Source organism: Mytilus californianus, unplaced genomic scaffold (assembly GCF_021869535.1).
Source record: "Mytilus californianus isolate M0D057914Y unplaced genomic scaffold, xbMytCali1.0.p SCAF_6, whole genome shotgun sequence".
Taxonomy (NCBI): domain Eukaryota; kingdom Metazoa; phylum Mollusca; class Bivalvia; order Mytilida; family Mytilidae; genus Mytilus; species Mytilus californianus.
The window spans coordinates 92,919,471-93,196,963 of record NW_026262712.1 but is presented as its reverse complement, the minus strand read 5'-3'; the positions used below and the strand labels follow the sequence as shown (position 1 = coordinate 93,196,963).

General features: G+C 32.3%; 6 protein-coding genes and 1 pseudogene across 12 annotated transcripts; 4 read left to right on the top strand and 3 right to left on the bottom strand.

Annotated features, from left to right (window-relative positions):
• The first annotated feature begins 15,644 nt into the window (after positions 1-15,644).
• LOC127706981 (uncharacterized) lies at positions 15,645-44,981 on the top strand. The gene is made up of 5 exons (XM_052211727.1): positions 15,645-16,049; positions 25,218-25,412; positions 27,855-27,996; positions 34,430-34,786; positions 42,083-44,981. The coding sequence occupies exons 1-5, from the start codon at positions 15,682-15,684 to the stop codon at positions 42,284-42,286; spliced, it is 1,266 nt and encodes a 421-aa protein (XP_052067687.1). The 5' UTR covers positions 15,645-15,681; the 3' UTR covers positions 42,287-44,981.
• Positions 44,982-142,133: 97,152 nt separating this feature from the next.
• Positions 142,134-179,604, bottom strand: LOC127706315 (uncharacterized). Of its 7 annotated transcripts, none has more exons than XM_052210834.1 (11): positions 179,503-179,604; positions 174,438-174,628; positions 173,751-173,808; positions 171,872-171,923; positions 171,370-171,427; positions 166,234-166,371; positions 165,124-165,246; positions 157,214-157,350; positions 155,395-155,618; positions 148,665-148,757; positions 142,134-147,629 (listed from the first exon to the last, which is right to left on the bottom strand). In XM_052210834.1, exons 2-11 carry the CDS (start codon positions 174,619-174,621, stop codon positions 147,248-147,250), a joined length of 1,449 nt encoding a protein of 482 aa, XP_052066794.1. In that variant the 5' UTR covers positions 174,622-174,628; positions 179,503-179,604; the 3' UTR covers positions 142,134-147,247. The 7 variants fall into 7 exon arrangements, with proteins under 7 accessions (XP_052066794.1, XP_052066795.1, XP_052066796.1 ...); XM_052210835.1 differs by lacking the exon at positions 171,370-171,427 and adding an exon at positions 169,076-169,133; XM_052210836.1 differs by lacking the exon at positions 171,370-171,427 and adding an exon at positions 168,706-168,763.
• A 5,444-nt stretch (positions 179,605-185,048) lies between these two features.
• Positions 185,049-192,014, top strand: LOC127706317 (transforming growth factor-beta-induced protein ig-h3-like). Its single transcript, XM_052210841.1, has 6 exons — positions 185,049-185,298; positions 188,175-188,383; positions 189,506-189,692; positions 190,160-190,258; positions 190,698-190,811; positions 191,777-192,014. The coding sequence occupies exons 1-6, from the start codon at positions 185,160-185,162 to the stop codon at positions 191,905-191,907; spliced, it is 879 nt and encodes a 292-aa protein (XP_052066801.1). The 5' UTR covers positions 185,049-185,159; the 3' UTR covers positions 191,908-192,014.
• A 5,577-nt stretch (positions 192,015-197,591) lies between these two features.
• On the bottom strand, positions 197,592-202,601 carry LOC127706319 (transforming growth factor-beta-induced protein ig-h3-like). Its single transcript, XM_052210842.1, has 6 exons — positions 202,463-202,601; positions 201,136-201,344; positions 200,778-200,964; positions 199,894-199,992; positions 198,565-198,678; positions 197,592-197,784 (listed from the first exon to the last, which is right to left on the bottom strand). Exons 1-6 carry the CDS (start codon positions 202,599-202,601, stop codon positions 197,657-197,659), a joined length of 876 nt encoding a protein of 291 aa, XP_052066802.1. The 3' UTR covers positions 197,592-197,656.
• An 11,703-nt stretch (positions 202,602-214,304) lies between these two features.
• On the bottom strand, positions 214,305-224,272 carry LOC127706668 (protein sll1483-like; annotated as a pseudogene).
• A 2,150-nt stretch (positions 224,273-226,422) lies between these two features.
• Positions 226,423-258,969, top strand: LOC127706667 (transforming growth factor-beta-induced protein ig-h3-like). Its single transcript, XM_052211324.1, has 12 exons — positions 226,423-226,576; positions 228,060-228,272; positions 228,612-228,794; positions 229,163-229,261; positions 230,000-230,113; positions 231,293-231,407; positions 231,753-231,766; positions 254,917-255,135; positions 255,482-255,664; positions 255,922-256,020; positions 256,384-256,497; positions 258,842-258,969. Exons 1-12 carry the CDS (start codon positions 226,438-226,440, stop codon positions 258,967-258,969), a joined length of 1,620 nt encoding a protein of 539 aa, XP_052067284.1. The 5' UTR covers positions 226,423-226,437.
• An 8,413-nt stretch (positions 258,970-267,382) lies between these two features.
• Positions 267,383-272,911, top strand: LOC127706666 (transforming growth factor-beta-induced protein ig-h3-like). The gene is made up of 6 exons (XM_052211323.1): positions 267,383-267,500; positions 270,024-270,233; positions 270,579-270,761; positions 271,060-271,158; positions 271,891-272,004; positions 272,781-272,911. Exons 1-6 carry the CDS (start codon positions 267,383-267,385, stop codon positions 272,909-272,911), a joined length of 855 nt encoding a protein of 284 aa, XP_052067283.1.
• Positions 272,912-277,493: the final 4,582 nt, after the last annotated feature.

Here is a 277,493-nt window from a genome sequence, read left to right as displayed (position 1 = left end):
GATTTCTGAGTCTGAGTACGATAATCGTGTTCGAAATTTTTATGACCGCAAGGCCTGGTCAGTTTACAACGACGACATTGCATTTGATCACAAAAGGCTATTAACAATAACGTGCCAATAAGACATTTCCCTTATCTATTCTACAGAATTATATTTAATAAGTAATAATAAATCGTTGTAGTTCATGTCAATATAATACTGCCATAATCGGATAAGACCTCTTGTAGATTGTACGGAACTATAGGTCGTGAAAACAGCTTGTATTTCCTAGAACTCGTTATATAGCAGCCATATAATTATGAGTGGTTACTTTAATATTGTCTTATTGAAGATAAACAAACGAACTGTACAAAGGTTATTCTATAATTCAATCAATCCTCTAATTCCATTTTTTGATACAAAAACTGCACGACATCAAACACAATAATAAAACAAAACACAATAATAAAACCAAAACACAATAATAAAATCAAAACACAATAATAAAACCAAAACACAATAATAAAATCAAAACACAAGTAGTAAACAAAAGTCAATATTGTGCATATAAGTGTTTTTAAAATGGTATTTACAAAATAAAATCTGGGAACTCTTTATCTAACGTGTCCTAGGATTTGCCCTAAGACATATCTTAGATGATTTAGGATGGTATTAGGACTGTCCTAAGACATTGTCTAAACATAGACACCAAATCTGTCTTAGGTTTATCTTACCTAAAGGGTAAAGGATAAGGCAGACCTGTTTCGATATCTTGCCTTGCCTGTCATTGCTGTTATTTACATTCTATCTATCTATCAAAGTGTTTAAGATAATCGTCAGAGATGGTAAAATTGGTCCAAAACTCTATTCAAGGGCAATGACTTCTGAAAATAGTAACAGATTGGTGGTTTTAGTCATTTAGATATTTTCATTGATCTTGTATTGTTGACCGTTTTTGTTAGAAACTATTTTTTCTATCCATTATAATTTTCAAGTTGAAAGACAAAAACGTCAAAATTAGTCAAAATTTGTTATTTAAGGACAAACATTCCTATGACAAGTAGTCTAATAATTTTAGTTGAAATGCAAAATTGAGAATGAAAATGGGGAATGTGTCAAAGAGACAACAACCCGACCATAGAGCAGACAACAGCCGAAGGCCACCAATGGGTCTTCAATGCAGCGAGAAACTCCCGCACCCGGAGGCGTCCTTCAGCTGGCCCCTAAACAAATATGTATACTAGTTCAGTGATAATGGACGTCATACTAAACTCCAAATTATACACAAGAAACTAAAATTAAAAATGATACAAGACTAACAAAGGCCAGAGGCTCCTGACTTGGGACAGGCGCAAAAATGCGGCGGGGTTAAACATGTTTTTTGAGATCTCAATCCTCCCCCTGTACCTCTAGCCAATGTAGAAAAAACAAACGTACAACAGTACGCACAGTAAAACTCAGTTCAAGAGAAGTCCGAGTCCGATGTCAGAATAGGAAACAAAAGAAAATAAACAAAATGACAATAATACATAAATAACAACAGACTACTAGCAGTTACTGACATGCCAGCTCCAGACCTCAATTAAACTGATTGAAAGATTATGTCTTCATCATATGAATATCGGGCACAATCCCTCCTGTTAGGGGTTTAGTATTATACCATCATAAAATATATGAGAAGAACATAACCCGTGTCATGCCAACAACTGGTTTTAGAATAAATATGTTTAATTCCGATGCAAAGACCCTATAAGTGAATCAATGTTAAAGCCAAAACATGCAATCTTTAATGACCTGACAACAGAATCGTAACTTTATCCCTTCTTAATATGTCTGTTTAAAGGTTTTGTTAGCTTTTGAGGTGAATACTGACATTTTTGTGCTTTGTAAAGAATATTACCATAAAAGATTGGATGTGAAATACCCGAACGTATAAGATGTCTGCATGTTGGGTTATATTTACGAATGCCCGGATGTCCTTATACCGATGATAAAATGTAGTGTAATTCTGAAGTATATTTGCAGTATCAGATTTTCTGTGCTCATTATGATTTTTAACATGTTAGAAAATTCTTACATTTTATCCGCTATTTTTAGCTATGGTATCAATTTTAGATGATAAAAAGAAATCACATTAACAATATGGAACAGAAAATACATTGACAGTTTATGATAATAGATCAATTCAAACAACGGCCTGAATTATACTATAACAATGATAAAAAAAAATAACGGATTTTTGGAAATATATTTGGATTTTCTTTGATGTGACCTTTAGGGCCTGTCCCAATCCAGGAACCTATAATCCAGTGGTTGTTATTTGTTGATGTCATATTTGTTTTGCTTATACTGTATGCTTTTTTCATTGTTGAAGGCCGTACAGTGGCCTTCATTTGAACTCCAGATAAAGATGACGTATTGCTTACTATAACTGAGAAATGGACTTGACCAACAAAACTTAGCGTTGATTCCTGATGATAAAGTCAGTTGAATGGCCTATATTTTCTTATATCCACTTCATTTGAACTCTGATGGGTTGTTGTCTCATTGGCAATCATACCACATCTCCCTATTTTTATAAAGATTTGTGTAAGGATACCGATAAAGATGTAAGATTAAATAATGCATTGTTAGGCTAATATTTCAGCTCATCAAAAAAATATTTTATCAAAATGAAGTAACACAATCTGAAATTACTTTGTTTTACTTGTATAATATATTTGTACTCATATCAATATAAGGTAATTTGGAATTGTTATCCTTACTCTTGATCTTCATAGAACAAACAAATTCCAAGGCAGAAATTAATTGAAAATAATAATAATTGTATTTTGTTTTTAATATATAGTTCGTGATGGCGTATACGCGTGTATTCATAGATCCCGAAAAAGTCAAAACGTCACTGATAAAAAGTCCACCATCAAATAAAATGACCGAGGAACACATTTAGAAGAAAAAAGCTATTTCTTCTATCGATTCCATCTGGGTGGAGAACATTAAGTTCCATTGTCCAAAATCTTCCACAGTCCTACCGCTGATTACAGTATCATTACAGAGATTGTTCTTTTTAATGACAAGAACTTTCATGCGGTGAAAGTCATCGAGAATTTTGTATGGCGTTTTGAAGTGATTGATCACCCATATTCTCTATTCTTTATTTTTTGCCTTATTTTTCTATATTCTTGTATATATGTTTTGTCCATTATTCTGCACTTTTTGTTAATTATTCTCTATTCTGTAAACCCCATCCAGACCTTCTCACAAGTCCGTAACAGACGATCCACTCGACTATTTGACTGTTCTAAAGCTATCAATGTAGACCTGGGAAAGATCTTTGATGGTTGACTGATTTCCAATGTTCCCGAATGAAATTTTGTTTCTTACATATTTGCTTTAGGTCATCAATCTTTCATTTATTGAATTTTATCTTTTAGGTATCATTTTACTTTAGTAAACTTACGAAAAATTATAAATGTAATGAATTATTATGTATTGTGTTGTATTTTTATTTAATTTCATGAAAGTATAGTATATGTTCAAACACAGCAACAACAAAAAGAGTAAAAACTAAAACTGACTGTGGCAACTCGAAAACTGCCCAAAGAGAAGGGGTGATAGACACCATCCTGGATTGCTCCATGAGAGTTGGTTGCAAATATCAGGATATATAAATCGCTTTATAAGAAGGAGTTATTAACGTCAGACTATTAAGAACACTTTTCGGAACTAACCTAAGTAGAAAGTTGTTATACATTTATAAATATAAAACCAATCCATGTTTTAAGCTTTGGTGTCATTCGGGAACATTGGAAATCAGTATTTCCCGGGTCTCCTTTGATAGCTTTGGTGTCATTCGGGAACATTGAAAATCAGTATTTCCCGGGTCTCCTTTCATAGATTTGGTGTCATTCGGGAACATTGGAAATCAGTTTTTCCCGGGTCTCCTTTCATAGATTAGGTGTCATTCGGGAACATTGGAAATCAGTATTTCCCGGGTCTCCCCTTGATAGCTTTGGTGTCATTTCGGAACATTGGAAATCAGTAAACTATCAAATTGAAAGATCCTTCAGCGCCCACGTTGATGGCTTTACAACAGCTAAATAGTCTAGTTTATCTGCGGTTAAGGACTTGTGAACAGTCACAAACATGTACTGCTTCTGGAATATGGCGCTCGTGTAGTGAAAAATATTATAAACGCTGTTTAAGATGTATCATTCATTAACATTCACCAGAAATGCCAAATGAACTGCAAAATGTTTTTGCAAAGTGTCCTTCAAAAACTAGAATGGTATTTACATTCTATTATGTTCCGTCTAAAGCCTCTTATATGTTGCTGAGGCAAACGCCTCGATGAGCACATGAGTTATGCTATAAAGCAGCCATATCAGATCTGTGATCCAACATTCAAAACGTCATACCACAATCGCGATATCGTTTACCGCACGAAAGTTCTTGGGACAAAACAGAACATTTACTGGAATGATACTGTAATCAGCAGGGGAACCGTGAACTGATATTTTGGACAATGGAAAAAATATTAACAAAATACCTAACTCCAAGGTAAATTCAAAAAGGGAAGTCCGTACAAACTGAAAAAATGAAATAAAACGTTAGACTACTAAGTGTATCAACCAACGTAATGGAACTTAATGTTCTTCACCCATATGTCATCAACAAATTAAGAGTAAAAGCCTTCTTCTTCCAAATTTATTCCCCAGTCATAGTATTTGAAGATGGATATTTTATTACATTTCGACGTTTTTAGGATGATGATGATGATTAAATGTGTACGCCATCAATAAACATATATCTAAAACCAAACATAATTATTATTTCCAATTAATTTCGGTAATGATTTGTTTTGGTTTAAGATTAAGGATTAAAGTTCAAAATTACCTTATATTGATGAGTGCGACATTGTAATTTCATATTGTGTTACTTCATATTGAAAACAAGATCTACAAATTTTGACGAGGTGAAATATTAGCCTAACAATACATTATTTTATCTTATATCTGTATCAGTATCGTAACACAAATCTTCATAAAATAAGGAGATGTGGTATGTTTGCAAATGAGACAACTACACACCAGAGTTCAAATGAAGTCGAAATTAGCAATCATAGACTATTCAACTGACCTTATCACCAGGAATCAACGCCAAGTTGTGATGGTCAGGTCCGTTTCTCAGTTATCGTAAGCAATACGTCATCTTTATATGGCAAAGACAATGCATGCATTAGTAAGGTAAACCAGAGCCTGCAAGGATCGTAGCTTGGCGTACTTGACTGGCTTCTTTAGATAGATTATATCTCGAAACAGGTTGGGAAAACTTAATGATCGAAGGAAGAGTCATATATTAATTTATTTCTACAAATATAAAATCATATTAATCCCGAATTTGATTCCAGAATCCCATACATAATCATAATTACGAGAAATTCGTCATCTATCCCACATGCTCGAACAATGACTGCTCTGTATTCGAATTGTTATTTTCTTGCAACTTTACGTTCAAGGAATTTTCTCCCTGCACATGAGAGTGCTTAAACTAATACTTCGGTGGGAGCTTTAGAGTTGTGTTGAGTCTCGGATAACTAAAATATTACAACAACATTAGTAAGCGATCACCCAAGACTTCGAATGCAATGCAGTTCTCTAAAACAGCATCTCTTTATCAAAAAAAGTGTGGCCTCGCCACTTTTCTTATGTAGTGCTGGAGAAACCACAGCGCATTACTTGTTTCACTGCCCCCGATTTTACACAATGCGCGAACAGCATTTTTCAGAATCAAACATTTTTTTGTCACACGAACTTTTGTTATACAGTTTAACGGAACTCAGATATGAACACAACATGAAAATATTCTCGGCAGTTCAAACATTCATACTCAGTAGCAAACATTCATATTTATTAGTAAACGATTTGTAATATTATTTCAACTATCATGTTCAATAGGTCTACATTGCATATTTATATCTAAAACACTTGTGTTCGTTCACAAACATGCACTTCACTATTGTATTTCTGATATATCTGTTAGTTATCTTCTTCTCCTTATGTTCACAACATTATTATATGTTGTTTTCCTTTTAGTGCAATAGTATTGAATTTCTTTACATTCTAATTATTGAGTATTACACATATGAAGAAGAGAGGCAAAAGATATCAAAGGGACACTCAAATTCATATGTCGAAAGTAAACTGACAACGCCATGGCTAAAACAGAAAAAAAAGACCAAAAGACAAACAACAGTATATATACAAAACATAGGCGAGACATTTCAGCGGTTGCACTTTTGGGTTTAGATTAGCATAGTCATTGAGGCTAATATTTTCCTACGTGTTAGATGTCGAACACTTCGCCAATGCAATGCGATAGAATTACTATAAGTATCACTGCTTATATTCCATTAATCTTAATAGGCTTTACAGCTCACCAATTACACAAATTTTGGCACACGTAAATCATAACAAACAAATGCTAACCAAAACATCAACTTTATTATTACAGAAACCAATAATAGCAACGTATTATAATGTTTATGGAGTAAATGAAATAAATTTGACATAAGCGGTCATCTTAGTACCATAATCTATAACAAACGAGACTCTTAGTACCATAATCTATGACAAAAACGAGACGATTTTAATTTTAGCAGCAGTAAACAATTTTTACCTGTATATGGGATAAACATTTCCCAACTCATTCGGTATTCAAGAGCTTGCAGTTGCTACTCAGACTTTATAAAACGTCACCAGTGTCTGCATGAGCAGAAATTTGATTAACCAGGGTCATGTCAAAGAACGCTTCGTCCTTTTTCTAAAAAAGTTCATCGGAAGATACCAATACCCTTGTTGATAAATATTCCGCATCAATTTCAAAAATAATACATGATGGTCTTGAAGTATAGATTCTAGGTACTGACGTTGTTTATCATCCTAATTACGTGTTATAGTGTTCTTTTTAGTTGTCTTTGTATATTTTTAACCTTTACTTTTTAGTCAATTTTTGGTAATATACTTTTGGCGTGGCTCTGTTTTTACACATCGTGCTATTGTGTTATTGTGCTATGGTCATTTTTGTATTCTTGTCTTTCATTTTTGCATATGTATTTTGTCTCAAGAGTGTCTATATGCCATTTTGTTTTTCTTTGTTCAAATAGTTATTTGTTTTATAGTGAGTAAGATTATAACACAATGTTGACTGCTGTACCACAAATTTTTGACATTTTTACCTATTATGTCTGTTTGTTTTGATCACACATTGTTGTCAATATAATGGAATTCTATGCGACTGTCATACAAGTGAGAGGTTTAGCTAGCTATAAACTTAGGTTTAATCCACCATTTTCTATATAAGGAAATGTTTGTACCAAGTTAGGAATATGACAGTTGTTTTCCATTCGGTTGATGTGTTTGAGCTTTTGATTTTTCCATTTGATCAAGGACTTTCCGTTACATAAGGAAATGCCTGTACCAAGTCAGGAATATGGCAGTTGTTTTCCATTCGTTTGGTGTGTTTGAGCGTTTGATTTTGCCATTTGATAAAGGACTTTCCGTTTTTAATTTTACTTGGAGTTCCGAAAACCGCTTGAAGATAAGGGGTTATACCTACCAGTCTAAATAACTCGAAGAGAGTGGGTTGGAAACACCGTTTCCATGATAAATCGATGATTCTTGCAAGACAATTTAATCAAAGATCCCATAAATGGAAACATTCGAACGTTTTTAGGACACCTTTAGGATTTGTTTGACTGTGTACCATCTGAGTCACAAATGATGATTTATATGTTCCACTTCTCCTTGCTACATTCCTATCTTTTCCTCGACTGTGGGTCAAGATGATTAATAAATACGACTCATCACCGATTTTCTACTTGCAATGAGTAACACCACTCGTGCTAACAGTTGGTCAGAAACTACACCCCTTCTGGAACCTCTGCGTTGACCCTTAGTTTTGATGAAATGGGACTCATGTTGTTTATGCTGTCAGTGTTGTGTTATTTGTTCTTTATTTTTCAATGTCTGTGTTGTCAACCAGTCAACGTTGTGTTTATCCATCGTACATACATGGAAAACCTCATTTCGTTTCAAACTTTCACATTTGGTCAAATTTTAGATACTTTATAATACCAAAATGTTTTAAATTTAAGAAATATTACCTGCAAGCCATAGATTTGTTGAAATTTTTCACATGGCCCAGGCAATGTGAAAATGATAACAAATCTATGGCTTGCATGCATTATCTCGATTCTAATAGGACAAATACGGTAATTTGAAAAACTGAAGCGAGGGTAAGATTGCACTGTGATTTGCTGTTCTATTTTACCCCCTGTAAGATAAAGGCAACAAATTTCAAATAAATCTTGGCTTGTTTGAATTATTTCTAAAATAACCACTAGGAAAAATGTTCAATCCTTATAATTCTTAACCCAAACATTTGTTTTCGTTGGCTACTATTTACTGTCAAATCCACAGTTGACATGTCGTAACTAAGGAGTGAGCCGCCATGTTCACTTGCTGAAATCCATGAATGTTCTTATGATGCAATAGAATAGAAAATGAAACAACACCTACCTCAAAACTCCATTTTAATGTGATATTATCCGAATTTAGAGCGTACACGTAACGGAAGAATCTTTAGCTTGAGGGTTTTCAATTAGTATGACGTCATGTTTTGACATTACGTTAATGCGATCATTCATGAAATTTCTAGGAATTTTATTTAATTTATTTTGATTTTATACATTTTTTAAGATCTTATGCATTAATTCTTTTTGTTATGCATTAGAATAGGAATAACGGTTCTTTTTCAATTTTTATTTGAACACAACGAAATCCACATATGTTACGATACATGTGGATTTACGTGGAACAGCCATTAATATGTACATCTCTGAGTCTGCGCTAAGTATACTTTATAGAGAATTTTATCTCGCTGTTGTTTACAAAGCGAAAGAAACACGTCATATTAGAATTGGTGATACTGATATGACTTATCAAGCTATTCAAACAATAGCACATAGGAAGCTGACCCTTCATGAGCACCTGAGACCATCCCCTGTTTTATGAGGGATTGGTGCTGCTCAATTGTTTTAGATTGATGTATGGAGATATCTTGACTGATGTTAGTCTCTTTGCATTTGTTTTATCTATGATGTTGAGTGCCTTGATGTCATCATCATCTTTTTAACATCTAAACAACAACATATTTTCACAGCAGTTTTCAAAATGTTCATTAAGTACAGCCCATTTAAACTTTGCACAACTCCTCACCACATTTTAAACAGCACTATACATAACATTATCGCACATTTTTATCTACCGTTTTAATATCTTTCAACCACATTTTATTAGCTCATTCCAAAATGTTGATAACTTTGTGATGAATGTTCAATAGGGTATATGCCATCCGCATTCACTCGAAGTAGCACTACGGATAAAAGACCGAAACATTCCTCAACCTAAAGCTTATATATGCTTATAGAGTGGATTGAAACATGTTAATTACTATAGCCATTTCTGGACAAGACACCATAATATTATTCATATGCTGTTTTTGTGCGATATTAACGGTCAATCCGATTGCCCAACCTTCTCCTTTTACAAGTGTGTAATTCTACTCATGGCTTGATCTACATTTACCTTTTTCAAATTACGTTTGCAACACTTGAACTGTATAGTTAGATCGCATTTTCTCAATAAAAATTATATATATGTTAGGATCTTTGTATAAGAATGAAAAGTACACCTACTGTAACCTCATGGAAATGACTACTTGTTCATGATGCATTAGAGCCTCTAAAATGAATCTGCTGTTCATGAAGTACTATGTTTCCTTGATTGAACACTTGTTCAATTACTTACTGTTTTCTAACTAATCATTTAAGGTTCTCAACGATGCCATTCCTATATGAATACCTAAAGCAAAAACTACTATTTGTTGTGATAAAATATGTTTGACCAGTTCCACTGTTCCGATTTGGCAACAGCAAAATAAAATTGATCACAAATAATAATTGATGCATGTCTCGGAAAACAATTAACACATTGCTGGATTGTATTCTTGAAATGTCGAAACGTAGTGACAGATTTGATCTCTTCCCGAAACATTGTTCAATGCGGACTGATATATGAAGGCGGATGCCCATTTGTCTTGGCTCTACATGCGTGGAATGATGTCCAGACATACTTAGTGTTTTCATTACCACCTGCTTCAAGCCATCTGTGTTATCATTTTTTTAACTTAGGTATACCATGTAAGGATAGGGTTGCACAATTGACTTATTATACCAGGTTGGCATTCGTGTAATTCTGGTTAGACATTTGACAGAGTGCATGTCCATAAAACGGTTATTACTAGATGTAAGTATGAAAAGCATGGTTAATTTTGGTTAGTGCTATGATATATCTTATTCTATACTAATTTTATTAAGGTTACATACCTTATATTTTTCAAAACACCCCGCACTACTGTCATGCCAAATTTCGCCTTGAATTTGACCTTATATAAGTGATATATGTTGATTTTAATATTTTATGGCAGCCATCTTGGAAAAATCCGCCATATTAAAATTGCAAGGTGGGTCCATAGCTAATATTTTTTTAAACATTCAGAAGTACTACCATGCCAAAGTTGGTGCTTTTATCATCAAACCCACAATTTTGTCACCAATCTTCCGGACTATAAGCCACAAAGAAGCCATATCACACAGTGATCCATCACTTCAAAAAGTCATACCACAATCTCGATAAATTCTAAAGTTTATGCGATTAAATAGAACATTCACGGGAACGATATTTCAATCAGCAGGGGAGCCGTGACTTATTTTTTACCATGGTAAAAAATAAATAACTAAATACCGAACTCGAGGGTAAATTCAAAAAGGGGGAAGTCCATAAAAACTGACAAAATCAAACGTTAGACTATATCAACCAACGTAATGGAACGTAATGTTCTCAACCCAGATGGCTTCAACAGAAGAAAATTAATTCGTCAGTCATTTGATTTAATTATTTTTTGTTTGTTCCATGAAGATAAAGGATTAAAATTCAAAATTATATTCGCGCGTCTGGCGTACAACATTTTAAGCCTGGATATATGATGAATTTATACTGATATGAGTACAAAGTTATTTCAGATTGTGTTACTTCATTTGGAAAAAAAATCCACAATTTTTGATGAGCTGAAATATTAGCTTAAGAAAACATTATTTCATCGTATATCTTTATCAGTATCGAAACACAAATCTTTATACACCTTATTGCTCGTTAGTCCAAACCGGGAAAAACAGTTACTTAGACAACTTCCTGTTGAGGTCAAGCGGAACAAAAGAAAGGTCATCAGCAATGAGCTGAGGGAAGAAAAGGTTTGGAAAGTGGAGATTTAAAAAATTTTATAGTATAAGAAGCAATTTTTAAAAGACATATAGAGTCATCGAAAATGCTTTGTTTGATGTGTGTACGATGGTTTAAACATATCTCTATGAAAAGTTCAATGCGCAATACATTGAACAAGGCCCCAGATAGCTTCAACTGGTTTGAAAAGTGGTGTAATTTTAGACCTTGTCCGGATAGGAATAAATAGCGATAAGGTGTTACTGTATTAGAATATGGTTTTTTGGTATATATGATAGCCTATGAGACAACTATCCACCAGAGTTCGAAAAAAGCCCAACATACGGATTCAACAATGAAAAAACACACCGTATAGTCGGCTGTAAAAGGCCCCGAAATGAAAATATTTGTTTTAGCCTAGTTTGTTTAGTATCGAGATTTCCAGACGATCCCATACCTGGATGCTCGTTTCATTTTAAGACTATATATAGATGTTATATAGTTGTAAAGGACAGCATGTCTGTTGGATCATATGATCCTTAAAATTGATGTGATCTTGTTTTTGTTTCGCCTAGGAAGAGTGTCGCAGAATACAAAACACGGGGATGCTAATTTTGAACGCGTATATTCCATTGAAATTGAAAATAAAAGACTCAACAGATACAGTTAACTCTATCACATATCTTGACTTACATCCAGAAATCGACGATGAGGGTCGGTTTAGAACAAATTTTACGACAAAAGAGATGATTTCAGCAACCCAATTGTAAATCTTTTCATTTCTATGTAGCAACATTACAGCAACGCCTGCATATCTATACTACTCAAGGAAGAGACCGATTTCATTTAGCCGCAACTCCTCTGAAACCATACAAAGTCGGAAATATTGATGATATGACGTATACATGTGGTGTTTTCTACTTCTCAATTTGTCTTTGCATGCTCAGTCGACGTACTGCCAGCGAAATTTAAAAACTCCTTTGTTTTTTTGATTTCAGCATCTTCTAGTGGAATATATATCTCCTAGTTGATACAATATTTCAGATCTTGAATTTTCTTTCAGAATTTCCTTGATAGTGGGTTACTGCATACCGCTATTCAATAGTCATGAATCGATTCAACTGAAACAAATCTGGGTAACAATCCAAAACCGAGGGAAAGGCATCAACTATTAAAGGAAAACAACGAAACAACATAAACACTGAACTGCTACAAAAACAAACGCCAACATACATAGAAACGGACTATTTGATAACAACTGCCATATGTCTGACTTGGTATATGACATTTGAAGAAAAATGGTGGGTTGAACATTGGTTTTAAGTAAAATGATAACAAAGGGACAATCAATCTCAAACCATGAATCAAAGTAACTTAGATTAAACCATTAAATAAAAAATTAAAGTTCAACAGACGAACAACAGTCCACAAAACACAACACAGCATGAAAACGATCACTACCTAAAACAGCGAATGATCTTATGACGTCAGGAAGGGTATATACCTTTTTATTTGTTTTAAAACACAACTGCTTATAATATTTTACATACATGATGACCTGCATTTGTATTTTAAAAGCTTATGTTAAAAACACTAAAAACATCTTTCATTCGAATAAGTAACGAACACATTTAACATGTCTAAATAAAAAAGCAGCAGTATTATATTTAGTGTGTTAACATCACGCAAAAGACAACCACGTGTTTTTAAACGATGGTAGTCGCAAAGTCATGTTTGGATTTAAACATGTCTTCAAAAGGTAAATAAGTTTGACTTCGTAATAACCCATATTTTTACCTCAATTCGCTCTTTTATTTCTTTTCGAACTTTAAATACCCCTTCTTTTATTATGGAAAAATATTCTCCTCCCTGATATTGTCAATTAGCGATGTGCTATCTTAACATAGAATAACAAAATGATCGCTATTTTGCAGATGGCAGATTTTTTGGCAACTGCAAACACTTCAATAGAAGGCTGTTCTATGAACAAAAGTTAACTATTGCATCTTAAAATTATAAAACAAATATTCCTTGACCTAAACAATATACATTTATCTATTTTTTGACCATACAAATATCGATCCCCAAAGATATATTTTGCTTTTGGAACATTATTTTCATTTATTTAGGATTTGTTATGAATTTCAATTTTCGGGAAATATTGCGCAACTTACCTCTTTATTTTTGTTTGATTAATAAATAATTTATCGTGTTTTATAAGGTTCATATGATGGTACAAGAACTAGAACATGGCGATTTGTTTGATAATCGCAAAAAAAAAATGGAATGTTTATTCATGGCTTTTTGACCTGGATTTAACAGAAAATGCACCGTACGATTTTTTTACGACCGGGCAAAACAGAAAGTACAGATAATAAGCTTTCGGATGATATATATAGATTATAACATGGCATTTTTCATATCAGACCCCTTATCAGCCCGAGAGCCGACAGGCTCGAGGGATGATTTTGACCATGGGCTGATAAGGGCTCTGATATGAAAAATGACATGTTATGTTCTTCTTATTATATACTTCAGCAGAAGCCATACAGACATGAACACTTTTTTAAAACTTTATAAAGTTCATTTATTGTATTATTTGTTTTGCGTTTTTTAATAATATATTTTCCTGTTTCCTAATATTCCTTCTGTTATTCTACTTGGCTATGTTTTTCACTTAAATGTACCACTGAGTTTTATTTTCCGTAATTTGCAGAATGACGTCGAAATGCTTTGCGATTACGTTAAAGAAAGGCATGCGATAATAACCGGAAGCAGTTGATATAAACCGGAAACAGTTGATATATACCGGAAGCAGTTGATAACAAAAGTCATATCACACGGCTAAGATAATTCTTCAAATTTATTGAATAAATATATGTATAAATTAGTTTTATCAAGGGGTACAATTATACCATTATTTTCTACAAGTATAATTATGATAAATAATACAGCCGTGTGTTAGGTGGTTGCATTAAAGTCGTTAACTAAGCGTCTTTTTGAAAAATTTCACTCGCCTATAATGGGAAAAATCTAGATCTAATCAACAAGCAATACAAAAAGATGCTGAAGCAGAGGCCTGAAATTCATAAAATGGCATTAATTTTATTTGGCAATATATGTAGATCAGGGAAGAGTTCAATGGAATGGAGAATTGCAGAGAGACAGCTCAGTATTAAAATCATGAGAAGTAATAGTTGGTCAGTCATAATTGAAATAAAAAAAGCTATGCCTGAAATATGACATTGATGATCCGTTATAGTTTTCTTGGCATTCCGTTATCCAAAATCTTATGGAAAAAATTAATATCAACAAAGGTTAATGACTATTGGGAAGAACGTATTAACAATGAATCTAGAATGTATCCTATATTATCATATTTGGAAATGAGTTATACGGTAGGACAATATCATCCTATAGCAAGAACTGTAGATGCAAACATCAGAGATATTTCGAGGATACCAGTACGGCTAAAAATTGCTACTGGTACATACATTCTCCAAACAAATAGAGCCGCCTTTAATCAAAACAAAATAGATGTAGTCTGTATGCTCTGTAATTGTAGTGAAGAGACGCTTGCTTATTTTCTGCTAGGCTAGCTGTACCCGGCTAGAATATATACGTAAAGATATTCTTGAAAAGATCACCAATACTTGTAGCTTGCTATTTGCTAAATACAGTCTATCTGTAGAAATAGATCTTCTAACTGTTGTAGTAAATCCTTATGCCTACTGTACCACCTCAGCCAGAGACATATATACACAGAGACATATATACACATGTGTCTCTGCCTCAGCACATAAACATGATAAAGAGCTTACTAATGACATTAATATTCATTTAGAACCTCTGTGCAGACATCTTACATATATAGATTGCACCATAAGCGATACGAATTATTGAACATTATGCCTAAAAAAAAGAATAGAAAATGTGGTTTTAAACATAAGTAAATGCTATAGTGTACTGAGTCAGATCACCTATTCATGCTATTGACAAAAGCCAATATACAAATCATGATCTAAAATGCAATTTTACAATATTACTTTTAGATTTTAAGATCGGACATAATTATTTTATGTGTGGATAAAGAACTTTTATCAGTGTATATAATTCTTATGGATCTAGTGTAAAATACTGGTGGAGGATATTCAGTGTATATACTTAATATTTTAATCATACCGTACTCCGGATTCCACAAGGTGTGCCACGTTATAAAGTCTGGCAGAAGTTATTTAGGCCGAGGAAACCAAGGCCGAAACGTCTTGTTTCCGTTATTTACAGATAGATAGATAGGTAGCGGAATCCTCTCAGGTTTACCGATTGGGTCTTCTGAGTTATTTCGTTTTTCGTCTTCAGCGGCATGGCGTCATGTCTTTTAAAGGAACCAGACTCAGAAACAGAAATGGCTAGACGCGAAGCTTCCAAGAAATGTCCAGGGTTGTATAGTTATTTGCCAAAGGTATCCCGCTGGGAACGATATCACGTAGAAAACGTTCTTCACATTTACTATGAAGAGAATAGTAGCGAACTGTCGGATGTTCTTGAGAAAATCCCCAAAATAAACAATTTAAGCAGTCAGCAGAAGAGATACATCGAGATTTTGAAAAACACAAATTTTGGTCCTAATATCGGACTTAAAAGAACAGTTTACGAAAACTCAAAGACCATAAAACTTCTCGATGAAGCGTTGAAGGAGCTGAAGGCCAGCATTCCTATAATCAACTCAAGGTATTTATAAAATACTATTATTAAAGAATCCATGCCCGTTCGCCCTGATTCACATTCGCCCTGATACCTGATCGCCCAGGGTCCATTAGCTCTGATTTTATTTTTTCTTCTTATTGCTGTCAATTGCATAATGTTTAATATCTGCTGAATCGCAACCAACATGACTTGGGTCGGTCTTTTCACCACCGAATACCACCGAACACCCCAAAAGACCACTAACCCTTAAGAAAAACAGTATTGTTACCCAATAAAACATTGATTGATTGATTGTTGGTGTTTTAACGCCACATTTGGGCTATTTCGTGGCGGCCAGTTTTTATTGGTGGAGGAAGCCGTGGTGCCCGGAGAAAACCATGACCTTCGATAGGAAAACTGACAATCCTAGTCAATTAAGATTGGAGTCGAGTGCACCTGCTCGAGCGGGGTTCGAACTCACAACCTCAGTGTTGACTGGCTAGTGATTACAGTAGTAGAACTACTTAGACCACTTGGCCACTGAGGCCCCACAATAAAACAATAAAATCGATTAAATTACGTAAAATTTAATCCTATTGTCATGTTTTTCACATTTTTATGGGCATTAGTGATGTTAAAGTTGAGAATCAAAATAAAAAAAAAACACTTCCGGATCCAGCAATATTTTTTCCAGATTTACATTGTCTGTATTTCATTGTATATTATCTTATGGTCTTTACTTTTCAATTATTAGAAATAAATCATTCAAATAAGTTAAAACATTTTATTTAATGTGAAATTATCACAATAATTATATTTGAAAAAATGTTAGACTTGAAATGTACTGTTCTGACAACAGCCCTGCAAGACTGTTCTTTTTGGTTCTCTTGTTATCATTTCTTATTAATTTGTGTATACATATATGTATAAACATATTCATCCTCGTTCAGAAGGTTGGTCAAATATATAAATAAAGATGAAAACAATATATTTAGGTGTGTTAGAGGATATTTTAATGTGTGCGGTGGTGTTCGGTGGTGAAATGACTTATTAGTTTCCCTTTGATTTGCATAGTAGAATATATTTATTGATACATGTATTTGTTAACAAAAAAAATCTATTCAGTTAATTTATGCAGTATAACTGAGACTACTATAACATGTATTATAGTAGTCTCAGAGTCATGTGTTATAGTAGTCTCAGAGTGATTGCTAGTCATTTCGTAACCTGGTTGTTTCGTACCTGGTCGATTGGTAACTACGAGACGTTTCGTACCTGGTGTGATTATATATGGTAATAATGTAAAAGTGCGTCTCTATTAGTTTGAATTAATTATTTTAAATCAAACAGTTCAAGAAAATATATATATAAATTGATTTAACTAGTTTTGTCTCTAGAAGTGTATATATATCTCTTGGAATTATCTATATATGATTATTGAAGCCAAAATAAATTGCTTGTCTTTTGTTCTTGTCATTATTTAAAAAAGATCAAAATGTGCATCTAATAATAACAATATTGTAATAATTTAAAACTATGTAAAATTATTTAATTCTTGGCGAATTTGCGTGAGGTGCAAAAATTTGTACAATTAATGTCTCTTCAGTGATGTTAGGAATCGAAACGGTATTTGGAAGTCCATATAATTTACCACAATTTAGGATAGACTCTTTAATTTTGAAGAGTCGAAATAAAATGAACGGATCATATAAACCCGAAGGTAAATATAATACAAGCCCAAACGAAAAAATATAAATAAGTCTAAATTGAAAACAACGTTCAAACCTATGATTACGTTGGATAAAAACCGCAATTTTTATACAAAATATATATACATCAATAAATAGATTTCAGAAGATGTGGTATGAGTGCCAATAAGTCTTTTTATTATTTTTAATCGAAACATTTTTTCCATAACCTACAACTCATATCATGATATATAATTGTTATAAGGTTACGAAACGTCTCAGTTACAAAACGAACTAGTTAGTTATGAATCGACTAGGTACGAAACGACCAGGTTACGAAACGACCTGCACCCCTCAGAGTATAATAATAAATGAACTTGTAAATCCTATTCATGATTTACAATTCGTACGGTACATCATTGTTTGTATTACCGGGTTAGTTCTAAGCTGACTAGTTTATCAAAACAAAACATTGGTTGGTTATTAAACCATCAAAGTCGAAGTATTAAAACAATCAGTGAGAATCATTATGTCATTGAACAATTAATGCTTCAAAACAAGCTATCAACTTTTAAATATTCCCGTGATGGATCTGTTTTCATAAATTTCTAGAATATATACCATATACATGATATAGACATGATAGATATCTGAATAAGTTTATTAAACTTTAATGTCCTTGATATTTATATATTTTTTTTAAAAGTAGGGAGAATGAAACTAGGGCGAACTGTACATGTCTCTATGGGGGAACAAACTCAGGGCGAACCGACCCAGGGCGAACGGACCCGATACCACTATTAAACATTAAGGACCATACAGGTATAATCATGAAGGTAGTGCAGGGCGCCTTATTGCATCCACACCTCAGATCACATAATGAAAATTTTGATTTTTGAAAGCTTTTCACTATACCTACCAAATTTCATATGTTACATGCCAACTACTCTTGCTTAATAGTTAATAGTCCTATATTTATAACATAATTATATAATGGTGAAAGCAGAAAAAATGGAGCTTTTTATACGACCGCAAAAAAATTTTTGTGGTCGTATATTGGTATGACGTTGGCGTAGTCGTCGTCCGAAGACACATTAGTTTTCGCACTCTAACTTTAGTTTAAGTGAATGGATCTCAATGAAATTTTACCATAAGGTTCATTACCACAAAAGGAAGGCGGGGATTGATTTTGGGGGTTATGGTACCCACAGTTAAGGAATTAGGGGCCAAAAATAAGCATTTTTGTAACTTCCAGACATAACTTGTGTGTAAGTGTATGGATCTCTCTGACATTGTACCACAAGGTTCCATATCACAAAGGAAATGCTGGGATTGATTTTGGGGGTAATTGCCTCCAAATTTTAGGAATTAGGGGCCAAAAAGGGGCAAAAAACAAGCATTTTTGTCGAGCCTGCGACTTTTGTCGCAGAAAGCTTGACATAGGGATAGCGATCCGGCGGCGGCGGCGGCGGCGTTAGCTAACTTCTTAAAAGCTATATATTTTAGAAGGTGGAAGGTCTGGATGCTTCATACTTTGTATATGGATGCCTCATGTTACGAAGTTTCCGTCAGTCACATGTCCAATGTCCTTGACCTCATTTTCATGGTTCAGTGACTACTTGAAAAAAAAGTTAAGATTTTTTGTAATGTTAGATTCTCTCTTATTATAAGTAATAAGATAACTATATTTGGTATGTGCGTACCTTGCAAGGTCCTCATGCCCGTCAGACAGTTTTCACTTGACCTCGACCTCATTTCATGGATCAGTGAACAAGGTTAAGTTTTGGTGGTCAAGTCCATATCTCAGATACTATAAGCAATAGGTCTAGTATATTCGGTGTATGGAAGGACTGTAAGGTGTACATGTCCAACTGGCAGGTGTCATCTGACCTTGACCTCATTTTCATGGTTCAGTGGTTATAGTTAAGTTTTTGTGTTTTGGTCTGTTTTTCTTATACTGTATGCCATAGGTCTACTATATTTGGTGTATGGAATGATTGTAAGGTGTACATGTCTAGCGGGCAGGTGTCATTTGACCTTGACCTCATTTTCATGGTTCAGTGGTCAAAGTTAAGTTTTTGAGTTTTGGTCTTTTTTTCTAATACTATGTGCAATAGTTCAACTATATTTGGTATGTGCGTACCTTGCAAGGTCCTCATGCCCGTCAGACAGTTTTCACTTGACCTCGACCTCATTTCATGGATCAATGAACAAGGTTAAGTTTTGGTGGTCAAGTCCATATCTCAGATACTATAAGCAATAGGTCTAGTATATTCGGTGTATGGAAGGACTGTAAGGTGTACATGTCCAACTGGCAGGTGTCATCTGACCTTGACCTCATTTTCATGGTTCAGTGGTTATAGTTAAGTTTTTGTGTTTTGGTCTGTTTTTCTTATACTGTATGCCATAGGTCTACTATATTTGGTGTATGGAATGATTGTAAGGTGTACATGTCTAGCGGGCAGGTGTCATCTGACCTTGACCTTATTTTCATGGTTCAGTGGTCAAAGTTAAGTTTTTGAGTTTTGGTCTTTTTTTCTAATACTATGTGCAATAGTTCAACTATATTTGGTATGTGCGTACCTTGCAAGGTCCTCATGCCCGTCAGAAAGTTTTCACTTGACCTCGACCTCATTTCATGGATCAATGAACAAGGTTAAGTTTTGGTGGTCAAGTCCATATCTCAGATACTATAAGCAATAGGTCTAGTATATTTGGTGTATGGAAGGACTGTAAGGTGTACATGTCCAACTGGCAGGTGTCATCTGACCTTGACCTCATTTTCATGGTTCAGTGGTTATAGTTAAGTTTTTGTGTTTTGGTCTGTTTTTCTTATACTATATGCAATAGTTCAACTATATTTGGTGTATGGAAATATTTTATGATCTATTTGGCAGTCACGCAGGTTTTATTTGACCTTGACCTCATTTTCAAGGTTCATTGCTCAGTGTTAAGTTTTTGTGTTTTGGTCTGTTTTTCTTAAACTATAAGCAATAGGTCAACTCTATTTGTTGTATGGAAGAATTGTTAGCTGTACATGCCTGCCTAGCATGGTTCATCTGACCTTGACCTCATTTTCATGGTTCATTGGTCAATGTTTAGTTTACTTGGTTAATGTTAAGTTTATTTGACAGTTGTCATGGTTGTAATAAAGCTTTATATTTAGGACTATCAACATAATATCAATGATTAGTAAAGAAGGCGAGACATTTCAGCGTGTGCACTCTTGTTCTAGTTTCATGACAATAACTTGTGTGTAAGTGTATGGATCTCTCTGACATTGTATCACAAGGTTCCATATCACAAAGGGAATGCTGGGATTGATTTTGGGGGTAATTGCCTCCAAATTTTAGGAATTAGGGGCCAAAAAACAAGCATTTTTACAGTTTCATGACAATAACTTGTGTGTAAGTGTATGGATCTTTATGAAATTGTACTACAAGGTTCCATATCATAAAGGGAATGCTGGAATTGAGTTTGGGGGTAATTGCCCAAAAGGTTTAGGAATAAGGGGCCAAAAAGGGACCCAAAATAAGCATTTTTCTAGTTTCCAGACAATAACTTGTGTTCAAATGTATGGATCTCTCTGAAATTGTACTGCAAGGTACCATACCACTAAGGGAAGGCTGGGATTGATTTTTGGGGGATATTCCCTCAAAATTTTAGTAATTAGGGGCCATAAAAGGGCAAAAAAACAAGCATTTTTCTAGTTTCAGGACAATAACTTGTGTGTAAGTGTATGGATCTTTATGAAATTGTACTGCAAGGTTCCATATCACAAAGGGAAAGCTGGGATTGAGTTTGAGGGTGATGAATCATAAGGGGGTTCAAAAAATTTGGGGGATTTTTTTTCCTTTTTTTTCTTTAAAATTTTCCATTTTAAATTGGTTATTTCTGATTTATATATAAACATGATAAAAGCAAATAATAATGATATTGTTTGAATAGGTAAATTAAAAATTTTTAAGTTCTTAGACCACTTTCATTCTGTGTGAGAAACCTATGCTGTGTCAAATATTTAATTACAATCCAAACTCAGCGCTGTATCAAGCTTGAATGTTGTGTCCATACTTGCCCCAACTGTTCAGGGTTCGACCTCTGCGGTCATATCAAGCTGCGCCCCAGCGGAGCATTTTATTACGTATTGTGGTGTATATTTTTTTTTTTATAAGATCTATGATAATAATAAAAATGTCCAAAGAACCAGTCTAATATCAGCTAACTTGCTGCCAAATTTAATTAAGATATATCTTTTACCAGCAAAAAGTTCTGTTCCAAAAAACATGTCGAATTTGTCAGGAGTGTGACAAAAAAAATTACAATGTTTTGTAAAAGTTGTTATGATGAATGCATGCTAATAAAGATGGCTCATAAGTATTCTTCAATTAAAGGCAATATAAGATAGGTGTACTGACATACATGACATAAGAGGTCTCTAAACACATTAGCTCCAAATGGAGCTTTCGTTAGTAGAAGCCAGATTAATTATGTGTATCAGCGGAGGAAAATGTGAAAGTATAATAATATAGTATATATGCCTATACACGTAATTAACAGCGCCTGGTGATGTTTCATAGCCTGACCGGTTTCAGTCCAAAAAGGACCTTCATCAGAGGCAGAATGGTGGATTAATGTTTGCACCCTATTTATATAGATATGGTAATCGGTTCAGAGCTCCATTTGGAGCTAGTGTGTTTTGCAATTGTTTCTCCATAGGCGGTAATAGTAACGTTTTCTTCTGTAGCTCAGTCCTTATCGTAAACTTGGATATGTATGATGGCTCGTTTCGAAGCTAAGACATTTTCACATATGTGGTTATATTTTCAGGGTACGAAGTGAGATTACTTTTTCCGTAAATTAGCATACCCGAAAATACTTTCATGATGCGACTCCTTGTGGTTAAAAATCCCTTTTTTTACACAATAAGTTCTTTGAAAATTTAATACTTTGAAAACATTTAATAGCTCCATAGTTTTAACACATTTATTCTATGTTCCTCTACTTTGCAAATCAACACAAAGGGTTAAGCTCAGTCACTTGTTAAAAACAGAAACATGTCCAATATCACTACACAGAGATTTTTTTGTTTACACACAACTTTTGAGTTCCTCATTTTCAGGTGCATTAGGGATATTGACCCAGATACATATTTATCCACTGGATAACTCTGATCCGCCGGTTACCATATCTATATAAATAGGGTGCAAACATTAATCCACCATTCTGCCACTGATGAAGGTCCTTTTTGGACCGAAACTGGTCAAGCTATGAAAAATCACCAGGGGCTGTCAATCATGTGTATTGGCATATATACTATATTTTTATTCTCGATAACAGATTTTATAGATTTTAGATTTATGTTATCATTGACCTTTTCAACTAACACATGACTTAATATTCATCTAAAAAAAGTTCAAGTTTTGGTAATCAAAACATTCTATATGTAAATATGAACCAATAAAATAATAAAAACGACATATGCATCCAAACGTTTTCCTCAGAATGGTGGCGCTCCTAGTAAATCGATCAAAACTGTCACAGAGCATCGTGAACATCGAAAAAACCCATTGTTACTACCAGAATTTTCACATGTACCTTTTCTGATATATAGTCTTACCTGTCTGAAAGTTTAAAAGCCATTGTCCCAGTATATATATTCATTTTCTCAATGTCGGATATTTTTATTGGCTGTACAATCGCTTGCAAGTTTACTGTACAATCACTTGGAGCTTTCCTGAACAATCGCTTGGGCAACTTCCTTAAATACATTACATGTACATATGCTTATCATTGGTTGTTCCTTGTCTGTCCTATTATATTCATCTATCATGTCTATTGTATTTGAAATAAAAATGAGCACAAATTCAGTCATTTTGCCGATTAATATTCTATCAAGGAAACCTTTTAAGGTGTCTATATCAGAGAAAAAATCAACATTCGAACAATAAGTATACAAGACAAAATAAAAGGACAGTACAAATGTAAATAGTGCTCGTACAAAAATTAATAACCGAAAAGGTGACTAGGTGCTCCAAAAGGGTAATCATATTTTGAAGTTTACTTAATTTATTAATCCCAATAGTATAAAAAAAAAAATAATACATACGCATATTAACAATACATCGAAGAATGGTTCATCAGAGGACCGGGATATTCTAACTTGATGAAGGCATTGGAATGTGGAATGGTTGTAGCTATTCGCGGAACAAAGAAAATACACGTATATGTCAATAAACATGATATAAAAATAAGAAGATTTGGTTGAATTGCCAATTAGGTATCTGTTTATTACCCCCAAAAAAAGTAAAATCACAAAAATACTGAACTCCAAAGAAAATTCAAAACGGAAAGTCCCTAATCAAATGGCAAAACGAGTCAAAAACTTAAACACATCAAACGAATGGACAACAACTATCATATTCCTGACTTGGTACAAGCATTTTCCTATGTAGAAAATGGCGGATTAAACCTAGCTTTGCTACTGGTGGTACAAAGCTCTCTTAATAATAAAATGCATCAAGGATAAGGGGTTTGAATTGTTATCTAAAAGACAAAGAAAAATACAAAATCCTTATATTTTATGAATTTCTTCATAATAATAAGCAGTATCACCCTCCATTAACTTTTGAATATATATAGAAAATGGATATATTTGGGTTTCTACTGGGACAATGGCTTTTAAACTTTCAGACAGGTAAGACTATATATCAGAAAAGGTACATGTGAAAATTCTGGTAGTAACAATGGGTTTTTTTATGTTTATTTGACATTTTTTATCGCTGTTCTGTGACAGTTTTGATCGATTTACTAGGAGCCCCACTATTCTAAGGAAAACGTTTGGATGCATATGTGGTTTTTATTATTTTATTGGTTCATATATATACATATAGAAAGTTTTGATTACCAAAACTTGAAGCAGAAACGTTATATATAGTAACATTAGAGTTCATCAAAGTTTCCATCAAGCAACTTGTTATTTTTTCAATGTTGAGGCCGTGCTTGACAGTCTCCCGAATGACCAAAACATTATAAAACCGTACAGTTCCGTTCCCACACTGTGGAGTTTTGGATACCCTGATGCAGTGGAATTATTCCTACTATAAATGCAACAAATATTTTTCAATTTTCTGGTGAAAGTTTGGTGAAAATTTAGGTCTGACATAGTTCAGAAGGTCAAGCATTAAATTTATGTATGCTGGGGAACCTTTGTCCAACAAATTGAAAACATTTCAAAAAGTGTGTTTAACATGCTTAAATGACAAAAATATTTGTGATAATATGGCATTATCGTAGTCCATAGACATTTGAAATGACATTTGGTTTTTGTGCAATAACTTGGGTATTAATTAATCATTTAACCACAATCCAAATTTACAGATATATCAAGCTTGTATATCATTGTATAAAAGTGTCTAATACTTGCCCAACTGTCTAGTATTTAACATCTACAATGATCTATGAATTTTTATCAAACTATTCATTTTAGTGATTACCATTGATAATAATAAATTTTACTGTATTTCAGTTTGACTTCTGAAAATGGATCACTTATATATATCCGAATGAGGGATTATATCACTGTACTTAGATGGTTTGTAAATACCAGTTACCAGACATCAAAGACTTGTGCTGAAAGCCTTTTCAAGACCCCTTTTATTTCTGAAGAAACATACTCCAGAATTGTATCAGCATTTGCAGCCATGTGTGGATTACGAGTTGAGTAAGTTGTCATGGTTCATGTGGGCGTATTGATTGAAATGCATGGTGAAATTCAGATTTTGATAAACACAACGATGCAAGAAAAACGATTGACTGAATTGAGATTTCGTGCACAGGCACTTGTTTTCTATCCATGGCAAGATCAACTATCTCTACATGTATTTAAATCAACATGTTGAGCATATGAATTTTAATAAAAATCAATGAGTGTGCTTTCTTTGTTACAAGACATGAGCTGCAGCTGTGCAGTGGCAAGTGCCCCACCAGTGGTATTATTCATATATTTCAAAATCAGTCCATCCATCTAGACAAAATAATTTAGAACTAGTCTATTGTTTTATTTTTTTCATTTTTGATACTTTCCTCTGTAGTTTTAATCAAAGTACTGAAGTACTGAACAGTGGATGCCCTCATGTTCTGTTGGGTGATGAATAAATGACAGGGAATTAAATTTCACTGTAATACTGAAACTAATAAGTGATATTACACAAAATGCATCATCTTGCTTGCTTGTTTGCTGTTTTAAATATATTATATCTGTTGCAAAGTGCTGCTCAGATCATCTTTAATAACTCTATAGGCAAACAGGTATTTATTGTATGCCAATATTCTATTCAAAAGATAGTGTAGTGTAAGAGCATGTTGAACACCCTCCTACAATAATTTGAGGCAACCATATTTCTATACTTAAAGAGCTGTTTTACTTAATACATACTAGTATGTACAAATGTACTATGCAACTAAAAATATGACAGATTCAAAGAACTGTTAAATGGCATTTTTAAACACTCATTTTTATATGACCGCAAAATTTGGTCGTATATTGGTATCACGTTGTCATCATCTACGTCGTCCAAAGACATTTGGTTTCCGGACAATAACTTTAGTATAAGTAAATAGAAATCTATGAAATTTAAACACAAGGTTTATAACCACAAAAGGAAGGTTTGGATTGATTTTTGGGGTTATGGTCCTAACAGTTTAGGAATTAGGGGCCAAAAAAGGGCCCAAATAAGCATTTTTCTAGTTTCCAGACAATAACTTGTGGTACGTTGTTTGAATCTCTCTGAAATTATACCACAAGTTTCCATATCACAAAGGGATGGTTAGGATCGACTTTGGGGGGTTATGGCTCAAATCATTTAGGAATTAGGGGCAAAAAAGGGGGAAAAACAAGGGTGTCCTGGTTAATGGACAATTTAAAAACAGTGTAAGGGAGGTAATCCAAACACATTTAAAGTACAATGTTGTGTATGTTTGGATGTACCTCCCTTACACTTCTGTTAAATTATGTATAAAGAAATGTTGTATTGTCTTGAGGTGATTGGCTGTCAATTTATTTTTAGAAGTTACTATTATTAAAGGAATATTAATTTTAGCCATGATTATGTATGTCATTTTCTATTTTAAGACTTTTATGATGTATTAAAATTGGTAATTATGGTTGCAAACTCCATTGGAAATTTGAATTGAGATTATGACCATATCTTGAGGGAAAGAATTTTTTTTTTTTTGGAAAAGGAGGGGGGGGGGGGGGGGGGGGTCGAAAAAGAAATTGTGAGGGGGGTGCGGGAAGGGGAAATTGTCTCATTTCAGATTTCAGAAATTAAAAAGAAAATTTCTTTAAATATATTTTTTTTTTGCAAAAAAAAAGGGGGGGGGGGGGGGGTCAATTCGCAACAACATAGAGTATTGCACAAAAGCAAAAAATAAAAAAATTGAATGTAAATTCAAATCATATAATCAATTCTAAGTTCTTTGACTACAGTTATTCTGTGTCAGAAACCTATTATGTGTCAAATATTTAATTACAATCCAAATTCAGACCTGTATCAAGCGCGAATATTGTGTCCATTTTTGCCCCAACTGTTCAGGGTTGGACCTCTGCAGTCGTATCCAGCTGCGCTCAGCGAAGCAATTTATTACACTTACCGTAATAGCTAAATAGAAAATTTTTTCATCCCATTTTTTCTCAGAAACTGCATAAAGCTCCCAGATTAGGTATCAAGGTTAATATTAGTGAGTTATACTGTGTGATGCATTTTCAGATTCATCACTCAACAACTTCCTGTTTACCAAACACTTACACATTTTACACTAAATAGCCAAGTAGAAAATTTTTTCATCGCATCACTTCTTATAAACTACATAACAAGGCTTCCTGAAATTTGGTATCAAGGTTAATATCAGTGAGCTATACTGTGTGATGTGTTTTCAGATTTATCACTCAACAACTTTTAGCGGGGGTATCATTAGTGAGCAGTAGCTCACAGATTCACTTGTCATTTCTTTTTAAGCATATTTCCATTTTGTTTTTGCAACTCCTTCTGAACCAATTGATAAATCTTCATGAAACTTTTAGAGAATAAGTATTGAGGAGCTCTCTTAAACTTAATTTTTTGTATATACTGATGTTTATGTATTGTGCTTTTTATCATTTTAGAAATGGTACTGCAGATAATCAGGCTGTATGGGATAATTTGAGAGGAATTGGTAAATTAGTTATCTCAAAGCCAGACTTTAGATTTCATTGTACAGGAGAAGACTTTTCTGATGTTGATAGTAATTTATTAACTGTTATAAAGGTATTTTCAATTTACTAGTATAAACATTAACATGCTAATATCTTAAGAACTGCTTTTTAGCTCACCTGGCCTAAATATTCTCTGAACTACTGAGCCAAATACTTTAAAACTTTAACAGAATGTTTCTTAGGGTATCTAGTTTATAAATTGTATCCAAATTTGAGATCTATCAACAAACATGGCTGCAGTTGCTATAAATAGAACATAGGGGTCAAATGTAGTTTTTGGCTTATATCTCAAAAACTAAAGCATGTAGAGCAAATCTGATATGGGGTAAAAATGTTCATTAGGTAAAGGTCTATCAGCCCTGAAATTTTCAGACAAATTGTAACAACCCATTGTTGGGTTGCTGCCACTAAATTGGTAATTTTAAAGAAATTTTGCAGTTTTTGGTTATTATCTTGAATATTATTGGAGATAAAGATAAACTGTAAACAGCAAAAATGTTCAGCAAAGTAAGATCTGAAGAGAAGAATCTTCTGATATATGTTTTTATCACCAGAAGTCTCAAGAAAATTCAAATTTAAAAAGTTATCAGATTATGACAGATAGCAGATTTTACCAATAATTTTTTATGCCCCCGCCGTAGCGGAGGGGCATTAAGTTTTACCCTTGTCTGACTGTATGTACGTACGTCCCTCCTTACTTCCCAAAGTCGGTTTCCATTCTCTAACTTTAGTTTGCCTCAACCAAATGTTATGAAACTTATACGCAATTCTTATTACTACTAAATACAGATCAAGTTTGTATTTTGGTGGCGTCACTTTTACCGTTCTAAAGTTATGCTCCTTTACAAATGGAAATATTGCTAAATTTTTCGTTTCCATTCTGTAACTTAAGTTTGCCTCAACCAAATGTTATGAAACTTATACACAATGCTTATTACCACAATATACAGATCAAGTTTGAATTTTGGTGGCGTCACTTTAACCGTTCTAGAGTTATGTCCCTTTATTAATGGAAAAATTGCTAAATTTTTATTTTCTTCTAAATATCAAGTAATTTTAAAATTGGAGTTATCTTCCTTTGTCCAGATTATAGTTGAATCAACTTCAATCAATGCTTTATACAATGCAATGTTTAATTTTGACTTCCACTGATAAAACACAGATCAAGTTGAATTTGGGTAGTGTCACTTTAACCATTATTGAGTTATGCCCCTTTATAAATCGAAAGATTTCAAAATTTTTAGTTTCCATTCTGTAACTTAAGTTTGCCCCTACCAATCATTATGAAACCTATACACAATATTCATTACCACAAAACTAAGATCCAAGTACAAATTTTTTGTTTCTGTTTTCTAACTTTAGTTTGCCTCAACCAAATGTTATGAAACTTATACACAATGCTTATTACCACAAAACACAGATCAAGTTTGAATTTTGGTGGCGTCACTTTTATCGTTCTAGAGTTATGCCCCTTTACAAATGGAAAATTGCTGAATTTATCGTTTCCATTCTCTAACTTTAGTTTGCCTCAACCAAATGTTATGAAACTTATACACAATGCTTATTACAACAAAATACAGATCAAGTTTGAATTTTGGTGGCGTCACTTTAACCGTTCTAGAGTTATGTCCCTTTATTAATGGAAAAATTGCTAAATTTTTATTTTCTTCTAAATATCAAGTAATTTTAAAATTGGAGTTATCTTCCTTTGTCCAGATTATAGTTGAATCAACTTCAATCAATGCTTTATACAATGCAATGTTTAATTTTGACTTCCACTGATAAAACACAGATCAAGTTGAATTTGGGTAGTGTCACTTTAACCATTATTGAGTTATGCCCCTTTATAAATCGAAAGATTTCAAAATTTTTAGTTTCCATTCTGTAACTTAAGTTTGCCCCTACCAAACATTATGAAACCTAAACACAATATTCATTACCACAAAACTAAGATCCAAGTACAAATTTTTTGTTTCTGTTTTCTAACTTTAGTTTGCCTCAACCAAATGTTATGAAACTTATACACAATGCTTATTACTACAAAATACAGATTAAATACGAAATTTGGTGTCGACACTTCTACCATTCTTGAGTTATGTCCCTGTATAAACATAAGAATTGCTGAATTTTTCGTTTCCGTTCTCTAACTTTAGTTTGTCTCAACCAAATGTTATAAAACTTATACACAACCGATCTAGAGTTATGCGTGTTTACAAATAGAAAAATTTTGCTGAATTTTTAGTTTCTGTTCTCTACTTAAGTTAGCCTCAACCAAATGTTATGAGACTTACACACAATGCTTATTACCACAAAACCCAGATCAAGTTCAAATTTGGGTAGCGTCACTTTTACCGTTCTTCAGTTATATATGCAAGCGGGGGCATCATCTGTGTCCACATGTGGACACTATCCACATTTATTTGTTTTTATGACAATAAAGGAGTCCAGGGGTTCCAGCAGTTCTCTGCCCTACTGAATATTTTATTTTTATCAAATATGTTTTTTCTTTTAAATAATATTTTAGTGCTATCATATTGGTTCGGTTGTTGTCTGCTCTTTGGTTGGGTTGTTGTCTCTGACATATTCCCCATTTCCATTCTTAATTTTATCACGTCGTCGTCGTCGTTCGAAGACACATTGATTTCTGGACAATAACTTTTGTTTAAGTGTATGGATTTCTATGAAATGTTATCATAAGGTTTATGACCACAAAAGGAAGGTTAAGATTGATTTTGGGGGTTATAGTCCTAACAGTTCAGGAATTAGGGGCCAAAATGGGGCCAAAATAAGCATTTGTCTAGTTTCCAGAGAATTACTTGTGAAATGGTGTATGGATCTCTCTGAAATTATACCACAAGTTACCATATCACAAAGGGATGGTAAGAATTTGCTTTCGGGGGTTATGGCTCAAAGTGTATAGGAAATAGGGGCAAAAAAGTGGGAAAAACAAGGGTTTCCAGGTTAATGGACAATAACTTAAGTACAAAACATAATTTTAAAGCAGTGTAAGGGAGGTAATTCAAACACATATTGTCAAATTACCTCCCTTACACTGCTTGTTAATTATTTATAAAGAAATGTCTTGTCTTTAGGTGATTAGCTGTCAATTTATTTTTAGAAGTTACTATTTTAAAAATATTTAATAAAGGTAATTTAATTATAGCCATGATTAGGTATGTGAAGGAATTTTATTTTTAGATATTACTATTTAATGTTGCTAATGGAAGCTTTTTAATTTTAGGCATGATTATGATGTCATTTTCTATTTTAAAAATTATTTAATTTTAGCCATGATTATGTATGTGAAGGAATTTATTTTTAGATATTACTATTTAATGTTTGCTGATGAAAGGGTTTTAATTTTAGGCATGATTATGATGTCATTTTCTATTTTAATACTTTTATGATGTATTTTAATGGGTTTTTATGGTTGCAAAGTCCTAGCTGTCAATTTATCTTTAGAAGTTACTTTTAAATGCTGATGAAGGAATTTTATTTTTAGATATTACTATTAAAAGTTGCTGATGAAGGTTTTTAATGCCCCCGCCGTAGCAGAGGGGGCATTCAGTTTTACCCTTGTCCGTCTGTACGTACGTACATACGTCCCAAAATTAGTTTCCGTTCTCTAATTTTAGTTTGCCTCAACCAAATGTTATGAAACTTATACACAATGCTTATTACCACAAAACACAGATCAAGTTTGAATTTTGGTGGCGTCACTTTTATCGTTCTAGAGTTATGCCCCTTTACAAATGGAAAATTGCTGAATTTATCGTTTCCATTCTCTAACTTTAGTTTGCCTCAACCAAATGTTATGAAACTTATACACAATGCTTATTACAACAAAATACAGATCAAGTTTGAATTTTGGTGGCGTCACTTTTACCGTTCTAGAGTAATGCCCCTTTACAAATGGAAAATTTGCTGAATTTTTAGTTTCCGTTCTCTTACTTTAGTTTGCCTCAACCAAATGTTATGAAACTTATACACAATGCCTATTACCACAAAACTCGGATCAACTTTGAATTTTGGTGGCGTCACTTTAACCGTTCTAGAGTTATGAGCTATTGATGTAATCTCCATATTGATTTTCATAAATTTCAATTATGACATTGAGAAGAAATTGAACTTTATTTGTTAATAGTCTGACAACAGATTTACTAAGTATTGCGCAACAGCATAGTGTATTGCACAACAGCAAGAAATCTTTAATTGAATATAAGTTCAATTCATATAACCTATTTCAAGTTCTTTGACTACATTTATTCAGAAACCTATAATATGTCAAATATTTAATTACAATCCAAATTCAGACCTGTATCAAGCTTGAATATTGTGTCCATTTTTGCCCCAACTGTTCAGGGTTGGACCTCTGCGGGCGTATCCAGCTGTGCTCAGCAAAGCAGTTTATTTTAAAAGGGTTCATATTTTTTTTTTTAGATTTTAAAAATTTCAAATTTTTGAAAAGTTTCAAAAGAAATCTTCAATTGCACAGTATTGCGCGTTAGATTTGTAAGATCTTTGACAACATTTATTTTGTGTCAGAAACCTATATTATGTCAAAAATTTGATCACAATCCAAATTCAGATAGTATCAAGCTTGAATATTGTGTCCAAATTTGCCCCAACTGTTCAGGGTTGAACACTGCGGTTGTATCAGGCTGCGCTCAGCAAAGCATTTTATTGTGAGTTTATGCAGTGTTTACATCAGGCTATGTTATCTGCCAAATACATGGTATGACGCAATGATATAAGGTGTAAAAATAAAATAAATCTTCATGACGACAATTTTTTTGGGGTAGTAAACATCCTATGTTTTAATGTTTAACACCACAGAACCTCTCTCAGAAAAATTATCAGTTTATAGGCAATATTGGAGTTGATTTTTCATTCAATTTGTTACAACCTTGTGTAAAATACCGTAAATTGGGTTATTTTGGTTGTAGTTTTATTTTGGTTTATTTGGTGCCTCCAATGAAAGTGCCAAAATTAAACACACGAAAATAAACACTAAAAATTGAAACGCAAAAATCGCGTACCAGTATGACAATATCGTAATGTTAATTGTCGGGGAAAATATTTAATGTCATATTTCCTACAAGTCTATACATAGCCAAATCTGCAAAAAAATAGCTGGTTTAATTTGACAACAACACTATAATTTTACTTAATTGTCAATTTTCTGAAATTGTTAAGAAAACACAACATGAATTTTTTTTTCACACATGTCATAAATAAGTCAGGATATTGCTGATTAGACGTCGTTATTGGTAATTAGAATATCAAAACTCCTTGTAATCCTTTATCTTCAATTAATTAACATGTACTGCCAGAGGCATAAGGATAAAAATTTAAATCCTTGATCGTCAATAGATTAACAAGTACTGTTATAGAGATGATTAAAATTTATTTCATATGATATTTGTAAAAAATAAATTATCTGTTTAAAAAGTGATTTTGATTTTTAAGATTTTATTTCATATTTTCTTTAATTTTGAACCACGATATACAGAATTATTTGCAATTGCATCCGTATCCAATTCCTTCATTAAGTTAACTTTGTCGTGTTTCTAGTTTGAGAAATTCAATGATTTTTTGTTAATAAACGGGTAAATATGAATGAGCTTGCTCACTACTGTTGTTCCAAAATTAAACATATCAATTAGACGAAGCACCAAAATTACAAACACCAAAATAAAACACATGCCTTTCGAGAGAAAATCGCCAAAATATCCCAACGCAAAAATTTCCCAATTTACGGTATTGTGAAACAGTCGTTTAATATTTTGGGAATATGCTTCTTTATTTAGGATGAATATAATATCAAATTTTTCTTTTTGCGAATTTTCCCTTTAATGTTACTTATATACATTTGAAAACATGAATTCTTTAGCTTTATGTTAACAGTTTGGCCAATCTAGATGGGAGGGTGATTTAATAGACTTTAAGGAGAATTATTGAGAAAGGCTTTTTCCATTAGTATTTGTCTAATGTGTCTTCATGTACACTTGTCTCTGATAAAACCATGCAAGTACAAAGGTTACAGAGAAGTTAAAAAATAATATACATAAAAATAAAAATGCATTAAAAAGGCATAAAATTTCAGATAAAAGAATATATATATATTTATACAGTGTATAAACTCCATATATATACTTGCCCCAACTGTTCAGGGTTCAACATCGTTGTTCGTATCAAGCTGTGCTCTGCTTAGTTATTTATATTAATTCATAATTTAAAGTGTTAAAATTTTCTGATTTATGCTGTAAAAGCAAATGAAAAATATAGATATATTTCTGAACTTAAGAGTTATGTTTTTGATCTTGTTTCGTGGATCTCGTGGGTGTTTCATGCATATTCTTTGCTTTCTTTGTGCAATTCATGTGTATGGGATTTGGAACATTACAGGTTTCAGGAGATGTAACAGTTATACTTAAAGTTATCATGATTAAAAGCATTTGTCACTTGAATTAGATATTTTTCAGGTAAAGAACAAAGGCCAGTATACGGAACAAGAAAAACGGAAAAGGAAACAACAGGAGGATTCAGAAAAGAGAGGAAAAAGGAGACGTTATAATGTCTCATATTCATCTTCTACTTCCTCTACACCAACTGAGTCTGTTGAACATAGGTGCTATTCTGAGGCACTGAAACAAAACCCACTCCAAACTGAAAAAAATATTAGACCTTGGATAGAGTTAGATGTTGGGAAGCATACCTTAGGACAGCATGCTGGAGAACTCTTGCTAGATCTGCACAACTACATGAAACGACATTCAGATGTAAAAAATGAAAAACCATCAACACTAACTATGCCTGGAATGATTATTGATAAAACAATGGTAAAACCTTAATGAATTATTTGTTTTGATAAAAACCAATATTAAGCCTTATTAATCCCAACTTTATTGCTGGGTTTACAGTGATCAAGATGTTTGTCTTTCCATCTGTTCGTCGGTCATACTTTTTTATCCTCAACTACTCCTGAAGCGCTTGATGGATTCTTATGACACTTTCAGGAAATGCTGTTGTGCAAGTGCTATTTCATTTTTATACGCCGGTTTACGGGACGTATTATGGTATACAGTTGACTGTCTGTCTGTCCGTCTGTCGTCAACATGTCAGACATTAACTCAAAAACGCTTTAACCAATATGCATGAAACTTCGGTGAATTGTTTATATCTATTGACATGAGCTCCCTTTCATTTTTTAGCTCACCTGGCCCAATAGGGCCAAGTGAGCTTTTCTCATCACTTGGCATCTGTCGTCTGTTGTCGTCGTTGTCCATTGTCGTCGTCCATTAACTTTTACAAAAATCTTCTCCTCTGAAACTACAGGGCCAAATAAAACCAAACTTGGCCTAAATCATCCTTAGGGTATTTAGTTTAAAAAATGTATGCGATGACCCTGCCCATCAACCAAGATGGCTGCCATGACTAAAAATAGAACATGGGGGTAAAATGCAGTTTTTATACGACCGCAAAAATTTTGCGGTCATATATTGGTATGACGTTGGCGTCGTCGTCGTCGTCTGAAGACACATTAGTTTTTTGCACTATAACTTTAGTTAAGTGAATGGATCTCTATGAAATTTTACCATAAAGTTCAATACCACAAAAGGAAGGTTTGGATTGATTTTGGGGGTTATGGTACCAACAGTTAAGGAATTAGGGGCCAAAAAGGGGCCAAAAATAAGCATTTTTGTAACTTCCAGACAATAACTTGTGTGTAAGTGTATGGATCTCTCTGACATTGTACCACAAGGTTCCATATCACAAAGGGAAGGCTGGAATTGATTTTGGGGGTAATTTCCTCAATATTTTAGGAATTAGGGGCCAAAAAAGGGGCAAAAACAAGCATTTTTCTAGTTTCATGACAATAACTTGTGTGTAAGTGTTTGGATATTTCTGAAATTGTACTACAAGGTTCCATATCACAAAGGGAAAGCTGGAAATGAGTTTGGGGGTAATTGCCCAAAACGTTTAGGAATTGGGGGCCAAAAAGGGGCCAAAAATAAGCATTTTTCTAGTTTCCAGACAATTACTTGTGTTCAAGTGTATGGATCTCTCTGAAATTGTACTGCAAGGTACCATACTACAAAGGGAAGGCTGGGATTGATGATGGGGGTAGTTGCCTCAATATTTTAGGAATTAGGGGCCAAAAAAGGGGCAAAAAACAAGCATTTTTCTAGTTTCAGAACAATAACTTGTGTGTAAGTGTATGGATCTTTCTGAAATTGTACTACAAGGTTCCATATCACAAAGGGAAAGCTGGGTTTGAGTTTGGGGGTAATTGCCCTAAACGTTTAGGAATGTGGGGCCAAAAAACACATTTTTCTAGTTTCCAGACAATAACTTGTGTTCAACTGTATGGATCTCTCTGAAATTGTACTGCAAGGTATCATACCACAAAGGGAAGGCTGGGATTGAGTTTGGGGGTGATGAATCATTAGGGGGTTCAAAAAATTTTGGGGGGGGGGATTTTTTTTTTTTCCTTTTTTTTCTTTTTTTCCTTTTTTTTTCTTTTAAAATTTTACATTTTAAGTTGGTTATTTCTGATTTATATTTAAAAGCAAATAATAATGATATGGTAAGAGATACACACCAAACAGGATGTGTAAATTTTTATATAATAAGTATTGTGCAATAGCAAGAAATTTTCAATTGCACAGTATTGCACAATAGCAAGAAATCTTCAATTGCACAGTACTGCGCAATAGCAAGAAATCTTCAATTGCACAGTATTGCGCAATAGCAAGAAATATCCAATAGCACAATATTGCGCAATAGCAAGAAATGTCAATTGTACAGTATTGTGCAATAGCAAGAAATATTCAATTGCACAGTATTGTGCAAAAGAAGATACTTTGTATAAATTGCTTATTTCTTGACCAATTTCAATGGGGTTTTTTTCTTGAATTCTTGGGGTTCTTTAATATGCTGAATCTAACTGTGTATTAAGTTTTTGGATTTTGGGCCCCGTTTTTAAATTGGTCCACATTGAGGTCCAAAGGGTCCAAAATTAAACTTTGTTTGATTTCATCAAAAATTGAATTATTGGGGTTCTTTGATATGCCGAATCTAACCATGTATTTAGAGTCTTAATTTTTGGTTCCATTTTCAAATTGGTCTACATTAAGGTCCAAAGGGTCCAAAATTAAACTTAGTTTGATTTTAACAAAAATTAAATTCTTAGGGTTCTTTGATATATGCTGAATCTAAATATGTATTTAGATTTTTGATTATGGGCCTAGTTTTTAAGTTGGTCCAAATCGGGGTCCAAAATTAAACTTTGTTTGATTTCAACAAAAATTGAATATATTGGGTTCTTTGATATGCTGAATCTAACCATGTATTTAGATTTTTGTCGAGCCTGCGACTTTTGTCGCAGAAAGCTCGACATAGGAATAGCGATCCGGCGGCGGCGGCGTTAGCTAACTTCTTAAAAGCTTTATATTTTAGAAGATGGAAGACCTGGATGCTTCATACTTTGTATATGGATGCCTCATGTTACGAAGTTTCCATCAGTCACATGTCCAATGTCCTTGACCTCATTTTCATGGTTCAGTGACTACTTGAAAAAAAAGTTCAGATTTTTTGTTATGTTAAATTCTCTCTTATTATAAGTAATAGGATAACTATATTTGGTATGTGCATACCTTGCAAGGTCCTCATGCCCGTCAGACAGTTTTCACTTGACCTCGACCTCATTTCATGGATCAGTGAACAAGGTTAAGTTTTCGTGGTCAAGTCCATATCTCAGATACTATAAGCAATAGGTCTAGTATATTCGGTGTATGGAAGGACTGTAAGGTGTACATGTCCAACTGGCAGGTGTCATCTGACCTTGACCTCATTTTCATGGTTCAGTGGTTATAGTTAAGTTTTTGTGTTTTGGTCTGTTTTTCTTATACTGTATGCAATAGGTCTACTATATTTGGTGTATGGAATGATTGTAAGGTGTACATGTCTAGCTGGCAGGTGTCATCTGACCTTGACCTCATTTTCATGGTTCAGTGGTCAAAGTTAAGTTTTTGAGTTTTGGTCTTTCTTTCTAATACTGCATGCAATAGGTCAGCTATATTTGGTGTATGGAATGATTGTAAGGTGTACATGTCTAGCTGGCAGGTGTCATCTTACCTTGACCTCATTTTCATGGTTCAGTGGTCAAAGTTAAGTTTTTGAGTTTTGGTCTTTTTTTCTAATACTATATGCAATAGTTCAACTATATTTGGTGTATGGAAATATTTTATGATCTATATGTCAGTCACGCAGGTTTTATTTGACCTTGACCTCATTTTCAAGGTTCATTGCTCAGTGTTAAGTTTTTGTGTTTTCGTCTGTTTTTCTTAAACTATAAGCAATAGGTCAACTATATTTGTTGTATGGAAGAATTGTTAGCTGTACATGCCTGCCTAGCATGGTTCATCTGACCTTGACCTCATTTTCATGGTTCATTGGTCAATGTTTAGTTTACTTGGTTAATGTTAAGTTTATGTGACAGTTGTAATAAAGCTTTATATTTAGAACTATCAACATAATATCAATGATTAGTAAAGAAGGCGAGACATTTCAGCGTGTGCACTCTTGTTGATTTTTGGGCCCCGTTATCAACTTTGCCTACATTTAGGTCAAAAGGGTCCAAAATTAAACTTTGTTTGATTTCATCAAAAATTGAATTCTTGGGGTTCTTTGATATGCTGAATCTAACCATGTATTTAGATTTTGGTCCAATTTAAAATTTTTAAGTTCTTAGACCACATTCATTCTGTGTCAGAAACCTATGCTGTGTCAAATTTTTTTTTTTTTTTTTTTTTTTTTTTTTTTCAGAGCTGTATCAAGCTTGAATGTTGTGTCCATACTTGCCCCAACTGTTCAGGGTTCGACCTCTGCAGTCGTATCAAGCTGCGCCCTGCGGAGCATTTTATTGTCTTATATCTCTGAAACTAAAGCATTTAGAGCAAATCTGACAGGGGTAAAAATGTTCATCAGCTGAAGGTCTATCTCTGCTGAAATTTTCAGACGCATCAGACAACCTGTTGTTGGGTTGCTGCCCCTGAATTGAAATTTTGCAGTTTATGGTTATTATCTTGAACATTATAATAGATAGAGATAAACTGTAAACAGCAAAATTGTTCAGCAAAGTAAGAGCTACAAATATGTACACATGACCAAAATTGTCAATTGACGTCATAAGGAGTTATTGCCCTTTAAATTCAATTTTTCACAATTTTTTTGTAATTTTTTGTTATCTTTTACAAAAATCTTCTCCTCTGAAACTACTAGACCAAATAAAACCAAAATTGGCCTAAATCATCCTTAGGGTATCTTGTTTAAACAATGTATCTATTGACCCTGCCCATCAACCAAGATGGCCACCATGGCTAAAAATAGAACATGGGGGTAAAATGCAGTTATTGGCTTATATCTCGGAAACTCAAGCATTTAGATCAAATCTGACATGGGGTAAAAATGTCCATCAGGTGAATTTCTATCTGGGCTGAAATTTTCAGACGCATCAGACAACCCGTTGTTGGGTTGCTGCCCCTGAATTGGTAATTTTAAGGAAATTATGCAGTTTTTATACGACCAAAAAATTTTGCGGTTGTTTATTGGTATCACGTCGTCGTCAGTGTCGTCTGAAGACATTTGGTTTCCGAACAATAACTTTAGTATAAGTAAATAGAAATCTATGAAATTTAAACACAAGGTTAATAACCACAAAAGGAAGGTTCGGATTGATTTTGGGGATATAGTCCAGACAGTTTAGGAATAAGGGGCCAAAAAGGGACCCAAATAAGCATTTTTCTAGTTTCCAGGCAATAACTTGTTGAATGGTGTATGGAACTCTCTGAAATTATACCACAAGTTTCCATACCACAAAGGGATGGTAAGAATTGGCTTTGGGGGTTTATGGCTCAAACCATTTAGGAATTAAGGGCAAAAAAGGGTGGAAAACAAGGGTGTCCTGGTTAATGGACAATTACTTTAGTACAAAACATAATTTAAAGCAGTGTAAGGGAGGTAATCCAAACACATCATGTGAATTAACTCCCTTACACTGCTTTTAAATTATTTATAAAGAAATGATGTATTGTCTTGAGGTGATTAGCTGTCAATTTATTTTTAGAAGTTACTATTTTAAAAATGCTGATGAAGGTAATTTAAAATTTAGCCATGATTATGTATATCATTTTCTATTTTAAGACTTTTATGATGTATTTAAATGGGTTATTATGGTCGCAAACTCCATTGGAAATTTGAATTTCACAAAAGCAAAAAAATGAATATAAATTCAAATCACATAACCAATTCAAGATCTTTGACTACAGTTATGCTGTGTCAGAAACTTATTATGTGTCAAATATTTAATTACAATCCAAATTCAGACCTGTATCAAGTGAGAATATTGTGTCCATTTTTGCCCCAACTGTTCAGGAGTGGACCTCTGCGGTCGTATCCAGCTGCGCTCGGCAAAGCAATTTATTAAAATTTTTACCAAACTTGCTTAGAAGCTGGTTAATGACCAAAATAAGGTATCCACAGGAAAGTTTAGGATTTTCTTTTTCTTCATTTTTCTTTTATTTCAATTATTTGGAACAAAATTTTATAATTGCATCTTCTATTTACATGCATTTTTATGCCCCTGCCGTAGCGGTGGGGGCATTAAGTTTTACCCTTGTCCCTCTGTAAGTAAGTACGTCCCAAAATTGGTTTTCGTTCTCTAACTTGAGTATGCCTCAACCAAATGTTATGAAACTTATACACAATACTTATTACCACAAAATACAGATCAAGTTTGAATTTTGGTGGCGTCACTTTAACCGTTCTAGAGTTATGCCCCTTTATAAATGGAAAAATTGCAAAATGTTTAGTTTCTGTTCTCTAACTTAAGTTTGCCTCAACTAAATTTTATGAAACTTATACACAATGCTTTTTACCACAAAACACAGCTCAAGTTTGAATTTTGGTGGGGTCACTTTAACCGTTCTAGAGTTATGCCCCTTTATAAATGGAAAGATTGCAAAATTTTAGGTTTCCATTCTTTAACTTAAGTTTGCCTCAACCAAATGTTATGAAACTTATACACAATGCTTATTACCACAAAACACAGATCAAGTTTGAATTTTGGTGGTGTTACTTTAACCATTCACGAGTTATGCCCCTTTATAAATGGAAAGATTGCAAAAATTTAGTTTCCATTCTGTAACTTAAGTTTGCCCCAACCAAACATTATGAAACCTATACACAATATTCATTACCACAAAACTAAGATCAAGTGCAAATTTTTTGTTTCTGTTTTCCTACTTTAGTTTGCCTCAACTAAATGTTATGAAACTTATACACAATGCTTATTACTACATAATACAGATTGAGTACGAAATTTGGTGGCGACACTTTTACCATTCTTGAGTTATGTCCCTTTATAAACATAAAAATTGCTGAATTTTTTGTTTCCGTTCTCTAACTTTAGTTTGTCTCAACCAAATGTTATAAAACTTATACACAACCATTCTAGATTTATGCGTGTTTACAAATTGAAAAATTGCTGAATTTTTAGTTTCTGTTCTCTACTTAAGTAAGCCTCAACCAAATGTTATGAGATTTACACACAATGCTTATTACCACAAAACTCAAGTTTCAAATTTGGGTAGCGTCACTTTTACCGTTCTTCAGTTATGTCCCTTTATAACTATATGATATGCAAGTGGGGGCATCATCTGTGTCCACATGTGGACACTATCCAAATTTATTATTGATGAATTAAGGGATAAATCATCAAGCAATGTAATAATTATCTTATTTATCATTTGTTCATTCAATAAATTTATGTTTCTACTCTTTTATGAATCTATAGACTTGATTGTATACTGTATTAAATTTGTTTACAAGTATAACATTTTTCATACATTTAAAACGTTTTATATCATTTACTGTAAATCTATTATGTACATTCCCCTATCACACTGAAAACATAGACAACAGCAAAAGTAGGCGAGACTAGGGTCAGCGGAACCCTTTCAAATTTTTTTAAGAGTGAAATCTACAACAGATCTGTCAAGCTTTGATTTATTGAGTTTCACAAAAGGACAACAATTTATTGCAAACATTCACATTTCTTATTTATGTCTTTACAGGTGTACATGACTCTTCTAGAAATGTCCTATCAGCATTATGAGAAACTTGCTGGGGCTGAACAGCTGACAAGTGAAGACAGAGCTACCATATATTATTCAGCACCTCATAGTATTTTTGACAAGGAGGATAGTTTCGTTTTATTCAATACTATGGTATACCTGAATAACATACAGTCAATTATGAAATGGGATAAATCAACATAATGTTGCTGTTGATGGTGGCAGTAGGCCAGAATTTCTTTTCACCTTTCCTACTTCCCCAGAAAAAAATGGTCCTTCCCTTCAAAAATATTGAAATTTCATGTCAACAGCTATTTTTATGCCTCAACCACATATATATGTTCCTGCTGATGATTTTGAAATCTTTAATGGGCCTTCAGGGTATAAGTCTATTTGATATATCAACAGAGAGATCGATTTATTGAGTTTTTAAATATCATACTTATTAGAGCCCCACATCTTGGATGTTGTAGCCTGATTGTTTTCACTTTTGTCTGTCTATTTGTCCATCTGTCGACAGATTTTGTGAGCATACAATCTCCAAAACTATAAAAAGAGTGAACTGAAATTTTGTACATTCAGTAATTACCATGTAAAGATATGCATTATAAGTTTTGGTCAAAATAAAAAAAATTTTTTCCCCAAAAAATTTTTATTTTATGAAATTCACAAATTTTGAGTATCAATATTGGTGTGCAAAATTTACAAATATACAAATGGGGAACTGAAAATTTTGTACATTTATGAATTACTTATAAAAATATTTATATTAAATTTTGGCAAAATTGAAAAAAAAATTATGAAGTCTTTTTTAGGGCCCTGCCACAAAATTTTTATTTTCTGAAAAGATGAATCTATTACCACATTTAAAGCTTTTTGATTCATGTGTTAAACCTATTTTATTATATAGCAGTGAAGTTTGGGCTACTGTTAGTATAGTGAAACAAAATACTACAATCGAGTCAAACTATCCAAACTTTAGTCCGAATAAGATTCAAATCATATTTGCTAAATTTTTATTGGGTGTAAATAAAGGTGCTGTTAATAATGCCATACTTTCTGAATTAGGTTTGTTCCCACTTTCATTGTCAGCCCTTAAAAATACAATTAATTTCTGGCTTCATATCATTAATATGAATAGTGAGAGTATGGTAAAGGAAGCATACAATGAAAACTTTAACTTGTCTAATGATTTTTGTAGTAAAATAAAAGTGTTGTTAGGTAAACTTGGTTTTCAGCATGTCTGGGAAAATCAAAATACTATGTCAAAGACAAAATTACTTTTTTCATTTCAAAAGAAATTAGAGGAGGAATTCATAAAATCCTGGAAACAAGCTCTATTTTGTGACTCTAATAAAGATAGTCATGGTAATAAACTAAGAACATATCGCAAAGTTAAAAATAATTTTGAATTAGAAAAATATATCCTTCTTGGACTGTAACAAAAGTGTTATTTCTAAAATGGTAAAAATCAGAATTAGTAATAGCAAATTACTAATAGAAGTTGGTAGATATACTAGAACACATTTAGAACAGAGAATTTGTCCACTTTGAAAGGATGGAATTGCAGATGAATTCCATTTCCTCATTAATTGTAAAGCGTTAGAATTTAATACAAATATACTCTTTTGTAATTTAAGTGATATAGTTCCATCTTTTGTTAATATGTCTGAACAAGATAAATTTAGTTTCATTTTGAAAAGTATTGATACTGACATTAGTACTGTATGTGTAGCTGGAATAAGCGATATGTTTGATTCGAACATTCATTTAAAGCAAACACAATGTTGTTAAGAACTGTTTTAGTATTAATGCTTATTGTAATAGCTTGAATTAATAATATAGTATGAATAACACCTCCAGGCAATGTAGATATAAAATATGTGTCTCTTATCATTGAGAAAATATGTCTCTGTATATTTGTCTTTTGTTTATTTTTGTCTATTTTCCTATTTGTATTTTGTAAAAAAAGAGACCAAATGACTCAGAAATTAACAACTATAGGTCACCGTACTGCCTTCAACAATAAGCAAAGCCCATATTGCATAGACGTTGCGCACGATGTTGGTACAATTTCCATTTTGCTATAGATTAGCATAAAAATAAATACGTAGACTAGTCAGTTCGATAAAAATATAGTGATTTCTGGTTGAATTCATTACATTAGATTTGAAAATAAAGAAAATAGGAACAGAAATTTAAAATGCCAAGAATTATAACACTTAATTATCCCATATATAAAAATATTGGGATCTTAGTTTTTTTTCATATTTGTTTTATTTAAGGAACGTTCTGGTTGAATTCATTACTTTAGATTTGAAAATAAAGAAAAAAGGAACCGAAGTTTAAAATACGAAGAATTATAACTCTTAATTATCCCATATATAAAAATATCGGGATCTTAGTTTTTTTTTTCATATTTGTTTTATTTAAGGAACGTTGTCTATCTGCAAGTTTTAAATCTCAAAAGCAACATGTATAATTTTTTTTTGTTTATAAAATAAAATAGAAATAAAACCATTGCTGGCAATTATAAGAGCTTATAACAAACAAAGGATAAGCATAATGCCACAAAAATACGGAAATGAGAAAAACATGAATCCCAAATGTAGATATTTGTATTTTGCGACAAAGAAAGCATCAGGAAATGATAAAATATAGAAAGGAAACCGAAACGGAAAGAAATGCAACAAAAGGAGTATGTATAAATATGCAAAAAAACGGAATATTAATTCAAAATCTAATTTATATTAAAAATAAATCTATGTAAATTTGGAAATTAATTTATGATTCATTAATGTATAATTCCTGCTACCAAAAGGAAAATTATCAATTAAAGCCTGGAAAGACTGACAACTCCTGTAAATGAATTTTCATTAAAAAAATATGTATACGACCACTTTGAGTTTTATTTGTAAAACATTACAACCGAAACTTTCAGCAGGATTTTTATACTTGAAGTACATATCAACTGTTCATCAAGAACAGAACAATTCAATATACATATGCCCAACCATAAGGAACATTAATGTGTATTGCCATCAAAACTTGCAACACCCTTTGTCTACTTGACGTATATATCAACTGTACCTCAAGTAAAGACCATTTCAATTTACATACACCCAATCCTAATGAAATTTAATGGGCATCACCATCAAATCTTTCGGCTGCCTTTATCAGTTCACATACACATCAACTCTACCTCAACTACAGATACATTCAATTTACGTACACCAAAATGTTATGATTATACAAACGAAGATGTAGTATCATTGCCAATGAGACAACTCTCCAAAAGAGACCAAATGACACAGAAATAAACAACTATAGGTCACTGAACGGCCTTCAACAATAAGCAAAGCCCATATCGCATAGTCAACCATAAAACGCCCCAAAATGACTAATGTGAAACAATTCAAACGAGAAATCTAACAGCCTAATTTATGTACAAAATAATTAACGAAAAATAAATATGTAACACAGCAACTGAAACGACAACCACTGAATTACAGGCCCCTGACTTGGGACATGCACATACAGAATGTGGCGGGGTTAAACGTGTAGGTAGGCGCCCAACCCTACTCCTAGTCCTGGGACACTGGTGCAACAAAACAATGCAAGAACTGTACAAAACCTCAAACAAAAAAAAATATGATCAACAGCAACAAACAACAACCACTCAATTACAGGCTTATGATTTGGGACAGGCACATTAATATGTACTACCAACAAAACTTTCGACAGACTTTTTCAACTTACAGTATGCATCAACTGTACCTCAAGTGCAGACCTATTCAATCTACATACGCCAAGCCTTAATGAACATTAATGTGTATCACCATCAAAACATTCGACATGCATTGTCTTCTTGACGTACACATCAACTGTGCCTCAAGTACAGACCAATTAAATCTACATACGCTTATACATAAAGAACCTTAATGTGTACAAAGACATATGTCTCTGATGTGTATTACCATCACCATTCGATAGGCTTTGTTTACTTGACGTTAACATCAACTGTATTTCAAGTACAGGCCACTTCAATCTACATACACCCAAACCTACTGAACATTAATGTGTTTTACAATCAAAACTTCCGAAAGACTTAGCCTACTTGACGTACATATCAACTTTACCTCAGGTACAGATCAATTCAATCTACATACAATCAAACACAATGAACATTTATATATGTATTACCATCACAACTTTCAATAGGCTTTGTCTACTTTAAGATCAACTGTATCTCAAGGACATACACCCAAACCTAATGAACATTAATGCGTATCAGCATCAAGACGTTCGACAGGCTTTTTCGACTTGACGTACATATCAAATATACCTCTAGTACAGACCAATTCAATCTACATAGACCCATTTTTTAAGGATCTTAATGTGTATTGCCATCAAAACTTTCGACAGGCTTTGTCTACTTGACGTACATATCAAATATACCTCTAGTACAGACCAATTCAATCTACATAGACCCATTTATAAAGGATCTTAATGTGTATTGCCATCAAAACTTTCGACAGGCTTTGTCTACTTGACGTACATATCAAATATACCTCTAGTACAGACCAATTCAATCTACATAGACCCATTTATAAAGGATCTTAATGTGTATTGCCATCAAAACTTTCGACAGGCTTTGTCTACTTGACATTGATACCAACTGTACCTCAAGTACAGACCAATTCAATCTACATACGCCCAAACCTTATCAACATTAATGTGTATTTCCCTCACAACTTTCGACAGGCTTTGTCTACTATAAGATCAACTGTATCTCAAGTACATATGCTATAACCTAATGAACATTAATGTGTATCAACATCAAACCTTTTGACAGGCTTTGTCGACTTGACGTTCACATCAACAGTACCCAGAGTACCGACAAATTCAATTTACAAACACCCAAACCTAATGGACATAAATTAAAAATTTCGACAGAGTTAGGCTACTTGACGTTAAAATCAACTTTTCCTCAAGTACCCAACAATTCAATTTACATAAACCCAAACCTTAAGACCAATAATGTGTATATTTATCAAACCTTTCGGCAGCCTTTGTCAACTTGACGTATAAATCAACTATAATACATCAAGTACACACCTATGCAATCTACATAAACCCAAATCTAATGAAGATTAATGTTTATTACCATCAAATCTTCTTCTTCTTCTTCTTCTTTTAGGTCAACAAGGCTTCAATACTGAAGAATACATGTTGTTGCGCATGCGTGATTGACAAAAATTTTTTTTTATATGAATTAATAAAAATATTTACTAACAATTTAAGTGTTCCAACAAGCTTTGTCTAATTGACGTAAAAATCAACTGTACCTTAAGTACAGACCAAATCAATCTACATACGCCCAAACTTAATGAACTTTAATGTTTATTAGGTTTAAAACTTTCGACAGGTTTGATCTATTGACATATACATCAATTGTACTTCAATTACAGACCAATTCAATCTACGTAAGCCCAAACATAATGCTTAATTTGTATTACAATCAAAACATTGGACAGGCTTTGTCTATTTGACGTTCAAATCAACTGTACCTTAAGTACAGACCAAATCAATCTACATATGCCAAAAAATTAATGAGCATTTATGTGTATTACCATCAAAACTTTTGAAAAGGTTAATATAAACACAAACATATATGTGGTATGATTGCCAATGAGACAACTCTCCGTGCATACAAGACCCAAAGCAGTGAGCATAAACAATTATAGGTCACAGTGCGGCCTTCAATGTTGAGCCTTGACTCACACCGCAAGGTAAGCTATAAATGGCCCCAAAAGTACTGGTGTGAAACAATTCAGACGGGACAAACTAACGACCAGATTTAAATATTAAAACAATAAACGAAAAACAAATAGTACACTCAGTAACAAGCGACAACAACTAAAATTACAGGCTCCTGACTTGGGACAGGTACATAATTACATTTCATATATATGCAGCGAAGTTAAACGTATTTGCTGGATCCAAACCCTCCTTCTAACCTGAAACAGTGGTGTTGCAGCACAACAGAATAACATATATTTAAAACTCTTTAACCAACCAATGAATAAACAGTTAAGATAACACAATAAACATACGGTTATAGGACATAACGAAGAAAATAATAAGGAATGAATAATAAAATCGGACAATAAACAATGTAAACATTAAAACAAAGTAAAGATCTGAGAATACTCGAAGCCAGCTATTGAAAGCTAGTTCAAAACCCAAAACAAATGATAGAGAAATCATGTGTTCTTCACTAAATATCAATCAATACACATCCATATAGGAGTTAGTGTATAGAGGTCATAACAGCCTGAGAAGACATGACATTGTACAAAGCCAAAATAGAAGTAAAGACAGGTTGTAGGACCGTATGGGTTCATAGTACTATAAAAACAAATATCTATAATAGTTATGTTACAAATATATAAAACAAATTTTAAAATAGGCGTGTCTGTGTATTTATACATCACAAAAAGTTCATTAACAAAAAATGTATCTAGTAGTGTTTTAATTTATTGATCGAGGCACAGTACTGTATACATAAAATATTTGCCTCGAGAGTTGCTAGCATACATTTGTATTGTCCATCTTTCCTTCTAATACTGCTCGTTTCGATACAAAGGTCCAGTCACTATAGTACGGAGAACAAGTCAGTTTGAGCTGCCCTAATCTCCATTTTCCGGTAGATAAAAATAATCCTGGTCCATGTTCGACACCACACTGTCTATGTCTTCCCATTGTTTCTTCAGTATATGGTCCAATTCTTCTTCTATGCCCCTCTATCAAAAGCTGCTTGTTACGGATTACTTTCGAAATCTGAATGTAAATATGTGTTTGATCTTGTACATGTTTAACGTCCGTCATGGAGCCCACAATCACTGTAAAAGAAAAACATTCGGATGTAAATCGTTATTTACATTGATACAGATCACAAATAAAAAAAAATATGGGACATTATTTCTTATATCCCAAAAACTAACATGATTTTTGTCTCGCTTGAGGGAGTCAAAAAGCGAGACATAGGTATGCTGTTTCCGGCGTCGGCGGCGGCGTCAACAATGTATTAGTTTGTAATTAGGTCTAGTTTACGGTGAACCACTAGTGGTAAGTTAAAGATATTTGGTTTGCAGTTGTATTAGTATTGGCACATCTCATTACCATGGAGATTATTTGGCCCCATCCCCTCAGTTATGGTCTATTGACTTTGAAATTTTTGCTTAGTTTTTGTCTCGCCTTGACGGAGTCAAATAGCGAGATATAGGTATGCTGTTTCCGGCTTGGGCGGCGGCGTCAACAATGTATTAGTTTGTGATTAGGTCTAGTTCATGGTGAACCACTAGTGGTAGGTCAATGATATTTGGTATGCAGTTGTATTAGCATTGGCACATCTCATTACCATGGAGATTGTTTAGCCCTGTACCTTCAGTCATGGTTCATTGACTTTGAATATTTGCATAACTTCCATGTTAAAGTATTGCAATTTTAATTTCAAGATTTGCATTATCAAAATAACAAATAGGCGAGACATATCTCTGTGTTAATAGTTTATTAACCGGATTTTCGAAGTAAAAATCGGTTATTGATTTTGTAGATATACGGCGGGCGGGCAGGCGGCTGCCAAACAGTGTCTCCACCATTACATGAAAACCCTTTGACGAAATTTAGATATGTTGTGTCCTGTGACTATATGAAGGTCAAGTTCAATTTTCACGATTTTAGCTCTTCTCATTGTTGAGTTATCACCCTTTTTGATGTCCAAAAGTGGTATTTATAATGTGTTTGAGTTATTTCTCTTTGTTCAGAAATGGTTAATTATATACATAAAGTTTGATTACACTAAGCCATATTGTTAATGTCTTATCTGACAATAATAATTAGAGTGACAGATTTATTTGATAATTTTCTGTTTTTTAAGTGTTGATGATTAAAAGCTATATAGGAGTTGTATATATATAGTTAGAAATTTACTGTTCATTATTAGAAATTTTGAAGATAATAACAGAAACAGTTTGAATTTTTCTATTCTTTGGTAAATTGTTTGAAGAATTTTGTGGTAGGTGTGTTTGTTTTTCTGTATAAATTAATTTTCTGAGTGCTAAATATAAAATGTTTGTTGTTGTGTGTGTTAATTTTAATTTTTACTTTATCCTGTTTGGGGATCAAGATTTGCAAATTCATTGGATAATAATCTATTTTTTTAAGTTAAAAAGTTAAAGTTATGATAAGTTGCATATATATCTATATTAGTTTGCTACAAAGGAAAGAAAATATTGGGAACTATCAACTATATATATAAAGTTTGATTACACTAAGTGTTTTAAAATGATTTGCACCTTTTATCTAGATAACACACACCATCTATTAATTGTCAATCATTGGAGTGGCAGATTTATTTGAAAACTATTAATTATATTTTATTATAATTTAAAAATAAATATAACATCATATCTAATTATATCATATCTACTTTAATAGTCTAGAGTTAAATCATATCTAATTTTAGATTTACATTATTTTCCTTTGAACAGAAAAAGGTTTAACAAAGAAGTATTTCATAAACAAATGAATTCTTGGGGTTCTTTGATATGCTGATTGTTGCGATGTACTTAGGTTTTGGATATTGGACCATATTAAATAGGTAAATGTCCAATTTCAATTTTTTCAGTTCTTTGACCACACAATGTTGTGTCCATACTTGCTCAACTGTTCAGGGTTCGACCTCTGCAGGAAAATCCGGTTTGCTGTCTCTCTGACAGCCTCTTGTCATGTATAAGTTTGTGATTAGGTCAGTTTATGGGGAACCACTAGTGGTAAGTTAATGATAATTGGTATGCAGTTGTATAAGCATTGGCATATCTCATTTCCATGGAGATTATTTGGCCCCGCTTCCTCAGTCATGGTCTATTGACTTGGAAATTTTGCTTAGTTTTCATGTATTAGTTTGTGATGAGGTCAGTTTACGGGGAACCACTAGTGGTGAGTTAATGTTATTGGTATGTAGTTGTATAAGCATTAGCATATCTCATTTCAATGGAGAACCCCCCCCCCCCCCCCCCCCCCCCCAGTCATGGTCTATTGTCTTTGAAACTTTTGCTTAGTTTTCATGTATTAGTTTGTGATTAGGTTGGTTAATGGAGATCCACTAGTGGTAGGTCAATGATATTTGGTATGCGGTTGTATTAGCATTGGTACATCTCATTACCATGGAGATTATTTGACCCCGCCCCCTCAGTTATGGTTTATTGACTTTGAAATTTTGGGTTAATTCGAGACGATTTGCACATCTTCTTACAGACAAACGAGTTATAGAATTTGACTTTACTACTTTTAGCAATAGGTTAACTAAATTTAGTGTATGGAATGATTGTACGGTCTACATGTCTGTCAGAAAGGGTTGATCTCACCTTGACCTCATCTACATTGATCAATGTTAATTTAATGTAATGCTTCTGGTATACACTTCTTTTTTTTACTTTCAACATAAATTCAATTATGAACACTAAAAAAAGCGAGACATTTCAGTGTGTCACTCTTGTTGGCTTATATCTCAAAAACTAAAGCATTTAGAGCAAATCTGACAAGCAACTGAATTGATTATTTTTGAGAAATTTTTCAGTTTTTGGTTATTATCTTGAATATTATTATAGATAAAGATAAACTGTAAAAAGAAAAAAAAGGGTTCAGCAAAGAAAGATCTACAAATATGACTAAAATTGTTAATTGGCCACATAAGGAATTATTTGCCTTTAAAGACAATTTTACACAATTTGTTCATCATGTTTGTTAACTTTAAAAAAATCTTCTCCTCTGAAACCATGAACCAATTGCAGCCAAACTTACGCTTAATGATCTATACAGTTTTTCGAATAAACATGATAAAGTTTGTGTTTTATTAATTGTTTTGTCAAAAAACATGGCGGTCGTAGCTAAAAATAGAACATAGGGGTAAAATGCATTTTTTGGCTTATATCAGGAAATTTTCAGTCAAGTCTAACTATGAATTATTGGCTGATTGCGAAAGAGTTAGACCTTGCATATAAAACTTTTGTCAAACATTTCAAAGATGTCTTGGCTTCTGAAAGGAAATGATTTTATATTTGGTCCAGAATTTGATCATTTTGAGTTTAACGTGTAAGCAATTTTTAGATTTGAGGGATATTCTTCCTGTTTGCCAATAGTTTGAAATTAAACTACTCAACGTACAGTCATTTTTTTTTATATTTAGTGAAAATGTGAAAAAAAAATTATATTTATTTCAGAGGCTGAGAGCTTGATCATGTTTAGTCATAATGTGTAAGCATTTTTTATACAACCGCAAAAAAAAATGCGTTCATATATTGCTATCATGTTGTCGTTGTTGTCTGGCGTCGTTGTCGTTGTTATTGGTGTCCAAACACACATTTGGTTTCCGCACAAGAACTTTAGTTTAAGTGAATGCATCTTTATGAAATTTTACCAGAAGGTTTAATACCACAAAATGAAGTTTGGGATTGATTTTGGGAGTAATGGTCCCAACAGTTGAGGAATTGGGGGTCAAAAAGGGTCAAAAACAAACATTTTTGTAGTTTCCTGACAATAACTTGTCTGTAAGTGTATGGATCTCTCTGAAAATGTACCCTCGTCGTTAACTATTTCAAGAATCGTCTCCTCTGAATATGCTGTGCCAAATTCTACCAAACTTAAATATAATGATCCTTAGGGTATCTGTTTATACCCCGATCGTGCGGGTGCACTCGACTTCAATCTTAATTGACTAGGATTGTCAGTTTTCCTATCGAAGGTCGGTGGTTTTCTCCGGTCACACAAAAGGAGGTCCACCAATAAAAAAGGGGAGTCCATGCCCCAAAAACCTGTGATGACATTATCACTGATGCACAATTTGGATTTCACCCTGGTAGCAGCACTATTGATGCACTTTGTTAATTGGCAATTATCCAGAATTTTTTTTTAAGTATAAACGTTTATATTGCTGCTTTGTGTGGAATCAGCTGAAAGTGGAATTTACCATAAAAATACCCTGCTAAATAGCCGCTGATTTGTGATTGGAATCTTCTGAGGTTTACCGATTGTTAAATGAAGGGTAATAAGTTATTCCATAAGCTAATCAGTAGACTACGAGGCAAACTAGGCAAACTTATTAATGAACTACATGTCGATCAATCCATTTACAGCGAGACAAACATTTAAGAAGGCTGGCGAAATCACTTTTCAAATCTAGCAAAAAAATCAAATACGTCAAAATTTGATATACAATATCTAGATATAAATGTAGATAGCGAGTATGAACATATTTTTAAGATCTGTAGAAATGAGAGAGAGAGCAAATTCCGGTTGCAATCAAAGAGCTAGATGAAGCTATACATAAGCTGAATAGAAATAAAGCGGCAAATATTTTTGGTGTTACAGTGGAAAGTATTTTATATGGTGGAATAAAATTAAATAGCTCCTTACTTAAAATTATTAATGCAGCATTCGAAACTTGTATTATACCAGACATCCTTAAAGTTGGAACATTATCCCCGATATTCAAAAATAAAGGAAACCTACTAGACGCTAAGAATTATAGAGGAATAACCATTACTCCAACCATATCTAAAATTGTTGAAACCATATTGAAATTTCGTATTAATCCTCAAAAATTAGACAAACAGAACCCACTGCAAAGAAGAGTTACTGAAAACTCTGCTCCACTTATTGCTACGCTTATGATAGACGAATTCGAAAGAGAGAACAAGGACCTAAAGAAAACAACAATCTTAGGAATGCTTGACGCAAAATCAGCTTTTGATGTGGTCCGTCATTCCAACATGTTACGGAAATTATACCATCTTGGACTCTCAGAACAGTCAGTGCTCCTAATAGACAGTCTATATACAAATGAAACTACCAAAATAAAATGGAATGGATATGCTATCAGAATCTTCTAATATTGAACAAGGAGTACGGCTTCTGATATTGAATAAGGAGTACGGCAAGGCGGAACCTTAAGCGCCGACCTATATAAAATATATATAAACTAATTAATAAACCTTCTAGAAGAATCTAACCTCGGCGGAAAGATTGGATTTACTTCTTGCTGTGCCCCTACCTGTGCGGACGATATAGCCTTAATAAGCGATAATCTGTACAACCTACAAGCAATGGTCAACATAGCACCAGATTACAGCAAACGTAAAGAGTATCATTTACAACCAACAAAGAGTGTCATCCTCCCTGTTAAAACATCAAATAGAGTATTTGATAACATGGATCTAGATTTGAATGGTGAAATGATGCCTATTGTTGACAAAACTCCACATATTGGCATTCAGAGAGCATATAAAGATTCTGCATCTGCCACAATTGATGAGAACCTTAAAAAAGCAAGGAGATCTCTATATAGCCTTATGGCAGCTGGCCTACATGGCGAAAATGGATTAGATCCGGTTACTGCAATCATTTTAGTTAAAATTATATAATTCCAGTTATGCTATATGGATTGGAGACATTAATCCCTAATAGTTGAGTGACTTTAACCATAGAAATACATTTTTAATGCACCCACCTAACACACGGCTAAACTATATATCATTCGAAAGCTACACATCTGTACTATCTGTTTTGCCCGGTCGTAAAAAAAAACGTACTGTGCAATTTCCGTCAAATGAAGATCAAAGGCCAAGGACGAATACGTGCATATTTTCCAAGATGTCAGTTTGATTGCATATTATGACTATTATATAATAAATTCACGTATTCAAACAATTTAAACTTTTAGCAGAGAGATAAACAGTCACTAACCAAATGCATTTTTAAATATTTAAAGCATGTTTTTGATAGACAGCACATATTTTCTGAAATTCGGGTAAAAGTTAACAAAATGTGTGAAAACCAAAATTTTTCTTTCTGATGCAACTGCTAATCACTTAAAACTTAGTAAAAGCCTGTAATAATTATTAAAGAAGTTTTTGACATCATCAATTTCCTACAATCATGCTTACTTCTAATCAAAGAGCAAATCATAACAACTCATACAGTTGCCCAAAATACCGCCATCTGCGAAAACGCAGCTTTTAAGTACATTTTCCTCTGTAAAAATTGTATGTGGAATATAAGATTTAAGAAACAAATTCTTAAGACTGTGAAAAAATAAAGTTAAAAAAGTATGTGCGAGCATCATACTGTTGCTTGAAATAAAGGGGGCGAAACTGCAAGATTGCAATCTGCATTGTAACTACCAGACTGAAATAAATCTCTTTCGACTTTTCTAATTGTTTGATTTGTAATTTTATTATAAACATTGATGTAGTGAAAAGACCTTTTATTTATTTAATGTCAACCATAAAAAAGAAATTGGTAATATAGACAAAACTGAAAAAAAATAAATTGATGAAAATTGAAATTTCAAAGATTTAAAAAACTAATAAACACATTAGAAAATTTGTCTTCTTGATTGCTTAAATTGCGTTGTTCATTGTTTAAATACATAAAGGAGTAGGGCCACGAAGGGTTAAAAACGGCCCTGTCTCAGAAATTGACGAAATTACTTCAGAAGGGTCACTTACTAGTGTAATTCATAAAACGATAACCATTAGACTTGTAACTGTGTTTGTATAATTTTCCAGGGCGTCAGAAAAGACCAAGGTACAATGGTATTTTAGCCATTTGCGCGTAACGTTAAAATTGTTTTCATTAACGTTCTAGTAACTTTATAATCATTTTACCACAAGAATTTTTTTACAAAATATTTCTTGAATCTCGTCCATATATCTTGTTTTTTTTTAACTCTATTAACAGAAACTTACTAATATTAAGATTTAAGCTGCACATAAGCGCTTCAATTAAATTTTGTATAAGTGACCCGAATACTCGTTTTCTGTATTGATATTCACGAAATAGAAATTGCAGAGACTATGTAAACAAACATAATTCTATAGCATAGATTAAATTAAAAGCCATAAAGGATTTTAAAACATAAGCAATGAATGTTTTCTTCTGGGCAGAAGGAATTTAGATTGAAAGCTGTAAAATATCTTGGCGAGCGAAGTACAGCGAAGTACATTCGTAAAAAAGTATGAGGATAGTTGATCACACCACATCATCTTATTTGTATATGGAAAGAAAACCGTGCTTTACTTAAACACAGACAAGTTTATTTTCTAGTAAAGAAGTAAAAGATGAAAACACAGATAAAGATAAACATTGTGTATAGACAGTACATAGCATTACATGTACTTCAATAATCATAGACCACATTATAATTGAACAAAAGTCATCAGACACCAGAACCACACGTGTACTCATAAACAGCATTCTCATTCTGGAGGATAACATGCTTACTCTCAAAGCAACATTCAGAATTAAACACTTGAAGTTGAATGAACAATCGTTTCATATAATACTGCCATTCATACGTCACTGGCCACATTACATAGTACTGCTATCTCTAATTGTACCTAAAGCGCATGAAATATGTAGTCATCTGTAAAATTTGAAATATAATTCTTTCAAATGGTTCAATGAATCTTTTTTATATTTCCCCAGAATTTTTTTACTAGACAAAGTAATAGTTTAAAGGCAGTGGCTATTTTGCCGGCGGCGCCAAAATTGAAAATATGCTATTTTGCCAACTCTCGGTAAGCAGAGGCCAGCATGCCAGTAAAAAAAAAAATGTTTACAGATATGCAATTCAAAACTGACTATTATTTCAAAACTAAATTTAATTTAAACATTTTTGATTTTGAAGCTATGTGATTGATTTTTTTAGACTGTATAACGTTTTTATCAAATCGATATGCTATGAGATTTTTGTCTTTCATTTTGTTTACAGCATAGTTTAAAAATCTGAGATTTTATTCTTATGCATACATGTAGCATTAGACTGATTTTAGAAGTAATTTCAACTACATGTTTTGATATGATTTCATTGCTACAAATGGATGCTCAATAGTTTTTATTTTCATTCCTTTTTACAAATTCTTATTTTCACTTGGACTCATAAATGTTATATGTATCTCAAATATTGTGACATTTATCTTATTCAACTATATGTCGAATAATAATTTGATTCTTTTATGTTGACAATGTACATTTTCGTAGTATTTTTCACAAGTAAATATTAAAATTCACTCTTTGCAAAGAACCGGCAAAATAACAAATTCACTATATTGCCGGCGCCGGCAAAACAGTCATTGCTATCGAAATATGCTATTTTGCTTGTTTTAATTAAGATATTTTGATATAAGACGACAACATAGCATATTTTCTATTTTGCCGGCGGCGGCAAAATAGCCACTGCCTAGTTTAAAAAACTCAAAAAAATTGACAGAATACTCATTCTCGGTTGTCCATTGTGGACGATTTCATTTAGCGATTTAGCTATTTTCAATTAAATCTATCCGACTTTTGCATGTTTCTATCAAATACGTTTTAAAAGAACAAATACTTTTATTATTTTATGATTCCTGTTCTCGTTAAAGGGGCATTAGCTAAGTATAGAAAAAAAAAGATTTTTGTTTGTTCAATCATTAATGAAAGTGAAATAGTGAAATGATAATTCGCTTTTAGCAGCCAGTTTGGTTCAGTTTTGTCAAAATAAGCAAAGAAACATCGCTAATGAATTATTCACTTGCAAGTGGATAATTCGACCTCATTAAATCCGTATTCATGTGAAGTTCAATTGAACCCCTTAGCTAGAGATGGGTTACGCATGAACTAGGCGTGTTCAGGTATTAAAAGAAAAAGAATGTCAACATTGGAAGTGAAACAAAGGTAAACCATTTGAATGACTGATTCGATCTACAAAAACTCATTCTTATTCAGGTAAAAACGATTATTAACATATTGATTTAACCTACAATATCTAATCAAACAGACCTAGAAAAATCCAATTGCACGAGTTTGCTACCTATTTATATCTTTGTTTATGTTTATATCGGGTTAGATGACCGTCGGCAGTCTTCAGAAGGTCGCCTCGATGGTTAATTAGATGGCGTCTAGACTAAAATACACACGAAATGCTGATACATACTATCGAGTCTATAAATCGTAAATTGTTTATTTTATTCTTTTTTTAATTTGGATATACGCTTAAGTATGTTTTAAGTCGAATATGAGAATTTGGGTCAAATCAGTGAACATGAATTTGACAGCTAATGCCCCTTTAAGTTTTAAAATGAAATTCTGTTTTAAGGTTTTCACAATTGTCAATTTATTCTTAATTAGCTTTTATCTTGCAATCTTAACTAGTCTTGCTCGTGGTTAAAGTGTTCTATTCCACATACAACTATCATTCTTATCTCGAAAAAAGTTCGAGTGTACTTTGTTATTATTTTTATCATCATTTGGTCAAATTAAACAGATTCATGCCTCAATCCGTATGAAAAAAAGAAGATGTGATATTATTGCAAAGAAGACAACTTTCAACCAGATACCGAATGACGTGCATGGATTCATTTTAAAACTAATAGAAATCCATGAATATCAGTTTTTTTTATTTGGCGTTGATTGTAACGATATAAGTGTATGTAAGCTGCGTCCATTCAAGTAATGTATTATCTATAACTATAATTAATATACAAGATCAATTATTTTCGTCTATATATAAAAAGGAGATGTGGTATGATTGCCATTGAGACAACTCTCCACAATGTTTGTTTTCTTTAAAGTGAAATGAAATGTGAACTATTTCTCATGGATATGTTATATTAACCTGTAAAAATGTTTTAAGAGCTTTCAAAAAGTTTGCTTAGTTGCAAAAAGTACGATATAAACAAATAAGTTTCAAAAAGATGAACAAGAGGAATACTGAGATAAACGTCAGCTACATAACAATGATAAAATTAGTATTCTATTCTTCAACTACACTCTGCTCACTGTCACTTTCGTCCATGGCATGTGGGTTAAATGCTGCATCTTCAAGAGAAGCTCCTCAATTCTGGACTCCATGTGTGATGTCCAGATTATATCTTGTGTACCCTAGATACCAGAGTCTAGAGGCAATGTGCGCAAATTAACATGTTCTCGTCCGGAATATGCATCTAACTTGCCGCTGGACGTTAAACCGTCATCCATCATCACGAGACAAACAACTCATCTAGTAAAATGGTGTGTTTTTTTGATATTCAATTTTTTTTTCTTTTTTCCAAAAAATTGAAATAATAGACGCGTAAATATCTTCTCAAAAGATTTTAAAATCAATAGACGCGTAAATATCTTCTCAAAAGATTTTAAAATCAATAGACGCGTAAATATCTTCTAAAAAGATTTTAAAATCAATAGACGCGTAAATATCTTCTCAAAAGATTTTAAAATCTTTAATCATTTATTTAACTATGTTTAAAGTCATTATTGTACTGTAACTTTAGAGGAGATATGATTGATAGTTGTTTGACGAACATCCAGTGGCAAATACTTCATGCATATTTATGCCGGAGAGCAATTTAAAGAATCTATTTCAAACAAGAAACAAGAAATAGAAGAGAAAATTATCCAAAGGGGGGGGGGGGGGGGGGGGGTAAGGGGGGGGGGGGGGGGGGTGGGGGGGGGGGCAATAAAGAATCATAAGACCAATAAAATCATACAACACCATGAACATTTAGAGGCGAAAAAAAAAACAGCAATAAAAAAATATAAAAACAGGTAACTACAGATTGAACACGAACCTCGGGCCACCACAAGAAACGAAAAAAATCAGAAATAAAAAGATATCTTATAGATAATTTATTAATAGTAAGAAGCCATTTTTGTTGGTTGCTTGTAACATAGTCTCACTCAAATTTAAAAGGGACCACCAAAAAAGGGACCAAATAAACAATTGCTCCTTGTATGCATTCTGACCAATTATGCATGCTTTCCCGCGTGAATATCAGATATTCATTTGAAGTTACTCAAGCTATATGATTGTGTCCATTGTGTCGGATAGTTTTGTTTCATCTTTATTTCAGTTTTCATTGAAAACAAATATTTGTTCTGGTTGTATGTCACGGACAGTATACGCCATGCCCTCTCATGGCGTCGTAATTTTTATTTTAATTAAAGAAATATTGAAAAGCTTATTTAACCACTGTGCAATATGATATCAAAATTCACACGTGGTTTATTCTTATGTCCTACGATTTTCTATGTATATTATTGTTCATAGTTCTGTAATTTATTTACACCATCCGTAGTAATTATTTAAAAAAAAATTAACTTGGCATGCCATACATGATAGAAAATGCGGACGTGAAAGAAAGCACTCCATCAAAGCGTCAACATGAGATTACATTCCGCGGAGTTTACATTTCGACGATTTCGTCTTTAAAAACAAAGTACGTGTATCTAAAAGGAAATTTGTATTAAATGTTAATGGTGACACCCATATCGATCTGCTGGATGTAGAATTTTACGAAAAAAAACTACGGCTCTAATTTAAAACTGTCATATTTTTGTTTGCATAGCACAGACTGGCTGATAATTACAAAATAACGTGGAAATGAACTTTAAAATAATTTGCAAATTCATAATTTTTATTTCCACCAGACGTATCTATCCGTGTTTAAAAACCTCGCCGGATCGGCGGTTAACGAAGCTTCGCTAAACACCAAGACTTGTTATTCCATTTTCTTCTTTTTTGTTTGTTATAAATAAGAAAATAATAAATTATAGAATTTATTCTATTTATAGCAATTGTAAAAGTTCTTGGTAAGTTATTTCGTCACAGAATCTATCGTACCTCGGAAATGGCGGCGTTGAATCAGGATTTGCTCGTTAGCAAAAGTAAAATTTTCGATGTGGCCACAGGCCTCGACCACGCTAAATATTGTTGTAAACTGAGTCAAAGTGTCAAACAATCAAAATAAGAGTAAAATTACTTTGGTCGAGGCCTGTGGCCAATGCGAAATTTAACCAGGAAGTGTGAAATTCTTTAAGAATTTGGACATTTTGAGCGTTCCGGTTTGATTCCGGGTATTACGTCACATTAATGACGTCACAAAAATATGATTTTATACTAAATAACGATATACGTAGATATGTTTTAGCTATAAAGGATCCACCTTATTTCTCTTTTATTTTTTGTCACCTCACAGGGCCAATATCGGCACTTCGTGGCCATACTCCTTTATAAAAAAATAGTTTTGAAGAAACAATTCCATTATTACCCATCGATTCTAGTTACAACTAGACTTCCGGAATAGCTTGAATGACTTGTACCTTTATTCACTTTCCACTACATAGACTACTGACTAGTGCAAAGTTTGTGATAATGTATAATCCTAGGGTGTCGGCGACGGCATAAACTGTTTGTATAAAGCTTAAACATAAAAGTCTTTATTTTTTTAAAAGGTAGGAGACTGGATTCTTCATATCAGGTATACATATGCAATATGTTTTGAAGATTCTGTCTGGCATATGTCCGACGTCCCTGTCTTCCTTTTCATATTCCCAACGACTGCTTGAAAACGGTATAGTTTTTTTTCATGTGATTTTTCTCACTTAATATGATCAAAGGGTTAACTATATTTGGTATTAGTATATAAAATCATTGCAATGCCTACTTGCCCGACAGACAAGATTCAACTATTCGTATCCTCATTTCATGGATCAGGGATCAACGCTAAGTTTTTGTGATCAAGTCCGTTTCTTAGTTCTTAGTCCATGTCACAGATACCATAGGCAATTATAGGTTAACTATATTTGGTGAATGTAATGATCGTACAGTGTACATATAAGTCTTGCAAGATTCATCTGATCTTGACCTCATTTTCATGGATCATTGATTGTGTTAAGTTTATTATGACTCATTAATAAAGAAGCAAGACATTTTAGTGTGTGCACTTTTGTGTTTAGATTAGCATTGTCATTGAGGTTAATATTTTTCTACGTTTTAGATGACGAACACCACACCAATGCAAAGAGATGGAAATATTTTAAGTATCACTATTCATATTTCATTAAATTCTTGATTAGCTTTACAGCTCATCAGTCACTCACATTTTGGCACATGTAATAAACAAATGTTAACCAGAACATTAACGTTTTTATTACAAATACTAATAACATCAACTTTATTACAAGTAAATGAAATAAATAAGCGTACACTCTTATTGCAATGATCTTTAAGATATTCAACATGAAACTCACTCAATAATCTATAATACTAAATGAGAAACTTGATTTTATAAATCGCTTCTCCAATAACCAAATTAAGTTTATTAATATCATGACTTTAAGTCTTGAAGCTATATAACCAACTTTGTACCTAGTTAATTTTTTCACTTATTATTGTTTAATTTGGATTATATATGAAATAGTTTACAAAAATTCTCTCCGCTATTTGATACGGACTTGCGTAAATATTTCCGTTTCTTTGGTCTTTGGCTTTAATGCAACACCATATACAAACAACAATGTAACACAGCGTACGTGCATGTAAATGACACAAGAATGGTACAAAATCAAACACAACAATGTACGACAACGTTTTTAGATGAAATTTAAATTTACCCAACACTAGAAATATTTTACTCTATTCAAAACAGAAATAAAAAAAAACAAAAAAAAAAACACAAAAAAAAACACAAAAACAAAAAACCCCTCCCCAGCTTTCCAAATATTGTTCCACGCCACGCAAATGTTTTATATTTCCAAGGACAAAGGACAATACATCCAATATTTAAATTCTTTTAACCTTTTTTCTAAATTATGACAAGATGTGGGCTTAAAATTCAATGGTTCATACTTGTCATATAAATTGCTAACTTTATAACACATTTGATATACGCTTTAAAAACATCCGAAAAGAAAGAGCTCTTTCCGAAAAAAGTATAACAAAAATACCGAACTCCAAGGCAAATTCAAAAAGGGGAAGTCAATGAAAACTGACAAAAATCAAACGCTATTAATCAACAGAACAAGTGAAAAATAACTGCCAAATTCCTGACTTGAAACTGGCATTTTCCGAAAAAATAAATGGTGGGTTAAACCTGTTTTATAGCTAGCTTAACCTCTCACTTGTGTGACAGTTGTTTATAGTTCCGTTCTATTGACAAAACTGGGTGAGCAACCCGAACAGAAATAAAGGTTAATGTTACAATAATTCGGATACAGCAGCCAAAACTGTATAAACATACATCACAGATATACAACACAACTGACTAAAAAATTCAAACAAACATACAAATTAATGTAACAAAGACGCCAACAAAAAAGTTGTAGTAGATAGTAAATTTTGAATTTGACAATGACGGTCAACAAAAATAGTTTTTGTCGTTGATAGTACATACGTAAATAGTATTTACACTTTCTCGAGTAAAAATTTCAAACTTGTTTTCTTTAGATGTTACTTTTTATCATAAAAAATGCTTCTGTCCAAGTTTCGTAAATTTCCATGATAACGGTTTTACAAAGAAATTAATGTCTGAAAAAAATTTAATCGCAGACTGAACCTAAATGTTGATGCACCCGCGTCGGAATAAAAGGATCGCTTTGTCTGGCTTCTGCTGCAAAATGTCGTGGCTCGACAAAAAAAGTCGATTGGCACTGTTATTCGAGCTCTTTCGGGACATTGCTATTATTAAAATTTTGATTTTAGGCGTCAAAACGCTAACATGGAATTTTCCATATTATTTAGATTTATGATAGACATAGCCCTCGTAAAAAATTTGATCGCCGCTGAATCTTGATTTCTTCATAAAGATTGCTAAGATAAACTTTTGATACAAATCTCATAAACATCTAACAAGAAATGAAGGCGTAAGATCGCTTGTGATCCATTTTTTCACATATTTAACATTTTCAAGGGCTTTCTTGAAAATAGTTGGTCGGCGCTGCTTTAAGGGAAGTCGGCGCTGCTTCAAGGGAAGTCGGCGCTGCTTTAAATATTTGATATAGATTACATAAATATCTGAAAAGAATGTAGGGGTGAGATCACTCACAAGACGGCAGGACGGATGAACAGACGGATGTACAGAGGGAAGGACGAAAGAAAGTTTTAAGTAGTTTCTATTTCTTATATTATATTATAATTATGCAGGAAATACACAAAAACTATGCGGATAGCGCTGAAAACATCAAATTAAATTCAAAGTATTTCATACATACATACATTTTAAACCATAAGAATCCTTTCGCCTAACAAGTCGATAAATGTTAATGCTAGTCAACAAAAGTAACGATGTGTATGCTAGTTAACAAAAATAACGATGTGTATATATGCTAGTCAATAAAAGTAACGATATGTATATATGGTAGTCCACAAAAGTAACGATGTGTATATATGGTAGTCAACAAAAGTAACGATGTGTATATATGCTTGTCAACAAAAGTAACGATATGTATATATGTTAGTCAACAAAAGTAACGATGTGTATATATGGTAATCAACAAAAGTAACAATGTGTTTGCTAGTCAACAAAAGAAACGATGTGTATATATTCTTGTCAACAAAAGTAACGATGCGTATATATGTAGGTCAACAAAAGTAACGATGTGTATATATGCTAGCCAACAAAAGTAACAATGTGTATATATGCTGGTCAACAAAAGTAACGATGTGTATATATATTGGTCAATAAAAGTAACGATGTGTATATATGCTAGTCAACAAAAGTACCGATATGTATATATGCTAATCAACAAAAGTAACGATGTGTATACATGCTAGTCAACAAAAGTAACGATATGTTTGCTAGTCAACAAAAGTAACGATGTGTATGCTTGTCAACAAAAGTAACGATACATAGATTTGAACTCCAGTTTATCATAAAATATATTCAATGAAAAACATTCATTTGCAAAGCAAAAACATATGATTATGAAAATCTGACCAAGTCGGAAAAGTCGAGAAAAAAATACCGTGTTCTTGGATAAAGGAGTCAAATTTATTTTGCGGAGAAGGATGACAAAAATCGAATTCCAATTTCAAAGATCAAAAGTAAGCATTCAAATACCTGCGAAGGAATTTAAAGTTTTTAATCAGATACTGCTTACATTTTCAAAGTTCGAAAATAATAAATGAATCGACCTATATTTCAACTTAAGTGAAATTGTTATTAGTGAATCTTCAATTCTTAATCGTCGATAGCTTGCTCTTAATATCACTTCATTTTCACTTCATGATCATAAAAAAGTAGGGAAAGATAGAAGGTATATAATGAAAAAATAATATTCAACGTCTATCATAGATTTCCAGAACGAATATAGAGAACAATGAAAGACTTTTTCGCTCTAAAATACATTAAAAAATTGTTAAAACCTAAAACAAGAAAACAAAATTCGAGTTTTTTGTTCATCTAAAACTGATCAAAACTCGGTATAATGAATTAATAGGCCTACGCGCGTAACTCAATCAAGGAACCGAGCCCTATAAGTAGGACTACAAATCTAATTGTAAATTCACAATTGTTACTTACAATAAACGCATTAAGCAATTACTCAAATGAATTTCCCTCACTGCAAGAGTTTTGTTACGTGTTAAATTACTGTAATGGTAAAGATACCGTAAATCCAAACACTTTCATTTACTGTCTTAGTATATACATTTTTTCGTAAAAAAAGCTTTTAAAAAATTAAAAACTTTCCTGATTTTGCATAGATATAAATAGATTAAGTGTATATCGTTTCTCAAGGGTCCTCTGTACAATTCAATATATGTACTTAAATATACCCCTTTTTCTACATCTTTTTAAACTGTACGCCTGGTAATTAGCAAATTTTGTCAAATGTCAAAATAAGTATCTTTTTACTTGTGATTAAAAAGTTTTCAATGAGTTCCTACTGAGTGAGTTTCCAAGAGTGAGTTTTCCTTTGAGTTCCTTCTGAGTGAGTTTTCCAGGCATTCCTACTGAGTGAGTTTTCCATTGAACTCCTGCTGAGTGGGTTTCCCAAGAGTGAGTTTTCCGATGAGTTCCTAAAAAATGTTCCTACTGAGTGAGTTTTCCATTGAACTCCTGCTGAGTGGGTTTCCCAAGAGTGAGTTTTCCGATGAGTTCCTAAAAAATCAGTTATATCTTCTTTATCGTCGTGAATTATTTTCTCAATTCTTCTCTGAATCACTGTAAATTGTTTACACAACAGTTACAGATAAGATAACCACGGAATTTTCGGATACGCAAAATGTAGACGAATGGATCTAGTAACGGCTTGACAATATAAATTGCGGCCATAATACGACGTGTGGCCATTGAAACAGATCCAGGATAAAGAAGAGCAGAAAGCGAACATGCATTCTCAGGAAGTATTGCTACAAATGATAATACAATAACAATACCAAGAGTTATTCCACATTGTTTTAGTTTATTTGCCGTGTTGTAACTGACTGGATGTACTTGTTTGTGCCGTTGTACAATCTTTATAATTACTACTGTATATATAACACATATAAGGAAAGTTAGCAGAAATACAAAACTATCGATTACTAATACGAATATATGTTCATTGTCACCAATTACAAACGAATATCCACATTCATTTAAATTCAAATTTCCGTAAACTAAGAAAAAGATCACAACTAAGAAAACTATCGATGTATATGCGACAAATATCGCTACAGTATGGCTAATTCTACCAAAGAAAGCTGGATTCATTTCATACGCAGTGAAAAGTCTATCAAGACAGATCAGTAGTGTTTGATACAAAGAACAAAGGATCATGGCAACCATTAGTCCAACGAATATCACACACATAAGACCTGCAGATTTTGAAAATATAGTTATATAAATGATCGTCGTTAACACCAAACAAGTCCCCATGTTACTGAAGCTTTGGAACATAGTTAAAGAAAAAAATCTGTTTTCTTTAAGTTGTTTACATCTAAATAATACAAAAATGCAGCACAAATTTTCAACAAGAGCTACGAAAATTAAAAACATAGAAAAAATCCGCGTCATCCGGGTTCCAACATCTTCCATCGTAGAAATATTCAAGTTACTATATGTTGTGTTTTCCATTTTTCCTCACTGATATAAATTGTCTTTTTACAGAAAAATGCGTCTAACTCCTATAACGTTCATGTTAAAATAATTGCATCATCTAATAGAATATAAATATATGAGTAGGAGGTGTTGCCTAAAATCGATATTGTAATAAAACGCAATATCAACTTTCAGAAGGAATCTCAGGTGTTTTCATTCGTTTACTGACATTTCCAGTTATATCATGTTTATCTTCTTGCTCTTTAAACGAAAGTAAGTCCTTGGTGATTAGAACAGATTGATGTTGCCATCTAAAATGTATAGGTATTAAAATGTAATTATAAACCTTAAGACATAACAAAAACAACATAATAAATAAATGAATATTTTTAACATCATACAGTCAAGGACGTGTATTAGTTAGTGATATAGTGCACACACAGACTATACAGTCTGGGATATTGTGAAAGTGCATATGTTTTTGAAAATCAAATTTAAGGCCTGTCAAAAAATCTTTAATGCATGATTTTTTTAAATTCTTACATAAAACATTAATATTAGACATTATTTCGCTGAATATAACATTTAATGCCATTTAACTAATGATAATCCTCGACATTGTTTATCGACAATAAAAAGTACAAATCTCCATACTGTGCATGTATACTGAATATTTAGCTGTATACAGAAGTACAATTCTCTGTACAGTGTATATTTAATATTAAACTCAGCACATGAGTACATTTCTCTATACAGCGAATACTAAGGGTTAAGTTGTATACAGGAGTACAATAATAAAAATATAAGTAAATAGCACATTTTTCTAAATTATTGATTGATATAAAAATAAGGAGATGTTTTATGATTGTTAATAAGACAACTATCAACCAGACCATTTATAGGGTAGGGCCTTCAACAATGAGAAAATCCCATACTGTATAGATAGCTTTAAAGGCCCTAACACAAAAATGTGAAACAGTTAAAACGAGAAAACTAAAGGCGTAATTAATTGATAGCAATACTATTTACGAAAAAAATATATGACAGACATGAACGACAACCAATGAATTACTGGCACCTGACTTGATACAGGCACATAACGAATGTGTCGGGTTAATCATACTTGTGAGCAATCGACTTATTTGATGAACTTACAAATGTGTTTCTAAACGTGCTGTCCTGGGCAGTCAAAAACAAATCAGATTTAATTCGTTGTGATGTGAAATAAAAAAAAACGTTTACATTTTCAGTTTCAGAATGGTATAGGAATGTTTTAATTGAAAAATTAGCGTGTCTTTTTCAAAGCCCCTCTTAACTTTACATGGGTAAAAGCATTGTTTGGAAGCCTATTAGTACCTTGTTTTTGTTGTGTTGTTTTCTCAAAATCTGGATTTAATTATTTCGATATATTGTAAAATAACTCGTACAAATCAAATTCGAAAATATCAACCTATTGCAGTTTATCTGCAGATGACTAAAGTTGTCGTCAATTTATTTCCCAGGGAAACCTTATAAAAAATATTTCCCTGGGATACTATAAGATTTCTGGTGCAAAATATCGGAAATACTTACGCGTAAAATAGTACCATCTTATTTCCCTTGGAAACTTTTCATGAAAACCAGTTGTGTAGTTTCCCAGGGGACATATTTTTGTTGTCTGTTTCCTATGAAAACTATTCATTTTATACTGGTATATCATCACACAGTGATATCTATACAACAGCTTACAAATACGTGTAGTGAATTTGCATTTCACCCTCCCCCTTTATTTCATATTTCATGAAGTTCATTTACTTTTGCCCTTATTATAAGTGTTTCATAAGATTTCATCATTCATATTCCAGCTCAGCTAAATTTAGTAGGTTAATGAGTTTTTCAGGGCCATCCTTTGTTCAGACATTTGGTTAGTGATAAACAACAGATGTTTCCTTTATCAACTTTCATTTTCCCATGCCCTAGTGTAATTATATCTTTTGCCCTATTAGCCCTACCAGATTTGCCCTACCTGCCCTTGTAGTTAGGTATTTCATCAGAAACTTATGTACGATATTTCATTGGTTAGGGTTTTATTATTATAATTCGGGGAAATTACTAGTATAAATAGAGCCTGCGTGGTCATTAACATTAGTCTGCGGGTTTGACACAATATTCATCACTTGTTATGTGTATCACAAATCATTGTTGAATTGTGTTTGAAGTATTACATGTCTTTTGGAATAATAATAGTGAAATTTATCATCGACTTCGAGTTTCTTTAGTTATACACTACTCAAGGACCCATATAATTTTTATGTGACCAGAATTTCCCTAAACAAGGGAAATCAGTAAAGTGCATCGTTGGTGTCTGTCGTTTCAAGGTGTTATTGGCATCCGTCGTCTGTTTAGATTTAGATGAATTACGTGCTTTAATTTGATGGTCCTTTTGATTCGGTTGACTGTTTTGGCTTTTACACTCTTATACTACATTCAACACAATCTTATCAAACAAAAGTTTTCCATTTGACTAAATGGTCGTTTGGTAAATCTGATTGCAAATTTATTTGCTGCAACTCATATAAGCCCATTTCTCTAACGAGAAAGGTAGATACGCTAGTAAGATATACTAACTTGAGTTGTGATGAGAAGACTAAAGTATAGATTTTCTTCTTGACAACATTTATGTACGTTTCGGCAATAAAGTTTATCGGCAGGTTGTAGGTATTCATATGAGCACTAATTGTGCCCCTTTAATAGCTTGTTCCTGTACTGTTATGAATCACAGTTAATGGCCAAACTCAGTATAGACCCGTCTAGATTCCATTTAGTTGATAAATTCAGCAACACTTACAGTTGTCTTGATGATATTTGTTCATTAAATAATTATGAATTCTCTAAATAAACTGCCGAAATTTACCCAAAGGAACTTACTTTGAATAAATTAAATATTAACAGCAATAACTGTCTTTTCCTAGATTTAGATATTTCAGTTTTACACGAGAAACTCTACACAAAAAAAATTACGACAAAGTGGACGATTTTCTTTCCCTTTTGATAATTTTCATTTTTTGAACGGTGATGATTCTTTGGCACCGTCTTACGGTGTTATATATTTTTCTAAATGTATCCCAACTCGTTTCTGTAGCGACGTTTTGGATTTCAATGAGCGCAATTTTTGTATTACTGGTAAATTATTAAAACCTTAACTAAATTCTTCCACAGATACAGGGATGTGGTTTGCACGTTTGGCTGTACCTGTAGAAAACTTATTTCAAACGGAATAGCACATCATAATGTTTACTGTGATGTTGTTTACCGAGCCCGGAAATCAAGATACGATCCGGGTAAACCTTTGAATAAACCATTCAGTGGTTGTCGTTTGTTTCTGTGATTTTCCGTTCATTATTTTGTTCATAAATTAAGCCGTTAGTTATCTCGTTTGAATTGTTTTACATTTGTCATAACGGGGCCTTTTATAGCTGACTATGCGGTATGGGTTTTATGGTCATTGACGAAGGCCGTGCGGTGACTTGTAGTTGTTAATTTCTGTGTCATTTTGTCTCAGGTGGAGAGTTGTCTCATCGGCAATCATACCACATCTTCTTGTTCTTATAATTATTCTAAAAGGTAACCAATTCAACACTGTAATTAGATCTTTGAATAATGTTTTTATTGGTATGAATATTGATTTTGTTATCTGTATATTAAAACCATATCAAAATTTTATTGTTATACACATATTCACATTCACGGAACTACAATCTGTCAATACCTTTATTTTGGCTTTGCACGAGGTCCTGTTTTTCTCTGGCTGTTAATGATGTCTTTACACTAAATCCGTTGGATGTTGGATGTGTAATGATTGATATTTTAGTCTTATATACATGATTTTGTTTATTAGTTGTTATTGGCTTGGAACTATCTGTCAGTAACTGCAAGTACTCTCAGATCTGTACTTTGTGTCTTTGTGTTTTTGTTTTGTTTTTAGAGATTTATAAATACCCTGACACTTCCTGTCTTTGTTTTTCTGCTTTGTATCGATCTTATGAGTTAAGGTAGCTCGATTGTCTTCCTCCATCTTGGATTGTAAAATAGCAAAATATAATCGGTCTAGATCTTAAATGAAATTTGCTAATTTCGAGAGTAGAAAGTAATTCATTTGTTAGACTTTTCATATTAATACAGAAAATTATGTGTTTTATCAAATTTTTCGACTGTATATTACAAAAACAGAATATTTTTTAGTTGATAACATTTTTTTTTTCAATTTTGCCATATAAGTGGAGATAACTGAGATAAAGGAACTTTTATAAAATAATGTGATATGAATTTACCTATTTAATCATGTAGCGAGAAAACGAGTTCCATGACCCCAATTTTCTTTTTCTTTCATGAAAGCATATTATCAGTCAAAGCTATCTTTCATATTTTATCTAAAAATTCTATGGTTTAGTTTTCTTTTTATCACACAAAATTACGTTTTCCGTCCATAATCTATACAAAATCTGACAATTTTGCACAATCTGTAGCGTGAAAAAAGCCTGGTGTCCCATGAATGATATAAACTACATTTTGGCAAATTATTAAAAAAATCTATGGATTTTAATTAAGAACCCCATCTACCTTAAGCCCTTTTCAACGGATTTTTTTAGTTTGTTCTTATGTTGTACTGTTACACCACTGTCCCGTGTTAGTAGAGAGATTAGCGCAAGCAAACAAGTTTAGCCTACCACATCCTATATGTGTCTGTCTCAAATGAGGAGCCTGTAGTTCATTGGTTGTCGTTGGTTCATGTCCACACATTTGTTTTTCGTAAAATGTTTTGCTATAAATTTGGACGTAAGTTTTCTCAATTGAATTATGTCATATTTGTCATGTCGGGGCCTTTTATAGCCGACTATACGGTGTTGGTTTTTCTTATTGTTGGAGGTCGTGCGGTTGCCTATAATCGTTTATATCCTATTCATTTGAACTTTGGTGGATAGTTGTCTCATTGGCGATTATACAACATCTCCTTATTCTTGGTATCTTGTTAAATAGGGAAATTCCCAGGTAAACAATATAAATTCGACTTTCCTCCATATATAATGTATGAAAAATGAATAGATTTCTAAAAATAATCTAGTTTTATAACTATTTGAACTCATCTAAATTCTATAAGTTTAATTTCAGAGGATTACACTTAGTCTAAATTAATGATTAATAATATTTAGAAGCGGCACAGAAAAACATTTCGTATAGTATTACCATTATTTATAAGAAAACAAATGCAAACACTAACTTTTGAAACTGAATAATGTCCTTAAGAAAAAGACCACAAAAACGTTTCTCCATTGGAAATAATACATATTCAATTGTTATGCATGAATAATATCACCGGAAACAAACAATAAAAATCATTTCCTTTGGAAATATTACATTTTCAATTGTTATAAATGAATAATTTCCATGGGTTGTTTCCAGAGGAAAATAGCCAGGGTTAATAAATAAATATGTATTGTTTCCTAAGAACATGTTTTTGTTTTCTCCTTTCAAGATAATTTATACACGGATGACAGCTGTTGAAAATGTATTGTTACTGTTTCGGACCATATGAAAATTTGGACCATACGCGTATGATCATGCCATAATCGTATATACTCTTATGGTCTATGTAATTAACATGACGAACGTTTAGAAGGTGTCCCATAGATTTACAGTTTGAAAAAAATGACATTTTAACTTATTCAATCATTTTGTAATCATTATTACATTATTTATGAAATAAAGTGAATTTTACTTACAAGTAAGAATTAAAGTAAAATAATGTTTACATGATAATTACCGATTTGTCCTTACGAAACGCAATATGTCGACTTTGGAAAATAACCGCAAGAAAATGTTATATCTAGATGAAATGTAAAAACAGAAGTCAACTACTTAACTCATAGGAACTTTTGTCATTGAACCCTCTTTCTTTTCTTATTTTTCTTATCTATGTTGGTGTTTTGATTTGTTTTTATTAAATTAAGATTTCTTAAATATTTCTAATTTTTTTTATGTTCTTGCTCCAGATAACAGATACATCAAGATTTAGACAATAAGTAAAAGATAAAGGAACTCAGTTAGAAATTTGTGGCGTTTTTTGTTTAAAGAATGAGCTGTGTGTTCCTGAGAAGGAAATTGAAATTTATTCGAGAAAAACCTAGTATATGTTGATGAATATACGCGCATGATCCAAAATACTCAAAATGACCCGGAACATTACCCAAAGAAACGCGTTTTTATTGTTTTTTTTTCTAGATAAATTATCATTGATAAAGATTGAAAACGTAATGAAATGTTTTTTGGTTGTCAGTTTTCTAGGGAAACTAGTCGGGAATAATAGATGATTAAGTATTTTTTTTTTGGTTTTCAGTTTCTTGGGGAATTCCAAGTGCAGGGATACTAGATTAATATGTATTGTTTCCTAGGAAATTATTGTTTGTTCGTTTGTTTCTGAGGAAAGTAGTCAGGGACAAGAGATAAATATGTATTGTTTCCCAGGGAAATGTTTTTTTGCCTGTTAGTTTCCCCTGGAAACTAGTCATGGATAAAATAGAGAATTGAAATGGGTAATGTGTTAAAGAGACAACAACCCGACCAAAGAGTAAAAAAACACAGCCGAAGGCCACCAATGGATCAATGAGAAAATCCCGCACCCGGATGTGGTCCTTAGCTGGCCCCTAAATAAAATGTGCACTGTGAATGTTCAGTGAAAATGGACGTCACACTAAACTCCAAAACATATAAATGAAGTAAAACAAAAAAAAAAAACATACAAGACTAACAAAGGCCAGAAGCTCCTGACTTGGGACAGGCGCAAAAATGCGGCAGGATTAAACATGTTTTGTGAGATCTCAACCCTCCCCCTATACCTCTAGCAAATGTAGAATAAAGAAACACATAGCAATACGCACAGTAAAACTCAGTTTAAACGAAGTCCCAGTCCGATGTCAGAAAAGGTAACAAAAGAAACTAAGCAAAATGACAATGATACATAAATGGACAGAGGACTACTAGCAGTTACTGACATGCCAGCTCAAGACCTCAATTAAACTGGTTGAAAGATTATGTCTTCATCATATGAAAAACAAGTACAATCCCTCCCGTTAGGGGTTTAGTATCATACCATCATAAAATATATGAGAAGAACATAACCCGCCTGGAAATAGAGCATAGAACTGAAAGTAAATTAGAGAATAAACAGAGGGGGATTTAGTCGGGTGGGCACCCTGCCGCCTCCTCCCCCCAACACAAATTCGCCTCTGTTTATTCTCTAAACACCAACAATGAATCAATCATGACTTATAGTTCTGATTAGATTGAATACTTTATCAGATGCAAACCCAGGATTTTGAAAGGAGGGAATGGCAAGCTAACGTCTGAAAAAAGTAGTGATACTTGTTAAAAGTCTATTAATTTAGCATATGAAGCTTCATAATGGGGCGGGCATCCTGCCCCCTGAAATCCGCCTCTGTTTATTCTCTAAACCTAACTGACTGAGGTACAGAAAAGGAAACATAATACATTAACATTGGTTGTCGTTTGTTCATGTCTGTCATATTAATTTTTCGTAACTTGTTTTGTTATAAAATAGGCCGTTAGTTTTATCAATTGAATTGTTTCATATTTTTCATGTCGGGGCCTTTTATAACCGACTATACGGTATGGGGTTTTCTCATTGTTGAAGGCCGTACGGTTGTCTATAATTGCTTACATATACTTCATTTGAACTTTGGTGGATAGTTGTCTCACTGACAATCATACAACATCTCCTTATTTTTATAATGGTTAATATGATGCAAATATGGAAATAAATGTAAACGAAATAAACCATACACAAATAGTACAATTTTTAAAAGGAATAAAAATAAAAAGATATACATTATACAATATCCATTAAGAAGGAGAATATCTGAAAACAGAAAAAAGACGCACGAAAAGACGTCGACATAGGGCTTCAGCATATTAAAGTGTTGAGAATTCGAGGATAACTTTTTTTCTGTTTTAATGTGATTATTTAAATAATATAATACTAATACATATTTTATATAAAAAAAAAATGTAGTCAATTGAATACTTTTAAGTAAGACATTGAAATGAACTAGAATTAAGCGTACTTGTCTCTTTGACATTGACACATTCCCCGTTTCCATTCTCAATTTTATTTAGTCAACATTGATACAACCATTTGCAGAAAAAAATCAAACGGTAAATGGCAAAACCAAAGTTCAAATTGTGACCTATATTTTATGTTTCATAGCATTGTGTTGAAATCTGAAAAGATTTGTAAAATGGTACTTCCATTATCACTTGGAAACCCCAAAAATCTAAAATTTATTATGGGTAACTAAGGTGAATAACTCTTGAACGGTTAATCATCAAAATCGAACATAACTTGAAGGATGTTCACGATATTCTGAACGCAGTGCACCCAACCATTACTTTGCTTGTTTCTCGAACCAAATGACTATGTTGACATTTCAGTCCATTTGATAGTTTTTTGCTGGAATTAAATCAATTCTGATAGTGCTTCGTTTAGCTCCAAAGGACATGTTACTTTTTGTTTGTTCAATTTGAACTTACTTTCGTTAGATCTCCTCGTTGATATCTCGGTATTGTAGGAATTTTTTCAGCGAACATTGAATTAGTTCTGCTATAAGGGAGTTGCAATTCAGTTTCCAAAACAAGGCCATTATGTTGAATACTTTGGTGGCACATTTCTTAACATATTTTGCTTTCGTATCAAAAATATATTCTGAAAGTGGTGGTAATGTCTTTTATTGTGTTGCCGATCTTTTCCTTTGCCTCTACGAAAGGTAAAAAATGTTCTGAGATATGCGGGGGCTCAAACCCTTGCACGTCGAGATTCTTCTGCATGTCTCAGATTTGGATATGTGTTTGATCTTATGATATTTTTTAGCAAACGATTTGTGCTGCATAGGGATGCTTATCTTCACGAAGGCCTCAAGCATCAGTGAAGAGACATTAATTATCGAAATGCGCATCTGGTGCAGAAAAATTGTTACCATAAATGTTATTACTACCACTGGTTCGAGGGTATCACCAGCCCAGTAGCCAGTACTTTGGAACGGGCATAAAAATATTGTATTGTGTTATTCAAATATGCTGTTAGATAACTTTAGAAATCATTGTAAATTAAGGAATATCTTCATCGTGCAAAGCTCTGATTCCTTGCCCGGCTTTGGCTCTAATTTTGTCTTTTTGATTTATAACCTCTTCAAATTTTAGTAAGTTTTGAATTTTAATTATTTTTGCTTCGAGCATTACTGAAGAGACATTAATTGTCGAAATGCGTATGTGGTTTAGACAAATTGGTACCGTTAATGTTATTATCTAGACTTTCAACATTTTGACTTTTCACATTAAAACTTACGTGTTTTGCTTCAGCGGATTGCCATTTGAGCCCATGCTCGTTTGTTATACAGCTTTATAAAGGAAAACAAAATCTAATCAGATTCGATTTTTGTTCACGTTAAATATAACATATTAATTTACATCATAACGATTAATTGGATTAAAACAAGAAAAACAAGTATTGCTATTCCAACTTTGGTGATAATTATACACCTTTCCATACAAAAACATGCGTCACACAAACGCGGGGTGGAAATATTGAAATGGTACCTGTCTCAACCAGTTCTTACTTGTTTAACAACAGCTTGGTTGGTTTCAAAATGTTATGAAACACTTATAAATCATTGAAATAAAAACATATTATTTACTATGTTTTTATTAAGTTCTTTTAAAAGAGTAGATGTATGCCAAAAAAAACTAAGATGTCTAATTTAAGAATTGCAATTAATAAATGATTGGGCAATTTTCCTGTTTGCTTCTCTCACAGGGTCAACAACTAAAAAAAATATCATTTCTTAAAACTTTGCACATACAATGGAAATGTTTATAGACAAGTAATACATGATTACTCATTATCAAGGTTTGGTTTCACGTGCAGATTTTCTTTATTTTCTCAAACCATAAGTTAACAAAGAGGTTAAAAGAAAAAAAGTGTTTTTAAAATTCATAGAATCATATTTGTGACAAGAGAGGTTACACTTGTTGAATATTTCGAAATTCGAATTTGTGGACCAGTAAGTCTGTATCATTTCTCTTTATTGGAGACACCATATAAATCTTTTAACATGAAATTAAACGGGCAGTGAAGTCATCATGATTATCTAAATTATTGGTCTAATTATAATTCAGCAGTGACCTCTTAAAATATCTGTAACTGTTTTTCTGGTCCTTATATATTATCAACATAACAAGATGTTTTTAATAACAATAAAATGGTTGCTTGATTGGAATTAAAAAGGAATGTTAACGAAACATGCAGAATATTATATAGGAAGTAATACTTTTACCATAATCAAAGAAAACAAAATATAATAAAAATGGACTTAGCTGAAATAGCATGGATGTCTGCAAACTTGCTTTATTGTATGTGTACGGTTTTTTTGATTGCCTAAATTAACTGTGATTGTTTATGAATTAAGGCAACAGTAGTTTACCAATGTTCAAATTAAGTAAATCGATTAAAAGACAAAAATCAAAGTAGCACAAAAAACTAAGAGAAAAGCATCAACTCAAAAAGGAGCGAGAGCAGGTGCGTCGACAGTGTAAGCGTCTCCTGCTAAGGGACCGTTCAATATTTATCAGATGGATGGGCCGGTGCAAAATGGGGCGGGGCAAGCACTTTTTTGTGGAAATATTTGGATGGGCGAGAACTTTTTTTTATATGTATAGTGGATGGGCGAGAACATATCTTATAGGAAAAATTTTGCTATCAATTTTATCGGTGTGTAGGAAATTTCTTTTGCAGGCACACAAAACATAAAAGACATGGTCTCAACAAACTGGTAGCTTGGTTCATTTCTGTCAATTTTCAGGATTTAATTAAAGAATACAAAAGCTAGAATTTTCTATTCGGACTAATTTCAGATAGTCACTTTTAAAAGCTTATATAAATTTTCAGAACCACTTGGATTTTCATATCAATCATATTTTGACCTTATAAAATACCAGGTTGTTTGATAGTTTGGTGTATTGCTGTCAAATTTATGGATTTAATTAATCAGTTTTTTCAGTTTTCAGTTTAGGTTAAATTCAGATAGTCACCTTTAAAATTTTATATAACTTTTTCAATTCAACTTGGATTTTCCTAAAACTCTACACCTATCTCATTCATATATTGATCTTACAGAATGCCAGGTTGTTTGGGAGTTTAGTGTATTGCTGTCATTTTTATGGGTTTAATAAATAGGTTAGAAAAAAGCTTAAATTTTCAGTTTAGGTTAATACCAGATAGTCATCTTTAAAACATTTTATAACATTTTCAAATCAACTTGGATTTTCATATAACTCTACAGCTATCTCATTAACATATTGATCTTACAGAATGCCAGGTTGTTTGGTACTTTGGTTCAATGCTGTCATTTTTATGGATTTAGTTAATAGGTTAAAAAGCTACAATTTTCAGTTTAGGCTAAATTCAGATAGTCACCTTTAAATTTGTTTATAACTTTTTCAAATCAGCATAGATATTCCTATAACTCTACAGTTATCTCATTTATATGTTGATCTTACAGAATGCCGGGTTGTTTGGTAGTTTTGGTGTATTGCTGTCATTTTTATGAATTTAATAAATAGGTTGATAAAAGCTTAAATGTTCAATTTAGACTAAATTCAGATAATCATCTTTAAAAATCGGTATAAAGTTTTCAAATCAACTTGGATTTTTATATAGCTCTACAAGTATTTCATTAACATATTGATCTTACAGAATACCGGGTTGTTTGGTACTTTGGTTTATTGTTGTCATTTTTATGGATTTAGTTAATAGGAAAAAGAAGCTACAATTTTCAGTTTAGGCTAAATTTAGATAGTCATCTTTAAAAATTGGTGTAACGTTTCCAAATCAACTTTGATTTTCATAAAACTCTACAGCTATCTCATTTATATATTGATCTTACAGAATGCCATGTTGTTTGGTGTACATGTATTGCTGACAAATTTAGGGATTCAGTGGCGGATCCAAAAATTTTCAAAAGAAGGGGCCCACTGACTGTCTAAGAGGGGGCCCGCTCCAGTCATGCTTCAGTGATTTCCTTTATAAGCAACTAAATTTTTCCCACAGAAAGGGGGCCCGGGCCCCCTGCCCCCTAAATCTGCCTTTTGGATTAAATTAATAGGTAAAAAAAGCTGCATCAAAGTCATAAACATGTCTGCTTAAATTGCTTTAAAAAGACAATAATTTCTTTCTTGAAAAGGAGAATAGATTATTATTATATTATACAGCAAAGGGACATTGTATATTTGAAATATAAGCATGCTCTATTATAAAGACAATATTTGGTAATTCAGCATATGGTAATATTTTTACTAGTCTAAGAGTTATTGTCCCTTAATTTAAATTATTCCCTTTATTTTAAATTAATATGGTATTTTGAAAATTGTATACAAATTGGATAGTTAGTTAATATATTTTTGATTGTTAACAATAGTTTGAATAAATCTTTATGTCCCATGGTCACAAAAGGGGGAAAAAGTGGCGACTCTCAATTATTTAATAGAACAAAGACGTGAGAAGAGATACATTAAACTGTTTCAAATTTAAGATGACCTCAGATTTCAGATAATATAAACCAAGTACATTTAATAGTATGGTTAATATTTCTTCATATGTTTTATGACTAGCATGAATATTGTTAGCACTTCTTAAGCCTCTAGGTTGCAATTCTGTAAATACTGACAATGCAATTTCCCATAGGAACTCCCTTTGCGGCTAAAATTGTGACACTTTTACTATGAAGTTTCGTGAAAAATAATATCCCAGAACGGAAAGTTTATATGCACTACTATTTTATTCAAAGGTCAAAATATAGGGCTGTGCGGCATATTTTCAACATTTATATGCCCTGAACTTCTAAGAGTTTAAACTTATACTAAAATTCTATACTACCCTTACCTCCATTTTTGGACCTCCTAAGAATTAAAATTTAGCCGCTACCATGTTTTTCAATACTGGTTACATTCCCAAGTGATGTCTCTATGAGATGAAACACAGAGATCATCAATGGGAACCAGTACGTTAACAAATTAACATACCTATGAATATTAAATATCTCCCCAAAAGAGGCGTGGTTTGAGAAACAGCTGTATTTACAAAGTGCAACCTCTATGAAAGGCTGACTGATATAGTATGCTATTACTTATGTCTTGAGATTTAATTGTGATATTGTATCGAGGCTGCACATATAAAATCAAATCTATACATGTATATTCATACTGGTTTTAAAATTAATAAAACGTATGTTTCTGACACACACACATAAATATATATATATATATATATATATATATGAGTCTAAAAGATTGTGTAACAATACCGATAAATAGATGGAAAACAAAACACTATCAAGTGTTGAATATCATCGCACAAAGATGGAAAAACTGAACAGATGATATAAATTATACAATAATTACAAATATTTTGGCTCAACAAATGGCCTTCCTCAGTGTTCAAAGTTTTAACAATACCTTTAGACTCATATAATTTTCCCTGTTTGTGTAGTATTGTCAATTTTGATGATCCAATACCTATTAAGTTTACTGGTTGGTAGATTCTTATAGACTCTATATATATATATATATGTGTGTGGAATTAACTAGCACATTTTGAATTTTGTATTTATACACCAAAGTCTATTCTTTGATTTCCAGACACATAAACATGCAAATATTAAAATAGAAAAAGAACCTAAATCATTTTTGATTGTCTTTAAGTTTTAGAGGGGCAAGGACTTTTTTTGTAGTTTTTTTAAGATGGGCAAGGACTTTTTTGCAGAATTTAAAAGGATGGGCATGAACTTTTTTAATGAAATAATATTTAATTTTAAGAATGCACCGGCCCATCCATCTGGTAAATATTGAACGGCCTAAGCATGCATCGCCACCGTACGAATACACACTAAGTTAAATAATACTATATTGAAAGGGTTAATAAGGTAAGGTTTTTTATAATGTATTGAATAATGCGAAACACAGTATTATGACATCGTATCTTTGATTCTAAATATTGACAACAACCCTTCCATAAACTATTTTGCCAAGGGATATAAAAGGGTTTTAAAGTGTTTCTTTGATTTCATTGTCTTTGCAAGTGAAATTGATTCGGATATTTATTAGAAGAAGAAGATACAGTTAAGATCAACACTAACCTCTCATCAGAACAAACAGAAAAATATGTCATATACCAATTCTACCTGAAACTGTTTTACGTCTGGCGTCCCAAAATAATAATCCTGATATCTTTGAAAACTTTTAGAACCACTGAGTCGATACCTTTGTTGGTGGACGTTTCGTTCCAGAGGGTATCACCAGCCTAGCTGCAAACACGTCTGGGTTGATATGAAATATCATTGATGTCTTCATTATTATGTAAATTTTCTGTTTATAAAATTTGAATTATTCAAATACTGAGGTTTTTCTACCCAGAGGCATATATTTTGTTTTAGCCTTATTGGCACCATTTTTTCGTAATGTTCGGTTTTTAAAACAAAAACAAATTGTATTTCATGCGACAGATATGCTGCAATCAATTTCCAATGTCACGAGACATTATTGTTACCATATATATCCCACAGGCAATCATTTTCTAACCTGTTAATGTCTTGATTTTATCTGTTTGTTAACAAAAAAAATGCTTTTGAGGCAAACATGATAATGCATAGTCTAGACATGCGACATTTTAAGTCAATAAATGAACGATTTCATAGAAGTATGTATGAATATGTTCTCTGTTACTGTGGTTTTACAGATCAGACTCACGAAATCCCGTAAAAAAATGGTTTAAGATAAATCATTTCAAATGTATGAATAAGTGAATGAATCATATATTTGTCATTTCAGTTGTGAGTTCCAATGTCACGAGTGAGAAAGTTCAATATGTTTTTATATTTAGGAATAAGTTAATAATCATTTTAAACTAACAGATGCGTTCCTAAATCTTTGTCAGTGTAATCAGAAACTGTGCAAAGGTATAGAATAATTTTTCTGGCAACTGGCATTCATGAAAAGTTTCCCAGGGAAATAGAACAGTAAGGTGGTACTATTTACGCGTAAGTATTTTCAATATTTTGCACCAGAAGTCATATAGTTTCCCTGGGAAATAAATTGACGACAACTTTAGCCAGCTGCAAGTTAATCTCAATATCTTGATGTTGGAGAATTCGACACAGTAGATAAAATAAGTATCTCAATTCCGAACCACAGATATTGTTTCCAAACAGAGGAGTATCTCAGTTTTAAGAAACCGATATTGTGCCATGAAACTGAAGATATCGATCTTAATAATATAGACATTGTTATCATGATATACGGGGCCTCGGTGGCCGAGTGGCCTAAGTAGTTCATCTTCTAAACAAGTATATCAACACTTATGTTGTGAGTCCGAATCCCACACGTAGCAGGTTTGTTCGATTCAAATCTTAATTGACTAGGTTTGTCAGTGTTCCTGCCAAGGTCGTTGGTTTTTCCCCGGACACTCCGGTTTATTCCATAAATAGGAACTGACCGCCTTGAAATAGCGCATAGAACTGAAAGTATATTAGAGAATAAACAGAGGCGGATTTAGTGGGATGGGCACCCTTCCGCCTCCCCCCCCCAAAAAAAAAAATCCGCCTCTGTTTATTCTCTTTACACCAACAATCAATCAATCATGACTTACAGTTATGATTAGATTGAATACTTTATAAGGTGCAGACCCGGGATTTTGAAAGGAGGGGATGGCAAGGTAACGTCTGAAAAAATAGTGATAAAAGTCTATGAATTTATCATATATGAAGCTCCAAAATGGGGCGGGCACCCTGCCCCCTGAAATCCGCCTCTGTTTATTTTCTAAACCTAACTGACTGAGGTACAGAAAAGGAAACATAATACATTGACATTGGTTGTCGTTTGTTCATGTCTGTCATATTTGTTTTTCGTAAATTATTTTGTTATAAAATAGGCCGTTAGTTTTCTCAATTGAATTGTTTCATATTTTTCATGTCGGGGCCTTTTACAACCGACTATACGGTATGGGTTTTTCTCATTGTTGAAGGCCGTACGGTTGCCTATAATTGCTTACATCCACTTCATTTGAACTTTGGTGGATAGTTGTCTCATTTACAATCATACAACATCTCCTTATTTTTATAATGCTTAATATGATGCAAATATGGAAATAAATGTATACAAAATAAACCATACAAAAAAAAGAACAATTTTTAAAAGGAATAAATATAAAAAGATATACATTATACAATGTCCATTAAGTAGGAGATATCTGAAAACAGAAAAAAGACGCACGAAAAGACCATGATGCATAGCAGACACCCTCCGTCGTCGGACTTCAGCGTATTATAGTGTTGAGAATTCGAGGATTATTTATTTTCTGTTTTAATGTGATTATTTAGATAATATAATTCTAATATATATTTTATATAAAAATATTGTAGTCAATTCAATACTTTTTAGTAAGACATTCAAATGAACTAAAATTAAGTGAACTTGTCTCTTTGACACATTCCCCATTTTCATTCTCAATTTTATTTAGTAAACATAGATACAACCATTTGCAGACAAAAATCAAACGGTAAATGGCAAAACCAAAATTCAAATTGTTACCTATATTTTATGTTTCATAGCATTGTGTTGAAATCTGAAAAGATTTGTAAAATGGTACTTCCATTATCACTTGGAAACCCCAAAAATCTAAAATTTATTAAGGATAACTAAGGTGAATAACTCTTGAACGGTTATCATCAAAATCGAACTTAACTAGAAGGATGTTCACGATATTCTGAACGCAGTGCACCCAACCATTACTTTGCTTGTTTCTCGAACCATGTTGGCATTTCAGTCTATTTGATGGTTTTTCGCTGGAATTAAATCAATTCTTATGGTGCTTCGTTTAGCTCCAAGGGACATGTTACTTTTTGTTTGTTCAATTTGAACTTACTTTCGTTAGATCTCCTCGTTGATATCTCGGTATTGTAGGAACTTTTTGAGCGAACATTGAATCAGTTCTGCTATAAGGGAGTTGCATTTCAGTTTCCCATACAAGGTCAATATCTTGAATACTTTGGTGGCACATTTCTTAGCATCTTTTGCTTTCGTATCAAAAATATATTCTGAAAGTGGTGGTAATGTCTTTTATTGTGTTGCCGATCTTTTCCTTTGCCTCCACGAAAGGTAAAAAATGTTCTGAGATATGCGGGGGCTCAAAACCTTGCACGTTGGATATGTGTTTGATCTTATGATATTTCTTAGCAAGCGATTTGTGCTGCATAGGGATGCTAATCTTCACGAAGGCCTCGAGCATCAGTGAAGAGACATTAATTATCGAAATGCGCATCTGGTGCAGAAAAATTGTTACCATAAATGTTATTACTACCACTGGTTCGAGGTTATCACCAGCCAAGTAGCCAGTACTTTGGAACGGGCATAAAAATATTGTATTGTGTTATTCAAATTTGCTGTTACAAAATTTTAAGAATCATTGTAAATTAAGGAATATCTTCATCGTGCAAAGGTCTGATTCCTTGCCCGGCTTTGGCTCTAATTTTTGTCTTTTTTGGTTTATTACCTCTTCAAATTTTAGTAAGTTTTGAATTTTAAATATTTTAGCTTCGAGCATCACTGAAGAGACATTAATTGTCGAAATGCGTATCTGGTTTAGAAAAATGGTACCGTTAATGTTATTATCTAGACTTTCAACATTTTGACTTTTCACATTAAAATTTACGTGTTTTGCTTCAGCGGATTGTCATTTGAGCCCATGCTCGTTTGTTATACAGCTTTATAAACATGATAAAGGAAAAAAAAAACCAATCAGATTCGTTTTTTCTTCACGTTAAATATAGCATATTAATTTACATCATTACGATTAATTGAATTAAAAGAAGAAAAACGAGTATTACTATTCCAACTTTGGTGATAATTATACACATTTTCATACAAAAACATGCGTCACACACACGCGAGGTGGAAATATTCAAATGGTACCTGTCTCAACCAGTTCTGACTTGTTTAACATCAGCTTGGTAGGTTTCAAAATGTTATGAGACACTTATAAATTATTGAAATAAAAACATATTATTTACCTTGTTTTTATTAAATTCTTTTAAAAGAGTGGATATATGCCAAAAAACTAAGATGTCTAATTTAAGAATTGCAATTAAAAAGTGATTGGGCAATATTGCTGTTTGCTTCTGTATCAGGGTCAATACTAAAAAAAAAATCATTTCTTAAGGATGTTCGCTACTCTGTTTCAAAATAACAATCCTTTTTTAAAGACTGAAAGTATATGAATAAAGGAACTAAAAAAGCAGAAAAAAAAAATGAAGAGTCCGTGTGCTTGTTTTCGAGATATAAGCCTTTGAAAATTTGGCGGGAAGTGATTCTCTCTAGATTTGTCATACATTTAACGTTGGCACCTTTTTTCTTTCTAAAACTAATAAAAAAAATCAAGAGTTATATAAGATTTTCAAAAATGGCTTTTTAAACAATATGTAAAAGAATTATGAAAAGAAAAGGAGGGGTTAGCGGGCAAAATTTTTATTGGCAATACATAGATAAAACTAGAGGATTCCGAATATCTGACAAAAAGTGAAAAACAAGAGTAGCAAACATCCTTAAAACTTTGCACATACAATGGAAATGTTTACAGACTAGTAATACATCATTACTCATTATCAAGGTTTAGTTTCATGTGCAGATTTTCTTTATTTTCTCAAACCATAAGTTAACCAAGTGGTTAAAAGAAAAAAAGTTATTTTAAAATTCATAGAAGCATATTTGTGACAAGAGAGGTTGCACTTGTTGAATATTTCGAAATTCGAATTTGTGGACCAGTAAGTTTGTATCATTTTTCTTTATTGGAGACACCATATAAATCTTTTAACATGAAATTAAACGTGCAGTGAAGTCATCATGATTATCTAAATTATTGCTCAAATTATAATTCAGCAGTGACCTCTTAAAATATCTGTTACGGTTTTTCTGGTCCTTATTTATTATCAACATAACAAAATGTTTTTAATAACAACAAAATGGTTGCTTAATTGGAATTAAAAAGGAATGTTAACGGAACATGCAGAATATTATATAGGAAATAATACTTTTACCCTGATCAGAGGAAACGAAATAAAATAAAAATGGACTTAGCTGAAATAACATGGATGTCTGCAAACTTGTTTTATTGTATGTGTACGTTTTTTTTTTATTGCCTAAATTAACTGCGATTGTTTATTTAAATAAGGCAATAGTAGGTTACCAATGTTCAAATTAAGTAAATCGATTAAAAGACAAAAATCAAAGTAACACAAAAAAACTGAGAGAAAAACATCAACTCAGAAAGGAGCGAGAGCTGGTGCGTCGACAGTGTAAGCGTCTCCTGCTTAGCATGCATCACCACCGTACGAATACACACTAAGTCAAAATAATATATTGAAGGGTTAATAAGGAAAGGTTTTTTTAAATGTATTGAATATTGCGAAACACACTATTATGACATCGTATCTTTGATTCTAAATATTGACAACAACCCTCCCATAAACTAAATTTTGCCAAGAGATATAAAAGGGTTTTAAAGTGTTTCTTTGATTTTATTGTTTTTGCAAGTGATATAGATTCGGATATTTATTCGAAGAAGAATATACAGTTAAGATCAACACTAACCTCTCATCAGAACAAACAGAACAAATATGTCATATACTAATTCTACCTAAAACTGTTTTACGTCTGGCGTCCCAAAATAATAAGACTGATATCTTTGAAAACTTTTAGAACCACTGAGTCGATACCTTTGTTGGTGGACGTTACGTTCGAGAGGGTATCACCATCCTAGGAGCAACCACGTTTGTGTTGACATGAAGTATCATTGATGTGTTCATTTTTTGTAAATTCTCTGTTTATAGAATTTGAATTATTCAAATACTGAGGTTTTTCTAACCAGAGGCATATATTGTTTTAGCCGTATTGGCACTACTTTTTCGGAATATTCGGTTTTTAAAACAAAAACAAATTGTATATCATGAGACAGATATTCTGCAATCAATTTCCAATGTCACGAGACATTGTTGTTACCATATATATCCCGCAGGCAATCATTTTCTAACCTATTAATGTCTTGATTTTATTTGTTTGTTAACAAAAAAAATGCTTTTAAGACAAACATGATAATTAAAAAGGTTGCATAGTCTAGACATGCGACATTTTAAGTCAATAAATGAACGATTTCATAGAATTATGTATTAATATGTTCTCTGTTACTGGGGTTTTACAGATCAGACTCACGAAATCCCGTAAAAAATAGTTTAAGATAAATCGTTTTAAACGTATTAATAACTGAATGAATCATATATTTGTCATGTCAGATTTGAATTCTTATGTCACGAGTGAGAAAGTTCAATATGTTTTTATATTTAGGAATTAAATAATAATCATTTTAAACTAACAGATGCGTTCCTTAATCTATGTCAGTGTAAGCAGAAACTGTGCAAAGGTATAGAATAATTCTTATGGCAGTCACTGATAGATTTGAAGAGAAGTTAAAACTGATCCCAAATCTACCAAAGAGACAATTGAAATTAAAAAGTAGAAGACGAACCAATATCATGACCAAAAGGGGACAAAGAATGGTCTACAAAATACTCCTATGAAAACTAATATCAAGCAGCATTAACAAACAAGAAAAAAACCAAAATGAATGGTTTTGTTTCAAAATCATATGAGGGCCCTGTTTTTGTATATGTATCTTTGTACTGAGACATGTCCTAAGACAGTCTTAGGAACTATTTTAGTTTCTAAGAAAACATTTTGTTTTCTACACGAAGCCTTTTAATGCTTTTAAGGTGTTATTAGACAATATATTGTAATTGTATTAAGACTTTTAGTCCTGTAAACGGCAACATATGAAATTTGTAATATCAGTTTTATATAGTCCAATGAAATTATCGTGTAAGGCGTACATGTAAAACGTTAATGCCTCTACAGATGAACAGAAAACGTTAAATACGTGTAAACAGAAAATGTTGAATACGTGTAAACAGAATTGTTACTATTGATTGCCATAAAAAGAGCACAGAGAAAATGGATAACGCTGCATATATGCAAAATTTGTTCCGAAATTTTTAAAAAATCCTGATAGTCTCGGTTACTTTTTTTTAAATATCAATTTTTCCTTCTACGTATAATTGTCACATCGTTCTCAACATCGTTCTATGTAAATATCCTACAACAAAAATGTCTTTTAATTAACAAATTCTTGATATTTAATCTTCTTTGAATTTTGCTTTCGTTGTTACCATTATCAAAGATTTTATACCATTAACAAATTCATAAATAATTAAAATCAAAGTTGTCAAGAATAATTCATATGTTCTTTCAAGTGGAGGTTCATTTCGGATTCGTCCTTTTGCGATTCGAATTGGCAAATTAACACCTCTGAACTATTCAATAGCTTAACGTTCATGTTTTTTAATTATTGACGTAAAATACAATTCATATGTTCATGATTTTCTTTTAATTCAATAGGTCCTGAGTCATAGTTATGACTGCATTTAAACATCTAGTAATGTTTAGAAAAATATAACACTTTTTGTTCAGTTTCCAAAATGTTAAAAGTTGATTGACTTCCAACTTGTTTTTGTGGTTTTTTTTTATGTTATCCAACTTCAAATATTTTATTGCATTAATAGTTGTGAACAATGTCACTAAGCGCTACAACAATGGTTCCTCCTTGTAGTGTAAATTACTAATGAAACCAGGGGATTTAATAAGCAAAAGTATTATACATTTATATTGTGTGTTAGTTGTGTTTAACAAACTAAATCTATACACGTATATACGTTTTTGGTGACACTTAAATCTACGAAAAAAGTCCGCCTTCTGTTTTGATCTTAATTTCAAGTTTCAAAACCGAAAGTAAAGTTAATCAGACAAGCATGGCTAAGAAATTTTTCATCAAAAGTTTAAAAATTATTTTGATTGTTTTTTCAATAATATTTCAATCTTCAAAGAATTTAAACACGAACAAAATGTGTAATGTTTGTAAACATAATATGATTGGCCATTTCTGGTATATAAATGAAATCAAGGACGGAGCAATTGTTTCCCCTTGTTGTTATTTATTACAGTGTGTAGCTTAATCCTATAACGTTCTTAAATTCCATTTATTTAAAAAATATCATACGTCTTACTATTTCCGATACCCTGATGATATTTGCTTTAAATAATTAAACTCCGGAAATTTACACAAGGGATCCAACTTTAAATAATTGTAATTTAAACAACTCAAATGTTTTTTTTCTAGATTTGGATATTCAATTTTTTCAATGAAAACTCTATGGAAATATTTTAGACAAAAGAGACGATTTGTTGTGTTCTATTGTTAATTTTCCTTTTTTGTGTGTACTTTCCCCACCTTGTTCGCTATGCCTATATCTGTAATGGCGTTGTAGATTTCAATTAACTTAATTTATGTATATCTTGCAAATTATAAAAGCAGAGATTTTGATACAATAAATTATTTAAAACCTTTACTAAATTCTTTCGTAAAAACCTGTACAATCGTTCATAGTTTCACATATTTGTTTTTGAAGTTCGGCTGTATATGTAAATACTTTTACGATGATTTTTATAGAGTCTGTTAATTTAAATTTCCATATAACCTTATTGATCCTTCAAATAAAGTTATTCTGAAATGTTATCAGATGAATATGTAGTAAGTTTGTTTTACTTTAATATTGTCTTTATCTGTGCGCTTTCTTCAAGTTCACAAAATTAGCAAACGTTGATTTTCGATTTCGAATAAAAATTTTCAATGTTTAAACACATGATTATAGCATGGTATGTCTCTCTAAAACTTGTTCTGATCGTTGAATATAGTGTCAATTTCATGAAGAAATCTTGCATTTTGTTATTCAAAACTGTACTTTAGCATTTGAAAACGACTTAAAGTAAACGGGTGCCTCTGTAATAAAGTGGATTATGATGGTCCATGTCTGTTCTGTATAATATGATGACTTTTCTCCATAACGATGACACTTTTCTCGTTTCACAGCATAACTGAAATAGCGTAAATAACTCTGATACAGCTTCACTAGTTTTTAGAACTTGCTTGACAAAGTGTACAAAACAACACAAATATTTGAAAAAGGGAAACAATAAATGTAAGTATCTATAAATATTTCAGATAACAAATAGCCGTCATCAGTATGATAATAATACTTTTATTTAGAAGCAATACAGCTTATAGAATATATATTTTTACATCAATTTTTTAAATGCATCAGTGTAATATTAATAACAATAATTATACAAAATACACATATGGCGGAGAATGACAATAAATTCATATGATAAATAACTACAAAATGTACGTATTACGGATTTTTTCGACGTTGAACAAGAATTCATCTAAATTATTCAGTTCTTTCACATTGTGAACTGATAACAACTGTATAAGATTAAAAGTGGATGGTTTTTGCCAATAATATTTCTTAATATATTGTGTTCTTACATCACTATATCTATTACATTCTAAAATAAAATGGTATTCGTCTTCAACAATATTGCTATTGCACATAGTACATAATCTTTTTTCTCTATCTACATTGTAATATATGACTGTCTCGATATTGAGGCTATGATTATATGATTATGATGATGTAAAATAAATCATATCAATCTATTCCGATTCAACTAATACAATCATCATAGTTATACAGTTAAGAACCAAACAACGCTTGTATAATTCTATATTTTAAAACTGACATACGTTAATAATTTACAATAGAGACTGCATAGATATGCTTCCAAAAAAAAAGCAATGTGCGACATGAACTGGAACAACTGTAAAATTTCACTGGTGACGAAAGCCAAGTTATTAAAACAGAGACTGCGTAGAAATGTATCCCCAATGAATAGCACTGCCCGATTGAAACTGGAATAATACTAAAATTTCAAATTTGACGAAGGTTTAGTAATTACAACGGAGTCTGCGTATTTAAATATCCCAAATGAATAGCACCGTGGATCTAAACTTGTATAATTCTAGACTTTCACAGTTGACAAAGGTAAAGGAATAACAACAGAGTCTGCGTAGTAATACAACCCTATTGAAAAGCACTGCGCGATTAGAACAACATCTTTTCATTGATCCAAATTGGTGCCAACGTTTTTAATTTTCTTATGCAAGATCTTTTCCGAGTGAGTCTGTCCTCCCTAGACTAAGCAGTGTTGTGGTCTATGATGGTAATAGTCAGTCGATTGAGATTTGCCCTAGTGTGGCCAGGGGATCTCAAATGTCGACTTAGTGGAAGGTCTGGCTTTCATTCATAGTCACTACGATGGCCGTTCATACGTTTGTGAAATGGCTGTTCTGACTCATCAACATACTGTTTACCACATTTACACTGTAGAGCCATTTGTAGTCTTACAATTTACATTGCAAAATATGCTCTATTCCGCACCAGTAAAGTGACTGTTAAAAGTCTGGTTATTCAGTATTTGCTTGCAAGTCAGACATCGTTTGTTTCCACGCCCCTTGCACGGGTCCACTGACAAAGAGCCTGATTTAGAGGATAAATCAGCTCTCACCAGCAAGTCTTGAAGGCTTTTGGGCCTACGGAAAGCCAGTACGGTAGGCTTGGGGAAGATCTTGGATTGTTTAGGAAGTTTTTCGATTTGTTTCAAATTTTTGCGAATAACAGGTGATAACTTGTCAAATTTGGGATGGTAAGTCAGCACAAATGGCCTTCTTTTGTTGACCTTTTTCTCTTTATATTGTAAAAGTTCAACTTGGCTGATGTTGTTAGTACGAGAGAAACCTCTATCAATATCTTTTCTTCTGTAGCACCGAATTTTTAGGTGACCGCGAAGTTCTTGTAGTCTTCTGCATTAAATTGGGCCGTTAGTTTTCTCAATTGAACTGTTTCATATTTGTCATGTCGGGGCCTTTTTTAGCCGACTATATGGTATTGGTTTTTCTCATTGTTGAAGGCCGTACGGTTGCTTATAATTGCTTACATCCACTTCATTTAAACTTTGGTGAATAGTCTCATTGGAAATCATACCACTGCTCCTTATTTTTGATATTGTAGTGTATTTTCCAAATTTAAAGGAGGCAAAATACACTAAGCAGAAAAGACAATTTGTAAGTTAAAAGTCAGCTAGACCTTTCCGATGATATACAATGATACAGTTAAAACTTTTTCACTATTTTTCGGAATATTTGGTTTCAAACGGATTTGATTTGACATTACAACTGTTTTAATTCGAATGCCAGTGATGAGACTTGTGTACCAAATCATAAGCCTGGTATCTTTGTAAAGTGTTTACAATATGAATGTATGGAGAGTTAAGAATAATGACATATAAGAACAGTTCATCTGAATTCGTCGACATCGAACACGGTAATATATTGCTAACTGTAATGATATCCTTTGAACAAAGATAATAATAGTATCATACTTTGTTAGAAATTTAAAGAGCACAGACACAATTTTTTGTTATATCATGTATAAACTAATTTCCCAACTAGCACATGCAACACCTTTCAACTCTAATTAGCTAATGGTTATAAAAAACCTGTAAAACGATCGTGGTTTTCTTTTTCATAGGATTTACCTGAAATGCTATGATAACAATGGGCTAACCAGTTCATTCACTTATTTCTTTCCAATGAAAATAACTGTTGTTCTAAAATACTTTATTATAGAATATATTAACAACACTTTACCTGTGAGTATTATTTGAATATTTTTGAAGACATAGAATATTTTAGCTCGCTGCAATTTTAAATGGTCAATCAAAAGCTACTTGTTCATTCTGGAAAATGATTAAACATTATAAGACAAAACAGAACATATCAACTGTGCAATACTTTACATATTAGGAACGAATATCAATACTTTCTTGAAGGTCATTTGTTTCACTGTCGATAGGAGAGCTATCATTTTATCAGCAATCAAAGCCGGGCTTCATAGTTATTGTGATACTACATATTCTAGAGGCGGCTTGAATCAGATGTGGATTCTAAAAAATCAAAGATTTGTTAGAGTACTTACAATCTAAAACTCGTTCATCTTGCAATAGTATTGAACATTTGACTTTTCTACCCTTAACACACGTATTCCCCATTCGAAACCTAAAAGACAAATTTGAAGAATTGGTCCTGCTTTGTTTCATTAAAAAGAATGGCAAACTTAGGGAGGGATAAATCGCACTCTGATTCAAACCAAAAGATCTCTGAAACTGACATTATCAAGATGCTTGATTTCTTGATGGACAACATATTTGTTACGTTTGCAGGCTGTGTTTTTTTTTAACAAAATAAAATAATTTCAAATTTTGGCAACTATGTTGAACGCATCTATCCCATCGAACTTGAAATTAAGGATACAACACATACAGTTATGTCTGCCTCATTTCTTGATTTAAATCTAGAATTGGCAATGAGAGTTGGTTGGGAACAAAACGTTACGACAAAAGAAATGATTTCAGCTTCATAATTGTGAAGTTTTCATTTCTATATAGCAACATCCCAGTAGCGCCTACATATGGGGTATATATCTCCCATTTGAAGCAATATTCAAGGGCTTGTATTTCCTATCATGATTTGCTTTTTAGAGGGTTGCTGCTCACAAGGAATCTATCAAACCAAGAATTTAAAGCAGTGAAGGTGAAAACACTCCTTCGTTAATTTTACGGAAGCTATCATGAGTTTGTTGAATATCTGTTTCACAGATGACGACAAATATGTTCCAATTGTTCTAACCACAATCCCGTCCTCTTTTCTCCGAATGTGATTTACCGAATTAGACTTATCACCGGGCTTGTACCTACATAAGCATCACGACGGGTGCCACATGAGGAGCAGAATCTGCTTACTCTTCCAGCAAACCTGAGATTACCCCCCGTTTTTGGTGGGTTTCGTGTTGCTGGTCATTGGTTTTCTATATTGTGTTGTGGCGTTGTCAGTTTATTTTCGACTTATGAGTTTGAATGTCCCTGTGGTATCACCCGCCTCTTTTATATTAATAGGAAATATATTAAGCAATGTAATACTACAGAGTTATGGATGTTATGACTTTATAAGAAAAAGTAAAAACTAAGAAAACTTTGTAACTTTATAGAATTATAAAAGGTAAGGTGAGTTCTCTGGTTTATAACTATGAATATGGTATTTGCCTGTAACCTCTATTTTGTAAGTTGTATTGCATACCATATTTTATCTTTTATTATTGTTTTTCTTTGATTTTTGACATCAACATGACTTGTACCTTTGTGTTATGTTATTTATAATTATGTGATATGTCTGTATATGATAGTGTTCCAATAACGGTTAAATCAGAATAAAGCATATGCTAGAAAGATATACAATTTAAACATATGTAAGAACAAAAGCAGATCAGGGGAATACTTGAATGAGACAGAAATTCAAAAACAGAAGACATGAAAAGATCAACATATTGCAGTCCTCAACAGTATGTTTGCTGAAACATGACATTCGAATGTCTTGGTATCATTTAAAGCATGTGGTTTGATACATGTATAAAAATTGTTATGCGCAAATTGAAATAGCCAAAACATGATCTTATCACTCCTTTTCCTTTCAAACTTCTTTTTATTTTAATTGTTTTAAATTCTTCGAATAAAATTATAAAAATACTGTTAAACCTGTACAGTCACAATGAAGTTTTGGTCAACATTGATGACGAGATTTCTGAATTCCCATACTTTATCTATTCCAATGCATTTAATTTTATCTAGCGAATAATAATGAACATGGGAAGAATAAATCAGAAATTAAACAGTTTTTATGTTTATTGTCTGCGTTCTTGCAACTCTAGACAGACGGAAATGAAACAGTGACGTTGATTAAAAATGCTGCTAAATTATCTGTTTAAAATCGTAAGAGTACTCGTAGTTGAAAGCTAGTTTACAAAATTACAAATACCAAATGAATCAAGTTTCTCAAGACTAAGATATCAATAAGTATATATCAAACGGATTAAATGTTAAGAGGTCATTAACAGTCTGGGAAAAAATGACTTTATGCAATGACAAAATATAGTTATCGGCAGAAAATAGGACCATAAAAGTCCATAACTGTATATCTATATATGTTAATGAAATCAATGTCAATACCAATAGAGACAATTTTTCAAAGATTAAACATATGATAATTATTTTAAATATGTCCATTATAACAACAAGAAATTCGATATTAACAAAAAAATACCCATTTGAAAATGGTTCATAGGATTCTAATATGTAATTTGTTTTTATTTCAGTGTAAATTTAAAACTTTTAAATGTAAAAAGAAAATTACTGTAAAACATCTACAGTGACAATGCATTTTTATGGACTAATTTTGACCTCCCTTCTATCATAATTTTCTATCTTTTGGTAATGGCTTTGATGATATAACTCGGTAGCAGAGATATTTTAACTACGCAAATCATGAAAAACGATCGCTTCACTGTTCTCAGGAAAACTAAATCTTATCGGATTGTTATTGAGTATTTTATTCGATACACTTTTTGACGGATCTCAAATAAAAGCTTTCTCTTTAAATAGACAAGAAAAAACCACCCGAATTTCTTGTTATAAAAGGCATATATAAAATAATATTTCTTTCTGTATTAAATTATCTTGATCGGTACTAACATGAATTTTGTTTAAATACTAGTAGATAAAACTTAACTCAACATATATAGATGTGAACTCTTATGAACCTACTTTCAGCCGATGCCAATATTAATATTTTGGCATTGCATAAAGTCATGTTCTTTTCCCCCAGACTGTTTATGACGTCTTTACACTTTATCCGTTGGATATCTACTTATTGATATTTCAGTCTTGAGAAACTTGATTCATTTGTGATTACTACCTTGATTTGAACTAGCTTTCAATAACAACGAGACTCTTACGATTTGAAACTAATAATTCCATGCAGTATTTTTGATTAACGTCAGTGTTTCATTTCCGTCTGTCTCAAGCTGCAAGAACGCAGACAATATAAATAAGAATGGTTAAATGTGTAAATAATTTTTCCAAGGTAATTATTTGCTAGAATGAATGAAATTCACTAGAATAGATTAAGAACTGAGAGTGAAAATCAGAAATCAGATGCTGTACAGTAATTTCTTTAAAGTATTTAAAGTCTATGAAGTATTTAAACTATGTAGATAAAAATGCACACAGGAAAACGATTAATATCTTGTTTTGACTATTTCAATTTGCGCATAAAAGTCCTTGATAAATCTATCAAACGACATGCTGCAAATGAAAGGAAAACATTACTATGTCATGTATCAACAAAAAGACTGTTGAAGACAGTAATATGTTTCAAGATTTGCCTTTATTCTTATAAACGTTTAAATTTCATATCTTTCTAGTATATGCTTTATTCTGATTTAACCGATATTGGAACACTTATATATACAGACATATCAAACAATTATAAATTACGTATCACAGAGGTACAAGTAACGTTGAGGTCACAAGTCAAAGAAAAATAAAATAAAACAAGAAAGCGAAAATACGGTACAAACGATAAAATATGGTATTTCAAAATTCACAAATTACAAAACAGAGAACTCATCTTTATATTTATAATTCGTAGAAAGTTTCAAAGTTTTCTTAGTTTTGACTATTTGATAAAGTCATAAGATCCATGAAAGTGAAGTATTTCAGTAGATAATAGTTTTATTAATACAAGCTCCCCATCGACGGTGAAAAATTGGCCTTCAAGAAGGTGTTAATATTCGTTCTCAATATATTAAGTATTGCATAGTTGACCAGTTCTGTTTTGTGTTGGAATGTTTGACTATCTTCCAGATCAAATTGGTACAAAATATCACATTTCTTTATTCACATTAATATAGTACTCAACAGTAAAATGTTGTCCATAGATTCAACGTTACCTGTCTACATGTTCTCATTGTACAAACTTAATCTACATGTGTGTGCTCCTAAGTGAATCACTACTCCTAAAAGGTTATGAAAAAAACCCAATTAAATCGGACACGATCACTATCTAGAATTAGTTTACCGATACTATGTGGCCGTGTCTCAATTTAGAGAAACATGTTTCGCGATCTAAAAAGACCAGAATGATTGTCTGATTTGTAAATTTACCGATTGTTCTCAATCGAATCTTTTGTATCACATAGTATTGATTAGCATGACTGGTGATGCATACAAAACAGGAGACGCGTACCCTGTAGATGAATCAAATCTTGATTCGATAAGCTTTCTTTTTATCTTATTTTCATATTCAATTGTATAGAGAATGGAAACTGGGAATGTGTTAAAGAGAAACCAGTCCGACCAAAGAATAGAAAACAGCATAAGGCCAGCAATGGGTCTTCAGCACAGCGAGAAATTCAGCTGGTCCCTAAAAAATAATGGATGTTAGCTAGGTCAGCGAAAGGAAGCCACAACAAAATCCGAAACATACATATGAACCAAAATTAAAAAAAAACAGACAAGACTTACAAAGGGCTAAAGCTTCCTGACTTGGGACGGGCGAAAACATTTCATTGTCATGTTTTTTTCGCCTAATGAGCTTGAATATCCCTTAAGTTTCGCTACTAGTAACCAATTTGTTTGTAAACTAATAAGCTCTTTGATATATTTTTGTCTTGCAAGACGATAATTCGACCTCGAATGGGTCCTTATTCATGCAACCTTTAAATTAAACCTTAGTTGGAGATGGGTTTGGCATTTGTTTAGCATGTTTAATTATCAAGATGGAAAAAAAATGTGAAATCTTAAAATGAAACAAAGGAACCATTTCTTTGGCTGATTCGGCACCGAAACAAGTATTCGTACTTGTGATACGAAAATTACCATATGTTTTATCTAAGACATGACATCAAACATACCTATAAAAATTGTCTTTACACTATTACACGTGCTAATCTGTTGATAATTATGTTTATATTGGGTAACTTGACTATTGACAGTCCAATGTCATCTTGATTGTTACCTGAATGGTGTGTACCTGCTGAATACGTACTTTATTTGGCCTTTTCAATTTTATTAATTCGAGCGACTGTACATAACACGTCACCAGTGCCTGAGCAGAAAGTTGATTGACCAGGTTTATGTAAATAAAAGTCTCGTCTTTTTGCTAAAAAAGTTCATCGGAAGATGCCAAGACCTTGCTGATAAATATTGCGTATCAACTTCACAAATAATACATGATGGTCTTGAAGTATAGATTCTAGGTATTGATATGGTTTATCATCTGAATAACGTGTTATTGTGTTCTTTTTATTTGTCTTTGTAAATTATTAACCTTTACTGTTTAGTTCATTTTTTGGTAATATCCTTTTGGCGTGGCTCGGTACTTATACATCTCGCCATTGTGTTATTTTGCTATGTGCATTTTTGTAATATTGTCTTTTATTTTGCTTATGTGCTTTGTCTATATCCCATTTTGTTTTTCCTTGTTGACATATTTGTTTGTTTTTATAGTGATTAAGATTATAACACAATGTTGACTGCTGTACCCCTATTTTTGACATTTTTACCTATTATGTCTGTTTGATTTGTTCACGCATTCTTGTAAAAATATAATTGAACTTTATTCGACTGTCATATACAACTGAGAGGTTTAGCTAGCTAAAAAACCAGGTTTAATCCACCATTTTCTACTTAAGGAAATGCCTGTACCAAGTCAGGAATATGACACTTGTTTTCAATTCGTTTGATATGTTTGAGTTTTTGATTTTGCCATTTTATAAGGAACTTTCCGATTTGAATTTTCCTTTGAGTTCGGTGTTTTTGTTATTTTACTTTTTTCCATCTTGTTTCAATTTTTTTCTTTATGAATTCCTGATGAAATTTGTAACCTTTTACATGTTAACTATGTTAACCAAGAAATAAAGTATAGGGGTGAAGTGAAATACCTTTTTAATGAGTCATAACAACACAGTAGATGTGTATGAAAAACAATAGAAAAAAAGATTCGTGCTATTACAAATGTTAAAATTTAAGGTGTATTTCTTGCTTGTATTACATTTTATATTCGTTCACTCTTTTTTCAATTAAAAATTAGTCATATTCATGAAATATACTGAAAAAAAGTCGTACGCGGTGCACTAACACCCTCTTCATTGTAAATTAAATTTTTTGACGGCAGATTTTACCAGCGGATCCTAAAAATGCAGAACTTAAAAAGTAAATTATTTGTGTGTGTATTATCTTGGATATTTCGTCTCCAACCTCTGAAAATATTTAGTCTGCCCTTCCATTTATTAACTGTATTTAGCTTAGATTTATAGAGACGAAAGAACGCCATCTGCTACTTAATAAAAAGTGAGTTAAGAAGATTATTTATAATATTCACAAAATCATATTCCACAAGCTCCCTTTTTCGTTTTTCACTGAACCAGCTGCGCATTTTGACAATGATTGTCTCTTCAGAGATACTCGAGGCCAAAATAGTTCCATAATATATCTACAAATTTATTTTCATTATTGACTAATTTTGAACTTCCTTCTATCATAATTTTATATCTTTTGGGAATTGCTCTAATAATATTATTCGGTATGTAGCAGATATTTTTTAACTACACAATTCTTCAAATACATCTTAACAAGTAAGCAAACTCGAGTGCATTCACTGTCGTCCTCAGGAAAATTAAATCTTATCAGATTGTAATACCGTATTTTTTATTCGGTACCCTTTTCCATGGAACTCAACTAAGAGCTTTCTGTTTAAATAGACACGCAAAAAAAAAGAAGAAAGTTTAGTTATAAAGGTCATATATAAAATATTATTTCTTTCTTTAATGAATAATCTTTATCGGTACTAACATTGATTTCGTTTTAATAAATGAAATCTTAACTTAAGCATATATAGATATACAGTTATGAACTCTTATGAACCTACTTTCTACCGATACTTATATTTTGGCATTGCAAAAAGTCATGTCTTTTCCCAGACTCTGTTCATGTTGTCTTTACACTTTATTCGTTGTATATCTACTTATTGATATTTCTGTTTTGAGAATATTGATTCATTTGTTCTTTAAAATTTAATTTGAATTAGCTTTCAGTAAGTACGAGTACTCTTACGATTTGAAATTTTCTAGTTCATTTTTCTCTATTCTTTATATATTTTGTTCATTATTCTCAATTCTGTAAACCCCCATCCACACCATGGTATGTTACTTATAGTTTTAACACTGTCCTTATGTCATCACTTGCATGATATGATACTTATAATGTCTGCCATGGAGGTCTTTTAAAAGTTTCATATAAACATTGTCAATCAAATATGGCAATTGGTATAAGCACTGTCACTCTTTTTTTCCAGGTTTCATGACGATATCTTTCCTGAGTTAATTTTCATGAATTTTTAAAGTATCTTATAGAAATCAAAAGTCCACCATTTTAAAAATGGCCGTCTTTCCCGCCAATTTCGACTTTCAGAATTGGTCCATAACTGAAAATGTTTTCCATGACAATACTACTATTATGCCAAATTTCATGCTTTAACCACACTGAGCAATTTCGCTAAACATCTGCACAAATCGACCGGACTAATACCGTATTGTCGACTAAAAAAGGCCCCAACATGTAAAAATATGAAACTATTCAATTGAGAGAACAAACGGCTTAATCTATAACAAAACAATTTACGAAAAACAAATATGACAGACATGAACCAACAACAGTTCATTTAACTCGGGGAAATGTACTGTTATCCTCACTCAGTATATACTGTTCAATTCAATAATTACCAACTGCCCATGGATGTTTGAAATTAAATAAAATGACAAGACATTCCGAATTCTCGAGGTACCAGTTTTATAAAAAACAGAAACCGTAAGACACCGGGTGTTCGGCCAATTATATGTGAAATAGTTGAACTTAAATGTCAATTACATTTCTATCAGTTTTATGCTCAGTTCATGTTGAATAAAAATATCTGTTTTTTTTTTATTTAAATGCATTTTTTATTTAATTTACCAATTGAGTAAAAAATCTTGCGCCGTTTCAATGTTTCAACTGGGACTAATACACTAATTCAATTGTCCCAGGTTTCAACAAAGATCGAATAGGAACTCCGTCTCTCAATTAATTTTACAAACTGCACCAAAATACAGAAAACATGAATATGAATTATCTTATCGATAACATCTGGTATTGGTTTTCACTGAAGTTAACTTTACAGATCAGCGGGTGTTAAACCCCTTAATTGTGCGTCTTATCGCATATGTCAAATTAGCAAGTGACCCCATATAGAGTGAAGACGGGTTATCGTCCTTGTCGATACAAATAATTGTTTCAAATTGGGCTATTTTCCTTAAATCGGACTGATTCTTGGCAATGGTTAATATTCATATTACATTAACATGTTCTCGTCCTGAATATGCATATTATTTGCCGCTGGACGTTAAGCAGCCATTCATCATCATCATCATCATCATCATCATCATCATCTATGCATAAAACCATGAAAGTAATATGAAATATAATACTTTCATGATAAAACCTACATGATTGCAAACTGTATATAATTCTAAAATTCCTTTACCAATTAACTAAATTGTGACAATGTTTTGTTTTAAAATTATGTTTTTGTTTTCTGCAGTATTACAAGAATGACTGAGAAGAAAAACAAAACAATCTGACGGATTCTTGGTCATAGATCACAAATCATTCATCGATCAGTCAAATATCGGTTTACATGACTATTGGCAGTCTTCGAAGGTCATCTTGATTATTACCTTAATGCGTGCAGACGTTATTTCAATAATATATACATTGTCATTATTTTATTCCAGTTGCTAGTAGTCACGATGTTTTCAATTTCTCTAACATTTGATTTTTTTGTATACAGGTTAATTAATTAATTTCCTGTTGGAAAAAGGTGATATGTAACAAGGATTAAAGAAATCAAACGGTTATTAAATAACAGTACATCCATTGTAAATGAACTTCTTCATATATCGTAATTCAAACAAATGATCTGTCATATGGAAAAAGTCAAAGCTAGAGTACACAATTTTCTAATATTCTATCTGAAAGCATTAAGGAGACGCCCATTTATTTCTGTTAACAGGAGAATTTTTCACAGACGGAAAAATCATTTTCACTCGTAAGTGCGGCTTAATGTCTCGCCAAAATATTCATTTGATGTATAACCTGCATTTTGTGGGGCAGACAATTCATCCAATACTTACCATGCCATCATATTCATTTCCAAAATCCACTTCCGCCCCAAACAAAATCAAATAGTCGTTCTATAATATACAAACAACAGTGATCTTGATTTTGTGTATCCAGATGGATAGAGTATAGCGATATAAGCAGCTTTGCAAAAAGACGCTGTTGATTTAAGGAATGACTATACTATTTTTTCTGTCTATGAAGAAATGACCTAAAAAATGTGGTGCACAATGAATAACCCGCGTATCGAGTTACTTGTAAGTGTGCACAACATGTTTAAGGTTATTTCGAATAGACAGAAAAAATATTACAGTCAGTCCTTATAATTTAATTCTAAATTCCATTTTCAAGGAGTAAATCATGAAAATATGTTGATGACGTCAGGGTCACATGACAAAATTATGTCTATGAGCTGATAGACAAAAAACATTCATCAAATCAGAAGACGTGTTACATCTAAAATTAAATTATAGAGTCATAATGATAAATTAACTGTTAAAAAAATTTTGAATATCTCGAAATACTGAGGATTTTCTACCCCAGGAAAAGACTACCTTCGCTGTATTTGTCAAAACCTTTTGGAATTATGGGGACTTCATTGCTCTTCAACTTCGTACTTTAAATGGCCTTTTCAACTTTTTTTATCTGAGCAACTGTACATTTCCATCTTGTTTCAAAATTTTTCTTAATGTATTCCTGATAAAATTTGTTACCTTTTACATGTAAACTATCGCTACTAGACTAAATACTCAAAAATATTTTGGCGTATTAATATCATGCCATACTTACAGGTGAACAGGATTATTCCTTCCGCAAAAAAATCCTCTTTTCAACAGAAAATAAATGGGCGTCCCCTTACTGCTTTTTGATAAAATATTAAAAATTTTGATTTTTTCCATATAACAGATCATTTGTTTGAATTACGATATATGAAGAAGTACATTTACAATGGATGTACTGTAACTCTAATAACTGGTAAATTTCTTTAATCATTGTTACTTTTCTCCAACAAGAAATTAACTAACCTGTATAAAAATATCAAATATTAAAAAACGTGTTTTATTCTAATGTAATGTTTTTCCCTGTTTTTATGACAGTTTTACTGCGAAAAAAATGTTTGTTTGACAATTTTAAAGGAACTTACTCAGAATACTTGTTTTCTCTTTTTTGCCTGGCAATACAATTTATCTGTTAAAACTGAGAATCAGGAGAGAATATTATACAATCATATCTCACAAACTAATGCGTTTAAGACGTGTTCTGGTACTAATATTTCAACATAATAAATGGAGTAAAGTATTGTTTCTGTATTAAACCTTTAAGGAATATTAAAGAAAGAAAATTTTACAGAAAACCCCTAAATGACAACGACACACGATTACTATCAAATGATTTCTTTTTTTTTCAAACTGTAAATTGCATTATCATCGGGGTAAACAATGACCTGACACTGGTCATTTAAAACTTGGTATAGTCCGGGTTGATTCTTCAAAAGAATGACCTATCGTTCTGAAAGGGAATAACTCCATAAAGGTATATAACTGTAGCGAATTATTTCTTCAGTATTTCGCTTTTGTAAACGTTTGAAACAATCCCATTTTTTTTGTCTAACTCCTACCTAATACTTCTCTAAATATAAATTACACACGCAATCATTACGTTTAATTTAATGCATTATACTTTATATTTACACTGTAAAATATTACTGATGCATGCACTGGCCCGTTAAGATTCGAATTTCTTTTTTGGACTTTCAAACAAAATGGGCAGTTTGAATCAAGATTTGGCTCTTCTCCAGAGTAAGCGTCTCCTGTTATGGTTGCACCACCAGCTATTCGAATCCATACAAAGTAAAATAAAAAGATCATGATAGGGAACGCCCGGGTAAATTTACAGATCAGACGTTCATTCCGGTGTCATAATATTTAAGATCGCGGAAACATGTCTCTCTTATTTGAGATATTTCGTATCGGTCAACCAATTATTGATGGTGTACATACAACTTGTGTGGTGTCCGATTAAATCGTGCTTCCTTATAACCCTGTAAGAGGAGTGATTTACTTAGAGCACACACATGTAATTTAATTTCGTACAATGAGAACATGTAGACAGGTAACGTATCTTTTAAAGTATGTAAACGCCAAATGATGGGAAAGGGGTATGTACCTACTGTTAAATGGGAAGGTTGACAAGACGAAAACTAAAATCATCATATTTGTCATGGATCTTATTGAAAGTTTACATCCAATGGTGTCGATGCCACTGCTGTTGGACGTTTTGTCCTCGATGGTATCACAAGTCCACTTGTCAGTACTTCCGTACTGATAAAAAATATCATTGATATCTTCTTATTCAGTAAATCTACTATTTATAATATATTGAATTATTTGAAACACTAAGGTTATTCTACCATCAGGCATAGATTGCATTAGCCTTATTTGCTCTTCAACTTCGTATCGGATTTGGCCGTCCAACTGGTTTGACTGGAACGCCATGGTAGACGAAATGGGCGTCTGGCGTACCAAATTCATAATGCATTTAATTCAGAGTATATTTGTATACTGGCTTATTGAAACACAATCCTGAAATGTTTTTAGTATGGATGCTTTATTTTCTAATATAGACAGCAACCAGTACATTTAAACCATTATCTGAATGATGGCAAACACCTTACAATATAATATAAAAATACTTCTCCACAAACGACGATATCTTAACTATACATCCTTCACTGTCGAACTTTGTATTCGACTAAGGACACGGATAGTTTTCTCCCTTTCACCACAATTAAATCACTATACTGAAGTGTTTGGATATGGACGATTTAGTTACTAATGTGATCATACTATTTTATTTCATTATTTCAATGGTGAAAAGCACCTTAACCAAAAAAGTCTTCAAACACAATAATGTTAAAAAAATAATAATAATAACAAAATAGACTATTTGTGTTGACAATCACTCTAAGTCTAATCCTTAAATAATCTTAAAGTCATATTAAACATGTTAAACGAGTGACTGGTGAAAATAATGTTATCCAATTCTTGAACCAATGCATGTATATATCATAAACTTAGTCTTCTGTGCACGATTTTATCATTTTTTACGCATCCATATCGTAAAATCGTCAAAAACAAAATTCTCTCGGTCTGTTGTGATGTGAAAATATGGCAGCTAATTAATTGTCGTGTTTTGAAGCAGTAGTTTACCGATTGTCACATTAGTAAACAATCAACAAAGAAGCATGGATATTGAGCACGTGTATAACATGTACAATAGATAATAGTTTATTTCAATGACAGATCCATGCGTATTGCGATCACCGGATTTTTACGAGAAAGGTCACGCGGAGTTCACTGCACACGGAAAACATATCGGCGAATTGATTACTGGAAGTAAACAATTAAAATGAAAGTAAATTTCTTCTAAATTTGGACAAATTATAGAATTTTCTTTAGAAAAAAGTATATATACATAAGTTTTATAATAACAACTAGCCATTAAGTTTAAAAAAAACATATGCATAATTTTTTTTTAATTTGAAGTTTGTTAAAATATACTTTTCACTTTTTTGGTCTTTTCGAAAATGTTGTTTGTGCTGTATTTAGACCCCTCTACCAAGAAATTTGTTTTACATGCACACGTATAAAAATTGCGGTTTTTATCCAACGCAATCATAGGTTTGAACGTTGTTTTCAATTTAGACTTAGTTATATATATATATATATATATATTAGTTATATAGATAAGAACGACTAAACAAGTGACAACTCTACGACAGATTCATCCATTGGAACACCAGTAAAGGTGATACACGGCTGAAAACACATATTATATTCATAATTACTCTAAATATCAGCACAACAATGTTAAATCTGCAAATTTGCGGAAGAAAATTTTTGTTCATCCCTCGCCGGGGATCGAACTTATGCTTTTGGGATATCGAGACAACACCGCCTGCACTGTATCCAGCGCTGTAGATCACTCGGCCACCTAGACTGAATAGGCGGTGTTGTCTTGATATCCCAAAAGCATGAGTTCGAATCCGGGCGAGGGAAGAACAAAATTAGCTTCCATATATTAGTTATATATATATATTTATTATGTATATCTTAACTACCTGCTTCGTTAGAGATCTTTGAATTCAATTAAGGACAATGACAATAAACAACCTATCTAACATTCTCCTCGATTCAGCTTGTTTTGTTTGTTTAGATCTTTGAAAAGAAAGCAATCCGAAATCGATATAGTCTGCTATCATTACTGTGCCGTGTACTCAGGTGAGACTATTCCTCAGAACAATTCAATACGGTAACCAAAAAAATATTGTACAGCTGTGCTCATTTATTGATTTGCAAATATTGAAATGGAAATTCATTGTGTTGCTCATAATTTTTGTAAACCCATGTGTTCAAACTATATTTATATTAAAACTATCATTTAAAATTCACATGAAATGTCAGTGAGATATTTGTAAAGATAATTTATATAGACTCAGTAAGACCAATAGGAAAATTCATGTGGAGTACAGTATGCTTACCCTCCTTGAGCACCTGAGATCACCCCCGGTTTTTGATGATGTTTGTGTTGCCCAGTCTTGAGTTTTTAATGTTGTGTTTTGTAAAAATGTTGTTTTTATTTTGATAGTTTTTTACATGACAGTGTCAGTTTGTTTCGACTTATGCGTTTGAATATCCTTTATGCATCTTTCGTTTCTCTTTCATGGAACCTTGTTTGAAGTCGTTCATTTACGTCATTGTCACTGAGAAAAAGGTACAGACAAGAAACAGACTTCTAGTTTTGGAAGGATCTTTAATTTAATTTCACATCAATATATATTATATGAAAGCACTCGTTAAAAGTTATATATTCATCTTGAGTTTCATCTTGAGATATATATATATCCAACGCAATCATAGGTTTGAACGTTGTTTTCTTAGACTTGTTTATATATTTTCGTTTGGGCTTGTATATATATTTGCCCTCGGGTTTATATGATCCGTTCATCCTATTTTGACTCTTCAAAATTCAAGAGTCAATCCTAAATTGAGGTAAAATATATGGCCTTCCAAATACCGTTTCGATTCCTAACATCACTGAAGAGACATTAATTGTCGAAATCCGGATATGGTGTACAAATTTTTGCACCTCATGTTTGCGGTATACCATCTTTTCCGCAAGTTTATTGTTTTCTGTTTGGTATTTAATTTATAAATAAAGATCCATTTTTACATCTGGTGATCCGTTTATTTGGCAATCGTCATGGCAGTCAGCAGGATTTTAGAACATCCGTTGTTCGACCTGCTAGTCAAATACGTTTTGTTAAAATATACTTTTTCATTTTTTTGGTCTTTTGGAAAATGTTGTTTGTGCTGTATTTAGACCCCTCTACTAAGACATTTGTTTTGCATGCACACGTATAAAAATTGATGTTTTTATCCAACGCAATCATAGTATTGAACGTTGTTTTCAATTTAGACTTGTTTATATTTTTTCGTTTGGGCTTGTATATATATTTGCCTTCGGGTTTATATGATCCGTTCATCCTATTTTGACTCTTTAAAATTCAAGAGTCAATCCTAAATTGAGGTAAAATATATGGCCTTCCAAATACCGTTTCGATTTCTAACATCACTGAAGAGACATTAATTGTCGAAATCCGGATATAGTGTACAAATTTTTGCACCTCATGTTTGCGGTATACCATCTTTTCCGCAAGTTTATTGTTTTCTGTTTGGTATTTAATAATAAATTAAGATCCATGTTTACATCTGGTGATCCGTTTATTTGGCAATCGTCAATGGCAGTCAGCAGGGTTTAAAAACATCCGTTGTTCGACCTGCTAGCTAGTCAAATGCGTTTTGTTAAAATATACTTTTTCACTTTTTTTGGTCTTTTGGAAAATGTTGTTTGTGCTGTACCCCTCTACCAAGAAACTTGTTTTGCATGCACACGTATAACAATTGCGGTTTTTATCCAACGCAATTATAGGTTTGAACGTTGTGTTCAATTTAGACTTGTTTATATATATATATACATATATATATATGCCAAATTATAAAAAGAATAGATATATTTCTGATATGAGGTTAAAATAGAGAAGAAAAATGGGGAATGTTAAACAATTTCAGTGATTTTCTTGGCTGTTGTTAGGTAGGAAATAAAGGCAACAGTAGTATACCGGTGTTCAAAAGTCATAATTCGATTGAGAGAAAATAAATCCGGGTTACAAACCAAAACCGAGGGAAACACATTAACTATACGAGGAAAACAAAGGAACAACAGGAACACCGAAGTGCAACAAATCAAACGCTAACACACATAGAAACGAACTATTTGATAACAACTGCCATATTCCTGACTTAGTACAGGACATTTTAAGAAAAAAATGATGGGTTGAACCTGGTTTCATGGCATGCCAAACCTCATGCTTTATGACAATGTTAAAAAATATCGCAAAAACACTACGTGACAGAAATACAGCACAAACACACGCAAGAACATTCATAACAGAGAAACGCACAAACAAATAATATAATAGTCGACACAACATGCAAACAACAGAACAACAACGAACATACTTATATATCTATTGTATGTAACCATGAAACCTAATGCAGTTTTTATTTAAGAATTCAAGTGAACTAACAATGATTAATTTTAGTTAAAAAAAACACACATGGCAAACAAGAAGCACCTTAATAAGGTTTTATTATTCTCAATACAGGTGTGTTTTTCAGTTTTTTTTTTACCCAGACTCAGACTGAAAAAAAAAAGATAATTTGACTATCTCGATTTGATAAATGTGATAATTATGTAAGGATGTAAAATTCTGTATATATATCTTTACTTTATTGAGGCTGTTATGACAGTTGAAAAGATAGTTATACAAACAGGTAAAAGTAAAAAAAAGTAGATGTTTTTTGGTCAAGTATAGTTCAGACTGGTCGAGTATTGTTCAAACTGGTCGAGTATTGTTCAGACCTTTTGTCGAGGATGGTTCAGACTGAAAAAAATAGGTCGAGAACTGGTCGAGTACAGATTAAGAATAGGTTAAGACTGTTTCAGACCGGTCGATTTATAGTTCAGACTTTTTTCAATGGCAAAGATAAGGTTCAAGTACAATCAGTACAGTCCAGTATGGTAAAGATTGGGGTCGAGTAATATCAAGTAAAATTCAGACCAACTCAGACTGGTCGAGTGAAAATCAATACAGTCGAGTACAGATATATTCCATTAGAGATTTTTACTGGTTTGTAGTGTTAATAACATCTAATTAGATGTTAGACATGTGTAGACCATGGATAGAATGTCAACCACTAAAATACAATTGTTATTGATATTGTAATGGGTCAGCAGAGCTAGGAAAATGGCCACCTGTACTCAGTCAGCAAAAATTCAAATATATTCTCCTTTTAAATAAAACCGTTAAATATTTGTATAAGTACAGAAATTAAGATAAAACTCTATCAATGAAATTTTTGTTAACAAATTCCTCACAGGAACAGTTTTTAAGGTTAAGTTTACTCAATTGAGTGACATTTCGGCTTTCTATAGTATTAAGTATGCATTTGGCGCAGTTTCCGTTTTAAGTATATAATGTTTATGCAGATTTTTTCTCTATAAAAATGAAAACATATCAAAGATACCAGGTTTATAAGGTTAAGAATGCCGGATGCGCCTTTTGTCTACATAAGATTTATCAAGGTGCTCGAATTAAATAGTTAGAAGGCCAAATCAAATACAAAGGTGAAGACCATCAGAATTGTGGAAAACAGTTTAAATACGGCTAACAATTTTGGGGTAGAAAAATCTTAGTGTTTCGAATAATTCAACGTTGTATAATTACAGAAATGAATATACCAATACTACAATAACTATGATGATTTCCTTGATAGAGGGTTGCTGCTCACAAGGAAGCTATTAAACCAAGAGTTCCAAGTGGTGAAGTTGAAATCATCCCTTCGTAAATTTTACGGACGCCATCACGAGTTGGTGGACCGTTACGGAATATCCGTTTCACAGATGATAGCGGATATGTTCTTAATGTCGTTATTACAATCCCGTCCCCTTTTCCCGAAAATGACCTACCGAATTAGACTTATTACCGGGTTTGTACTAACATGAGCAACTCGACGGGTGCCACATGTGGAGCAGGATCTGCTTACCCTTCCAGAGTACTTGAGATCACCCCCAGTTTTTGGTGGGGTTCGTGTTGCTCAGTCTTTAGTTTTCTATGTTGTGTTAAGTGTACTATTGTTTGTCTGTTGGTCTTTTTCTCTTTAAGCCATGGCATTGTCAGTTTATTTTCGACTTATGAGTTTGAATGTCCCTTTGGTATCTTCCGCCCCTCTTTTACAATAACTATCAATCGTCCTTAATAAACTACTCTCATTATTTCGAATGAACAAGCATCAATAGAACAGTAATAGTAATCTTCACAATGAAAGATATTTAGCTTCTCATATTTTCTTTAGACATCAATTAAACCCAATTTATTTATGAAGCAGAAACGAAACCTCTGTAGTTCATATAATTATAAAGAACAATAACTTGTCATTTGCATTGCAAAAAAAAAAACCCAACAAAAACAACAGAAATTAGAAATTTATCAATACAAGTTGATATCCGGTTGAAATTAAACAAAAGAAATGGAACTTTTCATTAGAGAAGGTATAGATGGTCTAGTTGGTATACTTGAATTGTTTACGTCTGTTTCTGTTGGCTTTAAAAGTTTAATGTAGGTGCATAATTTTTGCATCTTATATACGTGTGTATAGTTATATTATAGCATGGAGCTTAGAGATATTTGAAAACTTTTCAAGTAAAGACAAATGTTCAGAAAACAGTCGATTATGGTAGGTGAAAATATATGTGGATCTTTTTTGTGCATAAGCATAAATTCCGCAGAAAAAAAGGATATTGGTCAAGTGATATATCTTTCTAATGAGTCTTAACAACAGAGTAGGTGTGAATGAATAACAAAACAATAAAAGTTTCGTGCTACTACAAATGTTAATATTTGAGGTGTATTTCTGACTTGGATTACTTTTTAGATTCGTTCACTCATTTTTCGATTAAAGATTAGTCATATAATTGTTTTATTCATTAAATAAAAAAAAAAAAAAAAAAATGGACACACCGTGCACTAACAACCCATTGAATTGCTACTGAAAACCCCTGACAACAGTGGATTTTAAAAATGCATAACTTGAAAAAAAAAAACAACAAACAAACATTGTTTTGTGTGTATTATCTAGTGTAATTCGTCTTCGACCTCTATTTAATAAGATTTTTTTTAAAATGTTTTCTGAACTTTCGAAAATGTACCCTGACAAGCGACCAGAAAATAGTTTTAAGTTGACAAACGGCATAAAAGTATATTACAGATTGCTTAAAAGCTAATGAATTCATTTGTCTCTGAACTACAACTGTCGTGTAAGAATAGTAATGATTCTATTGACGATAAATTGGTCGGTTTTCAAGAGCTAAATTGACGGCGCATCATTCCTACAGTGGCTTCCATTTTCGCTATTGAAAAAAAGTAGGTGCCGAAATGGAAAGATAATTAGGAAGAAGTAGAACCCTGACTGAATAAAATGTGAAATAATTCCTTTTCGTGGCATTTTAATGCCTGCATCCTCCATGATTTTGTTTCATTTAATTTACATAAAACCATTGACAGTATCTCTTGAAGAATGAATGCTACATTTTACCTGCCTCATGTTCGATATTGAATTGTAGTTGAACAAGCTCCAAACATATGCATGAATATTTTCTTTTTTAATTTACTGCCCAATTATGTATTCCATAAGATTAACAATACTTTTCTTGAAGAGTTACTAACGTCAAATCTAACATTAACGGTGGGGACTCTTAAAAACCCATTTCTGTTATTTCTATTAAAATGCAATTTAGAGGCAAAATTACTTGAAGGAAATCCGATACAGTTTCAAGATTTATTGTTATTTCTTTATTTTTGAAATAGTTGTAGGTCTTGGTGAGTTCTTTAAAAATATATAAGATTATAGAATTGTATAATAGTGGTTTATAAATAAGTGGTTTCATTCCATTTTATAGTACTGTTTATTTTTTTCTTAACCCGTCTCTGCATAATAGACAGCATGCAGGCATCATAAAACATCAGTCAAGAGTTCATACAAACATAAACAGGTCAGATAAAGTTCAATGCTTCAAGTTGTGAAGTATGTGTCACTTGGAAAACAAGTTCGTTGCTGATTGTGTAAACAGCTTAAGAGTAGATATTCTTCGTCATTTGGTTCATTTTGAAGATGTGATAAGTAATAATAAAGAAAAATACATCCATACAAAAATGCCTATATCATTATTCAAAGCCATGCTTAAAATCACCCAAAAGATGCTCAAAGTGCAATTTTGTTCTTATTATAAAATGCAGACATCAGGGGGTTCTTACAGTGTACTTTTTTTTCTCATTTTTCGTCATTAAACAGAATTTGTCTTGCTTTCACAAGATAGCAAATAACAAAACTAATATATGTCACCGTGCTGGATTCGGAAATAAATCGCAATTCAAGCGACGTTGCTGGCTGATAATTTCGACGTCTCCCGCCAATTTTCTCTTCAAGGTTATCGGAGTCATTTTTAAGTTGTATATTGATAATTTCAAGCTACCAAGGCGGTTTTCGGAAATGAAAAGTGTATATCATCTGGTTAGTATATGTTCGGAAATATCGCATGATATTGTAGCAACCTCAAAGTATACCTGTGGTGTAAAGACCTTATAAAAATAGCCTTCGGTGTGAAATTAATTTATAAAACAACTGGAAATTCCTCATACGATTTTGTACTATTATATAAAAACAACTGTCATATTCCTGACTTGGAACAGGCATTTCCTTATGTAGAAAATATATACATATATATTTAGATTTATATCGTTGTTAATAATGACGGCATAATATACCGCTTCCTCCAATACATGTAAGTAAAACTTTACAGATAATTTGGATACAGAATAAAGGGGTGGTGAAATATAAAGAATATAAAATATGTGTCAGATAAATAGGAATAGAAATAAATTGCGTTAAAGAATACAGACTAATCATATATTAAGACACCCATTCCAGACACTCATACATGTCAAACGATTACACAAACAAAAATTTAATAATTTTATCAACATAGAAAACAACATACACAAATTAAAAAATGATCAAAATATTTAAAATGATAATATCGACATTTATCAATGTTTTCTAGGAAAATAAATAGTTGTCATTTTTTTTTTTGGATTTCTTTTTTCCTTTTTTCATATTGTTTTTAAGATGCATACGTGCAAGTCAACAGGGAATACATTTTACTATATTTTTACTGTATAGAAAAACGATAGAATTTTACCTAACCTATTTTTCCAGTGCTGTTTTGTCAATTCTGTGATGCAGCGGTCACGCATAGCCTATTATTATTTTCCGATTTGAGATCAGGGGCGCAACTACACAAAACTTGAAAAATATCGGATTAATATCCTCAATGAGCTGGAATGTTATATAGTTGTTTGAACGCAGTCGTATACGTTCGTAACAGAGTCCATCTGAAACATGACACCGGTAACATGGTTCAATGGATCGGAAACTGTCCTTAAAGGTCGAGCAAGTACTCCCGACAGTAAGGTACATTCCGTAATATTCTGATAACTCAGCAGATTTTGTCTTGCCGGATTGTTAAATTCTGAGATAACATCAGAACATTCAAATATGTTATATGATTAAAGAAGTTGTAATTAATTATTTCTAACGTTATTTGGAGATGCAAATACCACTACAGCATCCTGAACAAGTATACTTCTGCAACAATCAAATTGAAGGTATCGACGGAAAGATTTAATACGTAAAACGTAAATGAAAGGTTCTAATAATGGTTTAATTAAGAACAATGAATTCGTTATACGTCTCATTGAGACTGTAACAGAGTCGGGATTGAATATGATGAAAAACGAATATGCACTCTCGGGTAGTACCGCCATAATTGAGACTAATATTAATATCCCGAGAGTGATTCCACAGTGTTTTAATCTTGTTGCCGTATTCTGACTAAGTGAGTATACTTGTTTATGGCGTTGAATAATTTTGGCTACCACTGCTGTATAAAGACTTGATATAAACAGAGTTAAAATCAAAACAGGAATATCAATCCATAATATCACTAATTTGCTTTCGTTGTATCCAATTACATCAGAATGATTACACTCTTTTGCGTTTCGATTCCCAAAAACCTGGAAGAAAATCCCAACATATAAAATTATTATTGTGTATATCAAACATATCGGTCCTGTACCACGCATCTTTTCAAAGAAATTATGTTGACGATCAAATGCAATGAAAAGTCTGTCCAGACAAATCATTAATGTTTGAAATAACGAACAAATGATCATACCAATAATAAAAGTAAGGACTAACAAACACGGAAAAGAAGTTAAGTTCTTAAAAATTGATAGGCTAATATGTATTATTATTGCCAAACAAGTTCCCACATTACTGACGCTCTGAAACATTGTTAAAGCGTAAAACCTGTTCTCCTTTATGGTTTTGTACCTAAATAATACAATAACACAAAATGAATTCTCTAAAAGTGCTATAACAATAAAAATCAGTAAGCATACACGGCGTGCTTCCAGTTCTCCTTCCTCAATAGAAGACACATTAATGTGTTTAATTGTAGTATTTTCCATTATTACATCCCGAAAATAAAACTGCATTAACAGTTGTATCATTTGCATTTATAAACAGATATATCACGTGGTTCATGAGTTAAAATCGATATACTTACTTTCTTAGATATTCCTGAAACAAAAGGTGAAAGAAATAAAGTTAAAAAAAATAGTAAACAGTCAGCATGAATAAATCTTTTCATTAGTGATCAGCAGTTAAAAATAAAATATCATCAGTGATAAAAAGCATATTAGACTGATCTGAACAGTGGCGCCCAAATCAGAATATTGGAAGACCAAATCAATACGAAGTTGCTGAATATTGAAAATCCAAAAGCTCCATAAAAGTTGTGCAAAATCGGGCTAAAGCTATCAATGTCTGGTGTAGAAAAACTTTCAATAAGATTAAGAGTGCCAAATTTACTTCACCAAATGTATATTTCGACAACTGATATCTATTGTTTCAAGGTGTTTTATATGATTTTTAAATTTCATTAATCACAGAAAATTACCGTGTCAACTTCATGTCAGTATAAATGTGCTGACTACTAAGCTGGTGATACCCCAGGGGACAAAACATCTGCCAGCAATGGTATTGACCAAGTGGTTGTTAATCCTATCAAAGATGCCAAGCTAAGTACAATACACGAGCGTTTCATCTTCATAAGACTGATCTACAAAGTTAACATAAGACTGGTCAGTCTTACCAAACATTTTATTGTGAATTAATTTTGGAACCTGCTTTTGAACGATAGTGTATACATGAATGGAGATAATAGATATTGTTCAATAGTATTCGTTAACGTGGTACAGAAAAGCTGAAGATAAGAAGAATATTTTTTTCAAACATTACATAGTTCACAAAGATTCGAAAATATCCCTTGTCTGACGACACTTTTTCTGTTGATAAATACATAAATTATTAAGATTGATTGATTGATTGATTGATTGATTGGTGTTTAACGCCACTTTCAACACTATTGTGCTATTTCGAGGCGATCAGTTTTTATTGGTGGAGGAAGCCGGAGTGCCCGGAGAGAACCACCGACCTTCAGTAGGAAAACTAACAATCCTTGTCAATTAAGATTGGAGTCGAGCGCACCTGCCCCGTGCGGGATTCGAACTCACAACCGCAGTGTTGACTGGCTAGCGATACAGTTGTTCGACTACTTAGACCACTTGGCCACCGAGGCCCTTAGATTATTAAGAAACCACAGTTCCATCTTCCTCAGGCAAATTTAGATTATATAGCTACTCAAGTATATACACATACTTTACTTTCAATATTTGGTTTTTAGAAATCCTAATGAAGGCTTTTACAGAAAAGTGCTTTGAAGACAACAAATTTATAGAGGTTTTATTCTTTTATTGTCTAACTGACATCAGTAAACTACATTAATTTATCTCTAGAGCAACTTCATTTTACTTTCAACGTTTATCTGAAAATGAGCCCTGAATGTCAGCATGACTGGTATTTTTTTCCCCATTATCATTATTTTTGATTGGGATCTTGTACCTCAGCTTTTAGTTTTCTATGTTATGTTTTATATACTGTTGGTTAATTTTTGGTCGTGTTTGGGTTTTTTTTTTGTCGTTTTCTTTTCGCCATGGAATTGTCAATTTGTTTTGAACTTATGAGTTTGAACGTCACTTTGGTATATCTTTCGCCTCTCATCATTAAGTCCATTCTCTAGAAAATCACAATGGTGTTTACATGAATTTCATATGTTTAACCGAAAATCAACTTACCGGTAGATTGGGATATCATAGCATACCAAAAAAAAAAAAATAGTAACAAAATACCGCACTCCAGGCTTAATTCAAAAAGGGGGAGTTCATAAAACCTGATTAAATTAAACGTAAGACTATATAAATCAATCGAAAGAATGGAAAACAACTGTCATATTCCTAAACTACATTAGTGTCCTTACAAACGACGTTATATTCCAAGTGCTCAAGGACACCTCTTTCTTAAATTATTAACATCAATTTTATCAGCAATCAAAGCCGGGTTTCAAATTTATTGTGAAACTACCTATTCTAGAGGTGGCGTGAATCAGATGTTGATAAAAAAATTTAAGATCTTTTATAGTACATACAATCTAAGACTCTTTCAACTTGCAATAGTATTAATGCATTTGACTTTTCTACATTTTACGCGAGTATTCCCCATTCCAATCTAAAAGACAAATTAAAAGAGTTGATCCTGCTTTGTTTCAAAAAGATGAATGGCCTTCACAGATACAAGTGTCTTGTTTAAGGTAGGGATAAATCGTACTTTGTAAAAAATCACTTTGATTCAAACAAAAAATTCTCTGAAACTGACATTATCAAGATGCTTGATTTCTTGATTGACAAGATATTTGTTACGTTTGGAGGACGTGTTTTTCAAAAAAAACAATCGGCATTCCCATGAGAACCAACTGTGTTCCTCTTCTTGCCGACTTGTTCCTCTAATCATATGAGGCTCACTTCATACAAGAACTTCTTAGGAAGAAACAAAAGAAGTTAGCAGTATCCTTTAACTTCACTTACCGCTATATAGATGATGTTTGCTCACTAAATGTTTCAAGATTTGATGACTGTGTTCAACGCATCTATCCCATTGAATTTGAGATAAAAGATGGCGAACGTAGATACAAGTATCTTGTCTTGGGGAGGGATAAATCCTACTTTGTAAAGAATCACTCTGATTCAAACAAAAAATTCTCTGAAACTGACATTATCAAGATGCTTGATTTCTTGATTGACAACATATTTGTTACGTTTGGAGGACGTGTTTTTCAACAGACTGTCGGAATTCCAATGGGAACCAATTGTGCCCCTCTTCTTGCCGACTTGTTTCTTTATTATTATGAGGCTGACTTCATACGGGAGCTTCTTAGGAAGAGAGATAAGAAGTTAGCAATATCCTTTAACTCTACGTTCCGCTATATAGATGATGTTCTCTCACTAAATAATACAAAATTTGGTGACTATGTTGAACGAATCTATCCCATCGAACTAGAGATAAAGGATACTACAGATACAGTTAAGTCTGCCTCATATCTTGACTTACATCTAGAAATTGACAATGAGGGTCGGTTGAAAACAAAACTTTACGACAAAAGAGATGATTTCAGCTTCCCAATTGTGAACTTTCCATTTCTATGTAGCAACATTCTAGCAGCGTCTGAATACGGAGTATATATCTCCCAATTGATACGATATTCCCGGGTTTGTGTTTCCTATTATGATTTCCTTGATAGAGGATTGCTGCTCACAAGGAAGCTATTAAACCAAGAGTTCCAAATGGTGAAGTTGAAGTCATCCCTTCGTAAATTTTACGGACGCCATCACGAGTTGGTTGACCGTTATGGAATAACCGTTTCACAGATGATAATCGGATATGTTCCTTATGTCGTAACTACAATACCCTTCCCTTTTCACGAATGTGACTTACCGAATTAGACTATTTACCGGATTTGTAATAACATAAGCAACTCGACGGGTGCCACATGTGGAGCAGGATCTGCTTACCCTTCCGGAGCATCTGAGATCACCCCCAGTTTTTGGTGGGGTTCGTGTTACTTAGTCTTTAGTTTTCTATGTTGTGTCATCTGTACTATTATTTGTCTGTTTGTCTTTTTATTTTTGGCCATAAACGTTGTCAGTTTGTTTTCGATCTATGAGTTTGACTGTCCCTCTGGTATCTTTCGTCCCGCTCTTATACAACAGATACAGTTAAGTGTGCCTCGTATCTTGACTTACATCTAGAAATGCATGGTCGAAAACAAACTTTACGACAAAAAAGATGACTTTATCTTCCCAATGCGAACTTTTCATTTCTATGTAGCAACATTACAGCAGCGCCTACATACGGAGTATATATCTCCCTGTTTATACGATATTCCAGAGATTGTATGTCCATTCATGATTTCCTTAATAGAGTGTTGCTGCTCAAAAGGAAGCTACTAAACCAAGAGTTCCAAGTGGTGAAGTTGAAATCGTCCTTTCGTTAATTTTACGTATGCCATCACGAGTTGGTTGACAATTATGGAATACCCGTTACGCAGATGACAATGGATATGTTCCATTTGTCGTAGCAAAAATCCCGTCCCTTTTTCCCCGAAAGTGACATCCCGAATAAGACTTATCAACGGGTTTGTACTAACATGAGCAACACGACGAGTGCCACACGTGGAGCAGGATCTGCTTACCCTTCCGGAGCACATGAGATCACCCCCAGTTTTTGGTTGGGTTCGTGTTGCTCAGTCTTTGGTTTTCTATGCTGTGTTTTGTGTACTGTTGTTTGTCTTTCTTTTTTAGCCATGGCGTTGTCAGTTTATTTTCGACTTATGAGTTTGAATGTCCCTTTGGTATCCTTCGCCTCTTTTTTCCTAATTTGGAACAGGCATTTACCGAAAAAAAATTGTGGGTTAAACCTGGTATTATAGCTAGCTTAACCTTCCACTTGATTATAGTTCTGTTGTATTGACAAAACTGGGTGAGCAACCCAAACAGACATAATTGGTTAATGTGCCAATAATTGGGACCCAACAGCAAAAATTGTGTAAACATACATCATAGAATTACAACACAGCTGACTAAAAAATTCATACAAACATACAAATAAATCCATTAATAGAAAGTGGCTGTAATTCATATAATTATTATAGTACCTTACAAAATCATCAGTATGGATATAGCAAGAAATAATAGAAAAAGTATGTGTTCATTTTTATTTACATACAAATTGAAAAATTATCATTCTGTAAATCAAACTTATATGATATATAATGTAACAATAAAAACAAATATATATTGTGCACTGTCAAAATTTATATTCTAAAAAAAAAATAAATAAATAAAAAAAAAAAAAATACAAAAACTCTGATTACAAAATTTCATATATTTGATCGATTAGAGACAGGAAATATCCGACATAAATCTGAGCAATATGTAATTATCAGGGCTAGATAAGGAATCTAAAGGTTGCATTTCTGTAAATATAGACAATTCAATTTCCCATATGAACTGTGCCACTTTTACTATGAAGTTTCGTGAAAAATTATATCCTAGAATGGAAAGTTGATATGCACTACTATTTTATTCAAAGGTCAAAACATAGGGCTGCGCGTCATATTTTTAACATTTGTATGCCCGAACTTCTAAGAGTGTAAACTTAAACTTAAGTTCTGTACTACCCCTACCTTCACTTTAGGTGACCCTCAGAAATCAAAATTCCCTGCAACCATGTGTAAATATATTCCTAGAATTCTCAAGTTATGTCTCTATGAGATGAAACATAGAGATCATATCATGGAACAAGAACGTAAACAAACAAAATATCTACGAATATTATATATCTCACCGAAAGAGGCGTGGTTGGTGAAACAGCTGTATTTACAAAGTGCAACCTAAAGATGAATCAGGAAATATCTGATAGAAATCTGCGCAATGTGTAACTTTCAGGGTCAGATAAAGTATTTATAGAAGAATTAAGAAATATCAGATAGAAATATGAGTAATATGTAATTTTCAGGGTCAGATAATGTATTTACAGAGGAATCAATTTTATGGTATTTTAAATGATATATAGATTTTAAAAATTTCTGATTTTACAATTTGGAGTATTGGGATTTACCAATAAAAAAAGGGTGATTTTCAAGTTTTCGGACAATAACTCAAAAACACTTTGTTTATATCTATTGATATAAGCTCCTTTTTATATAGATTTCTGATATGACGTTGCGGAGTTATGAAACTTTATTCTTTGACAAATCATTGTAAATCACAGTATTTCTGGTTAATCATATAAATTCATTTAAAGTGTAAAGACAAGATAAAAGGGCAAAGGGCGTACCCTGCGCTCATTGCGCAGCTCTTTATTTCTCAATACTACAATTTCTCATGTTAAATCGACTTTATTTTTTATGATTACTATGGAGCTGATAAATGGTCCTAGGTCAAATGGTTTTGATGAAGAACGAATTTTTCGATGAGAATGTAATGCTTTTGTCCACCAGAAAACTAACTATAACTATTTCAGATGTCTTATTTAATATATTTTAACTAAAACTCAACCTCTTTATATTAGATCAGATACAACATAGTGTATTGTCAACTTTCAACTAGATATTAAGACACAATTGTAACATGGATATAATCTGAGCAAACAGGGAATTATGATATATATTAACAAAAAATACATGTTTTTGTCAGTATCACATTGGTTCACCATCTTCATACACTATTTCAGTAAACTTTATCAGATAGCGAACAAATGTTCAAATTCATTTATCCAAGAATGTTTCCAGTGCATCATATACTATCGAAGTTAAATGGACATTACTTGGCAATTGATGTGAAGAAACATTCAATTTCACTGTCTTTTATTCATGCATGGTCATACTTGGGCAAATTTGTATTACAAATCAGTTTCACTTGAAAAAGATTAAATAAGTTTGATACATCACTTGAGCTATTTGATTGTGAATGTTTCTTGCTTTTTCTCCCTTCTATTCATAATAATCAACATCTGCATTGTGTTAAAAGATCCAAAAATGTACAATTGGTAAGAAATTTTACAAGACCTTTCAGAAACCAGGACACACATTCTCCATCTTTCGACAAGTAAATATTTAAATGAAGTATTTCAAAGTACTTAACTGTAACCATTAAAGTACTAAACTTCGCGAATCAATAACAAAAATATTTCAAATTTGTGTACATGTATATATTGTTTATTCCTTAAAAGTAAAAGTACAAATATGTTTTGCTGGAGGATTTATAAATATATATAGAAGAAGTCTCATCTTATTTAAATTTTGATATTGTACTTTCATTTGCCTATATCACTTTCTCAATCGTTCATTGAAGAATTAGAAAACTAAAAAGTTGATCCGTGGATCTGAACTAAATGTTAGGTAAAGGTACCTGAATCACACCATTTTACTTTATTGGTTTCTGGCTTAAACAATTAATCATTTCTTATGAGCTATTACCTTATTCTGAAAGTACTGAACTTTTGGACAATAACTGGTCAAAAGATGAAAAGGTTTTGGCAGACAAAGTGTTTTTTTGTGAATTGTTGAATTTCAACATACTAAAACAAAGCATAGATGTATGCATGTATTATGCTATTCATTGTAATGGGAAAATACAGTAAATAAAAAAATATAGTAGACAATTTATTGATGTAATGATTTGAAATAAATTAATAATGAAAAAATGACAAGACTTTCAGTATTGTGAATATAAGGATTACTATCTAATTTCCACATTGTAAGAATTATCTCCCAAAACACTGTTTTTCAGGTGTGCGCATCTCCTTCGCAACCGTAAAAGATAACGACAAAATTGTTTCACCAATGCTCGTTTTATCCTTAAGATCTGAAGAATAATTTTGACCGAAGCCATCCGGAGACTCCATATGAGAGTTATTTCCCCTTAAACATTTGATATAAGGGATATGCATTTGCAACTGGTAAACCATAAGTGACCTAGGGTCTTTTGATTTGAGGTCCTTGGTCCAAAAAAAAGAAAATTAGGTCAAGGTCAAAAGTCAAGGTCATATTCTGATTTTTCTTAGAAGTTAATGTCGCTTCTTCCCAGAAAGAGTTATAGGTATCGACAAAACAATTTAACCAAAATGTTTGTTGCGGCGTGTCGTTACTGAAAATAGCAAAATAGCACGCGTTATTTTTGTTGCAGGGCCAATGCCCCTAAAATAGTTAAATCAACAAATTACTTATTAAAACTGTAAACATTGCAGCTATTACAACATGGTAGTGGTAGACTTTTGTCTGATAATTGATATAAGATATAAGCTAATCCTTCTTATGTACAAATTTCTGTAATAGAAATCCATACCTACAAAAATCTGCTCCAATTCAAGTATTTTTCTGAAATTGATTAAAGTACTTTAACAACAGCATAACTTATGAGTGCATGCAAAGCATGGAGACTCGTGATCATCGATTAGACAATAGTTTACCTGTAAAATGAATCAAGAAAATATATTCCCGTTAGCACTATAAATACACGTGTGGTGCGCTGACCATGTTGACGACCTGACCTAGATTGAGAAATTAAAATCATTATCATTTATTCACAGGGGTGTACAAATTCGCAGCCACGTCCGATCAGAATGGGGACGTTAAATCCGATGCCTCGTGTAAAGAGAGTACCACGCTCTTTGCACGTTGAGAACCCTTGCAACAACTCTTTGAGGGGTCCGTAGGTGACCTGTTGCAAGGCTAAATTTCTTTCCCTATCCAATATACCCTCATTTCCTGTGGTAGTCTAAATTTCTCCGACCTTAATCCCGGACGCCCTAATTACAGAATCTACTTATTGTATTTATTGTTAATTTGTTCTCGTCCTGAATATGCATGAAATATTTGCCACTGGACGTTAAGCAACCAACAATCAATCAATCAATCATGGAAAAGTACTTAGAAACCATATATTTTTGGAATAGATATACATTAACCTATCATTGGAGACCGGAAGTGACATTTTATAAACCGGAAGTAGCATATTATCTCCCTTATTACAGACATAAGTATAAACAAACAATATATTTTTGGAATCAGTGTGACTAAAGCTATCATATGAGACAGAAAGTGACATTTTCTAAACCGGTTGTAGCCAATTATCTCCCTTTTACAGTCAAATGTATATATAAATCATATATTTCTGGAATCAGTGGAAATAAAGCTATCATATGAGACCGAAAGTGACATTTTCTTAACCGGACGTTGTCAATTATCTCCCTTATTTGTGGTCATTTGGCCCTTATTTAGAAAATGAGGTCACGAAAAAAGGTCAAGGTCATGTTTTCAATTTGACTTTTGCTTGCTTTTGCATTTCCTCTGACGTTTTTAAAGATATATATAAAAGAACTAGTGAAAAATGTTTGTTTTATTGTGATAAAGATATGATATATTTGATCTGAAACAATCTGATGACATTTTAAAGGAGTTATTGACCCTGAAATGTTTTAATTTAAGGTTAATTGAGTGTTACTTCAACTTGGTTCATTATAAAGCCATAGGGTCTTTTGCAAAATGTTGGTTGACAAATGACCTTGAAAAATTTCAACCGGAAATGACCTTGAGTAAAATGGAAGTAGCCACTTTTTTCATTGAAAAGTACATAGAAACCATATATTTTTTAAATACGCATATATAAACCTATCATTTGACATCGGATGTGACCATCAATAAACCGGAAGTAGCTAATTATCTCCCTTGTTATAGGCAAAAGTATATAGAAACCATATATTTTTGGAATCAGTGTATATACAGCTAACATATGAGACTGGAAATGACATTTTCTAAACCGGAAGTTGCAAATTGTCTCCTTTTTTCAGGCAAAAATATATAAAAACCATATATTTTTGGAATCTGTGTGAATAAAGCTAACATAGAAGACCGGAAGTGACATTTTCTAAACCGGAAGAAGCAAATTATCTACCTTATTTTAGACAAAAGTATATAGAAACCATATATTTTTAGAATGAGCATACTACAAGCTATCATATGTTGCTAGAAATGACATTTTTAACTGGATTTTAATATTTTCATATCAAAATATATCGTTTTGGATGGAAAGACCTTCAATTGTTCTCTGAACAATTGGTTTTTAATTTTTTTTTTTGTTTCAGCCAAATTTTGTTCTTGCGATAAATATTTGTTTCACAATATGTTGCTTAGATATTTTTTATATTGTATCGTACAGTGTTTGCGCTGTCAAATTTCACCCTGCTAAACCGAACAATTTTTCTTGTAAGAGTTATCTCCCATTTAATTTTTTATCTTGTGTGTGCATCTCCTTCGTAACAAAAAAAGGTATCGACAAAATACTTTTTCTTAATTGTTCGTTAAATACTCACACAGCTTGGGTCAATTTGGAGCGAAACGATCCAGTGACATTTTACAGGAGTTATCTACCCGTCACTATTTATTATATCGGTATGTCAGAGTAACTCATTTACCGTAAGCCGTAAAAACCTAAGGACATTTGATTTGAGATCCTTGAGTCATAACTTGGAAAATAAGGTCAAGGTCAAAGGTCAAGGTCGTATTCAAAATTTTGTCCTTTGATAGTGTGTGCATCTCCTCTAAAACTATGAAAGCTAGATACAAAAGAAATGAAAATGAAAAAAAATATTTGGGTTGTTGAGAAGAAGAAATGGTCCAAAGCCATCTGATATCTTAAAGGAGTTATTCTGGTACATAATAAAGCCAAAGTGTCTCTTGCAAAGGCTTGAGTGACATATGGCCTTGATAAATATCAACCGGAAGTGACCTTGTCTAAACCGGAAGTAGCAATTTTTGCAGTAATTCACGGGAAAAAACTTAAAAAACTACAAAATTCTAGAATCAACATACATTAACCTTTTAATGACACCGAAAGTCGCCTTTTGAAAACCGGAAGTAGCAAATTATCTAAGTTTAAGTCAAAAGTATATAGAATCTATATATTTTTTAATCAGTATGACGAAACCTATGATTGGACGCCAACAGTAACTTTGGGTAAACCGGAAGTAGCTTCTTGTCAATTATTTACAAATTCAATGTGGAAAGACCTTCAATTGTTCTCTGAACAATTAGCTTTTAATTAATTATTGGTTTTATAATCATGCATTTTACTAAGAATAAAATACAACCAAATCATTATATACCTGCCACAAAACACTGTTATCTGTAATACGTGCCCAAAAAAACACAAACAAAATGTATTCGAAAACTAAATATGTTTTGAATACATAATATATATATTTTTGTTTTTCAACAAAAATATCAGGCAAAAAATATTTTCTTGTGAAAAAAGTCATAATGGCCAATATATACGGATAAAACAACACAATGAAATACGGTAACCTATAATTACTTATAATATCTTCGAACGTCGAACTCTGATGGATAGCTGTATTATTGATAATCATACCACATCTCCTTATTTAAAAAACAACAACATTAAAATGTTGTCAAATTTATTAATTTAAGCCTCTAAACAGTTATAATACAACTTAGCTGAGATTAAATACATATGAAACTATTCTTCTACAGGAGTGGGGAAGATATGTTATTATACTAACGGAACCAATTTTACTGCGTCTTGACAGGAAAGGCGGAGATATTTTACAAACTGTGTACAATAATAGTTGGTTAAATATAAACAAACATATTTTTTTAAATGGCAAATATCATTATTACAATTGGCTAAAATGAAAAGTTCACTGTTGACAAGTTAAATGTCCCTTAAGTTAGGGAATGTGGAAAAATGTAGATTTAACAAATCTTATTGTGACTTTACTTATACAAAAGTTAAGGACAGGTATATCGCATGTAGTTGCGTCAAGTTACTTTTGTTCAACTTTATCATTCAAAAAACATTTAATATTTCTAAGTCAAGTTAACTCCAATTTGATAATTTATGAGATTGTGTCTTGGTTTAAAGTGTGAAAGCTGACAACCATACATATTTACGATTATGTGTAAATGTAATTCAAGCAAGTCAAATATATAAACACATGTGCAGTAACCAATGATAATATTTATAGTCATTCTTCAGTAATTGTAGCTTCATCATCACTTGTATCAATTTCCTCTGGTTCGGGAATATTCTTAACATCTAATAAAAACTGACCCCAAATGTTAATTCGGAATTGTTTGTCAGTATACCTGCCGAAACAAAATACCATATTACTGAAGCAATGTGAGAACACATACCAACTACACGACTACTTATTTTACATTTACATATACCAACCACGTACAACACACTCATTGAATGAAATCCACAATTGGTAACATTTTGAACTCATATGTCGGCTTTGAATTTGAGTAGAAACTGATCTTCAGTAGAGATCAAAACCTCATATTTTCTCTCAGAGTTTAAAAGTTGATATGTTCCAAAAATGAGGTTTCTAAGTTCTTCTTCATGGAGACGTGGAAATTCAATATTAAAGTCTGTTGAATCTATTTTGGACCATTTATAACTTCGATTGTCCAAAACATCATTTTCCACTTTATTTTTCAGTTCATTAATTTGTTTTGACAGAAAAAGCATTTTTGCACCCATTAACTCATCTGCTTGTGGGTCACCTATATTCATTAATTTGAAATAACAGTTAACTAAAGAACAAACAACTTGTACATAGTCAAGTATGTGGGGAACTTGATTCGTTGGTAAGATTCTGTCCAAATATCGGAAAAACTTTATCCTACCATTAATTGATCAAACAATCCAACGAAGTTTGGTTAGGAGGCGTGTTGTATTACTCTCTTCTACGGAGTGTTGTTTTTCTCCCCTTCTAAGAAAAGACAACATTTCAGACTTAATACCTTACTCATTTAATAAATCAAGAGAGTCTCGAAAACCACGGTCTACAATTAATATGTCATCTTCCTGAAGCTAATCACTTATTTTCTCTATATTTTTTTAATGATATGAGTTAAAATGTTTGCATCATTATTTTTCCATCACCCATGTATGGTCCAATCACATTCACTATATACCCAGACGTAGTTAAAAAGACCATTGGCTTTACAAATGGCCTGTGTATATGTGTGCTAAACGATCTTCGTTGGAATTGGAAATTGCCACTTTTTTGTATATATATACATATATCGTCTGATACAGTGCAGGCGATTTGGTGTCACGATATCTCAGTAGCATGAGTTCGAATCCCGCCAAGGGAAGAACAAAAAATTTGCAAAAGCAAATTTACAGATCTAACATTTTTGGGCTGATGTTTAGACGAGTTGTATATATATATATATATATATATATATATATATATACAAGTCTAAATTGAAAACAACGTTCAAACCTATGATTGCGTTGGATAAAAACCTCAATTTTTATACGTGTGTATATATATATACAAGTCTAAATTGAAAACAACGTTCAAACCTATGATTACATTGGATAAAAACCGCAATTTTTATACGTGTGCATGTTACAAATTTCGTTGTAGAGTGGTCTAAATACAGCACAAACAACATTTTCCAAAAGACCAAAAGAGTGTAAAAATATATTATAACAAAACGCATTTGACTAGCAGGTCGAACAACGGATGTTCTTAAATATATTTGTTCCATCTACAACAAGAATAGCGGGATTTGTAACATTACCGAAGAGGGACTGTGCTAAAGGACGGGTGTGATTATTTATAACGTCATTCCGTGTTATGTGCTCAAACCCAAGATTTTCAGGGACAAAGGTTTCAACTAAATATTTCCTGACAGATGAAATTGCACGTCTAGTAGCATCACGACCCAACTTGAATAACGTGGATAGTAATTTATTAGTCATTCCACACTTCAGTTTAGTCAGAAAAATGCCAATGCAATGTTGAATTGTACGGCAGTGTAAATCCCTCATGGAAGAGTCTTGGATCGTAGAACATACACCATCAAAATTGGCCTTTGTAAAGGCAGTTAAATTATATATATATCAGTTTCGGGTGGTCGAAGTCGATACGCTCTTTGCCAATTTTTAGCGCTAATTCCCTTATTTGTTTGAGTAAATTGGTAATTTTGGTACGATTTAAATCACTCGATGATTTTTTCTCAACAACGTTTTCACACGTAAAGCTGGAAAACAATTCATCTGAAAGATGTCCAGGGCAACACCTTGCACCTTGCGGTAAAATAATGAGTCTTTGTAAAAATAAGTCATATCTAGCGGAATTTGGTACTGTTACAAGTCTTGGCCCTTGACGTTTACAGACTACACATTGTGCATGGCTGGCTGTTGTAGATGGCAATTTAAGCTGAACACTTGGGGGTGAACGAAACTCAACATAATTTTCACTAAAGCTTCTTACAACTGGAGCAAAATCTGGATCGTTGTCTGAATACTCAGCTTTTCTTTTGAATTTCTTTTCCATAAATTAATCTACATTTATTACACCTTCAATAACTTCATGTGGAAGAACGAATAATTTGTTTACAAGATATTTGCGAATTTCCTTATTTTTTCACCACTTATATTTCTCCTTTCAGAAGGTTTTGAACGTTTACTGCAGACAACACATGGATAGCATCTAAGAGGAGGCATGCTGAAAGCAGAAGTTACACATGTTTTCAATGCATGAGAGAGAAAAATGGATTTATCCGTTAATTTATATTTTGGCATAATTTATGAATACTAGTATAATTTTATACTAATCGGGAAAATGACATTCTTTAACAAAATTGATTTTCTATTTTTTTTTATAATCTGCCTTCTCTTAATTTAATTTATAGATTAATAAGTTGATGTACACAAAAAGCTGACTGGGGAATAGAAATATGATAACCCATAAGTCTACTTCCGATCCGTAGTAAAACCCTTGTCAAAGTGGAGCGCCCATTTGGTTATGCGGGATTTATAAACACGCAGTCACGTCCGGTCGAAATGGGGATGCTTCGTGTAAAGAGAGTGCCAAGCTCTCCATGTTAGATATCCAGTTTAACATATCTCTGATGGGTCCCAATGTGCAATGTTGCGATGTAAAATCCTTTTGTTCATCATACCTCCATTTTCCCGTGGCACAAAGTCCAAACTGATTTCCAGCGGTATTCCTTACAGAACCTATAATTTACCAATTGTATTAATCATTTCTGTGTTCTCGTCCTGAATATACATGAAATAATTCCAGCAGAGCATGAAGCAAGCAACAATCAATCATTTGTCTTGTCATGGTAAATCATGATCGATCATCAGAACTGTATCACAGTCCATATATTATCATTACAAAAATAAGATGATCTGGTATGAAATTTTAAAAGACGTTTTAATAGATAGAAACGAACTTAAGTATAAGAATGAAGAGATCACCTTAATACGTGTTGTTTGTTACACTTTGTTCAGATAGTAGTTTTAAAAGAAGAATGAATTATTATCCCTGTTACGATACTTATATATAGTCACAAATTAGTCTTCTTTTATTTCCAAAGGTTTACAATGTTTGCATAATATTTTTTCGTGGTTGCAATATTTGATTAATATGTATAATTTTTCTAAATCTTATATGATTAACATGTTCAAACATACATCAACATGTTTTATATATAGATTTATATATTAGAAAAATATAAGAAGATTTTCTTTTTTACAACATCACCTTTTCACAAATGTGATTATATATTCTTACTGCAAATATTATAAAAGTAATTGCCGGGAAATTCTTATTACAGTCATTACATTTAGTGATCAGAAATATGGTCACCTGTTCCTGAATTGACGACAACATTTTACAAGTGCAATTTTCCTTTGAAAATCAGCTTAGAAACATACACATTTCTTTTATTTTCATACCGTGCGCATGCAAGAAAACAAAAAGATATTTGAGTATGGTATGTGTTTATTCACCATAAAGATTGTGTATGAATACGAAGTTGTTTCTTGTGTGCGCACATGGTATATTTTATATAAATTTGACAAATTTTCCTAATTTTGTCTTCGATTGGCACAAAAATGTTATTATTGTGACGTCATCGACGCAATATGACAGAAAAAAAAAATCAAAAAATTAAAGCTATTTTCCTGAAGAATTCAAACAGAATAAGTATTTTAAAATTTCCGAAAAAATTTAGGCCAGAAAGGGGCCTTAATGCCCCTACTTCATAATTTTTCACTTAATTAATGTTACACTTTTTCTCAAATTAGTTTACACCTCTCCTGTTTAATTAACATGTTGTTTCAACCAGTTAAGGACTAAGGAGCCAGGGTGGAGATTTGTATATTTTTTAAATCTACTGTAAATGTAGTTATCTACTATTGATAATATATAATATACCAACCTTTGGCAGTATCTCTTAAAGTATAAATGCTACATTTTACATGCATCATGTTCGATATTGAAATGTAGTTAAATAAGCTTCAGACAAATGCATACATTGTTTTTTAAATTACTGCCCAATTATGTATTCCATAAGAATAACAGTACTTTGCTGGAAGAGTTGCTAACGTCAAATTCCAAATTGACGGTGGGAACTCGTTTTCTTTTATTTCTATTATAATGCAATTTAGAGGCCACAGTAGACTAAGGATGTTAAAGGGGATCCTATACGGCTTCACGATGTATTGTGAAATGTGTTGTAGGTCTTTGCGTTTTCTTTTAAAACAAATCACTGAATACAATCTAGGTTACCTATGATGAGTTTATTCACCGTGCTAGTTTTCGAGAAAATTGAGGCTGAAAATTAGGGATATTTCCATTTTTGTAAAAAAAGTTCTGCAAAGTTGTAAAATTTTTAGAGTAGATATTTTTCGTCATAATATAATACGATTAGAAACATATTGAAGATGCGAGAAGTAAAAATGAGAGGGAAATACATTTATATAAGAATGTTTATTTTATCATTCAATCCATGCTTGAAATTACGAAAAAGGTGCTCAAAGTGCAGTTTTTTTTACTATAAAATGCTTGAATCGTGGAGTTCTTTCAATTTCATTTTTCTCATTTTTCGTCATTAAATGCCATTCGTGTTGCCTTCACAAAATAGCAAATAAAAAATATATGTCACCGTGCTGGATTTGGAGTTAAATCACAATAATTCATGGAAATATGCACGCGACGTTGCTGGCTGACAACAGAATACTGTGGTGTTATAATATAAAGAATAGAAAATAATGTCAAGATAGTAGAGAATATAGAAAAATGGCCTTAAGAATGAACGAGTACAGACAAATAGTATACCATTCCAGACACTCATACATGTCAAACTATTACACGAAGAACAATTTAATAATTTTATTAAAATAGAAAATATCATACACAAATAAATCAAAGATCAAAATCTTTCAAATAATAATATCAAAATGTATAAATCTTTAAAAGGAAAATAAACAGTTTTCATTTTTTGTATTTCTTTCATCCTTTTTTCATATTGTTTTTAAAGGTGAGACGTGAGAACATTTTACTGTATTTTTACTGTATACAAAAAAGATAAAGTTTGACATAACCTATTTTCCAGTCATGATCGTTGAATTCGGTAATACGGTGGTCACACATAGCCGAATATGGTTCCCGTTTGAAATCAGGGGCGCTACGACACAAAAAGTGAAAGAGTCAGATTATTATCCTCAATTATCCAAAAGTTCTATAATTGTCTGAACGCATTCGTATATGTTCGTAACAGAGTCCTATGGATAGAAAATTGTCCATAAATGTCGATCAAGCACCCCCGACAGTTCAGTGCATCCCGTATCATTCTGAAAACTCAGTCGATTTTGTCTTGTCGGATTGCTCAGTTCTGTGATAACCGCAGAAAATTCAAATACATATTATGATTAAAGGAGTTTCAGTCAATTGTTTGCAATGTTATTTGGAGCCACAAATACCACTACCGCATCACGCACTAGTATATTTCTGCAACAATCAAATTGAAGGTATCGGCGGAACGTTTTTATACGTAAAACGTAAATGAAAGGTTCTAATAATGGTTTAATTATGTACAATGAATTCGTAATACGTCTCATTGAAACTGTAACAGACTCGGGATTGAATAGGATAAAAAACGAATATACACTCCCGGGTAGTACTGCCATAAATGAAACTAATATTAATATCCCAAGAGTGATTCCACAGTGTTCTAATCTTGTTGCCATATTACGACTCAGTGAGTGTACTTGTTTATGTCGTTGTATAATTTTGGCTACCACTACTGTATAAAGACTTGATATAAGTAGAGTTAAAATCAGAACAAGCATATCAATCCCTAATATCAATTTACTCTCGTTGTTTCCTATTACATCAGAATGACTACACTCATTTGCTTTTTGATTGCCAAAAACCAGAAATAAAATCCCAACATATAAAATTATAATTGTGTATATCAAACATATCGGTCCTGTACCACACATCTTTTCAAAGAAATTATGTTGACGATCAAATGCAGTGAAAAGTCTGTCCAGACAAATCATTAATGTTTGAAATAACGAACAAATTATCATAGCAATTGTAAAGGTAATGACTAACACGCACAGAAAAGAAGTTAAGTTCTTAAAAGTGAATAGGATAATGTGTATTATTGTTGCTAAACAAGTTCCCACATTACTAACGCTCTGAAACATTGTTAAAGCGTAAAATCTGTTCTCTTGTATGGTTTTGTATCTAACTAATACAATAACGCAATATGAATTCTCTATAAGTGCTATGATAATAAAAATCAGTGAATATACACGGCGTGCTTCCATTTCTCCTTCCTCAGTAGAAGACAAATTAACGTGGTTGATTGTAGTGTTTTCCATTATTCCCTCCCGAAAATAAAACTGCATTAACTGGTTATATCACTTGTATTTCACACACTTGTGAACTGTTTCATGGTTTAAAATCGATATACTTCCTTTATTAGATATTCATGAAACAACAAAAGGTGATAGAAATAAAGTTATTATTGTACACAGTCAGCATGAATAGATATTTTCTTAAGTAATCTGCCGATGTTAAAACAAAATAGCATCAAGGATAACAGCTTGATAATTTAGAAAGATGTCAGTTTCGCCTGATCTGATTAGTGACGTTCAAATAAAAAATATTGGAAGGCCAAATCAATACGAAGTTGCAGAAGTTGTGGCAAATATTGCTAAAGCCATCTATTCCTGGGGTAGAAAAACTTGCAATAACATTTACTGTACCAACTATAGTTCGCAAGAAGAATATTTCGACAATTAATATCTCTTAATTTTGTTGCAAGGTTTTTATAAAGGTTTTTACATTTGATTGGTGGTCACAGATAATTACCGTATCAATGATATTTCATGTCAGCATATATATGCTGACTAGTAAGCTGGTGATACATAAAGGCAACAGTAGTATACCGCTGTTCAATAGTCCTAATTCGATAAAGCAAAATTAAATCCGGGTAACACACTAAAACCGAGGGAAACACATCAACTATAAGAGGAAAATAACGGAACAACAGAAACACTGAACTCCAACAAAAGCAAACGTCAACATACATAGAAACGGACTGTCTGATAATAACTGCCATATTCCGGACTTAGTACAGGACATTTTAAGAATAAATGGTAGGTTGAACTTGGTTTTATGGCTGGCCAAACCTCCCGCTTATATGGCAATGGTAAAAATACCGCTAAAATGACAAAAGTACGTGACAGGAATACAGTACAAACAAACGCAAGAACACTCAGCACAGAGAAATACACAAATAAATAATATAACAGTATATTACAACATATAAACTGCAGAAAAACAACGGACACCTCCCATGAATTTACGACAGCACACCAGGACACCACAAAAGAATTATAAACTGCGTGTCACATGAATGGATCAATGTCACAAAAAGTGACGTATTTTTTGTGACGTTTATATTATCACAGGTAAATTTCTAAAAATAAGATAGATTTGTTTTATTTATAGACACCAGTCAACAGACTAACAGTGGGCCAACGTTGGCAAATTGTCGGTCCGTTGGTCGACCGTTGGTGTTTGCTGCACAACATTGACCCAACGTTGGCAAGTTGTCGGTCCGTTGGTGTTGGCTGCACAACATTGGCTCAACGTTGGCCTGCTGTTGTAAATCCATATTATTATCTCATGTTGGTTATAAATAATCGGGCCAACGTTGGCATTATGTTAGTAGCAACATAGGGCCGATATGAAATTTTGTTAATAAAAATTGATTATGAAATATTTTACGCTTTATTTCTCTTGGGAATGCATGCTTCATGAAAAGTTAATGTTATACCGAAAGTGTTCACCAACTGAAATTACATTTACAACTCTATGTTGGGCCAATGCTGGGCCAACGTTGATCCTATATTATACTCTATATATAAGCCAGGTAAAATTTATACTGGAATATCATTACTGTAATAAAAAAAAATGTATATATCGTAAACATAGGTTGCCTGGTCAAAAGTTAAATTTATTGCAATTATTATTTATTATAACTTTATAATATTCATTAAACTTTGTGAAACATAATAATTTAGCAATTATACACAGAGTGATATTTGATACAGCCATGCAGTCTGTTAATCAAGCACATTCTGATAAGGTTGACCATATGTTCGACAAATTTCAAAGATAGTTGCTATGGTAATTAAGTTTATAGGAAATCTGAATGTAATGGGATGGTCACTTTTGTGGCTATTTCCTGTTGTGTATTTGTAAGAAAGCAGTGAAACGAAGAAAACAAAAAGAGAAAATCATCATCTGAGGTTTAAAGAAAAAGAAAGTAACATGTAAGTTGTAACTTCGGTTTAAAAATTCTGATATATGTACGATTATGAATGACAAATACAATTTTTTTTTTTAATCTGAGGGATGTTGTTCAAAATTAAAACATATAATTTCTATCATTTTATAATGTGTTGATCTTGAAGTTTATACGTTTAGGGTCGAAATATTTTCTAGATTTTCTTTAAATCATTTCAATCCTAAATAATCATGGAATATTTACCACTGAACATTAGTATCATCAAACAAATTGTAAATTACCAATATTTTAATATTTTATGTCTGAAATCTATAACGTTTGCAAATGTATTACCATTACTGAAGTTCATGGAAAAAATCTGTCTTAAGATGAATTTTGTTCCGTAATGTTTCAGAAATGTGGTATAATAATGATTTCTACTTCATTGAAATTTAAATGAATTTGTTAGTTTTATTATTTCTGAATCGCATGCAAACATATACGATATATTTGTGAAACCTGATCATATACACACTTGCATGTGTAACAGTGATATCAAATAGAGTATTTATTCCTTAATCTTATTAAATTCATTGCAAGAATGTAGTAATTTATATATGATTATACCGACTCAACTGAATTTAATTGTTTGTCCTCGGCAATTTTTTTGCAAAACAAAACCGATAATTAAATAGTTTGTAGGAGTATATATCAGTCACAAAAAGCTGAAATATAAAAAATAGAGGGGGGAGGGGGGGGGGGGGGGGGGGGAATGTAAAAAAAAAGACTATACCACACATAAGGATATTTATAAAAGAAAACTATAAAGACTATAAAGATTATAGTCTGAATTACTTGAAGTAGCTTTTCTTTTTAATATACAATTTTACATTTTAATATAAATTTATAGGTCAGGTATTTGAGTACTACAGAAGACAAAATAAATCAGAGTGCAAAAGGAATAATACAGTGCTAGGAATAATAGGAATTATTGACAACATCCTGGCTAGAAAATGCATGGGAATGGAGATGGGGAAAAATGCATTCTACCATTTGATAGCCCAGAATAAATAATTTTAAGAAAGTAAGTTAAAATAATAGCCATCCTTTATGCTACATCGGATTCGAATTTCACAGATATATATGCATAAAATGTTTAATACTACCGTTAATGCTAGTTATTTAGATTTGACTTTGTATTTTTTTTTCAACTAGTTTTGTTGATTTACTAAGAACGTTTTTTGACAAAGTTTCCTGTATCCATTTCTACACTCAATTGTCCTGTTTAACCTAGCTAGCAAGGTGAAGTCTAACCATAGTGGTAAAGCATGCAATATGCCTTTTGCCTTGGCCTGTATAGGCTAGGGAAAATGTAAAAAAAGAGTATTTTTTCTAACTATTGTAATGTGCCAGGACACCGGAACGATGTTTTTTTTTTGTCTTTTTGTTTATTTTTTAGGAGGATTTAATATATTCTTAATATGCATACATTGAGTACTCATTTATTCATTACTTTATTACAGAGGCAGTGATATAACTTTTATGAAGATATGCTAAACTGGATAAAGGATTTAGCATAAGACAGAGCCAGAAATAGTGACAAAACAAAGTGTAGCAGAAAACAAAAGGAACACTCTTGTGAATAAAAACCATGTTGGAATACAGAACTAGAAAAATAGCTGTATAAAATGAATTATCAATGCCTTCGTACAGAGCTTGGATATTGCAACATAAACTGTAATATTATACAAATGGGATAAATGAATTATCATGAATAGACTTTATAATTTTCATTCTAAATTCTCTGATTTAGCAACGTATAGATACAAAAAAGATTTTTTTTAAACTTTGCTGGTTGTCTAGCTAATAATAAATTATATTTAATCATACCTTTGTATTTACATTATTTAAGAAAAATAGGTAACATGGATATGTTGATTGAATTCATTCAAATATGGGTAAAATTCAGAAGTACAATTTCTGGAGAGAGATTGATTGGTTGTTGGTTACTGAAACGTCCATTGGCAAATATTTCATGCATGTTCAGGAAGATGGAGAGAAAGTGGCAAAATACAAAATTTTCGGGTAGTATGTAAGACACAACATGGTATAGTGGATCTGTAAAACGCAATAATTGCAACATTTAAAAAAGTAATACTTTCGCCATTTTGAACTGATGTAAGAACCAGGAATTATTGCAGTTGTTGTCTGGAGGGGATTTTAGTATCCTTCATATGAAAAGAAAAGTTTACAGATTGAACCAACGGAGTGCCAACGTTTGTTAACAGTTTGTAGAACTACGTTGGCCCTACGTTTGTTCAACATCGGCAAGAATTATTCCATCATTGGACCAACGTTGGTCCAATGTATTGTATAAAATCTTACAACGTTGTGCCAACGTTTAGCCATCACGTTGGGCCAACATAGGGCCACTTTGCACTTATACATTGGGCCAACGTTTGAAGACAACGTTGGGCCAATGCATGTAGATACGTTGGGCCAACATTGTACCAACATACAAATGTTGTCTGGGATGCATGCACGTACAAGAATATTAAATTGGGATTGAGTTTGTAATGGTGTTATTTTGTGTATTTTCTAACCATGACAAGAATATTAAAATGGAATTGTGTTTGTAATGGTGTTTTTATTAGTATGTTCTAACCATGTTTGTCTTCTAAATCAAAACTGTGTATCAACAAAAACATGCTGTGCATATATAGTTGCTTTAAACTTAAAATCATATAAATGAAGTAACTGATTTTTTATCTTAACTTTTACATACTTTGTCTATATGCCATTTTGTGTTTCTTTGTTGAAACAGTTATTTGTTTTTATAGTGATTAAGATTATATCATTGTTCTATTTTGTAGACTTTCCCTTACCACTGAATCTTTTATTCCATCCACAATACGAGAATGGAATAAGCTTGACTTAAAAATTCGAAACACCGACTCTATATCTAAATTTAAGAGAGAATTGAAAAATGAAAGTGTTCAGAGTAGAGTTGCGCCGTATTATATGTACGGTCCGAGGAAACTGAATATTATTTTAACTCAATTGCGATGTTCCGCTTCATTTTTAAACTCTGACCTTTTCAAAGCTAACATTATACTGGATCCTTCGTGTCAATGTGGGTCTGATATTGAGGATGTTCATCATTTTCTTTTAGTTTGCCCAAAATACACTACATGTAGAGAAATTTTACTTAACAATCTTAATTGGCTTACTGAAAAACTTTATTATTGATACTTAACTATTAACTTGCGGAGATCTTGAACTTTCGAATGAACAAAATCTCCTAATTTTCAAACATGTTCAAGATTTTATTAAAAGGTCTAACAGATTTCTAGTACCTTCATAAAATATTATTGCTACCAGCACGGATAATCATCACCATCAAACCTAAGTCAACATCACAGAAAATATAATTTGCTTCTTTTTTTCCTCCTTTTCCATTCTTCTTGTTCTTTTTTTCTTTTTATTTATAGTTCGTATAATATTTAATGAATGTGTTAGCTTTACATGCATGCTCATTTTGTTATTATTGTATATATACTTTTATTGTAATATGGAGAAGACTTCATAAGTATGATTTACTTGTGTCTCATCCATTTTGCTGATATTTAGCAAATAAAATATGTTTAAACTAAATTATATTACAAATGATGACTGCTGTACCCCAATTTTTGACGTTTTTACCTATTATATCTGTTTATTTTGCTCACACATTGTTGTCAATATAATGAAATTCTATGCGACTGTATTACAAGTAAGAGGCTTAGCTATCTATAAAACCAGGTTTAATCCACCACTTTCTACTTAAGGAAATGCCTGTACCAATTCAGGAATATGACAGTAGTTTTCCATTCGTTAGATGTGTTTGAGCTTTTGATTTTGCCATTTTATAAAGGACTTTCCGTTTTGAATTTCCCTTGGAGTTCGGTATTTTTGTTATTTTACTTTATACACATAGACAATAAAAATAAAATAACTATTATATACGGCAAGATCATGTAAGACCAAACAGTAAACAAAAAACATAAAACATAAAACAACAACCCTGTAGACGAACCACGAGTAACTCGACTATACTGACAAATAAGACATGTGAAATGTACCGAAAATACAGAGTTCAAACCACAAACTAAATAAACAGACAACAACTCAGCACAAAATGACCCACCAGACCCACACGTATAAGAAAGTAACAACAAAATGTTCGAAAGCGGGATATATAAATATCGAACCACGTCGTCTCCAACAGCGAACGCAAGACATAACAAAATATCAAACTGGTCTTACAAAAGAAAAATCATAACTAAATCCATGAATGTTGGATATATAAATACCGAGACACGTCGTATAGCAATGCGAATTCACACTCGGCAATCCAGTCATATTCGGGAATAGGTCATGTTCGGTACTAAGACGCCCGGGCGACGTAGATGGTACACCACAACTAAGACGTGGTAAAAATGTCGTTAGTTAGTTTAGACACAGACACATCGTATAGATCAACCAATTCGTGATGGTGTCCATAAAATTTACGGAGTGTCATTTTTACTCTTTCCTCCTCATTAATCTGTTGGGGCAGTATCTGCGTAGGGAGCACACTCCTGTATATGAAGTCCTTATAGTATGAACATGCACGAGCATATCGTATCAATTGAGATATGTAAACACCATACGAAGGGGCAGAGGGTATGTTTCTGCTGAGAAATATGAAATAATAGATAATTGGGAAGTTGAAATCATCCCGTTTGTCATAGATTTTAGTCTGAAGTCGTCCATCTGTGTCAATATTGAGGAAAAGATCAAAGTATGAAGCAGTCCTTCTAGTATCAGTAGTATCCTTAATTTCAAGTTCACTGGGATATATGAGATGCAAGTACTGACTGCAATGTGGGTTATTCAGTGATAGGACATCATCAATATATCTGAAAGTAAAATAAAAGAATTTCGCAAGATGCTTTTTTTGTCTATTATAACGTTCTGAATGAATTCTGCTTCATACGAGTACAAAAACAAATCAGCCAGTTGGGGTGCACACTTAGTATCCATCGGAATACCGACTGTCTGTTGAAATGTCAATCCTTCAAACTCAACAAATATATATTGTCGATCAAAACGTCCAGCATTTTGATAATATCATCTTCAGTGTATTTTCTGATAGAATTAGTGTGGTTCTTCACAAAATAAGAATTATTATAACCCAAAACAAAAAAGTTATATCTACGATTTCAATTTTTATAGAAAAAGCTCTGTTTAATGAGATGGCGAAGTCGATCTTTCAATTGAGCATGGGGAAGAGTAGTGTAAAGCGTAGAAAAATCAAAGGTCTTAATGTTGATACAAAATTGCAGAGATTGTGATCTAAGATTTAGTAGTAGATCTTTAGAATTTTTAAGAATCCACATCTGATTGACACCACTGGTTGGATATATCTCATCACAATATTTCTGAATGCCATCTTTTACTGTAGAAAGAACAGTAGTCAACACTTTAGAAAGATGTTTAGACGAACATCTTGATGATTCAGCTATGTATCGTTCTTTATAAGGAGTTTTGTGAAGTTTTGGTATCCAGTATAATGACGGGAGATTTTCTTCGTCTTCTTTGATGTTAATACCAAAAGAAAGAAGGACAGATTTGTGATTTTCTAAAATTTCATCCTTTGTAAATGATGTTGAAGAATATGTAGGATAATCAGTTTTGCTGTTTGTTCCAAGCTCTTTTGTGAAACATTCCAAATAATGGTTTTTACATATGGAGACAAAACTATTGGAGGCTTTATCTGTTGGAACAACGACATATTTGTCATGAAAACAGGATAAAGCATCCACAACCTCTGGGTTCCTGAATGGGTTAGAAATCCGTGTGCTCATAGTACATCTTAGATTGTGAATGCGCTTCTGTATGCATGATCGAATAGCTTTGATCCATTCAGACGAAAGCGTCCAGTTCTGGTTCATCTGGTTCGCGCTTTTCCCATTTTCTGGAATAGTCCTTAACTGTATCCATCAGTAACCTGAAGTTCTTTTTCCAGGTGATGGGCTGGGGAATTCTATATTTTGGTCGTTTGGCTAACAACTCTCTTAGTTGTTCATTGGCTTGTGGTTGAAAATCTTAGATGCAATAGGCTTGGTGTTAGTATATGAAATTACAGGTGTAGCTTTGTTTTTGAAGTAATCAGGTATAGTTTTTTGTACAGATTTATGGTGGAAAATATTGCTAATATTGATAGCATCTAAACCTTTATTGGCGAATTCTACTCTAAAAAAATTACGTTTTTCCTCATCTTTGAAAGTACTTGATACGGGTTTGAATAGTCTATGGTTCACAATGTCCAAAATTATTGCAACTAATCCTTACAAAACAGAATTAGAATTAATAACTATTTTGGGCCTCTTGAAATAGTAAATAAAGTTTAGATAATGGAATGGAGTATAATTTAGTTCTGATATGGTGAATTCCTAAAGGTTTTTAAGCAGACTATATTAGACTATTAATTGTAGTCAGGTGATGTATAATTTTTGTGACCGTAGCTTCTATTTCGTCGAGCAGAAGTGTTAAATAATTGTAATTTATTGACAGAACTACACCTGGGACTAGACAAAATACCTACACCATCAATTTTGCCATTGCATCCATAGGGAATGGCTGTTCCCAACTCTCTTATCCAAAAGTCTTCTCTTTGTTAACGATATGGTGTGCTTAATTTAGGGTCAGTGGTTGAATGATAAATTTTCTCTATAGTCCGGACTTTCATTGAACCAATAGAATTTTTATTTTTATCTGAAAATGATTCTGAATATCAGCACCCCTGCTATGTTTTTCCAATTTATATCAGTTTTTTTTTATCATTTAGTCCATTCTCTAAAATTAGTTCTTAACATGAATTTCATATATTTAACCCTAAATACACTTGATTTGGAATATCATAGCATACAAACAAATCAATCAATGGAAAAGGGCTGTCATTAATAAAACATGTTAAGGTACTCTACAAAATCATCAGTATGGGTATAGCAAGAAATTAATAGAAAAAATATATTTATATTCATTTTTATTTATAAACAGACTGAAAAATTAACATAAATCATTCTGTAAATCAAACTTATGTGATATATAATGTAATAATTCATAAATAATATATTTTGCACTGTCATACTTTATAATATAAAACAAGAATGTGTCCATAGTACACGGATGCCCCACACGCACTGTCATTTTCTATGTTTAGTGGACCGTGAAATTGGGGTCAAAACTTTAATTTGGCATCAAAATTAGAAAGATCATATCATAGGGAACATTAGAACTAAGTTTCAAGTTGATTGGACTTCAACTTCATCAAAAACTACCTTGACCAAAAACTTTAACCTGAAGCGGGACAGACGGACGAACCGACGGACGCACATACGGAAAAACATAATGCCCCCAAGTGGGACATAAAAATAAACTAAAAAAATAAATGCAAATACTCTGATCACAAGATCTCATATATTTGATTGATTAGAGACAGGAAATATTTGATAGAAATCTGAGCAATATGTAATTTTCAGGTCCAGATAAGGTAATTACAGACAAATCAGGAAATATCTGACAGAAATCTGAGTAAAATGTTATTTTCATGTCCAGAAAAAGTATCTACAGAAGAATCGGGAAATATCTGATAGAAATCTGAGAAAAATGTACTTTTCATGGCCAGAAAATGTATCTACAGATGAATCAGGAAATATCTGATAGAAATCTGAGCAATATGTAATTTTTATGGCCAGAAAAGATATCAACAGATGAATTGGGAAATATCTGATAGAAATCTGAGCAAAATGTTATTTTCAGGGCCAGATAAGGTATTTTCAAAGGAATCAAATGTATGGTTTTTCGAATGATACCTTATTTAACCTAAGTCTCATTATGCTAACAGGTTAAGATGCAAAAATATTTTATGGTCAGTCTTTTCTCAATACTACAATTTCCCATGTTATATAGATTTTAGTTAATATGATTACTATGGAGCTAATGAATGGTTTCAGGTCTAAGGGTTTTGATAAAGAATGGATATTGCGATGAGAATATAATGTTTTTGTCCTCCAGATAACTCACTCTACTCTAGATCTGTTATGTAATTATTTTTTTATTAAAATTCCATCACTTTATATTAGATCAGATAAAACATTGTGTACTTTCAAATGTGTTTACCAAAAGACTTTTGATAAGTAAATATTTAAATAAAGTATTAAGTACCTATCTGTAAACATAGAACAATTGTACTTCACGAATCCATTACAAAAATATCTAAAATTGGTGTATATACTGTTTTTTCCTTTAAAATAAAAGTACAAATATGCTGTGTGGACGGATTTTATAAATGTAAAAGAAGTCTCCTTTCACTTTTGTTTTCATATTGTACTTATATTGGCCTGCATAAAAATAATCTTCTCAATGGTTTAATAAACAATTAGAAAACTAAAAAGTTGACCCATGAATCTAAACAAAATGTAAGGTAAAGTTACCTGAATCAAGCCATTTTATTGATTTTTGGCTTAAACAATTAATCATTTCTTACAAGCTATTACTTCTTTCTGAAAGTACTGAAGACTTGGACAACAACTGATCAAAAGATGAATGGTTTTTGCAGACAAAGTTGTTTTGGTGAATTGATGAATTTCAACAAACTAAAACAAAGCATAGATGTATGTGTATTATGCTATTCATTGCAATAGGAAAATACAGTAAATATAAAAATTCAGTCAATAAGATATTGATGTACTCATTTAGAATAAATTAATAATAAAAAAATAACAAGACTTTCAGCATTGTGGATATAATGATTACTATTTAATTGAATATTGATTTTAAAATCATGTATTTGACTATGGATTAAGTACAACTAAATTTGTAAATACCTGCCACAAAACACTGATAATATATGCAATATGTGTAAAAAAACAAAAAAAAACTGAATATGTTTTGAATACATAAAAAAATTATTATTTGCAGAAAAAATTTGAAGAAGATAATATTTTCTTGTGAAAAAGTCATTAACAGGTGCATGAAAGCAACATAATGTTGCAGTTACGATAGAACTTATCTGAGTATAAAATAACTCATGAAGGTCATCTTGAACATGTAACTAAATAATAAATAATTATCTGCCAAATACTATTCACAGCAAATAATGGAATTTTCTAGCTAATGAGAAAATCGATCAAATTAATAATGTTACAGTTATTAAATTAACAAATACTTTCACATAGATCAATATAATAATAAACACCTCTCCTGTTTAATTAACATATTGTTTCAACCAGTTAAGGACTAAAGAGCAATGGGTGGAGATGGGTGAATGTTTCTTATGAATTAAAAGCCACTGTAAATGTAGTAATATATTTGAGAATATATTAAACTCTATGCAATGCAGAGATAAAGTTTATGATAATTGTCTGCCATACTCATTAATTTTTATATTATACCATTGAATTAAATAATAAATATTAACTGACCTAAAGTATTTAAACTACTGTGGATTCATTTATTATTTTGGGGTTTAAATTTCTGGATTCCAGAAAAATGTATTCACATGATTTTTTTGTAAACAAGCCTATAGGAAATTTGTATTTTTTTTAAATATTTAAATTTGTGGTTCACATATACCCTAAAATCCTCAAAAATTAGTACCCCATGAATATAATAATAAAACCACACTATTTACCAGTCTGATTTAAGGTTAAATGCACTAACTAGACCACGCAAATCTATATTCATTTAAACACTTACTAATTCACTATAACAAATTATTTTATCACAAAATATTGTGCTCATATATAAATGTATTGTAAAATGAATAAAATCTGTGAAATAAATAAAAAAAAATAAACATATAATTTGATTATATTCTTAAAAATAATTAACACTTTTGATTTCTAAAACAAAAATCAGTTATATTAATATAACAAATATAAAAACCATAGTAAATTGTAAAAAGTCAACAGTATTTACATTATCACAATAAGTCATGCAAAATAGGAAAAATATTTAAAATAAAATAATCATTGCATTTGTATAATTTTTACATTGCAGTTAAAACTAACAATAATGAAGTAAGCTGAAATGAGATTTGTCTTTAAAGGGGGTACCCAACACTTTGAGTAAAAGAGATTTGGGTTGTTTAATTTTTATTAAATTTTAACAAAATATTAACATGATTAACTTTGAACTGTTGACAAAAATATACTTATCATTTATTGGCTTTACTTTTTTAATTGTTTGTTCACAATATTTTTCTTTAAGAAAAAAACATTATCATAATAAAAAAGTTGATTTGTCTAAACATTAGACATTATAAAGCAATAAATGAATGATATTCTGTATGAATGTGTGTTTCAATGTTACTGATCCAAATAATCAGATTTCTATGCCACAAATATCTGTCACTGCCAAAGTCTTAAGTTCTTTAAAGTCAACTTCTGACATTCCTTTCCACCATCTTCTACGAATACTGACTGAATATTATACAATTATAGCCTTTGTAGGAGGTCGATACAAGGATATATTGACCTGAAAGAAGTATATTGACTGAGGACGAAGTCCGAGGTCGATATACTTCTTTGGGTCGATATATCCTGTATTGACCTCATAAATAGGCTATAATTATTATATTATTAATTTCCGACCATATTTGTATCAAAATCGTCATTTGATTTTGTTGTAATTTTATAGATATCATATTGTCTCCTAGACAATAACAACAGATTAGTTGTTATTTCATTTACTTTTTTGATATTTTTTTTTACATGTTATTTATTTGAAGATTTTTTTTCTTCAAATAATCGATCATAGATATTTTTAAATAAAACTTTTAACAATATCATGAAATTCATTACATGACGTCACAAAGTATATCGGTTTTTAGATATTCTAAAAATAACCATGCAATATGCTTTTTGCTGTGCAATATGCTTTTTGCTATCTGCCGTTTTCCCTTTACCTTCGAAAATATAGTTTAACATGTGACTATCCCTGAACGAATCAAATTAATTAAAATATACGAATTAATAATATTATTATATATCCTTTTTACAAAGAGGTGGTAAAGGGTTGTTTTCGTGAAACGTGATCACCGTTTTCTATTGCACGTTCAACTTGTTTTTACATTTTTATTTGACATTCAGTCGTGCAAAACAGGTGTCTCGATCAGCCTGTTCTGCTTATTTAATTTTAGGTGCATTGTGATTTTAAAATGCTTATTTTGTGTGCTCCGTATTTTTCCAAAAAATTCAAACACCATTTAAAAGTTAAGGAGATTGTTATATACTTTTTTAAAAGCTGTGAACCATTTATATCATAAATGTGTGTACTAAATTGGGAATATCAAGTAAAACAGAGAGTTTATATCTACAGGAAGACAGTGAATCAGTCACAAAAGGTTCACATCAAAGTCTTTATTTTTCGTGCAATGTTCATGACAGAGATTATTTCACATTCAACATATTTTAAAATTTGGAGTTTCACATGTTTGTTTCATCTAATTCCTTCCAAAAATGGTTTGCAATACATAAATAATAATTCTACATTAATGAAAACTAAAGATTACTGTATGTTTATCACAACAGTTTGCAAACTGTCACAGTACTTATAACAAGACTGATGTCATTACAGTAAAACAAATTCACAACACTTACTTCATGACAACAATCAGCAATTTCAAGGCGACATAAGTATGTAGCCAAGACATTCTTAAAATTATTGCAAACTTAAAAAATATATTATGTAATAATGAGGATGATGAATTTTATATTCATATATAACTCTTTTGTTGATTTTAACTTGAATCTGAAAATAACAAATTGAAATGAGAATTTTATAATAAAAAAATTCATAAAACAAAATTTTGTATTTGCAAAGTAAACCATGATTTATTTATATATGATAAAAGATAACTTCCAGGAATTAAAAGGAAATCTAATGATAAAACATCCAATTGTAAACATGGTTAACACAAAACTGCTTTAAAATAATTGCTAACAGATCGAAATATTCTTGTATCATAATATCAAATAATTGCTGATAAAAGATATTTCTACTTATTTTTTTTATTTTTCTTAAATTTGCTAGAATAGAACTGCTGCTTCATATATCATGTATATATTCATTATTTTGATCAGACATTTTGAATGTCAGATTTTGTTTCGTGTCCTGTTTTCCAGTGTACCTCACAAGGTTTAAATGATTTACAGCACATCGCTACTTCTTTCAGTACTCTCCGCAGGATATCTCCAAGGGGTCCAAACATATGTCTAAAGCTAACAGCTGCATTCCACAGGAAAATTCCAAATGGCTGAACAAATCCATTGAAAAATATAGAAAGCAAAGGTTTAAAGAAAAATTCTCCAATTGTTCCAAGGACTCCTACCACTAGTGGTTGTAAAACATACTTCAACACATAGTTTAGAGTCTCCACAAGAAATATTATTGCTATACTGGTGATTATTCTGATAACTCCAAAAAATTCTTGATAAACTCTTGTCAGAATTCTTTCAAATCTGAAAAAAAAAAATTATTCCATGAATAAATCGTTAGCCAAGACATGTAACTTTCATACTATTTGTAGTGAAAAATATAAACATCCCCCCATTTGCCCCAAGTAATTTATAGTAAATACCCCTTCCCTCCCTATCCAAATGTTTTTTTAAATGAGTATGTTCTATACAATTCGATCCAATGATTAATTTATGATACTGAAGACATACACCTAGCACAATCACAGACAAGTTTTGAAAATGGATAGATTTTGATATCCATGTTGAAATTTTCTTGGACAAATTTTTGAAGCAATCACAAAAATATAACCAGTCCAAAAAAATCTATTTAAAGTCAAAATATTTTATTGTTTGAACATCATATTTGTTCATTTAAAAAAAGAGATTGGACAAATTGAATTGCCTTTACAAATCCTTAGCCATACAAGATATATAGAAAAATCATATGGTTTGATCATAGATCACTCAATATTGCAGTGAGTCAGGGGAGGCTATTCCCCCTTCATGAAAACTATAATTGTGTGATATACATATATACATGTATTAGACAGTCATTTGATGACGTAAAAAGTTGAGATTAAAAAGAGTGATTTTCAGTGTTTAATACCACTTCCAGCACTAATTGGCCATTTCATGGTGGTCAGTTTTTATTGATGGATGAAGCCAGAGTGTCTGGTCAAGTTAAGACCTTTAGAACTTCTTTATATTTATTTCTTTAACATGCATATGGTATTCAATATTCTTAAGTTCACAAATTCTATAAATTTGTAAAAAAAAATCCAAATAATTTCAAAATTCAGGTATAAACATATGGAAATCCAATGCAAACATCAATTTTCAATCAATATAACATGTCAGATATGTTACACTTACTTTTCAGCAATCTTTGACATGAATGCCTGTAACAAGTCAGATATGTTACAATTACTTATCAGCAATCTTTGGTATGAATGCCTGTAACATGTCAGATATGTTACACTTACTTTTCAGCAATCTTTGGCATGAATGCCTGTAACAAGTCAGATATGTTACACTTACTTTTCAGCAATCTTTGGCATGAATGCCTGTTCAGCTTCATCTTCTACTTCATACTGTTGTAAGTTGTTACTATGGCCAAAATAATAGGTCCATCTGAAACACAATCACATCAGGATTAAAATAATTATTATATCAGTGATCAATGACTTGATTTTCTTTAACCTCCTATCATCTAATATACAAACACAGCATCTTTCAAATATGAAAAAAAAAGGTTTAATAAAACTCTTTCGAATGTAAATCTTCAAATGAAAAAGCAGGCTTTAAAACAATTTGTCACTAGATAAAATCACCCTTAAAAACATTTATAAAAATGGTCTAGTCTAATATCTAAAAATTATTGGAAAACAAAGAAGGCATATTTGAAATTATTCTTAACTGATCTTGACTTTGTTGTTATTTTTGTCTTTTTGACTTTTAGTTTTGGTTGTCAGGGTTTCATAAAAAAAACCATCAGATTGATTGATTGATTGATTGATTGTTGGTGTTTAACGCCACTTTCAGGACTATTGGCTATATCATGGCGGTCAATTTTTATTGGTGAAGGAAGGCAGAGAAATGTCTCAAACTTTTCAGTACCTTTTTTTCACACATGTACTAAAATTTTCTATCATCATCGCCAAAATTAAACAAAAGCTAGTTTAGACAAACAGTTTACAATAAAAGTAGCATTACGTCAACATCAAAACAGCAAATCAGACAAATTAATAGATTTAGTACAAACATGACATGCATGATGAGCATTACATTAATTTATAATTCTAATCTATGTTATCAATTAATTCATATATTGTAGCAATATTTGAGTATATTTCTTGGGCAAAAATAAAATGAGTTTCAATATTTAAAAAATATTAGCCAACAGTTAAGCCTTTTCTTCTAAACTGCTAACAAGCCAAAGTACTAGATGCCTTTCAGGTTTTTAATAGCTCATTTCTGTATACACAACATCTTTTTTTATTCATGGCTAGATCATGCAATGTACAGGGCATATATCTTTTTTTAAGATTTAAAAGGGAGAAACAAGGGGGCATAACTCCAAGAAAAAAATATAGCTAGATAGCAAGCAATCATATCCTTTTCCCACAAAAAAACAAATAATCTTAAAGCTAAACAGAAAGCATCAATTTTGGAGAATTTTTACTTTTGAAGGCCCTTTTAACTCCTGAACAATATGAAGCTGCTATGGTGAAAATTTATATCCAATTTAATTTTTTTTTTAGTGAAGTCTTAAAACAAAGACATTTGTTCAAAGCAGACTACATCTATTTTATTATTCTCTATGACAAAAATAAAAAGCTGAAAAAAGAATTTTCATGGTTATAATTTATTTCCAAAGTAATTACAGCTTTTATTTAAAGAAAACTAAAATTCCTATCAACGTGTTGAATTTTCCTTTATCAAAGGCAAAACTCATGAATGTTATTTTTGTAAAAATAATATCTATAACTGACCATTTAACAGTCTATATATTCAGGAGCCTCTAGCCTTTGTTAGTCTTGTATGTTTTTTTTTTTTTTTTAAATTTTGGTTCATTTGTATGTTTCAGAGTTTAGTGTGATGCCCATTTTCACTGAACTAGTATACATTTTTGTTTAGGGGACAGCTGAAGCCTGCCTTCGGGTGTGGGAATTTCTCGCTGTGTTGAAGACCCATTTGTGACCTTGGGCTGTTTTCTGCTCTTTGGTTAGGTTGTTGCTTCTTTGACACATTCCCCTTTTCTATTCTCAATATTATAGTATTTATGACAAAGAAAAAAGATAAAGTAAACAGCAGATGACTACACTTTGAGTTTAATAAACTTCTTTGAAGTTTTTCACAGTATATAAAATTAATAAAAAAATGTAAATTTTATGGATTCTATGCAAACCTTTATTTACATTTCAAGATATCATTTGGATTTTGGGTTTTAAAAAATGAAAAAAAAAAATTATAACTATATACATGATAAACTTATTATATATAAGGACCCTAAAGGAATCAATTTCCTCAAATCTATACAAAAGTTTTACTAGTATTTATTGTAGATATAACTAGAGGCTCTAAAGAGCCTGTGTCGCTCACCTTGGTCTATGTGCATATTCAACAAAGGACACTCTCTAACATTGTAGACAAGAATAGCATTCATGACAAAAACTCTTTTTTGTTGATCTTGTATTGTTGAACATGAGTCTGTTTACTTTCTCTCTATCTTCTTTAGTTTTTGCTCAAAACACAAAAGAGGGTAAAAAAAAAATCCTCATTTAAGGGCAATCACTCCTATAAAAAGTGACAGTCTACTAAAAATACATGTATCAGCAAAATTTAACTTGTTAATAGAATTTACCTTGCTTATCATTTTTATTATTTGAAGTGTCTATTTATCTATTATAATTTTTATCATATAAGGCATAACGCAAAAAAAATGGTAAAAATCGTCATTAAAGGGCAATAACTCCAATAAGGAGTCGTCATACCATTTCCTCCATATTGTCTTAATTGTAGATCTTGTCTTGTTGATCATTTTTGCTTATTTAAGTTTCTATCTATCTATTATAATTTTCAAGTTATAAGGCAAAAACTTCATCAAAGGGCAATAACTCTAATAAGGAGTCCACTGACGATTTCAACCATGAGACTTATTTGTAGAACTTGTCTTGCTGATCATTTTTGCAATTTGAAGCTTCTCTCTATCCATTATAATTTCAAGATAATAGGCAAAAATGAAAAAAATGGTAAAATTTGTCATTTAAGGGCAATAACTCCTATAAGAAATCGTCTGACAGTTTTGACTTAAATGGAAAATTGGTAGATCTCAACATTCTGGACATCTTTGCTCGTGTCAGATTTTCTCTATTCATAACGGTTTTCAAAATAATAGACAAAACTTGCATTTTACCCCTATGTTCTATTTTTAGCCATGTCAGCCATCATGGTTGGAAGGCAGGGTCATCGGACACATTTTTTAAGCTATATACTCCAATGATGATTGTGGCCAAGTTTGGTAAAATTTGGCCCAGTAGTTTCAGTGGAGAAGATTTTTGTAACAGACTACAACGACGGACGCCAAGTGATGAGAAAAGCTCACCTGGCCCTTTCCGCCAGGTGAGCTAAAAAGGGAATTGTGTGTTTAATGTTGTAAGGGTATTGAAATTTAATGATTTTGGACAAAACAAAGAGGATGAGATACAACTTGTTTTAATTTCTCCCTTGCCCTGCACATACATGTTATAAACTTAGCGGCAACTGTTTACATTCTAATTGGACAACTTCTACGTAACTACAAACACCTTCAATACTTATATATTTAAATTCCAAACTTGATATAATACCATTAAACCACACATGTACAAACCTCCAACACTTTTTTCGTGCCCAATGCACCTTACATCAAACTTTATAAATAGTAAGTACTGTTGCAGAACAAGGTATACTAGTTCCCATCTATTTATATAAGTCATACAAATAGCAAATGTGAAAACCCCAATTTCAAAAGAAATGAAAATATATTTTATTGCATGTTCAAATGAAAGATTAAAAGCTTTGATTTATTTATTAATTTAAATGACACTGTTTGTTAATTAAATCCAAACCCTCCTTACCTGAATTTCATTCTGTATCAAATAAAATAGTACTAACTTATAGCAAATTAATAGGTATGAACAGAAATAAATTTGTTCAAAATTGTAACCATGTCACTCCAATGCAACATTGTTCAAGACTGCAAGCTGTCTATTGAAAAATAATTAATGGAAGGTTTTGTTTGTTTGGAAATTTTACAATGGACTATTTTCATATTACCGATATTACCAGTGTAATCTAAGGGAAAAATTAACTGTTTTATGTTTTCTATACAAGACAAAATCATCAGAAAACAGTTTTTTTTCCACAGAATAGGTAACCTGTCATAAAACTATATACTACAGAGTCAAAAGTTGGTTATATGAAAATAGTCTATTGATAGCCCTTATATATGTAGGACTCTGAACTGTGATGGTACTCTGAACCGTGATGGTCACACTGATGTGCGCAGGGCCTTATCTAGGATTTTGGAGAGGGAGTAGTGACTTCTCCTTCCATGAGAGAGTAGGGAGAAGTGGTCAATTTCTTGGTGAAGTGAAATTCGATTACCGTTTCATTTGCAAAGTGTTTTCGTGCATATCATTAAGGATTTTGTTTGATTTATGCAATAAAAAATATACTTGCAGTGTTTTATATGATATTGTATAAAATGTATAATTTGAAAATTCTTAATAAAAAGGTTTAGACAATGTAGTTGTTATTTTTTCATTTATACCATTTGTGCTGTCAACTTGAAATTAAGTTTAAATAAAGTTGGTTGCTTGCCTAGTAATATTATCATGCATTAATCTCATGTGCATCTGCTTCAATTCTTTTTTTTTTAAAGTCCAGAAAAATATGACTTCCAGTTTATGTGATGACTTTTATATGACTGGGCAATTTAATGTATATCACATGTCATAATTTTGTAAAACATTTATATTGACTGTCCAGGACATCATGTCAGTTGTAAATTGACAAATGCGAGAAAAATTATAAGCCTATATATAAATGAAGATATTTATCAATCAAATTTTCATTAACCGATAAAGAGCTAATTTTTATCATTTTGTTATAAAAGATATCTCCCTTATTAACATATTGGTCATGAAAAAAAACCCACTGCTGATCAAAAGCTGGCCATATATATCCATGTGTTGTATGTTTGCAATCAACTTATCCATTAGCTGTCTTTCTACCTTTTATATTTCAATTTTTATTCAATGAATATAAAAAATCTCCCGTTAATTCCAACACTTAACCTACCGAATAGTACAATTGATCGACTCGTAATAAATAAAAGTAAAACAAATCAACATTACCGTAAAATGATAACTCAAACAGATGCTCAGTTTCTCATTTTAATAGTTTTGAATGTTAAATCCGAGGATGTTCAAAAGTCGTCGTTGTATTTATTTCATTTAAACGTCGACAGTATTAGTCCTGGGTCGTTTCAAAAATCTTGATTTTCCTTGTCGGTCGCCATTTTTGTTTACCTGTGCGACTTGTAAATTACAAGTTGTCTCCCTTATACCAATTTTGATAGTGATTTGACTTCGCTATTAAGTCAGTCAGCTGGCGAGTTTTAGTGATTTTCAAAATTCCTTGGCGACTTAAATCGTCATTTTGCCGGCAAGATTATGGCTTGTGTGCGATGGTTTGACTTTGAAGTGAGTTTTTGATCATGCTGAAGTACCATGGTAACATTGTGACACTATCTTGTTGATAACTACGCCGAAGAGCAATGGTGGTAACACTGAAGTGCAATGAACTACATGAATTATATTTTCAATGCTTCTCATGTCGACGTAGAAGTCAATTTGTTTGTTAAATGCAGTTTTTTGGTTTTAAGTTAATGGAGGGCTTATAAACTTTTAACACTACAGGAAACAGGGAGTGATTGGTTGAGAATAGCAATCTACAAAAGGTTCTTTTTTACATGCGATGGAGTGTGGCAATTTTAAAATACATACAGATCTGCAGACAAACTCTTTGTTTTATAACATTACGTTAAAACAAGGAACCCATGAGAGGAGCCAAGTAAATATAAAAAACGTGGAATTATGTTAACATGCAGAAATTAAAGAGGAGGATCTCTCATTTAGCATGCAACTGTAACTAAGGACATACAAAGACAATAACAACTGCAAATTCATATACTAACCATTAAAAAGTCTACTTCTCATAATAATAGAACACCTAGATTTTAAACTAACCATCACGCGTAATATAGACCATCGCACATCAACAAATGGACCATCACACATCAGCATAACAATCGCACCTCTGAGTCCTACATATATATAACAAATTTTTGGGCTTAAAGGCCTGGAAAAATCACCAAAAATAAATTAATTGTTAAATGATATGTATATTTTACCATTATTGATTACAACCAATTGAAGGCTTGAAGAAACTGCATATAATTTATAAGCTTTATCTTGATTTCACTGCCTCATCAGAAGTGGTCTGAAGTCCATGGGGGGTTGATAATTTTTCCTTGCAGGACTCAAGGCTGGGACTTAGTCCTAATCTTTTACTAAAGCATGTGATTGCTTCAGAAATGTTAATGAAAGCAATTTCATTTTTGTAGGTTTAAGACTTAAATTGTTCAGTGGGAAACAAAATTGGGTAAACTTCTCTGTTAAACTTGCATGAAAATATAAAAGTAAGAAGGGTCAGTTAAGAAGGGATCAATGATGATTCAATCCATTTTTTTGTTGTTGACAACCAAGTCCAACATGCTGTGTTGTTTACTTGAAACCTAGCTGAAACTATTCAGCCTCTTGTATAAATAGTTATATCTTGAACTCTTTTATGGAATTTAGTGTTTAGACACGATATGTTTCAGAATTTGGTGCATAACTTTGCTATATTTATTGATTGAAATATTATTCATCAGCACTTTAATCCATTAACATTACTATCATGCATGATGAGGAAATAAACTCATAATAGATACCAGGATTAAAATTTTGCACAGTAGACACATGTTTCGTCTTCAAAAGACTCATCAGTTAAAAAATCAGGAAGGCCAAATAAAGTTTGAAGTTGAAGAGCTGAAAACATAATCAATTCCCACAGTTTGTTCTTAATATTTGGTTAAACCACCTTACATGCATCAATAACAAAAGCAGAAAACCTTAAAAAATTAAAATTGTTGATAGATTTTGAAAAATTAAAGACTTACGCTCCTTCATCTTCTTTTGTCACATAAGGTGGGAAGATGGGAGAAGCATATGACTGGAACATTTTTGAATCATCCTCTGTGGTTTCTGGCACTTCATCTTTATCTGCCAACCCTGAAGCACGGAAGATATCCTGTGTTGCCTTCGTTGTTACAGGTCTTAAGTCACTAGGCGTTGGTTGCTGGGGTCGTTGCTCTTGTCGTTGTCTTGTCTGCTGAGGTACATCCTTTAAAAATTATAGGGAAATGATTTAATTTTTTATATATGATATAGTAAATATGAATCAAAGGAGATGTGGTATGATTGCCAATGAGACAACTATCAAACAAAGTCCAAATGAAGTGGATTTCAGCAACTATAGGTTCGCAGCACAGTCTTCAACAATGAGCAAAACCGTAGTCAGCTATAAAAAGCCCTGACATGTTTAAAAGCAAATTTTCAAATAAATGTATACCTAAAATAAAAAGTTGTCTAGAATCTAGGTGATTAGATCATGCCACATGATGTGGCCACTTGTCTCTTGAATTCTATCATTTGGTGTACTCTACATGTTCGTCTTTAAGGTTAACTTGAATCGTAAGGTTGTTGTCTTATTAACTTAAGGCCCTCATCTTTATCTTAAATATAACACATTTAAGAAAGGTATTTAGTTAAAAACTATAGCTATATGATGAATGCATTTAAATTTGTATTTATCGTTTAAACAACTTTGTACTGCAACTGTGCTATTTGCACAGTCAAATTGCATTCACCTTTACAAACGTTTGTAATATATAGTCACTGACAGAAAAATACCTTGTTTGTGACTTGATAATGTGTTTCTGTAGAGTTATATTTATGATCTGAAATAAAATACAGTCAGGGAATTTTTTATGTCATCCCTAATAAAGCCAAAATTTAGGGGTTTAACCAAAAATATTTCATTTGGAACAGTTGTAAGAGTTGCAGAATAAATAAAAACTTCTATGCATTGTCTTGAAATAGAAATTTTATTTGTGCTCGGCTCGAAACAGGATAGAATTGCTCTGTAAAGCATGCCATTCTACCAGTACTAAGCTTTGCACATATGTATTTCGTATAAGATAATGTATAGTTTTTTTATATTATTCATGTAAATGCCTGTAATATTGACATATATCACTAAATAAGCATTCTGAGAGTAATGCATGGCAATACATAGTCTCCTACCGATTAAAAATTCATTTTACTGGAACAAAATGCTAACTTGTCATGGTGTAAACTATTTACCAAATTTCAAATCAATATCTTCAAGCATGACGAAAAAAAGAGTGGAAAACTGATTATTTGCGTGAATTTTCTAAGTTCAAGGACCATAACTTTGCATGAATTTTCTAAGTTCAAGGACCATAACTTTGCATGAATTTTCTAAGTTCAAGGACCATAACTTTGCAAAATAATCATCCTGTTCGACTTGATCAGTAATTTGTCATGGTTATACTATATACCAAATATCAAATCAATATCACAACAAAAAAAAAGTGGAAAACTGATTACTTGCATAAATTTTCAGTCCAAGGACCATAACTCTGCACAAAATCATCAGACCGGAACAAAATTTAAAATTGATCTGTTATCCGTCATGATAAAACTATATACTAAATATCAAATCAACATCTTCAAGTACACAGAAAAAAAGAGTGGAAAACTGATTTGCAGGACTGACCGACAGATGAACAGACAAACAGACGGACAGAGTGCAAACCTAAAGTTCGCTTTTACTTCGTCGGTAGAGGACTAATAATTTTAAAAAATCCAAGCATAAATAAATCCCTTCCTTAATGTGGTGTATGAAAAACTTACATTTTGATTTCTGTTTATATTTTTTGATGTTTTGCCTCTTCCTGAAAGTCTGGCAATCTTTTCACCAAAACCACTGGTCAAACTCTTCCAAGTAGGTTCAGATCTGTTAGTAGCCATTGGGTCATCGTATAATGGATCTAAAAACATAATGCACCACTAAAAACACATGTTCAATATTATGAAATTTTAAATGAAAGCTAAAGCTACCATATATTCAATAACAAATACCAACAAGATTACAAAGATATCATTCCTATGCATGACTGAAACACACTGTACACATGTACCGGCCAGACAGAAACAGTTCAGTTATGTTGTTTGAATAAGTCTACGATTCTTATCAAAACAATAATCTCACTCTAAAAACTTTTCATTTATTCAAATGTTGATTTTCAAAAATGTTTATTATCAAAATGATGGTCTCATAAGTTACTTTTATAGAGCAGTTGTAAATTTTACATATTACATTATTGCATGCAGTTGATCTGTTTTGTTCTTCCTAAATAAAGGGACATGACAAAGGATCTGGAGATTTTTTCACACATTTTCAGTTATTTTGAGATGACTGGAAAGTTGGGTCTATTTTTGAAACTATTGAATCCATACTAGTTTACAGCATCAAAGACGTTATATTTACCGTTTCACAGCATTTACCTCATGACATTACAACGATCAAGAAGGATTTGAGAAATGCAGCGGTTTAAAATTGAAATGATTTTAATGACTTAAAACTTTGAGAAACGAAATAAAAACCAGAAATTTCAAGTTAATCATAAATTGTAAGTGATAACAGATTGGTTCATTCAGCCTATGCCAACATTTTCAAATTTAGGTATAAAATTGTATGAAAAAATGTTGGCATAGGTTGAATAAAATATAACAGATTAAGTGTTATAAAAACAAACTAGATATGGACCATGCCCCCTCTGCTCTGCCATATGCATGAGTAGAGTTCCACACACTTTAGATTTGACAAACAGGGATGTTGAAGTACAACTTGAAATTGTAACGCTGTTTATAAGACACAAATGATGCCCCCTTCTGACCATAAGAAATTATAAATCTAACACTATATATGATGATCTATCTTTTATTTTTATTCTGAATGTCTAAACTTGCAGGACTGAATGTCCAGCCAAAAGGTTTCAACTTTCCAGTTTTAGTAGTCACCAAGTTCAACTTTCTATTTCAAGTGGTTGCCAAGTTCAAGTGGTCACCATGTTCAACTTCCCAGTATTAATCAATTAAATATTTGACAATATTAAAAAAATCATATTTATTGCATTAGGGACATTAAACTGTAGTAGTACAAACCATGTTTTAATTAAATAGCAAGTGAGAAGGAAATGAAGTCCAACTACCAATTTGTGTGAATATCTAACATCCCCCTTCCCCCTTTCTGACTTTTAGTACAAAAAAATGACTAAGTCCAAAAACCTGGCATTTTGAGAATATTTGAAAAAATCAAAATCCTGTGGATATGCACACCTCTATATTATGTGTAGAAACATCCTACAAAATATTAAAGCTGTAACACAAAAACTGTAGGAGAAGATAGCCAGACAAACCATGTATCTATATCCAGACAGACGGACGGACAGACGAGGGCAAATTTAATATGCCCCTCAACATTTTGTCGTGGGCGGCATAAAAATAATTAGGTGCCTATCAATTTACAACCAGTTCAAATTGGTGTTAAAGTATACTCAAAACTATTTTTGTTACTTGTAATAGTGAAAATGAAGGCAACTCTATGTGTTGCTGATCTCTTTAGTATTAGGAATTAACATAAAATAACAATGAAAATTAAGCATTTTTGATTATAAACATATACATGTATACCAGTGTCACGTGAATATCATACAATATATGATGAAAATATTTATGATATTTTAAGTTGAATTACGTCAAATGCATGGAAATAATGAATATAGCACTATATAAAGTCTGCTTCACATTGAGAAGTGCACTTAATTCACAGTTCAGTATTTATGAAATGATTGTGCTTTTGTATGTGTGTTACCTCTTATTACAATCATGACAATAGTGCTATATTCAGCATTTTCATGTATTCTAAAATACAAAATTACATATTTCATAAATACTGATATGTGAATTAAATACAATTTTACAATTTTCTCTATTACATCATACCAGAGACATATGCATAAATATACATAGATAAACATATATGTATATATGTCTCTGATCATACTGTAAGAAAAGTGATTTCTTTTTAGAAAAAAAAAATATCACTGTGTACTTTAAGTATTGAAATTTGGTATATTACATACAAACTACTGTATACATATATGCAGCTTAAAATAGTCTGATGAACGGATATATCATTTGTTACGGATATCATATATTCTAGAAAAATATTTTTCAGAAAGTACATATCTGGCCTTTCCAAATCTGATAATTTCAGATGTGGTCTTATAACCGCTCATACATATTATATACATTAAAATAAGTATGCTGCTACTGATAATGGTAACCAAATTGTAATTCTCTGTGTAATTGAATTTGGCAATTGAGCACTTATTTGACAAAAATATGAGAGTACTTTTATTTTTCAAATCATCGTAAGATTTAATAGGAAATTATGTTTCTAAGACGAAGAAATCATTCTAAATTATAGCGCTTTGTCAAAACTAAAAAAAGCCTAATACAATAATACACCAACTTTTCAAAATAAAATTAAAATTAAAATATAGAACATGAATCAGATTTAATACACATTTTAGCTTGAAGACTTAGAAAAACAATTCATAAGTGAACAAATCTTGTATTTTAAAAAATTCACAAATAAAAAGTTTTTACTTTATCTTTCTTTTTCATTTCCAAATTTTTTTATTTATGTTTGATTTTTTTTTTCAATTTCATATTTAGAACAACAAATTTTGCAAGTATTTTACCATACAGAAATGTTCTTTTGTATCATATGTGTCTTATTTTTTTCAAATTTCATATTTTTACTACAAAATGATTTTACTGTTGTTTCTAATTTTAAAGGAGTAATTTTTAATGCTTTAATAAAATAAATCATTATTATATAAAATACTGACTGTATTTCACCTTTATTAATTATTGTTATAACAGATTTAATTCAATAGTTTATTAACACCTATTGTATTTTGTTTGTAGGCATATGTTCATTATACATATTTTTCAAATGATGGCATAGGTTGAAGACATCTGTCATGTGTGAAGAACGTAGGTAAATAGTAATTAGCAATCATTAGCAAATATCTCCTGGAGGCATTAATGTAATGTCATTATGGGGGGCGATCCATGTCATCATACTATAGCTGTTATAACAATACCCATTGTATTTTATTTGTAAACATATGTAGAATATATATAAATATATATATATAACGCTGTGAGGGGAAACAAACAAAAGTAAACTACGAATTACAGACAGTTTTAATAGATATAAGAAGATGTGGTATGAGTGCCAATGAGACAACTCTCCATCCAAGTCAAAATTTATAAAAGTAAACCATTATAGGTCACAGTACGGTCTTCAACACGGAGCCTTGGCTCACACCGAACAGTAAGCTATAAAGGGCCCCAAAAATTACTAGTGTAAAACCATTCAAACGGGAAAACCAACGGTCTAATCTATATAAAAAAATTCGTAAGGGTTCCGCGGAACCCAGTGTCTCGCCTACTTTTGCTGTTAATCACAGGCTCAACAAAAATGAGGAAAAAAATTAATAAAAATATTCCTCTCTATACTATCTTTTAATTGTAAGTAGCTTCTGTCCAAGTTTGGTAAAAATCCAGGATAGTTTATGAATCTAATAAATGTTTTAAAATAAAAACTTAAAATGCAGACTGTTATGTAATGTTAACTGGAAGAAAAACTAAGTCCATTTATAAGTAAAATACGGAAAAAATGGAACAAAATTTTAACAAAATTTCCTTTTAGATACTAGCTTTTAATCATAAACAAGCATCTGTCCAAGTTTGGTACAAATCCAGGATAGTTTAAGAAAGTTGTTAAAATTTCAAAAACTTTAACCACAGAGTGAATGTAATGTTAACTGGCAGAAAAACTAAGTCCATTTATAAGTAAAATACGAAAAAAATGGAATTTTTTTTTTACAAAATTTACTCCTGGAAACTATCTTATGATCACAAACAAACTTCTTTCCAAGTTTGGTACAAATCCAGGATAGTTTAAGAAAGTTATTAAAATTTCAAAAACTTTAACCACAGAGTGAATGTAATGTTTCCTGGCAGAAAACTAAGTCCATTTATAAGTAAAATACAGAAAAAATCGAATTTTTTTTTTACAAAATTTACTTTTGAATATTATCTTATGATCATAAACAAGCTTCTGTCCAAGTTTGGTAGAAATCCAGGGTAGTTTAAGAAAGTTATTAAAATTTCAAAAACTTTAACCACAGATTGAATATTTGTGGACGCCGCCGACGACAACGACGCCGATGGAATGTAGGATCGCTATGTCTCGCTTTTTCGACAAAAGTCGAAGGCTCGACAAAAACGAGAAACGAGAAACACGTATGAACCACATCAACAAACGACAACTACTGAACATCAGATTCCTGACTTAGGACAGGTGCAAACAAATGCAGCGGGTTTAAACGTTTTAATGGTACCAAACCTTCACCCTTTTTCTGAAACAATAGTGTAACATCACAACATAGAAAGACACACTATGAAATATCAACTGAAATAGCTTAACTCAATCAAAGGACATATTAACACCATTGAACATACACTGAACAAATAAATTTGACCTATGACACAATGTAAATACAAAATAAATAAACTAAGGGAAGAATAATAAAAGTAACATGTTATATCGGTAAGAAATGTTAAACAATTAAAGAAAAACAATATGCTCGAACAAAAATATCAGCCATTTGCAATAACTTTAAACACAGGTAAATGAAAATAATTTTGTTGTTAGGTATACGTGTACAGTACCAATAGAGAAAGGAAATATTTTTACAAAATAAATAATTTTGATGTTCATAGTACGAAGTGAAAATTTATAGTTATACCAAACACTTATCAAAGCTGGTATATAGACCAGATATAACCCTGAATAACATTATATAACAAAAAAGCAATACAATTAGTATCAACAGGTCAAATAAACAAGAAAGTACAATTTGAGAGTACTCACAGTTACTGACAGCTAGTTAAAAGCCAAAACAATTAATAATAAAAAATCATGCATCAGAGACTAAAATCAACTAAAACACATCCCAGGGATTTAGTATTTTAACGTCATGGACAGTCAAAGAAGACATGACTAGTGCAAAGCCAAAAATAAATGTATCGACAGACAGTAGGATAGTTTAGGAGTTTAACCTCTTTATAGATCTAAACGAATGTGGGTGTGTCTTTATACATCCCGCTTGAAAAAAATACAAATTTAGTTATGTTTTAATTTGCTGATGACAAAATCGATATTAGTGCCAATGTAAACTATATTCAAAGATCTAATTACAACATTGGTAAGATATCCTTTACTAATAAGTTTGTTTAAAGGATCGATGAGTTTACATGGATCACATAGTGATTTCCGCGCTTTAAGTACAATATTACCGTAAAATTTAGGATGTGAAATACTGTTTTTAATCAGTTTTCTACAAGTACAGCCAAATTTACTAATCAAATCTTTGTATCTATGAAAGAACTTAGCAAAAGTTTTACGTAATTTATGGTAATGAAATCCTTGATTTAATAATTTACCAGTGATGCATTGATTACATTCATTAAAATCTATGTCATCACTACACACACTGGCATAACGAACGAGTTGGGATATATAAACACCGTATGATGGAGCCAAAGGAACATCACCGTCTAAAAAAGGAAAATTAACAATAGGGAATGAAAAATGGTCTCTTTTGTCGTAAATTTTCGTATTGAGTTTTCCTTTAGAGATTGAAATGTCCAAATCCAGAAAAGGACAACTACTGCTGTTTATGTTAGATTTAGTTAAAGTAAGTTCTATTGGGTAAATTTTGGTAGTATATTTGGAGAACTCTGGATTATTTAACGAAAAAATATCATCTAGATAACGGAAGGTATTGTTGAATGTATCAACCAAATGTAACAATGACGTGTCTTTATAGAGTTTGGTCATAAACTGAGATTCATAGCAATACAGGAATAAATCTGCTATTAAAGGGGTGCAGTTAGTGCCCATAGGAATACCTACTACTTGTCGATACACTCTATCGCCGAAACGTACATATATGTTGTCCAGGAGAAAATTTAAAGCTTCAATCATATCTTTACATTTCCAGTAAGTGTATCTAGCATACTTTCCTTTTTCGTTACAGAAAAAGGCTTTAAACGAGTTACAGCAAATAAATTTGTAATGAGATTTTTCAAAAGACCATTTAATTAAATATGAAAACTTTTTCTTGATAAGATTGTGTGGAAGTGTAGTATAGAGAGTAGAAAAATCATAACTGTCAACAGAATTAAAAGGACCATCAAAAGCATGTATTTTATCTAAAACCTCTAAAGAATTTTTAACACTCCAAAAATAATTAATACCATTATTTTCATAAGCTTTATTACAAACGTTAATAACAAGTTCTTTGATAGTAGTAAGGGAGGTAGTTAGAAGCACTGATATATTAGTAGTAGAACACTTACTAGATGCGGCGATGAAACAGAATTTAAATGGTTTTTTGTGCAATTTAGGTACACATTTGAGACTGTATACTACCTTAAGGTGAACATGCCAACATCATACAGAAGTGCGTACACCAAGTTTAGGGCTATTCCATTAAAATGTATGTGGGAAGGTAGGAAAGGAAGTTTAATTATTGAATGTGGGTCATGGGTCTTTTTTCAGTATGCGTCTATTACCATTTTGCAAAATTATCTAAAAAATGGTTCTTGGTGATAGGGATATTTTGAAAGTCCCTTCCTACCCTCCCACATACATTTTAATAGCATAGCCCTTAGATGAGGAGTAGCCCCAATCCATATAGAGACCAGAAGAGATGAGAATTTAAGACTACAAGAACGAACTTGTTTTTGCTGTCCAAATTCCATCGACAAAGAAAAACATGTACTTTCATTTTGCCAGCTATATGATGATATTAGAAACAGTTGTTTTAATAATTTAAATGTTGATGGTTTTAATAATTTTTCTAGTCAAGATAATCTATCTGTGAATCTAAGTGGAGTATACTAAGCAATATCCGTTTGTGTGCCAAAACCTGCAGAGACATATTAGATAGATGTTGTAGATTTTTATATACATGTAGATATTTCTTTTTTCTTTTTATGGTTTTAAATGTTTTGAGTAATTTGTTTCTAATGTGTAAATAATCGTCTCTCGTAATTCTATATGAATGGCTTTTACATATTTGTAATTTGTTTTAATCAAAGTGTAATGTATTTGTTTGGTGATACGTTAATAAAATATTGTATTGAATATATTTTTCAAATGTTGGCATAAGTTGAAGACACCTGTCAGGTGTGAAGAACAAAGACAAATAGTAAGAAGTAATTGTTAGAATATCTCCTGGAGGCATCAATATAATGTCATTATGAGGGTGATCCAGAATAACATATTATACCTGAGTGCCAGTTTTATAAACAGAAAAGCATTGCACTACAGAAGTTTGATTAAAAAACACAGACCTTAATCCCAATCTGCCATTTTGGTCAAGCAGGTTTCACTTTAGGTCATGTCTGACAAATATGACGGTTTTCAGACCCTTAGACATGACTGTATGTGTTGAATGTTCACAGGTCTGTTGCATGATGTGTGCAGTGAAGATTTATCAGATCATGTGAAGAAGTCTATATTAAGTTAATTATCATATCTAATAGTATATATATCAGCAAAAAAAGATTGAACAATAATCGTAAAGTTTAGATTTTTTATAGATTTGTACCTTGTTGCTGTAGTTGAAGTTTAAGTGATTCAGCTTCTTGTTCTCTCTGTTTCTCAACAGTAAAATTTTGCCTTAATTCCTGTAGGGTCTTTTCATCAGCATCTGAATCCCAGGAATTCACACCTAATACAAATATGATTGTATGAAAAAATTTATACGTTTAAGCATCAACATTCATTTAAAGTTTAGAGGTGTTTGAAGCATGCAGACAAAATTTCAAGTTCTATCTGCTAAATTATAAAACACTAAGATGAAACTGTTGTCACAGTAACGAAAAACACAATTACATTTTCTTATACAATACATCTGTCTCAAACAATTTTACATGACAACGCTAATAAGGAACTAACTCTCAAAAAAAATATATATCCAATCCTCACAAAATGAACTAGGCTACGTGTTGAAGGCCGTACTTTGACCTATAATGGTTTACTTTTACAAATTGTGACTTGGATGGAGAGTTGTCTCATTGGCACTCAAACCACATCTTCTTATATCTATAAAATAAAAAAATGCAAATCAAGTTTTGTTCAATTCAAATGCTTTTGACATTCTACTTTAGAAATCTTGCCTTGACAAAAGAAAAAATGGTAAAGTCCCTTTTTTGATTGGGAAATCCTGCAATAATTCTGATTGTTATGTAAAATAGGAGGTGTACAACAACACATGGTAAGGAGCAATCTTGCCATGTTTTATTCATTCTTATAAAATGTTTTAGATTTTAATTTGACAAATTTTCCCAATTCTGGAGACTGTAAAGTTCATATTTGCAACTGCAAACATAAACAAACTATCAAATAGAAGGTCACAACTCATGGTATGAAGTAATTCAGTCAAGTTTTGTTATATACCAAGGTAAATTGAAAGAGATTTTATGTTCATAAATAAACTTCCCTAAAAATGTAAGAAAGTAAAAATGTTATCTTCTTATCATGTAGTATTTTGAGTTTTTTACGAGTTCTTTATTTTTAGTTAGTTGACTATTTGGGGTTTTTATGTAATATTTATGTTATGCATTATTAACATTTCATGTCTATGTATAACTTTTTTGTTTTTTTTATTCATATAACCATTGATAAATATCTTATCTGAGTAATCAGGTAAACTAACTTCTGAAGCTTTCTTCTTTTGTGACTGTAGCTTTTCTTTGGTGTTCATTCCCATCACTCCTTGCTACATCATAGAGGTTTCCTTTCCTGTCCTTCCCAGGTCTGGCTGGTTCCCTCTGACCATCAGGTGTAATCGGACCTTCATATAAATAAAAGAATCTAAATAAGCTTACACAAATGCTACTTGCAGGTAAAATTTTCTACAATATTTATTTAGAGATGTATACACAAATGATCTTATTTCCATAAAAACATTCCAAAAGAGATAATTACTCCTTTTTACAAAAAATTTACAACTTAAAAAATTATGGTAAAGTAATATATAATAATAGTCTTGTCAGATGTTTTGTATCTTAAAAAATTGCATGACAATAAATAACATATCAATAATTTCACTAGTACTATTATAGCATAGTTGCCAACTCACATGATATTCGCGTGTAATACTCGCTTTTTCTACGGTTTACACGACAGGATTTTGTCACATGGCGTGTACACGCTTTTCGCCACTTTACACGCTATTACACGCTTTTTCGTTGTTTTGATTTTTTGGTTGTTAGTTAGATCGCGATTCACGGGTGTTTTCATTATAATAGACGATAAATACCAAGAATTTCAAAGTAATTGTTACGTTGCCATTGTTTATTTACGATATGGACTAACAACAAAAGCCCTTTACTTCAGGTAAGTTTGTAAGTAGGTTTTAAAAGGTTTTGTTACTTCTTTCTCTCAAATTCACTTTGGGGAAATGTCCAGCAGAAAGTGGTCACTTTCTGGACCTGTACTGTCGTCTTAAGAGCCGAGTGCTAAGCGAAAACGATAACAGTGTACGTACCAAAAAAGTTGGGAGTCTGTTCTAAAATCAATCAAAAGAAAGTGATCGAGGGCCGAACAATGCATTGTGCACCCTATGTTACTCTCATATTTATATTGGATCATCTGCAAATAATATCAATCATTTGCAATCATAACAACATGTGTGAGAGGATGTACAATTTGATAAAGCATTCAATGGTATTCAAATTATAATTTTTTTTTTCTTTTTTGGTTTCAAATCTAGCCAACAGATTTCCACAGGCCATATGGGAAGAGAATATCACAAAACTGTTGGATCAGTTCTCTGAGTACCAGCTGTCTTCTGATAAACTACCCAGTTTTGACCAGACAATAGCAACATATATAATTTGTGGGGAGCAATGGCAGACATAGATGACATTTTTAATGGCAAAAATAAACATTATAACATGTATATAATATTCTTTCAAAGCTTGCTATTTAAACGTTAAAGCTATTTTAGTTTTGCCAAATAACAATTCTGACTGTGAGAGAGCATTTTCAATTATAAAGAAATTTACACTGAATTCAGATCAGAACTCAATGATATATTGTGTGCCTTGTTATCATGTAAATGTAACCAAACTGGCAGTTATTTTGAATAGTTGCCTAGTAGTGTTGTTTTAAAAGCAGCAAAACAGGCCACAGTTGAATGCAATAAAAGTTTACAGTAGAATATTGTTGTTTTATATTAACAAATTTGTATAATGTTTATATTAAAAAGTCCGCAACTACATCACGCATTTTCACACGCTTTTTGATATGTCATGACATGATTTTTCATTGTCAGAGGTTGGCAAGTATGTATTATAGCCTTTCAGTAGCCATTAATATTTTCAAAATCAAAGATGGCCTCATTTTCTACCTCCCAGTATTGTGTATAAATTTAAAAATGATAGCAAACTTGAATTATTTAAAATGTTGAAATGTAACCTCTCTGATTTTTTATCATTAAAGTCACATAACTTTGGAAAGACAAATAAAAAAAAGACAGACAAACAAACAGACAGACAAAAGGAGTAAATACATCTTTTAATCATTGCAATTAAAAAGGCCCTTTCTGCAAGTGACCATAAACCAAAATAATGTTTGCACAGTTTAATTTCACCAAGCAGAAAGAAACAGCTGTGATCTATTCAGGGATATAATTCAGAAGCCTATGCAATAATTTTATAAATGTTTTATTAAAACATACCTGTCATTGCCTGTCTAAAGTTGTGTGGAGGACTATCATTGGTTTTGGTTTCCACAACTTTACCTTAAACATACCTGTCATTGCCTGTCTAAAGTTGTATGGAGGACTATCATTGGTTTTGGTTTCCACAACCTTACCTTAAACATACCTGTCATTGCCTGTCTAAAGTTGTATGGAGGACTATCATTGGTTTTAGTTTCCACAACCTTACCTTAAACATACCTGTCATTGCCTGTCTAAAGTTGTATGGAGGACTATCATTGGTTTTGGTTTCCACAACTTTACCTTAAACATACCTGTCATTGCCTGTCTAAAGTTGTATGGAGGACTATCATTGGTTTTGGTTTCCACAACTTTACCTTAAACATACCTGTCATTGCCTGTCTAAAGTTGTATGGAGGACTATCATTGGTTTTGGTTTCCACAACCTTACCTTAAACATACCTGTCATTGCCTGTCTAAAGTTGTGTGGAGGACTATCATTGGTTTTGGTTTCCACAACCTTACCTTAAACATACCTGTCATTGCCTGTCTAAAGTTGTATGGAGGACTATCATTGGTTTTGGTTTCCACAACTTTACCTTAAACATACCTGTCATTGCCTGTCTAAAGTTGTATGGAGGACTATCATTGGTTTTGGTTTCCACAACTTTACCTTAAACATACCTGTCATTGCCTGTCTAAAGTTGTGTGGAGGACTATCATTGGTTTTGGTTTCCACAACTTTACCTTAAACATACCTGTCATTGCCTGTCTAAAGTTGTATGGAGGACTATCATTGGTTTTGGTTTCCACAACCTTACCTTAAACATACCTGTCATTGCCTGTCTAAAGTTGTGTGGAGGACTATCATTGGTTTTGGTTTCCACAACCTTACCTTAAACATACCTGTCATTGCCTGTCTAAAGTTGTATGGAGGACTATCATTGGTTTTGGTTTCCACAACTTTACCTTAAACATACCTGTCATTGCCTGTCTAAAGTTGTATGGAGGACTATCATTGGTTTTGGTTTCCACAACTTTACCTTAAACATACCTGTCATTGCCTGTCTAAAGTTGTATGGAGGACTATCATTGGTTTTGGTTTCCACAACTTTACCTTAAACATACCTGTCATTGCCTGTCTAAAGTTGTATGGAGGACTATCATTGGTTTTGGTTTCCACAACCTTACCTTAAACATACCTGTCATTGCCTGTCTAAAGTTGTATGGAGGACTATCATTGGTTTTGGTTTCCACAACCTTACCTTAAACATACCTGTCATTGCCTGTCTAAAGTTGTATGGAGGACTATCATTGGTTTTGGTTTTCACAACCTTACCTTAAACATACCTGTCATTGCCTGTCTAAAGTTGTATGGAGGACTATCATTGGTTTTGGTTTCCACAACTTTACCTTAAACATACCTGTCATTGCCTGTCTAAAGTTGTATGGAGGACTATCATTGGTTTTGGTTTCCACAACTTTACCTTAAACATACCTGTCATTGCCTGTCTAAAGTTGTATGGAGGACTATCATTGGTTTTGGTTTTCACAACCTTACCTTAAACATACCTGTCATTGCCTGTCTAAAGTTGTATGGAGGACTATCATTGGTTTTGGTTTCCACAACTTTACCTTAAACATACCTGTCATTGCCTGTCTAAAGTTGTATGGAGGACTATCATTGGTTTTGGTTTCCACAACTTTACCTTAAACATACCTGTCATTGCCTGTCTAAAGTTGTATGGAGGACTATCATTGGTTTTGGTTTCCACAACTTTACCTTAAACATACCTGTCATTGCCTGTCTAAAGTTGTATGGAGGACTATCATTGGTTTTGGTTTCCACAACTTTACCTTAAACATACCTGTCATTGCCTGTCTAAAGTTGTATGGAGGACTATCATTGGTTTTAGTTTCCACAACTTTACCTTAAACATACCTGTCATTGCCTGTCTAAAGTTGTATGGAGGACTATCATTGGTTTTGGTTTCCACAACCTTACCTTAAACATACCTGTCATTGCCTGTCTAAAGTTGTATGGAGGACTATCATTGGTTTTGGTTTCCACAACCTTACCTTAAACATACCTGTCATTGCCTGTCTAAAGTTGTATGGAGGACTATCATTGGTTTTGGTTTCCACAACTTTACCTTAAACATACCTGTCATTGCCTGTCTAAAGTTGTATGGAGGACTATCATTGGTTCTGGTTTCCACAACCTTACCTTAAACATACCTGTCATTGCCTGTCTAAAGTTGTATGGAGGACTATCATTGGTTTTGGTTTCCACAACCTTACCTTAAACATACCTGTCATTGCCTGTCTAAAGTTGTATGGAGGACTATCATTGGTTTTGGTTTCCACAACTTTACCTTAAACATACCTGTCATTGCCTGTCTAAAGTTGTATGGAGGACTATCATTGGTTTTGGTTTCCACAACCTTACCTTAAACATACCTGTCATTGCCTGTCTAAAGTTGTATGGAGGACTATCATTGGTTTTGGTTTCCACAACTTTACCTTAAACATACCTGTCATTGCCTGTCTAAAGTTGTATGGAGGACTATCATTGGTTTTGGTTTCCACAACCTTACCTTAAACATACCTGTCATTGCCTGTCTAAAGTTGTATGGAGGACTATCATTGGTTCTGGTTTCCACAACTTTACCTTAAACATACCTGTCATTGCCTGTCTAAAGTTGTATGGAGGACTATCATTGGTTTTGGTTTCCACAACCTTACCTTAAACATACCTGTCATTGCCTGTCTAAAGTTGTATGTAGGACTATCATTGGTTTTGGTTTCCACAACTTTACCTTAAACATACCTGTCATTGCCTGTCTAAAGTTGTATGGAGGACTATCATTGGTTTTGGTTTCCACAACTTTACCTTAAACATACCTGTCATTGCCTGTCTAAAGTTGTATGGAGGACTATCATTGGTTTTGGTTTCCACAACCTTACCTTAAACATACCTGTCATTGCCTGTCTAAAGTTGTATGGAGGACTATCATTGGTTTTGGTTTCCACAACCTTACCTTAAACATACCTGTCATTGCCTGTCTAAAGTTGTATGGAGGACTATCATTGGTTTTGGTTTCCACAACCTTACCTTAAACATACCTGTCATTGCCTGTCTAAAGTTGTGTGGAGGACTATCATTGGTTTTGGTTTCCACAACCTTACCTTAAACATACCTGTCATTGCCTGTCTAAAGTTGTATGGAGGACTATCATTGGTTCTGGTTTCCACAACTTTACCTTAAACATACCTGTCATTGCCTGTCTAAAGTTGTGTGGAGGACTATCATTGGTTTTGGTTTCCACAACTTTACCTTAAACATACCTGTCATTGCCTGTCTAAAGTTGTATGGAGGACTATCATTGGTTTTGGTTTCCACAACTTTACCTTAAACATACCTGTCATTGCCTGTCTAAAGTTGTATGGAGGACTATCATTGGTTTTAGTTTCCACAACCTTACCTTAAACATACCTGTCATTGCCTGTCTAAAGTTGTATGGAGGACTATCATTGGTTTTGGTTTCCACAACTTTACCTTAAACATACCTGTCATTGCCTGTCTAAAGTTGTATGGAGGACTATCATTGGTTTTGGTTTCCACAACTTTACCACGAGAATCTTTCTGTACTGTTGCATACAGAGGAGGTTCTTTTATTCTATAAATAATAAAGTTCCTAAGTTTCAAAAATTATTTTATTATTGTATATTGAGTCTGATGTCCAGTAATTGTTTTTATGAATGGCAAATGACAAATATCCCTCCCTAAGGAATAAATAAGGTACAGCAAACTTTAGATTTAGTAAACAGTGTTGTTGAAGTACAACTTGAAATGGTTGTCTGGATGACCCTGCTGTAGTTATGATTCATATATTCCATTATACTGGACAATTTATCATTTCATTTCTTTCAAACTTAATAACTCATTTTGCAAAGTTAACAAGAGGTATAAATGTGAATGTCAATAATACACAATGTACATTACAAGTGCAATATCAAGTTAACAACTATTTTTGGTGTATGTGGGAATAATGTAAAAGCACTAACTAAAAATTTGATTTCTCACAAGAAAAGCTATCATAAATAAATGTTTACTTCATTATGTACTGAACAATGTAAAGTACAAGACTTTTTGTCACCTGGGCATAAAAAAGACTAATTTCAAGTTCCTGTCACTTGCAGAAAATTTGAGGAAAACAATCCAGATACATGTTATATGTATACCTTTCTTATATGTTCAAATATTCTATAAGATATAAAAGTTATAGCTTGGTCACTGTAGGAGGAATTAGCCAGACAATCCATGTATCCTGCATGTATAATTTCATAAAGAAATAACTAAGTTCACCACCTTGTCATTTGCAAAAAGTTTGATGAAAATCAAAATCTTCATAAAATTCACAACCTTAGTAAATATGTAATAACATCCTCCATAATAAAAAACTATCTAGCTAGTAAACTGTAGAAGGAGTTTATTGTCAAACCGTGTGGCACGTACCCCACATGCATAATTTCACCAAAAAGTTACAGAGTTCAAAATCTTGTAATTTGTGAAAAATTTATAGAAAATCAAAATCCTGATAATTTGCACACCTTAAAGATATATACCGGTATACAAACACTTAGCAATATATAAAAAATCTAGCTTGAAAACTTGAGGAGTTAGCCGGACATAACATGTATCTATGCATATGTTGGACAGATGGACAGGGGTAAATTATTATGTCCCCTACCATTTTGTTACAGAAGCATTTAAAGTCTGTTTGTTGGTGTATGACGTCACTTTCAACTGCCATGGCTCTATTATGGAGGCAGGGATCTCAATGACCTGTTTTATGATGGCATACTGCCATCATTAAATTATCTTCCGCCATTGTCAAACGATCCCCGCAATCGTCGATACCGGTCCATGACTTCTGAATTTGACAGTGAAAAAAAGATCCTCTCAATTTTAAAGTCCTTAACAATTACCAAAATATTACCAAAATAGCAACAAAACGACTTGGGAACCTTCGGGACAGCTTGTGATCATTCTTGACTAAGGGGGAGCCATGCAGGCTTGACATTGGAATTGTTACAAATGACAATGAAACTATTGCTTATTCTATAATGAAATAAATATAATAAGCAATATATCAGTCTGTTCACCATTCCTTACATAGAAATGGAGGAATGAAATACTTTCGATCACGACACGCGGTAGATGCAGGGTTTTGTCCAGATGGTTTTTTCATGGTGAAAGTTCCTCCATCGTTAAATTTTCATCCATGGAGATCCCTGGGAGGCCAGTTTTTATTGATTGAGGGAGCCAGAGTACCCAGAGAGATCAACTATGAAATTTTGAGAGAGGAATGAAACTCGTTTCTAAGACTTTTCATCTAAAAATTTAAAGCTTATCACTGAATAATGTACAAAATGTATAATACCAAAACATATTTGCTGCTGACATAGAAAATCAACTATAAAATATACAGGATAAAACTTACTCTGGTACTTGACTATCATCTCTCTGCCTTTTCTTATCTTCAGAATTTTTCTTGTTGTCTGATAAAAAGTTATATGGGTATACTGTACATGTTATGATGTTCATCTCATGATCGTCTTTTGTCACATCTTAACACACAATCTTAAGGTACTGGTGAACTTGTTATTTAAATTGATATGGAACAAAAATTTTATAAATAATAAGAACAGTGTACTCAAAGTTTCCTCAAAATATTTCTGGATATTAAATGTATCATTATGTCAGATTAATGGAACTTTTTTTAAAATTCAATATTAATGTACACCTATACATGTACATGTATAACAGATAAAATTGAGATTGGAAATGGGGAATATGTCAAAGAGACAACAACCCGACCAAAGAGACCTTGTAATATAGCACAGAGATCTAGATGTAATGTTACATTTTAAATATTTCCTTGTGTCTTGTGATGTTTTTTTTTGTTGAAAGAATTGATTCATACCATAGTATTAATTCAATGTTGGACATTTTGATATTTACAAAATTTGTGTAAGGGGCAGCCCTAAGATGCCTTGTTCAAAATTAAATTGATAAAAGGGCAAAACAGGAATTGTAATGTAATATAAAATATTTTCTTAAAAAGTTAAATTCTTTAAGCTTTCTTTTAACATTATCATGATTATAGAAGTTATATGAATAAACTAACTTAAAGCCACTGAATATCTTTCTGCAGGCATAGGTTTTGGATCAGCCCTGGAATCCTGTCTGCTAAAATCTTCATCTTCAATTTCAATGTCAATCCTTGGTGGTTGAGATATACCAGGTTGTCTTGGAGAAGTAAAGTCTAGAGTACTGTCCCAGTCTGAATCACTATCATTTTGGTCTGCCATCTTCCATCTTCATTGTACATGTAAATAAAACAAAATTAAAATCACGTTAAACAAGATTGATTTTATTTACAAGTTATATAATGTCCTGTTGACAATATAGTCAATTTCTTAAATACATTTGTACATGCATTATATGAATCTTGCATATCATTTGCATTCAGAAGTTATATAACTTTGCTAGCTTTCTACTGTGGTCACTGACCATGACTTTGATCATGTTGATGCATATAAAGAAATCTCATATGCAAGAAAAATGAGAGATAAATATAATTCACTGGGAATGTGGGCTGAATATAGATTCTGGAGAAACAGAACAAAACATATCATCGATACATCTAAACAGAAATATTATAATGATATGATTAAAGACTCAAAAGATTCTAAAACACTATGGAAATGTATTCACAGTCTAAATCCATCTAATCCATCAAAACCACATGAATTTATTACAACTGGAGACCATAAAACTATAGATCATAAAGAAATTGCTAATGCATTCAATAATTATTTCACCTCATGTGTTGAAAAATTAAGGCATAGCAGGGCACCAAGCAACTCAAATTTTAATACTCTGACAAACTATGTACAAATGAAATTCTTGAAAAAAGGCACAATAAATTCATCATTCCTCCAGTAAAAGTTTCAGAACTATTTGATGAAATAATTAAACTAGATGTTAAGACATCTTCTGGTTCTGACAATATAGGTCCAAAGATTTTAAAACTGAGTGCTCCTTTCATAGCACCTTCCTTAACATACATTTTTAATCGAATGATTGATACTGGTATTTATCCATCTGTTTTAAAAAATGCCAAGGTAGCTCTAATTTTCAAGTCTGGTGAAAAAAACGTAGTAAGCAATTACAGACCAATATCTGTTTTGCCAACATTATCAAAATTAATAGAGAGACATGTATCTAAACATCTGTATAATTATTTGACAAAGTTTCAAATTTTACACCCTTCCCAGTCTGGTTTTAGACCTAACCATTCATGTCAAACTGCCCTCATTAATATCATTGATAAATGGCTACATGAAATGAAAAATGGAAATATCAATTTGGCAGTCCTCCTGGATTTTGAGAAAGCTTTTGATGTTGTTGATCATGAAATTTTATGTAAAAAACTTCAAATTTATGGCTTCCATGAAGATACTGTTGATTTTTTTAAATCATATTTGAGTGAAAGAACACAGCAAGTCCATATAAATAATCAGTTTTCTTAAAACATTTTATATTTTTTGGTGTTCCACAGGGCTCAATTCTTGGCCCCATTTTGTTTGTTTTGTACATAAATGACCTTCCATTACACATCAAAAACTGCCATACAGTCTTGTATGCAGATGACACAACTATGCATACATCAGGAAAGAGTATTGCTGATATGCAATTAAAAGTACAAGATGATCTCCAATGTGTTGAAAAATGGTGTCATGAAAATAACATGTTCATAAATTTGGATAAGACAAAATGTATGGTTATAGGTACAAGACAAAGGCTGCGTTTAAATCAAGCAGAACCAGTTCTAACTATTGAGAATAATATTCTTCAAAAATCATCAATTGAAAAACTTTTAGGTGTTAGAATTGACTCTAATCTGTCCTGGACAGGCCATGTTAATTACTTATGTTCATCAATATCATCTAGACTTCATTTACTCTCTAAAATCAAGAAATTTCTAAATATTGATTCAAGAAAATTATTTTATAATGGTTATATTCTCCCACTGATAGATTATTGTTGTGTTATTTGGAGTGGTTGTGCTAAAAATGAACTTGTCTGAATAATTAAATTGCAGAAAAGGGCTGCAAGACTTATTTTAGATGCTGATCCACTTTCATCATCAGCTCCACTGTTTAAACAGCTTGGATGGATGACAGTAGAGAACAGAATCTCATACCACAAATCTGTTTTGATGCAGAAATGCCTCAAAGAACAAAGCCCCTGTATATCTCACTGAAAAATTTAAAGAAATGACAGAAATCAACCAATATTGTTTGAGGAATGCGTCTTGCAAAAATTTACAAGTTCCAAAAGCCAAAACAGAGCTGTATAAGAAATCTTTTATATATTCAGGATCTATTTTATGGAATAACTTACCAATATCCCTGAAAAAATCAACCTCAAGTACAAGCTCATTAAAAAAAGATTGAAAAAATTACTTGTTGGAATGGAACATTAAGAAGCTATGTAATTTTATATCCATAATAATTTTCATACACTTACTCAAACTTAAGATATTGGTGAGGTAATTTGAATGTTGCCAATATTATATGAATTTGTAATTTTTACCTGTTTTGAAAATTGTATATTTCATAACAATTTTTTATTTAATTTTTTCATGTATATGTGTGTTTGTTCCATATTTTGTAATTGTTTGTTACATTTCATTGTATTTCATGAGGGCCTCAGGGAAGATTAGTTTTATAGCTAACTGTGTAACCCTCTTTAAATAAAGAATTATTATTATTATTATTATTATTATTATTATTATTATCATGGGTATGTACTATGTAAGACTGTTTTTTTTCGACTACTTTTAGAAGTGGCTTTTTCATTAAATTATTCCTACATTCATCATGACTTCATGGATCCTATAATACATAAAATTAAAGGAGATGTACATGTAGCATGATTGCCAATGAGACAGCTACATGTATATACCAGAGACCAAAGGATGTGGATGTAAGCAACTACAGGTCACTGAATGGCCTTCAACATTGAGCAAAACCCATACCGCAAAGCCAGCTCTTCAAGGCCTGGAGAAGAGAAAAACAAATCAACGAGAAAACCATGGTTAGCATAAAAAACATTAACAAAAGACACAATGTATCAATCGAAGAGTAATAACAGTATTGTAAGCAAGGTTAAAGCCAATTACAACTACTACCAAGATTAATTTCTTTAGAAAATTAATTTTTACAAAATGAAAACAACATTTTTTTAAATAATTAAAAACTCATATTTTTCCAACATTGTCCAAGATGCTAATTCATGTAATTTTATGAATTGTAAAAAAAAGTTTGATTTTTTATTAAAGAAGAAAGAAAATTGTTTATCCAGTCTTTTGCAAAGCACAATCATTTTTGAAATAGAAATAAACATACTACATTGTAAATGCTGATATTTAAACAGCCTGCATGGCCTGATATCAGGGGTATCCATATTTTTCGGTATTTTTATAATACCATTTTTGAATGAAAGCATATTGCATAAGCATCCATATGAAAATGAAATTACCATTTCTTTACATTCTTTACATTCTTTAAGTAATGTATTCTTTGAATGATATATATTTCTGGGAAATTGGTCCAAACTATAGCATATGTATTTTTTATTATGAACATTGATGTCATGGATGTCATAGATTGAAATAAACAGAATTATTTGGAGGGCAGATTATCCAGACTTGATTGTAATGTTAACATAACTGGTATAATCTCTAACCACAGGACATTCCTTTTCTTGTGTAAATATAGTGCATTCTTTAGTTCTTGGTTGACTGCTGTCGGCAAAAAGCTCTAGACAGCTTATGTTTGTAATGTTTCATGTATGGAACTCCTTACCATCAGTTACATACGAGGTAAAAAGGGCACAAACCAAAGCCAGATTACTAACCAGTACATACCTTTTAGAATGTGACATACAGAAATTCAAAAGGGAACAAGAAAGTGCAAATTGTACTCTGTGTCATCTGGAAATAGAAACTCTAGAACACTTCTTACTCTGACAGGTGTCCAGCTCTAAATGAAAAACAGCAAAAAACTTTCCCATAGCTGAAAAATCTCATCATACAGTCTGTAGGATATAACAAATGGAATGAAACTTTCAAAGGGAACCAGACTTTAATTATACAAATAATTATAGACTGCACAACATTGGTCCAAGAAATGAATTTTAGTTCTGAGACAAGAATTCAAATAGAAAAACTCAGTAGAAATCTGTGCTATGGACTCCATACTCAGAGAATATTGATGCAAAAGAAGATTAAGACTATATAAAGTGATCTTAACCCAATGGGCACAAATTCTTATGGCTGTATATTTTAAATTTTATTTCTCAATTTTATTGAATTTAATTATTGAAATTATATATCAGATAAGGGTTGAGAATCTAAAATAAGATTAGGACCATAGGTTGAGGACACTATTACATGTATCATGTACAAACCTGTAGAAGCTACTATTTTTTACATCTAATCGTAATAATTTTAGGGTTTGAGTTACTTTTAAATGAGTTACTTATAAATTTTACGAGTTACTTTATACATGTAATTAATGCAATTAAATCTACTGATGTAAATATTCCCACTGTAAATTTTTGAGCACAAATTTTACTTAATTTAGTTTTTTTTAGCATCGTTTTAAAATATCTTACCATACCTAATATCTCTCTAGACTCTAACCTATACTATAGTATACTCATACTAAAAAGATAATGATCTGCTGTATCCCCTTACCACCTTTTCTTTTATGTTAATTTTAATAATTTAAAGATAAGGTTTTTAGATTTTACTAACGTGTGATACGGGTGCTCCGATGCGGAGGAATTTTACGAGGTAAAGAAGAAGAAAGTCAAACACGACTTAAAATAAAATTTTCTATTCTATTCTATGGTTAAAACTATGAATAGGTCCAGACAAAATAGTTCTCTAATAATGTAAGACTCCATTGACAAATCTTCCAATCTTTTGCGTTCAAGTATATTTAGGATTTTTTCTTTTTATATATCTGGAACATGAATTTGTATTGTAAACAAAAGCAAATATATAGAAAAAGGGGAAAATCACTGTATTGGAATCTGAATTATTTTATAGGACTAGTAAAAAGTGTGGTGAGGCGGAGACCGTAAGATGAGGTTTTTGGAAAGGTTTAAAATTATACCAGTGCATTAGCCCAAACAACAAGGAAGAATATAGATCCAGTGGTAGTTCGTCTTAGATTTGGCGTCATGTAACCTAGAAAGCACTTCCGTTTCCGTTTCAGAGATCTGACAAGTAACCAATTTTTTTAAAATAGAAAAGAATAGAACACAATATACTATATTCCAAATATTAATGAGCCCACACGGAGCAACATGGGATTATAACAATAAACAATAAAATATTTTATATCTTGTCATCCACAGGTAATTGGGCATGCACCCCTTTTCTCTTTTTTGTGTGTTTATTTTTTTTAGTGTAAATATTTATTTATTCAATTATATATGAAAAGGGGTGTTTTTAAATCACGGGGGGTCTCTTCCTATATGAAGGTATATACATATGTGCCGCTAGAATGGGTCCCTTTTTTGATACGTCAAATATGTGCAATTTTACCGAGGAAATATATCAATAGGTAGTAATTGACCAATTGTGATATATCAATGGGTCATAATTTTTCAGTTTGTTGTGCAACGATCTTCACTGAATTTCCCAAACTCTTTGTCATTCAAATTTCCACATCTGCTGAAACTTATTGATACAAATTTTGTTATTGATCAAATTTTATTACACTGTCACAATGAATAATCTTTACCCACTAGAGTATAGTAAAAAAAGGTCACATATCGAATCTTTTGCACTTATTGAATATATGAATGGGTTATGATTTCGCTGTGAAATATATGTATAGGTAGGGATTTCACAATATTTCAATATATGAATGGGGGGTGTTTTTTTAAATCCCAGCTGCACAACTGTACCCAAAATCCCATGTTGAGACCCCCCTGATTATGATTTCACCAAGGTAATTTATCAATGGTTCATATAGTTGTTCATCTTCCGAATGGTTGACTAAACTCTGCTAACAATGATTTAATATGAATGGTTGCTTGTGACTAATGAAACTTTTATTTACACAAATCTGAAATTACCACAAAACTTAGAAATCTCTGCACAAACGAATAACCTTTTTAAAGTCTAGTTTACTCGGTAGCCATCGATTGTAAATATGACTAACTGCATATTTGGGTGGGGATTTTCACATCACTTCAACATGAAATAAGGCATTTACATTCCCCCGACGATAGATCAGAGGCTTAATTTCGCAAGTTATTATACAGGCAGTTTTCTCTACTAAAAGAGAACTTTTATGGCAATAACTATTCAAATATGTGCAAATTAATATAGACTGTTGTAGAAGAGCATCTTGGAGACTCCAACAAACCTCTGCAACCTTTTTTCAACTAAGAAATGACTGTAATATTTTTCCTGTCTATGAAGAAATAACTTCAAAAAACGTGGTGCTCACTCTATACGCAGGTTATTTGAAAGTGTTCACCACATTTTTGAGGTTATTTCGAATAGACAGAAACAGTATCCCCGTCATTTCTTATACCTTAATTCTAAATTCCAATTTTGAGGAGTAAATCATGAAAAAACGTTGATGACGTCACGGTCATATGACAAAATTATGTCTATGAGCTGATAGACAAAAACTCTCAGCCAATCATAAGACGTGTTACATCCAAAATTAGATTATGTTGGGATAGAATATACAAGAAAAAGCGATTGGAAATATTATATTTCAACTGTAATAAAACATCTCTGCAGATCATTTGATATATGCTAAGGGCACTATATCCGACCGTTGTATCTAGAAATACTCAAGAATTCATGTACACCCCAGATTCATTTAAATCAGGTATTTTATTTCAAGTGTTTTTTTAAATGATTCATAAATAGAAGTATATCAGTTACGCATAAAAACAATTTACCATTAAAAAGTTACTGCAACTTGGAGTAAATTGAGTAAGTTTCTGAATTCTGTGAAAATCAGCAGGTAAGCAGACAAATAGTTTCTTTAATAACATATATATATATATATTTAAAACACTCTTTAAAGATTGGCCAACGTCATCCAGTCTGTACAATATATTTACCAAAACCAGATACGATGTAAAAAGATCAGTCAGTGTAAAAGCTCGAATTCAAACAGGTCCCATAAAGCTACAGTGATTCAAACAAATGTTTGTCTTATTATGACATCCCGCTCTGTATCCTATCAGAAAATATTCAACGATTCCTTCTAAAATATCCGATACTTGGATCAGCTGGTCAACAGTATTTAAAAACTTTATACTGTCTGCTTTGTTTGCCAAAGTGGGTCGCAATTTCAGTTTTGAATTATAAATGAGCTAACATATTGTATAATGTTGTAAGTATCTCGTAGTATCAAAATGGAAGTGCAATGCTGCCAAGAAGAAAATATTCTAGAACTTTTTGAAATTGTCAATGCCACGAGAAGAGAGGGGGTCGGGGGGGGGGGGGGGGTGTAAAATTTGATACTTTATAGTTGGTCCGACCTTTTGTCTCAAGTAGATGTAGGACACAGTACATATTAAAAAAAAACTCAAATATAAGATTTCAAGTTATAATCGTTAACATAAAAATTCTTTATTCTGAATGTATTTGTGGCATATGTTGTAAATTGAGAAAATAGTTAACAGAAACTAGATTATAACTTCGAATAGGCATATTCATATTACAAAAACATCCAAATTTATGTACAACTTGTATAAAATACACATGCAAATGTTTAAAATCATGGTTAATTATTTTTATACTAAATATATGAAGAGGTCTTAAGTGATCTTTTAATAAACTTTCATAATAACTAAATGGCTTTAAGATATAGCAAAGTGCTCTCGACTAATGAAAGTGTAGAATTTGGTGTTCCTTAATTGTCAAGAATGAATGTAAATCATGTTCTTAGTAAGGGATTATCCTTTTGTTAAGGCCTATTTACAGTTCAAAACAAAAAATTTCTATAAAATGAGTTACAACTGCCTGAAGGACATTCATAAGGATTATTGATTGAAAGTTGAATTTTGAAACAAACAAAAATTATCAAAATAAGTTTGAGGTTTACTTTTGCAGTACAATTGATACCGTTTGTGTTATTATGTGAATAGTTAGAACATTCAAATTACAAAAAAAAAAAAACATAATATCAAGAAGAAAAACAAATACAAAAACTTTCAAAAAATTAGAATTAAATATAACCTAAATCTTTAGCTACATGTATTACGCTTTTCAAAACTTAGATTACTGTATTCGCAGTTAGTAAGAATAGTCATTTTCGAAATACCGGTACTTACTTTTGAATTTACTATGAAAAGCAATTTCTTACAACATTTAAATTTTAGTTAATTAAGTAGTATCTAATGTAACGAGCTGGAATAAAATTGGCTGTGGAATACAATTTAGTTGTAACTCTGATTTTGCATCTATTAAATTGAACTGTAAATAAACAAAAAGATAATTTCTCACTTAAATATTACATAATTTACACTCATACTCACAATTATGAAACTTATACAATTTCTACAATTTCATTGTAACGTTGTAGCAACTAATGTCTAAAACACAATTTATTAAAATTTCCCAAATCAAAAGTAAGTCCTTACATCACTAAGACCAATACATAAATGAAATGCCTAAAAGGGAAGTCATCCATTAATTAACAGTGCACTGACAATGAAACAAATTCTTGAATAAAACCAATCAAGAGATCATTTGAGCCTTGAGCACTTTACAATATTCTAAGTTTGTAAGAGAATGATAATCCCTTTCATCTTGATAAGTACTCGCTAACGCTCGTACTTAATCATGAAGAAAGGGATTATCATTCTCTTATATATGCTAAGTAAACACTTCACACGTTATTCATCTTATCATAACATGTCAGGTCACGTGCCAAATACCGATGTTTCTGTCCAGACCATTCCTTCACATGTTGATCATGTTCGTCCTTTCACGTTGTATAAAGTTTAGATAATTTTATAATTTTGCTCACGTTGATTGATTCTCTGTAGTTCCTCCATTGGGCTGAAAATTTACATTTTTATAACACAAGTGCTAATACCAACTCCAAGAACAAAACACAATATTAATACAAATATGCAAAGCCAATAAAAAAAAATAAATCTATATATATTTGTTTGATGATTAATATTTCAATGTACAAAATTAAATTTATGTGGAAACAGATTAAAAATTCAAGAAAAAGGGCAATAAGGCCCTTATTTAGCTCAAATGCTAGTGCAAATTGAAAATTTACCATACGTGTTCATAAACTTCTCCTTAATACACCAAGTTAAAAGGTGTTCAGAAAATTAAAAACTTAATTCAAATTTAACGAGTTACAATGGCAACAGACCATGACGAAATTTGTATATTTTGTATAATGTCTTGATTTTTTCCCTGGTGATACATCAACTTTTAGTTTTTAGTACATAGTGGATTGACAAAATACGTGCGCACTCAAGAATCATGCAACTTTAAATTCGAGGAGATTATATAAATAGCTATCATAGTTTAATAAAGCTTCTCCGATATAATTTTGTTGTTTCTTGGCTGGGCAAGATGTTTTCCCAAAGACTAAAAAGACGGAAAACTGCATAAATTCCTCAGGTTTTTTCGTTTTCATGAAAAAAGTAAATATTATGACGTTAACATAAAAAAAATCTTGTGTTATTCATTTATATTTCTTGATCTTATGCATTTCCAAACATTATGTGGAATTTGAAAAAGATCTCAAAATGTTTATTTTCTTAAGTCAAAACCGGGCCTTAATGCCTCTTCTCTTTTGATCCGGGCCTCATTGGCCGAGTGGTTTAAGTAGTTCATCTTCCGTGCGTGATGCCTAGCCTGTTACATCTGAGGTTGTGAGTTTGCGACCCGTTCGTGGCGATGTGTGTTAACTCTTTTGATTCAAGCGTCAACGATGAGTCTTTTGTAGACGAAACTTCTGTTTGACGTACAAAATTATAGGCCTATAGTATCTTAAATATATTTTGTAGACTCCAATCTTAATTGACAAAGATTGCCAGTCATCCTGCCGAAGGTCGGTGGGTCTCACTGGGTGCACTCTGGCTTCCTCCGACAATAAAATCTGAAAGTGGTTTTAAACACAAACATGCATAACATATGATCTTTTAAGCAACACTTCACATATTTCCAGTTGTCAGAGTTCAAATTTTGAATAAAATCTGAAGCACCTCCAAGTAATTCTACGTATTGTGTTGTTAATTCCGATAATGAGCATCTACATTGATAGTGTTTACAGTTCATAGTTTTGAGAGTTTGAGGATCATTATTGATAAAACGTTTGATAGTGTAGGGGTTTGAGGTTGAGTATGTTAGACATTGCATTATTGATTTTGAGAATTTGGGAATTTGGGAATCTGTATATAAGACAGTGCTTTATTATTTGGGGGAAATTTGAGGATCAGTATATAAAAGTGTTTTACAGCTTAGGGGACATTTGAGGATCAGTGATTAAGTTGTTTTATGATTTGATAACATTCTTACGGTACAAATGTACCTACGATTTCTACAGCTAGTCCGAATTTCGGTCAAAATCTAGTGGTCACCTTATACAAACATTAATACAAAACTTGTCTTATCAAGCATGGTCAAACACGTGATCGAATATCATGATTACCACGTTTATTTTAGCATGTGTGGTACAATTACATAAATTGATGGTATAAAAGTCAGTTTTTAACCTATGTTTCAACACTGGAACTGAACAGTTGATATACTGTAAATACTAAAATGTTCAAGTATCTTGGTCTGTTGTTTGTAGTCGGTAGTGTCTGGTGCGGTAATCTGGTAGAGGTTCTCCAAACTGATGGAGAGAGCAAACTCATCAAATACGTCACAGCTGCTGGACTTGCAGATGCTATACTTGCAGGTATATATTGTTTGCATTTTCATTCATCGTCATGTATATTTCGAAGCTAAAGATTTACTCAGCTGTCTCTTTTTGAAAATATGGATCCCTATAAAGTTAAATGCCTAAGTAAAATATACAATAGTTTTGAATTCAAGAATTATATCTTACTTTTAACACAGTTTAAACATAACGTTTATATTTGTAAAGCTAAAACGAAGAACTAACTTACGTTGATAATGTAGGTCATAATTATTTAATTTGGTGAGAGATGATACATAAGCTTCGCAGAAAATGACAAAACAAATATAGTGTTATAGGTAGTCCTCTATATTCTTCGACTTGAGAAAAGCTTAAAATTGTTTCTCTAATTCTTTGACAATTTATACCTTTCTGCACTCATTGTATAAAAAAAAATTAATCAACGTGTGGTTGCCGGTGATCTCAGAAGATGATTGGATGAATTTAAGGGTCATAACCTTTATCAGCTCAAAATATGCTAACAGGGGCGTGTTTTATTGGTCTATTCTGCACATCTCCAGAATGTCTTCTGGTGAAGAGTCCAAAAAAAATGAATCTGGAGATAACCTGGAGATATTCTACGGAAGATCAATAAAACAAAAATTCAATTTGCCGTCGAATATAGCAGATTTTTGTTATGTTGGATGACATATTAAATGAAGTTTACGATGATTTTATAGAAAATTAAGATACGTCCGGTAGACATGACTGTAAAAGTGTGCTCTGTTCGTGACATGTTTCTTTGTTCTTTCCTCTAACTCAATTTTGCTAGACAAATCAGGCGTAAACCCCCACTATTTGATTTTTAAGAATAATCTTAAACTGCACAAAAATTCGTCAATGTTTGTCTCGAATATGTTCTGTTACACCACTGTCCCAGCCTCGGGGAGGGTTAAGCGCTCACAAACATGTTATTGTACTGTTACACCACTGTCCCAGGTTAGGGGGCTGGTTGGGCCGGATCCCGCTAACATGTTTAACCCCGCCACATTCTGTATGTATGCTCTGTCCAAAGTCAAAGTCAAATGTAATTCAGTGGTTGTCGTTTTTTGCTGTGTTACATATTTGTTTTTCGTTCATTTTTTTTTGTACATTAATTAGACCGTTAGTTTTCTCGTTTGAATTGTTTTACATTTGTGATTTCGGGGCCTTTTATAGCTGACTATGCGGTATGGGCTTTGCTTATTGTTGAATGCCGTACGGTGACCTATAGCTGTTAATTGCTGTGTCATTTGGTCTCTTCTGGAGGATTGTCTCATTGGCAATCTTCGTTTTTATATCAACCCTGCCATATTCTGTGTGTGTCTATCCCAAGTCAGGAGCCTGTAGTTTAGTTGTTGTCGTTGGTTCATGTCTCGACTCATATTTGATATTTTGTAAATTATTTTTTTATGTATAATTAGGCCGTAAGTTTTCTCGTTTGAATTGTTTCGCACACTTTTCACGTCGGGCCTTTTGACAGTATTGGGTTTTGTCATTGTTGAAGGCCTTAATTACGGTTGTCTATAATTGCTTACATCCACTTCATATTTGAACTCCGGTGGATAGTTGCCTCATTAGCAATCATACATTTCTTCGTTTTTATTTATTTACCTGACTTTTAAACTCGTGTTTTGAACCGAGTCCTGAACATGCATGACATATTTGTCACTGGGCGTTTATAATTAGCAACAAACAATCAACCAATTAAACTTGTGTTAAATAAGAAGAAAAACCATTTGATATTCATTCATTTAGTGGGGTGGGCTGGTAATTAAGAGCTGAAAAATATGCATAATAAGCGACAGATTAAAAATGTTAATAATGCCCTCTATAAATTTAAACTGACCACCACGGAATAGCCCAACTTAGTGTAGTAGCGTTAAACACCAATCAATCAAAATCCCTTCCCTAGAATATCAAATAGTCGTCCCTTAACTTTTATTGTCCGTGTAGTTCTTATATTTATCCAGCTTATCGTCATACAGGGATGTCCTATTAAGACTGTCATACCATAAAAACGTTTATAACACAGCTCACATTCCAATATATCTGCATTCATAAATTTATTAATGTCATTTAGACTAAACGACGCCATGTTTGTTATGTGCCTCTGCCGTCTAAACTACCTATCAAAAACGAAGAGGTGGAAGAGGGCCAGAAGATCTTCCCTATGCAAAAAAACAGAAATGGACCTCTTCTGGCTCACTACCGAAGAACAAAAAAACACGCCCCAGGTGTTAATGAAATTGACAACTTTGTGAAATGTGGAAGGCACTCGAAGGGGGTTTTGGTTTAACAAAAAATGAAAATGTATTTTTTAATCATTAGAGAAACAGATTCTTACATAGTTACTCGTGAATTATCGAATTTATCCAATCTCGATAGTTAAATTATAAATTTTAAAGTCCTCGCCAAGGCTCAGACTTTAAAATTGATAATTTAACTATCTCGATTGGATAAATACGATAATCCACTGGTATCAATGTAAGAATCTATATTTGTCAAAACGTCAAGCTCTAACCAAGATAATGATAATTATTATATCAAACCTTCGAAATAAAATACTCTGCATTAAACAGAAGGTATCTTTAAATTTACAAGAGTTATTTATATCTTCCATTAATTCTTATGATTGATAATTCTCATTATGAGATATGCTGATTATTTTTTAATAAATTGAATTTATAATGGAGACAAAATGCATCGTAAATGTAGATTACTTGTTTTGTATTTCTGTTCGATAAGAAATATAAATGATTGATAATTTTTAAAGAAATTTAAGTCAAACAAAAAGGCATCGCAATCAGGCAACCAGTTTGGCGTATTATCTACACTACCAAAAAGCAATGTATTCATTAGAATATGTGTTAAAAGAGAATCTTTATTTTGTACAGGAACATACACAATCTTTGCTCCAACTGATGCTGCATTTAATGCCGTTGGAACTGAAGCAGAACTTTTGAAAGATACTGCAGCTTTAGCAGAAATCTTGAAATACCACGTTGTCAAAGGTGTAATTCCAAGTACAGCAGTCAAAAATGAACTTCAACTAGAAACCTTAGCAGGAACAAAGATCAGATTCAATACATACTCACATAATCATGTAAGAACACTTTAAAAAAATAAGATATTTTCAGGTTCTACAATAAGATGTCATAATCTCTAGTTTAATGTCGTAGCTGCTTATTCAGTTGTTTGGATTGATAATGATCGTACTCAAATTAAATTTAATATTAATGGAAGTACATATGTATATTATTGTGGTCACCATTTTGGATCGCAAATTTTCTGTATCGATATTTAAGCAAAGTTTTTGAACAGATATATCATGTTAAGGAGGGATATTTGCGAAAAATACCAGTCGAGAGAATGTTAAATTTCGCGAGCCGTAAGGCGAGGGAAATTCATTCTCAAGACTGGTATTTTTCGCAAATACCCCTCAAGAACATGCTATATCTGTTTAATTACACCGAATGTTAACGTTCAAAAACGCATTGATGGTCGTGACGTTACAAGCGTCCAGTCGGATAGAGTATTTTTTGGCAAATACCATGACAGAGAGGGTAAAAAAGGCATATCCTTTTTGTATATACCCCGGCGGCGTTACAAAATGAACGATATTCATTTGATAACAGTAAATTGGTGAAAAATACACTGGCTATCAACCAATCAAAACCCAGGATTCTTACATAAGGTGTAATTAAATATAGAAATGTATTTTGTGCTTGAATCTTATCATAAATTAAATTTTCCTGTTACTTTTTCTTATGGTACAAACATATATAATCATGCACATTTTAACAATTAAGTAGACACTCCGGATTGATTAAAAACGAATAAAATATTAAGAGAGATAACTCTGATAAAAGTTTGTTATTTAGTTTATGAATAAACCAACCCCATTTTACACACCCCTAACCTCTATAGAAATATTGTAAATAATTCTTTAACAGTTTAAACTGATCTGAAACCACTATTTATAACAAAGCACATAACAAATTGTATAGACAGACAGTTTTGCTGATACTTACGTATTTTTACTCTTGAAATTGGTGAGAAGATATGAAAAAGGGAATCAAAAACCATGAGTCAAAGAAAAGCTGACGTTCACAAAGACCAATAGAAAAACAACAAACAGACAAACGACGGCCTATACAACACTGAACAGAAAACAAATGAAGTTTAAATTTCAAGTATCTATAAACCTATCTTTTTCATCTTATAGGCTGTTACCGTTGAGGGTTCAAAGATAACAAAATTTGACCTCTCTGCTTCAAATGGAATAATCCATGTCATTGAGAAGGTCATGATGCCACCAACGGGAGATATTGTAGATTTAGTTGTTGGAAACCACGATCTCAGCACACTGTTAGCCCAGGTTCAGGATGTTCGACTTGCAAGTGCATTGAAAGGTATGTGTATTGTTCAAACTTCTACAATGCGATTGAGTGTGGTCGTATTATAGATTGACAATAGCTCTTTAATAGCTTAAATGTAAGGGATTTAAAACCAGGTTTTCGATATATGAGGACAAAAAGTGACATGGCTTAAATTGGATAAATGGATGTGCTAGTTTCAGGTGAGTGTTTGTCTTTAACTTTTTGTATTTTAATGTTTTGTCCTTAAGGGAATATGGGGTAGATGACAAATATTTTGATAGCTCTATATATAATAACACACAACTTTTCTATACCAAAGGTGATTTAGAGATTTTCATATTGCATGTTCTATTCTTAAATACTGTAATGTTAACCTTTATATGTCTTATGAGTTTTTGTGACGGTGGTTTGTCGTCTAGTTGAATTCATCTCCTTTATTCTCATACTTGTATATTGACTATTACACAGTTTTTATTATTTCGTTTTAATTAAATTAACAGGTGATGGATTGACAGTTTTTGCACCAACAAACGCTGCTTTTGCAAGACTAGGATCCACTCTCTTACGCAGAATAACCTCAAATAAAGGTCTTCTAAAAGGTATGTTCCTACTCAATAATAGATACTGCATAAGTAGAGACATATCGATAAAGGGTATATAAAAAAACATTCTCCACTTAAATGTAGAATTGATAATGTTTCAAGAACATAAGTATTTTATGTCTCGCCCTTAAAAGAAAAGTATTTTTCATTAGCGTGGTTAATATGTTATTTCCTAAATGAAAATAACACTTTATAAACTTCGTGCGTCCCTTGAATTTTTCAGATCCGAAAACAGTTAATTTTGAAGTACATTTCTATAGAACGATATAGGCAAATGATATTTAATAGAAAATAGTCCAACTTGACATCTTCTGACCGTCTCACAATATTACATTTTAAAACTATCGATGTCTCCTCGTGCTTACATAAACTTGTTTGTAAAACTATGATGTATTTCAATTTTTCAAAATATTATATATACTGTTCTACCTTGTAGAAATTTTGGAATATCATGTAGTACCACACACAGAATACTCAGCTGGTCTGTACAACAGGGAATTTTTACGAACACTGGACAAACACCATGACACCATTCGTGTACATGCTTATGGTAAGGACTTTCGGTTATATTATATTGCGAATTTTCGATATATATAGATTCTACAACGACACCCGTTACTGGTGGAGTTTTCATTCCCCGAGGGTATCACCAGCCCAGTAGTCAACACTTCAGTGTTGACACGAATTATCATTGATATGGTCATAATTATAAATTAACTGTTTACAAAACTTTACATTTTTGAAATACTAAGGCTTTTTCTACCTCAGGAAAAGATGACCTTAGCTGTATTTGGCAAAACTTTTAGGAATTTTTGGTCCTCAATGCTCTTCAACTTCGTACTTTATTTGTCCTTTTTAACTATTCTTTATTCGAGCGTCAATGATGAGTCATTTGTAAACGAAACGCGCGTCTGGCGCAAATGCTAAATTTCAATCCTGGTCTCTATGATGAGTTTATTTATTACGAAATACTCTATTTTCAAACTTTATAATGCGAGCATCTAAAAATTGAAAAATTACCTATCGAGAGTGGATTAATATTGTAGTTAACGGGGTAAAGAGGTAGAATTTCTTTATTTAATGATTTAATGGAAAATATAAATTTCAATGTTATTAATTGATGTGACAGAAAATTACAGGAGATAAATTTAACAACGTGTGATTTATCAAATATTATTAAACTGGTAATAAAACCGGTATACATGCATGAAAAATAAGACAGAAAGTAATAAATAACGACACGGATTTAGACAAAAAACAGTGAAACTGTACGTCATCATCTACAAATAATTTCATAAAAGTATAGAATTTATTGAAGACTGAATTACTCATGTTTGAAGCGCTTTATACACTATCACATCATGGAATACTTAAGTTATTATGTACTACTTAGGTAAATACTGTGCGTATTGAATTACTTGCCAAGTTTTCATACTTGAGGAGAACGTTAATGTATTGCATACTGCTTATAATTTCAAAAGCAATATTTAAGAAAAGCCATATTTTTTGTTTCAGGTGGAGGAATCTCTATTAACAATGCAAAAGTAGGACAGGCTGATATTGCTGCCACAAATGGAGTTGTACACGTCATCGATCACGTTCTTATTCCCGCCAGATATTTGCTTTTCCTTGGATTTGGAAAGTAACTTTGCATTTTTAAACTAAGTTGAATTGTATATATGCAATATTTATTTATTTGTTAATATGTTTATTGCTGGTAATTTTTTATTACCGCAAATTTGTTCTATTTTCAATAAACATAGAACTACTAGAAATGAGTTTTTATCTAAACAGATTCTGAATATTTGTAAGAACTTAAAGGTTTTCTTTCTCTTTACTGGCCCAATTTTCTTTTTCTTCTGGGACTGCAACACATGATTGAATAATGAAAATTGATTGAAACTTACAGTCATAATGCTTTTGCATTTTATATGCATTAAGTTTCAACCCCTAAACGGATGAATGAGGACTTTGTGTCCTAGAGTGTACCGGACTGTATTTGGCTTCAAATGCTCTTCTTCGTAATTAATTCGGTTTAAGCGCCACTGATGAGTCTTATGTAAACGAAACGCGCGTCTGGCGTACTAAATTATAGTCTTGATATCTTTTATGAGTCTTTACAACCACTTGGACGATGCTACTGATTGCGGACCATTCTTCTCTGATGGGCATCACCAGCGCACATGTGCAAAACATATATGTCGATCTGATGGTAAATAAGACACACATATATTGACATCTAGTTCTGTTAGTAATAAACATGATTTTTTGTTCATCTGTAACATCTGTTCTATATTTGGCGATATGCTATGCGTTTCGACTATAACTCATGTTATTGATATGTAATTATTGTTTATTTACTTCATCACATGTTGTCTGGTATTATATCTTGATACATGATAAAAAAAACTCTTAGTTTCAGCAACAATACGCACGATACCTACGGACAGGGTTTTCAATGGTTTCTTTGAACTCCCATAAAGCAGTCATATGCCATTTCTAATCAGTCTAAAGATATATCTTGGAATGTTTCCCAAGTAAAGATTCAAGTATATCAAAAATTAACAGACGACAACTCAAACTAATCATTTCTTAATATAGGAGATTATCAATAAAGAATTTGCATGAAACAAACATTACTGCTGTTTACAAGTACATTCGATGACAAGTTGAAAACTTATGCGAAATAGAGAATTCCAGCCACATCTCATACATTGATTGGCATTCACTAGGAGGGAGCTCACTGCGAGTTCCAACAGATTCAAGTCTATTTGCAGCAAGTTTCTGATCATAACTGCTCATGTAGGTGGTTATATTTTCCCTGTTATGTCACTGCTCTTTAGTGCTCAATACTACTGTTGCCTTTATTTATCATTCATGGCATTAATCTCGGAACATACTTAGGCGACCCTGTTGGCGGAGATTTCTACAGAATTCGATAGTCTACCGAAGAAAAGAGTTTAATTCTTCTACTACACGCCATCAATCCAAATGGACAATAAGCTATTTGATCAAAAGAAATGTGTTTTCTTATATAAAAGTAAACGACGCTTTGTCATTTTGTTTAACAGGAACTCCATATATCTAATCTCAACGGTATAAAGAACCCTTCATACACGATAATAAATGTTAGTGGTATTTAAAAGTTTTTATTCATGTTACGTACCTAATTGTATCAAATTACTATTCCCAAATAACATATTTTGTCGTATAAATGATCATTGTCGTTATATACAAAATGTTCTTAATTGATAACAACGATGATTATAATGATAATTATTTTCACGTTAAGATAAATTGATCATTGCGTAAAACAGTCAAAACATGACTATCTTTGTGTTTTGTCCACTCCAAAATTTTATATTTTTGGCTTTAAACAATTTTTGGTTGCGAGCGTACATAATATAAGCTATTCCAGAAGCGCGTGTTATGCTCGAGTAATTCAAATCAAAAATTTTTAGTGCTACATTTTTTGTATTTGGTCGGTGCCACTGCTGGTTGACTATCAGTCACTGGTGGCACGATCTTCCAAGTAGCTAATTTTTCGGTATTGACATGAATCAAATCATAACTTTTGTCTGTAGATTTCCAGTACTTAAAATTATACAATTGTACATAAGCTTAGATTTCAACTCTGTCATGCAAAGTTGACTTTGGACAGTTTCTACTGATTTGTTTATGTCCTTTTAGTTGTGCTCTCCAACATTTTATACTTTTGTTACATCACTTATTATATCACCTTGTTCATTTTATTTTAAATTATATACAAAAATCTCCCTGATTATCACCTATCAAAATAAGTATAATTTGGAATGCCACTATGTAAATTCATTAATAATGTTACCGAAAACTCCTGTTTCATTGCTATTTAGACTAGTCAGTGTTAATCATTGTTCCAACTTTTTCTATTTGTCATTTGGCCGATCTCAATAATTCTGGTAGAAATAACAAACGTTATGATTATAAAAACGAATTATTTGATCTTTTTTTCACTACATGCTGTATTCTCAGCCCCCGAGGGTATCATCAGGACAGTTGTCAATACATCGGTACTGATATGATAAATAACAAACCTTTCTAAATGTGTCCGATTACAAATCATTTAGAAACGTGCAAAGCCTTCCCTATATTAGATCAGAACCAATGTTATGTCATTTGATTTAATTGATTTCCATAATTTGGCTAGTGATTCGTGTTATTATTAGAAGTGATGTATGAACATAAAGGCAACAGTAGTATACTGCTGCAACACCGGTACATTAATTGGTGTTTTCCCGGTTTGGTTTGCACAATGAATATTGTTTTGCATCACATTCTCATCACTTGTACACAACCATGTGAGAACTTTGGTCGGTCATTTACCTTCAACGAGAATTATCGCATACAGATAAATAAAGAGAACCTTGATATTTGCAGAGATGGCCAGCTATAGGCTATAACCTTTATTGTAGTTGGGATGTATTGAAGGGATCTGTACCTGTATTTGTTGACATACACTGAATTTACAATTTATCCACCAATGCCATTATCATAATTTACAATAATAAATATTGTATTGTATTCAAGCTTATCTTTGTTACAATAAGTATTGACACTAAGAGAGGTCAGGGATATCAAAGGGACATTCAAACTCATAAGTCGAAAATAAACATACAACGCCATGGCTAAAAAAGAAAAAAGACAAACAACAGTACACAAAACACAACAGAGAAAACAAAAGACTGAGTAACACGAACCCCACCAAAAGACTTGGGGTGATATCAGGTGCTCCGGAAGGGTAAGTAGATCCTGCTCCACATGTGGCACCCGTCGTGTTGCTCATGTTAGTACAAACCCAGTTATAAGTCTTATTCGGAGGTCACATTCTGGGAAAAGGGGAGGGGATTGTGTTTACGAAAATTGGAAAATACCCGTTGTCATATGTGAAACGGATATTCCATAACGGTCCACCAACTCGTGATGGCGTCCGTAAAATTAACGAAGGGACGATTTTAACTTCACCACTTGGAACTCTTGATTTAATAGTTTCCTTGTGAGCAGCAACCCTCGATCAAGGAAATCATGATAGGAAATACAAGCCCTGGAATATCGTATCAACTGTGAAATATTTACTCCGTATGCAGGCGCTGCTGGAATGTTGCTACATAGAAATTTAAAGTTCACAATTGGGAAGCTGAAATCATCTCTTTTGTCGTAAAGTTTTTTATTTCAACCGACCCTCATTGTCAATTTCTAGATGTAATGGAGGCTTAATTCAATCTGATGTAATGCTTGGAATGAAGAATTCTTTTCTGTCACTTAATTTAATGATACAATTGATAATATTACGACAACAAAGAGTTTTTAAACTTTACCATAGTGAATGTTTTATCATTTTGTAGTAAAAATCCACATACAATCCCGCATATTGAGTATATTTATCCCATAGCTTGTGTTTCCTTTCATAATTTCTTTCATAGAGGATTGTTGTTGACAAGGAAGATATTTATACCATTAACGGTACCAATTTTAACAGATGCTCATTTCGAGAATAATTGTCTTTTCAGTGATGCTTGAGGTCAAAATATTTGAAAATCCAAAAAACAAATAAGCGAAGCACTGGCTACTGGGCCTGTGATACCCACGGGGACTAAAAGTTCACCAGCAGATCCAGTGGTAGAAATAACATTATTTTTTACAATTTTTCTGCACCAGATGCACATTTGGACAATAAATGTATATTCAGTGATGATCTAGGCCAAATTATGAGTTAATAGTGGCAAAGTTTAACTATCTCCATCATAATTCGGTTGACAATCATGAAATATTTTTGTCAAGAATGACAACTGATGTGCCTCGAGTATCGTAGAAAAATTCCATCCTCTTTTCTTCGTTTTTGACATCACGAAACTTCGAATTATCAAAAATGTTCTCATGACATGGAAAACGCTACGGTTGTCACTAGTTAAACATAATATGCTAATCTTTCCAGATTACCTGAGTTAATCACAGATTTCCATCAGGTTTATAGTTCGTGTGGCTAAATTTTCATTATTCTTTAGTAGTGTTGGTGAATAACTATTAGTCTGTTTTTCTCTTTTTGTTTTGATTATGTGTTATTATGCCGATATGTAATCGACTTACTAGAACAGTTGCCACCTTTGGTTGCCACCTTTGTATGTTCTCATCTCTTTTGAAACACATATTTCGATTAAAGCCTTGAACTTTGAACTTTTTCATTGAAATAAGGTATAAATGGTTGTCATGTTTAATTTCTTTACATCTGCGAATTATTCATAAAACAAACTGATACCAAAACTGATCTAAGTGCATAATTCTCAAATTCAATACTTCACGAAATCTTTTTTTTTCAAAATCAGTAAAATAAATTGCAGAATGTGTCCATAGGACACATATGATGCCCCCGCTTGCATATAACGTTATAAAGGGGCATAACTTGAGAATGGTAAAAGTGACGCCACCCAAATTCGAACTTGATCTGTATTTGTGCTAATAAGCATTGTGTATAAGTTTCATAACATTAAGTTGAGGCAAACTAAAGTAAGAGAACGGAAACCATTTTTGGGACGTAACGGGTAACGATGACGGCGGGGGCATACAAAACTATTTTATTAGCCAGTTGATAGGATTTTCCTTTAATTCCGTTTTACATACGTCATCCTGCTTTAAATAACTGTTTTTAAAATACATTCTTCACAAATAACCACGCATATGTTCCACTATTTGTAATCAGTCAGATCCTCTTTTTTTCTAATTTACGTCATTCCAAATTGTGAATTATTATCGAGCTTTTACTTGCCAATAATGAACACGACATATTTCACTGGTTGAACATAAACTGTTGCATACCATTCCTAGTACCTGGATTCACCCCATTTTTTTCTTAAACTAATTTGGTTTGGTTGGCCCTTGTTTTTTTTATCTGCTTTTTGTTTATTATATTGGTATTCAAGCAATATAAAGGAATTGGAAATTTGCAAAAGATTAGGCCTATGACTTAAAGTACGTATTTGGTTTGTAATTAATTTTAATTGAAGTGGTAACGAAATTACTAGACTAGAAAGCCACATAAGCCGACATTCATACTGTTGTCGAGTTTATAACTACAAATGTGAAATTAAATATGCATTATATTACCACAATGTCAGTGCAAATATGAAACAAACATTCAGGTATGAACAGACGTACAGAGAACTGCAAACAGTCGGATATGATTTAGTATGAAATGTTATAACAGTATGCTAACACGCAAGACTTCAGTAAATGTAGGTTTTAATCTATAGCATCAAAACAACCAACAATTGTCATATTATCATTGTACGTTGTGCTTGAATTTACAAGTAATTTTAAAACATATTCATAAGTCATACATAAAATATAGTCATAACACTCTGTCTATTTTCCAAATCCAAATTGAAGTCTATATCTAAATGGGATTAGAACGTGATCTATAACATGAACAACACCGTTAGTTGCTGAAATATCCGCTTGTATCACTTTGGCATTATTCACAGTTACAGAGCCTGAAATTTAATCAGTAAAGTATAGTTATTGTTCTTTTTCCATTTCAGGAGCAGGAAATTCATGATATTCACACATGTTCATCAAGTAGAAGTGAAGTCTTAATCAAATAAATAGTTTAATGATACAATAATACAAAATACTACTAAAACAATAAATATAATGTTTAACTATTTAGCACTTTGTGATGTGTTTTGGCGCTGCATTTGAAAGCAATTGGATAAAGATAAAGAAATATGTTTTTTTAAGGACATGGATGATAAGGCTTGTGGAGCCACTTACTTTTTTTCGGTGTTTCATTCTTAGTTTATGACAGTGAGTGAAAATAACACTTTATAGAAAATATCATAATTCAATGTCATTGGTAAAATTTACTTTCATTCTAATTCAAATTTGACACGAATTCTGTAATATTTCACTGAATAAGTTGTATTGTTAGCACAATTGTCTTTGTCGGGCAAGCTTGAGAAGAAACCAAGAGGACGACTATTTAATATTCTAGTGTTGTATTGGAGGTATCCAGGAAAACGTTGAAAATAAATGACCTGATATTACAACTGGTAACTTTACAAAGGCATCTTGCAAAAAATATATATCCTGACTCTAAATATATTAAAAATATAACGTATTTAACGAATACGACATTCATAGATTAGGCTTACTTTTTACATATATTGTATTCATATGGAAATTAACAAATTTTAGTCTTTGTTAAAAATTACATTCACAATTATTTAGAATTTTTATTGTATTGTGACAATAATGATAAAAAAATCAGTTACCTCTTGTGCCGAGTCGAATTCGGTCATGGTGTTTGTCAATTGTAGCTAATGTTTCTCTGTTGTACAGACCGGCTGAGTATTCTGTATGAGGAACTACATGGTATTCTAGTATTTCTAAAAGAAATATATCTATTGTTAACCATGAATATATTGTTAAAACTTTCCCTACTAATCTCTGAATGTGTTTTGTCTTAAGACTTGATACAATGCAAAATGACTAGTTTGTTTTACTTTTTACACGAAATTTTAATGAAAGTTCTTTAACGATAGGAATTTTTATTTATATAAATAAAAAATAGATGTGGTAAAATTGCCAATTATACAACCATCCAACATCAAAATGAAGCGGAAGTAAGCATCTATAGTTAATCATGCACCTTTAGACATGCGCAAAACCAATACCGTATAGCAAGGTCCTTTAAAAGGTCCTGACATGAAAACATGTTAAACAGTTCAAAATAAAACAGACCAAATGGTCTGGTTTATGACAAAAAAGTAAAAGAAAAACAAATATGACAGACAGCAAGCTATGACAACCACTGAAATAGAGGCTTCTGACATGGAACTGACAGATAAAGAATGTTGCGGTGTAAAACATGTTTGTGATCATTAAATGTTGTTCGTATATTGTGCTGTTACACCACTGTCCCAGTTGAGGCGAGGGTTGAACGCTCAGAAACATGTTTAATCCCACCACATTGTTTGTGTGCCTGTCCCAAGTCAGGAGCCTATAATTAAGTGGTTGACGTTTGTTCGTGTCTGTCATATTTTTTCTCGTAAATGTTTTGTTATAAATTACGCCGTTAGTTTTCTGGTTTGAATTGTTTCACAATTTGTCATGTCGAGGCCTTCTATGGCCCACTATACGGCATATGTTTTTCTCATTGTTGAAGGCCGTATGGAGACCTATAAGTGCCTATATCCATTTATTACAGCTCTGGTGGATAGTTGTCTGATTGGCAATCACACCCCATCTCCTTGTATATATACAGTATGAATCAGTACACATGCATGTTATAGAATTGTAAACTATTTGTAGTTAGTTACATTTACAAAACAAGTCAATATGAGCAGACACGTCTTCAGGTGTGAAAATGTTCCCTTATCTTAAAAATTCTCATAGGAATTGTCTCTAAAGGAAAACATTGCCTCCTGCAAAGATAGCAAAATACGTATATTACTATTGATTAGCAAAATTAGAAATATAATCTGCATAGAAAAATACTATATTTGAAACGAAAAGCAATCTAGAATAGTTTTTGTAATGATTTTTACCGGTTTCGTTGCACATTGAGGTGTATTTTAATTAACATTGAATGGTTGTAATACCTGTTAGAAGAGCTTTATTTGATGTAAGTTTGGCAAGAATTGATGATCCCATTTTTGCAAAAGCAGCATTTGTTGGTGCAAATACAGTCAATCCATCACCTGTCAATTAAGAAAAACATTTTTTGAAAAAAATGCATCTTACAAGTATATACATTGTGGGTATTTGCAATGTTCAGGGATTATATTTATTCTTAATTTTTTGTATGCTAATGGCTACATATCTTTAAAATTATATAACTAAGTAACTCGTTTTGATTCGCTGTTTCATAGTCTATAGAACTATTGATAATTTCATTGATCCTACCCAAAAGTGAAAACAACATCACATCATCTTTGTTTTATCACGTTTTTAGCCATTTAAGGCGTTTTGGGGAAAGCTTTTGAACATATTACACAGAATTCTGAAAATGACTTTGTTTAAACACTAAAGACTAAAGATGGTAGTAACAGAAAAATGTCAATGACTGTCACACCAGTTAGGCATTTTGGGCGCCATACATAATCTTGTTTCACACATAACTTCCATTTGTAAAGTTTTGGAATCAAGTCGACACGAAGGACGATCAAAAACAATCCCAATGGTTCAAACGGTGATTGTTTGGAGAATGTTTTTAGGAAAATGGCAATTGAATGATGGCATTGCTTTTTTGTTGCAGTTTAGAGCATTAGTTAGTTTTTATTCTGAATAAATTATGTAAATTTAAAAAAAAAAACATAATTGAAATAATGTTGGTGATATGATATTTTAAAATAATTTTTGTAGTCTTTTTAGAGCTTGTTTCTGTTAATCTTAATGTTGCATGATACAACAAACACATCGACCAATAACAAATTCAGCTAGTTCTCGCTCAGAGTCTCATGACAGTTATGCCAAATCTGTATACCTTTTAACGCAGTTTCAAGTTCGGCGTTTTGAACTTGAGTCAATAAAGTACTGAGATCGCTGTTTCCGACAACCAGATCAACAATGTTGCCTTTTGGGGGCATCATGACCTTTTCAATGACATGCACTACTCCATTGGATGCTGAGAGGTCAAATTTGGAGATTTTAGAACCTTCAATAGTTACAGCCTAAAATAGTAAAACAAATATGAAATGTGTGACAACAACTTGCTCTTCCTGATTAACAAGTAAACAAAAATGCGCAATACTTTGTTCAATAAATAGATAGTTGACGTTTAAATTAACAATTCTTTACATTAAGACTAAAAATGAAAAATGTTCTCCATCTAAAACACTTACATGATTATGTGAGTATGTGTTGAATCTAATTTTTGTTCCTGCTAATGTTTCCAACTGAAGTTCATTTTTGACGGCTGAACTTGGAATTGCGCCTTTGACAACGTGGTATTTCAGAATATTTGCTAAAGCTGTTGTGTCCTTAAGAAGTTCTGCTTCAGTTCCAACGGCATCAAATGCAGCATTAGTTGGTGCAAAGATTGTGTATGTTCCTGGCCAAAATTCATTGAAAATAAAATGTGAGCAGATTTGTAAGAGGTATATAATTGGTCTTCACGCCAATCTTAAATGTATCAATAAGGATAAAAAATATGCTGTGTATCTAATATTCTGTCGCATAAGTAATCTCTTTGTGTTTGAAATTTCTGTACTTTTGAACATAGATTATAAGTATAATACAATCCGGAAAAAAATAAATTAAAAAACCCGAATATTCAGAGGAGTTATATAAACACATAAATAAAAACATAAATGGCTTCTACATCGATGCGACAGCAACTCAATATTTTATGTGATAAATGCACGAATATGAATTGTATGTATATGAAACAAGATCATTTAGAATACTGGAACTAATCATATAAAGTAACAGTGAAGACCAGAATAGAAAAAAAATTTGTTTTCTTCTATTTTGTTTATTTATCATTACGGCCATAAGTACTGATTACACAACAAAAATGGTTCAAAAATACCAAAGCAAAGACTTGTGGTTTTTTAATTTTTATTTTCAAATGTTTGATGAACAATACATGTGATTGAAATGCTCATAAACCTTTATATATGACGAGAACAAGTGATAAACCTATCAATCACATCGAAGGTTTCAGAAAAGGCGGACCCAGTTATAGCGATTTGCTTGTCAACGGAGAAGACACAATACAGGAGTATATACGATTCCACTTTCTAGAAAGTTTGAACAAAGATCATAATCACCGTAATAATAGAATGTATGAAGAAAAACAGAAAACATATTTGAAAAGGTTTTTGATAAGTTAAAAATTGCATAGAAATTTCTTATTCAATGCAATTGATCTGCATGAGATATGTGAAATACTAGCGAATTGAAACACACACACACACAAACACACACACACACAAGTCAGTTCTTATCATCACTTTCTTTTTCTTTCGTTTTTCCTGTTCTTAATTTTTATCCTTTAATATCATAATATCAAAGATGGTATGATTATTTTTATTTTTTTCATTCTATAAAAAAATATACTGTTTATATATGGAGAAGACGTTCTAAGTTTGAATAACTCTATATTCATATCCTTTTGCAAATAAACATGCTGAAACTAAACTTAAACTAACAAAAGGAAACACAAACCTGCAAGTATAGCATCTGCAAGTCCAGCAGCAGTGACATATTTTATAAGTTTACTCTCTCCGTCAGTTTGGAGAACCTCAACCAAATTACCACACCAGACACTTCCTACTACAAACAATAAAGCAAGATACTTGAACATTTTGTAACAAGTAAGTTGATGGATGTTTATTCCAGTGTGAAACATTAGAGCTATTTCTGACTTTTATACACTAGATTTATGTAACAATGACATTCGCATTATTTTCGTGGTAACGATGCTATGTAATCCCGTGTATAACCATGCTCAAAATGTATAATATTTATATAAGGTAACTAAAGGCTAGTGTCCAAAATTAAATCTCCATGAACTTACTGTGAGGTTAAACAATATTTATAGTAACTAATACAAGTGCACTACACGTCTACTGTGTACCGTAATTACCAATACTACCTTTCAATGCTTTATGTCTATTTCGAAATGCAGATTCAGAATATAAATAATATACACATTGCAATCTGACAAATCTTACCACGTTTGAAACCGAAAAGTGAAACATTTTGGCCTTTCAATTTACCATGTTTCTTTTCTTGCAGAATTCTGAAATTATATCCAAGACCTTACGAAGTAACTTATCATCTAATATTCGGTTTTGTAAATAAGAAATATGCGTAAATCATAAACAAGTTTAATAAACTTCAGGCATGGAAATCCGGAAGATCAACCATTGTTGAAAATAAACAAAATTTTCATCCATGCAAATGTTAAGGATTAAGGTATGAGTAGCTACAATATAATTTTCGCTACAAAAGGGTTGCAGATACAAACGACATCATCACCATCACATTAATTCTTTAAAACTACACGTTCATGTATTGAACATATTATTTGATTTGATTTTTCCTTTCTAATCCCCTTTTAAGAAAAGCATCCAGCTTAGTTTCAAACTGTCCTTACAACATCATATATAAACATTTTAGTTTCCTAAAATAAATGTTTTACTGCTGCAATACACCTGCAGCTATCAAAAAAAATATTGTGCCTTTAAAATAAAATAAATCCCATCCCTTATTATTAAGGTGGGACTATTATTATACAGAGATAATAAGCCTTTTTTTATGCCCAGTAAAATTGTATGAAACACCGCTTATTCCAAAACTTAAATAGATTCATGACAAAACCCGCCACTTGTGCTGAAGGAAAACATCTTTTCTCAACAAAGTTTGAGATATACTTCCAATATCCTGTTACTTTAATCTATATACATATCTTAAATCAATATAACTGTATACTCAGATGGATTGGCGATAATAAGTATGAAATCTGTAAAATATCAAACTTGAAATATATGGATTTACCTATTATACTGAAACAGATTATGACCAAGTATTGTACATGTTGTGTGAAATTTTCGATACAAACCGAGTCACCTTTGAATTATGTAAAACTTGATAATGAAGTTGTTTCTCAATAATGTCTCACGTTTGACTTTGTGTGGTCAATATCTTATCATTTCAAAATGACCATGGAATTCCTACGTTGTCAATGAGCCAACCCTACTATAGATTAAACAAAAATATTCACGAATTTTATTTCAATTCTGCAGTTTTGATTAAAAAGTCTTAACATGATTAGGTATTGTTGCATCTTTCTCGATGTCCATTGTGTTTTATGTGGTTACCTGATTGAGGTGCTCCAAGCTAATGGCGAGTCAAGACTGATCCAGTATGCGACAGCCTGTGGATTAGCTGATACAATATTAGGAGATAAAATAAATATATCAAGAAACTAGTACATAATATATGGGTTAATATGTGTATTTGCGAGATTGTTCTTCCACGCGCTTCAAATCCAATTTCAAATAGTCCAAAACTAATAAACTTCAACAAATAATGTCTTACAGAGCTTTTTGTGATGTCATAACTTATTAAATGTGACGCCATGACTTTTTTTAGTTTTGCCTTGTCTCATTTACGATACTGACACGAATAAAAATCTTATACATAACATTTAGCTAGCTATGAAGCTATTTTTAATTTACAACTTTCTTCTGAAAATGCATGTACAAAATTAGGAATATGACAGGTTATTAGTTCTGTTGCCTACATCCTTTTTTGAATTTTCCGTTTAGTGTTGTCCGTCTGTCGCCTATGGCTTGTGTTTGAATTTCTTGTTATCATTCTTTCTACTATGGGTTTTGATTGTTTCTATTGTTGCCTGTCTTTCTACTGTCATTTTGCTTGCCATTCGTTGTAATCCTTTTGCTTTTCTACAGAAATTCAGGTTCTTGCTAAATTAGTTAAAACTTTGTACAAGTGGTCAAGTTGATATTGTAAACTTTTACTGTTTGCATAACACAAGAAAAATTTCTACTTAATTATTTTTCAAAAAACTCTATTCCAGTTTGTAATTTTCTTTCAGGAACATACACCATCTTTGCACCCACAAATGCTGCATTTGATGCATTTGGAACCAAACAAGAACTTCTTTCTGATAAAACTGTTCTTACCACTTTGTTACTGTATCACCTGACAAATGGAGTTATACGGAGCACAGATGCGCGGAATGAACTAACAGTTGACTCGGTTGCTGTCTGCATAAAAAAGTAAGTGTAATCCGTTTATAAGGTTTTTGTCTATGTTTTTTAAATCTTTTTTGAAGACTGTGATGGCAATGTGTAGTGAGTTTATCTGTATTTTGAAATGAAACCTTGATCTATTGCTACACATAATGTATTCTCTCTAGCTGGGGAACCTTAAGTTTATATGTACATTTAAGACTGATCATTGTCTACTATTTACAATACAATGTGAGCCGCATTTATATCTTTATTATGAACAATTAACTTCTTGATTCTATTGACGTTTCTCTTATCCAAATACTTTTGTACTGCATTGCATAACTTTACAAATGAGTAATCTTAAACTTGTCTTATTTCATCTTTCATATAGGCAATTACAGTTGAAGGTGCCAAAATCTCAAAGTTTGACCTGAATGCTTCAAATGGAATCGTCCATGTCATTGACACAGTAATGATACCACCTACCGGAGGAATTGTCGATCTCGTATCAGGGAACAAAGATCTAACCACATTATTGTCATTAGTCCAGAAAGCAAATATTACAGGAATTATTCAACGTTATTATCGTGTATTTAGTATAATGTTTTCCTTATAACAATTTACGTTTTTCTTATATATAATAAGATTTTACCTACATAAATAAACAAACATAAATAAACAAAAAAGCATCGATTCCTTACTACTTTGTGTGTTGTGTTTGTCCTAAACTTCTTGGAATGAAATGTATTTACATGATATTGTTTAAGCACGGAATGCAAACACAAAAAGAATGTTTTTTTCCCCAATAAATCATAATTATTTCTTAATCATGATAATCGCTTTGCATTGTCAATGTCAGCTTCATTTTTACACACAGGTGATCCAGTAACAGTATTTGCACCAACAAATGCTGCATTTACAAGATTATCTGTGCATCTTTTAAGCAGATTAAATAGTGATACAGCTATTCTTAAATGTAAATTTGAATACATGTAGAATAAACGTATTTGTTTATTAGCAATTCCATGCATTCCTAATTTAATTTTGTGGACATGATCTTAAATTGAAACTTAATTTCAGACATATATATAGCTTATGTAACTTTGTGAAGTTGAATGTATACTTAATTTGATACAAATTAAAAAGGCTTTATATATTTATTCATTAACCGTGCCTGAATGTTACCAATTTAAGCTTGATTAACGTACTAGCTTTTTTTCACACTAAACGAGTCAATTACAAAAGTTTTTGTTTGGCTTCACATATAGGTAACTGCAAAAACGGTTACTTGTCTACTGAAGATGTTTAAATCAAAAATTTAAAAGGACATTCAATAATCTTAAGTCGAAGAGATACTAGAAAACGCCATGGCAAAACACCGACGAAAAAGCAAGTGATTCCACAAAACACTGCATAGCAAACTAAAAAATGATCCCTGTAAACCCCACCTAAAAGCGAGATTGGCAGATATAAGAACAAGTCGATATAAACTTTTAAGTAATGGCTCTTTTTGTTTGTTTCTATTATTTGTCCTCTATTCTTTTATTTTTTAAATGTTTTTTGGTGTTTTTTTTTGTGTTTTTTGTTTTATTGCTATCAATTAGTATCAACGATAAAGGCATATACGATGTCACCGTAACAACAACAGCACACATTGAATCCTTATAATTTGTATTATAGAGGTTTTAGAATATCATTTAGTACCACATACAGAATATTCACCTGGTTTATATAACAGAGAATATCTCAGAACGTTAGATGCAAAGATGTCCTTCGTCTAAGTGTGTCAAGTGAGTTATAATAAATATCACAGAAGCTGTGTTAAATACAAATATATATTATACTGAAGTGAAATATTCCGTTTAATCCTACAATTTGATTGGTTATCTAAACTTGGGATATTAGCCAATATCCCATGTGAAGGAAAACAAAGATAAAAATGATGATACTGTCGAAATCAGGACCCTCAAGAATAATATTATTGTAATTCGGGCTTCACATGGAATATCTCAGACCGATGTATGCAAAGCGGGATGTCATTCATCTAAGTGTGTCAGGTGAGCTATAATAAATATCACGGAAGCTGGGTTAAATACAAATATATATTATACTAGAGAAATATTCCGGTTAATTCTGCAACTTGATTGGTTATCTAAACGGGGGATATGAACCCACATCTTATGTGAAGGAAAAAAAAAGATAAAAATGATAATACTGTCGAAATCAGGACACTCAAGTATAATATTATTGTAAATCGGGCTTAACATGGGATATGGGCTCATATTCCCTGTCAATGTCCTATATCCCCTCCGACTTGCGGATCAGGAGATAGAAACCACTTTACGAGCCCATATCCCCCGTGAAGATCCAAAATAACATATAACATTAAAAAGTATTTAGAACAATTAAGAAAACATTTTCTTAAACAGGTAACAACCTTTATATATCTCATGTTCTAAAACAGAAGCTTTAAATTGAGAAGTATTCTCATTGGAAACAAATGCACTACATTTTGTGATTAACGAAAATGGAAAGAATTCAAGGACTAACATTCATTCGTTTTAGAATTTGAAACAAGTAGTAAAAGGAAAACTTTCATAGTTTTGGTGCACATAGATTACACAAATAAAAAATATTAAAGTATATTTTGGAGTCTTTCCAAATTATTGGTCTCAAGCGTACCGGAATTTTCTTCGATTTCAAAAACTAAAATCTGTTAATTTATATATTATATATGAATGAATGAATGAATGGTTTATTATAGTGCAATAGATACATATTAGTACAATATTACATTGCAGCCAGCCAGATAGGCTTACGATGCACTGACAAATTAAAACTCAAATTTTTGAAAAAAATAGATAACAAATAGTTTTGGACGAAAGTCTAAGTTATAAGAAAATTCAACAGTTAAAGTAAAATAGTTAGAGAATTTCTCTTCGGATACGATCACAGTCCAAGATAAAGTTCGCTATACATTTGTTGTTTTTAGATAACAGTTCATTCAAGGCAGCATTTGGAGAAAGTTCATTTATGCGTAGAGGATAAGCAGGGTCTGGTGATATTGCAGTAAATAGTTTATTTCTCAAAACTGAGTAACGATCACAGTATAAGATGAAGTGTTGCTCATCTTCAATAGACCCAGAATTGCACATTTTACATACTCGTTGTTCGATTGGAATGTTTCTATAGCGTCCTCGTTCGACTTCTAGTGGGAAAGTACCACAGCGAATTCTAGCGATTGCAGACCTTTGTATCCTTGTTAAATGCTTTTGTACGTACGGCTCGGAACAACATTCGGTTTTTAAATGTTTATATGTCCTCAACTTTGGCATATTGTTAATTTCGTTAAACCACTTGTCTTTAAAGTCTGCTACAAGTTTACTTTTAACGGAGTCTAAGATGAATCTTGTTGAGATATCGGAGTCGTTGTGAAAGATTGCATTTGTCCAGGAGCGTTTTTACACTGTTAAACCACGTGTTTCGGTAATGTCTCGACATTTCACGATCCCAAACTAACACTTTTCGGCAAATTCTGTGAACAGGCATGTTCATAAGACGACACCATTAGCGGGTAACGTTACACTGGTTGTGAATAAAAACTAGATGCCATCCCATGTCTGCTAATATTGCTGGAATTGGTGTTGTTTTGCCGACGCCAAGAAAAGTTCTGATAGCTCTATAATGTAAGCATTCGATATTGTCATATTGCTTGGCTCCCCATACCCTGGATGCATAATCAAGTACAAGAATAACAGTGTTATCATAAATTTTCGTGAATATGTCGTAGTCCATATTTCCCATGTTAAAGAATTTAGATGTCAATGATCCCAATGATCTACTACCTGCACTTACGAGTTCATTGACAGAGACATTATAATCGATATGCTCGGATAATGTGAGTCCCAAGTAGCGATATTTAGTTACAAGTTCAACTGTGTTGTCCCCTAGTCGAAATGTAAATTGAGGTCTGTCCTTTGTAGTCTTTCGAATATGCATAATTTTTGTCTTTTCTGTATTAACGTTCATTAATTGTGTCTTTGTCCAATCGTTCAGAGCATTAAGCTGATTTTGTAATCCATCAACAGTGTCCGAAATAAGGACTAGATCTTCAGCATATAGCAAGCAGCTGGTTATATCGTCACCGACTAATGCGCCACAACAGAGTCCGTTAATGAGTGGTACCAATTCATCAATAAACAACGCAAAAAGAGTGGGCGCGAGGTTATCACCTTGACGGACACCGGAATCAACTGAAAACCATTCAGTAAACATCGTAGGCGATAATCGTACTGCACTTTGTAGCTTTGAGTAGAGACACCTAATTACTTTGTACATATTTCCATACACACCCACGGCTAAAAGTTTATTCCAGAGTATTGTATGATTCACTGAATCAAATGCCTTGCTGAAGTCAACAAAGCACAAAAAGTGTCTTTGTTCTGCAGTTTTCTGTTTCTCAATATTGTACACAGTGAATAAATATGGTCCAGACATGATCTAAGCCGCCTAAATCCGTTTTGTTTCTCACAGAGAAAGTTATTGTTTTCGAGATGACTGATGAGCCTTTCGTTCAAAATCTGACTAAATGATTTTGCGACAGTTGACATCAGACTTATGCTTCGGTAATCCATCGGATTTCGGAAATCCTTGCCTTTTTTTAGCAGAGGACATATAATGCTTCGACACCAAGGATCTGGAACAATTCCATAGCTAAAACATACATTGAACAGTTCGTGAAGAGTTTTCGTCAGTATATCACTTTTCAGTATTTCATTAGGTAAATTGTCTATTCCTACTGCTTTGTCATTTTTTAAACTCATTAGCGCACGTTTCGTTTCATCAAGAGAAATAGGTTCGTTCAGTTCAGATGTGCTCGTGTTGTCAATATATGTCTGATTATCAGGGAGATTTTCATATTCACGCTCTAGTTGTGAATTAAGGTTTTGCAATTGCTCTACAAATTCAGAATCGACTTTTGTATTGTCACTAGAGAACAGTTTGTTGTAAAATTTCGGTGGGATCATGAGACACTGACCCATCGTCCATGTTGACACTATCAATGTTTGTAGCTGTTTTTCCTGGACCTAATTTACTGATTTCACGCCAAAATTCTTTTGGATTGCTCCGATTGATTGATTTTATTCGATTCAGTCTTTGAGCTGTATATTTCCGTTCTTCTTGTCGCAGACGTTTATCAAATTGTCTGCGCTTTGTTTTGGATACCTCCCTTCGTTTTATTTTTGCTCGACGCTCACCCTGATAACTCAAATAGTCCTTTTCGGCAGTATTTACTTCACGAAGTAGATTTCGTAATTCGTTGTTCCAGTACGGTTTTGTGTTGTGGCGTTTACGTTTGTGTGTGTTTTGTCCAAGATCTTTGTAGTCAAGAACATTGTCCATTTCTTCATGAATTGCATTCAGTAACGTTTCATAGATTGAGTTAATCCTTTGTTCAATGTTATGGCGATCGAGTAGTGAATCGACTACTTTGTCTAAACAGCGCACACATCGTTCGCTCTTGAATATATCATTTGGGATGTTCGTGACGTCATATTTTCGCATCACAGATTTTACATAGTTGTTTTCATAAATTGGCGTTTTAGTTACCTGCGAACTTGTATAATTTCGATATTCCGAATAATTAAAAGAACACTGCAACACTGAGTGATCTGGGACTCTTGAGTTGGGATGTAATTCAATAATGTGATCGATCAGCAAATCCGACACAAGTTTTAGCTCGAAATCGTAAAATTTTTTCAACGAAGCATGCGGAGTAATCATGTAGTCAACGACAGATTTACCGAGAGGCGAAACGTACGTAAAATTGTCCTTTGAACTGTGTCCTCTTCCGTTTAACAGACAGCAATTTGAGTCGTTTAAGAACTCCAACAGAAATACACCAAACGCGTTTTTTTTATATATCAATGGTTTCAATTTATACCATTTACTAGCACTTTCAATGCTTTAACAAATCTTTAGGTGAAACTTGTATGCATTAGTCTTTTGTATAAACTAGTAGCTTTCTTTCAACGCACGTTTATACCTAGTATCTACTTAATATTTAAACGTGGAACGGGACCTGAATATATTGCAACAAAAGATACTTTAGACATTTGAGCCGAGATAAAACTTTCGTATACAACTTTGGATTCATAAAAGCTATCTTTTATATACGTAATATACATTATGTTTTAAAGAAGAGGAGTGTCATTAAACTCACATGGGCACGTTATAAAAACTGATATTTCAGCTACAGTCCCAAATAAAAGTTGAGAAGAAAATGTTTCCAAATAAAATAAATTCGTTGCATCCTCTGGTGACCCTCAGTGAATAGTTAAACTTCTAATCCTTACGCCTTTGTAAACATTAAATGTGTTTTCTTAACGATTACCAAATACTATTGTTTGATATGGCTTTTCCTTGTTATAATTTTTAAGTAGGTGTTCATTAAATTATATTTATTAGATTATTGTTTTTTTACTTAATTAGAAATTGTAGGTAATAAGCTATTAGTTATGGTGTGTACATCCTTGTCCCAGATACTTATGTAGATGGTTTTTCGTCCGTCAAACAACAAACCACAGAATGTAAAGTACGTATTTTTGTGTTTCCGTGTTGAAGATATATTCCCGAGCGATTACTCGAGTATCGTTCAATAAAACCAACGAGTACTCGATTAGTAATTGTTCACCGATTTGACATCCCTCGTTAATACATTTTATTTATACTTACATACTTACGTGTACTATGTATGCAATATCGTCATTATGCCATAATTAAAATTTAAATGAAATTCAATATGTATTTTATTTAAGTCTTCGTAGATGTTTGCATATACAGGTTTAAAAATACCGCAGTCAATAAAATTGCAAAATAAAGTTTAACAATCTTCTGCTTTTGTCCTTGTTTATGACATAGTCGATGGAGTTAATACGACTTTTTGAGCTTTTCAATTTAACCTATAAATAATGTTTATGGATAATCTATATCTTACATATCTTACAATTCTATATGTTTAAGGATACAATATCAACAGAATAGTATTGTACCGAAGACATTTCAAATATGATAATGATGACCGACTATCGTATAAGGGAATTAAAACGTATGATACCGATTGTTATGCTCAAAACACGTATTTCATAACCTTCACCAAGTACGCTCAATGCAACAGTTTTTGATAACTGTCCAAGTAGTACGAAACCTAACAGAAAACAGATCAGATCAAACATGTTGAAAGAACCGCTATCTCTTGCAAAGCGAGCATCAAATTGTTCATTAGTTCTAATATTTTATCTTGAAGCTGTCATTCACACTGCTCAATAAGATGTCAAGAAACAATCAACCAAATGAACAAAGCGAATTGATAACGTCTGTCTCCCTTCCATAATCGAAGTGCATAATGCTCATATTCCATACTTCAAGCAATATTTTTGTTTTAATTGGTAAAACCTGTTTTATTTGCCAGTTAAAAGGGTTTTATTGCCGTATTACATACACTCTCCTGATTTGATTAACTGAACAAATGATCAGTATGCTGGAGTTTCTTATTGACAACATATTTGTTGAATTTTGAGGTAGACCTTTTCAACAAATTGTCGGCATTCCCATGGGAATAAACTGTGCGCCTCTGCTTGCAGCCCTCTTCTTATTTTCATATGAGTCGGAGTTCCCCCAGACACTTGTTAAAGAAGATCAAAGAAGCCAGATCATTTAATTTCACATTCAGATATATTGATGATGTTCTTTCCATTAACAATCCAAACTTTTCTGATATGGTTCTAATAATATGTCCTAAAAACTAGAAATTAAAGAAACAACAGACATGTATTCCTCTGCCTCATTTTTAGACTTATACCTCGAATTTGACATAAGCGGTCATCTCAGTACCAGCATCTATGACAAATGAGACGATTTTAATTTTGAAATGATCAATTTCCCCCACATAAGTAGCATTATACCAGCTTCACCTGCATATGGGATATACATTTGCGAAATCATTCGGTATTCAAGAACTTGCAGCTGCTACTCAGGCGTTGTAGAACGTCACCAGTGTCTGAGCAGAAAGTTGATGAACCAGAGTTAAGTAAAAGAACGTCTCATCTAAAAGTGTTCATCGGAAGATACAAAGACCTTGTTGATAAATATTCCGTATCAACTTCAAAAATAATACGCGAAGGTCTTGAAGTACTGACGTTGTTTATTATCTTAATTACGTGTTATAGTGTTCTCTTATTTGTCTTTGTTAAATTTTATTTTTTACTATTTAGTCAATTTTTGGAAATATCCATTTGACGTGGCTCGGTACTTCCTGTCATTTTTTATTGTGCTATGGTAAAATTTTTGTATTCTTGTCTTCCATTTTTTGGTAATGTGCTTTGCCTATTGCCTTTTTGTTTTTCTTTGTTGACATATTTGTTTGTTTTTTATAGTGATTAAGGTTATAACACAATGTTGACTGCTGTACCCCTATTATTGACGTTTTTACCTATTATGTCTGTTTGTTTTGTTCACACATTGTTGTCAATATAATGGAATTAAGTGCGACTGTCATACAAGTGAGAGGTTTAGGAAGCTATAAAACCAGGTATAATCCACCATTTTCTACATAAGAAAATGCCTGTATCAAGTCAGAAATATGACAGTTGTTATCCATTCGTTTGATGTGTTTGAGCTTTTGATTTTTCCATTTGATTAGGGACTTTCCGTTTAGAATTTCCTCGGAGTTCGGTATTTTTCTTTTATTACTTTTTGATACATCTTCTCTGCAAATTATAACTGATATTATCTACTAGTTGTAGTCACAGTCCGATCCTCTTATACCCATTTACAACATCCCCGATCATGACTTATAATCGAAATTTTCCTTGCCAATAAAGACTATGACATGTGGTATTGGTTGAACATGAAATGCTGCTTCTCTTTCCTATCACCTTGATCCACCTCAATCTTTGTTTTAAAGAACTTTGGGTTGAGTTCTTCCAAATTCAAATATTTTATAGTTTTCTGTGTTGTATCTGAGCTGTTGTTTTATTAATTTTGATGGTGTTTTATCGGTAACGGTCTTGTCTATCCTATGTCCAGAAAACTACTTTATGTAAAAGTAACAAAATCCAGGTATGAACAGACGGAAATAGAGGTGCAAAAGTCGGGAATGCTTTAGTATGAATGAAATAACAGTACGAAAAAAACCGCAATAAGACTAAAGTATATATGGGTCAAAATCTATTTATTCAACTACAAATAGCAACAAAAACAACCCAAACTTTGATGTCTTAATTGTACTCTGTACACAGAATTGTCTATTTTCCAAATCCAAATTGAAGTCTATATCTTAATGAGATGAAAACATGATCTATAAGATGAACTACACCCTCAGTTGCTGAAATGTCCGCCTGTACCACTTTGGCATTATTCACAGTTACACCCCCTAAACTTTAATCGGTAAAGTATGGTAATTGTTCTTTTTCCATATCAGGAGCAGGTTATTCATGATCTTCACGCATATTAACCAGGTAGAAGAAAAGTGTATAACTATTTAGCACTTTGCGATACATTTTGACGCTGTATTCAAAAGCAATTGGGGATTTCGAAAAGCAAATATAAACATGGCTCATAGTTTATTTTAAATGTTTAAAAACTTTTGCATTAGATGTTAACATCAGATTAAATTTAAATTTTGTTTTTAGATAAAAGCACTCAACCTTTCGTATCTCAGAAATTTGATATATTTAAAAAAATATTTTTTACAAGGCCCTGGAATAATAAGGCTTGTGGAGCCATTTAGTTTTAGGTTTTCCCTTACAGTACTTGATTGAAAAAAAAAAATTAAAAAAAAACAATTGATGAAACCACAGATATTTACTTATATATAAGATATGTTAATTTAATCTGTGGATGAATTTCGTGTGCAAAATGTACTTTCATACTGATTCAAGTTTGATACCAATTTTGTTATCTTTCACTATATATCACTGTTTTAATAGTCGTTCATTGCATTGAATAATGTACAAATCCCCAAATAGACAACGTTTTAGTTGACATGATGTGTTATTTACTCATTTGCCTTTGAGAAGCTTGAAAAGAAACCAAGAGGACGACTATTTGATAGTATAGGGTTGGATGGATGTATCCAGGAAGATGTTGAAAAGAAATGACCTGCCATATCTATTGCAACATTTACTCGTAAATTTCGAAGGCATCTTGAAAAAAGATACCCTGATCCAAAACATTTTGGAAATATAACGTGTTGAACGAATATGACATGTGTAAATTAGGCTTACTTATATAAGAGATGTTGCAGAACTGAAGTATGTAAATACATATACGTATCGAAGTATCCATATACGTGCGATACAGTTGAAATGAGTATCTTTTTTTCTGACCCGATGACTCGATCCATGTATTGGCTAAACCAAAAAGTGGTATTTTGTCATGTGAACTAGGTTTATACTTTATGCATCATTCATATACAAAGCAATGAAGTACTAAAGAATGACATTTATAGATATAAATCAGAACAAAATGTAACTTCGAGATTCGGATGTACCTTACTACTTTCGACTGCACTTTAACTACTAAAGCTGAATATCTCTCAACTTGTGCAGTTAAAAATATCTGCCTTTTCCTTATGTATTAATACATTAAGTAAGATTGTAGAGAAACAATGTCATTTAGGCATTTTCACAAGACAAATCTTGGCGAAATGTTAAATTATCCTACATGTCTTTGTATAATATTATGAAGGCATGCAAACTTGTACCGTTTCATATCGTGCAATGCGCTACGGTACATCTTTATGTTCGTTAAACAATGTGTGAGTATGTTAATTTGCTAACGTATCCCTAAATAGTTACTGTATTTTGTCTGATGGAATTCAGAAAAAAAATTAATTTGCTTACTTTTCCCTAAATAGTAACTGTACTTTGTCTGACAGAATTCAGAAAAAAATAGATTTGCTTACTCATCCCTAAATAGTTACTGTACTTTGTCTGACAGAATTCAGAAAAAAATAATTTGCCTACTTATCCCTAAATAGTTACTGTACTTTGTCTGACAGAATTCAGAAAAAAAATAATTTGCCTACTTATCCCTAAATAGTAACTGTACTTTGTCTGACAGAATAAAAAAAAAAATTAATTTGCCTACTTATCCCTAAATAGTTACTGTACTTTGTCTGACAGAATTCAGAAAAAAATTAATTTGCCTACTTATCCCTAAATAGTTACTGTACTTTGACAGAATTCAGAAAAAAATTAATTTGCCTACTTATCCCTAAATAGTTACTGTACTTTGTCTGACAGAATTCAGAAAAAAATTAATTTGCCTACTTATCCCTAAATAGTTACTGTACTTTGACAGAATTCAGAAAAAAAATAATTTGCCTACTTATCCCTAAATAGTTACTGTACTTTGTCTGACAAATTCATCAATTGCATTGAACATAAATGAAAGAGATTGCTCTGTTTAAAGCATTTACTCGAATCTCTGTCCCGGCAAAGGCATTTTGAAAAAAAAATACTTAAAATTGGTAATAATCTTATCATGTTAAAAAAGTCAGGTACACCTTTTATTATTCAAGCGTGTTTGGGTCACCTGTTTCGTCCTTTAAATGTATAATACAGAAACAAAGAGTATATCATCTCGCTTTAAATTTCCTTATTTTTATATTTTACAGCTAACTTTTCATAATTAAGATTCAAATGTCATATTACTAGAAAATAAAATATATTGGTCAAGTGAAATATCTTTGTAATGAGTCATCATAACAGGGTAGGCGTGTTTGAATATATAAATAACCTTTAATTTCATTTGACTAATTATTAAAATAAGATAAAGGCATACTAATTATCTTATTCATTTTTTTAACTATTAAATAGAAGTCGGACGTTCATCCCTTCTTCCCTTTTTATGCCTCTACTGTTTGATCTTTAAAATGCATAAGCTATAAAAACACACTTTTTTATTAATGTTTTCAGTAACTATTAGTCTTCAACTTTGAAATTTTCATGTCTACCCTTTCACGAAATATTTTCATATAATTTTAAAGAAGGGCAGTGTTTTATCGGACTTTCAAATATTCGCCATGACAAACACTTACTAGTAGACAATAATTTTAAGTATTATAAAGACATACACATATATTAAATGAAGAAACATGTGCCTTTCTGGATACAACTTTCGCGTACGGATCATAATGAAGCAATGTGATAAAACTAACGAAAACGCGTCATCTCGACAGGGTCTACCGTTTTCTTGATGTAAAAAAAGATGACTTTATATACAGTTAACAAGATAAATTATAAAACATTTTTTTATTTACCGAAAATTTTGTGCAAGTTCATAACACATATATACAGGAATATAAAAATACAAAAATTGCGGTCTCAACAATAATTCAAATTAAAGATTGGAAAGAAGAATATTTTTTTTAACATATTTTTGGACCATTGATGAAATAATAAAGTAACTATTCCAATGTAATAGCCAGTTCTGATGACAGTTTTTGCATGTATTTTTCAAAGCAAAACTGATTTATGTCAATAATTTTATCTTTCGTCGTAAAAATATGTTTTCTCTCTACAATTCACAAGGAAACAAATTTTTTATCCCAGTGTACCCCTACCTAACAATACCTACCTATTGTATTTATTGATAATTCTTGTTCGTCCTGAACATAAAATATTTGCCACTAGACATTAAACAAATAACAATCAATCATGATATATACATGATATAGGCATCTCTGTATATAGTGGGATTTACTGAATTTAAAGGTTCGTTAGTAAATAAACAGACATATATAGGCTGTTGATTTCTTGCGCTTTAAGCTGTTGTGCTAAAAAGGATCAATTACGTTTTGACCTCCCTACCATTTAAAGTAATGTTATACACCTGACACACCACCCCTATGTTCCATTGTCTATGTTTTTATATTCATTAAAATATTGCCCTCCCTTTTAAAGCGGTTCATGTTGGTTTTAACAGCCCTCCTATTACACTCACTTCAGAGATTGAATTATACGACAAATACGTCCTGGGAATATTCCATTTTACTCCACGTACTATGTACAACATTTAGTTAAACAGTAAACTTTGTGGATATTTCGGATACGTTGAAGCAACATTCCATTTATGATGCTGCTATTTCATTGGCTGCTCGATAAGTACAGAAGCTTCTTAGGAAGGTTCCATTTTATGTGTCGTGCTAATCAAGCGGACCTTGCTCGGATTCAGTTACTTGTCATCTGATTTGCTTAGCTATACGTATTTTGGTTTACAGAAACTTTTCCGGAATATTCTATTTTTAGTCTCTAAGGAGTGATACACAATGATTCTTGGTTTATGTTTTACTTGATCAATTTTTGAAGTTTTTATATAATAATATCTAAATTAAGCGTAATATGAAAATAACAGTATTTTAAACATGATTATATGTTTGATCACATTGAACAACGTGAACTCAAACACGCCTTAACTTAAAAGTTAAGAAAGTTAAGCACACCTTTTATAATACATGAGGCGTGTTTGAGTTAACATTTTGGATACGTCGAAGGAACATTTCATTTTTTATGCTGTTATTTCATTGGCTGCTCGATACGTACAGAATCTTCTTGGGAAAGTCCATTGAATTTGTTGTGCTCATCAAACGGACATTGGTCGACTTCAGTCTACTCTTCTTTTTGGTTTATCTGTTCATGTAGTGGTTTACAGAAACTTTTCGGAATGTTTTATTTCAAGTATCTAGGAAGTGATATATATTCTTTCTTGCTCAGAATTTCACATGATAAATATTTCATTTTTTTTATGTACATTAATCATGGACTAAAAATCTCAATTCATGGTCTGTTCATTTCAGTGGTCAAATTAGCCTATTAGGTTTGACTCTCACATGAGCGATATATGTAAATATATGAAAAACCATCAGTGAACATTACAATATGGGCGTATTTAACATAAAAAATCGCCCTCTCCTTTAACTGTAAGCCAAGATACAAATTCTGTTAAATTACAAAATCTTTAATCGTAAGTTTCTGCTATATTACTCTGACGCTAAACCATTTTATAGTCATTGAATACTTGTACGAAGTTCTTAAATCTCTTAATATATAAGCCGTGATGATAGTATATTTATTTCAGAAATAACGTGTCACACAGGGCTGGAGCTATACTAGACAAGGAACCATTCCATAAAACTTCGACTTTTGAATGACCCCTTGATATCTTCCGCCTCTTGTACAACAGGCATTGTTCTGTTCTAATTTCATAATTATTTATTTTATTGTCCACTATATATCTTCAAAATAAACAATAAAAAAATCCCGATCTTCATATATGTTACATGTAGCAGAATTTTATATTCCATTTTTAACATCGGACCAGTTGCCGCCACGGTCAACTCGTTTTCTCAATTACTGTTTATTCAGTGGGGGATTCAAAAAGGGGGTTCTGGGGGTTAGAACCCATTACTTTTTTGACGATCAATGCGTTTGAATGGGGACATATGCTTGGAACCCTCCTTTTAAAAATGGCTGGATCCGCCCATTTCATTTACCTTGTAAAGAAATTTTGTACATAAGACCTAATAGCGGACGACTGAAACACTCAGCAAATATGCTGATATTAATTGTAAGAGTTTGTACACAACAGAGATAGATATAACAGGGGCGGATCCAACCATTTAAAAAAAAGGAGTTCCAACCCAGGATAAAAAGGGGGGGGGGGGGTTCCAACCATATGTTCTCATTCAAAAGCATTGATCGTAAAAAAAAGGGGGTTCAAACCCAAAGAATACCCCACCCCTGGATCCGCCATTGTATAAACTGCAAAATAGTCAATGCAGTTTAAAAATCAGATTTTTGATATTTCATTATAGAAGATATAGATTCAAACTGCCTATTCAGGAATTTTTCAAACTTCGCTTTAATAATGAAAAGGTTCACTCATTCATGTAAGGACAAGGTCATGAAAAATCGTGTATATTACGAATACATGTAATACTCATTTTTGCATATTCAAAAATACTTCATATACTTCCGTCATATACGGATAAGTCCTCGATACGTGAGTTCTGCAACAGTTCTATTTACAATAGATTGAATTTATATGGAAACGAAATTAAGTGCTAAGGAAAACAATCGAAGTAAGACATTTTACTCCATGTTGAAAATTACAGTAACAATTCATCAGATTCATTGCGACAATAACAATTAAAAATCAGTTACCTCTTGTGCTTAGTCGAATTTGGTCACGGTGTTTGTCAATTGTAGCTAAGGTTTCTCTGTTGTATAGACCGGCTGAGTATTCTGTATGAGGTACTTCATGGTATTCTAGTATTTCCAAAAGAAATATATCTCTTGTTTACCATGGAAATAGTATTAAATTTTTTTTTATCAATCACTCAATGTGTTTTGTCTTAAGACTTAATACAATGCCATATTACTATTTTGTTTTATTTTCGTTTTTTACACGAAAATTTAATAAATGTTCTTTTATGATAGTAATGTTTATTTAAAATAAATATTAAATAAGTAAATGTAGTATGATTGCTAATGAGACAACTATCCAACATACAAATGAAGCGGATTTAAGAATCTATAGTTTAAAAACATCTTTTGACATGAGCAAAACCCATATAGTCCTTAAAAAATTCCAGACAAGGTAAAACGAAAACACTAATGGTCTAATTTTAGACAAAACAATAAACGAAAGACAAATATGACAGACAGCAACCAATGACAACTGGTTCCTGACCGGACTGGCAGATAAAGAATGGGGCGGTGTTAAACATGTTTGTGTTCGTTCAACCCTCCCGCTAACTTGGGACAGTGGTGGAAAAGCACAACATAATAACATGCTGTGAAAATCAGTTAGGAAAATGTCAATTGTTATCGTATAGTTTGTTTCTGTGTATGTTGCATTGTCGTTTGTTGTTTGATCACTTCAGTGTTTCTGTTGTTTCGTTGTCCAAATGTACTATATTGTATTGTGTATTTGCGTAATTCTCTGTCCGTGGTGTTGTGCTGTGTTCATGTCATGCAATGGTGTCATTTTAGTGTTATATTTAACATTGCCATAAAAGTGCGAGGTTTGGCTAGCTTCAAAACCAGGTTCAACCCACAATTTTTTTCTTAAAATGTCCTGTACCAAGTCAGAAAAATGGCCATTGGTATATTATAGTTCGTTTCTGTGTGTGTTACATTTTAATGTTGTGTTTCTGTTGTGTCGTAGTTCTCCTCTTATATCTGATGTGTTTCCCTCAGTTTTAGTTTGTAACCCGGATTTGTTTTTTCTCAATCGATTTAAGAATTTTGAACAGCGGTATACTACTGTTGCCTTTATTTAAAATAGGCTTGAATAGATCGACACGAAACACACAATCACCTTTAGATAATGACAAAAGACACGAAATACCGATCTAATGTTTCTACCAGGTACTTAATGCTAGCTCAGAACCAATAAACACTAATTAACAAATAATTTTCTCCCAGACTAAATGTTTTGTGTCTGTGGTTTTGGTGTAAGTTGTTTTTGTGCGTCGTACAGATCTTGGTAAATGTTTTGTTATAAATTAGGCCATTAGTTTTCTCGTTTGAATTGTATTACATTTTGTCATGTTGGGGCCTTTTATATCCCATTATACGGCATGGGCTTTTGCTCATTGTTGAGGGCCGTATGGTGACCTATAATTGCCTTTATCCACTTATTAAAGTAGGGTAACAGTAGTATACCGCTATTCGAAATTCATAAATCGATTGAGAGAAAAACAAATCCGGGTTACAAACTAAAACTAAGGGAAGCACATCAAATATAAGAGGAAAACAACGACACAACAGAAACTCAACACTAAAATGCAACACACACAGAAACGAACTATAATATAACAATGGCCATATTCCTGACTTAGTACAGGACATTTTAAGAAAAAAAGGTGGGTTGAACCTGGTTTTGTGGCTAGCCAAACCTCCCGCTTTTATGGCAATGTTAAAGCTCTTCTTTGCATCATACCACATCCCCTTATATATAAAGTATCAATCAGTTCACATGTATGTCATAGAATTATAAACTGTTTGTTACAATTATAAAACAAGACAGAATGATCATACAAGTCTTAAGGTGTGAAAATGTTTCCTTTGTCTAAAACATTCTAATCAGACTTATCTCTAAATGAAAACATTGCTTCATGGTAAGATAGTAAACTAAGCATTTTACTATTGATTAACAAAATTAAAAATAAAATCTGCATCGACGAATACTATATTTAAAGCGAAATTGAATCTATATTCTTTTTTATGAACGGTTTCATTCCACATTGAAGAGTATTTTGATTAACAATGAAGAGTTATACTACCTGTTAGAAGAACTTTATTTGATGCAAGTATGGCAAGAATTGACGATCCCAGTTTGCAAAAGCAGCATTTGTTGGAGCAAATACAGTCAATCCACCTGTCAATTAAGAAAAACAGTTTAAAAATTTTTTTTACAAGTATATACATTTTGGGTATTAGCAATGTTCGGTGATAATATTTATTCTTAATTTTGTGTATGCAAAATGCCTACATATCCTTAAATTTGTATAATTAAGTAGCTCGTTTTGATTTCCTGTTACATAGCTTATAGAATTATTGGTAATTACATTGATCCTACCCAAATATGAAAATAACATCAAATCATGTGTTGAATTTCTATGTTTTAGCACGTTTTTGACCGTTTAGAGTGTTTAGGTGAACGCTTTTGAAAGTATTACCCGGATGTATTTGATTGTGAAACACTAAAGACTAAAGATTATAATAACAGAAACTGCCAATGACTGTCACAACAGGTAGGCATTTTACATGGTTTACAAAATTGTTTCACACTTAACTTCCATATTTGTAAAGTGTTGGAATTATATGAAAACGATGAAAACCACTCTCAATTGTTTAAACTGTTTGGAGAATATGTTAAAGGAAATGCCCAGTGAATAATGGCATTGATATTTTAAGTTGCAGTTTAGCGCATTTGTTAGTTTTTTATTCTGAAAAAAATTTAAAAAAATCCCCAAAAAAGGAGATAACAAAATAATAAACATTATCAAAATAATGTGGTGATAATACCATTTTAAAATAAATTTTGTTGTCTTTTTGGAGCTAATTAATGTTTATCCCTACATTGCATAATATAACAAACACATTGATCAATAAAAAATCAAACTAGTTCTAGCTCAGAGTCTTATGACAGTTATGCCTAAATCTGTATACCTTTTAACGCAGTTGCAAGTCCGGCGTTTTGAACTTGAGTCAATACAGTACTGAGATCGCTGTTTCCGACAACTAGATCAACATTTTTGCCTTTTGGAGATATCATGACCTTTTTAATGACATGGACAACTCCATTGGATGCCGAGAGGTCAAATTTAGAGATTTTAGAACCTTCAATAGTTACAGCTTAAAATAGTTAAACAAATATGAAAAGTGTGACACAAACTCGCTCTCCCTGAATAACAAGTATACAAAAATGCTCAATACTTTGTTCAGTCAATAGATAGACTGATATAATTGACGTTTATATATGATTTTATAAAAATAATTACAATGTTTTTTATGACAATTTTTGACATAAACAATAAAAATGAATTAAAATATTTCTCTATTTAAAACACTTACATGATTGTGTGAGTATGTATTAAATCTAATTTTTGTTCCTGCTAAGGTTTCGAACTGAAGTTCATTTTTGACGGCTGAACTTGGAATTGCACCTTTGAAAATGTGGTATTTCAGGATATTTGCTAAATCACTTGTCTCAGTGAGAAGTTCTGCGACAGTTGCCTTTTTCTCAATATGGCCATACTGACTGATTACACAATAGAAATGGTTCCAAAAAACTTGTAGTTTTTGTAGTCTAATTAAAAATACATGTGTGGGAAATGCTCAGAAAGCGGTAACTTGATCGTTTATACAGGACGAGAACAAGTGATCATGATAAACCTACAAATCAAGTCAAAGGTTTAAGAAACAGAGGACCCAGTTATAGGAATTTGTTTGCCTATGAGAAAAGACAAAACACAGAAGGCGTTATAACATGCAAAGATACCACTTTCTTCAAAAATTGAACAAAGACTGATAATTTCCTTCAGCGTAATAATATACTGCTTTTAAATTGTATGAACAAAACGAAGTAATACATAAAAGGTTTTTGCTAATTCAAAATTACATAGAGACCTTAGTTAATGCGATTGGTCTGCATGAGATATATCAAATACGAGGGATTGATTCACATGCATAGAAGTCATGTCTTTTTTTCCCTTTCTCTTTTTCTTGTACTCAATCTTATCCTTTAATATTATAATATCAGAATTTTTTTTTTTGCATTCTTTAAAAAGATATACTGTGACTGCATCTTACGACCTTTACGACAGATAATTTAGCTAATCTGCAATCAATTCCATCTTCATGGCTAATATAGCATGTACTGTGTTACAACTCTAGGTTGTACTGACGAGGAAAGGAAACACGAGTCCACCGAAAGCTGATTTTTTTATTTCAGTCAAGGTGACCGTGTGGTATAGAGCGCTGGACACAGTGCAGGCGGTGTTGTCACGATATCCCAATAGAATGAGTTCAAATCCCGGCGAGGGAAGAACAAAAATTTGCTTCCGCTTTTGCAGATTTAACATTGTTGTGCTGATATTTAGAGTAACATGAATATAATATGTGTTTTCAGCCGTGTATCACTGGTGATTCAATGGATGTATCTGTTGAAGAGTTGTCACTTGTTTAGACGTACTTATATATATATATATAAACGCCCTAAAAACCGTAATAAACAACACCAATATAAAAAAATGGAAACATTAAATGTAATTATCTATAAATATTTTGGATAACAGATATCCTTAATCAGTATGATTATGATGTAAAATTAATCATAACAATCTATTCTGATTTAACTATAACAATCTTGATATTTATACAATTAAAACTGAACACAAAAACGCTTGTACAATTCTAAAATTAAAAAAAATGACGTAGGTTATATAGGTATATATAATATACCTATATAACTGCATAGATATGCTTCTAATAATAATAGTAATGTGCGATATGAACTGGTGCATTTCTAAAATTTTTAAAGCAGACGACAATTAAGATGTTACAACAAGGACTGCGTGGAAATACATTCACAATGAACAGCATTCTCAAAATGTATAATATTTATATAAGGTAACTGAAGGCTACTGTCTGAAATCAAATCTATCTCCATGAACTTACTGTGAGGTTAAACAATATTTATAGTAAATAGTACAAGAGCACTATACGCATACTCTATACTGTTATTACCAATACTACCTTTCAATGCTTTATGTCTATTTCGGAATGCAGCCTCATAAATAAACGTTTGAAACGGAAAAGTAAAACATTTGACCGTTCCGATCTACCCATGTTTCTTGTCTTCCAGAATTATGAAATTGTATTCAAAATCGTACGAATTAACCCATCATCTATTCTTTGATTTTGTAAATCATAAATATTTGTAATTCATATACAAGTTTGATAAACTTCAAGCATGGAAATCACTAGTGAGCGACCATTGTTGAAAATAGATAAAATTTTCATCCATGCAAATGTTAAAGATGAAGGTATAATTATATATAATTTTCGCGTTCGAAAGGGTTGTAGGTACAAACGACAACATCACATTAAGTCTTTAAAATTACACCTTCATGCATTAAACATATTATTTGATTTGATTTTTTCATAATAATCCCATTGAAGAAACGCATCCAGCTTAGTTTCAAACCGTCCCTACAACATCTTATTTACACATTTTAGTTTTCTAAAGATACATGTTTCACTGCTGTAATACACATGCAGCTATCAATTAAAAATATTGTGCCTTTAAAATAAATATTAATCCCATCCACTATGTGGGACTTCTACTATATAGCGATAACAAGCCTATGCTTATGTCCAGTAAAATATTATGAAAACCCGTGCCTTCCGAAACGTAACTTGATTTATGACAAAACCCGCCACCTGTGTTGAAGAAAATCATATTTTCTCAACAAAGTTTGAGATATATTTCTAATATCCTATAACTTTAATTGTATCAAAATATCTTAAATGAATAAAAATGTATACTCAGATGGATTGGCGATTATTAGTATGAAAAATATGGATTTATCTGTTCTCCTGAAACAGATTATGACCAAGTATTGTATATGTTAACGTGTGAAACTTTAGATACAAACTGAGTCACCTTTGAATTATGTAAAATTTGATAATGAAGTTATGTCTCAAAAATGTCTCACGTTTTACTTAGTGTGGTCAATATCTTATCATTTCAAAATGACCATGGAATTCCTACGTAGTCAATGAACCAACCCTACTATAAATTAAACAAAACTTATTGATGAATTTCATTTTAATTCTGCAGTTTTGATTCAAAGGTCTTAACATGTTTAGGTATTGTTGCATCTTTCTCGCTGTCCATTGTGTTTTAGGTGGTAACCTGGTCGAGGTGCTCCAAGCTAATGGCGAGTCAAGACTGATCCAGTATGCGACAGCCTGTGGATTAGCTGATACAATATTAGGAGGTAAAATAAATATATCAATATACTAGTACATAAAATATGTGTTAATATGTGTGTGCGAGAGTTGATAAGGCAGATTTTTACGAAGCATCGTATAAAGTAAAAATAAGTCATATGAAATTTGCATTACAGCAATTGATAGGTTCTACTACTATAAAATTCGTCAAATATTAATAATATCAATAATAGTGTAAATTAGAGTTGACCTCGACCGCAAGGACATATTTTTTTAAGAAGTACAGCATTAGCACATTAACAAAATTGAAATAAGCCAGATTGTTCTTCCACGCGCTTCAAATCTCATTTAAAATAGTCAAAAACCAAGAAATTTCAACAAACAATGTCTTACTGAGCTTTTTGTGATGTCATAACTTATTTAATGTGAAGCCATAACTTTTGAAGTTTTTAGTTTTGCCTTGTCTCATTTTCGATACTGACATGAATAAGAATCTAATACATGAGATTTAGCTAACTATAAAGCTAGTTTTAATTGACCACTTTCTTCTGAAAATGCATCTACAAAGTTAAGAATATGACAGGTGTTTAGTTTTGTTGAATGATATAGTCGAGCGTTCGATTTGTAAGGTTTTAACCCACCATTTTTTTTTTTCTTAAAATGTCTTGTACCAAGTCAGGAATATGGCAATTGTTATCACATAGTCCGTTTTTATGTATGTTGACGTTTGTTTTTGTAGCAGTTCAGTGTTTCTGTTGTTCCATTTTGTGTCCTCTTATAGTTGATGTGTTTCCCTCAGTTTTGTTTTGTGACCCAGATTTGTTTCAGTTAAATCGATTTATGACTATTGAACAGCGGTATACTACTATTGCCTTTTTTTGTAGACTATAACCCTTTTTGAATTTTCCTTTGAGTTTGGTATTTTTGTTAGTTCGTTTTTAATGCATTGTATTACAAAAAAAAAGTTTAGTGAAATCAATATGTCCTATTGTCTATTGACAAATAAAGTTCAGAATAGAATGAATGATGAGCACATGAGTTTGCCTTCAGTTGGTTTGCTTTGATTTTGGTTGAAATCCGGTTTTCAATTTGTCAACTGTTGTGTGTAATTTAGTCTTATCAACTATGATTTTGACTGAATCTACTTTGATATTTTTACTCTTGTTATCCGTCTTTCTGTTATGGTTTTTAATTGTATCCCTCTTGTTGTCTGTCTGTCTATGTTTTTGCAGTTATCCCTTGTTGTCCGTCTGTCTCCTATGGCTTGTGTTTGAATGTCTTGTTATCATTCATTCTACTATGGGTTTTGATTGTTTCTACTGTTGCCAGTCTTTCTACTGTCATTTTGTTTGCCATTCGTTGTAGTCCTTTTGCTTTTCTACAGAAATTAAGTTTCTTGCTAAATTAGTTAAAACTTTGTACAAGTGGTCTAGTTGATATTGTAAATTTTTACTGTTTGCATAACACGAGAAAAATTGCTACTTAATTATTTTTCAAGAAACTCTATTCTAGATTGTAATTTTCTTTCAGGAACATACACCATCTTTGCACCCACAAATGCTGCATTTGATGCACTTGGAACCGAACAAGAACTCCTTTCTGATAAAAATGTTCTTACCACTATATTACTGTATCATCTGACTAATGGAGTTATACGGAGCACAGATGCGCGGAATGAGCTAACAGTTGAATCGGTTGCCGGACTGAAAGTCAGATTCAATATTTACCAGCATAACAAAGTAAGTGCAATCCGTTTATAAGGTTATTGTCTATGTTTTAAATTTTATGCAGACTGGGATTGCAATGTGTATGGAGTTTATCTGTATTTTGAAATGAAAACTTGATCTATTGCTACACATTATTTATTCTCTCTAGCTTTGGGAACCATTATATGTACATATAAGACTGATCATTGTCTACTTTTTACAGTAAAATGTGAGTCGCATTTATATCTTTATTATGAGCAATTAACTTCTTGATTTTATAGACTTTTTCCCGTATACAAATATATTTGTCCTGCTTTGCATAACTTTACAAATGATTACTCCGAAACTTGTATTATTTCATCTTTCATAAAGGCAGTTACAGTTGAAGGTGCCAAAATTTCAAAGTTTGACCTGAATGCTTCGAACGGAATCGTCCATGTCATTGAGAAAGTAATGATACCACCTACCGGAGGAATTGTCGAACTCGTATCAGGGAACAAAGATCTAAGCACATTATTGTCATTAGTCCAGAAAGCAAATATTACAGGAATTATTCAACGTTAGTATCGTGTGTTTAGTATAAGGTTTTCCTTTTTACAACTTACGTTTTACTTGTATATAATAAGATTTTACGTACATAAAATTAAAAAAAAATACTCCAAGCAAAAAAAAAAAAAAAAAATAACTAGTCCATAAAAACACATTCCTCTAAAAAAAAAAACATAAATAAACAAAAAAGCATTGATTCCTATAACTTTGTTTGTTGTGTTTGTCCTAAACTTCTTGGAATGAAATGTATTTACATGATATTGTTTAAGCACGGAATGCAAACACAAAAAGAATGTTTTTTTTTCAATGAATCATAATAATTTCTTAATCATGATAATCGCTTTGCATTGTCAATGTCAGCTTCATTTTTACACACAGGTGATCCATTAACAGTATTTGCACCAACAAATGCTGCATTTTCAAGATTATCTGCAAATGTTTTAAGCAGGTTAAATAGTGATACAGCTCTACTAAAAGGTAAATATGAATACATGTAGATGTAGAATAAACGTAATTGTTAATTAGCAACTCCATGTATTCCTTATTTAATTTTGTGGATAGGATTTTATATGGAGACTAAATTTCAGACATACACATAGCTTATGTAACTTGGTGAAGTTGAATGTAGAATTGTAATCTTTAGTTGATACAAATTAAAAAGGCTTCATATATTAATTCATATACAGTGCCTAAGTCTTTCCAATATAATCTAGATTAACGTACTAGCATTTGTTTGCACTAAACGAGTCAATTTAAAAGGTTTTTGGCTTCACATATAGGTAACTGCAAAAACGTTTATTTGTCTACTAAAGATGTTTAATCTATATATTTTAAAAGGACATTCAAAACTCTTATGTCGAACAGATACTAGAAAACGCCATGGCAAAACACCGCGAAATGCAATTGATTCAACAAAACACTGCATAGAAAACTACAAACTGATCCTTGTAAACCCCACTTAACAGCGATATGATCTCTTGTGCTTAGGGAGGTTTTGCAGATGAAAGAACAAGACGATATAAACTTTTTAGTAATATATTTTCTGTTTGTTTCTATTATTCGTCCTCTATACTTTTATATCTTAAAGGTTTTAGTCGGTTTTTATGTTTTTTTTTTTTTGTTTCTTTGATATCATTTAATATCAACGATAAAGGCATATATGATATCACCGTACCTACAACAGCACACATTGAATCCTGACTATTTGTATTACAGAGGTTTTGGAATATCATTTAGTACCACATACAGAGTATTCACCTGGTTTATATAACAGAGAATATCTGCGAACGTTAGATGCAAAGAGGGATGTTATTCGTTTAAGTGTGTCAGGTGAGCTTTAATTAATATAACGGAAGTGAAATATTCCGGTTAATTCCGCAATTTGATTGGTTCCATAAACGGGAGATATGATTTCATATTGTATGTGAAGGGAAACAAAGATGAAAATGAAGATACTGTCGAAATCCAGACAAGATGTACTATTATTGTAATTCTAGCTGCACATGGAATATGGGCTCATATTCACTGTCAATATCCTATATCCCTTCCGCCTTGTGGTTCAGGAGATAGAAAACACTATACGATCTCATATCCCCTGTGAAGATAAAAAATAACATATAATATTAAAAAAAGTTGAGATCAATTAAGATAAGATTTTCTTAAATAAGTAACAACCTCCATATATCTCGTTCTGAAACAGGATCTTTGAATTTAGAAGTATTCTAGTTGGAAACAAATGCACTACATTTTGTGAATATCGATAATGGAATGAACTCAAGGACTAAAATTTTTAGACTTTTAAACGTAATACTAGTAGTAAAGGAAAACTTTCATAGTTTTTGTGTACATAGGTTACACAAATGAAAAATATTTCAGCATATTTTGGAGTCTTTCCATATTATTAGTCCCGATCATACCGGAAGTTTCTTCGATTTCAAAACCTAGAGTCTGTTAATTTTTATATTCATATCAACGGTTTCAATTTATCCCATTTACGTGCACTTTCAGTGCTTTAACAGATCTTCAGGAAGGAATTGTATGCATAAGGCTTTTGTATAAACTAGTACATTTATTCTAACTCACGTTCATACCTAGTACCAACTAAATATTCAAACGCGGAACATGAACTGAATATATTGCAACTTTAGATACTTTAGACATTTGAGCAGAGATAAAACTTTTGTATAAAACTTTAAATTTATAAATATATATTTCATATATGTGTGGCCTCGGTGATCGAGTGACACTTCTGTATCACTGGAAAGTCAACACTGAGGTTGTAAGTTCGAACCCCGCACGGGGCAGATGCACTCAACTCCAATCTTGATTGACTAGAATTGTCAGTTTATATCGCGAATATGTAAAACTTGGATTTCCTAACTTAACTGCCTCAAGTGATGTTGAAAATCGTGAAATCATATCGCCGCGAAATGGGCTAGAAAGGGCTAAACGCGAAATAAAGTATCCGCGAAAAATAAGTTGGTTTACAGTATACATTTTATTTTACAGGAGGAGGAGTGTCAGTAAACTCATATGGGCACGTTTTAAAAGCTGATATTCCAGCTACAAATGGTGTTGTTCACTTAATTGATCATGTACTCATCCCACTCCGATATTGGCGTACGTTTGGCTTTGGAAAATAATTTATAACTGACAACAGTGTGCTGGTTACACTTTGATATGTACATATGTAATGTATGTAAATACATTTTATTTATACTTACGTATACTATTATACTATGTATGCAATGTCGTCATTATGTCATAATTAAAATTTAAATGTAAGTCAATATGTATTTCATTTAAGTCTTCCTAGATGTCTGCATATACAGGTTTTAAAATATAGCACTCTGTAAGCTATATCTTACAATATAAATGTTTTTGGTGGGTTTCGTGTTGCTAAATCCTTTTTTTTTCTATGTTGTGTTTTGTGTATCATTGATTTTCTGTTTGTCTTTTTCTATTGTAGCCATGGCGTTGTCAGTTTGTGTTTTGGCCTCTGAGTTCGGATGTCTCTTTGGTATCTTTCGCCCCTCATTGAAGGAAACAAAAACAGTAATTTACCAAAGAGTTTCAAATATGATTATAATAAGTAATTATGTCATAGGTTATGCACATTTTAAGGTTTTTCTTCTCGTAAAACACACCGAGTGGTGTCAGGATTGATCAAATTAAAGACCGACCGTAGGAAGGTCTCAAATTATGTTCTACGACAAGAAAAACCTTAAAATATGCATTATCTGACATATATACTGTTCAGGTTTTAAAACGCCCTATGGCTCATTTAGAATGTGAAAGGAAATTCACTAATTAATCTAAATATAAACGTTAGAAATCATTATCTAGATACAATCAAACTATTGCTGTAACTGCATGAAATAAGACACAAATGAATTGTTACCACCCGATAACAGCATATAAAATACAATTCACTTTGTAAGTGATTTATTGTGTCAACTTAGTTTATGGAAGGGGGTGCTATGTTGTTGTTTTTTTCTATTTATAATGACATTTTTATCGCGGAAAAGTGATTATTTTTTCAGCAATTTTTAACGAACGATCAATTCAGAATTATTTTCTTTCGAATGGCAATACATTTTTTTCAAAACAAGGAATAAGGGCCCGTATGCATTAAATCACATAAGTTTAGATATCCAATCGTAATTCTAATTTATCGTAGAAATACGTCCGCTTGGAATATTCTTAACTTAAGTAGCTTCATTCATACGGCCTCATAATTTAATTCTATACTCCACCGACCCCTTTGTGAGGTACGTGGCTGTAATTCCAAAGAATATTAGAATATTTCATCAGTTAATACTTTGATACAGTAAAAGGAATGTATATATGTAAAAAGTTACGAACTGACACGACGACAGCACATATTCGTGATACATGTACATGTAACACGAAAACGAATATCAATACATATAGGTCTCAGTATGATTTGCTATTCAGTGTGAATCAATTAGATTTTCAAAATCCTTAACACGAATGTGTTAAATCTGGCTTGTTTTAAAAGTATTATGAAATTTTTTACATTAAAATTCATCTCACAAAATGGAAGTATCCCTTTATTGTTGCGATAAATTGTCAAAACAATACAATATTTGTTTTTAAAGTTAAAATGCGCGTCAATGGCGATTTTTTGTTTAACCTTTCAAAGAAGAAACTTAAAGAAATCCCCTATTGGCAACACCAAACTATCAAACGAATTAAATGCTGAAGTAAATTATAATATGCATTTTTATCAAGGGAAATAATGACCTCACACATGTCATTATTTTATGCCTTGAAGCATATTTCATTGGAATATGGTATCGTCCCAGTTGATTCTAAGAAAAAATGAGTTTTTTATTAACAATATTTTTGTTAAAATTTGAGGGAGACTTTTTCAACAAATTGTCGGCATTCCTACGGGAACGAACTGTGCGTCTCTGCTTGCAGACCTCTTCTTATTTTAATATAATTCGGAGTTCCTTCAGACACTTGTAAAAAAACAAGAAGATCAAAAAGTAAGATCATTTAACTTCACATTCATATATATCTTTGATGTTCTTCAACAATCCAATTTTTTCTGATTGGGTTCATATAATATGTCCTAAAAAAATAGACATTAAAAACAGCAGACACTAATTTCTCTATCTCATTCGTAGACTTATCGTTTCATCTCGGCCTCAAGTAACTGTTCTACAACTAATCTCTCAGTGTTTTTAACAAGTTCCTTAACTACTATCAAAGAGTTTATCATAAACTATTGTAGTAAAAAATATGAAAATAGTGGAATTAACTATTTTTGGAGTGTAAAAAATTCTTTGGATGTTTTAGATAAATTACGTGCTTTTGATGGTCCTTTTGATTCTGTTGACAGTTTTGACTTTTCTACTCTTTACACTACACTTCCACACAGTCTTATCTAACAAAAAAATGACTATTTAATTAAATGGTCGTTTGGTAAATCTGAATGCAAATGTATTTACTGCAACTCTTTTAAAGCCTTTTTCTCTAATGAGAAAGGTAAATATGCTAGATATACTTACTGGAGGTGTGATGAGACGAGTGAAGCTGTTATTTTTCTCCTTGATAATATTTATGTACGTTTTGGCAGCAAAGTTTATCGACAGGTTGTAGGTATTCCTATGGGCACTAATTGAACCCCTTTAATAACAGACTTGTTTTTGTACTGTTATGAATCACAGTTTATGACCAAACTCAGTAAAGACCCGTCTAAATTGCATTTAAGTGATAAATTCAACAACACTTACCGTTATCTTGATGTTTTTTTTAAGTAATCAAGAATTTTCTCAATATACTGCCGAAATTTACCCAAAGGAACTTACTTTAAATAAATCAAATTTAAACGGTAACAACTGTCCTTTCCTAGATTTAGATATTTCGGTTTTACACGGGAAACTCCACACTAAAATTTACGACAAAAGGGACGATTTTTCGTTCCCTATTGTTAATTTTCCCTTTTTAGATGGTGATGTTCCTTTGGCACCATCTTACGGTATTTATATTTCACAACTCTTTCGCTATGCCCGTGTCTGTTGTGACATTTTTTATTTTAATGAACGTAATCTATGTATTACTGGTAAATTATTAAGCCAGGGATTTCGTTACCACAAATTACTTAAAACCTTTCAGTAACTGCGAGTACTCTCAGATCTCTACTTAGTGTCTTTTTGTTGTTTGGATGTACAAGTACCCGGCCACGTCCACTTGTATTTGTAGTATTTGTATTTTTATCCATCTGATGAGTTAAGCCTCTTTCAACTGAGTTTTATAGTTCGTTCTTATGTTGTACTGTTACACTACTGTCCAAGGTTAAGGGGAGGGTTGAGATCCCGCTAACATGTTTAACCCCGCCACATTCTGTATGTATGTGCCTGTCCCAAGTCAGGAGCCTGTAATTCAGTGGTTGTCGTTTGTTTATGTGTTACATATTTGTTTTTCGTTCATTTTTTGTACATAAATTAGGCCGTTAGTTTTCTCGTTTGAATTGTTTTACATTGTCATTTCGGGGCCTTTTATAGCTGACTGTGCGGTATGGGCTTTGCTCATTGTTGAAGGCCGTACGGTGACATATAGTTGTTAATTTCTGTGTCATTTGGTCTCTTGTGGAGAGTTGTCCCATTGGCAATCATACCACATCTTCTTTTTTATAATTATACCTCGAATTTGACATAAGCGGTCATTTTAGTACCATTATCTGCTGTTGTCTGTTCTGTGGTCGGGTTGTTGTCTCTTTGACACATTCCCCATTTCCATTCTCAATTTTATCTATGAAAAACAAGACGATTTTCATTTTAAAATTATCAATTTCCTCCACCTTAGTCATGTTAGTAGTAATAAACCAACAGTATGGCATGCATGGGAAATACATTTGCTAACCAATTCGGTATTCAAGAGCATGCAGCTGCATCATCATCTTAACAACGTGTAATATTGTTCTTTCATTTGTCTTTGTTCTATTATTAATATTACTTTTACTGTTTGGTTTGTTTTCTGTGATATCCATTTGACGTGGCTAGGTACTTATACATCCCGTCAATGTGTTTGTATTATCTTTAATTTTTACTGGTGTGTTTTGTATATGCGACTTTTTGTGTTTCTGTGGTTCTTATAACGTGACTCTGTACTTTAAAAGATCCCGTCATTATGTTATTGTTCTATTATATGTCATTATGTTATTGTTCTATTATAAATTTGAAAATACTTTGAACGACAAACGACAAATTTATTTTACTCGCGTAGTAGTATTTACCATATGTGGATTCTTAAGGGTTCTGAAGAACTTCTGGACAATTATAAATCTCGGTCTATTTCTGAAATTAATTCTAACATAACTTTTGATTTTTTAACCCTGTATACCAACATTCCCCATGTGAAATTATAAAATTGTTTTGAATAGACATTGAATGACAAACTTTTTTCTTATGTGACGTTTACATTTTCTGACGTCAGACACGCGAAGCAATGAATGTGGGTCTTAATTTGATAGATGCTTTTGTGCTTTTTTTGTAAATAATTGTTTGTTTTGATATTGTAACACAGTGATGACTGCTGTACCCATATTTTGACTATTTTATTTATAATGTCTGTTTTGTTCACGCATCGTTGTAAATATAACGAAATTTGATAAGACTGTCGTACAAGTGAGAGGTTTAGCGCTATAAAACCAGGTTCAATCCACCATTTTCTACATTTGAAAATGCCTGTACCAAGTCAGGAATATGACAGTTGTTGTCCATTCGTTTGATGTGTTTTGTCATTTGATTTTGCCATGTGATTAGGGACTTTCCGATTGAATTTTCCTCGGAGTTCAGTATTTTTGTGATTTTACTTTCTGCTACTAAGATTTTTTAAGACGTCACAAGTGTCTGAGCATAAATCTGATGAACCATGGTTAAGTCAAAGAACGTCTCGTCTTACAAAAAGTTCATCAAAAGATATTTAGACCTTGCTGATAGATATTCCATGTATTCAGTGTCAACTTCAAAAATAATACGCGATGGCCTTTATTAACAGATTCTAGGTACTGATGTTGTTAATCATCTTATTTACGTGATCAACTGTTCTCTTTTTTGTCTTTGTAAAATATCATTTTTACTGTTTAGTCTATTTTTGGAAATATCCATTTGACGTGGCTCGGTACTTATACATCCCGTCATTGTTTAAATGTGCTATGGTATTTTGTTTTGTATTCTTGTCTTCAATTTATGGTAATGTGCTATGTCTATATGCCTTTTTGTTTTTCTTTGTTGTCATTTTTTGTTTTTTTAAGTGAATAAGATTATAAAACAATGTTGACTGATGAACCCCTATTGTTGAAGTTTTTACCTTTTTATGTCTGTTTGTTTTGTTTACACAATGTTGTAAATATAATGGAATTTAATGCAACCGCCATACAAGTGGGAGGTTAAGCTAGCTATAAAACCGTGTTAAATCCACCATTTTTAATATTCTTCATTCACATTCTCCGTTCGATTAATGTTTGTGACCTTTTGATTTTGCCATTTGATTAGTAACTCTCCGTTTTGAAATTCTTAGGAGTTCGATAATTTTGTTAATACTTTTTGATATATCTTCTCTGCAAATTATCACTGACATTTTCTACTAGTTGTAGTCACACTCCGATCATCTTTTTCCCATTTACGACATTCCTGATCATCGAAATTGTCCTTGACAATAAGGACATGTGTCACTGGTTGGACATGAAATGCTGCCTCTCTTTCCTATCACCTAGATCCATCTCATTCTTTTTTTAAAGAATTTTGTGTTGAGTTCTTCCAAATTTAAGAATTATTCAGTTTTCTGTGTAGTATCTGAGCTGTTTTAATTATTAATGTTTTTGGAGTTTTATCGGTAGTGATCTTGTCTATTTTTTGTTCAGAAGAACAACTTAATGTAAAAGTAACAAAGTTCGGGTCTCAACAGACGGAATATGAGGTGCAAAAGTCGGGTATGCTTTAGTATGAAACGAAAGAACAGTACGAAAAAACAGCAATAAGCATGATAAGATTTAAAGAACATATGGGTCGAAATCTATTTATTAAATTAAATATTGCAACAAAAACAACCCAAACTTTATGTCATAGTTGTACTCTGTACACAGAATTGTCTTTTAACCAAATCCAAGTTTACGTTTATATTTTAATGGGATTAGAAGGTAATCTATAACATGTAATACACCGTTAGTTACTAAAATCACGACAAATCTCCAAGGAAAATTCAAAAAGGAAAGTCCCTAATCAAATGGCAATTTCAAAAGCTCAATTACATCAAACGAATAAATAACAACTGTCATATTTCTGACTTGGTACAGGCATTTTCTTATGTAGAAAATGGGTGATTAGATCTGGTTTTAAAGCTAGAATTTAAGGTTTGCCTGTTCCACTTTTGCATTATTCACAGTTACACCTCATGAATCGGTAAAGTATGCTTAAATACACCTGTGACGTAAATCTTTTGTTCAAACTCTCCATTATTTTTCAGGAATGAAGAGTTATTTTTTTTTGTTCATCTTCATTCGTCCGGACGTTTTGCCCTCTGGATATTTCCATGGGCACTTTCTTAAAAAGTGTTCACTCGTGGAAATAATCCTAAAGGACGAAACGCGATATTGAATGAAGATGTAAACTTACTAAAACGACTGATACTGGAGTTTTTAAATAGCGATCGTAATAATACAATGAACACCAAATATCTCATTATCAATAAACAGCTTTTATTTGCGAGTCGTAATTCCATTATATTACATATAGTATCGTTTTCACTAAAATTCCACAACATTATCCATATTTTGTTTTCCGATGCACATCGTGGCTGAATTTTTGTCCCGGATAGTATCCAAGCGGGTAAAAACGAATATTTTCAATTGAGTGCCATTCCTCTTCTGTGTATCTACAAAATATCAAATGTGTTAACTCAGTTGAATTCTTCTGCGATATTGAACACATAAACATTATTCAATAAGGAAAATTAGTCTTAGATGCATGATTTTTTTATTAGTTGTTATTGGCTTTCAACTAGCTATGAGTACTCTCAGATCTGTACTTAGTGACACGGGTTATGTTCTTCTCATATATGTTATGATGGTATGATACTAAACCCCTAACGGGAAGGATTGTGCCTGATATTCATATGATGAAGACATAATCTTTCAATCAGTTTAATTGAAGTCTGGAGCTGGCATGTCAGTTAACTGCTAGTAGTCTGTTGTTATTTATGTATTATTGTCATTTTGTTTATTTTCTTTGGTTACATCTTCTGACATCAGACTCGGACTTCTCTTGAACTGAATTTTAATGTGCGTATTGTTATGCGTTTACTTTTCTACATTGGCTAGAGGTATAGGGGGAGGGTTGAGATCTCATAAACATGTTTAACCCCGCCGCATTTTTGCGCCTGTCCCAAGTCAGGAGCCTCTAGCCTTTGTTAGTCTTGTATTATTTTTAATTTTAGTTTCTTGTGTACAATTTGGAGTTTAGTATGGCGTTCATTATCACTGAACTAGTATATATATTTGTTTAGGGGCCAGCTGAAGGACGCCTCCGGGTGCGGGAATTTCTCGCTGCATTGAAGACCTGTTGGTGGCCTTCTGCTGTTGTCTGTTCTGTGGTCGGGTTGTTGTCTCTTTGACACATTCCCCATTTCCATTCTCAATTTTATTTTATTAGTGTCTTTTTTTTTGTGGGGATGTATAAGTACCCTGCCACTTCCACTCTGTGTTTTCGTTACTCGTTTTTGTGCTGTTACACCACTGTCCAAAGTTAGGTGGAGGGTTGGGCGTCCCTTGACATGTTTTACCCCGCAACATTCTGTATTTGCCTGTCCCAGTCAGAAGCCTGTAATTCAGTGTTTGTCGTTTGTTGCCGTATATCATATTTGTTTTTCGTTCATTATTTTGTACATAAATTAGGCCGTTAGTTTTCTCGTTTGAATTATTTTACATTTATTATTTCGGGGGCCTTTTATAGCTGACTATGAGCTATGGGCTTTGCTCATTGTTGAAGGCCGTACGGTGACCTATAGTTGTTAATTTCTGTGTCATTTGGTCTCTTGTGGAGAGTTTGTCTCATTGACAATCATACCACATTTTCTTATTTTTATATTCACTTACAGATTTGATTATAATTTAATTACCGTTTAAGATAATTTCAAGTGTTGTATTTTGATTTTGTACAGCAAAAATCGTTTGTTCCATTTTATAATAAATATTACTCGGATAGTTTCTACAATAATATTGTGGTTAAATAGAATAAATAGTTAAAGAAAGTGAAATGGTCCAAATGGAGTATACGGTATTTTATTTGATTTTTCGTTGTTATAATTTGAATATAGTATTAATGAATAGAATTTGAAGGGGTATGGATAACATTTGAATAAGGCTTGAGTTAAATATTGGGTTGGAATTTTATTCAATTTTCAACAGAAACGCGTAACACAATCAAATTCCTTTACTTTTGTTATATGTCCAGTGGCAAATATAACAGTTATATCGGCAGTGCAGATGACGGCGTTAATCTTGAAATGTTTTAATGAAATCAAAAAGTAGTTTTCCACTCAAAGTTTAAGACTTATAAAACGCTATCTAGAAATGTTTTTCACGCGGGTTTTTTTTCTAAAACATTTTGCTTCCTTTCTGATAATAGGGAAGAATGAAAAATATTTTCAGTTTGCTTGTATTGTATTGCTATTTAAGACTTAACATAACATTGTTTTCGTTGTTATGAGCAAAGGGAAAGAAAAACATGTTGGGTTATGCATAAAACATGAAACACTGCTATCTAATAGAATGCTTTGAAATATCGAATCATATTTTGTTTCAAATATGACTTATAATCGAGCACACCCTCATTAGTTAAATAATCTATACTAGAGTGTTACATACCTGGAAATTTATTCTAGTTGTACCAAGTCATTTTGATCAGACGATTCTACATCCAAGATTTATTAAAACAATAAACACACATAATCCATTAGAAATATGCATAAATACTAGCTTTTTTCTCTCTCTCTCGAAAGACACAAATAAATATCCTTTCAATCACACTACAGGAAAGACGTGCGTATCCAATGGCTTAAAACATAAATCTGGATGAACTTAATTCACGATCTTTTTATAGTAATTTTTCTACTGTTCATAAATACTTCGTGAGGTGAGTAGATGGTCAGCTTGATCTTAAATTTTGCCGGTGGATTATTGGGTACAACACGGGGAAATGAAAAGAAAGCCATTACAAAATGAAATAAATTTTTTTAAAATGTTATAATCTAAAGATTCATTCTTAATATTTAAGGTGTATTTTAAGTTAGCGAAAGTTCAAATAACTGTCCATTCATGGGAAATAATGAGCGTCGGCCCTACGGGCCTTCCGCTCCATTATTTCCCAGGAATGGACAGTTATTTGGACTTTCTCTATAACGTAATTGTTATTTTTCAATATCAGGAGCAGGTTATTCATGATCTTCACGCATATCAACAAAGTAGAAGAAAATTTTTCACCAAAGAAATCATTTAATTATATTTCCTAGATGGTTAACTAACAAAATAATTTTAAAAACTTTTACATTAGGGGTTAAAAAATCAGATTACACTTATTTTTTTAAGATAAACGGGTTGGGATCCCGCTAACATGTTTAACCCTACCACATTCTGTATGTATTTGACTGTTCCAAGTCATGAGCCTGTAATTCAGTGGTTGTCGTTTGTTGATGTGTTACATATTTGTTTTTCGTTTATTTTTTTGTACATAAATTAGGCCGTTAGTTTTCTCGTTTGAAACGTAATTCATTGCCATTTCGGGGCCATTTATAGCTGACTATGCGTAATGGGCTTTGCTCGTTGTTGAAGGCCGTACGGTGACCTATAGTTGTTAATTTCTGTGTCATTTTGTCTGTTGTGGAGAGACATTATTAAACATGTGATAATCAAACTTAACTATGTGAAAAATTAAGAGATAACAATAAGTAGTTTTTAATTAAAGAAATTTTCAATTTTTATGAGCAATCCGGTCGTTGTGATCAGCCATATCATTTTTTTTAAATTCTCATATATATGTATTTTTTAAATCATTCATAAAAATGGAGGTTACTTTCAAATGATCGTAAAAAAAAGAAGTGCACCACCATATGATTTATTTTATCTCAATCACTGTCTTACAGTCATGATGAGTCATATAAACCCCAAAAATTAGGTTTAGAAAAAAGTTTAATTCTAAAAATTGGTGGCTTTTCAAAGGTGTACATCTTTAACCTGTTGTGCAAAAAAGCAACAATAACGTTTTGATCTCCCTACCACTTAAAGTAATTTTACACACCTGACACACCACCCTATGTTCCATTGTCTATGATTTTATGTTCATTAAAATATTGTCCTCCCTTTAAAAGCGTTTCAAGTCGATTTAAACAACCTTCCTATTACACTCACTTTAGAGATTGATTTGAACGACAATTACGTCATGGAAATGATTCATTTTACTCCACAAACTATGTAAAACATTTGATTGGTTGAGTTTAACGGTAAACTTTGTGGATACATCGGATACGTTGAAGGGACATTTCCTTTATGGTACTGTTATTTCATTGGCTGCTCGATAAAAGGTTCTATTTTATGTTTCGTGGTATCTAAGCGGACCTCACTCGGATTCAGTTACTCGTTAAATGATTGGCTTAGCTATACGTAAATTGGTTTACAGACTTTTCAAGAATATTTTATTCTAAGTCTCTATGTTTCTTGGTTGATGTTTCACTTCATTAATTTTTTATAATAAAATCTAAATTAAGCGTAATATGAAAATATAAAAAAAATGATATTTTGTTTTATTTTCGTTTTTTACCAAAAAATTCAAATAATGTTCTTTTGTGATAGTAATGTTTAGTTATATATGATTGCCAATGCGACGACTATCCAACATACAAAATAAGAGGATTTAAAAATCTATAGTTTAACATACATCCTTTTGACATGAGCAAAACCAACAGTATAGCCAAATCCTAAACAAATTCTCGACATTATAAAAAAAAAACCCCTCATGGTATGATTGATGACGAAACAATAAACGAAAAACAAATATTATAGACAGCAACCAATGATAACCACTGAATAACAAACTCCTGACTGGGGTCTGGCAGATAAAGAATATGACGGTGTTAGTTTTTTTTTTGTGCGTCGTACAATTCTTGGTAAATGTTTTGTTATATGTTAAGCCATTAGTTTTCTTGTTTGCATTGTATTACATTTTATCCTTTGTGGCTTTATTATCCCATTATACGGCATGGGTTTTTGCACATTGTTGGGGGCCGTACGGTGACCTATAATTGCCTATTCCCGAATATGACTGTTGCTGAGTGTGAATTCGCATTGCTGTAAGACGGTCACGGTATTTGTTATCAAACTCTCATGTATTTAGCTATGATTTTGTATTGTTATTTTGATCGGATATTGTTGAATGTCTTATCGTTTGTAGCTGCTTTTCTAAAAAAAACTTATTTTCTATTCGAATGTAACAGTAAATATAATTAATCACCCAGTTCATTTATAAGATTTTAGTTTGAGGCAACTAAACATACATGATTTATTTGTTTTAAGTTTGATTTAGAAGAAATACCGACATAGCTAGATAATACAATTAATTATCTAATTACTTACACAATTCTGTATAAATAGTATTGCTATTGTTTTCAAATACATCAAATACCATAATTACAAACCTAATCTTGAACCTTATCTAGTTTTTAGAAATTTACCTGTGACGTCACCTTTGTGGCGTCGATCCAGTCGTGTGACAGACAATGCGTAGTTCTGTTGTGCTGTTTTTAGGTGCTGACCTAGGTTGTTTTATGTGTTCGTTTTTATTCTGTGTTGAGTCACCACTTCGGTGTTGACATTAATATCAATTATTTGTCAATTATATGGTCATTTTTATAAATGTTATAAATCTACTGTTTGCAAAAGTATGAATGATTCTTAATACTAAGTATTTTCTTATCCCAGACATATATAACCTTGGTCGTATTGGGCACAACTTTTTGGACTTTTGGGTCATCAATGCTCTTCGTCTTTGTTTGACTTTCTTTGCTATTTTGACCTGAGCGTCACTGATGAGTCTTATGTAGACGAAACACGCGTTTGGTGTATTTAATCATAAGCCTGGTACCTTAGATAACTATTAGCATGTCGAATTGTTCTATTGTATTGTTTATTTGTGTATTTCTCTGTCCTGAATGTTCTTGCATTTATTTGTACTGTAGTCCTGTCATGTAATGTTGTAACTTTAGTGTTATATTTAACATTGCTATAAAAGCGCAAGGTTTGGCTAGCCACAAGACCAGGTTCAATCCACCATTTTTTCTTAAAATGTCATCTACCAATTCAGGAAAATGGCAGTTGTTATCTTAAGTTCATTTCTGTGTGTGTTGCATTGTCGTTTGGTTTTTGGTGCACTTCAGTGTTTCTGTTGTTTCGTTGTTTCCTCTTATAGTTGATGTGTTTCCCTCAGTTTTAGTTTGTCACCCGGATTTGTTTTCTTTCAATCGATTTATGACTTTCGGACAGCGGTATACTACTGTTCCCTTTTATCTATCTCCACTTATTAAAGCTCTTATTTGCATCATACCACATCCCCTTATATATATAAAGTTTCAATAAGTACTCATATAGGTCATAGAATCATAAACTGTTTGTAACAATTATAAAACAAGTCAGAATTATCATACAAGTCTTAAGGTGTAAATATTTTTTCCTTGTCTGAAAACTTCTCAAGACATATTTCTGAACGAAACCATTGCTTCATGGTACGATAGCAAACGCAGCATTAAACTATCGATTAACAAAATTAAAAATAAAATCTGCATAAACGAATAACATAATTTTATCGAAATGGAATCTAAATTCTTTTTACGGTTTCCTTCCACAATAAACAGTATTAAGATAAACAATTAAGGTTAATAGTACCTATTAGAAGTGCTTTATTGGATGTAAGGTTGCCAAGAATTGACGATCCCAGTTTGCAAAAGCAGCATTTATTGGAGCAAATATAGTCAATCCGTCACCTGTCAATAAAGATTAACAGTTTTTGAAAATAAAAATTTACCATAAAATTGAGAATGGAAATGGGGATATGTCAAAGAGACAACAATCCGACAAAAGAGCAGTTAACAGCCGGAGGCCATCAATTGGTCTTTAACACAGCGAGAAAATGCCGTTCAAAGAGATGGGCATCAGCTGGCCCCCACTTAAAAATGTGTACTAGTTCAGTGAAAATGGACGTCATACTAAACTCAAAAACATATAAATGAACTAAAATTAAAAAAACATACAAGATTAACAAAGGCCCCCTATACCTCGAGCCAATAAAGAAACACACATCAATACGCACAGTAAAACTCAGTTCAAAAGAAGTCCGAGTCCAATGTCAGAATTGGTAACAAAAATACTAAGCAAAGTGACAATTATACATAAATCAACAAAGGACTACAAGCAGTTACTGACATGCCAGTTTCAGACCTTAATTTAACTGATTGGCAGATTATGTCTTCATCATATGAAAATCAAGCACAATCCCTTTCGTTAGGGGTTTAATATCATACCATAATGAAATATATGAGAAAACATAACCCATTTCATGCCAACAACTAATTTAGAATAAATGTGTTTATTTCCGATGCAAAAACCCTATGAGTGCATCAATATTAATACCAACATATGCAATCCTGAATGACCTGACAACAGTATCGTTACTATATCGCTTCTGAATAAGTCTGTTGAAAGGTTTGTTGAGCTTTTGAGGTGAATGCCAACATTTTTGTGCTTTGTAACGAATATTACCATAAAAGATTGGATGTGATATACCTAAACATATAAGATGTCTGTCTGTTGATTAATATTTACAAATAATGTCCTTGTATCAATGATGAAATTTAGTAAATGTTTTGACTAGTTGGTGATATCGAAAACCCTGGTGTAATAATTTTTCAGTAATACAGTTTCTTTCGTTAAAATCAAATACGTTGTTACATACACGAGCGAATCGAACAAGTTGAGATATATCAACACCACAAGTATATACATTTTGGGTATTTACAATGTTTGGTGATAATATTTATTCTTAATGTGTTGCATGCTAAATGCCTACATATCTTTAGAATTGTAACTTGTTTTTGATTCTCTGTTACATGCCTTATTGCATTATTGATAATATCATTGATACTAAACAAATATTGAAAAAAAAACATCAAATCATATGTTGAATTGCTATGTTTTAGCAAGTTTTTTTAACGTTTAGAGTGTTTTAGTGATCGCTTATGAAAGTATTACCCAGGATGCATTAGATCCCGAAACACTAAAGACTAAACATGATAGTTACAGAAACTGTTAATGACTGTCACAACAGGAAGAAATGTTACATGATATACTAAAATGCCCAGTTAATGATGGCATTGATAGTTTAAGGTGCAGTTTAGCTCTTTGTATTCTGAAACAAAAAGTCACCCAAAATAGAAATATCAAAATGATAAACATAATCTGACTATGCGGCATGGGCTTTGCTCATTGTTGAAGGTCGTACGATGACCTGTAGCTGTGTGTGTTTCTGTGTCATTTCGTCTCTTGTTGCGAGTTGTCTCATCGGCAATCTCACCACATCTTCTTTTTTAATTGATAAAAATAATGTGGTGATGATACGATTTCAAAATAAGTTTGTTGTCTTTTAGGATGTAGTTATGGCACCCTAAACGGAGTTGTGGTGACAAATTGTTATTCTACATTTCTGTTTTTCTTATTTTTTTCTTCAACTTTTTTTGTCCAGCTTATATCTCGGAATTTTATGAACCAATGTTAATGGAACTTAACAATAATGTTAACCAGCATGTGCAGATTTGCAATCGGGGTATGACATTTTCAAGATGGCCGCCGTCACCATGGAAACAGCATGAATGTCCAAAAAATCGGTATGTTTCAAAATTAATAAAACTTCACACAAATATTAACTGGCTTATGCAGATGTCCCATTTGCCTTTGGAGTTTCCAGCCGCCGTTTCCATGGAAACAGCAGAAATGTAAAATTTTCAAAATGCTCCAAACTGCATGAAATGTTAAAATAATGTTAATTAGCATGTGCAAAGGCCCACTTTGACCTTAAAAATTCAAAATGCCTGCCGTTACCCTGGCAATGGGGGCACGAGGGTGCCATTCGTTATTGCCAACAATTACAAATCTAGTTAATTTTTATTATTGTGTTGCATACTATAACACACACATCGATCAATAAAAAATCAAACTAATTATCGCTGAGAATCTGAAGACAGTTGTGCGAACGTGTATACCTTTAAAGGCAGTTGCAAATCCGGCATTTTTTAACTTGAGTCAATAAAGTACTGAGATCCTGATAACCAGATGAACAATGATTCATTTTGGAGGTAATGTGACCTTTTTAATGACATGAACTCCATTGGATGCTGAAAGGTCAAATTAGGAGATGTTAGAACTTTCAACATGTACAATTGTTTACAGCACTGGGTCGATACCTCTGCTGGTGGACTATCATTTCCCGAGGGTAACATCAGCTCAGAAGTCAGTACCTCGGTATTGACATAATTCATAACAAACCTTTCTATAATTGTCCGTTTATAAATTTCAAATTATAAAGAAACTGAGGTTTCAATTTCCTGATGCAAAGTTAACCTTAGATGGATTTGGCTTTATTTAAGTTGTTTTTGTCATATAGCTTTTCAACTGTTTCGGTATTTATACATCCTCGGCTTTATAATATTTGGCTTTGAGTGTTCCTGATGAAGGCAAATCAAGAAAAGCGCTTCGGACGGATAAAATTATTAAACGTGTTGTTTTCAATTTTTTACAGCTTTCAATTGTTAAACAAAAAGGAAAAAGTGGGACAAAAACTCACTCTCCTTGAATAAAAAGTATTCGAAAATGCTCAATACTTTGTTCTTTAATAGATATACTGATATAATTGACATTCATATATTATATTATAACAGTTTTTGACATTAACAATAAATATGAATAACATTTTTTCTCTTTTTGAAACATGTACATTTACTTGATTTTGTGTGTATGTATTAAATCTTATTTTTGTTCTTAATGAGGTTTTATACTGAAGTTAGTTTTTGACGACGAACTTGGAATTGCACCTTCGAAAACATGGTTAATTTGGAATATTCGCTAACGCTGTTGTGCACTTGAGATGTATTGTTTCTGTTCAAACTGCATCAAATGCAGCATTCGTTTATGCAAAGATTGGTATATTCCTGATAGAAATATATATTGACAAATATATGGTCAGCGGCTCCTTAGAGGTACATAATTAGTGTCGGGTTAATCTTAAATATAAATGAATAAGGTTAAAAAAAATTTACTGAGCATTTACTTTTTCTGTCGGATTGATGATATCTTTCAATTAGAAATTTCTCTATTTTTGAACATAGAGTTTTTTTTGTAAAAAATAATCCAAAAGAAAAACAATGAGAAAAGAAGAATATTTGCAAGTTGTCATCTGCAAGACTAGCAGCAGTAAAATATTTTATGATTTTACTCTCTCCGTCTACGTCAGCGTGGAGATCCTAAACCAATTACAACATCAGACACTTCCTACTATAAACAATAAAGCAAGATACTTAAACATTTTGAAACAAGTAAGTTAAATGTGTATTCCAGTGTGAAACTATTTTTGACTATTATACACCCAATTTATGTAACAATGACACTCGCATTATTTTCGTGGTAACGATTCTATGCATTCCTGTGTATAACCAAACTAAGATTGAGAAATATTTATAGGGTTATTAAGGCTACTGTCCGATATAAAACTATCTCCATGATATAACTGTAAAGGTTAAACAATATTAGTAGTAACTAGTTAAACCTTTTGTTTACTACCTACTCTATGCCGTTATTATCAATACCACTTTTAAATGCTTTATATCTATTTAGGAATGTAGCCTTATCAATAATATATATTGCTATCTGACCAATCTTACCTTATTTCAAACACAAAAAGTGTAACATTCGAACCATTCTGATTTACCAATGTTTCTTGTCTTACAGAATGCTGAAAATTGTACCCAAAATCTTATAAATTAACTCATCACCTCTTCTGTGATTGTGTGAATAAAAAATATTTGTAAATCATGTACAGGTTGATACACTTCAAACATGGAAAGCGCTAATGATCACCAATCATTGATAATAAGTCAAATGTCATCCATGCAAATACAAATTTTAAGGATGAAGGTATGAGTAGATCCAATATAAATTTCGCTTTCAAAAGGGTTGTAGTTATAAACGTCACATTAAATCCTTAACACTACACCTTCGAGCATTGAACACAGTATACACTGCAAACTGCTCAGAGTCTGAAAAGACCATATTTTGTGCTCGACCAGTAAAGTCGAGCGCATGTTTTACTTAACAAGACTCGACATAATCTCGACAGTACTTAACTGTACTTAACTGTACTCGACTCTGGTCTCGACTTTACTAAATAAGTCTAATTCAGTACTTGATACTTTTGGTGTAGTCTAAAATGGTCTCGACAAAGGCTTGACCAGTCTCGACCTGTCTATACCAGTCTTGACTGGTCTGAATCAGCCCTCTAATTACATATTGAGTCTACAAAATTCCAGGTTATTTGGAAATTTGGTTTATTGTTGTCAAATTTAAATATCTAAATTATAAGTATCTATCTGAAATAAGTCAAAACTGAAAGTTTTAGCTTTTTTTTACCTATTAACTAAATCCTTAAATTTGACAGCAATACACAAACTACAAAAAAAACAAAAAACCTGGAAATCGGTAGATCAATATATAACTGAGATAGCTGTATAGTTTGAGGAAAACCCAATTTGACCAAAAAAATTATTAATAAAAAATTTTAAAGTGACTATCTGAATTGAGTCTGAAGTGAAAGTTCTTGCTTTTTTACCTATAACTGGGATTTCGTAAGATCAATATATAATTGAGTAGATGGGCTAATGAAGACTAGTCAGGACTACATTTAAAGCGCTAGGTTCACACTGCCGATCAGATCAACTCGATGATCCCGATTGTCCAAATGTCCACGACCAAGCGTAAGCAAATTCTTGATCGGGCCTATTTACGACTTCTACCCAACCACTATCCGACTATGTACGACTTTAAGTCTACTGTTCACTGACTCTATCACGACTCCAATCCAACCATTTAAAGCTGGGGTCACAAATTCACGATTTTTACTGCCTTCCTTGTTTGGAGCATTCCCGATAATAATTTGTTAATAGTCTAAAGCTGGGGTCACACATTCACGATTTTAAATGCCGTCCTTGACAGGACCATTCCCGATTAAAATTTGTCCAAAGTCTGATCAAAATCCTGTGAGTCGTGGCTGGAAATTCAAACTTTAATTATAGTTTGTAAAAATATTTATTAAATCAGAACGATAATCAGATATCGTTGAGGAGGCGTCCAAATTCAGCCGTTTCCAACCTAGTTTGTCCCGATTGGCCCGTGCCCAATCCGACTCCAATCCGATTTGTGTCTTTCGCATGGTATAAAACGACCGAATCTGTTCCGACAGCGTCTCGAATCAACCGAATGTGATCCGACAGAGATCAAACAGTGATCGGACAGTGAAACGACGCTGACGGAAGATATCCGTTAGAAAACTGTCGCCATATTCGGGATGGTCAGGAACTGTCGGAATGCAATCCTATCACAGTCTGTGTCCCGATTATCCCGTTCTAACTTCGATTCTAATCCGATTTGCATCTTTCCCATGGTTAAAAACGACCAAATCTATCCCGACAGCGTCTTGATTCTTCCGAATGCGATCCGACAGAAATCAGACAGTGACAAGACAGTGAACCGACGACGAAGGAAGATATCCGTTAGAAAACTGTCGCCATATTTGGGATGATCAGGTACTGTCGGAAGGCAATCCTATCACAGTCTGCTGCACAGCATTGCAAACGGCTTTGTCTTGACTCAGTCGTATCGTGTTTTGTAATTGTCGGGACTTAGACGAGGGTATTATTGCCGAATTTCGTATTAATAATGGGACTGTTCCGGAACGGTTTCGTCAGAGACGGTTCGCATTCGGGATGCAATCTGAACTCAATCGGCAAAAAAAAACAGCAATGACAAATCTCTCCAGATCATGCCCGTTCCACATGACACCATCCAGAAAACACAGAACATTGTTACGATTTTGATCCAATACAGCACAATCTATCACGACATAATCACGATTGTAATCCGACTAGATACAATCGCATGTGATTTCCCGAATGTTACGGGACGAACCTTACTGTCGGGGGTGCTTGGCCGACCTCTCCGATCCGTAGGAATCTGTAACGAACGTTTACTACAGCGTTCATGCAATAATAGGACATTCCAGATCATTGAGGATAGTAATCCGACTTTTTCACTTTTTGTGTCTAAGAGTTGTCTAATCTCAAATGGGAGCAATAATCGGCACTGTGTGAACGCCGCATTAATTGAATACATATTCGATTATTTCGACTAATTCACGCAACAAGCTAGACCGTATCAACAATACTCGATCTCAGCCCGATCTCGACCAGACCAGATCAACCTGGTCGTATAAGGGTCGTAGTGGTAGTCGGGAATTGATCGGATATGTACAATTTCAGTTTAAGAAAACGTCTGAATTTTTGATGCCCCACCTCACCGGATTAGGCAGTAAGTGTTACCTGTGTCCGTATGTACGCACGTACGTCCCCACAATTAGTTCTCTAACTTTAGTTTGCCTTGACCAAATGTTAAAAAACGTAAACACAATGCTTATGACAATAAAACACAGATCAAGTGCGAGTTTGGGTGGCGTCACCTTTTCCGTTCTTGATTAATGACCCTTTATAACGTTATATGCAAGCGAGTCATTATCTGTGCAACATGTCCTATTGACACATTCTCCATAAGTAAAATCATACATTTATAAGATATCTACAGAGAAATAAAGCAATTTGATTTGTGGGCAAGGTGGTTAGACCTCCAGAGAGACATGTTTATAGCTAAGATGGAGCTTGAAGAGAGCGTGGAAGACGAGCAAGAAGCGGCACAGACAGCAACGAGCACCGGGAAATCTAGGTGAGGCAGTGGCGACAACTATATGTGCAGAACGAAAAACTTGCAGGAGCTTAACAAAGAGGTTATAAAAAACCCTCCTTAGAGTGGACGCAGATATGTACTGAAGTTTTCACTGCTCTTTTCTTGAAAACTACACCACCAAATGAGATTTGTCACCGGATTGGTACTTATGTTAGATAGCAATATACTTAAATTTTTCCATACCGTTTTCCTTACTTTTTTACAAATCAAGCTTACTGTTTATGTCATATATGTGCATATGCATGTAATCAGTATTGTCCATAGATTTGATATCAGTAGTTGATTGGTTAAAGATAATTTTTTTTTTTCTTGTGAAAGTCATGGAAACAACCTGCATGTATTTGCTAAAATATATTGTAAAAAGGGGAGACAAAGATGTCACATATTTCCCCAAAATTTGGCCAAAAGGAGAATTTTAATCCGTTGGAGTGATAAGAGATCAAATGAAATCATTAGTCTTTCGTCTCATTTTTTTTTTTGAAATTCCGGTAAAAGGTTCGTGTGAAAAAGTGATTGTAAACATTCGGCCGTATGGTGACCTATAATTTCTGTATTATTTGGTGTTTTGTGGAGAGTTTTCTCAATGGAAATTATAACACATCCTCTTATTTTGATTCTACAAACCCTTCCGGAGCACCTGGTATCATCTAAGTGTTTTGTTGGGTTCTGTGTTGCTAAGTTTTTAGTTTTTCTATTATGTGTCAGTGGAGTGCTGTTTGTCTTCTCGTCGGTTTTTTTTCGCCATGGCTGTGTCGTTTGGTTTTCTACTTTTGCGTTTGATTGTTATTGGTTCTTTTGCTTTTAAAATTTTAACCCTCCTTGCAGGAGTACAGAAAAGTACTGTATATGGAGGAATTTTTGCAGAGCTAATTTTTTGTACATATAAAAATAAACAATGACAATATATTTTTGCGGGAGCAAAGTCATGAGAGTTAATCAGATCTGCACATCCTTTTAGGGAGTTGTGTAGCAGTCATATGTACTCGAGTATGACCGAGTAGAGATCGAACAGTGGTCGAATGTGGTCAAGTAGAGATCGTGTTTTTGTCGAGTTGGTCTGGAATAAAAAAAAATAATAGAAGTCGTTGTGATTTGGACGCGATCGGGCATTGGTCGAGATAATCTGGACCACACATTAAACAGGTTGGCGTTCATCGGGAAATGATCGAATATTAGTCGAGCAAAGGTCAAGATTGATCGAGTACTGATAGGTGAAATATTTGTATTCCGACCAAACTCGATCTCTACATGACCCTTTCCCGATCAATTCGACTGCTACTCGACGAATACCCGATCTTTTCTAGAGTAATTGGCTTTTCGATCCTTGCTCGAATGTTTTTGACATTTCAAAAATTCTCGGGTAGATAGTAAGATCGATGACGAGCAAGGTAGACAACCCCGAACATTCTTGTCGATTGAGTCAGACCAGTCTCCGGATCAGTTTATCTGTCTTGATCGGTCTTGATCGAGTTGATCTGATCGGCAGTGTGAACCTAGCTTTAAGGTCAACACTTAGCCTAAATAGGTCGAGACAGGTTGAGACTTATCGAGACAGGTCGAGACTGAGTCAAGACAGGTCGAGACTGGTTGAGACTTTGTCGAGACAATTTCAGACTACACCAAATGTGTCAAGTATTGAATCAGACTTATTAAGTGAAGTCGAGACCAGAGTCGAGTACACTTTAGTACTGTCGAGATTATGTCGAATTTTATTAAGTAAAATCTGTGCTCGACTTTACTGGGTACAAAATATGGTCTTTTCAAACTCTGAGGAGTTTGTAGTGATATGATTTGATATTTTCATTATAATTCCGTTTGAAAAAAAAGCATCCAGTTTCAAAGCGTCCCTCCAATATCTTATATAAACATTTTAGTTTTCTAAAAATCCAAAAACCGACATTTATGTTGAAAAAAGCATCCTTTCTCAACAAAGCATGAGATATTTTTCTAATATCCTATTACTAGTAGGTTCACATTTTAGATTAATATTCATAAATAGTCATATGTATTGGCGATTATTGGTATGACATACATGGATATATCTGTCCCTCTGAAATTATTATGACCAACTTTTGTAGAAGTTGTGTAAAACTTTCGATTTAAACCGAGGCACTTATGAATTATGTAAAACGCTAAATAATATCTCACGTTTGACTTAATGTGGTCAATATCTTATCATTTCAAAATGACCATGGAACTCCTACGTAGTCAATAAGCCAACCCTCCTATAAATTAAACAACAACTGTTGACGAATTTCATTTCAATTCTGCAATTTTGGTGAGAAGGTCTTAACATGTTTAGGTATTGTTGCATCTTTCTCGCTGTCCACTGTGTTTTAGGTGGTAATTTGGTTGAGGTGCTCCAAGCTAATAACAAGTCAAAACTGATCCAGTATGCGACAGCATGTGGATTAGCTGATACCATATTAGGAGGTAAAATAAATATATCCATCAACTAGTTCATAATATATGTGTTAATATGTGTGTTTTCGAGAGTTGAAAAGGAAGAGTTGTTCGAAGATTTTTACGAAGGATCGTACAAAGTTAAAAATAAGTCAAATGAAATTTTCCTAACTACAATTGATAGATTCTACTACTATAAGGTTCATCAAATATTTTGAATATCAATAAAAGTATGACATTATATTTTTATCATTTATTGTTTGTTAGTACTTTTACCGCAATATAGTGTCTTATTAAGGAGAACTGCATTAGCATATAAACAAATATAAAAATAAGCCAGATTGTTTTTCCACGCGCTTAAAATCTAATTCAAAATATTCCAAAAACCAATAAATGTCAACAAACAATGTTTAACTGAGGTTATTGTGATGTCATTACTAATTGAATGTGAAGCTATAAATTTTGAATATTTTATGTTTTGTTTTGCCTTGTCTTATTTTCGATAGTGAAATGAATAAGAATCTTATACATGAGATTAAGCTAAATATCAAACTAGTTTGAATTACCACTATCCTCTGAAAATGTAAGTACAAAGTTAGGAATATGACAGGTTTTTAGTTCCGTTGTATGATATACTATAGTGTTTGATTTGTAAAGTTTTGTGGCATACACCACCTTTTGTATTTTCCTTTTAGTTTGGTTTTCTTGTTAGTTCGTTTTTGTTGCATTGTATTACAAATAAAAGTTTTAGGAAATCAAAAGGTCCTATTGTCAAATAGAGTTCAAAATAGAACGAATGATGTGTGATTTAGTCATATCGAATATGATTTTGACTAATTCTCTTGTTGTCCGTCGTTATTTTAGTATTTTTACCTTAAAAAAAGTTTGTTATTCGTAAATTGTCATGCATTTTTATTGTTTCTCTCTTGTTGTCTGTATGTCTATGTTTTTGCAGTTATTCCTTGTTGTCCGTCTGTCTCATATGGCTTGTGTTTGAAATTCATAGTTGATATTGTAAACTTTAACTGTTTGCATATTATGATAAAAAGTTTACCTTAACTATTTTGTCAAGAAACACCAGTTTCTGAATTCCTTTCAGGAACATACACCATCTTTGCACCCACAAATGCTGCATTTGATGCACTCGGAACTGAACAAGAACTTCTTTCTGATAAAACTGTTCTTTCTACTATATTATTGTATCACCTGACAAATGGAGTTATACGGAGCACAGATGCGCAGAATGAACTAACAGTAGAATCGGTTGCTGGACTGAAAATCAGATTTAATATTTACCAGCATAGGCATAACAAAGTTAGTGTAATCCGTTTATAAGGTTATTGTTTATGTTTCAATTTTTTTGCAGACTGTGATTGCAATGTGTAATGTATTTATCTGTATTTTGAGATGAAACCTATATCTATTGTTATACACAATGTTTTATCTCTAGCTTTGGAAACCCTAATTTTTTATGTACATATCATACGAATCATTGCCTACTATTTACATTAAAACATGTAAGCATCATTTATATGTGTATTACGAGCATTTACCTTCTTGATTTTATTGACTTTTTCTCGTATCCAAATACATTTGTACTGAATTGCATAACTATACAAATAATTAATCTGAAACTTGTCTTATTTCATCTTTTATATAGGCAGTTACAGTTGAAGGTTCCAAAATTTCAAAGTTTGACCTGAATGCTTCAAATGGGATCGTCCATGTCATTGACAAAGTAATGATACCACCTACCGGAGGAATTGTCGATCTCGTATCAGGAAACAAAGATCTAAGCACATTATTTGCATTATGCAAGAGAGCAAATATTACAGGAATTATTCAAAGTTAGTATCGTGTATTTATTTCATAAAATTTAAGTTCACCAACAAACAAACACAAATGAACAAAACAGCATCAATTCCTTACTACTTTGTTTGTTGTCTGTGTCATCAACTTCTTGGATTGAAATGTATTGACATGATATTTTTCAAGCAAAGAATGCAAACACGAAAAGAATGTTCTTTTTCCAATAAATCATAATATTATCTTAATCATGAGAATCGCTATGCATTGTCAATGACAGCTTAATTTTTACACACAGGTGATCCTTTAACAGTATTTGCACCAACAAATTCGGCATTTGATAGATTATCTGCAAATGTTTTAAGCCAAATACATGATGATACAACTAAACTTAAAGGTAAATATGAATACATGTAGAATAATCGTATTTGTTTATTAACAACTCTATGTATTTCTTATTTAATTTTGTGGACATAAACTTAATTTCAAACAAACATATAGCTTATGTAACTTTGTGTTGTTGAATGAAGAATTGTAAACTCAATTCGTTACAAATTAAAAAGGATATATATATATTTATCTATATACCTTGCCTACATAAATGTTACGAATTTCAGCTTGATAAACGTACTAGCATTGTTAAATGTTTTTTTGCGGGTTTTGTTTGTTTTTTTTGTTTGTTTGCTGTCAACGATAAAGACATATTTTATGTCACGTTCCAACAACAGCAATAATTGAATCCTTACACTTTGTATTATAGAGCTTTTAGAATATCATTTAGTACCACATACAGAATATTCACTTGGTTTATATAACAAAGAACATCTCAGATCGTTGGATAAAAAAAGTGCATTACTTCGTCTAAGTGTGTCAGGTGAGATATATCAAATATTCTAACATGACGTTCTTCCAACGCTTTGAGTACACACCCGTGGTAAAATATGAATATATTGTTTGGGCTGTTCCGATCGTACTCCCGCGTCATATGCTTTTTTGTGAATGAGCTACCCGACGTCATAGAACGATGACGTAAGAATATAAGCATTTTACGGGAAAATACACGCTTGTGAAACCGAAAATCATCACAACAAGGAAACGTAAACAAACGATGCTAAAATGCGTTATATAAGCCTTTTTTGTATACATATAAGACATATAAGTACAATTATCATTTAGATTCATCCAAACCTATCTAAATATGTTATTGTAAATAGTTTTAGAATGTCATTTATTCAGTTTGCTCCGGTCTTTTACGTCAATTTAATAGTGCGTTTATTTATGGGAACGGCAAATAATAAAATTGAGAATGGAAATGGGGAATGTGTCAAAGAGACAACAAGCCAACCATAGAGCCGACAACAGCCGAAGGCCACCAATGGGTCTTCAATGCAGCGAGAAACTCCCGCACCCGGAGGCGTCCTTCAGCTGGCCCCTAAACAAATATGTATACTAGTTCAATGATAATGGACGTCATACTAAACTCCAAATTATACACAAGAAACTAAAATTAAAAATGATACAAGACTAACGAAGGCCGGAGGCTCCTGACTTGGGACAGGCGCAAAAATGCGGCGGGGTTAAACATGTTTTTTGAGATCTCAACCCTCCCCCTATACCTCTAGCCAATGTAGAAAAAAACAAACGTACAACAGTACGCACAGTAAAACTCAGTTTAAGAGAAGTCCGAGTCCGATGTCAGAATAGGAAACAAAAGAAAATAAACAAAAATGACAATAATACATAAATAACAACAGACTACTAGCAGTTACTGACATGCCCGCTCCAGACCCTAATTAAACTGATTGAAAGATTATGTCTTCATCATATGAATATCAGGCACAATCCCTCCTGTTAGGGGTTTAGTATTATACCGTCATAAAATATATGAGAAGAACACAACCCGTGTCATGCCAACAACTGGTTTTAGAATAAATATGTTTAATTCCGATGCAAAGACCCTATAAGTGAATCAATATTAAAGCCAAAATATGCAATCTTTAATGACCTGACAACAGTATCGTAACTATATCCCTTTTTAATAAGTCTGTTTAAAGGTTTTGTTAGCTTTTGAGGTGAATACTGGCATTTTTGTGCTTTGTAAAGAATATTACCATAAAAGATTGGATGTGAAATACCCGAACGTATAAGATGTCTGCATGTTGAGTTATATTTACGAATGATGTCCTTATACCGATGATAAAGTTTAGTAAATGTTTTGACTAGTTTATGATAACGAAAACCCTGGTGTAATAATTTTTCAGTAATATATAAATTTCTCTCGCTAAAATCTAATACGTTGTAACATACACGAGCGAATCGTACAAGTTGAGATATATAAACACCATAAGAAGGTGACAAGGGAACGTCACCATCTAAAAATGGATAATTAACGATAGGAAATGAAAAATCATCTCTTTTATCATAAATTTTTGTATTAAGCTTCCCGTTAATGATATAGATATCAAGATCGAGGAAAGGACAGTGGTCATTGTTAGTATTAGCTTTATTTAAAGTAAGTTCAACAGGATAAATTTCTTTAGTATACATACTGAAGTTGTCATTATTGAGAGCCAATATATCATCCATGTCAATGTCCTATATCCCCTTCGCCTTACGAACCTGGAGATAGAAAACAGGAAATACGAGCCCATATCCCTTGTTAAGATCCAAAATAAAATATAATATTAAAAAGAATTTAGAAGAAGTAAGGAAAGGTTTTCATAATCAGGTAGCAATCTTCATATATCTCATGTTCTTAAACAGAAGCTTTAAATTGAGAAGTATTCTCATTGGAAAAATGTGCACTACATTTTGTGAATATCGCAAATAGAAAGAATTCAAGGACTAACATGCATTCGTTTTAGACTTTGAAATTGGTCTCAGGCGTACTGGAAGTTTCTTAAGATTTCAAAAACTAAATTCTGTTAATTTATGAATAAATATCAATGATTTCAATTGATACTGTTTGCTAGCACTTTCAAGGCTTTAACAAATCTCAAGACTTGCATGCATTAGTCTTAGAATAAATAGTAGCTTCCTTCTGACTCACGTTTATACTAAGGAACCTACTAAAGATATAAATGAGGAACAGGACCAGAACATATTGCAACAAAAGTTATTTTAAACATTTGAGCCGAGATAAAACTTTCGTATAAATAATCAGAATTATAAAAGATATCTTTTATAATTATATACGTAATGTACATTTCATTTTACAGAAAAAGGAGTGTCAGTAGACTCATATGCGCACGTTATAAAACCTGATATTACAGCTACAAATGGTGTTGTACACGTGATTGATCATGTACTTCTTCCATACCGAATTATGTATGGCTTTGGAAAATAGTATAATTATAACTTACAACAATGTGCTGATTACACTATAAACTGTACATATGTAATTAATGTAAATACATTTTATTAACACTTACATATTCTATGTATCCAATTTTGTCATTATGTAATAATTAAAAGTCAAATGAAATTCAATGTGTATTTTATGTAGTTTTCGGAGATGTTTGCATATACAGGATAAAAAAACATCGCACTTTATAACATTGTACAATAAAGTTTAACAATCTCCTGCGTTTGTCCTAGTTTATGACATAGTCGATGGAGTTAATACGACTTTTTTTTAGCTTTTCAATTTATACTATGAATAATGTTGATGAATAAGCTGTATCTTACCCATCTTACAATTCTATATGTTTAAGGATACAAAATCAACAGCAAAACTTGTACCGAAGCCATTTCAAATATAATAATAAGTGACTATCATGTAAAGAAATTAAAACGTATGATACCGAGTGTTTTGCTCACAAAACCTACTTTATAACCAAGTACACCCCATGCAATAGTTTTGGACAACAATCCGTAAGTAGTACGAAACATAACAGTGAACAGATCAGATCAAACATGTTTAAAGTACCGATATCGCTTGCAAACCGCGCATCAAGTTGTTCATTAGTTCTAATAAGTCCTTGGATGGTGTAATCTTCCCACTAACATCATACACAATTACACCATTCACCACACATCATTACACCATACATCATGTGCCTTTACACCATACACGTTACACCTTTGCACCATACACGTTACACCTTTGCACCATACACCTTACACATAACACCATAATGCAATTTAATTTCAAAGAAAGCGTGCGACTACAACATTATTTATTTATTTTAAAAAACGAATTTTGATCACAATATTGTAAATTTATGTATGAAATTAAAAATCAGTTCTTTAAATGTCGTACAACATTTATGCACACCATTCGCACGTTACACCATTACACCATTCCCCTTACACCGTACACCATAACACCATACACCTTCTACCATTGCACCATATGACATACACCATTTCACCATACACGTTTTTTGGGAAGTTTATACCATCCAAGGGCTGTATATTATCTTGGAAGCTGTCATTCACACTACCCAAATAAGATGTTAAGATGATTAACTTTCTCTCCCTTCCATAATTGAAGTGCATAATTTTCATATTCTATACTTCAAGAAATCTTTTATTTTTTAATTGGTGAAACCTGTACTACTAACTAGTTAATAGGGTTTTATTGTCATATTATAAACGCCATCCTTATTTGTTTTACTGAACAAATGATCAGTATACTGGAGGTTCTTATTTGCAACACATTTAATGAATTTTGTCACCTTAATGACGTGTTACAGTGTTCTCTTATGTGTCTTTATAAAAATGTTTGACTGATAATTAATTGTCTTATTGTGTGCTATGGTACATTTTTTTTCTTGTCTTCCGTTTTTCTTAATGTGACTATATATTTTTTTTTCTTTGTTGACATATTTGTTTGTTTTTATGGTGATTAAGATTATAATCCACTGTTGACTGCTGTACCCCTATTGTTGACGTTTTTACCTACTATGTCTATAGATATAAGAAGATGTGTTATGAGTGCCATCCAACTCTCCATCCAAGTCACAATTTATAAAAGCCAACCATTATAGGTCGAAGAACGTCTTCAACAAACAGGAAAACCAATGATCTAATATATACAAAAAAAAGGAAACGAGAAAATTATAGAAAGACACACTATAAAATATCTATTCAAATGGCTTAACTGAATCAAAAGACATATTAACTAAATCAAGTGAAAAAAAAAACGCTGAACGAATAAATTTGATCTATGACAAAACGTAAAAACAAAATTAATAAAAATAAAGGGGGGGGGGGGTAAATGTAAAAATAAATATCAGAAAGAAAACCATAACCTTGGACAAAATGCCGCCAAAGGAAATAACGTACATAGGTATATTAGAATAATTTTGTTGTCAGGTATATGGAGTACGAAAATAAGTTTTAACAAAATAAATGATTTTATTGTTCATAGTACGAGAACGGAAGTGCAAATTTATGGTCATACTAAACACTTATCAAAGGTGGTATAGATTAAAAATAGTGAGACGAGATATAACACTTAATAAGTAAACATTAAATAAAAAAAATACTTTACAAATTGTATCAACAGTTCAACTTAACACGAAAGTACGATTTGGGAGTATTCGCAGTTATTGAGAGCTAGTGAAAAGCCAAACACATTTGATAATAAAATTTGTTTGTTTATGTTCACACATTGTTGTCAATGTAATGGAATTTAATGCGACTATCATACAAGTGAAAGATTGAGCTAGCTATAAAACTGCTTTAATCCACCGTTTTCGTCATCAGAACATGCCTGTATCACATAAAAAATATGACAGTTTATATCCATTAGCTTGATGTTTGTGAGCTTTTGATTTTGCAATTGCATTATCACTCTCCGTTTTTAATTTCCTCCGTGTTCGGTAGTTATGTTATATTACGTTTTGATACATCTTCTCTGCCAATTATCACTGATATTTTCTACTAGTTTTTGTCGCAGTCCAATCCTTGTTTCCCAAATTACGACATTCCCGATCATGACTTAATATCGAAATTGTCCTTGACAATACAGACTATGACGTTGTCAGTTTGTTTCCGATCTGTGAGTTTGACTGTCCCTCTGGTATCTTTCGTCCCTCTTCTATGACATGTACCACTGGTTAAATATAAAATTCTGCTTACTCTTAATATCAGCTGGATCCACCTCACTATTATTTTTTTAAAGACGTTTTTGTTGAGTTCTTCCAAATTCAAGTACCATTCAGTTTTCTGTGTAGTATCTGAGCTGTTGTAATTATTAAAGGGGCACTAGCTACGAGATATATAAAATATATAAAATATGATTTTTTTTGTTCACTCATTAATGAAAGTGAAATAGGGAAATGATATACCGCTTTTAGCATCCCTTTGTTAATTTTACGAACGCCATCACGGGTTTGTTGAATGTTATGGAATATCCGTTTCACAGATGATAACGGATATGTTCCTAACGAAAATCCCGTCCCCTTTTCACGAATGTGACTTACCGAATTAGACTTGTCAACAGGTTTGTACTAGCATGAGCAATACGACAGGTGCGACATGTGGAGCAATATCTGCTTACCTTTCCGGAGAACCTAAGATCACCTGATGGGGTTCGTGTTGCTTAGTCTTTAGTTTGCTATATTTCGTTGTGTGTACTATTGTTATCTGTTTGTCTTGTGTTTCAACCATGGTGTTGTCAGATTATTTTCGATTTATGAGTTTGAATGTCCATCTGTTATCTCCCGCCCCTCTTTAAGTTGGCCTTGATTTAAGAAAACAATAAAAAAAAACAATTGATCAAACCACAGCTCAGATATATAGATTCTACCACTGCATCGAATGTGATACGATTTTTATCCACTCGAGACAGTTTAATTTTCAAATTTAAATCTCGAGGTTCGCCAAGCATTTTAAATATTTAAAATCTAACTGTCGAGACTGGATAATATCGTATTATACAAGATTTGTTGGTTGAATCTGTTTCTTTAATGATTTTTAAAAAATATGCAAACAAACTTTTTCCTTCTTCCAATTGATCAGCAAAAAGATGAGTTCTATCTATGTGACGTCATCAGGCATGGTCGCCCTTTTTCATGTCGTCACAATAGGAAATTCAGAGGAAAGCGAGACAATTCGACGTCATTATCGAATTTTGAGCAATGAAGAACTGAGAATTTAAGGATTAATTCTTCTGATGTTTGAGTCTTGTTGAAATCTTGTTCGGGAATTTAAAAAAAATAGTGAACTAGCAATAAGTAGTTTTAATTAATAAAATTCTTATATATGTATTTTTTCAATCATTCATAATAAAAACAATTGATATGATATGCTTATTGTTTAAAGAAAAAGTCCACTTCATCTTTATTGAAAGTATGAAAAAAAAATTAATTGTAAAACTGGGATTTTATTTATGATAATAGCCCAAAGATGGTTAAAAATGATGAAAAATCATACAAATGGGGTACTTTCAAATGGTCGTAGCCAAAAAAGAAGTGCACCACCATATGATTTATTTTCCCTCAACTACTTTCTGATATTCATCATCAGTCATATAAACCCAGAATATCAGGCTTAGAAAAACAACTTAATACTAGAAATTAATGGTGCCTCAGAGGTGTCCATCTTTAACTAGTTTTGCAAAAAAGAAGCAATAACGTTTTGATCTCCCTACCATTTAAAGCACTGTTACACGTCTGACACCCACCTCTTTTCATTGTCTATGATTTTATATTCATTAAAATATTGCCCTCCCTTTTAAAGCGGTTTATGTTGATTTAAACAGCCTTCGACGTCAGCATCATAAAATTCAATAATGACGTCGAAGCACAAACATGTCGGCATTCACCTCAAAAGCTAACCAAACCTTTATACAGACTTATTCGGAAAGGATATAGTTACGATACTGTTGTCAAGTCATTAAGGATTGCATATTTTGGTATTAATATTCATTCACTCATAGGGTCTTTACATCGGAAATTAACACGTTTATTCTAAAACCAGTTGTTGGCATGATACGGGTTATGTTCTTCTCATATATTTTATGATGGTATGATACTAAACCCCTAACGGGAGGGATTGTACTTGATTTTCATATGATGAAGACATAATCTTTCAATCAGTTTAATTGAGGTTTGGAACTGGCATGTCAGTACCTGCTAGTAGTCCTTTGTTCATTTATGTATCATTGTCATTTTGCTTAGTTTCTTTTGTTACCTATTCTGACATCGGACTCGGACTTCTTTTAAACTGAGTTTTACTGTGCGTATTGCTATGTGTTTCTTTTTTCTACATTAATTCGAAGTATAGGGGGAGGGTTGAAAACATGTTTAACCCAGCCGCATTTTTGCGCCTGTCCCAAGTCAGGAGCCTCTGGCCTTTGTTAGTCTTGTATGTTTTTTAATTTTAGTTAATTTATATGTTTTGGATTTTAGTGTGACGTCCATTTTTACTGAACTAGCACACAATTTTATTAAGGGGCCAGCTGAGGACCACCTGCTGGTGCGGGATGTTCTCGCTGCATTGAAGACTCATTGGTAGCCTTCGGCTGTAGTCTGCTCTTTGGTCGGGTTGTTGTCTCTTTGACATATTCCCCATTTCCATTCTCAATTTTAATCATATTACACTCATTTCAGAGATTGAATTATACGTCAGATACGTCCTGGGAATATTCAATTTTACTCTACATACTATGTCCAACATTTGATTGGTTGAGTTAAATAGTAAACTTTATGGATACATCGGATATGTTGAAGGAACATTCCATTTATGATGCTGTCGTTTCATTGGCTGCTCGATACGTAGAGAAGCTACTTAGTACTGTTACGTGTTATGTTTCGTGGTAAATAGCGGGCCTTGCTCGAATTCAGTTACTCGTCATATGATTGCCTTAGCTATACGTATATTGATTTACAGAAACTTTTCCGAGATATTTTATTTTAAGTCTCTATAGAGTTATATTCAAAATATTGATTATTCGTTAATATTTCACATGATCAATTTTCAAAAGTTTTATACATTAAAATCTAAATCATGCGTAGTATGAAAATATAAAAAATACTATTTTGTTTAATTTTCGTTTTTTTTACAAGAAAATTAAAAAAAATGTTCTTTTACGATAGTAATGTTTAGTTATATTAAAAAAAGAAGTATGATTGCCAATGAGACGACGACTATCCAAAATAACAATGAAAAGAATTTAAACATCTATAGTTTAACATACATCCTTCTGACATGAGCAAGACCCAAACAGTATAGCCAAGTCCTGAACAAATTCTTGACATGGTAAAACAAAAATACTAATGGTCTGAGTGATGACAAAACAATAAACGAAAAACATATATGACAGACAGCAAACAATGATAACCACTGAATGACAAACTCCTGACTGGAGTCTGGCAGGTAAGGAATGTGGTGGTGTTAAACATGTTTTTAAAAGTCCATCCCATCGCTAACTTTGGACAGTTGTAAAAAAACACAAAAAAGACATGTTGTAAAATCAGTTGCAATAGGCTTGAATCGATCCACACGAATTTGAAAGGCTACATCAGCTTTAAATAATGACAAAAGACACAAAATACCGATCTAATGTTTGTAACAGGTATTGTATGCTAGTTTTTAACCAATAAACAATAATAAACAAATAGTTTTCTCCCAGACTAAAGTGTTTTGTGTCTGTGGTTTTGGTATTAGTTTTTAGTGTGCGCAAATATAAAATTTCAATCCTGGTATCTATGATGAGTTTATTTACAACCACTGGGTCGATGCCACTGCTGGTGGAGTATTAATTCCCCGAGGGTATCACCAGCCCAGTAGTCAGCACGTCTGTGTTGACGAGTTATCATTGATATGTTCATAATTATAAATAAACTGTTTACAAAACTTAAAATTTTTGAAATACTTAGGCTTTTCTACCTCAGAAATAGATAACCCTAGCTGTATTTGGCAAAACTTTTAGGAATTTTTGGTCCTCAATGCTCTTCAACTTTGTACTTTATTTGTCCTTTTTAACGTTTTTTTTATTCAAGCGTCACTGATTAGTCTTTTGTAGACGAAACGCGCGTCTGGCGCAAATATAAAATTTCAATCCTGGTATCTATGATGAGTCTATCGTACAGTTCTTGGTAAATGTTTTGTTATAAATTAGGTCATTATATTTCCGGTTTGAATTGTATTACATTTTGTCTTTCATGTCTTTGTATATCCCATTTTACGGCATGGGTTTTTGTTGAGGGCTGTACAGTGATCTATTATTGTTTATTTCCACTTATTAAATCTCTTATTTGCATCATACCACATCCCCTTATATATTAAGTATCACACAGTACTCATGTAGGTCATAGAATTATAAATAGTTTGTATGGGTGGATTTTACATAGATAAATAAAATCGTATCATAAAATTGCAATGAATGGGGTTGTTAAATTAGATGTATGCCTTTTGTGCTTCTTCTTACATTTGTTTGTTTTTATAGTAATTAAGATGATAACACAATGTTGACTGCTGTACCCCTATTTGTGACATTTTTACCCATTGTGTCTGTTTGATTTGTTCACGCATCGTTGTCAATATAATGGAATTTGATGCGAAAAAAGTCCCCAAAAATGGAAATATCAAAATGATAAACATAATCGAAATAATGTGGTAATATTACTATTTCAAAATAATTTCGTTTTCCTTTTTTGTGTTAGTTAATGTTATTCTTATGTTGCATACTTTAACAAATACATCGATCATTTAAAATCAAACTAGTTCTCGCTGAAAATCGGATGACAATTATGCCAAATCTGTAAACTTTTTAGCGTAGTTGCAAGTCCTGCATTTTGAACTTGAGTCATTAAAGTACTTAAATCCCGATAACCATATTCACAATGTTGGATTATAAAGGCAAATATGACCTTTTCAAATTACATGAACTACTCCATTGGGTGCTGAAAGGTCAAATAATGAGATATCAGAACCTTCAACAGTAACAGCTGAAAAAAGTATCACAAATATGAAAAATGTATCAAAAACTCGCTCTCCCTGAATAAGAAGTAAACAACAATGCTCAATATTTTGTTCGTTAATAGATAGACTGATATATTTGACGTTTATATATGATTTTAGAACACATTTTGACATTAACAATATGAATTAATTGTTTTCTCTATTTGAAATTTGTACATTTACTTGATTATGTGTGTATGTATTAAATCATATTTATGTTTCTAATGAGGTTTCTAAGGCATCAAATGCAGCATTAGTTGGTGCAAAGTTTGTGTATGTTGCTGGCAACAATTTATTGTAAAATATATGGTTAGCAGCTTCTATGAGGTACATAATTAGTGTCCGGGTAATCTTAAATATATGAATAAGGATATTTTTTTTCACTATGCATTAACTTTTTTCTGTCGCATTGATGATCTTTTCCAATTAGAATTTTCTATACTTTTGAACATAGAGGTTTTCGTAAAATACACTTCAGAAGAAGAAAATATGAAAAGAAGAATATCTAATATAGTATATAAACACATGAATGCTGCATAGATGGGTCTTTACGTTGATGCAGCAACTCTATAACTTATGTATAAATATATATCTTGTAAGTATATCATACAAGTGTATATATATATAAATATGCTCACACTTATCAGCGTTCTAGGGATAGACCACCTAATCCCGAAAATAACAATCGTTTTTAGGGGAAGGTCAGATGTGGAAAAACGAAGGAAAAAAGTCAACTTCCAAACTCCTCAAAGACAAAACCGAAGCTAATTAATCTATCGAGTAGAGATTTATCTGACCAGGAAATAAAACTTTTGAAACATTGTTTAAAATCTACCCCAACACCAATGTCTGACAATGTTGATCTTATAACCGATACCGACGAATTCTGCAGAAAACTCAGACTTCGTGAATTCTTTGGGAACACTAATCATGAAGATGGATCCCTTGTACGGAATAAAAAGGGTACTAATCCTCATCCGAATAGGGACAAACATTTAGAAGAATATATGAATTGTTTAAAACAAACCGCCAACACAAATAGTGTCGATACACATGTAAAATCAAATCTTCAGAAGGCTCAACAAACATAAAAATGAGAATGGAAATGGGGAATGTGTCAAAGAGACAACAACCCGACCATAGAACAGACAACAGCAGAAGGTCACCAACAGGTCTTCAATGCAGCGAGAAATTCCCGCACCCGGAGGCGTCCTTCAGCTGGCCCCTAAACAAATATATATACTAGTTCAGTGATAATGAACGCCATACTAAACTCCAAATTGTACACAAGAAACTAAAATTAAAAATAATACAAGACTAACAAAGGCTAGAGGCTCCTGACTTGGGACAGGCGCAAAAATGCGGCGGGGTTAAACATATTTATGAGATCTCAACCCTCCCCCTATACCTCTAGCCAATGTAGAAAAGTAAACGCATAACAATACGCACATTAAAATTCAGTTCAAGAGAAGTCCGAGTCTGATGTCAGAAGATGTAACCAAAGAAAATTAACAAAATGACAATAATACATAAATAACAACAGACTACTAGCAGTTAACTGACATGCCAGCTCCAGACTTCAATTAAACTGATTGAAAGATTATGTATTCATCATATGAATATCAGGCACAATCCTTCCCGTTAGGGGTTAAGTATCATACCATCATAACATATATGAGAAGAACATAACCCGTGTCATGCCAACAACTGGATTTTAAATAAACGTGTTAATTTCAGATGCAAAGACCCTATAAGTGAATCAATATTAACGCCAAAATATGCAATCTTTAATGACCTGACAACAGTATCGTAGCTATATCCCTTCTTAATAAGTCTATTTAAAGGTTTTGTTAGCTTCAGAGGTGAATACTGACATTTTTGTGCTTTATAAAGAATATTTCCATAAAAAATTGGATGTGAAATACCTGAACGTAATTTGGTTTATTGCTGTCAAATTTAAATATCTAAATTATAAGTATCTATCTGAATTCAATCAATACTGAAAGTTTTAGCTTTCTTTTACATATTAACTAGATCAAAAATTTTTACAGCAATACACCAACTACAAAACAACCTGGCAATCTGTAAGATCAATATATAACTGAGATAGCTGTATAGTTTAATAGAAAATCCAAGTTGATATGAAAAAGAAATAACAAAATTTAAAAGTGGGGCGAAAGATATAAAAAATAAAAAGACAAACAGACAAATAATAGTACAGATGACACAACATAGAAAATTAAAGACTGAGAAACACGAACCCCACCAGAAACTGGGGGTGATCTCAGGTGCTCCGGAAGGGTAAGCATATCCTGCTCCACATATGGCACCCATCGTGTTGCTTATGCTATTACAAATACGGTAAATAGACTAGTTCGGTAGGTCACATTCGTGAAAAGAGAAGGGTATTGTAGTTACGACACGAGGAACATATCCGATACCATCTGTGAAACGGTTATTCCATAAAGGTCAACCAACTCGTGATGGCGTCCGTAAAATTAATTGTTTGGTAGTACTTCGACCGTAAGATAGTATCTTATAAAGAAGTACTACATGAGCACATACAAATTTGAAATAAGACAGATTGTTCTTCCACGCGCTTCAAATCTAATTCAAAATAGTAAAAAAAAATGAATGTCAACAAACAACGTCTAACTTAGCTTTTTGTGATGTCATAACTAATTTAATGTGACGCCATGACTTTTGAATATTTTTTGTTTTGTTTTCCCTTGTCCCATTTTTGATACTGAAATGAATAAGAATATTATACACAAGATTTAGCTAGTTATAATTCTTTTTTATAACCACTTTCTTATGAAAAAGTATGTACAAATTTAGGAATATGACAGGTTTTTAGTTCCGTTGAATGATATATTCTAGTGTTCTGATTTGTAAGGTTTTGTGGCATACACCACCTTTTGAATTTTCGTTTGGGTTCAATTTTTTTTTGTTAGTTCGTTTTTGATGTAATGTATTACATGTATTACAAATGATAGTTTTATGAAATCAATAGGTCCTATTGAAAAATAGAGTTCAAAATAGAATGAATTATGTGTAATTTTGTCTTATCGACTATGATTTTGACTGATTCACTTGTTGTCCGTCGCTACTTTGATATTTTTACTTTTGTTATGTGTCCTTTTGTTATGAATTTTGATTGTATCTCTTGTTGTCTGTCTGCCTTTTTTTTTTTTGCATTTATCCCTTGTTGTCCGTCTGTTTCATATGTCTTGTGTTTGACTTTCTTGTTATCATTCTTTCTACTATGGGTTCGATTGTTGTTATTGTTGCCAGTTTTTCTACTTTTTTTTTGCCATTCGTTGTAATCCTTTTGCTTTTCTACAGAAATTCTAGTTCTTGCTAAAAACTTTGTACAAGTGATCTAGTCGATATTGTAAACTTTTTAATTGTTTGCATATCACGATAAAAAGTTGACCTAAATTATTTTGTCAAAAAACAATACTTCAGTTTGTCAATTTGTTTCAGGAACATACACCATCTATGCACCCACAAATGCTGCATTTGATGCACTTGGAACTGAACAAGAACTTCTTTTTGATAAAACTGTTCTTACCACTATATTGCTGTATCTACTGACAAATGGAGTTATAAGGAGATCAGATGCGCAGATTGAGCTAACAGTAGAATCGGTTGCAGGACTGAAAGTCAGATTTAATATTTACTATAACAAAGTAAGTGTAATCCGTTTATAAGGTTATTGTTTATGTTTTAAATTTTATGCAGACTGTTATTGCAATGGGTAATGATTTTATCTATATTTTGAGATGAAATCTATATCTATTGCTATATATTAAGTATCCTCTCTAGCTTTGGGAACCCTAATTTTATATGTACATATCAGACTGATTATTGTGTACTATTTACATTAAAATGTGAGCAGGATTTATATGTTTATAACAAGCAATTACCTTCTTGATTCTTTTGATTTTTTCTCGTATCCAAATACATTTGTACTGAATTGCATAACTTTACAAATAATTAATCTGAAACTTGTCTTATTTCATCTTTTATAAAAGGCAGTTACAGTTGAAGGTTCCAAAATTTCAAAGTTTGGACTGAATGCTTCAAATGGGATCGTCCATGTCATTGACAAAGTAATGATACCACCTACCGGAGGAATAATCAATCTCATATCAGGGAACAAAGATCTAAGCACATTTTTGGCATTATTCAAGAGAGCAAATATTACAGGAATTATTCAAAGTTAGTATCGTGTATTTAGTATAATGTTTTTCATTGTACAATTTACATTTTTCATAAATTTGATAAGATTTTACGTAGATCAACAAACAAACAAAAATAAACAAAACATCATCGATTCCTTACTACTTTGTTTGTTGTCTATGTGCTAAACTTCTTGGATTGATATGTATTCACATGGTATTGTTCAAGCACGGAATGCAAACACAAAAAGAATGTTTTTTTTTCAATAAATCATGATAATTTCTTAATCATGATAATCGCTATGCATTTTCAATGACAGCTTCATTTTTACACACAGGTGATCCTTTAACAGTATTTTCACCAACAAATGCTGCACTTGACAGATTATCTCCAAGAATTTTAAGCCAAATACATGATGATACAACTAAACTTAAAGGTAAATATGAATACATGTAGAATATTCGTATTTGTTTATTAACAACTCTATGTATTTCTTATTTAATTTTGTGGACATGAACTTAAATTTTCAAACAAACATATAGCTTATGTAACTTTGTGTTGTTGAATGTAGAATTGTAAACTCAATTCGTTACAAATTAAAAAGGATATATATATATATTTATCTATATACCTTGCCTACATAAATGTTACTAATTTCAGCTTGATAAACGTACTAGCATTTTTTCACACTAAACGAGTCAATTAGAAAAGTTTTTGGCTTCATATATATAGGTAACTGCAAAAATGTTTACTTTCTACTGTAGATGTTTAAATCAAAAATTTTAAAAGGACATTCGATACTGTAAAGTCGAAGAGACACATGTACTAGAAAACGACATGGCAAAACACTGACGAAAAAAGCACGTGATTCCACAAAATACTGCATAGAAAACTAATGACTGATCACTCTATTAACCCCACCTAAAAACGAGATCCTCTCTGGTTCATCGGAACGGTTGACATATATAGGAACAAGTCAATATAAACCTTTAAGTAGTGGCTCTTTTTGTTTGTTCCTATTGTTTGTCTTCTATTCTCTAATTTTTTAAATGTATTTTGGTGTTTTTTGTTTTGTTTTGTTTTCTTTGTGTGCTGTCAACGATGAAGGCATATCTGATGTCATCTACCAACAACAGCAATTATTGAATCCTTACACTTTGTATTATAGAGCTTTTAGAATATTATTTAGTACCACACACAGAATATTCACTTGGTTTATATAACAGAGAACATCTCAGAACGTTGGATAAAAAGAGTGAAACCATTAGGCTAAGTGTGTCAGGTGAGATATATTAAATATCACGGAAGCTGGGTTAAATATAAATATATATTATACTGTAGTGAATATTCCGGTTAACTTTGTAATTTGATTGGTTATCTAAACGGTGGATATGAGCCCATATCCAATGTAAAGGATGTCAATGCCTTATATCCCCTTCGCCTTACGGACGAGGAGATTGAAAACAATGACAAGAAATACGAGCCCATATCCCCTGTGAATATCCATAATAACATATCTTTTTAAAAGTAATTTAGAAAAATTAAGAAAAGGTTTTCATAATCAGATAGCAATCTTCATATATCTCATGTTCTGTAACAGAAGCTTTAAATTGAGAAGTATTCTCATTAGAAAAATGTGCACTACATTTTGTGAATATCGCAAATAGAAAAAATTCAAGGACTAATATACATTCGTTTAAGACTTTGAAATTGGTCTCAAGGGTACCGAACGTTTCTTAGATTTCAAAACCTAAATTCTGTTAATTTATATATTATATATCAATGATTTTAATTTATACTATATGCTAGCACTTTCAATGCTTTAACGAATCTTTAGGTGGGACTTGTATGCATAAGCCTTTTGAATAAAATAGTAGTTTTTTTAACTCACGTCATACCTAGTACCTACTAAATATTTAAACGAGATACAGGACCAGATCATATTGCAACAAAATTTACTTTAAACATGTGAGCCGAGATAAAATTTTCGTATTAAACTTCAGAGTTATAACACTTATCTTTTATTATTATATACGTAATATACATTTCATTTTACAGAAAGTACAGGAGTGTCAATAAACTCATATGCGCACGTTATAAAACCTGATATTACAGCTACAAATGGTGTTGTACATGTGATTGATCATGTACTTGTTCCAAAACGAATTTTGTATGGCTTTGGAAAATAATTTAATTATAATTTACAACAATGTGCTGAGTACACTATAATCTGTACACATGTAATTTATGTAAATACATTTTATTAACACTTACATATTCTATGTATGCTATATTGTCATTGTGTAATAATTAAAATTTAAATGAAATTCAATGTGTATTTTATTTAGTCTTCGTAGATGTTTGCATATACAGGATTAAAAATATCGCACTCTATAAAAGAGGGGCGGAAGATACCAGAGGAACAGTCAAACTCATAAATCGAAAATTAACTGACAACGCCATGGTTAAAAATGAAGAAAACAAACAGACAAATAATAGTACACAAGAAACAACATAGAAAACTAAAGACTGAGCAACACGAACCCCACCAAAAACTGGGGGTGATCTCAAATGCTCCAGATTTAGAAGGGTAAGCAGATTCTGCTCCACATATGGCAACCATCGTGTTGCTCATGTTATTACAAACCCGGTAAATAGTCTAATTCGGTAGGTCACATTCATGAAAAGGAAAGGGGATTGTAATTACGACGTAAGAAACATATCCGATATCATCTGTGAAACGGTTATTCCATAACGGTAAACAAACTCGTGATGGCGTCCGTAAAATTTACGAAGGAATGATTTCAACTTCACCATTTGGAACTCTTGGTTTAATAGCTTCCTTGTGAACAGCAACCCTCTACCAAGGAAATCATGATAGGAAATACAAGCGCGGGAATATCGTATCAATTGGGAGATATACTCCGTATGCAGGTGCTGCTGGAATATTGCTACATAAAAATGGAAAGTTCACAATTGGGAAGCTGAAATCATCTCGTTTGTCGTAAAGTTTTGTTTTCAACCGACCCTCATTGTCAATTTCTAGATGTAAGATTGAACAATAAAGTATAACAGTCTCCTGCTTTTGTCCTTGTTTATGACATAGTCGATGGAGTTATTTTTTCTTTTTTGCTTTTCAATTTAAACTATGAATAATGTTTATGAATAAGCTATATCTTACCCTTCTTACAATGCTATATGTTTAAGGATACATTATCAACAACAAAACTTGTACCGAAGCCATTTCAAATATGATAATAATAAGTAAATATCATGTGAAGCAATTAAAACGTATAATACCGATTGTTATGCTCACAACACGTATTTTATAACAAAGTACATTCAATGAGACAGTTTTTGAAAACAACCCAAGTAGTACGAAACCTAACAGTAAACAGATCAGATAAAACATGTTTAAAGTACCAATATCGCTCGCAAACAGCGCATCAAGTTGTTCATTAGTTCAAATATAATATCTTGGAGCTGTGATTCACACTACCAAATAAGATGTCAAGACACTAACAAATGGACTATCTCTCCCCTCCATAATTAAAGTGCATAATTTTCATATTCTATACTTCAAGAATTCTTTTATTTTTCTAATTGGTAAAACCTGTATAATTAACTAGTTAACAGGGTTTTCTTGCCATATTATAAACGCCCTCCTTATTTGTTTTACTGAACAAATGATCAGTATGCTGGAGTTTCTTATTGGCAAAACATTTGTCGAATTTTGTGGTATACTTTTACAACAAATTGATATTCCAATGGGAACGAAATGTGTGCCTAAGCTTGCAGACATCTTCTTATTTTCATATGAATCGTAGTTCCTTCATACTCTTGTCAAAACAAGAAGATCAAAGAAGCCAGATAATACAATTTCACATTCATATATATTGTTGATGTTCTTTCAATTAACAATCCAAACTTTCCGGATTGAGTTCTAATAATATGTGCTCAAAACTTAGAAATTAAAGAAATAAAAGACACGGATTCATTTGCCTTATTTTAGACTTATACCTCTGATTTGACAGATTGGGTCATCTCAATATTAGAATTTATGACAAAGAAGACTATTTTAATTTTGAAAGTATCATTCCCCCCACCTTAGTGGCAAATAAACCAACTGCACCTGCATATGGGATATATATTTGAGAACTCATTCGGTATACAAGAGCTTACAGCTGCTACTCAGACTTTGTAAAACGTCCCCAGTGTTTAAGCAGAAAGTTGACGAACCAGGGTTATGCCAAAGAACTTCTCATCTTAAAAATTTCATCGGATTGTACCGAGACCTTCTTAATAAATATCTTGTAAGATATATTGTAGGTACTGACGTTGATTTCACCTGTATGACATGTTACAGTGTTCTCTTATGTGTCTTTTTTTCTTATTATTATTTTTTTCCACTATTTTTGTCCGGAGCAGTCCTGGGATTTGAATGGACCAACGTTGATTGAACTATGCTATAATGTTGACCACCATGTGAAGTTGTCCCCTGACTTTGGAATGGACAAGATGACCATGCTTACTAAAATGCGAAAATTTTTCAAAATTCTTAATCTTTCATCATAAGACAAAACTGGATGAAACTTGGTACGCCTAGATGTGCAGATACTATTTAGAAATTCAAAAATGACCATCATTGTCATAGAAACAGGACTAAACTTTAACATTGACCCTATGGGAAAATACATTTAAGCTGCATTTTCTTAACCAATGTTGGATCACACCGAATGAAACTCTATGGATATGTTACATGGCATTTGCCAATCTGGCTTCTGTCTTTGGAATTTTGGAATTGGTAACCGTTAACATGGAAACAGCAGAAATTTCAAAAACTTCAAAATGCTCCAAATTTAATGAAACTTTACAAAAATGATAATTTGCATGTGTAGATGTGCTATTAAACTTTGGAATTTTCAAAATGGCTACCGTTACCCTGACAATGGGGAGACGAGGGTGCCATCCGTTATTGCACGCAATTACAAATCTAGTTAATTGTGTTATTTTGCTATGGTACAATTAATTCTTGTCTTCCGATTTTCCTAATGTGATTATATGGTTTTTTTTTCGTTTTTTTTTCTTTCTTGACATGTTTTTGTTTTTGTTTTTATAGTGATTAAGATTATAAGACACTGTTGACTGCTGTACCCCTATTGTTGACGTGTATACCAATTATGTGTATAGATATAAGAAAATATGTTCTGAGTGCCATCTAACTCTCCATCCAAGTCACAATCTATAAAAGAAAACCATTATAGGTCAAAGTACGGCCTTCAACACGAAAGCAAGCTAAAAAAAAGGCTCCGAAAATGACTAGTATAAAACCATTCAAACAGGAAAACCAAAGGTCTTATATAAAATACAAAAACCGAGAAACGAGAAACACATATAAACCACATCAACAATCGACAATCACTGAACATCAGGTTCCTGACAGGTGCAATCAAATTGGCGTGTTCAAACGTTTTGATAGGCGCCAACCTTCACCTAACCTGAAACAATAGTGTAACCTCACAACATAGAACGACACACTATAAAATATCCATTCAAATGGCTTAGCTGAATCAAAAGACATATTAACCAAATCAAGTGAAACAACACTGACCGAAAAAAATTGATCTATGACAAAACGTAAATACAAAATTAATAAGAAAAAGGGGGGATGGGGTAAATGTAAAGATAAATTTCAGAAAGAAACCATAACCTTGGACAGCATGCCGCGAGAAGAAATAACGTACACAGGTATATTTAAATAAATTTGTTGTCAGGTATATGGAGTACGGAAATAAGTTTAATCGTATTGGTCATAGTCATACTAAACACTTATCAAAGATGGTATAAAGTAAAAATAGTGAGAAGAGATAAAACACTAAAGAAAACATTTAATAACAAAAAATACTTTACAAATTGTATCAACAGAACAGGTCTAATTAACACGAAAGTACGATTTGAGGGTATTCGCAGTTACTGAAAGCTAGTTAAAAGCCAAATACAATTAATAATAAAATGTGTTTGTTTATGTTCACACATTGTTGTCAATGTAATGGAATTTAATGCGACTGTCATACAAGTGAGAGGTTAAACTAGCTAAAACACCTGGTTTAATCCACCGTTTTCTACATCAGAACATGCCTGTATCACATAAAAAATATGACAGTTTTTATCCATTCGCTTGATGTTTGTGAGCTTTTGATTTTGCAATTTCATTAGGACTCTCCGTTTTTAATTTCCTCCGTGTTCGGTAGTTTTGTTATATTACTTTTGATACATCGTTCCTGCAAATTATCACTAATATTTTCTATTAGTTGTAGTCGCAATCTAATCCTTGTTTCCCCTTTTACAAATGCCCGATAATGACTTGTCATCGAAATTGTCCTGTCCAATAAAGACTATGATCGACAAGTGTCATTGGTTGAACATGAAATGCTGCTTCCCCTTCCCATCACGTGGATCAACCCCATTCTTTTTGTTTAATTTCAAACAAGTTTTATTAAGTTCTTCAAAATTCAAGTATTATTCAGTTATCTGTGTTAAATCTAAATTTATAGCTGTCAAAGTTTTACTCTGTACACAGAATTGTGTATTTTCCAAATCCAAATTGAAGCAAATATCTTAATGGGATTAGAACGTGATTTATAACATGAACTACACTGTTAATTTCTATAATGTCCACCTGTACCACGATGGCATTATTCACAGTTACACCTCCTGAAATGTAATCGGTAAAGTATGGTAATTGTTTTTTTTTCCATATCAGGAGTAAGT

Coding starts and splice junctions, on each gene's coding strand:
- LOC127706981 (XM_052211727.1), top strand. CDS start 15,682: ATGGCGTCATGTCTTTTAAAGGAACCAGACTCAGAAACAGAAATGGCT. Junction 25,413..27,854: donor ATGTGTGGATTACGAGTTGA/GTAAGTTGTCAT, acceptor TTATCATTTTAG/AAATGGTACTGCAGATAATC. Junction 27,997..34,429: donor ATTTATTAACTGTTATAAAG/GTATTTTCAATT, acceptor GATATTTTTCAG/GTAAAGAACAAAGGCCAGTA.
- LOC127706315 (XM_052210833.1), bottom strand. CDS start 174,621: ATGGCAGACCAAAATGATAGTGATTCAGACTGGGACAGTACTCTAGAC. Junction 173,809..174,437: donor AAGATATTCAGTGGCTTTAA/GTTAGTTTATTC, acceptor ACTTTTTATCAG/ACAACAAGAAAAATTCTGAA. Junction 166,372..171,813: donor CTTTAGACAGGCAATGACAG/GTATGTTTAAGG, acceptor ATTTATATGAAG/GTCCGATTACACCTGATGGT.
- LOC127706317 (XM_052210841.1), top strand. CDS start 185,160: ATGTTCAAGTATCTTGGTCTGTTGTTTGTAGTCGGTAGTGTCTGGTGC. Junction 185,299..188,174: donor TGCAGATGCTATACTTGCAG/GTATATATTGTT, acceptor TATTTTGTACAG/GAACATACACAATCTTTGCT. Junction 188,384..189,505: donor ATACATACTCACATAATCAT/GTAAGAACACTT, acceptor TTCATCTTATAG/GCTGTTACCGTTGAGGGTTC.
- LOC127706319 (XM_052210842.1), bottom strand. CDS start 202,601: ATGTTCAAGTATCTTGCTTTATTGTTTGTAGTAGGAAGTGTCTGGTGT. Junction 198,679..199,893: donor AAATAAAGCTCTTCTAACAG/GTATTACAACCA, acceptor TATTTCTTTTAG/AAATACTAGAATACCATGTA. Junction 197,785..198,564: donor AATTCGACTCGGCACAAGAG/GTAACTGATTTT, acceptor ATTAAATTTCAG/GCTCTGTAACTGTGAATAAT.
- LOC127706667 (XM_052211324.1), top strand. CDS start 226,438: ATGTTTAGGTATTGTTGCATCTTTCTCGCTGTCCATTGTGTTTTAGGT. Junction 228,795..229,162: donor TATTACAGGAATTATTCAAC/GTTAGTATCGTG, acceptor TTTTACACACAG/GTGATCCATTAACAGTATTT. Junction 230,114..231,292: donor TATTCGTTTAAGTGTGTCAG/GTGAGCTTTAAT, acceptor TTTATTTTACAG/GAGGAGGAGTGTCAGTAAAC.
- LOC127706666 (XM_052211323.1), top strand. CDS start 267,383: ATGTCTGACAATGTTGATCTTATAACCGATACCGACGAATTCTGCAGA. Junction 267,501..270,023: donor CCTTGTACGGAATAAAAAGG/GTACTAATCCTC, acceptor AATTTGTTTCAG/GAACATACACCATCTATGCA. Junction 272,005..272,780: donor CATTAGGCTAAGTGTGTCAG/GTGAGATATATT, acceptor TTCATTTTACAG/AAAGTACAGGAGTGTCAATA.